The sequence below is a fragment of the Canis aureus genome, chromosome 11 (assembly GCF_053574225.1).
Source record: "Canis aureus isolate CA01 chromosome 11, VMU_Caureus_v.1.0, whole genome shotgun sequence".
In the NCBI taxonomy this organism is placed as follows: Eukaryota; Metazoa; Chordata; class Mammalia; order Carnivora; family Canidae; genus Canis; species Canis aureus.
The window spans coordinates 30,169,176-30,449,984 of NC_135621.1; the positions used below are offsets into that span (position 1 = coordinate 30,169,176).

Below are 280,809 nucleotides of genomic sequence, written 5' to 3' on the forward strand. Positions count from 1 at the left end.
ACCTCGCATCCCCCATACAGGTGAGGGAAGTAGGGCCACTGAGCAATGACTCCCGAAAGGTCTCACACCTGAATCGATGACCGGCCGTCCTGGTGGAGTCTCATCCTGAAACACTGAGAAGCACCGTCAGTACTGCTGAGGGCCTTGACCTCTGCCTGCTGCTGGGAGGACAAAGGGGCGTCTTCCCCCGGTGAGCTGCATCCCTCAGAAACCAGATGAGGCCTCGTTTATTTCTTTGGCCTGGAAGCACAGCCCAGGCTGGTACCACGTTGGTGCTGACACCTGGTTAATAAGTGAGTGAGCAAGCGAGGTGCAGTGCTGGACAGAGGTGACAGAGATGACAGAGGCGGCCTCCGGGGACCCTGCCTGGCCACCCTTGAAGGCTCTGTTGAGACCATGGGAAAGCTGTGTGCAGCTCACAGAGCTTCCTCTCCTTCCAGTCACAGGAGGGCTCACAGGGAGGCCCCAGGGGCCACAGGAGGGAGAAGTGACAGGCGACACCTGTGTGTGGAGGGGAGGGGAGTGAGTGTGCTAGTAGCTCAGGCATAGAGATAGAACACGCTTCAGCAGTGACATGAGGACTCAGGGTTACATGGACCTTTGGAACGGCAGCCCGTGGCTCGGCCAGTAAGCAGCCTGTCCCCACCTCTCGCCCCACCTGGGATGGGTTGGACTGTGTCCCATAAAAAATATGTTGAGGTCCTGGTACTTCTGAACGTGACCTTGTTTGGAAATGAGGGTCTTTGCTGAAGTAACTCAAGTGAGGTCCTTAGGTGGGTCCTAATCCAGTATTACTGGCGTCCTTACAAGAAAGTAGGGACAGAGAGGCAGACACAGGGCGAAGGCCCTGCGACGACAGAGGCAGAGACTGAATGAATGGCAAGGGTTGCCAGCCAGCTTCGCAGCTAGGAAGAGGCAGGAGGCATCCTCCTGTAGAGCCTTCAGAGGGAGCACGGTCCTGCTGGTCCTGCACCTTGACCTTGGCCTTCTAGCCTTCAGAGCTGTGAAAGAATGCGTTTCTGTTGTTTTAAGCCGCCCCATCAGCCGTACCTTGTTGGGACAGTGCTCGGAAACGAATACCCTACCTTGGAGCCTAGAGGAGCTCGGTCCCCCAAATACCTGTCTAGACAGCACTGGCTGGAGCACTTGGAGTCCGCCCACTGGGCCCCCACTGCGGCCCCCCCCCACCCCCAGGCCATGAGCCTGCCTCAAAGGGATTCAGAGGGAGGCTCAGCCGGCAGGACACCCCCCCCCCAGGGAGGGCTGGATGCCCAACTCCACTCTCAACCCCAGCCTTTGTGGGCTCTGGGGCTTGGCTGACCCACAGCACAGGCTGACCAGGAGGGTGGCCCTTCCGTTGCTCCCAGGCTAATCCCCTCCAGAGCGGCCCCGCAGTACCACCACTTCCTTCCTGCACCCGATTGAATAGTGTCCCCCCCCACCCCATTCAGGCCCCCTGGGAACCTGTGAACGTGACAATGTTTGCACACAGGTCCCCTTGCACGTGTAAGTAAGCTAAGATAAGGTCATGCTGGACTAGGGTGACCCTGACATCCAACACGATCGGTGTCCTTATAAGTAGGGGGATATTGGGCACAGAGACACAGGGAAGAGGCCCCATGAGGAGGGCGGCAGAGGCTGGAGGGATGCCTCCACCAGCCAAGAAACACCGAGGGTGGCTAGCAACACCCCAAGGGCAAGAAGAGGCGAAGAAGGAATGTTCCCTAGAGCCCCCAGAAAGAGCACAGACCTCTGACATCTGGTCTAGGCCTCCAGAGCTGTGAGAGAATGCATTTCTGACCTTTTAAGGGCCGGATGATGGTCATTCCTCGTGGCAGCCCGGGAACACGACACGCCTCCCATCAGGGGGTCAGGCCAGAGCCCCTGGGCTGTGGGACCCGGGGCACGTCAGCCTTGGTCCTCCCAGAGCCTCGGTCTCCTCCTCTGCTGAGCGGAGACGGGGGCTTGTTCCTCAAGGCTGGGCCTGGGGGTCTCACTCTGACCGCCCCCCTCTGTGCCTGAGCTGCCCCCACTTTTCCACCCCGTGGCTTAAGACGTGGCACTGCCTGAAGGCCGCCCGTAAAAACGCAGGTATCTCGGCTCTGCAGCCTCTCTGGTGGGCGCCTTCCTCCGGAGGGCTGCGGGGAAGACCTGTTCCATGTCCCTTCCCCGCTTCCTGGCGCTTAGCCGGCCGTCTCCGGCCTCCCCCGGCCAGTGGACACACCACCTGATCTCTGCCTTCATCTACGCAGAACTCCCTCCGGGTGGCATTTCCCCGTCTGTAAGGACATCAGGGGGACCCCTGCTCCATCACTCCGCTAGGACCTCATCTCCATAAATGACAACGCTTTTTCCAAATAGGGTCATATCCAGAGGCCCTGGAGGTCAGGACTTCCATCTGTGAATCTGGGGCGCACATCAGCACGTCCAAGCGCCTTCCCTGTGCCCCCCGGGAAGGCAGGCAGCACCCCTCCCGCTGAGCGGAGGTCAGGGCTATGACTTGCTGGCCTGGTGGCCTCTCTCTCTGGACCCGAGCCCATCTTTAGAATGTCTTACGAGGGGCGCCTGGGTGGCTCAGCGGTTGAGCGTCTGCCTTCGGCTCGGCGTGATCCCGGGGTCCTGGGATCGAGTCCTGCATCGGGGTGGGGAGCCTGCTTCTCTTACCAGGTCACTGACAGGGGAAGGGACTAGACTCCAGCCAGGTCCTCTAACTCTCCAACCCCTGGCTAGATCCTTGTCACCTGAGTGCAGTGGGCCCACTGAGGCCTGTCCCTCCTGTCCTGCTGGCTTGAGCCCTCTCTGCCAGCCTCCCGGCCTCCAAGCCTCACTGACCACCAGGTGGCTTCTCTGCCCCTAGAGCCCGAGGGCCCAGGGTTAGGTGACAGGCAGAGAGCCTGGGAGCACCGAGGCTCTCATCTGGTCTATGTGTGGATGTGTCCCTCTGCCACCGGGAAAAGGGTGTCCTGGGCACATGTTGCCCAGTTTGCAGAGGGAAGCCTTGACTCGGGGGGCAGACTGTGCCTCCACCCACAGCTCTCTGAGCTCTTGGGGAGTTGGTGCCACCGTCCCTTGTACCCCTGCCTTCAAACACCCCCCTGAGTACTTTGCTGCCCCCTCATGCCAGCCCCTCCCCTCAGGCCATGGTTGATCAATGGCCCTGTGGCTGCCAAGTACAGAGGACTTTGTTTGCACAAGATCTTCTGCTTCTCACACTGTCCAGCTACTAGCCTGCCTTGCTCCGGGGCCCGGGCCACTTTGCCTTCTGAAGGACAGGATGCGGTACAGAGACAGGGCTGGGGTCTCTTCGCTCCCTGCCCCCCACCGAATCCTATTCCCCTTTGGAAAGCTTGCAGCAGCTGTGGGGGGTGTGAAGGGAGCAGGGCCAGGGAGGCGGGGAGGAGGGAGGAGGAGGGGACATCCTGGGGTGGGGGCCGTGGAGGGTGGGGCAAAGCTGGGGGCCTGGGTCCCCGGGTCCCTGCAGGCTGAGGAATAGGAGGAGTGGGGGAAGGAGCCCCCCACCCAGGTTCCCCAGCCAGCCCCACCACAGCCAGCGAGGTGCAGAGATTGTGCGCCCAGTGCTTGGACACTGGATCCTGATGGACACACCCGAGAACACACACTCACACAAGCACACGTGCACACACGCATGCACGCTGGCACATGACGGGGACACACACGTTCAGCAGGCCCCTTTAGAGCCCACGAAGGAGCGCTCCTTACCCTGCAGCCATCCTCACCCTGCCTGCTCCTCGGGGCGCCTGGCAACCTGGCCCAGACACGCTGGACACACTCCTCCCCTCCACACTCACACCCCTTACATTTCACACTGAAACCTCACACCTCCCCTTCCACACACTCACCTCACACTCACACCCCTCCCATTCCACTCACATACCTCACACCCCATACTCCTCACACACACGCACTTTGCACTCCGCACACACACATCTCACGCTCCACACTCATACATTACCCTACTTCACATTCACATACACCCTGGGACTCATATAACACAGGGTTCTGGTGAGCAGCCCCCCACAAGGGATAAACACGGACCAGCCTGTATATACCCGGGAAATCCCGGTTTATAGCACGTGCTTCAGAGCACACTCGGTGAGCCCCTCCGTGTCCACTGCAGCTCACCAGCTCACTAGCCCTGGAATGTGAGCCACACTTGTGGTTTCAGGGGTCTAGGAGCCACGTTACAATTATAAAGAGAAGCAGGTGCGTTGAATTTTAAAGATGTTTTTATTTAATCCAATACAGCCCAACTGTGCTGTCTCAACATAGCATCGATGTGAAATATTCTTGTCGAGGTAGTTTACATTCTTTGTGTGCACCAAGTTTTTGAAACCTGGTGTGCATCTTACCCATGAAGCACATCCTCAGGCCAGACTGGCTGCATCCCAGGGGCCCAAAAGCCACGCGTGACCAGTGGCCACCAAGATGGAGAGCACAGCTCTAGAGAATCATGCAGTAATTCAAACAATTTCCAGCTGAACAGAAAATAATATCAAACCCCATCCCCACCCCACTTTCTCCTTTTCTGTCTCTGGACCACGTGGGCCCAGCCTCCCCTTCTCTCTGCACTGGCCCCTTCGGCCTCAGCAGTATAGGTAAGGAGACCCGTGTGAGCCCCCGCCCCACCGTCTGGGCCCCTCTGCGCAGCCCCCCATCTTCAGCCATCCCCGCCTCGTGCTCTAAGGGACCAGGGGCTGTAACCAGGCAGGAACATCACCAGGCAACAGGCCTCAGGGGAGAGCTCAGATCTCCCGCACCTGCCTGCCAGGCTCTGGGGTGCCCATGGGGCGGGCCGGGGCGGGGCGGGCACTGCCTGGCTCCTGCCTCCGGCCTGTTTACCTGTGCTCAGTCACAGTGCCGACCTGAACCCGGCAGAAGGCCCATGGAGCCTGGGGCCACAGGCCACAGGGGACAAGGGCCAGACACCCTGGCCATGGCTCTGGGCCATTGATCCAGCCCAGGCTGGCTGGGTGGGGGTGGGGAGACCTTGGCCCGGACAAACAGAGGCTCTGTGGCCTGCGTGCAGGCCCGGCACCCACCTGCCACTCCCAAAGGTAAGCGGGGGCCTCCAGAGCAGGGGCCCAGGAACCAAGAATGACCTGGTGTCAGTGTCCCTTCTGAGAGCCAGGCCTGACTCGCTGGGGCTCAAGCCATCTGCCCCGCTCTGAGGCCAGGTCTACGGGGCCTCATCGGCCAGACAGTGACTGGGTAAGCGGGAGGCCAGGGGTCCAATCCCTAGAGCTGGGGTTGAGGCAGGACAGGGTGGAGTGAGGCCAGGCGCAGGGACGGTACAGGGGCAGTGGAGGGGCTGCAGGTTTTGGGTGCTGGGGGCCTGGGCAAAGGTGGGGTTGGTGGACTCTGGAGCAGGGACTGAGTGGACGAGAGGCCCAGTTTGCCAGGCTGAGCACCCTACCCTCACTCTGCAAGACTGGACATGCCCTCCTCCTTACCCACACACTTACCTGGGCTCCCTGATGTGGGAGACAGGCCCAGAGTCTCACACTGCAAAGTAGTCTCACCCTTAGTGCCCAGGCTCAGAGTTGAATGCAGTTGGCTCTGTGTGTGTGTGTGTGTGTGTGTGTGTGCATGCTCGTGCACATGCACACATGTGAAGTGTGAGCAATGCACCCATGAGTTTGTGTGTCACGACAGATGTGTATGTACCTCAGTGTGTACACTGTGTATGAGTTTATAACGGATTTGTGTTTGTGGAAGGGATTTCTATGCACATACCCCCACTCCTGGGCACACACAAACTGCTTGTAGTAGGGATCTGCTCTAGGCCCGAGGAGGTGCCTCCCATGGCCCAACATCAGATTTCTGGTTCTTTTCCTCCCTGTTCTGTCCTGCCTTGGATGAGTGATCTTGGTAAATCATTTTAGTTCTCTGTACCTCTTTTCCCCAGCCATTAAATAGAGATAACAAAGCAAACATCCCAGGCTCCTGGAGGCTGAAAGAGATTGTGGTTTGTGGGATTGTCCAGAGAAGAGCTTGTGGGCAGGAGGAGGCCCAGCCCTGCAGCCCCCCATGAGCTCAGCTTCCAGTGGGCAGACTGAGGACACCCCAGTGGTCGGAAAGCAGGAGGAGCAGGTGCCAGGTGCTCAGGTCAGAGAAGAAGCTTCAGGCCCCTGTGTCGGTTGGGGTCAGATCCAGCCTCTTTCCAGGGGCTCCCCATCAGGGGGCAGAGAATGCCCCCAAGGTGAACTGTGCAATGATGGGGGTGGCCCAGGATGCCTCAAGAGAGGCAGCTGCCCCACCTGGGGCACTCTGGGAGAGCTGCCAGGAAGTGGTGGGAGCTGTGCTGAGGTGTGCAGGGGTCAGCTGGGAGCTGGCCAAGTCAGAGGAGGGATACAAAGCCAGAAGGAAGAATGCGTGGGAAAGCCAGGTGACAAGTAAGCATTTTCAGGGCTCAAGAAACAATCTGTGTGATGCTCTTCATGCAGAGCGAGCGAAGAGCCCTTGATCTAAGTTTTCTACCATCTTCATTATTGATAGAATTGATAACCAGCAAGTCCAATGTCACTAGGGTGCAGAAGGGAAAAGAGGGAGCCAGGAGAAAGAAGGCAGGACAGGCTGGCCAGGACACGCGTGCCCGCAGCACACTCCAGCTCCAGCTGTTGGAAAGGAGCGGGGATCCTAGCGTTCACTGACTCGGCAACAATTATCAAGTGCCGAGCTCTGCTGTCGGGACAGGGCACACGGCAGAGAGCAGCATCCCACCCCTGCTCTGGAGCAGCTTACAGCCAGAGAGGAGACAGACAAAGGACACATGAGCATATCATGCCATTTGGGCCATGGGAAGTGCTCTGAAGAAATTTGAGCAAAGAAAAAGGAGGGAACGGAGCAGGCAGTGGGGCAAACTGAAGGGAAAGCGTTCCTGGCCGGGGGAACAGCAAGCTCAATGGTCCTGGGGTGGCCTGTACTTGATATTTTGAAGGGAGTGGCTGCAGTGGAGGGTGGGAGAGGACAGAAAGACCAGGACTATGTCACATAGGCCCTTGTGGGCTGGCATCTGGGCTTTGGGCTCTGTTCTGGACAGATGAGAGCCGTGGGAGGCCCACGAGCAGGGAACACGGTGGGAAGTCCAGTCTGGCAGTGGTGTGGGAATTTGCTAGGGAGGGTGACCAGATGGCTGACTACTGCAGGGGTCAAGGTGACAGATGATACTGACCTGGATGATGGTGGGAGCCATGGAGGTGCCAGGAAGGGGTTGGGTTCTGGGGGTGGTTGGAAGTAGAGCCACAGACCTTTCTGATGGACTAGATCCTGAAAATAATGGGGGTGGGGGGAGAGGTCAGCTGGGAGCTGGCCCAGTCAGAGGAGGGCAGTCTAACAGTAAAAGACAAGAGCAGTGGGTCACCTTCACAGCTGTCAGTTGTCACAATTGTCTATCTCCTGCTGGGCTCTCAGCCCCAAAAGGACGAGAGTGAGGTCTCTTATTCATGTGAGCCCCCCCGCCACCCTGCTCCATGGCCGTAGCAGAGCCTGGCACCAAGCAGTTACCTGACAAAAATGGGATGGGTTAGTAACCGAACCCAGGCCTCCATAGACAGGCAAGGGATGTAAGCCTCAGCTCCTAGCCCCCCAAGTCCCATGTCCTGGAGACAACAAGGTGTAGGAGAGAACACTGCACCAGGAGCCTGGAGACAGGGAGGCCCTAGCCATTCATTCTTTCATTCCTGTAGCAGAGCCTGTCCTGGGTCCAATGGGAAAGCAGGGGTGAATAAGACACAGACCTGTCCTTCCTGTGGGGGAGGGACATGGAGCCAAAAGCCAGGCATACTAGGGGCGCCTGGGTGGCTCAGTCGGTTGAGGGTCTGACTCTTGGTTTCAGCTCGGGTGGTGATTTCAGGATCATGAGACTGAGACCCACTTCGGGCTCCACACTCGGTGAGGAGTCTGCTTGAGATTCTTTCTCTCTCTCTCTGCCCCCACTCCCCATGCTCTCGCTCTTTCCCAAATAAATAAATAAATAAATATTTAAAGAGTGCGTGTGCGTGTGTGTGTGTGTGTGTGCGCGCGCACATACACACACAAGCCAGGCATACTGTTGATCTGACCAAGGGCTGCCCAGGAGAGGAGGCCCTTACTACTCAGGGTCTGGGGGCCTATCACTGGGCAGTGGCCTTGCACAGGGCCTTTGGGGAATCCCTGTGGTCTTCAGGCAGAGGGTGTGGCTGCACGAAGATGTGGTTTGTAGGCCTGCCGGGTGATGTGCATGATGGAAGTTAGGGCTACAGGAGAGGGTGGGCAGCAGACTGGCCATGGAGGGTCTTGGGGTCCAGAGGTGGCTATTAGCCATGAGGGGATTCTGAGCAGGTGGATGGCTGGACATGAAGAGGGTGTGCTGTCTGGAGACACTGTGAGGACATGGCGTGGAGTAGAGGGGAGACAGGGAGTCCAGGGGGGAGTCGGCCCTGGGGGTCCAGGTGGGAGGTTCCTGACTGGGCAACAATTATCCCCCGCCAACTTGGACTGTATCTAATCTTGGGTCTTTACACAGTGGCCTTTCTTTCTTTCTTTCTTTCTTTCTTTCTTTCTTTCTTTCTTTCTTTCTTTCCTCTTTTTAAAGATTTTATTTATTTAGTCATCAGAGACAGAGAGAGAGGCAGGGACACAGGCAGAGGGAGAAGCAGGCTCCCTGCGGGGAGCCCAATGTGGGACTCGATCCCAGGACCCTGGGATCATGCCCTGAGCCAAAGGCAGATGCTCAACCGTTGAGCCACCCAGGTGGCCCTACACAGTGGCTGTCCTAAAAATGAGCTCCTAATACGCTCACAGTCCTCCCAGACGGGTGTGAAGGAGCTGAAATCCATGGAGTGAAGGCCTGGCCTGGGGAGTGGGGAGAAGAAGAGAGGGGAGGCCTACTGAACACCCTACCCTGGACTCTGCTCCCCTTGGTGCCTTCTCTAATAGACCTATGACCTTCTCTGAGCCTCATTTTCCCTGCCAGTACCCTGATCACGTGTGAGGGGGTAGAGCATAGGGGTCAGGACAGTACTCTGGAGACACACCGCTTGGCTTTGCAGCCTGGTTCTGCTGCTAACCCAGTGTGAGACCTTGGCCAAGCCACTCAGCCTCTGTGCCTCCACTTTCTCATCTGTAGAATGGGGATAATAAGAGAACCTACTTCCCTCTCTGAGGGCGAACATGAGACAGTGTGTATAAAACCGTTGAAGTAAATGTCCACTATTGTCACCTCTGTGCCCCAAGTTCCCCTGGCTCTGCAAGTCATCATGAAATAGCTCCTTAGCTATTCATGATCCAGACTCAAGAGGAAACCAGGGATGTGGCCACCTCTGGCAGAAGGGGTAGACCTGGGCTGAGAGAGGGCAAGGAGCTGGCCTGTCACCTGGGCTCCCCCGGATCCAGCGCTGCTCAGCTTGTCAGGACAGCCAGGTTCTCGCCAGGGATGCTGTGGACACTTTGGGCAGCGGGCAGGGCTGTGCCAACCTTTGCAGGATATGTACCATCCTTGGTTGTGGCCCCAGGAGAGCCAGCAGGACCTGGCCCATATGTACTGATGCCCTCTGGTTAAGGGTGGATGGGGTCTCAGCACAGCTGAGAAGCTGAGAATTGCCAGCAGTCCCTCCTCCCTTGCACTGGGTGGGGACACTGTGAGGGTCACTGTGACTGGTTGCCAGACACTCTTACCTGGGAACCGTGCTAAGAGGAGTGACGGGGAGCAGGGAAGCAGGGAGGAGGGCCAGGAGGCCCCTTGCATCCAGGTGGGAGGTCTCTGAGCTCCACTGAGGAGCCCCATTTTCAGAAAACCCATGACAGCCCAAAGGAAACCCCTACCACCACCCACATATCTGGGGGTATATTTTTATTTTTTTAAAAATATTTTGTTTATGTATTTATTTGACAGAGAGTGCACAAGCAGGGGGAGTGGCAGGCAGGCAGAGGGAGAGGGAGAAGCAGTCTCCCCCGCTGAGCAGGGAGCCCGACATGGGGCTCGATCCCAGGACCCTGAGATCATGATCTGAACCGAAGGCAGACACTGAATCGACTGAGCCCCCAGGTGTCCCTGGGGATGCATTTTTAAAGCCACCGTGGCATTTATGGATGTAGTAAGAGGAAACCTCTCGGTGGCCTAGAATCCTCGCTCTGCTGGTGGGTGGGTGGCTGGAGGGCCTTCTCTGTCCTGTGGGAAAACCTGCCTGAGAACCCGAGTAACTCTCAGAGGTTTCCTTGGGGGGCAGAGGGTGGTTCCTGAAAATACAGCCGTAGACCGGGGGCACTGAGAGGGCAGAGCTCAGTTACTATTAAATCATAATTTGTTCATTAACAGCTCATTTCACAGGAAGCAGCCCAGGGTGGTGGGAGGAGCAGGGAGTCCGATGCCTGGGCTTGACCCATGCTGTCGTCTGTGGGTCAAGCTCAGGTGTCAAGCCATTGCCTCCAGTGACCCTGGGCCAGTGGCTTAGCCTCCCAGGCTTCGGTTTTTTCATTTGTACAATGAGGCTGATGGTGAGTGACAGGTATTCAGATCACATAGGGAACACGAGGTTAGGAAAACCTTGGGCCGAACTGTGGCTAAAACACCCTGGGTCTCAGTTTCCTCATCTGTCCAATGGGTACAGAACCTCGAACGGTGTTTGGAGGTTTGAGTGAGATAATACACATCAGGTGTCCACTCAGAGTGGGCCTGAGGGAGAAGAGTGCACGGGGACCACGAGCCCCGCGTCCCTGGGTGAACAGGAGATTAAATGAAATGTGTCCCATTGAGGCTCAATGAATGTGAGTCGGTGCCTCTGTCCCGAAGAGACCTTTGGTGAAGTGAGGAGATAAGAGGTATGGGAGCCCTGGAAGGACAGGTCCCTGGCCCAGCAGGGCACTGGCTCAGGGACTTCCAGGGAGGGTTCAAGTGAGTGGAAGGCATCAGGATTTCGGGGAGTGTGCTGTGGAGAAGCTAGAGGAAGGAGAAGCACCCGAGTGGAAGGAAAGCTAGAGGCACCACGAGCTGGCTTACAGAAGTTGTGTGCTCTGGTTGTGGATGTCATCTCGGGGAGCCCGGGGCACCTCAGGCACCGAAACCTCCATCTGTCCTCTGATCACAGAGGGGCTGGTACGGCTGCAGTGGCCGGGGCTCCAGAGCCACATGGAGTCCGGCTCTGCTGCTCACCCTCGGGAGCGGGCCCCTCTGAGATTTGTTTCCTACTCTACGAGCTGACTCGGTGTCCTCTCTCAATCGCTGCTTCCTGCAGCTATGGTCTTCCTCATCCAAAAGGTGGGGGCGGTGTGGGGGGTGCCCGGGCGGCTCAGTGGTTGAATATCTGCCTTCAGCTCAGGGCATGATCCCGGGGTCCTGGGATCGAGTCCCGCATCGGGCTCCCCACAGGGAGCCTGCTTCTCCCTCTGCCTGTGTCTCTGCCTCTCTCTGTGTCTCTCATGAATAAATAAATAACATCTTTAAAAAGCAAAATACAAAAGGCGGGGATGCTGTCTCACTTCTGTGCACCATTGGTCTTTGGCAAAAGCCCCCCTGCAGATGCCAGGCCGTGGCCAACCCTGATCTGCTTCTCCACCAGGATGCCCATGGCCGAGGCCCCCCAAGCGGCCGGCGGACAGGGCGACGGAGGTGACGGTGAGGAAGCAGAGCCGGAGGGGATGTTCAAGGCCACCGAAATTTCCAAGAGAAAAGTTCGGGACTACCTCCGCCTGGTGCCCCTGTGGCTGGCCCTGGTCGTGCTAGCTTCGGTGGGGGTCCTGCTCTGGTATTTCCTAGGTAAGCGGTGGGCCCTCCTGGGAGAGGCCCCTGGGGGCGACCTGGGAGGCTGTGGGGGCTGCAGCAGGACAGAACGCATTTCCAGGCTCAGCGGTGCCTGGCAACACCCTTCCTTCCGTCCCGTGAGATGGGAGAGCTACCTCACCTGTGTTCTAGTCCCGGGGCTCAGGCCAAGTGCAAGTTCCTTGCTGGAGCCAAGTGCCCCCAGCTCCCAGCAGCTGGGGAAGAAGAGCTCTCACAGCACCCTGGTCTTGTGAACCAACAAGCAGAAGGAGTGTGAACATTGCCTTCATTTGCCTGAAGCCCTCCTGGGCTGCCCCTGGGCTCGGAGCCAGTTGGCTCAGTGGGAGAAGGCCCAGCGCGCCGGTGGTGCCTGGCACGAGTTAGTGCCTCTGCTCACTTGAGCCCAACTTGAGAACTTTTCCAGGGTGGGGACCATGGCTCTGTCACCTCTGGGTCTCCAGGGCCCAGCATGAGTGGGGAGAAAAGGGAGGGAGACGCAGGACTCAGGTACCCAGGGGGTGTCCTTGCACAGAGCTGGTTTTCACACCCCGGTGCGGGCACGCATGCACGCGGGCAATTCAGCACACGGTGCAAGGGGATGGAGAGTGTCCAGAGCAGGCAGCCCGGGGCTCCTCCTGAAGCCTGGCTTCCCACTCTGGTATCACAGCCCTCACCTCGTCCCCTGGCTCCAGGAGTGAATCACCCCTCAGGGAGTGGGTGCTCCAATGGGGCTGAGGGGACCCAGGGGAGGAGCACTCCAAAGCCTCTGCTAGGGGGAAGCCAACTCCTGCGCCCCCAAAGGGATTAGGTTAAAGGCGGCACTTCGGGGAGCTGTGTGAAGGGCTCCTCCCGCCCAGGCTCAGGCTGTGCTGCGGGTACTGGGTGCAGGGCAAAGAGATGCGTCTGGAAGGGGAGAGACAAGGGGCCTATCCTACGGGGGCCGGAGAAGCCCGAAGTGAGGAGCCAATGACTGGTTAGTGGCAGTCTGACTCAGAAAGGGGTCCTGGAGAGGAGAGGTGGGGGTGGCGGCTGGCTCCCCATGCGGGCGGGCCCCGGGCCTAGGGTGACCTCTGCTTGTGGTGCGAGCCCTTGGTACTGCCCAGTTATGTGCCTCACAGTTTCCCTCCTGCTCTCCTGGCTGACAGTTCGTGCTTTCTTCCCAGACCTGCCCTCTCCACACCCACACCCACACCCACACCCACACCCACACCCCCCCCACACACACACATACACACACACACACTTTGCCTCCGGCTTCAATGAGCAAATGGAACCACTCGGAAGAGAAGCCCCATGGATGCTGGCCGCATGCCTTTCCAGATGCACCCATGGGACCTGCCCTCCTGCCCGACCCCTGGATGAACCCTCGCCCTGCCCCTCCCAAAGGCAGCCATCCTTCAGAGCCTGGGGTCCTGCACTGGGGCCGGGCTCTGCGACCCATCCCTGTACAAGCATGCTCCTTGCTCCCACACCAAACCCCGCTGGTGCCCCTCATGTCTCTGCTCCTCTTTGTGGCCAACTCCTAGAAAGAGCTGTCTGCAGTTCTGCACTCCCGGCCTCTCTCGCACCCTTTCCCATCTGGCTCCCCGCCCCCACCCTCTCCAAGGATGCCAATCCTCAGGTTGCTAAATCCAACGGCCAGTCCCCAGTCCTCCTTGCGTCTCACCCATTGGCAGCATGTGACCAGACATCTCACTCCCTCCTCCTTGAAACCCTTTCCTTCCTTGGCTTCCAGGGTGGCTGTCACTTCTTTCCCCCCAGCTCGTGGCTGCAGCTTCTCCTCCCTGACTGTGACCTGCTCCACCTACTTCTTTCAGGGTCACATCTAGCTGGCTTTCAATGTCGCTGACACCCTGATGACCTCGAATGTGCATGTCCAGCTTGGGTCCCTCTGTGAGCTCCACTCTGTCGCTGGGGCCCGCTCTCTCCGCCGGGATGTCTAAGGGCACCTCAGGCCCCACTGTCCAGCCTGCAGCTCTCCCTCGTTCCCTCCAGACCCACCCCTCTCCATCCCCATCGGTGGCCATTCCATCCTTCCAATTGTTCCCCCTTACTCCTCTCTTTTACACCCCAGCCCCAATTTGCCAGCAAACCTGGTCATCTCTAACTCCAGACTATATCCTGCCTCCCATCACGTACTTCTCACCACCTCCACCGCGCAGCCTGGTCCAGGTTCCGTTGTCCCTCACCTGGCCACTGGACAGGTCATTGTATGACTGTAGGAGCCTCCTGCAAGTCTCCCTCCTTTTGCCCTTGCTTCCATAGAGCCTGTTCTCTGCACGATAGCAGAAGGATCATTTTAGAAAGGTCCCTAACCTCTCTGCTTAAACCTCCCATGGCTCCCACCTCACCCACAGTAAAGCCAAAGTCCCCTATAGTCAGCAAGACTCCGTGGCTATCCTCTCCCCCATGTCATCTCTTCCTACTTTCCTCTCCTTCATTCTTTGTTGCTTCTCAAATACACCAGATGAGCTCCTGCCCCAGAGCCTTTGCACTTGCCGGTGCCTCTGCCTAGACGGCTCTTCCCATAGACTGACATCCACATGACTGATGTAACCACCGTCTTCCCTGGCGTCCGTGTTGCAGCCCGCCTCCCTGACTTTCACAGCACCCGCACCTCTAATTTTTTGTTTGCTCTTCTTGTTAATTGTCTGACTCAGTCAACTACAAGCTCTTAAGGGCAAGGCTTTATCCTTTATTATTTTATTCATGGTTACACTGATGTATTCCTGAGTGCTTTAGGTCAGTTCCTAACACAGTAGGTCCTCAAGTAGCACTTGTGGGATGACTGCATAAATGAATGAATAGGAGCATAAGCCCGGGGCTATGAATCTAGTCTCCTCATATCAGCCAAAACGGTCTTTACAAAGTGGAAATCTGATGACATCATCCCTGACTTCAAACCCTTCGTGGTTTCCTTTGTGCATCGGTAAAGACCCAAATCCTGCCCTGCTGAGGTCCCAGCCTCTCTTGTAGCCTCTCCCCTTACCTGATTGCTCCAGCCAAAGAGGTTCTAGCTCAGTCTTTACCATGATCCCTCTGCCTCAGGCCCTTTGCATTTGCTGTTCCCTTTGCCCTGAAGGTACTTCCCTCCCTCCTCTCTTTGCAGCTGATGCTCCAACTCTCCTATCCCGGGGAGGGGGGGGGACGGTGGGGAGGGGGGGTGTCACCCTGGCCCAGGGCCAATTTCTTTGTGATGTGTCTTCAGTTGTACCTTGGGCATCCCGTTGAAGTCACTCCTCCCAGATGGACCCTGTGTGCCCTGAGGGGTGATGCTTGGAGCAATGCCCGTCTTCCCCGCCACCGGCAGCTCCGCAGGGGGAGACGCAGCGGTCTAGGTTTACTAGCGTACCCCCACAGGAGGTGTGGCCAGGCCGCCCTGGGGAATGGAAGGGTGCACAGAGGTGCTATCCCACAAACTTGACCTTCGAGGCCGTGTGGGTCTCCCAGCTTTCGTGTCCTCTGTATCCTGGACTGATTATTGCATCAGCCTCTGCCTGGGAGCCTTCAGGACACCATCCGTCTATGGGCCTCCTTCCTCGCTGTCACCAAATACATGGGGTGACATGACGACAATGACAGCGATGATGACGGTGGTGGTGCCTCGGAGCCCACGATGCTGGAGGCTGAGCCGGGGGTTTGGGTGGCAGGAGAAGGCGTGGGGGAGACAGGAGCTCCCCTGTGGGTTGACCCTGTCGGTTTCATCCTGGGCAGGGTACAAGGCGGAGGTCACCGTCAGCCAGGTGTACTCAGGCAGTGTGCGCGTGCTCAACCGCCACTTCTCCCAGGACCTCGCCCGCCGGGAGTCCAGTGCCTTCCGCAGCGAAACTGCCAAAGCCCAGAAGATGGTAGGGAAGGACCGCGGGGATTGGAGGGGATGGATGGGGCGGGGGGCGTGGGAAGGGCCCTGATCACACCAAGCCGGTTGGTCAGTCCCTTCAGAGCACGCACTGGGAGCAGAGCCCCGTTCCAGGCACGGCGGAGAGGGACGTGGGACAGGGTGGTGGGACAGTCAGTGGGCTCTGGGTCCAATACACGTGGATTAATCCTGATTGTGCCCCTTACAGCATAAGCAGGGGGGTGTGGGGGGGAGACAGGGCAGTGCAGGGACCCTGTCAGGACCCACCCCCAGCTCCTCCCGACCCCAGCAGTGGTTTCCTGCCCTGGGGATGGCCTCTGGTCTCCAGCACCTTCCACCCTCTGGCTGTGGGTCTGCACCCCGCCCAGTAGGGTAGACCAGAAGCGCTGAGGGGTCGCTATTCCTAGGAACCACCCCTGGGTGGCTTAATACCCTGGCTCCCTCGGCCTTGGTGCGGGGACAGTCCTGAAGATGCCCCACCATCGCCCAGGGCTCCGTGTTGGCCTCTGCCTCCGCGCCCGCAGCCCTGCCGCCCCTTCACAGCCGCCTTGGCGGTGCCGCTGCTAGCCCGCCTGCCTCACCCCCGCCAGAGCTCTCCAGAATCCACCCCGAACAAACCACTCTCCCACGGCCTCGTCTCAGGATTTGCTTTTGGGGGACCCGCCCAGGGCTCTCTTCCCTCCTCTATAAGGTGGATGAAAGTGGTGCCTGCCCAGAGGGTTGTGGGGTGCCGGTTTCTGCCCCATGCAAAGCGCTTTGCAGGCATACAGTCCTGCTGCCCCTCCTGTCCTCAGCACCGGCCTGGAGCAGGTGCCCAAACTGCCCGGCCCAGCTCCCGTGGCTGCTGGCTGGGGGTGGGGAGCAGACTCCAGAGCCTAGTGGGGCTTTCCAGAGCTCAGGGCGACTTTTTTTTTTCTTTTTCTTTTTTTTTTTTTAAGATTTTATTTATTTATTCATGAGAGACACAGAGAGGGGGAGAGGCAGAGACACAGGCAGAGGGAGAAGCAGGCTCCATGCAGGGAGCCTGATGTGGGACTCGATCCCGGGTGTGGGATCACACCCTGGGCTGAAGGCAGATGCTCAACTGTTGAGCCACCGAGGTGTCCCCTTTTTTTTTCTAATATTACACAAATTTTTTCCCAATTTAAAAATTTAAATTCAATTAATTAACATAGTGTATTGTTAGTTTCAGGGGCAGAGGTCAGTGATTTGTCAATCCTACAGAATACCCAGTGCTCATCCCATCACGTGCCCTCCCTTAATGCCTGTCACCCAGTTACCCTGTCCCCCCACCCCCCTTCCCCTACAGCAGGCCCCTGTTTGTCTCCTATGGTTAAGAGAAGGGTGACTTGAGCAGAGGGAGAGAAGCCGTTGGTGGTGTGGTGTAGGCCAGAGCTGGTGGAGGGGGCAGTGCTGGGGGGCAAGGCCTAGGTCGACGGGGAAGGGAAGGTATTGGGGGTGAGGTTTGTTTTCCTGCATGGCTACCGCTTCCGGAGGGATAGGGACAAGCCTCTCTACCCGGTAGGTTCCTCCTCCTGCAGGGCTGCAGGGAGGAGCAAAGGGCACCCCAAGGGAAGAAGGGGGTTTCTGCAGAGGGTCACAGCGGGCTCTTGTATCCCCTCCTTTTAGCTCAAGGAGCTCATCGCCAGCACCCGCCTGGGTACTTACTACAACTCCAGCTCGGTCTACTCCTTCGGGTGAGTCACCCTGGCTCCCCAGCTGGCCCTCACTAGAACCTTAGACTCAAAGAATAGGAGGAGATGCTAGAGGCTTCAGATGCAATGGCCTTTTTTAAAATGGTGAAACTGAGGCATGGAAGGGCAACTCGGCTGCCTGTGTGTGACCTCTCTTTGCTGAGCTTGGTTTCCTCACCTGTAGAATGGGCGCAAGGATGGGGTAGTGGCCACAGCGTGCTTGAGCCTGGAGCGTATTGGGTGAGGCCATGGTTGGAGTGGGAGCAGGGGTGACCCAGCTGTGCCACACATATCTGTCTCGGTCGGTGGCATACCCCTAACCGCCTGTGCTTCGGTCCCTGCCCGTGACATGGGGAGGTAGAGAACACCTGGGGGGTGTTAGGAGGCTTCCAGGTGAAGGTGGCAGCAGTGCCTGGGAGGTAGTACTTGTGGTGTCTCCCCAGAGCAGAGGGGAGGGCAGGGCCACGAGTTCGGGCCCCCTCCCACCCCTCTCACGTCTGTCTGCCTTAGAGAGGGGCCTCTCACCTGCTTCTTCTGGTTCATCCTCCAAATCCCCGAGCACCGCCGGCCGATGCTGAGTCCCGAGGTGGTGCGGGCACTGCTGGTGGAGGAGCTGCTGTCCACGGCCAACAGCTCGGCCCCCGCCCCCTACAGGGCCGAGTACGAGGTGGACCCCGAGGGCCTGGTGATCCTGGGTCAGTACCAGGGAGGGGGACGCGGGATAGTCTGGCCCGGGTGCTGCAGGCCCCCTGCCAGGGCTGGGTGCTCTCAGGGGCCGGGCCTTGAGGGGTCAGTGCTCAGGGTAAACCTCAGTCAGGCTGGCTCAAATGGCCTCTTCGATTTTTATTTTCATGTTTTTATTTTGTTTTCTTTATTTACTTTTGGTCTTTGTTTATTTGTTTATTCCTTTCCTTTTAACAGAAGCCAGCGTGAAAGACATAGTTGCCCTGAATGCCACGCTGGGTATGCTCTTTGGTTTCTCCTCTCCACTTCCTTTTGAGTTGCTGTTTTGCTTGGCTTGGTCAAGTGTCTTTTGGGGCTTTTGGGGGGTACAGGGAGCAGTGACCCCAAGGGACCCAGGGGATGCCATGGCAGACTTGGTGATGAGTCCTGAGCAGGTGGGGGGGGGGGTGGAGGGATGTGAGGGGAGGGGAGGTATTTCACGTGCATGTGTGTGTGCACGTGTGCGCATATTGCCCGTGTGGGGTGTGAGAGTGAGTAGCACGTTTAGGTGCACATAAATGTGACTCTGCTTTTTTTTATTCCTGAACACAATTAGCTCACAAGCTAGTTTCCACTGATGGTAGAAAATCATCTTGCCAGGCCGAAGTGTATCGGTCCCTTTGCCTGTAAACTTGGTCTTTTGGAGATACTCCTGTCACATTCAGGGATATTCCCTTCACATGTTCCTTCCCCTTCTTCACCAGGCTCATCTGCCCCTCCTCCTACCCCACACCCTTGCCTTATAACCAGAGTCACCTGGCTTCTCTCCCAGAGGTTCCAGGGCTTCCTCCTGAACCCTGGGAAGCAAAGTACCAGCAGGGCTACCGTGCTGCTGCTCAGTGCCAGGGAGCACTGTCTACATTGTAGTTGTGGGACTGGAGACTCCTTAGTTGTGCAGTGCACCACTTGTGCTACTGTACCCTGTCATCCTGAGCCCTTGATTTCTCAGATTCTTCTTATACTACCTAGAGCTTCTACCCAGAGCTGAGGCCAGGCTGAGGGCATCGGCTACCTCGCAGTGAGGGAGGCAGAATTTGAATCCTTGTTATGCCCTCTCTTATCTTCTGGCTGGTCAAATCCTTACTTCCTTGGTGGATGGAGGCGATGAGGTCAAAGTACAATTTTCAAATAGCTGAAATTCTCAAGCAAACTGTAGTGAGCACACACCAAAGATTTAACTTATTTTTTTCCTTTTTTAAAAAGATTTTATTTATTTATTCATGAGAGACAGAGAGAGAGGCAGAGACACAGGCAGAGGGAGAAGCAGGCTCCCTAAGGGGAGCCCGATATAGGACTCGATCCCGGGACTCTGGGATCATGACCTGAGCCAAAGGCAGACGCTCAACTGCTCAGCCACCCAGGCATCCCTTCCTTTTTTAAAATTTAAATTCAACTTGCCAATATATAGTATAACACTTATTATTGAGGAAGCCAGTAGAATAGGAGGGTGAGAAGCTGATCTAGCTATCTGTCTACCTACCTACCATCTGTCATCTGATGCTGCACTGGTGCCCACATCGTCCTGACTGTTGGTCTGAGATGGGCCTTTTGGCTGCCCTTGCCTCTGCTGGCTGCCCGTTCGTCCCCAAGTTTCTGAAGGTTGCTTTGTACTTATCTTCACGTGGTTCGGTGTCCAGTCTAGAGTCCCTGCCCTCCAGGAGCACAGCGTCCAATGCGAGGGGAGGGGGGTGACAGTTCAAATCCTTTATACAGGCCTTGTGAGCTTTTCCCCCATGCCAGCCCCCATACCTGCTCTGGGGACACAAGATGACCGTGTCCTCACCCCTGCCCTCAGAGGAGCTCTGAGCCCATGAGAGAGACAGACAAATAAACAGCATCTCAAAACACCAAGTGCCAGAGCTAGAATAGAGCTCCCAGGGGCAGCGGAGAAGGGGAATTATGCTGCTCCGGGGATGGAGGTGGACACCAGGGGCCACAATCCAAAGCAGAGGAAGGGACCTGCCTCTAGGGGGAAGGAAAAGTTTCTCCTGACTGTGGGAGGTGGGCGGAGGGGGGGGGTGTCCTGGCTGCCTTCATGGGGGCCAGGGGGCAGACTCAGGCATGCGACGGGGGTAGGAATCTGTCAGACGGAGAAGAGGAAGAGGCTCTCCAGGCAGAGGGAACAGCATGAGCAAAGGCCAGGGGAGGAGAAGGCACCAGGCGTGTTCACATACTTTCTCCCAGTGACCAGAGATAACAGGTCACCAGAGATCTTTCTGATTATCAGCAGAGACTGACCAGCACATACCTCTCTGCTTAATTAGCCTAAAAATAAATAAATAAATAAATAAATAAATAAATAAATAAATAAATAAATAAATAGAATGGCAAAAGTGAAGCATCAACTTGGAGCAAAATTTAAAGACTAGAAATGATCAACAACAGCTGAGCAGCTTTCCTAGTTGATGGCTCAGGAGGTGCGGCTGAGCGTGGGTGCCGCTGGAGAAGGAGGCGTGAAGGGAGGGGTGAGGGCAGGCCCACGAGACTGGCTCTATCTGAGCCTCAAGGGGGGCCAGCCGAAGGGTGACAGGTCTCAGCGCTTGCTTCCCAGCTCCACCGCCTGCCTCTCCCCACACCTACCTAGAGAGCAGTCACTCCGGACACTGAGCACCTACTTAGAGTGAGGTTCTATGCTGGGCACACAAGCATGCGTCATCCCCAAGCATGTGACCCCCTGCGAGGCTGGCTTCATGGCCCTCGTTCTCCAAGGCCCAGGGAAGGATGCGGTGAGCCTGGGTCTGTCTGGCCCAGGTCTGTAAACAGGGACAATCACAGCAACAAGGGGCACCTGGGTGGCTCAGTGGTTGAGCCCAGCCTCCTCAGAAGTGTCTGTGACACAAGTCCGGCCACGTCCCAGCCCTACCTAACACTCCGTGGCCGCGGGAGAAAGCACCTCCTCTCCTGGGCGTGATCTGGGCCCTGGCTCCCTTCTGCAGCTTGCTCTCTGGCCTCAAACTCCACCCTGGCCCCCGGCCCTTTGCTCACACTGCGACCCTGCACCCCACCCCCTAGGTCTTCCCTGCCCTACCGCCAGGCTTGGGGTCCTCGCTGCCTGAGCTAAGCTACTACCGCTGGGCTCTGTATCTGTCCTCGCTGTTCTTGGCACTCCCAGGCAGCGACTGGACCTTTCTCTGGCCCTCCTCTGGCATAGAGAACTCAGTGAGTGCTGAATGAATGAATGAATGAATGAATGAATGATTGAGGAGACGAGAAGGAACCCAGCAGGACATGGAGGGATGGGACATAGCACATCTGGGCTGATCCCCATCCAGCTGCTCTCCCTGCACCACCCCCACGCAGGTGAGCACCAGCTGGCCCCCCGGGTCTCTCCTCCTGGCTAACAGGGGTCAGGGGGCCTGTCCCTCTCCCTCCTCCAGGCTGCTACCGCTACAGCTACGTGGGCCAGGGCCAGGTCCTCCGGCTGAAGGGGCCCGATCACCTGGCCTCCAGCTGCCTGTGGCACCTACAGGGCCCCAAGGATCTCATGCTCAAACTCCGGCTCGAGTGGACGCTGGCCGAGTGCCGGGACCGACTGGCCATGTACGACGTGGCTGGACCCCTGGCGAGGAGGCTCATCACCTCGTGAGTCCCGGGAAGGTGGGAGGGAAGAGGCGGTGTGACACTGGTTTCTGAGAGACAGCAAGGCTTAGCCTGCAGAGAAGCAGAAAGGAGGCTGGAGATGGCTATGTACTGTGGGCAGGCCCGCTTCCCTCCCTGAGCCTCAGTTTCCCCATCTGTAACAAAGCAGTTGTACTAGACTACCCCTCGGGTCAGCTCTGGGAGGCAACATGGCTTGTTAGAATGCTTCAGAGTCTGGCAGCCCCAGACTTCCAACCCCCTGCTCGGTTGCTTCTTAGCTGCATAACCTACAGCAAGTCTCTGCCTCCTCGAGCCTCGGTTTCCTCACTTGTAGAATGGGTGCACAATCACACCCACCATGCAGGGTTATGGTGAGGACTTAAACCAAACCATCTGGGGGATGCCTGGGGGGCTCATTTGGTGAAAGGTCCAACTCTTGATCTCAGCTCAGGTTTTTTTTTTTTTTTTAAGATTTTATTTATTGATTGATGAGAGACACAGAGAGAGAGGCAGAGACACTGGCAGAGGGAGAAGCAGGCTCCCTGCAGGGAGCCCGACGCGGGACTCAATCCTGGGTCTCCAGAATCATGCCCTGCTGAAGGCGGCGCTAAACCGCTGAGCCACCTGGGCTGCCCTCAGCTCAGGTCTTAACCTCAGGGTCGTGAGTTCAGGCCTCGTGCTGGGCCCCACGCTGGGCGTGGAGTCTGCTTATGCAAATAAATAATCAAACCATTTGTGCCAAGATTCTCACACAGAGTGATGCCATCCATTTTTACGGATGATGGATGTTATCCACATGTTAAATGTACCCATTAAATATCCAGGAGCTGCTCTCCGTTATTACTATGATTACATATAGTCTAGTTGGGGCCAGGTCACAAAGGGCATTGAATGCCAGGAGCACTTTGAACTGTAATACTTGGAAAGCGGGGAATGTAACTGAAAGTTCTCAAGCAGAGAAGCAGGGCTTTAGGACATGGGACTTGAGGATTGCTGCCTGCCTTCTCTGTGTTGCTGGGGCTGGCTCAGCTTCCAGGCAGGAGCCAGAGTGGGATCTGTGTGTTCAGAGCAAGGGCAGCCCTTGAGGGTGAGCGGGGACGAGGTTCTCCCCAGCGCTGCCCCCCTCCCGGGCGTCTCTGAACTCCTGGCTCTGAGGCTGCATGCTCATTTGCAACACCTCTGACGTGGTGACCTCAATCTGGGGTGTGCGTGGGCTGGGTTCCTGGAGGGCTCTGGGAAGTGCAGAGAAGCTACACACCATCTGATTTCTAGGCCTGATGAGGGTGGGGATGCTTACAGGCTTCCCCTGGGGCTTCTTCAAGGACCCCACCCCCTGACCACACACACACACACACACACACCCCAGCCAGTTGTTGGGGGGTGGGACCGGGCTCACTGTGGCACCCAGGCAGCTCATCCCGTCTCAGATCTTTGGGAGGTCTAAAATGATGGCTCAGACATGATCAGGGGATCCTCGGCCTTGCACCCAGAGTCACGAGGAGGTCTTCAGTGGTGATAAGGAGACAGAGCAGAAGGGCCCTCAACCAACTTTGACCACGTGGTCTGTTTTCTGGGCTCCACGCCCTGGGAGATTGGGGGACGTTTTAGTCTCAGCACAGGCTCTGCTGCTAAGTAAGGAAGAGAAAAGAAACCCCAAGATGAAAGCCTGAAGTGTCCATTGCAGGTGACCTCAGGTCCCTTAACCAGGAAACTTCACCTCCCTGCAGGGTAGAGGCTGGGCACTCGGGGGGCACAGGCATCCAGGCACAGGGGTGGTGGGGCAGGCGCTGAGGGACAGGCTGAGTCAGCTGGCACATCCTGGCCTGTTTCCCCTGAGGAGCTGGCCCGAACCTTCCTTACAGGGCCTCCGGCTTCCTGGGCCAGAGAGGGTCGGAAGCCCGCGCGCAGACGCACAGCAGGCTGGCCGCAGAGCCCCTTCCCAGACCCCACCCGCCCTGGCCACCTCTCTCTGTCCCTCCAGGGTGTACGGCTGCAGTCGCCAGGAGCCCGTGGTGGAGGTCCTGGCATCCGGGGCCGTCATGGCTGTGGTCTGGAAGAAGGGTCTGCACAGCTACTACGACCCCTTTGTTCTTTCCGTGCAGCCCGTGGCCTTCCAGGGTGAGGGGCCAGGGGTCCCTAGGGATGGGAGGGGTGCCGCCACAGAACCCCGGGGGGGCCGGCCGGCAGGACCTTCTCCTTCTTTGCTGTAGTTGGGGGTGGGATGGGGGCAGAGGGAAGGTTCCGGAAGCTCCTCGGCTCTCCGCCCTCCCACGCCCTTGGCCCCTTTCTCCTGTCCTCTGTTCTCACTCCATGTCCCCACCTTCTACCTCCCTCTCCTACCCTCCCTGGCCTGGCCCTCTCCCTCATTCTCTCTCCTGCCATATTCCTGTTTGTCTGGTCTGTCCCCATCCTGGACCCGTGTCTCCTCTCCTGGCTCCTCCCCTGATCCTCTTCCCTCTGCTCCTGCCTGAGGTCTCCTGACCACAGACCTGAGAACCCCAGATTCACCCCCAGACCATCCTCTCCCACTGAAGGTGAACCCCACAGGTCTCCCTGGCGATGGCCCCCAGCTCAGGGAGAGCTACTCATAGCATTGGCAGGAAGGGTGCACCAGGCTGCCTGCTGGCCTAGCCACTGTCCTCCTGCTCTGATCCCCCGAACCCCTTTCTCAGGGAGAACCCCCACCCCCACCCATTCAGGCTCTGGCTGTCCTTGGGCCTGGATGAGCCAAGCAAACCCTGCAGGTCCCAGAGCTGGCGGAAAAGAGGGTTGCAGACGGGAGACCACAAACCACTGCTTCCCCCACGTCCCCTGGCAATCTGCCTCTTCCCGCCTCACTCCCTCTCCTGCTGTTGACCCCAGAGGTCTCCTGGCAGTGGCCCAGGTCCCCTGCTGCCCCTGCTGGGTTCTGGCCGCCCTCTGGGGGGGGGGGCCTGGGGCTGAGGAGGTGCCAGAGCTGGCTCTGCTTTGGTGGGACTCACCCACCCAGCTCGGGGGACACGGGATCAAGGGGACCCTGACTCCAGGGAGAGGCGGCAGCCAGCTGAGCATCCTCTGACCTCACCCTCTTCCTGTGAGGCCTCAGCCAGGGCCCCCCTCTTCTCTGAACCTCATCTTTGAGAGGGAGGTGGTTCTCCCTCCCCCAGCCCCCGTAACTGCAAGGCTCCCACAGTTGTGAACCTGTGTAGTAAACGGTCAGTGCAGCCAGTGTCAACAGCCAACATTTATTGAGCACGTACTACTACATGGCAGGCTGTTCGAGCATTTTCTATTTCATCTGCTTGACTGGCCTGCGAGGTGTGTGTAATGTAATCCTTACATTACAGATGGAGAAACCGAGGCCCAAGGTCACACTCAACCACTAACTTCTACTGTTCAATGGCAGGAGGGCGGTGGGGTTACCTGCTGGGAGGGGCAGTGAGGGGGGGACCAGGGGACCCTGTGTAACAGCTGTTCTTGGCCCCCAGCTTGTGAGGTGAACCTGACCCTGGAGGGCCGTCTGGAACCACAGGGCGTCCTCAGCACGCCTTACTTCCCCAGCTACTACTCGCCCAGCACCCACTGCTCCTGGCACCTCACGGTGAGCCCCATACCCTGCCACCTGCCTGCCCACTGCCCAGAACACCCTGTGGGACCTCAGGGGGCCCCGGCTGGGAGGGGACCACTGTCGTGCCTCTGCTGGAGTGCCCCCAGGCTGAGCCCTGGGTGCAGATCCCTCTGGGAGGGGGGTGACAGGTGCGGCCAAGGTCTGCCTCTGTGGGCCACAGTAATGCCTGTTTGTTGGGTGACTGGCAAACTTCAGCCCCAGCTGGACGGTGTGACTCCTGACCCTCCTCCCGGTGTCATCCTGGGAAGTGGGGCCACCACCCCAGCCACAGCCCACAGGCCACTTGGTGACCAGCTCCTCTGTTCCAGGTGCCCTCTCTGGACTATGGCTTGGCCCTCTGGTTTGACGCCTATGCTCTGCGGAGGCAGAAGTATGACCTGCCATGCACCCAGGGACAGTGGACAATCCAGAACCGGAGGTACCCACCCCCCAGGGCCCCCTTCCTCTCCCACAGTTACCCACCCTGGGAGCCCAAGTCCCAGACCTCAGACAGGCAGCTGAGGAAGAGGACAGGCCAGGCGCTCAGGCCTGAGCCCCCACCCCTTGACCCATTTCTTGTCCTGGCCCCCACCCCCATCCCCGCCTCCCCTCCTGCCACCCAAAGGTCTCAGCCACCTTGGATACTGGTTCTAGTTCGAGTGAAATGCTTCACTTCCTTGGGTGCTGTCACCCCACGGTCTGGCACCCCAGATCCTTAAATGAGATGGTTCAAGAGCCACAGGACTCAGCAGTGCTAGAGCGCCTTCCCCGAAGCCCATCCCCGTGCCATCCGAGGCCTGTCTTCCCTTCTGCCACTCTGGGCTGTTGGCCACTGTCAAGTGGCTTCCGGGCTGCAAAGCTGCACGGCCAGAGCCGAGGCCGCTTTTGCTAATCGGACCCTTTCCACAGGGATGGGCGGTAACCAGGGTGGCCCCATATCACCCACATCGCCGGGGGATGCTTACCCTGCCATATGTCCTGCCCTTGCCCCCTGGTGACAAAGTTTCTAAGGAAGAAGTGAGTCCCTCCAGGGAGTGGGACAGGATGCAGGGGGCCAGGCCACACGAGGGTGGTCCATGGGTCAGCGGGGGCTGCAGTTTGATCAGTAGGAGAAGGCCTGGTACGTGTCCCCTGGGGCTGGCAACCCAGGCTCACCGGGGGCCTGACCGCTGCAAGGAGTGAGGTGGGGAATGGACACAGTGCGCTCCTCTGTCTGGCGAGAGGGGGGTGACCTGGGACATTCAGGGGAGGGGACCCTTATGATGGGAGGGGCCCCATGTCTAAGCGCTGGGTGGGAGCATCCCCTTGGGAGAGAGGAGGTGCTGGAATGAAAGTTAGAGAGAAGAGGGCCAGACGAAGGCACAGAGGGAGAACATTGTGGGGGGGACAGAGGTTTGGGGAGAGAAGAGCGATCTTGAAGTAGCCTTGCAGAGCTGGCGGGGGGTCCAAGGATGCTGAAGAGAAGCTTCTGCATCTTATAGCAGGTTGGGCCTCTGCCCTTCCTTCCAACCCCAGGATCCCGGGGGTCCAAGAGGCTGGGGTTCTAATATGCAAAGTTCTTGATTTCACAGATTTTGCACCTCCAAGATTCCAATACACTAAAGTTGGAAGGTTCCAGGACTCTGGAATTCTTGGGTTCTGGGGCTGGGGTCCATAATTCACCAATGGGGACTTTGCTTGTTTGTTGATTGATCCTATTCAGACAATAGGTGACGGGACTTGACAATGCTCATTAACTCGCCATTGCCATCGTGCTTCCCAGGACGTTTGCAATTTATCAGGGACTGTGATTAAAAGGGAAAGGAAGAAATGCCTGTGGTGTGATCTCAGGCCTGTGATGCTCGGTGGTGACAGCAGATGGTGTCAGGCCTGGGCTGTTTGTGGGGTGATGAGAGATGGTGTGACTCCAAGCCAGTGCCTTTCATCAGATAATGGGAGATGGTGTGACTCCAGACCCATGCTGTTTGCGGGGTGACGGAAGACGGTTGTGACCCCAGGCCTGTGCTGTTTGGGAAAGAAAAGGCATCTTGTCCCACCCCTACTAGCATGTGGGTGGCGTTTCTGGGCATCGCTACCTTCATCCTCAGGGAGCTCCCTGGAGACCCCTTTGCTACCCGCCTGGGGCCTGCACTGACTGAGGCCGGCTGGGCTCCCCACTCAGCATCAGAAGCCCACAGAATGACCATAGGAGTGGCCCATGGCCCACATTTCATCACACTTGTTCGAATGGTGATGATGTGTTTTCCTGCCCCGGCCCCCAACCCCAGAGCTGAATCCGCTGTCTCCTCTGGGAAGGAGCAGGAGGGCCCTGGGTCTGGTGCTCCTGCCCTCACCCCCCGCACCCACACGGCTATTCCATTTGCCAGGAGCCGGATCACCGGCCTGTGACGTCAAAGGCATCATCATCCCATTTCCTAGAAAGGGGGTCAAGGCTCAGCACAATTAGGTGGAGCCCCGACAGGCCCGTGGTCAGAGCCTCTCCCACACCCACTGCCAGCCAGGGGCTTGGATGACGGTCACGCCATGCTCCCTGTGGAGGGCCTTCTCTCTCCATGACGCAGCCGGGAAGGGTCGGGCAAAGCTATGGGCCCTGGTTCCAGGGACTTCCTGAGCTACCCTTGGATTTTAAATGTGGGTCACAGTTGAGGAGGGTCCTAATTAAGAGGAATGATGCTGTGATGGTGGGATTTCAGGCACCATGGCAGGTTCTAGTGGGGTTGCAGGGGGCTCCCTCCCAGTGTCTCAAAGCACCACTGGGCTATGGAAAGTATGGGCTGGACTGGCCATGGACCCAATCCTCACCCATTGTACAGGAGGGGAAACTGAGGCCTGAGATGCCTAAAAACTTAGCTTCTTTTGCTGGCCTTTCACCTTTCGGAGGGATTTCCCACCAGCCAAGTGGTGGATGGGGCAGGGAGACGCGGTCTGTCAGGGTGCAGGTCTCCTGTCTCTCTTCTCTCTCGTCCCAAGCCTCCCTGTGATGCATGGCGAGCTGGAGATGTGTTCAGGGAGTCTAGACACTGGTTTCTACACGTGACCCTGGATATACCACCTTCCCCATGTATAAAACAGAAGGGTTAGGCCAGCCCCAGGCCACAACCTTTTATCATTTGCACATCAGAAAGCTGTCTCCCAAATAGGTTGTGTTTATTAGTTCCTATTGAAATGCCATTCCAAAGAGCCGAAGCCAGACAGATCAGGGTTCGAATCCTAGCTCCTCTCCTTCCTGCGAGGCAAGGGCTCACCTCTCCCAGCCTCAGGGAGCTCATCTGAAAAACGGCCATGGGCCAGACCCCCACTCAGACAAGACTAGGTGAGATCATGGGTGGAGGACGCTGGCTCCTGCAGGCCCAGACAGAGCACAGCTCCAGGAGGCACCAATCACAAATTAACAACCGGCTCTGAATGCTGTGCCAGGCACCAAGCGGGCACCAAGCTGAGGGCTTTGTGGTGCCATTTCTTTCACCCTCAACAACTTGGTGTGGAACAGGCCTCCCTACCGTCTTCTCTGGCCAGTGAGGAACCCAAAGCACAGACAGGCAAAGTCATTTGCACAAAGTCACCCAGAAGGCAAATGGAGAAGCCAGGGTTGAGCAAGACGGTGGGATCCAGGGCATGTGTGGGTACGCACACCTGTGCCTGTGTGCACGAGTCCAAGCACGTGTGTGTGCACCCATAAGTGCTCACCCTCGTGCGGATTCTTCCTGAAGAGCCTCTGAGCAGCTTGGCCTGCTGTTCCCTCTCTTGGCCACGGCACTCCTGACCAATCCACTGGCTTCCTGGTGAGAAGACTGACAGCTTCTGTGGCTCCTGCAGCTTCTGAGAACGGCCTGGGAAGTCCCATCTTTATCTTCTGAGACTTCCGTTAAGGATCCGGGTCCCTCAGTGGAGACTCTGGTCCCCAGGCCTGCCCCGAGGCTGCTGCCCATGTCTGAGCGTGAAAGGGAAGGCAGAGGTGTACCTCCAAATCAGAAGCACCGGACAAACCATTTCCTTTAGTTATGATCTCTTTTGATAATGATCATCCAGTGTAGATGCTGGGAAATTCTTTGAATGAGCATTTGTTGGAAAATTTGCTTGTGTGGGTGGCAAAGATATGAGAGGTCTGGGAAACTGTTGATTTGCAGGCACAGGGTGTGCAGGGAGGGGGAGGCGCGGTCCTTGGACCCAGAATGGCCACGGACGAGGAGCACTAGAGGGTGGGCTGCGGGGGAAGGTGACTTGCCCCGCGGGTGTCAGCACAGTGATGAGGGAAGGCGGCCCAGGGCTCCCTCACTGTCTGGGCACCCTCGGGCTGTGGCCTTGCCCCTCAGAGCCCTTTCTGCCCTTCCCCACCTCCCTGCTTTCTGTCCAGCTTCTACCAGTGCCCATGGCCAAGGCCTGGCCTGGGGGCGGGGGAGGGACCTGGCCTAGTAAGATTGGCCACCAGCCGCTTGGTTTCGCAGAACCCGCTCTGGCTGGGCGTCACCACGACACAGGCTTCCCCCTTTCGGGGAATCTGCCTTCTGCCAGCTTCCTCTCCTGTGATGTCACATTTCTTGTGATCTGCCCAATCATTTCCCCTGGTGTCCCTCTGATGGGACGGCAGAACCACTGGCTCCTTAGGCCTGCTGGAGCCCCCTCTGGCCTGGCCTGGCCGTGGGGCAGCTCTTCTGCTCCTCTGGGCCCATGGGTAGCCCACCGCACTGCCTGCAGCCACAGGGGTTCCTGGTCAGGCTGGGTGTGTGACCCTGATGCTGGCTGGGTGCTGGGGATGTGGTGGGCACAGCTCCTGCTGCTGCCCTAGATGAGCTCATAGCCCAATAGTGTCAGCGGTTTGCTTTCAGGGAAGTAATTTTCTCATCTTATTTCTCATTTTCTCACTCCTTAAAACATCCTACAAGGGAGATATTATCACCCCCGTTTTACAGACATGAAAACTGAAGCTTGCTGACATCGACGTGCCCAAAGTCACACGGCTGATTCATGTGGCAAAGCAGACCTCCAACTCAGCTCTGGACTCTAGGTCTAGTGCTCTGGCACCCCTTCTTTAGTGCTTGCCTTCTCTGACCCTTGTTCCCGCTAATCTGTCCTGGGGAAGGGAATGCGCGCACGCGCGCGCGCGCGCGTGTGTGTGTGTGTGTGTGTGTGTGTGCATGCATCCATCTATCCACTCACCCACCCACCCTTCCTTCCTTCCATCCACCCACCTTTCCATCTATCCATCCATTCACCCTTCCTTCCTTCTACCCACCCTTCCTTCCATCCATCCATCTGTCCATCTATCCATCCATCCATCCACCCACCCACCCACCTTTCTATCTATCCATCCATTCACCCTTCCTTCCTTCTACCCACCCTCCCATCCATCCATCCGTCCATCATCTATCCATCCATCCATCCATCCACCCACCCACCTTTCCATCTATCCATCCATTCACCCTTCCTTCCTTCTACCCACCTTTTCATCCATTCATCCATCCATCCACCCACCTACCTTTCCATCCACTCCCTCACTCATCCATCCACCAATCCATCCACCTACCCATACACTCTTTCTTGAATTCCTCCCTGTGTGGAGTTGCTGATATGCAAGAAGATTGATAGGGTCCCTTCTTACAGTCTGGGTGAGGCAGGAAGGAAAAACCCCCAATCCATAGAGGTGAGAAAGCAAGCCAGCCGCTGTGAAAAAATGTGCCTCCAGACCCTGCACTTTGTAGCTGTGAGGTGGGTGCTGCAGCCCTCAGACTCCTGGTGCCTCTCGGAGGGGGGCTTTGGGGGAGGAGGTGGCATTTGGTAGATGGGGAGGAATTAGCCAGAGGAAGCATACCCTCTCCCAGAAGGCTCTGCAGCAGGATCCAGAGATGCAGATGCACACAGGGCCCCCGCTGGTGCAGAGTCCTGTGAGGCAGGCTGTGTGGGGGAGCGCGGGAGAGGGAGGGACTGCTTAGCAGGGCCACACGTGCTCTGCCTAATTTGGGCCGCCTCTGATTATTTCCAGCCAGTGTTTCTGGGGCTTGTTTTTCAGAAGCAGCAAGAATCTAGATTATTATGTGAAATTAGTGGGCAACTGAACCTGAAAAAAAAATTATTTTAACCCTGCACAGACTAAACAGACCATCTTTAAGTTCGGTGACTCAGCCTGAGTCACTAGATTGTAGCCTCTGCCTTGAATTGTTGTGGAGAGACTTGGCCCAGGAATGCTGCCCCCAGCCCCTGCCTTGGGCCTCCAGGTGAGAACCACATGCTGCCCAGGCAGGTTCCCAGGCTGAGCCATGGGCTGATTCTGGACTTATTGTTGTTATTGTTGTTTTTTAAGGATTTTATTTATTTATCCGTGAGAGACACAGAGAGAGGCAGAGATACAGGCAGAGGGATAAGCAGGCTCCATGCAGGGAGCCTGATGTGGGACTCGATCCCAGGACCCCAGGATCATGACTTGAGCCATGGGCAGACATTCAACCGCTGAGCCACCCAGATGCCCTTGATTTGGGACTTCTTCCTCTCAGACGCCAGTAGAGAAAATGTCCTGTCAGCCTGCGCTGGTACCTCAGAGCCCCAGGCCAAAGCTCAGTGTGACCACGCAGCCCTCAGATTCTTCTAGATTGAAATGTCCCACTGCTCTCCAACCTGGCTCCAGCTTCTTCCCTGCAAGCTCTCAATGACTCTGCGGGCAGTGTCCCATGCCCCCAAACCTTCAGCATGGTCGGAGTTGTACTCGGTGCGTCTCCCCCTGCCCAGTATTTCCTGCCCCCTAGCTCCCCTGTCCACTCCTCAGGGAAACTTTCAGAGGACAGGAAGCCACGATAACATTTGTTTATCTGCTTTAAAAACTGACAGACAAAACTTCCAGCGTCCTTTAAGTTTTAAAGGGCAGAGAGGGCCCAGGCCTGCCCGGGGGTGCCCCCTAGTGGCAACTCATCCTCATCTTGTCCCCCTGGGCTGGAGGATGAAGGAATCCTGGTGTAGAGCAGGGCTTCTCAAAACTTTTCACCTCCGGACCCCTTTATACTCTTTAAAGTTATTTAGCACCCCAAAGTGCTTTTTTTTTTTTTAAAAAATTATTTATTTATTTATTTATTTATTTATTTATTTATTTATTTATTTATTTATTTATTCATGAGAGACACAGAGAGAGGCAGAGACACAGGCAGAGGGAGAAGCAGGCTCCTGTGGGGAGCCCGATACGGGACTCGATCCCAGGACCCCAGGATCATGATCTGTGCTGAAAGCAGACGCTCAACCACTGAGCCACCCAGGTGCCCCCTAAAATGCTTTTATGCAGGTTATATTATCTATGTTTGCAGTAGTAGACATTAAAACTAAGAAAATGTAAAAACATTTATCAATTCATTTAAAATATGCCCATGGCAATTTAAACGTCAATAACATATTTTAGAGAAAATTAATTATATTTCCATTTGGCAAGAAAAATATCACCGCTTAACCTTTTTGCAATTTTCTTTTAAACTGGACTAATAGGCCAGAGCTGGATATGCACATCTGCGTCTGCATTCAATCAGGTGGCAAATCCCACATCATGTAGTCTCTAGAAAATTCCATCATATCCTGGTGAGAGAATGAGAGTGAAAAAGGCAAATATTACCTGAGCATTATTATGAAACTAATTTTTACCTTGGAGCCGCGATGGTCCCCGGAGCGCACCTGGAGGACTGTTTGTTGGTTTGGAGGCAAGAATGGGGGGGGGCACACAAGACAACCCCAGACCTTCCTCAGTTGTTTGTTTGATTAGCTCGCTAATTAATTGAACTAGGAAGTGCTTGCCATATTCTACAAGTTCCGTGGAAGTACCCGGCCCCCGGGAATTAGGGGACTGGCTCCGTGGGCTGTTGTGTCTGCTGTGGGATGCTCCCATCATGCTTTGGGGCATTCCCACCTGCTCTCTCGACTTCCTCCTGCCTTCTCGACCTTCTCTACTGGGGGCACTTTCAGTTCTCACTGCATATGTTCTGACCTGTGTCCTGGGTGTGTTTCCCTGGTCTGCAGAGGCGTTCCTATTTGCTCTGGGAGGGTGCTCCCTTCGCTGTGAGGGGGCTGACCCACCCGGGGAGGGAGGAAGCCCCGGGTGCTGTCTGGAGAGCAGCCCGTCGCTCTCAGGGGCGGGGGGGGGGGGTGGCACCCACTTGGTGAAAGCGTGCCCCTGTACTCTGGGTGGCAAGTGTGCCCCGACGCCTGGTGGGATGCACCCCCTGTGCCCTCCATCCCCGGAGATGGGAAGATTCCTACCTGCTCTCTGGGAAGAACTTCACGCCTCTGTAGGGCTTCTCCCACCTGCTGTGTGGGAACAAGCGGACCATGGTGGGGAGGGGCCTCCCCTGGTTGGGGAATGGTCCCACCTTAGTGGGAAGGACACACTGCTGCCTCCTCCCCGACACTGAACCCAAGGGCAGCGTCCTCCCTGCCTACACACAGCAGACCCGCAAAGACTCCTGCCTCTGCTGACACGCTGAAGTCCTGTCAGATTGGGAGCCAACAGAGAAATGATAATTTCCCTTATTTGAAAGTGAGGCTCAGGGAAGGACCCTGACTTGCCAGTCTCACAGCTCCTAGGTGACCAGGAGGAGAATTCAGACTTTAAATTTTATCCTGCAGGGCAGGGGAGACCACTGAAGGATTCTGAGCAGGGGAGTGACATAGGCTGATTTCTATAAGATGACTCGGGGTGAGTGGTCACCCAAGGGAGAAATCAAGACAGAGAAGGTGAAGGTGGGGGTGCAGCTCCCCCTTCCTCTCCGGCTGCTCTGCCCCTGTCCTGTCTGTGTGCGGAGACCTAAGCTGTCCCTTCTCTCGGGCTGGCCCATGGGGCCCTGAGTCTGCCTCTGTCACCCCCAGGCTGTGTGGCCTGCGCACCCTGCAGCCCTATGCCGAGAGAATCCCCGTGGTGGCCACTGCCGGCATCACCGTCAACTTCACATCCCAGATCCCCCTCACCGGGCCCGGTGTGCAGGTGCACTACGGCTTATACAACCAGTCGGATCGTGAGTATGGGCAGCCCTGGGGAGGCAGGGCGGGCACCCCCGATGCCCCTGCAGCTTTCCCCGGAAGCACCAAGAGGCTGGACCAAAGGACTGGATGTGTGTGTGCATGTGTGCGAGTGTACACAATACCTGCAGCTTTGTGTGTGCCCACACACAAAGGAGTCCTTGGCAAGGCCGTCACCTGTGTTCCTAGGGATACACACTCACACATACGTGTGCATGCTGTGTACATGTGCCCGAAAATGTCTGTCCACATGCACCGTGTATACAGGTGTGTGTACATGTGGGTACATGTGTGAGCACACAAGTGCATCCCGTCTGCATGAGGACACGTGTCCTGATGGCGCACTCCCCGTCCAGCCTGCCCTGGAGAGTTCCTCTGCTCTGTGAATGGACTATGTGTGCCTGCCTGCGATGGGGTCAAGGACTGTCCCAACGGCCTGGATGAGAGAAACTGTGGTGAGCAGCTGCCTGTCCCATCCCTCCCTTGTCCTTGCCTCCCCTTCGGGACCACCGTTTGGGGCAGTAGCAGGGACAAGCTGGGACCCAGTTCTCCTGACTCCCAGATCAGGGCTGCTCTCCACCAGGCCATCTGTCCCAGCCAGCTGTTCAAGAAGGAACAGAGTGGAGGGAGGACCAGGGAGGGGAAGGCAAGCCTGGGGTGGCCACAGAGAGAATCTTGCGTCTTACTCCCTTGAGTGGGATCTCCACCCCTCCGCTTCAGGGGTTCAGACTAGAGCTGCCAACTCTTACTGGAGTTATGCTCACCACTGCCCAGCCCTGGCAGCAGGGGCCCCGGTGGGACTGTCAGGACTGTCTTAGAGTAACGCCTCTCCCTCTGAGTCCTGCTTCTGGCCCCCACATTCACCATCAGGGCAGCCTTTTCTTGTCTGATCTCCCCAAACCTCCCACAGCCCCATCCAACCAAGTTTTAAATCCTTGGGGAGAAAAGCAGGAAAGAGAGGAGATGTGCCTCATATTTGGAACCAGAGCACCTGGCTTCAGGTTCTGGCTCAGCCAGATGACCTCGGACAGGTCATTTCATTTCTGTTTCCACTGATGAAATGGGGTATCTCAAGGGTTGCTATGAAACTCGCACGTAAAGTAGCTGAGAAAGAGATCTGTAGTCACGGCATATAATACAGTACACGTTCTACAGGCAGCACAAAGTCCCAGCCTGGCTCCTCGGCCTTCCTCTCACCTGCCTCCTCTGTGTGTCCCCATGTAGTTTGCAGAGCCACATTCCAGTGCCAAGAAGACAGCACCTGCATCTCACTGTCCAGAGTCTGTGACCGGCAGCCTGACTGTCTCAATGGGAGTGACGAAGAGCACTGCCAGGAAGGTAGGGTGGGTATGACCAGCTCTCTAGAGGGAAACCAAATAATGGGCTTAGCCAGACAGCCCAGACTTCCTGCATGCTTCTTCAGCAGAGGTTTCTGCCTTCTTGTCAAAGACTCACCAACCATCTGAATGGACGCTTATCCATCCATCCATCCATCCATCCATCCATCCATCCATCCATCCATCTTATGGTCTCCCCAACCATCTATCTGTCCATCAATTCATACATCCACTCATCCATCCATTCATCTGCCTGTCCACCCACCTGTCTCCCTATCCACTGAGCCATCAACCTACCCATTTATCAGTTCATCTGTCTTTGTGTTCATCTTTCCATCTTTCATCCATCTGTGAATGCGTGTATGCATCCATCCACTGAGCTAACTTGTTGTTGTTAGCTGTTGGTCCTTATATCCACTCATTTATCCATCCTTCTGTTTGTCAGTCTCCCCACTGGACCATCAATCCACCCATTTGTTGGTCTGCCCAATCTCCTGTCTGTGTCCATTGTTTTATCCATCCATCCATCCACCCCACCCACCCATCCAACACCTACAGACCCCCAGTGATAGGTGAGCAGAGTGAGGGAGTGGGAATAAAAGACACCAGAGAGGTGGTCCCTGTGCTTTGGGATTATCTGCTAGTAGGAAGACCTGATGGGTGACTGTCTCTGGCCCAACGCCTTCTGGACTTCATGTCCAGTAGCATGGGAAGACTGGAGTGCAGGAGAACATCAGGCAGGGAAAGCTTCCTAGAGGAGGTGGACTTTGAACTTGGCCTTGCAGAGAGATAAGATTTAAATAGGCAGGAGGGAAGGAGAGTAGGCCAAGACCAGGTGGTGGTGCAGAAAGTTCTTTATGGCAAAGACAGTGAGGAGCAGGTGGGGCCAGGGTCTGGAGGAAGGCCGGGCTCGGAGAGGAGCCTTAGACTGACGGGAGAGGCACAGCCCTGCTCTTGGGAGCCGATGGGCAATGGAGGAACAGTTCTGCCTTCGGGTCCACCCGGGGAGGCAGACGTGACCTCAGGAGGCGCAGTCTGTGGGGGAGATGCAGCCTTGCTCTCCACAGGCCAGTCTGAGGGGGGTGAAGGGACACAGGGAAGCGATATGTCCTGCCTTTAGGAGACCTTTCAGGAACCTCAGGGGACCCTTCAGCGAGCTCAAGGGACCCCTCCCCAGTCTCCTCCTGGCCTCTTCCAGGCTCCATCTTCCCTGGGCCTCATCTTGGAGGCTCCCTGGGGCTCAGGGGCCCACCCTCCGTGTCCTGCCCCCACCCCTCTCCCCCAGGGGTGCCTTGTGGGACATTCACCTTCCAGTGTGAGGACCGCAGCTGCGTGAAGAAGCCCAACCCGCAGTGTGATGGGCTGCCCGACTGCCGGGACGGCTCGGACGAGCAGCACTGTGGTGAGCCCCCAACAGGCGGGTGGGCAAAAGCCCCTGTCCCCCTGGGGGCCCTGGAGTGTGGGAGGGAGGGGGCCCACGCTGGGAGTTGAGGGAGAACTCACGTTGTCTCTTTCTGTCTCTCCTCTGCACCCGCCCTGGGTCCTGCCTCTCCTTCATTCTCTCCCATCCCTTCATCTTTCCTTTGGCCTTCCTGCCTCCCCTTCTCTGTCTGCCTCTGTCCATTCCTCACTGGCTTCTGGCCGTCCCTGTCCTCCCCCACCGCCCCCTGCGCCCCCAGACTGTGGCCTCCAGGGCCCTTCTGGCCGCATAGTGGGCGGGGCCGTGTCTTCAGAGGGCGAGTGGCCCTGGCAGGCCAGCCTCCAGATTCGAGGCCGACACATCTGCGGGGGGGCGCTCATCGCTGACCGCTGGGTGATAACAGCTGCCCACTGCTTCCAGGACGACAGGTGAGTGGGGGGACATGGGGACCTAGACCACGAGAGATGGAGGAGGAGAGATGGAGGCCTGGCAGGGAGGGACATGGGTCTGAGATCCAGGAAGGAGGGAAGGATGGTGAGCGGCCGGGGGACTTGCTGTCCTGGCTCCACCACGAACATAGTCTGTGCCCCTGGAAATGTTGCTCAACCTCTCTGTTCCATTTCTGGTATCTTGCGTTAGGTTGGGTCAGTGATTCATTCATTCATTCACTCATTCACTCACTCATCCATTCAGCAGTATTTCTTGTGCTCCTACTAGGGAGCTGTGCAGACACTAGGGGTACAGCACAGAACAGAAGTGCCTGGCCAGGCCACAGGCCATGACCCCCCTCCAGGTGCTGTGACCTGGTGAGTGGGGCCCAAGAAGCCTCCAAGAAGGGACATCCCACCCAGCCCCACAGACATCTTCTCCACCTGCATGGTGGCTGACGATGCCCCCTCTCCACCCCCAGCCCCATCTCTTGGGCCCCGCCCTGACCCCCAGAACAGCCAGTCCTGGATTACCCTCCACACCTCCTCTTCTGTCCTGGGTCTACACAATCCCCAGCTATCAGGGCACCCCATCCCCTGCCCCTTACATCCAGAGCCAGATGGCAAGTCCTCTTGGTGCATCAGACCAATCCTTAGCCGCTGCCTGTCCACACTATCACCAGCACTGTGCACACATCACTCCAGGTGGCCCAGAGCCCGGCTCCGTTTTGCATCCCCTACCCAGGAGGCTGGGTGCTCTTTCTGGTGCAGCCTGACCTCTTCTCTCACTGCCTCCCTGGCGCCCCACAGACCATGAGGTAAAGAAAGACCTGGATGTTGACCTGGCACCCATGGTCCTTTACTGCCCAGTCTCTGCTGATTGCTCCATACTCAATGCCCACCCCTCCTAGTGAGGACCAGCAGGTCTCAGCGAGCTCACAGCAGCCCCATCTGTAAAGTGCAGAAAAAAGGAGGGAAATATTCCATTGCCTGGTACTGTGCTAACTTTTTTTTTTTTTTGCATGCACAGTCGTAGTAAATTCCTTCCAGTAACATAGGAGTAGAAGACACTGTTCCTGTTTCACAGATGAGGAGACTGAGGCCTAGAGAGGTGCACACACATCCAGGGAGGGATGAAGCTGGGATTGGAACCCAGGCAGGTAGACTCCAGCACCAGTGTCACTGGCTGTACGGCCCAGCAGCTACGGGCTTTCCAGAGCAGGGAAGGGATGGGTGTTCGGGTAGGAAGCTGGCTAGCCTAAGGGCCTGGGGTCAGAGCAGCAGCGGCTGAGCGTGGACCCCCACCCCCACCCCAGCATGGCCTCCCCAGCGCTGTGGACCGTATTCCTGGGCAAAGTGTGGCAAAGCTCGCGTTGGCCGGGTGAGGTGTCCTTCAAGGTGAGCCGCCTGCTCCTGCACCCTTACCACGAGGAGGACAGCCACGACTACGATGTGGCCCTGCTGCAGCTCGACCACCCCGTGGTGCGCTCGGCCGCCGTGCGCCCCGTTTGCCTGCCTGCGCGCTCCCACTTCTTCGAGCCCGGCCTGCACTGCTGGATCACGGGCTGGGGCGCCCTGCGTGAGGGTGGTGAGCCGATTGTTGGGGGGCGGGGAGATGGGGTGTGGTTTGCCTCCCCATGCTTTCCAGCCTGGAGTAAGGTGGGGGTGGCAAGGGGTCCCCAAAGCTCCAACCCCCGGTCCCTCTGGTCCTGTGATTAACAGGGGCTCGATGTCACAGAAGAAAACAAGCTTTTACTATAGTGGGTGGCTCCCGCTTTCTCAGCCCTATCCTCCTTCCTGAAGGCCTTTAAAGGGAACTGAGGGCATGGGAGGTTATCTTGGGGGATATGTGGGAAGTGATGGGGCAGGTGAGGAAGGCAACAGCCCACAGGCAAGCTCCAAACTCTGCTCCTTGCACAGAGATGGCTTCCTACCTTGAGGTTGGATTTTAGGGAATGTGGTCTCATTTAAGCCAACCAATACCCCTAGGGGTGGGTATTATTGTCCCATTTTAGCAGTTGCTCCAAGTCACATAGCCAGAGAGGGTTGGCGCCTATGACTGCCTGACCCCAGAGCCCTGCTGTTCTTGCTACCGCCCCTGAAGCAGGAGGTTTCTCCCCTTCCCACCTAAACTGACCACCCCTAGGGGCCACCCCTGTTCTGTGAATACAGGCCCAGGCTGCCATATCCACAGCCATGCCCTGCATCCTTAAAACAGGCACCTTTAAAGATGGGTACAATAATTTACAGGGATCCCTGGGTGGCGCAGCGGTTTGGCGCCTGCCTTTGGCCCAGGGCGCGATCCCGGAGATCCGGGATCGAGTCCCACGTCGGGCTCCCGGTGCATGGAGCCTGCTTCTCCCTCTGCCTATGTCTCTGCCTCTCTCTCTCTCACTGTGTGCCTATCATGAATAAAAAAAAAAAAAAAATAATAATAATAATAATTTACAACCTGAGGCAGGAAGGGGTATAGAGATAAGTTAAAGATGGACAAACTGAGGCTCAGATGCACAGTAACTTATTCAAGGGGATGATGGAGAACAGTGGTAAAGCAAGGATTGGTTAATTTGCTCACTCATTCAAGGACATGTTTATGAGCACCTACTACATGCCAGGCTTTGAGTTGGCATAAAGATGGAAAGAACATTCTTGGGGTGGGGGGAACAGTGCTAAGAGTGGACATAGGTAGGGGAGTAGAGCTGGCCTTGGCAGCCCAGAGGAGGTACCCAACCAGGTGGGGTCAGGGAAGCTTCTAGAGGAGGGGCTGTCTAAGCTGAGGCTGGAAGGATGAGTCAGCAGTGTCCCAGTCCCAGCTGGGGAGAAAGGTGTTCTGGTTAAGGGCATAGATGGCAACCCAGGGTCCTGAGAACACCCTGCACCAGAGGGGAGTTGGGGGCAAGCGAATGTGGGTGAGGATTGAGAGGAAGGACAGGAGGGCCTCGTAGGCCATTGTAAGGAGCCTCAGCCAGGATTTAGCCTGACCTGCACTTTAAATCCAACTGAGATGCTTCCAGGAAAACACCATCATTGAGCCCCACCCTAGCCAAACAGACCAGATCTCAGGGTGGGACCAGGCGCAGTGCAGACTGAAGCTCCCTGGGGGCTCTAACATGAAGCATCATGGCAAAGCACCCGGCTGGACAGTGGAGGGATACTAATGAATTTTAGGCAGAGAGTGTAAGGGTCAGATGTGCTCTGGAAATATCTTCCAGGGGCTGTCACAGAGCAGAGTGGGGTGGCCAAGAAGTCTCAAGCAGGAAGGACAGTGTTTGTGTGTGTGTGTTGGGGGGGCTCGTCCGGATAGGCTTTGGGTAGGGACTCTTTGGAGGGAGCCCACAAGGGGCCAGAACAGAGCAATGGAGAGGTGGAGGCAGGGGAGACGGGCAGAGCAGGAGAGATGAAGGGGGATCCCGAGAGGCAAGGGGAACAGCGGAAGGAAGAGTCAGATCTCATCTCTGCCTTCCACCCTCCACCGCCCCGGCAGGCCCCACCAGCAATGGTCTGCAGAAGGTGGATGTGCAGCTGATCCCGCAGGACCTGTGCAGTGAGGCCTATCGCTACCAGGTGACACCCCGCATGCTGTGTGCCGGCTACCGGAAGGGCAAGAAGGATGCCTGCCAGGTGACTCCTGGGGCAGGGGACTGGGGGGCCCGGAGGTGGGAGGGAGGGCGGCGCTCACATCACACAAGGCCTGGCCCTCTGCTCACACCAGCCTGCTGAAGCCTCACAGCCTTCCTGCAAGGTGGGGATCGCTGTCCCAACTTTACAGATAAGGAAACTGAGGTTCAGGGAAGTGGAGGGGCTTGCGCCAAGTTCACAAGAGAGCTGGGTGGGCAGGTCTAAGGCTCCAACCCAGTTCCACTGCCCCTCTGAGCGAGGCACTTGGCCCACGGTGACACAGTCACTAGGAACAGGAGCGCACAGAAGGGAGGTAGAAAGGAGTGGGGCATGGGGACACACGCACACTTCCATGACAGCCAGGACCCACAGAAGGACCGGGCCGGCTGCTTTAGCCTCTCCCCATCGATCAGGGGCAAGGCAAGCAAAGGTTTCAAAAGGGGATGTGACTCTCTTGCTATCCCTTGGGAAACTCCCGGCATCAGGACGCCGGGCTTACCCTGATGCCACCCCATCTCTCCTCTCCCCCTTTCAGGGCGACTCGGGAGGCCCGTTAGTGTGCAAGGAACCCAGTGGCCGCTGGTTCCTGGCAGGGCTGGTCAGCTGGGGCCTGGGCTGCGGCCGGCCCAACTACTTTGGTGTCTACACCCGCATCACAGGTGTGATTGGCTGGATCCAACAGGTGCTGACCTGAGGAGCTCCCCTCCCTGCAGAGCTGGGGCCCACCTGCTGGACTCAGAGAGTCCAGAGCACCCACTAGTCAGGGGAGCAAGTAATTGTGGGGGCAGCAGGGTCCCGCGGAGGTCAACTCCCCCTGCACCGCAGGGCCTGGATGGTCAGCCAGCCCGCTGGAGGGGTTCACATCTAGCCCTTTTGCCTCCTGATTCTCTCTCCTCCTTCCCCTTCCTCTGCTGCCCACTGGGAATGGTTCAGCAGTGATAACGGGGCTTCCAGGTCCCAACAGGGGTGTCTGAGCTCCAACCCCCCCGCCAATGCAGAGAGCAGATCCAGCCTGTGAACTTGAGGGGTGGGGATAGAAGGCGCCCACAGGGAGGGGCCCCCAGAGCCCTAGAGACAGCCAAGTGGGCCAGCTGCCACCATAAGCCAAAGGGTGGGGGAGCCCCAGGTCTAGGGTCCTCACCCCACCACCTGTCCCCTGGGCCTCCACTGCCCACTCTCACCTGGAAGTGAGCTCCACCACCCTGTGGAATAAAGTTGTTTGATCTGAGGCCCTGCTGTGGGGTTTGACTGGGGCCCTGGGGCACCAACCCTACATTTTGACAGTGGACCCTGCTTCCAGCTCAGCCTGTTTGCCAAATGTCTAGAAGGCCAAGGTGGGGTCAGGGGTCACCTTCAGGCCAGTTGCTCAGGTCCTTGGAGCAACCCCAGGAAGGCAGTGGTTTGGTGACCCCTGGATAGGAGTGAAGGATGGGAGGAGTGATGGGCTCTGTCTGCAAGCTTGGGAGGAAACTGAGGCAGAGGGGCGGAGCCATCCTCAGGATCATACCAGGAGGCTTCAGAGTGAAGCCTGGTGTAGAACCGTCTTGGTTCCCAGTCCAGCACTTCTCAGCACAACACTCCCTTTGCATTCAGCAACCCCTCAGTCTCCTACTACGCGCCAACCACAGTGCTGGGGTCACAGAGAGGCACAGAACTCAGCCCCTGGTCTCAGGAAGGGTGGGGATGACAATCCAGCGTGAAGGGGCTCTGGAGTAGCATGGAACTCGGGAAGTCAGCGAAGGCTGCCTGGAGGAGGTAAGATTTGAGTTGAAGCCCAAAGGTGACCAAGGTGGAGAAGGGCATTCCAGACAGGGGAACTGCATGTGTAAAGGCCTATGTCCTAAAAGAACAGGGCATGTTGGTGAGCTGTTTTGAATTAAACAGAGGTTGAGAGGCGAGCAAACTGAGATCAGATGAGAAAGAATCTGGAGTTGAGCTAAGGACTTGACGCTGGGTGCTGTGGGGAGCCACAGAAAAAGGCTCTAAAGCAGGGGAGTGCCACGAGTGGATTCACATTTTAGAAGGACCACCGGCACACACCAGTGTGGAGGCACCAGCGCAGGAGCGGGAGGCAGGGAGGCTGAGAGGAGGCCACTGCTGAGATCCAGCGGGGAGAGGAGGGGATCTAATGAGCCAGCCAGGCAGCGGGGATGGACGTGAAGGACCCTCAGTGTTGGGGTTGGGTGAGGCAGGAGCCGCCACCCAGGACCACTCCCTGGGGTCTGTCCCAAAGGCTAGTGGAGTAACTCCCACTGCCTGGCCTGGGGAGGGACTCTGAGGAGGTGTCAGAACTTGGGGTGCCTCTGGGAGGGAGGTGTGCTGGAGGTGGGTAGGGCTTGAGGTCTGGAGGAGGTATTTCAGAGACCCTCTTCAGAAGAGACTGAAGAGGGGGGGAGACAGACACGGCAGGGGGGCTCCCCCAGAGGGGGCTGCTGAGGAGTGTGGAACCACCCAGAGCTGGAGGGGAACTGGGGGTGGAACTTTAGCAACCAAGTGGGAGTGGCCAGGGAGAGTCAGTGGCGCCGTCTGGGTGCAGAGGAAGAGGTAAGGAAGTGGGGAGTCAAGTGTGGACACATTTTCCTCGGAGTCTAGCTTCCCAGCTAGGGAAGGTGAACCTGGGTGAGGGGAAATGTCAAAGGCAGGGACCCTGGGTGGGGAGGATGTCAAAGCCAGGGAGTGGCTCCTGGGGGCACAAGCCTAAGTTCACTTGCCCGCTGGCCCCGCCTGGGGGAGGAGCAGAGCAGACACTTGCGGGGAGCCCTGGGTGGGGACAGGATGTTAAAGCATCCCACCCTGAGCCTCTCAGGCTTCTCACAGAGGCTGCAGATGCAGTGTTGGGGGCCCCTGGCTAAAACGCAAATTTGCAGGCCCCTCCCTAGCCTTAGGGGGTCAGAACTGGGGGGCCACAAAGGACAATCTGTTGGCTTAACAAGCCTCCTGGTGACTTTCTACAGAGTTGGACACAGAACATGAGGTCAGTCCAGCGAACCAAATGTCCTCAGGGGAGTGGCAAGGGTCCCCCAGGCTTGAGTGGAGCGGCGGGCAGCTCTGGGGAGGGTCTCTGCGCAGGGGACCCCTGCTCTGCAGTGATGTTCCTAGCAGTGCTAAGAGGCCAGGGCAGGGAAGCAAGGTAGACATTTGGGAGGACCAGGTCTGTGAAGGGACTGGCCAGGTGGGCTGGGGTGGGAGGTCCTGCTGAAGCCTGGGGTCCAGAGGGCTCGGAAAGAAGGCGGAGCGCGGGCCCAGTGTTTCTATTTCCTGGGACTTGGGGCAGAAGGGTGGTAGCGATAGGGAGGAGTAGAGGGGACCAAGGAAAGGCACAGCAGGAAGCAGAGGGGGTATGGGGTTGGTCAGGGTGCAGCAGAGGTTGGAGCAAAGGGCCACAGGAATGGTGGGCTGAGGCTGGGAAGTTGGGGGCGGGTTCTGCCATCCTGATTCTGGGAGCCCCCTACCCCCTCAGCATTCCCTGTTGCTGCCCAGAGGCAGGAAGAGACCTGCATGGCTCCAGGGGTTGGGCCTAGGAAGTCACCTGGTCCAAGCCTTCACTTTACAGGTGAGTTACTGGAGGCCCAGAGAGGGCGGGGAATTGCCAAAACTCTCCCAGCAAGGGGGAGTTGGTGCCCTTGTTTGGCTGCTGGGCAGAGGATGGAGCTGTGACCTCCCTCCCCCAATACACAGCACAGTGACCACAGGGCAGTGTCCCCAGGCTTTAGGAAAAAGCCTCATTACCCACATGTCATTGACCCCACCTTGAATTTAGCCCCGTTCCCGACAGTGGCCCAGAGGAAGAGAGGGAGGCAGCCCAGCGGCTGTTTCTTCAAGTTTTATTACATGGCGGGTTGGACACAGCCCAGGGTGTGTGGGGGGGGATCATAAATGCAGGAGGGGCCCCTTGCTCAGCCCCTGCTACCCCTAGGCTCTCCCAGGGCAAAGGGAGGAGTGGCCCCCTGGCCCTCATCACTAGTTCCTGAATGGCCGCACTGCACCCACCTGCCCCTGCCTGCCCTCTCCTGGCCAGGGCCCCCTGCACCCAGCAGTGCAGACAGGGGTGGGAGCAGCCCAGGTGGAGGCTGAGCCACCCTCCCCCTTCTTCCCACACGGCCAACCCCGCACCCTTCATCCCACCAATACCTGGATCTCCTTCTGGGGCTGAGCAGGCCCTGCCCCCTCTGGGGGAGGGCCACCCTCCAGTCTGGTGCTCGGTACACTCCCCGAGGGCATTCTGGGGCCTTGCTCCTCCTTGTTAACCTCACAACAACCCTGTGAGGTAGGTGGCGGTGGGGAGAGTGACCCCGTTTGACAGACGGGGAGACTAAGGCTCAGGGAGGAGACGTGACCGGGTGGGGGGGGAGGGTACCATTCATGCAGCTGGGGGACCCGGGGGAGGGCCCGCGGGGGCGTGGGAAACACAGCTGGACAGCGCCACACTTCGGCCACGCGCAGGCAGCTCTGCCCAGGGGTCCCGGGGCCCACCTCGGGCCTTGAGAGGTGCCAGCGGGCCCCCGCCCGGCTCCCCGAGGCGGGGGGCAATCAGAGCCCCGCAGGTGCAGACAGAAGTGGCAGGGGGGAGAGTGCTTCCTCCGCCTGGAGCCCGGGGCCCACCCCGCGGTACAAAAATAAAGGATTTCAGATCGGAACCCCAAGTCCCTGGAGGTGATCTGGGGCCTCACATCCGGGTGCCTCTGGCTTGTAACAGCTAGAAAAAAAGAGGGGGAAGGGGCAGGGGGGTGGGGGTGGGGTGGTCAGAACAACGGGAGGGGGAAGAGAGGGCGGGGCCAGTGAGGAGGGGGTGAGGCAAGGCCAGGGGAGGGCAGAGAGGAGATTGAAATGGAGGGAGGGGCAGGGAAGAGAGGGAGAGAGAAAGAGGTAGGTGAGTCACAGGCTCCCTTCTGAGAAGAGGGTGGGGGGCTGAGGCCCAGAGAAGGTGGATTCAGAGCCGAGGAGGGGAGCAGGAAGGGGACCCAGCTCGCCCATCCGGGAGCCCCATGCCCCATCCTGGGCTGGGTGATGGCTGCCCCGGAGGCCCGAGTCGCCAAGACTCTGGCCAGGGGAGGGGGGGTCAAGGCCAGGTCCCTGCTGTCTCAGGCAAAGGTCACAGACAGCAGCTGTCTGTCCCCATTTTAGAGGCAACTGTGGCCCAGAGAGGGACAGTGACTTGCCCAAGGTCACACAGCGGGCAGGTTAGACTGAGCCGCGGGCTCGGGGGCACCCGGTCAGGACGTCTCCCGTGACACCCCGATCCTCAGCCGGCTCTGGCTGACCCCCTAAAGGCCCAGGGAATCCAAGGGCGGCGGTCGTCCCCCCTCCCGGCCCCAGCCCCCCACCCCCAGACAGGGCACCCCGGGGCGGGGGCGGGGCCGCCGGTTCCCCTCCCGCCTCCCCAGCCCGGCTCTGGCGCTCCGGTGCAGGCGGGCGGCTGGGACCGAGGCCGGGCCCCCTGACTCCCCTCTCGGAGCCTCGCAGCCAAGGCCAAAACGGGCGAGGGGGGAGTCAGCCGAGCGGCGGGCTCCGGTCCGGGAGGAGGAGCGCGCCCCCTCCTGGCCTCCGCCCTCCCGCCAGCTCCGCCAAGCTACAAACCGGGGGTGGCGGCTCTGGGGGCGGGCGAGGGGCCGAGGAGGAGCCCCACGGCCAGCGCGGCCTCAGCTCGGAGGGGTGCGGACGGGAACCTGCAAGGAGGAGAGGTGAGGGCGCGGAGAGCGGGCAGGCTGCGGGCGGGGAGGCCCGGCCTCAGCGGGGCCCGGCGGCGGCGGCGGCGGCGGCGGCGGCGGCGGGGGGGCGCCCGGCGGGCCCGGGGCAGAGGCGGCCGGGGCCCCCCTCCCCAGGCCGGGGCGCGGGGGGAGCCCGAGGGGGCGCGGGCGGCGGCGGGCGGGACGCTCGGGGAGGCGGGGCCGGGGCGCCCGGGGGGAGGGCGCGGGGGGCGCGGGGGGCCGGGCCCGGGGGGGCGGCCCCGGGAGGGAGGTGCGAGCAGGCAGAGAGGAAACCCGGGCAGGGGCAGAGAGGGAAGAGGCAGGGTGCAGATGAGATCCAGGAGGAAGAAGAGGTGGGTGGAGATGAGGCGGGGCCTCCGGCGGGAAGCGGAGGAGGAGGAGGCGGTGGTGGTGGGAGGGAGAAAAGGTTAGCGGGCTCCTGAGATGACAGGGCTGCGAAGAGAAAGTGAGAGAAGGGATGGTTATGCAGGTGAGGCGGCCGGCGCGGCGGAGCTAGCCCTGCGGCCCGTCCCCCCGCAGGCCCCGGCCCCCGGGATCTGCAGCTGGCTCCAGCGGGCAGTGGGTGGGAGGCTCCGGCTTTTATGAGCAATCATTCTCCTCGGGGGGTGGCTGCACCTTTCTCCTGTGTATCTGCCTCCACCTGCACCTGTTCCACCTCCACCACCTCCTCCTCCTGCTGCTGCTCCTCCTCCAGCTGCTCCTCCGCGCTCTGTGGACCAGCCGGCGGACCCAGGGAAGAAAGAGTGCAGAGCTAACCGGGGGCCAGGGCCTGCTGGCGCGGCTGTCCCCAGGGGCCCCACCTCGGGGCGGGCAAGACGGAAGGGGGCCTTGAGGAGGGAGAGGCTGGGGTACCTGGGCCAGGCCCCTGGGAGCCTGGGAAGGGACTAGAGCAGGGGTGGAGAAGGGGCCCTGCCGGGGACTCTGGCATCTGTCTGGCTACTGTTCCGTGGAGCAAGGCCGGGTGTGTGGCCGGGGTATCCTGGAGGGGCATCTGGGAAGGCCTCACTTTAGGAGGACCCAGAATAGAAATGGGGCCCAGGAAGGCCCCAGGGTGGACACCACCCCCATCTGGAATGCCCTTAGCAGGCTCCAACAGCCCAGGCTCTGAGGCTTTGGCCTAGAGAGGCAGGAGCAGTGGGCTCACTCTGCACTCTTGCAAGGCAGTGCCAGCACTGGCCCTGACAGGGCGAAACGGGAAGGGGAAGTCACAGGACAGGGAGGCAGAGAGACAGACAGGAAGCCAGGGTTCATAAGTCTCCAGCACGCTGGGACAGGCCCCCAGGAGAAATCGTCTCTCCCCTTCCCAGCCTGGCTTCCTGCCCTGCCCCATCGGCCCCATCAATGGCCCTCAAGGCTTCTGACGGGCTCTGGGTTCAGGGTGGCAGGACCTCTGCTCAGTCCCCTGCCCACGGCTGGCTGTTGCTGCCTCAAAGGCCAGGGCAGAAACATAAGGCTGGGCCCCATGGAGTTCCTGACGGGGCCCTCCTGCAGAGCACCTGAGGAAGGGGCCTGGGAAAGGGGCAGGATTAACAGAGTTGGCTTCCCTGCTCTGGCCCAGGCCAGCTAGGGGGGCGACATTGACCCGCTTCTGGGAAATAAATGGGCCATCTGGATCCCAGAAGTTCTAAGCTTGATGGCACCACAGAGAGGACATGGTCTACCTTTGCTTCTCAGAAAACACAACAGAGGGGCCGAGAGGGCCAGGGATTGTCCAAGGTCACGAAGAGCATGGTATATACCATGCCAAACCCTTAGTTCAGTGCACCCTGTGGCCACCTTTCAAACAGCATCTAGGTCTCCTCCTGCTGGGCCCTGAGGACGATCCCATTTCATGTCTCCCCCTGCCTAGGCCTGGGTAACCGGCGTGAGCAGATGGGACCATGGGTGGCATGGGATGGATGGCATTGGCTGTGACCAGGTGGTTATGTGTGTACAGCAGGAGGGAGAAAGAAGCAGGGATGGCTAGGTGGAGGGCGGGGAGAGGAGGGAGGGGAGGGAGGGTGGGAAGCTGAGGTTGGGGGCTCACCTTGGTTTTGCGGCTGGACTCAGAGCTCAGCCCATGTGGGGAGCTGTACAGCTCCTTGGACACCACACACAGGAACTCAGCCTGGTCCTCACTGCCGTAGTTGTAGGAGGAGCCGATGTTCACCAGCTGGGGGGCGGAGCAAGGGGAGAAAGAGGACAGGCTGGGTTGAAAGCAGCTAGCGGGGAGACAGCAGCACAGGTCAGGATACCAACTTCTGCCCTGATCTTGCAGTTCCCATTCTCACCCAGCTTCGAGTTTCCACAATAAGTCAGAGTCTTTTCACCAACCCCCCATCTGGGTGGCAGGTCTGCTTCCAACAGGCTTGGCTAGGCCTGTTCCTTGGAGGAAGACTGCCTTATCTTTGCTGCTCCCCACCCTTCACCCCAGCCCCAGATCTAGAGGCCAATTTCTACAAGCAGATGGAGGCCCTAGGATGGGCAGGTCGTCCCCCTCCATCCCAGATGTGGCTGAAGCAGCCCCAGAACCAAGTGGTAGGGAAGGTGGGGTTAGGCATAATGCCACCCCGCAGAGGTAGAACAGGTTGGAAGCAGAGGTAGAACAGGTTGTCTACTCCTCAGGCCAGAGGGCAAATGAGCAGTGGTCCCTGAGCCATCAGCTCATGGGGAGCCCATGCAATTGCCAGAGACTCCCTTAGACTCCCAAGAGCAGCTCCAACTTTGTTCTGGGGTCCCTGGAATAACCACAATCACAAGGCCCTGTGCATGACATTCGGCCCCCAGGAACCCTCACCCGACAGGCAGTGAGAAACATCAGCCACTCTGGCAGACAGGGTTTGAAGAGGTGGTGACCTGCAGGACGTCCCACAGCCAGGAAGAGTGGAACAGGGATTAGAATCCGAGTCCTCTCTGGAGTCTTACATGCTGACAGTCTGCATGACACCGGCTGGCTCCAATGCCTGAGTCCTACCCTAGGCTAGGGACTTTATCAGTGGCCTTTCCCATCTTCATGAGAGTCCTGCGAAGGGAGCACTATTGGCCCATATCACAGATTAGGAAACTGAGGCCCAGAGAGATGTGACTTGCTCAAGGTCACATGGCACATAAATGGTGGATCTGGGCCTCTGGCTCCCAGCTGCGGCTAGTTCCTCCATACTGGTCGGCCGTCCTGGGGAGCCCCAGCCTTCTCCCTTCTTCAAATCCCACACACAAGGAGCTATGGTGGGTACAGATAAAGGGCTCGCCAAACTCCTCTTCTCTAAGGACATGTGTGACCTTGGGTTAACTTGCTGGCTCTGTGCATCTGGAAACCCAAGAGGTGGGCCGTGAGCTGTGTGGCTAGGGCAACGCCACTGTGATAAAGTGTCTCCTGATGGGTAAACTGCACGTGGACCGGGGGACAATTGGCCACCGTGAATCCTCAGGGGAAGTCACTGCTTGGGCTTCCCTGCTGTAGCAAGGCTGTGACTCGGCCTGTCCCTTGCAGGGACCCTGGAAGCTGCACCTACGGACTTGTCGCTAGAGGTGCTGACCCAAAGGGGAGTCGACTCGCTTATATGGCTCTTATATGGAGTCGACTCGCTTATATGGCTCAACTTGCCCGAGCTGTCGTTTGGGAGCCAGACACTCGCTCGTACTGCTGTGTAGACCCTCCCCGTGGCCGTGAGAACCCCACCGAAGAGGTTGCCTAGAGCTGCCCTGCGGCAAGCGGGGCTTCCGTCCTCTCGTTCTGGTCGGTCAGTTGCCAGAGGTGGCCTTGCCGAAATCTTGTTCGGTTTGATGGCTGGGGCTGTGGCGGGGAACCCAAGCCTGGGGCTGCAGAAGGGAAGGACCTGCTTTGCTCGGAAGCTTGGAGGTTTCAGGTGTAGCCCTGGGGCCCCAGCACACCTGCTCAAAGCGCCAGCCGTCGGACATGGTGGAGACCATCTGTGTCAGCTCCTCCTCCTGGCACTGCAGCACACGGTACACGTGCTTGGGGGGGACCTGCAGGCAGAGAGGCCACGTGGAGGACACCCGTGGGAGGGACAGGCCCCCCAGGAGGGGGACGATGGATGTACCTGTCATCTTCTCTCCCCACCCACCACATGCCCCTGGAAGGAGAGGGGGCAAGGCAGGGCAGCGGGGGAAGGTGACAGCCAGGTTCTGAGTTTCTGCTGCCTGCCAGGCACTCGACAGGCATGACCACTTCATCCTTCCACAAACCCTACAAGTTATGGATTTTCACAGAGGCTCAGAGGAGGTCTTACTTGCTCAAGGTCACCCAGCTTAAGTGCGGCAGAGCTGGAACCAGGTGACACACGGGGGCAAGAAGGAGGACCTGGAGCCTCCCCACTTCAATCTCCTGGGGCTGGGAGATACTGCCTCACCACCTGCCTACCTGCCCCCAGCCACATCTCCCCCAGGGGCAGAGAACCCCTCCAGCTCATCCTGTAGACAGGACCCAGGGTCCAAGCTCAGGAATGTGAACTCCAGCACCTGTGCCATGCCCACCTGGGGTCTGCTGATCCCACAGAATGGACCGTTTACTCATCCTGCATTGCCCCCACAGGGCCCCCTGGAGCTGCACCCTGACCCCATTTTGCTTGTGAGGAAGGCAAGAGTGCAGGTCTCAGCACCTCTGTATTCCATAAGGGGAAACTGAAGTACAGAGATCAGTGTGATGGGCCCAAGGTCACACGGCAAACAGAGCCCAGTGAGGGACAGAAGCCCATGTCCTTGTTCCAATCTGGGGAGTTTGCTGGGCAGCCTGGGAGCTGGACAACACCCTCCCCTTACAGGCTAGCTTGGCCTCCCCACCTCCGGAAGCTCCCCCTACCTCCCCCAGCCCCAGCCTCTTCTCCCCCCACAGCTGCTCTGTGGCTGCTGACCTGTGTGACCGGATAGTCCTTCTCCTCCATCCGATCTTTGATGATGCGGATGAGTGGCCCGATGTTGTAGAATTCCGCTTCCTCCAGGACCCCTGGCACAGACAGAGCAGCCCCAGGTCACTCGGCTGCCCCCATGCCCTCCTCTCCCCTGTCCCCTCTGCCTCCATGCCCACACCCGCTCTAGTCATGGTGGGTGATCTCTGAGCATCTTTGAGTTCAGGCCTCAAGCAAGAGGGCACGTGTCCTTCCTTGGATCCCACACTCTCTCTGGAAGGGGTGAGAGGCTGCCACCCAACAAGTCCTCCATCCCTGCTGTGCTGAGCCTGGTGACCTAGGGACCCCTGCCAGTGCCCCCATCTGGGGGCCGCTTTAGGGCTAGCAAGAGGCAGCAGGCTTGCTGGGGCTGCAGCCTAGAACGCCACACCAGAAGGACCTTGGGTGACCTCCTATTATGTGCTCCCGTTCTTGAAGCACATGCTAAGTGCCAGTACTGTGCTAAGCATTTTACATTCTCCCCTGTGGTTAATTCTTAGCACTAGAAGTAGGCACCTTCATGCCCCCACTGAACAATCAGGGAAGCTGAGGGCAGGAAAGAGAAGCAGCTGTCCAAGGCTACGTAGCCAGCAAGCGGCAGAGCTGGGATCCAAATGCAAACTCCTCTGACTTTGGAGCCCTCCTATGCTCATCATGAGCGCTGGGGACACGGGGAAGCAGGTGTTATGGCCCCTACACAGCCAAGGGATTGGAGAGTCTCAGAGACTGAGTCACCTCTCCAGCGAAAGGGAATGGGCACTGTCTTTAAGTTCCCTTAAATTTGCACAGGGCAGGGACCCCTCTGGTCCTTTCCGTGACTGGCCTCTGGGCTCCCTGAGGACAGGGCCCACGTCTGATCTGCCCTACTGTGCCTGGCGTCCGCACAGCACCTGACACAGGGTGGGTGGTCACCGAGTGTCACTGCCTGAGTGTGCCCTGTGAGCCCTGCAGGTGACAGACAGCTAATATGGCAGCCCAGGCCTTGGTGCCAGGTGCTGTGCCAAGTGACATACTTGTATTAGTTTCTTTTACCCTCACAGAGGCCCAGGAAGGCAGGTTCTAGTGTCACCCCATTTCACAGATGTGGGCATGGAGGCACAGGGGCATTAAGTGACTTTCTGGTGTCCCACAGATCATAAGTCTCTTCCCAGATCCTCTGGCCCCTTCAGTGGGGTCCCGGCCCTGTCTGAGGCCCTGGTTGTGGAGAACTAGGAGAATCCCAGAATCTGCAAATAGGTATCAGCTGTGACGCAGCTGGAGCGTTCACCTCCCCTCCCTGCGGGCCCTGCTCCCAGGCCCAGGCATCTGAACTCCCTGAGGGGCTGGTGCCTACAGTGGGCTCTGAGTGTGAAGCCCTAGGGCCTCTAGATCACCACGTCCCACCACCCGCGGGTCAGGAAGGGAGACCGTGAGAGGAAGGATGGGTTGTACTACAAGCACTGGGGCTCATGACACCCGATCTCCCAAAACATGCTCTCCCCAGCAGCTCACCGCCCCTAATTCATACACACGAGAGGAGGCTCAGAAAGGAGAAGTGACATGTCCAAGCTGGCCTGGCTGGATCAGCTGACCCAGAGCCACACCCTGTACCCCAAGGAAGAGTTGACTTGGCACTGACTGTATGTAGTCCCTGCCCCTGCTGAGGCTTTGCCAAGAGGATATTCTCCAGGCATGGCTTCTCCACCATCCGCTGGAGCCAGAAGTGAGCATCTATAGGGCCTCAGTCACCTGGGCCCTGGAGGAACCAAACCCCTGCTGGGGGGTAGGCTCCCCCTCCGCCCCCCTCCACCCACAACCAGCTGTGCTACAGAGGCCACTGGATTTGGGGAAGAGTCACCTGCTCCACCCACCTGCTGCCAGTCCTCACCAGGCATCTGAGATACTGGATCACCCGCAGAAAAAGAGCCAGACCCCCTCCCGTACCCACCTCCAGCCCGTTCACACCTGGCTTCCCAGGAGGTGAGGAAAGGGCATCCCTGCCAACAGCAGAGGCTGCGGGCCTCACTGGCTCACTCCCTCTGCTCTCTGTTGGCACCCAGCAAAAGCTCAGGCTGGTCAGCTTGGCAGAGCCCCGAGGCTCAGCCCAGGCAGAGGCTTTGGGATTCAGTCTTGTCAGGGATAAGGCAGCAGGAAACAGGGAAGAAGTTAAATGTCTCCCCCGGCCCCCTGACAGGGAGAAATGGCTCTGGACCTCCACGGAAGGCCCTGGCAGACTTTAGAGGATGCAGGTCCCAGCCAGTCCCCTGGACCAACTCACCCTCCTCAGCCATGTCCTTGTCCAGCACCAGCTTGCCATGCCGGAGAAAGTTCAGGATGGGCCCAAAGTAGGTGGGGTCACGGTCAATGAGGTAGGCCCCGGTCTCATCCTATGGAGATGAGGGACACAGGCAGTGAGAGGAGAGTGAGGCTTCCCCGCTCCTCCCTTCAGGCCCAGTATGGATGGGAGGGAGGGGGTGAACGCAGAGTCTTCTCTTCCCTGGAACAAAGTGGCATGATGGAGCAGAAAGGCCTTGGGGTCAGAAACACCTAGGTTCAAATCCTGCCTCTGCCTTTTCCTCACTGTGTGACCTTGGGCCAGTGACTTGGCTTCTCTGATCCTCACTCCGCTCCCCCATAACCGGCGGCCATTGTGAGCATCCAGTGAGTTCAGAGGGGCAGCCGACCCAGAGTAGGGTTCGGGGACCGTCCCTCTGAGAGGCTGTTGCCCTGAAGCCAGCCCTACACTATCTCCATCCGATCCCCAGTCATTCTGGGGATGTCAGATGTTTACAAGTTTCCAAAGCAGCTGCTATCTCATTGGACAGGCTCGGCCTGCAGGGAGGCAGGGCGGGCATCCGGACAAGTCTACAGGGGGGAAACGGAGACGTCAAGGGGTGAAGGGACTTGCCCAAGGTCACAGCATCAGAGGGCTGGGGAATGAGGGACAGGGGCCCTCGAGGTCACCTCCACAGCAGCCTCCTCCGGTTACAGGCAGGAGGCTGAGCCCAGAGCAGGGAGCAGGGAGCAGGGAGGGGTCCCCCCCCAAGGTCATGCAGGCAGCTTGCCTCGGAGCCGGAGCCGGAATGGGAGCCCAGACACGGTGCCTGACGGCCGGGGCTCCTCCCTGATGAAGCCCGGCTCGGGAGGCATCCCAGGACTTCGCCGAGCTCCCTGCACCCCTAGGCCACCCACACCCCAAAGGGCGGGGAGCGGGGAGAAGCAGCCTCAGCAGCTCCCGTCCCAGGGCGGCAGGCCCGTTAGGGAAGGAGGGGGAGAGTCCCGACCCCTCGGCCTCCTGGGGTGGGAGCCCAGGGCAGTGCTCAGAATGCTCCAAATGGCCGCGGCCTGGCGTCGTCCCGTTGCCACGGCAATGGGCACATCCCTCGGTCTCCCATCCCCTTCCTCCTCCCCGCCTCGGGCCAGGTCTTCCTGCCTCCGGCTCTCGGGGAGGGACGCCCGCAGGTTCGCGGCCCGGCCGCCCCGGGTCCCCGGAGAGGACCCCCGCCCCCGACGCCGCCCCCCGCGCGGGCCTCACCCGATCCGACTGCAGCTCTTCCCCCTGGCACAGGCGGCTGAGGAAGGATTTCTGCTCCCGGCACAGCGTCTGCCGGGTGGTCAGGAACACCGTGCCCCCCACGTTGAGCCGCACCCACTTGCCCCAGCCGCCCGCCGCGCGGCCGCCCGTCCCCGCCGGCGGCGCTGCCTCCCCGGCCTCCATCCTCCCCGCTCGCCCGGCGTCTGCACCCGCGGGCGCGGCGGCTGGGGGCGGGCAGGTGCCGCGCGCCGGGCACGCCGGGAGCTGTAGTCCGCGCCGCGGGGAGGGGAGCGGCGGGGCGGGGCGGGGCGGGGGTCCCCGGGCCGCGGGGGCGCCTTCCCGGCCCCGCCCATTCCGCGCCTGGCGGGCGCCCGCAGACCCGCCTCTAGCCCAAGCCCTGGGCCGAGTCACGGTGTCGGGGAGGTCACGTTCGAGGCCAGCGGGACGGCCGGCGGCGAGGGTGCTGCCCCGCGTCCGCACCCCTGCCGCCCCCTGTGTGCTCCTCTCGCGGCTGTTTCCTCCCGTCCCGTCTGGGTTATCAGACAGCCGGGACGGCAAGAAACCGCCGCTCCCGGGATTCCCTGGCGTCTGCCTGCATCGGGTTCCCAAGATGCTTTCACACTGCCCTTGGCGGGGCGCGGTGGGTGCGGGGACTGGGTTCCTGGCCAACACGAGTTCCTTGAGGACAGCACAGCTGGACCTGACGCTGACTGACCACCCACCATATTCCAGATGCTTTGTGCGTCTCTATTGGTTACTGAAGCTCTCAGCAGCCCTGCGGCTTTGGTATTACTATACCCACTGTACAGATGAGGACACAGACGTGAAGTGGCCTCCCTGACTCACACAGCAAGAACCCGGGTGGCTTCCAGGTGACCTGCCAGCACCAAGACCGCCTTCCTGCTCTCCTGCCGTGGGCTGTCAATGCTCCTTGGGTAAGATTTCTAGGGAGGAACGGTGGACAGGGCACTGGGTCAGTCAGAGGACTGGGTTTTCATCTTCACTTTTGGAGGCTGAGGTATTGGGCAAGGTCTCAGTTTTCCCATCTGCAATTTGGGAGGGTGAGGAGGGATGGGTTCTGTGGACCCCCTTCTAAGACAGGTAACAGAGTTTGCACTGACCTCATGGGGACTGCAGGGCGGGGGAGGAGGGGAGGGGACCAGGGAGGGACAGGGGCTGAAGGGGAAGCTGTCCTCCTTAACTCTTTCCTTGATGTTTCAGTCCTGGTCCTGGATTACGGGGCAGGGGTCTGAGGTTCCCCTCAGGAATCCCAGTGCCCCCTCACCCCAGGTTCCCCACCAGGCAGCCTGGCCGTGTGCTGAAAATTCAGTTACCACCCAAAGCTCTGCCTTCTCCACAAAGCCCTGCCCCTTGGCAGGGAATAGGCCACAGCTGCTAACATGTTGCTCCTGAGAACTCACCAATATGTTCTTAAGCAACTTCCTCTCTAAACCTCGGTTGCTTTTTTTTTTTCTTTTGCAAAATAAGAAATAATATTTGCTCCCGAGAGCATTGTGAGGATTACAGTATAGAGCGTCTGTTAAACATCTGGCATAGTCCCTGGCTTTCAGTATACTGGGTGGACAGAGGGATGGATGGATGGGTGGGTGGATGGGCAGATGGGTGGATGAATGAAGTGGGATATGGACTGGCCGTGGTCAGTAGCACTCCTGGAACGTAGCATGAGCCCTCAATCCTTGTTAGCTAAAAGAAAGCTAGAGCAGGAAATATGTCTTTGTCCACTGAAAGGTTGTAGGCAGAGAGCAATGTGGTCTGACTTGCAACTTGGATCATTTCAGGGGCTGCAGGGAAGACAGTTCAAAGCACTGAGAGAATGGTTAGGAGGCCATCTCGGTCAGGATTGGCGGAAGCTCAAACCACAGCAGTGTCAACAGGCCAAGACAGAAGTGGGTGGATTCGGTGGATATTCAGGAAGTGGAAGTAAAAGACTCAGGTTCAAGGGGCTGTGGGAAGGAGGGAAAAGGCAGAAGAAGAAGGAGGTTCTATAAAGCAGAAGCAGGTCTGGGGAGTGAGTAGGGGGATCAGGAGGTCAGTCTGGGGCCAGTGTGTGTTTGCAGTGCCTGTGGGGGCAAGTGACATTTGTCCCTCTGGGTGTGATACTCAAGAGAACTGCTTGGACTTGAGAGGACAGGTGGGGTTGTCCTGAGCCTCCCTCCCCAAAAAAGAGGACATGAAACGTCCCAGGGCTAGGAGCCTAGAAGGGCTCTCTGGAGAGGTGTCGAGAAGGGAGGGTGGATCAAGTCAGGGGAGAGGACAGTGCCACGTCTGGAAGAGGAACAAGAGCCATACTCCAGAGACCAGGCGTGGGCCAGTTTGAAACAAGTTCACATGAGGGGTAAGTTGAGAAAGCTGAAGGTCAGTGCCCTGGAGTTGTAGAAACCTGGGACCAGCCTGACCCTACCTGCTCCCACACATGTGACCCAGGACTGGAGGCACAGTGTCACTTGCATGAGGTCACTTAGCAGGACACGAGCTGTTCCCACCTCCGTCTTACAGAAGATAAGACTGCCGCTCCAAGACCATGGGCCTTCACAGATCGTGCTGGAAATGGCTACCAAGTTCAGAGGCAGCCTCCAAGCCTGCTCTCGTGGACTCTGAAGCCCAAGCCAATAGTCACCTGCTCTCCGGCCTCCCACGGAGTCCTGTAGCTCCTCTGTGCAGGTGTCCTTAACCCTGCCGTACAGAGGAGGAACCGCGGTCACGGGGCTGATACCCTTCCCTCCCACCGACCACCATTCAGGGCCTCACTGTTTGTTGAGCACGGATTATGTGCCAGACCTTGAAACAGAGATGAAGACATCAATTGTGGTCCCTGCTCTAGGGGGGACCTTGGGTGGGGGAGGTGGGTTTAAGTGGCTTTGACAAAACATGAAATCCCAGACGGCCCTATTTCTGATTACAGACTGGCACTCTTCATAGTTTTTTGCATGTCTTCCCCGCTTAGAGGGCAAAACCGAATGTCCCTGAGACAGTTTCTCAGGATAATGGTTACCCAGGAGGAGAGCCAAACTTCAAACGCTTGCTCCTTACACTGCCCCCTGCTGTCTCCTTCTGGAAAGAGCAGCTTTCAGGTGCTTAATACGGCTCTGAATTTGGCTTTTTTTTTTTTTTTTTAAGATTTTATTTATTTATTTATGAGAGACACAGAGAGAGAGAAAGGCAGAGACATAGGCAGAGGGAGAAGCAGTCTCTATGCAGGAAGCCCGACGTGGGACTGGATCCCCCGTCTCCAGGATCAGGTCCTGGGCTGAAGGCGGTGCTAAACCACCGAGCCACCCGGGCTGCCCTGAATTGGGCTTTTGTTTTTTGTTTTTTTGTTTTTTAATTTTAATTTTTTTTGAATTGGGCTTTTGAAAGCAAATGAGACTGGAGGAGGGTGATGCAGGGGTACAGGATCCCAGACAAGGATGTCAGCCCAGGCTCCATGGCTTGCTAGCCTGGTGACTTTGGCAAAGTCACCTAACCTCCCTGCACCTCAGTGAGAATAGTGATAGTACGGAGCTCATGCAGTCGAGAGGATTCCATGAGCTAACACAGGAGGGCATGTGATGAGCACTCAGCACACTGCCGAGGAAAACTTCAGTGAGCACTGGCTTTGCTGGAGCCAGTTCTGCCTCCCTGTCTACTGTTGGTTGGACCTGAGATCTGTGCCTGAGCCAAAGCACCTTAATGAACCTTAAGGTCCATTCCCATTGCCCAGGGATGAACCAACCTCACCAAGCCCTCCATGCCAGGGTTGGAGGGACAGGCAGAGAGGAAGGCCACCCCCAGGGAACCAGCCTCCAGGGCACAACAGATACCATGTCTTCACACTAAACTCCCGGGACCCACAATGACCCAAGAGTCCCTCTGCCTCCCGATGGAGCCGAAGGAACATAAACTATATCCCAAAGACCTCACCTGAGCTCATCGCCACAGCCTGTTTAGAACCTCGTGTTAGCAGCATCCCCCACATCTGAGTGGCTTATTTCACATCTGCTGTCGGTTCCGTGATGAAGATGTCACTCAGCCCTTCTGGGATCTTGTGTTCAGTCTTCCTCTTCCCACGTTCAGATGTTAGAATATTCTGATTAGCCTTGACGCTGCTGTGTTTACATCCAGCCCCATGAGATCGCTGCCCTGGCCCCTGTCTCAGAGTGGGGGTTGTTAGTTTTGAGACCTTTTTGGGTCTCCTGAGGCAAGAAACAGGCATATTCAGTCAGAGAGAGTGTCCTGAGCATCCAGAAATATTCAGACAGGATTTTAGGGGCCAGTGGTCCAGAGCGTGGACTCTGTGTTTCCCCAGCTGTGCGACATCTGGCCAGTTCCATACCCTCTTCAACCCCCACTTTACACCATTTGCAATGTTTACATCATAACGTTATTCACACTTCCTAGCGCTATTACATGCAGTGGATGTTAGTTATTACAACTGACCACGTAGCTATGTGCCATACCGGTGCTAGAGGTATCCTTCTAGCCTACGTTAGTATAATTGTGCCCATTTTACAGATGGGGCTCTGAGGGTCTGCATAACTGGCCCCGGGGACTTGGATATTTTAGAACAAGTATGCCTCTGTGCTTTTACCTAGGACTTCCTCTGACTGTCAGCATTCACCAAGCCTGCCGCCAGCGCCGGGTTTGGAGTTTCAGAAGTGAAGGAGGTGCACCCCTTCTCCTGGAGGAGCGGGCCCTAATTTCTGCGGGCTCCCGGGGGCGCCGTTGGCACCGCGGAAGGGCCGTCGAATGTCTGGAGGAAGGCGCGCTCTGCTCGGGTTTTGCACGAACGGGCCCCAGCGGTGGGCGGCGATGGTTCCCCGGGCCCAGGGTGCTCAGCCCCAGGGTGCTCAGCCCCGGCGCCGCCCTCTTCAGTCAGGGGTCCCGAGCCCGTGGGAGGCGCGGGCGGTTCGGCCTTGCCGGCAGGGGGCGCGCCAGCCCGACGGGCCGTGGAGGGCCCCCCACCCTCCCCTACCCAGCGCCCGCTCCCACGCCTACTACGCGGTCCCTCTGCTCCCACCCCGCCTACGCGGTCCCTCTGCTCCGACTGGTTCTCTTTCCAGCTCAGCTCCCGGGAACTGAGGCCCTGACGGTCGGCCCAGTTTTATCGGCCTGCTGCAGGGACCTCACTGCCCTGCAGACGCCCCTGTGGCTCCTGCTGCTATCCTTCCGCAGCTCGATAATTGCACAGAATGGGAATAGGGCCCATCCCCGGGGGCCCCTTGGACCCTTGGACCTGCTGCCCCAGGGGCGTCTATAGGCACTTCCACGGGCCCAGCTCCGCGCCAAGCACTTTCACGGATTATCTCTTAATCCCAACCCAACAGGGAGAGGCGATGGTAATTGCCATTTCACAATGGGGGGCCCCATGGGGGTGTTCTGTGTGCCCCCAGATTCTCCTGCTCCTCCACCCTCCTCTCTTTGGCTCCTCCGTGGCTGGGGTGGAATGAGGATGGGAAAAGAAAGGGAAGATTTTCCCTGCCTGCCGCCCATGTCCTCTGGTGTGTTTTTGCTTTGGCCAAAGCAATGATTCAAGCTGTCTAGGTTTTTTCCTGGAGGATTGTTTTGAGATTTTTGGGAGCCCCCATGCCAGGAATGCCTCACACTGCTCTTCTTCCTGGGCAGGGCCTCCTCTGATTGGCTGTGGGTACTCTAGGACCATCTCCACCGGGTCCCACAGCTCACTCCCCTTCTGCCCCAGCCCACAACCCTCATGCCTAAAGCCCCTCTGAACAACTCCAAGTCACCATTCCTCACCCAGGTCCTGGCTTTGGACACAGGGTTTACCGTGGAGTGGCCAGCCAGGTCCGCATCCCACTTGCAAGCTTTCCCAGGCCTGGGACCCACCCAGTGGCTGAGCACCCCTGGAATCCAGGACACACAGGCCAAGCCCTGCTCACTCAGCCTTCCAGGAGGGGAGGAATCCCATGCACCTCCCCCCATGGGTTGGGAGAAGTAGAGCACCCCAACAGCTCCCTGTAGAGAGACCCCCCTCTGCCTTCCACCTGCTCCTGCTGGCTCTGTCTCCACTGTAGGTAGGAGGGGCCCTCTCCTGAGGTTTCTAAAGCTAGTTCTTAACCACCTGGGTTGAAAGGACTACTTTAGATGGTCTAGCACCTTGTTTTAGAACGTGGGTGCAGTTGGCAGCTCTGGCTGAAACTGAATCTGAAAAGCCTGCATTTTAAAAAATAGCATTTTATTTTGAAGCAATTCCAGACTTTCAGAAAAGTTACAAAAATAATACCAAAAATTCTGGTGAAGGCTTCACTCAGATTCACCGAATGCTCACATTTTACTACATTTGCTCTTCTGTTCTCTGAGAGTAAATCACAGAGCTAATGATCTTTCACTCTTGAAGTGATCCATGCATTATTTCATATAACCACAGTGCAATTACCAAAGTCAGGAAATGAGCATCGGTAGGATACCACTAACTAATCTACATATTTCTTCAAATCTCCATTTGCTAATGTCGTAAATTTACAGTAAAAGAGGGAAAAAGTCTGGCACCTGGGTGGCTCAGTGGTTGGGCACCTGCCTTTGGCTCAGTTCATGATCACAGGGTCCTAGATTCGAGTCCCACATCGGGTTCCCCTCAGGGAGCCTGCTTCTCCTTCTGCCTATGTCTCTGCTTCTCGCTTTCTGTCTCTTATGAATAAATAAATAAAATCTTAAAAAAAAAAAAAAAGGAAAAAGTCCTGTAGGATCCAATCAGGAAAGCATCACATTTCATTGTCATATCTCTTTACTCTTCTGATATGCAAAGTTTAGTTCTTTGGTCTTTCTTTTTCTTTCTTTCTTTTTTTTTTTTTTTTTGTCTCCTATTTTTGAGGAGCCTCCTATTTTGAGGCTGTTTATTTTGTAGAATGCCCTGTTTTGTTTTGTCTGATATTTCCTCATGATCACACCCATTGTGTGCATTTGGGGCAGGAACACCCAGAAGCAGTGCTGTGTCCTCATGCCTCCGATAAGGAGGGACACGTGTCAGTTTGTCCCATCGCTGGTAAGGGCACCTGGTCACTTGTTAAGGTGGTCTCAATCAAGTCTGAAATGTGCAGTTCATGTCTTGCGCTTTGAATTCATCGCTGTCTTGTGGGGAGATAATTGAGACTACATTAATATCCCACTTTCCAGGGGCGCCTGGGTGGCTCAGTCAGTGAAGCACCTGTCTGCCTTGGGCTCAGGTCATGATCTCAGGATCCTGGGGTTGAGCCCTGCATCAGTCTCCCTGCTCAGCAAGGAGTCTGCTTCTCCCTCTGCCTCTCCCCTTGCTCATGCTTGCACTCCCTCTCTCTCTCTCTCTCTCTCTGAAATAAAGTCTTTTAAAAAAATCCTGCTTTCCAGCAAACACTTTTTTCTCATCATTAATTTTAATATTCATGGATGATTCTTGCTATCACTGTTACTATGATGATTGCCAAATTGTGATTTTTTTCCTGATTCCATCATTTGTTCTACATTTTTTAAAAAGATTTTATTTATATATTCATGAGAGACACACACAGAGAGAGGCAGAGACACAGGCAGAGGGAGAAGCAGGCTCCCTGCAGGGAGCCCGATGTGGGACTCAATCCCGGGACTCCAGGATCACGCCTTGGGCCGAAGGCAGGCGCTAAACCACTGAGCCACCCAGGTGTCCCTTGTTCTATGTTTCTTCATGGCATGTTATTGTCAGATGCGAGCTGCCAGAGCAGACATCACAGTGAGTCAGGCCAAGGGCCAAGTCAAGATGGCAGAGGCTGGACACAGGTACCAGGCCCATGAAGGGCAACCAGGCAGCCAGAAATTGCTGCTGGGGGTGCAGCCAGAAATTGCTGCTGGGGGTGCCAGGGGATGGAGGAGCCAGTCGGTAGTGTGAAGGTGGGCGAGCCAGAGGCCCCATACCTCCCCAGGGGACGTCTCCAGCTCTGCTCCCAGAGCAGCTCTTGATGGCTGGGAGCTCTTGCCCGGCCCAAGGCAGTCTCTGGCCGGTTCTGCCCATCACAGCACGCACCTCACCTCTCCCAGAATCCTGTGTAGCCACAGGCAGTGCATTTGTAGCCCTGGCCTATCAAAAGAGCCAGCATGGTTCTGGTACTGAATTCCTACCCAAACCCACTCTCCACAGGTGGGAGGGAGCATTTACCTGCCATTTTGCACCCCAATCCCGGGGGGGGGAGGAGAGATAGCAGTGCTTTCTGGAATCCTAGAGACAGAAGTAAACCCAATGAAACAAAATTCATTATCTACCTGCTTTCTTTATTTTATTAAGATTTTATTTATTTGAGAGAGAGAGAGTGAGAGTGTGCAAGTGAGAGAGCACAGGCAGGGAGAATGTCAGAGGGAGAGGGAGAAGCAGGCTCCCCACTGAGCAAGGAGCCTGTTGTGGGGCTCAATCCCTTCACCCTGGAGATCATGACCAGAGCTGAAGGCAGATACTTAACCTGCTGAGCCCCCCAGGCACCCCTGCTTGCTTTATTTTAAAGTCAACCAGGCAGCATCAAAAACATTCCCATTCTTGGGTGAGGCTCTCCCTCTTCATCGCTAGCTCCTGGGTTATGCAAGCACCAAAGCCGATGCCTTTCGCTCACTAAAGCAGCCTGTGGGCTCCCACTCAGGCCTGGTTCCTCTTACTTGACTTGCTCTCTCAGTGGGCTTGTAACTGATTTTCAAGCCTTTCCTGGCTCAGAAATGGGGATAGGCTGTGGGAGGGAGCGGAGGCTGGCAGAGGAAGAAGGTGAGAAGGAGGCGTGGATGCAGCCAGGCTCACTGGGGGTAATAATACCCTGCTGCACCCCAGGGAAGCATCCCTGACCCCAGGAGACCTGGGAATTCCCCCCCCCCCCCCCGCCACCCGGACGGTTCTGGGCCCCATGCTCTGCAGCTGGGCACATGCCTCCAGCTAATTAGGGCCTGTACTCATCCCATCCAGGATTGTAATCCTAGCCCGAATCTTCCTGCGACCTCTCTAGGTCCCAACCTTCCTTACCTGTAAAATGGGGCAGAAGAACATTCTTCCTCAGGGTTGTCAGATGAAATGAATACAAAGACACTAAGCATCCTCCCTGGCAAGGAAAGTGCTGGAGAAATTGAGCGGCTTATTAGGGTCTCCCTCAACCTTCACAGAGTTATATGTATAAATGTCAAGCATTCATTAAGACCTGTCCATGGGAGCACCTGGGTGGCTCAGTGGTTGAGCGTCTGCCTTCGGCTCAGGTCATGATCCCGGGATCCTGGGATCCAGTCCCACATCGAGCTCCCCACAGAAAGCCTGCTTTTCCCTCTGTCTATGTCTCTGTCTCTCTTTCTCTGTGTCTCTCATGAATAAATAAATAAAATCTTAAAAAAAAAAAAAAAAAGACCTGTCTGTGCCAGTCACTACGCTGGGGCCAGAAAGCAGAAAGAGGACTGTGAATAAGGCAGGCATCCTTGCAGGGGTTCAGGCTGTCACAGGGAGGCAGGAATGAAGGGAGAACAGAATGTTAGTAAGAGTAATAAGGTGTGTACGAAGTGCCTACGATGCTGGCTTTTGTTCGAGTGCTTTGTATGAATCTGATCCTATGAGGTGGGTACTGGATTAGCCCCATGTCACAGAAGAGGTACGTGAGGCACCTGCCATACTCACAGCCAAGAAGCAGGAGGTCTGGCTGCCTCCAGAGGCTGTGCTTTAAACCCTGATCACTATTATTTCTTTTTTTAAAAAATATATTTGTATTTATTACTGAGAGAGAGAGAGAGAGAGAGGCAGAGACACAGGCAGAGAGAGAAGCAGGCTCCATGCAGGGAGCCTGATGTGGGACTTGAACCCGGGTCTCCAGGATCAGGCCCTGGGCTGAAGGTGGCGCTAAACCACTGAGCCACCAGGGCTGCTCACTTCTTTTTTCTTTTCTTTTTCTTTTTCTTTTTTTTTTTTTTTAAGATTTTATTTATTTATTTGACAGAGAGAGAGCTTGCAGGAGCATGAGCAGGGGGAGTGGCAGGCAGGCAGAGAGAGAAGGAGAAGCAGGCTCCCCGGGGGAGCAGGGAGCCTGATGTGGGACTCGATTCCAGGACCCTGAAATCACGACCCAAGATAAAGGCAGACGCTTCATGGACTGAGCCCCTTAGGCATCCCCACTATCACTTCTCTACATGAAGCCTTGAGGTGGGGTCCAGGGAAATCATAAGGGGGCTGTTGGCCCCATGCAGAGGTGCCTCTCAGACGCAGAACCAGCAATTCCACCCTCTCCTGTACTGTGTTCCGTTTCTCAGGTCCTCCTCACTACACCTGTCATGGTATGTCTGTCCCTGCCGCCACCCCCACATCCCCCCCGCCAATTAGGCCAATTCCCCTCCCAGGGTCTATATTTAGCTTCCATGCCTCAGATCCTGGTACAAGGCCTGTCTTGAAAGCGGGTGCTGGAATTAGTGGATGAGACACGGGGCATCTTTGTATCTTGAGAGTCGGGGTGGTAAGAGGTCCAAGGTAGTGGGAATTGGGGTGGAGCTCCCCAGGCCTGAGTGCTGACTGGCCATGGGTGAGGGAGGTAGACTCTGGAGACTCACTGCCAGGTCAGGGCACAGGTGACCCCTTGGTGGTGGCCGTGCATACTGAGACAGGGAACATGGGTCAAGGAGCAGGGTGAGAGGCCCAGCCAGCAGTGGACACAGGGGATCTGAATTCAGATGGGACCTGGGTCCAGCCAGCTGCCAGAGACCCAGATTTGAGAGTGACCAGTTCAACAAAGTGGGAGAAGCCACTGAAAGGGCTTATCCATATCCAGAGAGTGTGGGCCCACCTAGAAGCAGGCAGATACTCTGGGGAATGTGACAGGAACCAGGAAGGATGGGCAGCAAGAAAAATTCAGACTTGCAAGGACCTGGATGGCACAGCAGCTGGAGCCATTTAGGTCAAGAGCAAATGGCCCCAGAAAGGATCACTGTGCAATGGTAAAACAAAGCCTCTTGGTATTCAAGTATACCATGTTCCACCCCCACCAGGTAAATAGGTTGAAACTTCTGGTGCTTAAAATTGTAAAGCTTCAGTAACCTAAAAAATTCCATCTCTTCCTGAATGACTCATTCCCCCATAAATTCGGAATAAAGCTCCATTGTGCGTATATAGCTGGGTTATTCCAGTAGGAGTTGACACCTTATATTGTTTTGAACTTGACCTTACCTGACGGCACACCTACAATTTGCTCCCATTTCTCAGATTAGACGATGGTGGCCCCGCCCCAAAGGATCTAGAAGGCAGACCCTCTGGGGCCTCATGCAGAACTGATTCCAAGCACCAGGATCGTCCGCTGTGGGTGGGGCGGGGGCTTCGGGCCGTGATCCCTCGAGGCAACCATCCAAGGAATGAGCATGTTCCGGTGTAGCTGGTTAGACAAGGCTGGGAATTGTCCAACTGTCCCTGACACAGGGGGGTGCTCAGCAAATATTTGCCAAGTGAACAAAAATTTCATCATCCTTGTTGTCCAGTGTGGCAAGTTTCTGCCTGGAACACACGGGGTGGGTGGCGTGGGTGCTGGCAGAGGTGGGGATCCTGCGGTAAGTGGTTAATCATTCTGGGAGTTCAGCCTTGCAAGAGGCAGGGTGGAGCCCAGTCAACTCCTCAAAGTTAAACTACAACTTTGGGAATCCTAGAAAGGCAAGTCTCCTTTCTCCTGCCTCTGGGCAATTCTCTGAACCTGTCCAGACCCATCCAGGACCTTCCCAGGAGGAAACATCTCAGCTGGGATCAGCAAGGGTGCCTGGCTGGGAAGAGGCCAGGGTGGGGGAAAAAGCCTAGCCAAACCCCTTGCTTAAATGCCGTAGCTCAGAATGTCTCCTCACAGAATTGGGAGACGACACTTGGCCTTCTTCCCTGAGCTTGTCACTCGTGTTTCCAAACCCTGAGTGACACCCCATTCTCCCCTTGATCCTGAAATCTGGAAAGCCACCAGAGGAAAGACCAGTGGGAGGGGCTTCCACCCTGAGATTTCTAACTCCAGTTAGGCCCCTCTCTCAAGCCGTGTGTCCTCGGGGAAATCACTCAACCTCTCTGAGCTTGTTTTCTCACTTGTAGAGTGAGTCTGTTGCCACCTCACAATACTCCCTTCTTTCTGGAAATATGATAGCATTGGCCAGTTTCACTCCCTGGCTGGGAAGCCTTTCGAGGGCAGAAACATAATTCTTGTATTTGTTGTCCTCTCGCCCCAAATGCCAGAAGTACATGAGGCACGCGACATGCCAAATAAGTAAAAGTTCTTTTAAAAAAAAATAACAGGGCGGAACTTTCCAGAACGTTCGGTGGGATGCGGAGGAGCAGCGGCTGCCCGAGCTGCGCCCAGCAACGCGCTCCTTCCCGCTCCCCACACCGGCTTCGGCCCTCTCACCGGCTATAGAAAATGGTGAAAGAAACCACTTACTGTGATGTTTTGGGGGTCAAACCCAATGTCACCCAGGAGGAATTGAAAAAGGCTTACAGAAAACTGGCCTTGAAGTACCACCCTGATAAGAATCCAAATGAAGAAGAGAAGTATAAACAGATTTCTCAAGCTTATGAAGAGCTCTCTGATGCAAAGAAAAGGGAATTATATGACAAAGGAGGAGAACAGGCAATTAAAGAAGGTGGAGCTGGTGGTGGTTTTGGTTCCCCCATGGACATCTTTGATATGTTTTTTGGAGGAGGAGGCAGGATGCAGAGAGAACGAAGAGGTAAAAATGTTGTACATCAGCTCTCAGTAACCTTAGAAGATTTATATAATGGCGCAACAAGAAAACTAGCTCTGCAAAAGAATGTGATTTGCGATAAATGTGAAGGCCGAGGTGGTAAGAAAGGAGCAGTCGAATGTTGTCCCAATTGCCAAGGTACTGGAATGCAAATAAGAATTCATCAGATAGGACCTGGAATGGTTCAGCAAATTCAATCTGTGTGCATGGAGTGCCAGGGCCACGGGGAACGGATCAGTCCTAAAGATAGATGTGAAGGCTGCAATGGAAGGAAGATAGTTCGAGAGAAGAAGATTCTAGAAGTGCATATTGACAAAGGCATGAAAGATGGCCAGAAGATAACATTCCATGGTGAGGGAGACCAAGAACCAGGACTGGAACCAGGAGACATTATCATTGTTTTAGATCAGAAGAACCATGCTGTTTTTATTTGACGAGAAGATCTTTTCATGTGTATGGATACACAGCTGGTTGAAGCCCTGTGTGGCTTTCAAAAGCCAATATCTACTCTTGACAACCGATCGTCATCACCTCTCATCCAGGTCAGATTGTCAAGCATGGGGATATCAAGTGTGTGCTAAAGGAAGGCATGCCAATTTATCGTAGACCATATGAGAAGGGTCGCCTAATCATTGAATTTAAGGTAAACTTCCCCGAGAACGGCTTTCTCTCTCCTGATAAACTTTCTTTGCTGGAAAAACTCCTACCTGAGAGGAAGGAAGTAGAAGAGACTGATGAAATGGACCAGGTAGAACTTGTGGACTTCGATCCCAATCAGGAGAGACGGCACCATTACAATGGGGAAGCAGGGGATCCCTGGGTGGCGCAGTGGTTTGGCGCCTGCCTTTGGCCCAGGGCGCGATCCTGGAGACCCGGGATCGAATCCCACATCGGGCTCCCGGTGCATGGAGCCTGCTTCTCCCTCTGCCTGTGTCTCTGCCTCTCTCTCTCTCTCTCTGTGACTATCATAAATAAATAAAAATTAAAAAAAAAAAAAAAAACCAATGGGGAAGCATATGAGGATGATGAACATCATCCTAGGGGTGGTGTTCAGTGTCAGACCTCTTAGTGGGGCCGGTGAATAACACTGCTGCTGGCATTTTATATGCAGTAGTGGATGAGTGAAGGACTATAATCATAGCTCACTACTTGCTATTGTTTTTGTTTTAATATTCAACTCTAGTAGTGTTTTAAAAGTTAAATGAAGAATAAACTCAAATATAAAAGCTCTGACTTTGCCCTGTATGTATGATGACTTCAGTGTGTAAGATAAGTTTAATACTGTAAAAACTACTTTTAAAAAATCTCCCCTAGCTTTTGTTAGGCCATACCTTGTAATTGATTGCAGCTCTATGTATATGAAACAGTTTAGACTGAAATGCTAGGTGTATGTATTGACTTCAGTGTATGACCGTTAATTGTTAAGCTATGAAGTTAAAACTTGTATTTAATTGGCAATCAAAGAATTTATTAATTTGTAGAGAAGTGTTGGTCTGTAGTTACGTTAAGTAGGATTCATTGTGATGCATCTGCATTTTATTGCCTCAACTGTTACTTGAAGATGGCATGCTATGTAATCTGGCCTGTGGTATCAGTGATAGAAAGGATACCTCTCTAAAGAAGGGGTTTATCATATGCTGCTGCTTGAGGGCTTGCACTTGTAGAATTGCATTTCCTTCTGTGCCATCTTTTATATATATATATGTATCAGTCCTGGTTATACTTTTTTTCCTTCTCTTTGGACCATGATAAACTTCAGAGTAGTGACTTTAGGAGCAGGGTACCTTAGAGTGAAGAGACGTTAATTTGCATGTATGGAGAAGTTAATTTGCATGTATGGAGAAGTTAATTTGCATGTATGAGACAGAAGGTGTCTTCTAGGTATGTGACAGGCTTACTTTAAACCATTTAACTTAGGCTCCGAAGTAACTGTAATTTCATGTTGGTAGTATAGCAAATTATGATGAATAGCTTTAATTGTATGTTTAAAAGTCATGTTCACAAGCTTAAATCTGGAATCAGAATTAAGCAATTGAAATGTATGAATGTCTCCTTAATATACTGATTACAAAGCAAATAAATAAACAAATAATAAAAAAAATAAAAAAAAATAACAGGAACACTTGATATTTACTCTGTGCCCAGCACCACACTCAAAGGTTTCAGTGGATCCGCTCACTTAATCCCCATATTGCTCAAGGGAAATGCTATGACTCCCATTTTAAAGATGAAGAAACTGGGGTACCTGGGTGGCTCAGTGGTTGAGTGTCTGCTTTCGGCTCAAGGCATGATCCTGGGGTCCTGGGATTGAGTCCCGCATCAGTTTCCCCACAGGGAGCCTGCTTCTCCCTCTGCCCGTGTCTCTGACTTTCTCTCTCTCTGTGTCTCTCACGAATAAATAAATACAATCTTAAAAAAAATTGGACTCTGCAATGAGCTCCTGCCTAAAGCTTTGTCTGAAATCCCTCCTTCTGAACTATGCATTCTTCCCATTTTAGGGGCTCAGAGAGGTTGGGACTTACTTTAGAGCTCCCATTCAGAAAAACCAGGATTCTGTCCTGTTGGCTCCCTCGTGGCCGTGGACTTGGGAGGGGACTCAGCGTCAGAGGAAATGTGATGGGGGTCGCAGCTACAAAGAGTAAACTCAGAGTCAGGAAACCTGGGTCTGGCCCAGCTCTGCGGTAAATCCATCGTGTGCCCTTGGGTAAGTCACTGTCCACTCTGGTTTCCTTCTCCTCGGGTTCTCCCCAATACCGACCCATGTTGCCTCTTTGCCCTGGGGGCTTGGATATGGGGAGATGTGACCCAACTTCGGGCAGGGGCCATCTGGGGCTTTCTCAGACACCATGTCTATCTCTGCACAAAGGGCAAATATAGAGAGAGGAGGACAGAGCCTCCTCTGGAGCCTCAGGAAGCCTGCAGGCAGAAGTGTCCCTTGAGCAGAAAGGATCAACCCCCCCTGGGTCCCCCCACCCCACTCCCTGGTAGCTCCAGACGCTGGCCTCCAAGTGTGGGATCCCAGAGAGGCTGTACTCAGCCCCTCTCCCAAACATCCTGTCCTGGCCAGGACAAGCCTCCTCAGTGCGGTACAGCCTCTTACCAGTTCAGACCCATCTCTGTCTCAAGAGGAGACACACTATTGACCTGGGTGGGCCTTTGGGTGGTACTCCAGACATATCACAGCAAGATGCATCTTAAATAGCCCAGAAGCCAGAAGCGAGGCCCCCAGCATTACGGAGTGGGGGACAGCTTGCTAGGGGCACTCTGGTCATAGGAATGGAAGGGCTCTGGGGCTCCTGTCCTGCTCAGAAGGCAGGGATGGGATCCCCAAGACCCTCAGGCTCCACGGAACTACCTTTGCTGGGCATGCTGGAACCACCAGCTCCTCAGGAAAACCAGGCAGCCCCCCAGTTAGAAAGATTAGGCACTTGGCCATTTTATTTCCTCATTAGTGAAACAGAAGGAAGGGAGGGCCTCACCTCAGCAGGTGGGAGGCTGCCTTCCCCTGCGCCCACCACCACCTTCTCTCCGGCCTCTGTCGGAAGCCCACAAGTCAACAGAATTCCTGGGCTCTGGGATGTTCCCCTGTGTGCCACCTGACTTGCAGGAAGAAACACACACTTGGTCAAAGCAGAGTCAGAACTGACTCTGGCACAGCTCCTTGCGTCCTGCCCAGCCTCAGTGGGTCTTCCCCCGGCCCTCGGAGATGACTTCCTCCGGCTGGGCGCGCATGTACCACTCCACCCAGGAGCCGTCGTAGATGGGCACATCGGGCTTGCCGCAGAGGTAAGCTCCCAGTGCCACGTGGCAGGCTGTGACGCCGGAGCCACACGTGGCCACCAGCGGCTGGGACAAGTCCACCTTCTTGTCCTGGAACAGACGGTTGATCTCCTCGGGGCTCTTCTCCAGACCCTCGCTGGTCAGGAAGTCTGTGAAGGGGATGTTCACAGTGCCGGGGATGTGGCCAGGTTCGATGCCTACAGCAGGAGGGCAGGAAGGAACAAGTACAATGGTGTATGAATGGTCCCCGCTGTACTACGACAGCCTCCCCGACAGCCACGGCACTAAAGCCTCTCTAAATGCGTCATCCCACGCAGTCCATACAGCCAGGCGACCCAGGCGCTACTTACGGGCATTCCCATATTACAGACGGGCATGTTGAGGTTTGGTACTGTGCAAGGTCCCACATCTAGCAAATTGCTGGCTGGAATTGGGACCTAAGATTCTGACCCCATCAAGTCTTGCCCTGCCCCTGGCTTCCTGATCACCCATGTGCCCTGAGGGTGATAAAGATAAACAAGACCGGGATCCCTGGGTGGCGCAGCGGTTTGGAGCCTGCCTTTGACCCAGGGCGCGATCCTGAAGACCCGGGATCGAGTCCCACATCAGGCTCCCGGTGCATGGAGCCTGCTTCTCCCTCTGCCTGTGTCTCTGCCTCTCTCTCTCTCTGTGACTATCATAAATAAATAAAAATTAAAAAAAAAAAAAAGATAAACAAGACCTCTGCCTGGCTAGGACTCCTTGCACTTGCAGTAAAGGAATTGATCTGGCAGGGTGGACAGGCATAAGTGAGCCATTACATGTATGAAAGGTGTTACAAAGGCCCTACGGGGTGCCATGGGACACATTATGAAAGATATTAACAGTAATAATAATAGTTGATTATTATTGAGCGCTTACTTTGTGCCAGGCACTATTCTGAGCCCCTCTGTGTATCTTCTCCTTTAATTCTCCCCCAAACTCTACGGGACAGAAATGATGATCCTCCCCTTTACCTAGATGAGGAAACTGAGGCACACAGACTAAGTTGCCCAAGTCAGAGAGGCCCCAGAGCTGGTGCTGCTAACCGCCAGGCCATGGGGGCAAGGAAGCTTCTCTGAGAAGGCACTGAGGGTGAGAAGGGGTCTGCAGGCAGAGGGGTCTGGGCGTTGGGGGCTGAAAGCACCACAGACTGGAGAAAGGTGGGGCGGGGCAGGGGGGAATCGGAGGAGGCAGGAAATCACATGGTGTTTACAGGGGTAAAGGTCACTGGGCAAAAGCACAGACAGGGGGGAACCTGAGGCCCAAGGGGAACCACCTGGATTAAGGCGTTGGGCTTTGACCTGACTGCAAGGGAAAATCAGACTCCCATTTTCAAAAGATTGTTTTGATCATAGCACAAAGCACCTGGGCAAGGCTAGAGAGCTGGTCACCTCCCCTCCCCCAAACCTAATCATTTTGCCTTCACCACCTCCTAGGAGGCAGGTGTCACTAATATTCCCATGTTCACGCCAAGGACTGAGATTTTACAACAGGATAAACCTTCATAGCCTATGACTCAAAAATCTCCACCATTCAGACTCAAGGGTGGGGTTCTAGACTGGTGGCTTCTGCCCTGGTTTCCTCCTGCAGAGGGGTGACCTCCTCCAGGGAACTGCTGACCCGCATGGGTAGCTGCTGCCAGGACTTAGCGTGTAGCCAGCACTCGAGTCCCTGGTGAGATTGGAGTGCATCCTGCAGCCTCGCGTAGGTGCAGAAACGGCTCGCTGGGAGACGTCACAGAGAGACCAACCCGGAGCAAGGACGAAGAGCAAGCTCTCAACCCAGGTTGGCCACCGTCACCGCAGGGCTGTCCCTGTGCCACGAACCCCCATCAAGTAAAGCATGCTTCCCCCTACCCTGCCCCACCCATGTGGCCCCTCTTCAAGGGGTCACTTGTGCAGGTCTCAGGCTGTGTGGCGGGAACAATGAGGTGATGTTTGCCACGGATCTAGATCCAGCCTTTATATGCAGTGGCTCAGGCCACCTCCACAAGCCTGCAAGGTGTGTACCACGGTGGCCCATTTACAGATGAGTAAGCAGGACTGCGGTAGCATTAAGCACCATTAAGCACCTCCATGAAGAGACACAACCACAGAAGCACTCCTTAATTATGTCATGTCCTGTTTCTTAGTGCGCCTTGTGTGTGCACTGAGCTGAGCATTGTATACATTTGTTCTCATTTTGACATCTGACCCTCACTGCTTCCTGTAAGCTCTGTGTTTCTGCTCTTATTTCACACAGTGCAAAAGCTGCAGTTCAGAGATTAGATTAGCTGACTTGCCAAGTAGCTCACTGCCCTCTGTTGCTCCCCCTCCCCCAAGGGCTGAGCTACAGCACCTCACAGGCTCAAGGTGGCATCCTTATTAGGCTGAGCCACATAAAACTGTCACTTATGTAGCATCAAACATGTTTGGCCATCAGTAATTTCCTATGGTTTGACCTAATGTCAATATTGTTCTGCACGGTTCCATGTGGCAGGGTCCTTCCTTCTCAATTCCCCAGATCTCTCTAGGACATTTGACTCTGTGCCAGCTGTTGGGTCAGTCTTTGGGATGCACTGGAGGCGTGGATGACCCTTGTCCTCGGGCCGTCCGAAACACTGTTAGGATAGGACAGCTCAAGCTGCTTTATAAGCACAGAATAGAAGCCCCAACCCTGATTCAGGGGAATGGGGGGATGCCATTCAGGGCCAGACTCCCAGAGGAAATGGCAAGTACCTTGCCTCCTCCCCAAAGAAGGCACTAAAAGAAAAGTCTGGGTAATTACTGGTTGCTCACTGCAGCTAAATTTACTGACTCAAATCCCGGCTGGGCTGCCTTCTGACTCAGAGCAAGGTAGCTACCCTGAGACTCCATTTCCTCCTCTGCCCTATGACAGCATCCACGTCTTGGGATCATACACAGGCTCGCACCAATGTGGCCACTGACCCACCTGTTTGTGGGAACCCCTGGCCACCTCATACATGGCTTTCCTGTAGTCTCCTTGCCTCCAGCTCATAGGCAGAGGCCTCTGCCCCAACCCCAGCCAGCAACCATCTCAAGTTTCTCTGCAACCTGGGGCAGCAATCTCCCCCATTCTCTCTAGTGGCCCCACTATCCTGCCCTCTGCAAGTCTTGGTCCCTCTAAGGGCCTTTCCACGGACCCCTCCTCCTCCTCCTGTTTGTCTCCATCACCAGCAGGTGTACACCTGACCAAGCTCCATCCTTTTGGGTTTTTCCTAAATTGGCCTGCCACCCTGCCTATGCCTCAGAGACCCCCTTACATCCATAGAATCCAGGTGGGGCTGTTTGGCTTCTCACCCTAATACAGGACACTCAATGAGTTTGGGGTGGTCACGGCCCCAAGCACCAGTGGGCGGTGGCGCAAGTATCACTGTCCTCTCTTTAGGAATAAAGCCAGTGAAGCTCAGAGAGGGAGGCGACTAGAATCCAAATCTCAGGATGTCCTTTAAGGGCAAGGACGAGGCAGGGCTCGGGGGCGCACGTGCGCCCGCGCCCCAGCGGACCGCCCGCCCCCGTGCGCGCGTTCGTTACCGTCTCGGGGCTCGGGCTCGGTGCCCCGGAACCGGCCGGCGGCGCGGGCGTCCACCACCTGGAAGCGCCGGGATTCCAGGTTCTCCTTGAGGTCCTCGTAGGTCTTGACGAAGGCGGGGTCGAGCGCGGCGCGGAAGTCGGCGGCGGGCGCGGGGCGGCTTTTGCCCGAGCTCAGCGGGAGGCCCAGGCGCAGCCAGTGGCGGAGGCCGCCGTCCAGCAGCGACACGGTGCGGTGGCCGAAGGCGCGGAACATCCACCAGACGCGCGGCGCGGCGTACAGGCCCTGGTCGCTGGCGTCGTAGACCACGACGTGGGTGGCGGCGCCCACGCCCAGGCGGCCCGCGTACTCCGCGAAGTGCTCGGCGCTGGGCAGCATGTGGTCGTAGGGCGACGTGCGGTCGCTGCACTGGTCGATGTCAAAGAAGGCGGCGCCGGGGATGTGGCGCTCCTCGAACTCGCGGCGCGCGTCGCGGCCCAGCTTCGGCAGGTACCAGGAGGCGTCGAGCAGCTGCAGGGGCTGCCCCGCGCGCGGAGCCCGCAGCGCCTCGGCCACCCACTGCGCCGACACGAGCGCGCGGAAGAGCTGCTGTGGGGCCATGGTGGCGGCGGCGTCCCTGGGGCTGCAGGCCTGGGCGACAGGGAGGGTGTCAGGAGGGAATCCTGCAAGAGGCCGGCGCAGGGGTTGGGAAACGCCTGCACCGCTGGGGCTGGCCTGGCCCCCAGGGCGGTGGAGCCCCGGGGAGGGCAGAGTCCAGGGAGCACAGAAAAGCGGCGGCGGCGGCAGTGAACCCAGGGGCACACTTCCGTCGTCGCCAGAGCCTCTCCTCCCCTCCCTGCTCCAGGACCTATACACAGTGAGGAGCAGCGGAATGACCGGCCTGGGGGGCAGGGGAGGGGGGCTTTCACCCGCTGCTGGCTGGGGGTGGCAGGTGGGGGGCAGTCGGGACAGAGCACAAGCACCGCAGGCAAGTAGGGGCCAAGCTTGAGGCCCTCCCCAAGATGCAGCTCTGCTTCACTTGCCACCAACCAGGGTCCCTGGTGGAATTCATTCACTCATTCATTCATCCAGCGTTTATATAAGCGGCCTCATGGGAACAGTAGCTGGGATATGCCGACTCCTTGCTGTGCGTCACTTAATCTCACAATACTTCAGAACACTGCAGGACACAGAGTAGGCTCTCAGTTTTTTGTTGGACCAGGAGCCTCAAGAAGGTTGCTAATATTCTCACCGTTTCACACAGGGTGACAGTGAGGATCATATAAGTGTACTGAGTTGGCTAAGGTCAGCAGCTAAAGCCCTGCTGCCAGGCTTCACCCCGGGCATTCTGACACCAGAATCCAGACGCTCGAGGGCAAGCACTGTGCACGCTCTGGGGATCTGGCAAGGTCAGATTCTAACCTCTGAGCCTGAACTTCTCTCTCTGAACCTTCATGCAGCAGCTGCAACAGTGACAGTGCCTCATGCCCTCTCTCCTCCGCTCCTCTGCGGGCCAGCAGCTGAGAGTACACCAGCCCAGGATGTGCCAGGTCACAACCTTCCTGGGCTGGGATGCTCTGAACGTGTTGAGCCCCTGTACAAACAGCTCCTAGTCCACTGGGTGCCTTTGCAAAGTTTAGAGAAAGGTGCCCCTTCGGCCAGGGCACGTGACTCGATGGGTGAGTGAGTGTGAGCTGCAGGTCTGCACTCCCTTACCCCTTTAGCAGTGCACAACCTTACCATCCATACCAGACAGTCCTGCCATGGAGGGGAAGGGGTGGGTAGAGAACAGGCGCTTTGTGGGCCAGGCCACATGCTAAGCACCGCAGCCTTTAATTGTGGGCATAGAAGGATGCCTATCTGCTGCATGAGGCAACTAGAGACGGGAGTGCCTTGCCCTTGCTCACACAGCTAGTCAGGAGCAGCCTCAGGACCTGAAGCCAGAGTTCAGCTCCTGAGGCTGGACTTCTTCCCCAGCCCCGGGTCAGTGATGACCAGGGCCTAATGAGTTCGCAGTGTGACACCGTGTGCCCCAGGCCTCCCAGACTCATCACAGTCTGCCTTTTAGGAAGTCACTCTACCCACATGGCCAGGCACTGTGCTGGACACCCAGAAACTCTTGATTTTACCAGGCCCTGGGGGTAAAGATGTCACAGGCCAGCTCAACAACAGCATAATTGAGGAAAGTCTGGAGTACTGTGTGAGCACAGAGGGGCCACTATCTCAGCCCAGGGTGGGAGAAGAGGTGGGAAGTCTTCCTGGAGGAAGAGGAGGGGCAAACTGATTTGACCTTTACAGAGGTCCAGGAACCTGCAGCTTGACCTTTAGGATAAGGAGGCTACCAAGGGGACTTTGGCTAAGGGGTGATCCTGATATCTGTGGGTTATGCCACAGCTAGATAATGTTGGGGAATGCTGCGAGCCCCTTCTTGAGGAATCCATCCATGAGCCATGGTGGCTTCACCCCCCCCCACTATTCTTGGGGCTCCTTGTTTTTTTTTTTCCGAGGATCCACTTACAGTAGAAAGAACCCCGAATTTTGAGTCAGAGCCCCAGTCTCAAGTCAGTGTGAATCATTCTGTTCCTTAACTAGCTGTGTGAGGGCTGGCATGGTGGGCTCCCTGGCCATTTTCACTTCTTATGGAGCGTCCAACCTTCAGCTCTTATGGTGGAAATTAACGAATGTCAAGGGGCCACCATAATGCACTGCATATGGCTGGTTTTAATAATCACTAAAAATGGCCTAATAAAAATCCCACTATTTCTGAAAAGTTACTCTCACCTTCGAACAACAGCAACATATCTAGAATCTTAGAATTTCAGGATTGGGTGGGACTTCAGGTCTGAGATCATCCTGCCCTGATGCCCCCCTTGATTGGCAGTTTTCACAAAGGGCTGATGCAGGCAAAGAACCGTCTGGGGGAGCAGGCTGTGTGTCACTGAAGGGCACAGACCCGGTCCTTGTGTGCTTGCCAGGCCTGGATCATGCAGGGCCATGTGCTCTGGGAGTGAAGGACTCTAGGACACACAGGACAGCCCCAAGCCCATCTCAGGAGTGTACAAACTACACTAGGGGAAGTGTGAGGCCCAGGCTGTCATCTGGGGTGGGCCCTGGGAGAACAGGGCTCCAGTCACACTGGGCAATCCTCAAGAACTTGCCCCCCACCTACTTCCTCCTGAGAACCCCTCTGCACCTCAGAGCAAAACACAAAGTTCAGATGATTCTCCAGGGAAATGCTCATCAGAGTATGAATTTTTCAACTTCCTGTGAGAATATAATTATTTCAGAATGAGAAGAAACTTTAAAAGGGGGATGAGAAAAGCATAACAGACATATGGAACAGACATATGCAAAAAGCTGAGTAAGAGGAGGGGTGGCCCACCAGCTTGCAAGAACCAATTGCTCCATTTTCAGGAATGACGGTTCAGTGGTGGTGAAACACAGCCATTGTTAAGAAAATAAATTATATAAATTTACAATTAATTAGGTTAATTAAAAACAAAGGCAATTTTTTTTTTTTTTTTTTTCAAAAATCATGAGGCTTTGGCGGTGAGCCAGGTAAACAGAGGCAGCAGGCAGGCCACGCAGGCCACCTGGGCTTCAGATCTGAGATTAACCACTGAGGGGCCTCAACCCCACTTCGAGCTTCTGGGGTAACTCGGGTAACTCGCTAGGCCTGTCTCTCTAGTCTTAAAATAAGTTTCTGGGCTTGCTCCGCAGTTGTTGTGGGAAGTCAGTAAAACCGGAGGAGCAAAGCGCTCACCGCGCAGGCCTTGGCCACTGCTAGTTTCATTTCACTCCAGCAAGTTCTGTGCCAGTTCCTTCTCTTGGAGCCTCTAGGTCACTCGGCCTGGCCTCCCTAGCCCCTCCGTGGGGCTTTATTAGTCCTCCCTCCCTCTCACTGTCTCGGGTGGCACCAGGTGGCCCCACCCCACCCCCACCCCCACCCCCAGCTCCCCACCCGCGGCTCACGCGGAGGCCACGGTGCAGGCCGCCCCAGCGGCTGCGGACAGCCATCCTCAGGGGCAAGCCAAGGGGCCGCCTTCCCTCCCGGGCTGAAGCCGCCTGCCCCGCTCAGGCCCCGCGGGGGAGCCCCGCGCCCGCGCCCCGGTGCTCCACCTCCCCCTCGAGAAAGGCAAGCGCGAGGCCGCAGCAGTTACCCGGCTCTCGGGCTCCGGGCTTCCGGGATCGGTCATGGCCCCTGCGCCGGGCGCCCCCTCCCCGCGCCCGCAGCCGTCCCCGCCTCCCGCCACCAACCTGAGGCCGGCCAGAGGGAGGAGCCTCCGGCACAGCCCACCGCCGCGGCCACTTGGAGCCGCCGCTGCCCGCGCCTTCCACTCCCCGGGCAGGGGGACCTCCGCGCCGGCGCCCCCGCCCCGCGCCTTCCCCGCGCCGCCCGCGCCCGCCGGGGGGGTCCTCGGGGTCCTCGGGGGCGGCGCGCGGGGGGGGCGGCCGGGGGCGGGCGCGGCGGGGCGGCGCGGGGCGGGGGCGCGGCGGGGCGGCGCGGGGACCCCCCTGCGGCGGCGGCGCGATGGTGCGGGCCGGCCGGGGAGGCGTGGGCTGGGGTTTGGACCCGCCAACTTCTCCGGCGGTCAGGGGCGAGCGCCAGGGCGGCGGCGAGGGCGAGTGAGTGCGGCCGGGTGGGGCGGCGGCCAGGCGCCCGGGCCGCTCGGGATTGGGCCTCCGGGCTGGCCCCGGCGACCCCGGGGAGGGTCCCCGCCGACGACAGCGGGGCGGGGGAGCGGGGGCGGGGCCGGGTAACCTAGCGCCGAGCAGGGGCAGAGGGCACCGAGCCGGGGCCGGGGCCGAGGCCGGGGCCGGGCGCGGGCGTTCTGGAGGCGGGGGGAGCCCGCGCAGGCTGCGGAGATTGGCGGCGGGCGGGCTGGCCGGAGGCGCGGGCGGGGGCGTGTGCTGGCCCCAGCGACCCCTCCCCCGGCGCCCACTCCCCTGCCCTCCCGGCCGGGGGCTCTGAGCCCCACGGGCCCTCCCCGCGCCCCTCCTCCCCCTCCTCCTGGGCATCCCAGCGCCGCTGTCTCCTGGCACGATCCCGAGGACGAGCACCGTCGCTCCCCGGGCCGGACGCCCCCCCGCCGGCTCCCCCTTCTGGGGCCCTCCGAGGCTCCGGCCCCGCCCCCCCCGCGCGGGGGCCCCAAGGAGGGGCGGAGCCGCCTTTCCTCGGGGAATGGGCAAACCCTTCCCACCGCCTGCGCGGGCGCCGCCGCGGGTTGCCGGGCCGCCGCCAACACGCCACCCTCGGGGACAGCGGTGGGAAAACGAGCTCCTCCCAGGTCCCGCCCCACTGCACACACACAGACCTCATGCCGCTCTCTCTCCTGGTTTCCACCCGCGCCAGGTGATGCGCAGAGCTGAAACCATGGTTCATCAGGTGCTCTACCGGGCGCTGGTCTCCACCAAGTGGCTGGCGGAGTCGGTTCGGGCTGGCAAGCTGGGGCCCGGCCTGCGGGTGCTGGACGCGTCCTGGTACTCGCCGGGCACCCGCGAGGCCCGCAAGGAGTACCTGGAGCGGCATGTGCCCGGCGCCTCCTTCTTTGATATGGAGGAGTGCCGGAACACGGCGTCGCCCTACGAGATGATGCTGCCCAGCGAGGCCCACTTCGCCGACTACGTGGGCCGCCTGGGCATCGGCAACCAGACGCACGTGGTGGTGTATGACGGTGACAACCTGGGCTGCTTCTATGCGCCGCGGGTCTGGTGGATGTTCCGTGTGTTTGGCCACCGCACCGTGTCCGTGCTCAATGGCGGCTTCCGGAACTGGCTGAAGGAGGGCCACCCGGTGACATCTGAGCCCTCGCGCCCAGAGCCGGCCGTCTTCAAAGCCACCCTGGACCGCTCCCTGCTCAAGACCTACGAGCAGGTGCTGGAGAACCTCGAGTCTAAGAGGTTCCAGCTGGTGGATTCACGGTCCCAAGGACGGTACCTGGGCACTGAGCCAGAGCCAGATGCAGTAGGTAGGTGTCCTGGTGGGTGGGTGGCCCCTGGGGAGTAATGCCCGGTGGAATGATGGACCCACCCTAAGGATGTCCGGGGCCCTGGCCAGGTGTTGTCCTCAGTCTCCCCTTAGGTAGGGCCCCCAGGTCTGCATCTGTGAAATGAGAGAACAGAGCCAAATCTAAAAGCTTTTCTGGCTCCGTGGCCCGAGGACCTGCTTATGTGTTCCCATAGCCACGCGCTAACAAGCAACCTAGCATCCGCACGGCGGTGGCATCAGAGAGGTGCCCGGTGACATCTCCACCCACATCCATGCCCAGGCACTACTCCCTTACATGCACAAAAGTGTGTCCACGAGCCAACACACGCATCTCTGTACCAGTGCTCTCAAGGATACCTAACTTCCCAGCGCCTCTCTAGTTCCCTAGAAACCCATATAGACATCAACAACGCCCTGCCCGCAGCACCCCCTCACTCCTTCCAGCTCTCCGGGGCCCCCTGACCTTTCCAAACAGCTGCAGCCTATTTACAGAGCTTATAAAAGTAACTGCCATTTCATGCTAAGCACTTTGACTCTGCGTTATCTCATTCAAGAAGGCTTAACATCCCCATTTTAGAGAGAAGGAAACGCAGATGTGAGGACATTAAGTTACTTGCTTGGTGAAGTGGTAGGGTCGACATTGAAACTAGTTTTAAACCAGTACTCTAAACCAGGCATCCGCCGGGCATCCACAGGGAGGTGGCTCTTCAGTCCTCTCCTGTGGACAAAGGGGAGGCCGGGAGGGTTCCAGATCACTGGAGGTGGGGGGAGCCTCAGGGGAGGAAGTGCTGAGTTCTAGAACCTCTGAACAGGGAACCATAGATGTCTCACCATCAACCCTGGCCGGGTTTCCTTCAGCCCCTGCCTGGGCACTTCTGGTGGCCGAGATCTCACTGCTTTAGGGGCCTCTCTCTGGTGGCCTCTCTCAGAGTGGCCGGCACTTCTTGGCTTTGGGCTCTGTCCTCGGTCGGGGTCTGCAGAATCTAAGTCCTGTGCAACGTTTTTCCTAACTTGCTGAAAAATTGCTCCTCCTTTCTGTGCCTCTGAGGGAGAGGAAAGTTTTCTGTGAAAACTGTGTTGGACACTCTTAGAGCTGGAGGTCCTGAAAGGTCATCTCATCAGACAGAGGGGAGCCGGAGGCACACAGAGGAAGGGGCAGGTCAAGGCCCTAGGGCTAGCTAGTGGCAGAGCCATGGCTTTTTGCAGGCCCTGTGTTTTTCCTGCCCACCTTGTTCTCTGAAAATCTGGAGTTGAAGATTCAGAGACTTCTGGAACGGAACTCCTGCAGCCCCCTCCTGGCCTTGGTCCAAGATACCTTCTCTCCTTGGGACTTACCACTGCCACTGAGGTGGGGGGGAGGATGATAGAATTGTTTCTCTACCTGCCTCACGGCTTGCCCTGAGTGAGCTGCAAATAAGCGAAGAGATGTCAGATCCAGTAAGGTTAGAGATGTCAGAGCCGATTTCCTCACTCCTGGTTTCGGATGAGGGCACCGAGGCTCAGCGAGGGGGTCCTTCCCCATCACCCTGCTCCCTACTTCCTCCCACCTCTTCTGGGATCCCCCCGGGGTGGGGGGGGGAGCATGGATCCTCCTTCCTGCAAGATGAGCCCCTCCATTGTGGTGGGACTTCCATTCCCAATTTCTTGGTCTCTCTGGGTTCTCTTATTATAAAATGAGAAGAGGGGATACCAGCCTTGGCCACCTGGCTCTGCACTTATTTAAATGCTGGAAGGGGATTTTGAGAAAGGTAAGGAGCTGTGCAGAGGCCAGGGCCATCTAGAAAGCCTGCATGTGGCACTTCCTTCCCTAGAAGGCTTTGCTGGCCTCCCAAACCGCACACTTTGGGGGTACAGAGGTGTATGAGGCTCCTTGACTTTGCAGCCCCCACCTTGGGGTGGGGTCAGGAAGGAAGCCCGTGGGCTCAGCGGTCCAGATGTAACATCCAGGGTAGTGTGGATGGCAGGCTGTGGAAAGAGTGCCCTGGAGGAGGAGCTGGGACCAGGGCCCTGGACACCCGACAGCTGCTTCCTACTGACACTAGGCAAGCAACCTCTCTGGCCCCAGCTCTGTGCTCCCCAGCTCTGTGCCTCCTGGCACCTTTGTTCCTGTTTGTAAGGGGCTGAGAGTCAGGCAGACCTGAGCTGGCACCCTGTCCTCTGCCGCCTGTTGTGAGCCCTTCATCTCGAGAACACGCTCACCTTCTAGAGCACTGGGGGAAGAAGCCAGCGAAGGAGTTGGAGCCAGCCAGCTCTTGACAAACCTCACTCTCTTTTCCTCCCGTGAGGGTGAAAAGGGAGGAGATTGACCCTCTTTTGGGCATTTTTATCTGCACAATGATTTATGCATGTTTTCTCCTTGACACCTACAGCCACCCTGCGTGGGGTGGAAGATGGCAGTTCCCACTCTGCAGTTGGGAAAAGGAGGAGAGGGTTCTCTAAGGAGGCAGAGTGGCCAAGATTTGACCCCAGTCGGCAGGCCTCAAAGTGGGGCTGTTTCCCAAGGCCACTGCTGTGTCAGCAAACACAGGGACTTGGGGGGAAAGGTCATAGCTTCACAGTGTAGTGTTGCTTCATGGGATCCTGTGGCCCCTTTTCCTGTCTCCCCCCACCTCCACCCCCAGGGTGCAGAAGAGTGCTGAGCTGCCTCCCAGTGGCCAGGATTGGGAGCTGCCCACCGCGGCAGCCTGCACCGGACTGCGCTGTGTCTTTAGGAGGAAAGCAAGAAAGAGTCAAATGGGTTTTCCTGGCCCCAAAAACCCACACAGTGGGTATCAGTGGCCTGGAAGACATTACCTCACACCCTTGACTAGTTCACAGTCTCAGGAGCTGGGAGCTTCCTGGGGTCATCTGAATCCAGCCCCCAGATGCAGAGGGCAGGGAAGGACCCAAGAAAGAGCAGGCCACTCCAGACTGGTTGGCGGCAGGTTGAATAAGCAAAGGAACTTACTCACAAGGCTTGTCTTGGGTGGCCGACCACAAGATGAGATTTCCACACCCACCTGTCAGATCTTAAAAGTTTATACAGAGGTCTTAACCGGGTTGAATCACATAGACACTGGTCTTGGCACCACATCACTATCAAGGCCATGTCCTTAGGGCAGCCTCTGGGAGTGGGGAAGGCAAGCGGAATGCACATTCCAAGGACAGGGGAGGGGAAGAGGAGCCTCCAGTTGTCCCGGTCCAGTTCATGGGTCAACTGGTGGTTATGTCCTCTCCATGGCCTCCCCCAACTTTCTACCCCTCATATCTGCTCCCAGAACCTCACATCCTGCCTCTTCTGTGTTGTGCCCTGAGTGATCAGCAAGGGGTTTTGTGAGCATGGCGGGGACTCCTTTGGTGGCTATCTGGCTACATTGGAGGCAGATGAGGCACATCCAAGAGAAAGTACAGATTAAGACAAAGATTGCCCAAGTCAGGGTAATATTTTCCATCAGGAGCCCCGTGATCTGAACCATTGATTTATTGAGTCCCCTAGGCTAGGGGTCAGATCATTCAGGGCATTCACTCGTATTCTCATGTGATTTAGTGAAGATGACACAATAGACTCCTGAGATATGAACACACAACATTCAGGGTAAGGGCACAGGTGCCCCCTTGCAAGGCAGCAATATATCTAAGGCCACCCTGTTTTAGAGGACAGCTTTTCTCATTGACGATATTTCAGTGTTCAGCAAGGACAGGTTTTGTTGGCTATCATTCAAGGCTTGCTGGGTGAGTTTAGTAAGGGCCTCTGTGTGTGTGAGAACTTCCCTCAGGCCAATGGAGGGGAAAAAGCAGGTAAATGATTGTACCAGTGGGAAGCAGAACATACACACCTGGCCTTGAGGAGAGGGAGGTTGTCTGCGCTGTCAGGAGTGAGGAGATGGATGGGGGACAGGATGTGCCAGCCCAGGACCCCCACCTCTTCCCCTCTCCCAATGGTATTCATTCTGTTCCAGGTGTGCATTTTAACAAGTCTCCCTTACAGCAGCACCATGAGATCCCAGCAGAGATTGAACAGTTCCCCCTCACCCAAGGATGTGAAGCAACTCCCCCATCCTGGTGGGACATCTCAGAAAATTCCAGTAGATGACACCTTGCCCAGGTGTGATGAGCTTAGTGTTCTCAGCAGTACAGCACGATGATCCGCAGCTAGCAGGGCTGTGGTTATCTCCCTCCACTTTCATACCTTTACGGTGTTGAGTGTCTCAGCAAGGGTCCCCAGTCTGGCATATGGGGAGACAGGCCCTACGGGTTGATCATTCAAATGTATGACAGCCTAGGACAGTGCTTCCGTGCACCCAGCCAAGGTGGTTTTCCCTTTGAGTCTTTTAATCTGCTGCTTTAATATTCATTTTTCTTTCTTTTTTTTTTTTTTATCAACCCTACTGCTTATGGGTTATAGGGGAAATGGGACCTCCAGTCTATGTCATGCCCTTTTGCCCAGTTTTGCAGTATGACCCCCAATCGCTATCTAGTCGATGAGGGTATCTAAACACAGTATTGCATTTCTCTAATACCTTCATGGTGGCAGCCTGGTTTGTATAGTGACAAGGGAAGGCTGGATTAGGGCAAACACAGTGTCCACACAAACCAGGCATATGAAAACCCCTCACTAAGGGGGAGGAGGGGCAATATAACCAGTTTGCCAATCTGTCATCAGTTGGGAATTCTGATGAATGGCCCCAGGCTCCTTTGCCAGTTGCCTTGGTTGTCATGTACAACACACAGGACATGCTGTTACGGCATTAACTAAGCCACTCTATTTCAGGGGCAAGTCAGCATCCTTGACAATATGCCAACCCCCCAGGCACAATGGTGGCTGCTCTTCCCATGCATCCACTCTGCTATATCCACTGAAGAGCCAGTTGCTAGGGATTGTACTCACACAAGGGCATTGGCCTTCTGAATGCTCAAGGGTGTCAAGATGCCCCATGAGCTGGGATATGGAAAAGTGAGGACTGCCTCAGGGTCTTGGAGGCAAGCCCAAATAGTCCATCACATATCCTGACCCCATAAGGGCCCATTCATGGTCATCCACCCCACAGCTTCCCCCATTGCCCAAGCAATAGGGTTGATCCAATTAAAAGCAGGGCTCAAGAGTGACTACCAGCCAGACCTGAGTTGAGCCCACTGGCTGCTGCGGTTCATTCCTCCCTGAGCATCTCTATCTGGAGGGGGCTGTGGACATTGCTGGGAGCTGGTGCTCCATGGAGGTAGTGTCTGACTACCACAGTGCCTGACCCATATCTTCTGGAGTCCCAGACTCTTTTACTCAAATGAGAGCACTGCTTGGGAGATGCCCAGAGATGCAACATTTCATTAGTATTTTTTACCCTCTCAAAGGCAGCTTGCTATTCTGATCCCCAGTCACCGCTTCTTCACCAGGCAGCATAAGGAACAATGGCACTGTGCCATGGGAAATAAAAGTGCTCAGAAACCAGAAACTCTGAAATCCCTACAAAGGCTTGCATCTCTTTCACCACCTTTGGGGTCAGATGGACTTGTATTTTACCAGTCACAATATCTGGGAACACATCTCACCCGACCAAACAATTCCCAAAAACTTTATTATAGTGCCTGGGTCTTGAATTTTCTGTACATTTACCACCATTCTTGCCTCACAGATGTTCCAGCAAAGCCTGCAGCATGTTTTGCAGCAGATAAAAGTTTTCACGTTAGCATTATAGCATCAATGTAATGGGCACATTTTACTGATGTGAAGGAGAGAAGGGGCAGTTCTTGGGTTACCATCCCATGTAATTAATTCTTACTCAGGTCAGTGATATGATCTTAGTTAGCAGAAACCTCTATTCATCCCTCTTGCCCATGAATCTCCCTAAAGATGAAACATTTTTTTGCAAGAAATGCTTTGCAAAACATCACAGTAAAAACAATAACTCCCATGAGAATTCATTCTAATGTAATCGACAAGGGAATGAGGTTATTTTTTTGATATTTTATTTTTTTAATTTTAAAAAAGATTCTGGGGATCCCTGGGTGGCGCAGCGGTTTGGCGCCTGCCTTTGGCCCAGGGCGCGATCCTGGAGACCCGGGATCGAGTCCCACATCGGGCTTCCGGCGCATGGAGCCTGCTTCTCCCTCTGCCTGTGTCTCTGCCTTTCTCTCTCTCTCTCTGTAACTATCATAAATAAATAAAAAAAAAATTAAAAAAAATAAATAAAAATAAAAAAGATTCTGTTTATTCATGAGAGACACACAGGAAGAGGCAGAGACACAGGCAGAGGGAGAAGCAGGCTCCCTGTAGGGAGCCTGCCCCAGGTCTCAATCCTGGGACCCCGGGGGTTCACGACCTGAGCTGAAGTCAGACGCTTAACCACTGTGATGCCACCCAGGTGCCTCTGTGATAAGTATTTTAAAGTAAAAACCAAGATTATGATTGGTAACATTATACTAGGACATAATCAGATGTTTAGGAATTTTATATACCTTCTGGAACACTTCTATTGATAACTTCAATATAAATAGTTCCTAAGGAAAAATTAGCATCACTTCCTACTTGACTATGCTCCCCATGTAATTTAACATATGAAATGTCTGGCTAGTTTAATATTTCCCTCTTATAAGGAGAAAAACCAAATCTTTTGAGCTGGCCCAGGAAAATCCCAAAGTTAGTTCAAAGTCAGTAAAGCTTCATTTAGAATTTGATTTGGCAAAAACATCAAAAGGTTTTAAAATAGGTGTTCGCAAAGGAGTATGGATCATCGTGAAACAATATTCAGTTATCCATTTAGCCAAAGCGACAATTTAAGGCTTCAGAGACAAATAGAGAAATTGCATAATGTAAAAACAAACGAGCAGCTCTTTTAATAGAGAAGACTCCATTTTCTTAACTAATCAAAGACCTGGTAAAGACTGCATGAAGCACAGGATTTTATTTTGATAAAACACAGAACCTTTGTTTTCTAGGTAGGTTACCTAAAAGGCAAAGAAAAGCCTTTCACAGTCCCATCAAGAACAGACCAATCATCTGAGAAAACTTTATCTGTTATAGCAGATGAGAGAAATTTAAATTTCAGTTTTATGAAAGTTCACTTTGATATAGCTTATATTTAAGCTAATTGAAGAACTCATGTACAGATTAATTTTGGTAATACCTTCAGGAGGTAGAAAAACATGTATATTGAACATATATCCATAGATATATAAACATACAGACAGAAACCTCATAACTTAGCCCTTGGTGAGTAATTTTAGGGAGTCTGTGGACTAGGTTTTGGGCAAGGGAACTTTTTTTTTTTTTTTTTAAGATTTTATTTATTTATTCATGAGAGACACAGAGAGGTGAGACACAGGCAGAGGGAGAAGCAGGCTCCAGGCAGGAAGCCCAATGTGGGACTCGATCCATGGACTCCAGGATCATGCCCTGGGCTGAAGGCAGGCGCTAAACCACCGAGCCACCCAGGGATCCCTGGGCAAGGGAACTTCTAGAACAGTGTGTATCCACCACCGCCCCCACCCCTAGATTTTTTTCCCACTGTCTCTGTGGATACTATCTTGGTTATCTCATGGGGTGTTTACATCTCAAAGACATAAGATTTGCAACTTTGGATTTAGTTTTCCCCTAGGTTTGGGGATTATTGCTATTTAAAATTTTCCTTTGCATTAGGGGTGGGAAGGTGTGGGGGCAACTCCCCGGTTTCCTCCTCAACCACAACATCCTCCTCTTCCTTCTGGTCACTTGCCTGGGGGATCCACCTCTCAGCACTCTAATCAGCCTTTGTCACAAACTCCGGAGTCTTCATCCTAACTTGACTTTGAGCCTCTAGCTGGGGCATCAGTGTCCAGCTGAACTACCCACAGTGGCAGCCAGTGCACTGTGACAACCGCTCATATTTCATGTCTCTGGCACGATGCTCTGGGTATAGTTCCTCAAACAAGCTCAGTAAAGCAGTCAGAGTTTTCAGGGCGTCCCTGGACTCACTCAGAGGTCCACAGGCACCTAACGCATGGGCCACCCCTCCCCGCATAGAGGTCACTGGCCGACATAAGATTTCCTGGACAGATGCCACTTTCCAATTCTTCAGTCCCCTGGCTGGCCTGCCAACTTTTAGTTCACAGCCTCCTCTGGAGCCTCCCCAGGGTCATCTGAAACCAGCCCCAGATGCCGAGCTGGGGAGAGACTAAAGAAAGAGCAGGCCGCCCCAGATGGGTAGGTGGCAGGTTTAATAAGCAAGGAAACCTCCTTATAAGGCTTGTCCTGTCCAGCCCGAAGAGGAGGAGATTTTCACACCCACCTGCCAGATCTTAAAAGTTTATATGGAGGCCTTTGTTGGCTCAAGTCACATACACACTGTCCAGCTGGTCTCAGCACCACATCACTATCTCAAGGCCATGTTCTTGGTGCAGGCTCTGGGAGCAGGGAAGGCAAGCCGAATGCACATTCCAAGGACAGGGACCCAGAGTCCAGCTCATGGGTCACATCCTCCCCATGACCTCCCCCAAGGACTGGCATCTTGTTGGCCAAAGTTGCAGCACAAAGTTCCAGGCCTCTGAGCAGTTGAGAAACATGAGGGGGTCATCTCATCCATTCCCCTGCCTCAGTTTCCTTCTCCAGGAAGGCTCAGGGTAGTCAAAGGACACAGCTCTTAGGGGCAGACAGACCTGACTTCACTTCACACACCCGTGTGTCCTGAGGCAAGTTTCCTCACCTCTTTGAGCCCAGGCTCCCCATCAGAGGATTTGTAAGGATTCTGGAAGATAAACCTCTTGAGCTAACCCGCTGTCTGGTGCCCGGTGCGGAGGTCTGGGCATGGTGGCCTGCCTGCCGGGGATGGGGAGGAAAGCCAGGAGCCTCCAGGGGAAGTTGGACTTGGGAGCAAAGCAGCAGGAGCCCCTGCTTCTGGGCCCACATGCTTTTGCTTCAGTTGGCTCTTTTCCAAGGTTCTCCAGGCTGGGTTCATCCTGGGCCTTGCCACACACAGGCGGTCAGTGCCTGCTCATTGAAATTCCTCAGACAGGCCCTGGGTCCTCGCTGGCAGATGTGAAAGGAGGACCCCCCCTACCCCCCCACCTCCTGAGGTTGACCCAGTTTGGGAAGCCAGAGTCACAGAAACCCCCCGACTCCTTTACTCAGAAGAGGTGCCTTTTATGCAACTGGAAGAAAGCACTGAAGCTGTTTCCATCGTGGATGGGAGGAAAGAAACAAAACAGTATTCAGAGTTTAACAAACGCTTGCACTTCTAAGTGCACTTAAATTCAGCCCACTGCCTGGATGCCGAGAGATTTTTAAGTTGGGTGTCTTGGCAAAGGGCGCCCTTGAAGCCAATGGATCTGTTGTTCCTCATTGGAAGGATCAGCACACATCGAGTCTCAGATTAAAATGTCCGGACAAAAAGATAAAAATTACAACAGGAAGAACTCACTGTAATTTGTAAGTCAGGACAGCAATCAAAGGAACTCTTGACGCATGCCAGTGAATTTGGGAAGCCTCTTTGGCTCCAGGGCATGGGGAATGGGATGTTGCTGGCACGATTGTGCACCTACTATGTACCCAGGGTCTCTAGGTGCTCACAAGGCTGTGAGGTAGGTGGGGTTATCTCCCTATTTCACAGATGGGGAGACTGAGGCTCAGGGATGCAGGGCCTCCTGGCTGCACCCTGCCCCCTGCACCCTGTGTGCCTCCGTCGGGTCCTTTCCCTCCCACTGCTGCCCACCCTGGTCCTGCCCTGTCCATGGTCCAGGTTTAAGGGTGTGGTGGGGAATTTTGGAGGAAGGGGGGGCTCAAAGAGATGCCTGAATCTGTCTTGGGTCCCACTCCCTGGCATCCAAAGGCTGCCAGGGTGTGGGGTGCTTGAAGAAGAGAGGAGCGACCTTTGGTGTGCTGAGGGCAGGACCAAGGCCTTGGCCCAGACCCCTTTGCTGACTGTTCTGAAACTAGATGTGGCAGGGGGGCCTCACTGGGAGGGGAGACCGGTCCGGAATGGACCTCGGAGCCAGCTCAGACCCCCACTCCCTTCTATCCAAGCCTCTCAGCATTGCTAGGAAGGGTCTGCAGGGACCACCCCGCTCCCATACCCCGCTCCCCAGGGTAGGTGATAAAGGGCGGCAGCATCGGCATCTGCGGGTGCGTGGGCCAGGCGCAGTAGCTGGTGCTTTGCTCCTCACAGCAGCCCGGGCCCATCAATACTTTCAGTCCCATTTCACCCCCTGGAGAAACTGAGGCTCAGAGAAGTGACATCACTTGCTTAAAGTCACCGTTTTGGCAAGTGGCAGAGCTGGGATACTTATGTCTAGCTCTTTCTATGACTGCTTAACAGGAAGATCAGGGGATTTCCTGGGGCGGCCTTTGCCTCTCTGTGTGGCTGTAGGTGAGCCATTTCATGCTGCCCTGCCTCAGTGTATACATCTGTAAACTGGAGTGACATTATAGTTCATGAATCTTATGCTATCTGCTTAGCATCTGTCTTTCTTTTTTCTTTCTTTCTTTCTTTCTTTCTTTCTTTCTTTCTTTCTTTCTTTCTTCTTTTTTTTAAAGATTTTATTTATTTATTCATGAGAGACATGGAGAGAGAGGCAGAGACACAGGCAGAGGGAGAAGCAGGCTCCATGCAGGGAGCCCAACACGGAACTCGATTCTGGATCTCCAGGATCAGGCCCTGGGCTGAAGGCAGTGCTAAACGGCTGAGCCCCCGGGCTGCCCTGCATTTGTCTTTCTTGCTAGACTGTAATCTCCCTGAGCCTGGGCCATGTCCACCGCTGTGTTCTTACGCGCCATTCGGCACGTAACAGCCACTTCTCCACAGCCCTGTGAGATAGGTCTGTGCCACGGAGCCCATTTTACAGGTGGGAAAACTGATCCAGAGAAGTGAAGCATTTGCCCGAGGTAAATGCTAGTAAAGAGCTCAGTAAATGGCAGAGCTGGGACTCACCCCTGTCCTCTCAAGCAGGTCTGACATCGGGCATCCTTACTCAGAGGCAGGCTTTGGGGAAGGGGGCGCCCTTTGTCTTATGTCTCCAGCATTGAAGGTAGGTTGGGCCAGGGGTAATTTGAGCTCTGAGAAGGCCAAGGGTGTTACTTTTGTTTCTGAAGCTCCCTGTCCTTATAGCCACAGCTTCTTTGGCCATCTCCCCCCGCACTACCCCCCCAACCCCCATGCCGCTCCTAACCCTGTCCTCCCCTCTGTCCTCTGCTACACCCAGGACTGGACTCCGGCCACATCCGAGGCTCAGTCAACATGCCGTTCATGGACTTCTTGACCGAGGATGGCTTCGAGAAGAGCCTGGAGGAGCTGCGTGCTATGTTCGAGGCCAAGAAGGTGAACCTAGCGCAGCCCCTCATCGCCACGTGCCGGAAGGGGGTCACCGCCTGCCACGTCGCCCTGGCCGCCTACCTCTGCGGCAAGCCCGACGTGGCCGTCTACGATGGCTCCTGGTTCGAGTGGTTCCACCGGGCACCCCCGGAGACCCGTGTGTCCCAGTGGAAGCGCGAGAAGGCCTGAGTAGGGTCCTTGTCGCCGGCTGGCAGCTCCCATCTGTTTAGTGACCGCAGCCTGACATGCAGCTCGTACCTCTTTAGCAAAGGAGACTGACCAGGTTTTAAAATTGCTGTGTAAAGCCCTCCTTTCCCCCCAGACACTGGAATAAACTGCCTTTTCTGAATTGCTGTGTTTGTCTGCCTCTCCCTGGGTTCCTCCCTTGCCCCATGTGCTCATTTCTTTCAGGCTCCTTAGAACCCACCAAGGCAAGAAATTTCCAGAGCAGTCCCTCGCTGGGGAGCCTGCACTCAGGCTGCAGCTCTATTATTTCGTTTTGGAAGCCAGGTATTGTCCCATGTCAGGTGGGGCATACTGGGGCCTACCTGGATGGGGTACCAAGGAGCTGGAGAGAAGTGAAACCAAGGCTAGCCAATGCCAACTGCTCCTGCTCAAGGCCCAGCCCTCTGGGTGTGGGGGATAGGGTAGGGGCCACCCGGCCTTCCAAAGGGGTGTCACACAACTCAGGCCTTGATGCCTCTCAGAAGAGGCGATGCTCAGAGGTGGGCCTGAGGAAAGGGGCCTCTACCTGCGGTGTCCTTCCTGGCTCAGAATAAGACCCTCCTGGGAAGCACATGAAAAGGGGCTGGAGAAGCAGCCTCAGCCCCGGGAGAAGGTTCCAGAGCCCTGGCAATGTGAAGCTACAGTAGAAGACTGGGCCCATGTGGCTGGGTTTTGAGTTTCCTAGAAACAGGCTTTCTGAGCCCTCCTTTGGGGCCCTGTGCTGGGGGTCCCATAGCTGGTGAACCAAATTAAGAATCATCAGGTTAGGGACACTTGGGTGGCTCAGCAATTGAGCATCTGCCTTTAGCTCAGGTCGTGATCCCAGGGTCCTGGGATCGAGTCCCACATCGGGTTCCCCTCAAGGAAACTGCTTCTCCCTCTACCTGTGTCTCTGCCTCTCTCTCTGTGTTTCTTATGAATTAAAAAAAAAAAAAAAAAAGAATCATCAGGTTACAGCTTGCTGACTGAGGAGGCACAAGTCATCCCCAAAGGGTTGGCCGGTAGCCCCCTCAGCATCCTGGCTCCCACTTGGGAAAGTGAAAATCTAGGGTTTATTTCGACAGAAGATGCAATTTCAATACACCCACACAAATGAAGTTAAGTCACAAGATTCACTACTTACAGATCCCAGACATGGGTGGGAGGCGATGAGCCAGGGAGGACAGACCTCTGTCCCGGGTGGTGCGTGAGCAGGGGAGACAGCAGGGAGCAGGGTCGCAGACACCTATTACTCATAAGGCGGTTGGGGCAGAGGGCACTACCTTTCTACAGGCTCAGCTCGAAGTGGTTATTTGACCAGGTGCCCTGGGAAGCGCAAAGCTGGAACATGAGATGGGAATCCTGAGCTCAGGTCTTGGTCTATGTCCAGGCTCTGGGCACAGGAGTGTTGTCCTATTGTCGAGTGTCTGAGTAGCACCTCGAGAGACCTGCTGTCCCCTGACAGCCTGCAAGCTGAGCCCTGGCCTCACCAAATGGGATTTCCTGCTTCCACTGTGCAGCCTTCCTGGGCAAGGACAGAGCCATGGAGGGCACAGACCAAATCCACCAGGGACACACCCCAGCCCCTAGCCTGGCGTTGGGGCAAGCAGGAGCTCAGTAAATGCTGAGGAGACTGGGGGTCAGGCTGGGTCAGGCTGAAGGCTGCAGGGTCTGCGGGGAAGAGGGCTAGGGCTGACCCCTCCTGCCTCCATGCTGTCTTGTCACACCAGCTTTAGGTCCTCAAATGGCCAGGGAACCCAGCTAAGCCACACCCAGACCCATGACCCACATCAACTGCCTTAGGGAATATGAGTGAAGCTGCCAAGTTTGTGATAATACTATCACGCAGCCATGGATGATTAATGAGAGAATAAGAGCAATCCCAGGAGACCAGTGAGGCGGCAAGAGGTGGCAGTGGTCTGGACCTGGGGCCGATGGGCAGGACAATGATGTTGTGGAAGTGGCTGAGGCGGGTGCGAGTCTGGTGTACTTTGTTTTTTCGTTTTTGTTTCTTTAAAGATTTTATGTATTTATTCACAAGAGACATAGAGAGGCAGAGACACAGGCAGAGGGAGAAGCAGGCTCCCTCCAGGGAGCCCGATGTGGGACTCGATCCCAGGACCCTGGGATCACGACCTGAGCCAAAGGCAGACGCTCAACAACTGAGCCACCCAGGCACTCAAGTCTGGTGTACTTTGAAGGCCTTGCTGATGAGTCGCTTATGGGGTGAGCTGTGGGTTACAGACCACATCTCTCCGTGGTGAGCGATGGGCTAGGCACCTGATGAAAGTGACTGTTCAATTCTAATTCTTACCCTTCACCATGAGCTGTGTCTGTTTCACATACAAGGAAAGTTCTGCCAAAGAATCTGGTCAAAGTCACTCTTTAAGTGGCAGGACCAGACTCAGGGGCCCTGAGTGTCACCAAGCTCTCTGCCTCCCAGGGAGCCCCTGGAAGGCTGGCGTGAGGAGGCCTCCTCCCTACCCCCACCCCTGCTGAGCAACAGCCAGACAGGGCTGAGATACTGCGGGTGCCAACTGCAGAAGCCACTTAATTGTTCATCTTTGGTAGCCCTCATGGTTTGAGGGGTGGAGAGCAGAGTCTCATGTCACATCCTGCTCTCATACTTGGTCCCTGATCCCTTCATGTCCAGCTGAGAGAGCTCAGGTGCACCTTTCTCTCCCCTCCCCACTCCTCTTGGCCTATAGCCATGCTCAGAAACACATCCACACCTTTAATATTCAAGTCCCTTCTAAACTGTTTAGCTCCTACGCATCCCTCAAAGTCCAGCTCATGTGGCCCTTCTGAGAACCCTGACTCCTTCCCCCAGTCAAAACTCATCACTCTATTCAATCCTTTGTAGTCACTAGAACTAACTTTCCACCTGATGGCAGCTGAGCCCTCTGTGTCTGACTCCCAACCTGATGCATGTGGGGGCTCAGGAAACATTTTGAGGGGGTGAGAGGGTGAGCGATGCCTGAGGGCTCCTCCATGCCCCACAGTACTGGCTTTCCCCAGCCCAGAGGGGCCCCTGGAGTGGGTCTGGGAGCCCTCTGAGGTAACAGAGCCCTATGAATAGTGGTCACCATGGCGACTCCAATGAACAGTGGAGGGGGGCTGCTCCCTGGCAACCACCCAGTGGTCTTCACCAGCAGTTCTGCAGTGTGGATCTGCACTCCTGGGCTTCAGCACACACCAGAGTGGTTCACGTGTTTTCTGACGTTATGAGAGAGAGTGGAGAGGTGAGGCAGAGACCTGTGGGGTGGACGGGGGTCTTCCAGGACCCGGGATTTCATCTCCCCTCTCTCCATTCAGGGCTGCTCGTGAGGGAAGAGTGCCCAGACGCAACGGGACCCCCTTCCCTGTCCTCCTTAACTGATGTCTCTTGGGACTTCCTCTCCAGATCAGAAGCTGGCAGTGAGTCCACACTTCTGCTCAAGCCGGTCTAGGCTGCTCTGGGCTGGGGGTGCCATTAGGGCAGATGGGACACTGCTGTGGGCACATCGGTTGGGTAACTGGAGATGGGGAACCGGGACAGGGCTGACAGCTCACTTGAAGGAGACAGAAGGTAAAGGGCTTGGTTTCAGTGCCACCTGGCTGAGGTCCTATTTCTTTTCTGAGCCTCACTTTCTCCATCTGTGAAAGAGGAGGAGTTATATTTTCTCTGAACACCTGAGTCCTTATGAAGACAGACTAACCTACTAGATGGGAGAATGTGTAACATATGAGCTATATTAGTTATCTCTTTCCATCTAACAAATTGCCCCAAAACTCAGTGGCTTAAGAACACTATTAAAAATTAATTAATTAATTAATTAATATTTTAGAGAGAGGGAAAAGGGCAGAGGGAGAGGGAGAAAGAGAATCCCAAACAGGATTCTGTGTTCAGCGTGAAGCCTCATGTGGGGCTCAATCTCACAACCTTGAGATCATGACCTGAGCCGAAAATCAAAAGTCAGATGCTTAAGCTACTAAGCCACCCAGGTGCCCCTAAGATTTTTTTTTTTTTAATCTCACAATCTCTTTGAGTCAGAAATACAGATGCAGCTCCAATAGGTCCCATATCTCAGGGTCTTCCATAGACTATAATCAAAGTTCAACTAGAGAAGGACCCCTTTCCAGGGCCACTCATATGGTAGGACTCAGTTCCTCATGGATTATTGATCTGAGAGCCTCAATTTCTCATGAACTGTTGGCCAGAGGCCTCCCTCAGATCTTTGCCACATGGGCCTCTCCAGAGGGCAGCTCACAACATGGACCCTTCTTCTATCAGAGTGAGGGAGCCACAAAGAGCCTGAGAGAGTGTGAACAAGACAGAGTCACAATCTTCTATATTCAATCTTCAATAACATTGGAAGTAGCTTCTCATCACATATTTAATTGGTTAGAAGCAAGTCAACAGGTCCAGCCTACACTCAAGGGGAAAGATTAAGCAAGGGTGTGAATTCCAAGGAACAGGATCCTTGGGAGCCATGTCAACTGCCCAACTTGGTGGCAGTTGGCCCTCTTGGCCCTGATAACATACATTGTTTCCATATGCAAAATACATTCATTTCTGCCCTACGATCTCCAAAAGGTTCAATCCATTACAGCATCAGCTCAAAATCTAGAACCTGGCTACAAATCAGGCCTGGGTGTGGATGAGGTTCCTTGAGTGTGGTTTCTTGGACTCAGTCCTATCTCCCCATCAGTAGATATTAGGAAACTAAACTATCTGTTCTGAACACACCACCATGCAATGAATGGTGTGGCTGACCTGGGATAAGGGCTATGAACATCCCTATTAAAAACTGAGGACACTGGAGACACAAAGGTGTCACTGGTCCATAGCAGTTCTGAAATCCAGCAGGGATTGTTGAACTTTTCCTGATTGGGTTTCATGGAGGGTAATTCTCCATGGCTCTCAGCTCTGCCCCACAGGTCCTTGCTTCCACTCTCTAATTTTTTTTTTTTTTTTGAGAAATAAAAAAAGGATAGCACATGTGTATGCTGAGTAGTTTTTTTTTTTTAAGATTTTATTTATTTATTCATGAGAATACACAGAGAGGAGAGAGAGGGGCAGAGACACAGGCAGAGGGAGAGGGAGAAGCAGGCTTCATGCAGGGAGCCTGACATGGGACTCGATCCCAGGTCTCCAGGATCACACCCTGGGCCGAAGGCAGTGGTAAACCACTGAGCCACCAGGGCTGCCCATATGCTGAGTAGTTTTGTCAGACTCTTCTGCTGGTAGATTTGAGGGTCCCCTAGACTCCATTTTGTACCGTCTGTCCCTTTTGCTGCAAGCTGGTAGTACTTTTGTTAATATGGTTTTCTCCAGAACTTAAGCCTACAGGGGCTTGACAACAGCTCTGCTCCCCTCTCTGGGACTCCTGGGAAGACACAGCACCTCTAGGTTTCCTAGACGACCTATTACCCCACTGAGGGGGGCGATCTGTGAGGCGCATCCTTATCTCTTTAAAGGGTCCTTTGTGTGACTGAATAATATGCTCTGAGCTTTTTATCTTTATAAGCTTTTCACAAAAGGTGGTACAGTCACAGCTTTGGCTACCTTTTTTGGATGGTGCTCTGAAGCTATTTCTTAATTTTAGCCTCTTTTGGCACCTGGGGAGGATGAGAATTTCCAAAACTATTAAGTCCTGCCTCTTTTATGTTTAATGGTCCTTCCTTCGATGCTTTTGTCTCCTGTCACATTTCACTACAAGCAGCAGGAAGAAACCAGGAGGTGCCTTCCATGCTTTGCTTGGAAATTTCCTTTGCTAGATCCCCTGGCTCATTAGTCACATGCTCTGCTTTCCATATAACCATCAATGACAGTGTCACTAGGTTCTGTTACTACATAACTCGGACACGGCTCCCTCAAGGTTCTGAGAACATGTTCTTTGTCTGCACTGGCAGTATCCTCCAAATCTAGATTTCTACTCGTTATCTGTTTAAGGCAATTTAAGCCTTTTCTATCATGTTCCTCAAATCCATCCATGCTCCAACCACTGCTCAGTTCCAAAGCCACTCCTGTATTTTTAGGTATTTATTATAGCAGCAACCCATTCTTGGTACCAAAATATGTTTGAGCTATTGCTGCATATTAAATGACCAGAAGACTTAGCAATTTAAAACTATGTGCTTAAAAAAAGTACAAATTTATTATCTCACAGTTTCTATGGGTTAGGATCCTGGGTATAGCTTGGCTGGGTCTTCTGGCCCTGGGTCTCCCACAAGCTATACTTAATGTATCAGCTGGGCTATGTTCTCATTTAAAGGCTCAATCGGAGAGGGATCCACTCCCATGTTCATTCAGGTGGCAGGATTCATGCAATTCTTTGAGAACTATTGGACCATGGGTCTCCGTTCTTTATGAGCTGTTGTCCTCTCCATAGGACCACTCAAAACATGGCAGCTGCTTCTGCCAGAATAAGCAAACAAGCCAAGAAGAGCCAGAGAAAGAATGTGAACAAGACAGAAGTCACTAATCTAATCTCGAAGTGACATCCTCCCATTTTTGTCATATTCTTTTGATCAGAAGCGAGCTGCTAAATCAAGCCCACACTCAGGGAGATGGGATGGAGAGTTAACACTGTGTATGAATACGGAAAGGATAGGGACCAGAAGCAGTACAGTCACACAGCACCACACAATTATTAAGTGTCAAAATGAGGGTGTTTCACTTTGTGATTTTTCAAAAGAATAAAATTTATCTTTTGTTAAAAGATTTTATTTACTTATTTGAGAGAGAGAACATGAGTCAAGGGAGAGTTGGAGGGCTAGGGAGAAGCAGGCTCCTCGCTGAGCAGGGCGCCCAACCTGGGCTTGATCCCAGGATCCTGAGATTATGACCTGAGCCTAAAACAGAGGCTTAACTGACTGAGCCACCCAGGCACTCCTAAAATTGATCTGGTTCTTAATGTGCTCTGAGCTTACCAGCAAACAAACTTGCTGGGTGACCTGACACAAGTCACTCCCCCTCTCTGAGCCTTGGTTTCTTTATAAAATGAAGAGATTGGATTAGGTCATCTCAAAAATCCCTTCCAGCTCGGAATTGCTGCTTCTATGCTTTCCTTTTTACAAAGATACTTAGTTCTTAGGCCGAGGCACTAAACATTCACTGTATACAATAAACTGTTTTACGTTTTCATATTAAAAGATTCACAAAGATCTTAAAAGACACTGCAATAAAATCAGATATTATGACTAAGAAAAAGTTCACTCGGAAAAGGAACACAAACCTGAAAGCCACAGAGGCTATTTGTAGATGTCAGAGCTGCTGCTCCTCAAAATTGGCCCAAAGGCCTGTCCTATGGAGCAAAGACTGAGCTCATAGCAGTGTGGCTCCTGCTCTCAGCTCTCCTATGTTGGCCAGGCTGGTTCCTTTCTGTCAAGCTGTTAAAAAGGACACAGTCTTACTTGCAGGGAGGCACATAGTCACCAGGATAGGGGGCCTTACCAAGGGCCTGCTGGGGAATCCTAGGGGGGCACTGGTTGCTGCAGATGGGAGAGAAGGTAAAAGGAAGAGGCTGCCAGGAAGAGCAGCTCAGGGCCCCCAGGGTGTTTGAGAAAGGTCTTTGGGTCATTGGCATGGGCTTTTCAGAAAGAGCAGAGTCTGCAGGGGTCCAGGGTGCAGGCCAGGGGGGATGGGTGATGAGGCCGGGGGCTTGCTGAGTACCAAAGAGCACTGGAAACAGTATGAGGGGACGTCTGGTTGGGGGTTGGGCATATGGTCACAAGCGTCCCTGATCAGCGCCCTGCTCATCCTCCTCTGCAGAGACTGTGTGTCATCTGAGACAACCAAATGTGTTTCTTTGTCTACAGGACTAAGCTTGGAATTACCCGTCCGAGAGCAAGAGTTGATGGAGCTGGGCCACCGAGCAGGTAGGACAGGCTGCCCAGGGACTTGCTGAATGCACAGTCAGGGTTTCTGGATGGGTGCCCTGTGGGCAGCAGGGAACAGCCTCTTTTCCTTCTCTCTCATCTCCCTTGGGCCTCCAGACCCACTGTGGGGCCTTGACTTCCTCCACAGAAATCAAAGGGAAGAGAACATGGCTGGGCCCCTCCATTCTGCCCCATTCAGTGCCCTTCTGGGGGCTCAGAGGAGACGTGTGCACCCAGAGGGCAGGGCTCACGGGGAACCCAGCAGGGGTCGGGTCTGGTCAGAGTGGAAGGTACCTGGAGGTCCTGAGTGAGCCTGGCCCAGGGAGTGCTGTGGCCCCAGGAGGCATGAAGGGAGTATTCCAGGCATGGGCAGCAATGAGGGCACAAGTCTGGAAGTAGAGCCGAGGGAAGTCCATATGGCTGCAGGGCTGGAGAGAGGCAGGTGTGGGAGGAGCACAGGCTGGGTCCCAGGCCTGATCCCTGAGTGGGGGCTCTGCCCTCAGGACAAGGGGACGGCTTTCAACACAGGGGTGCCTGGGGCAGGTCAGCTCTGGCAGGCCATCCAGTGACACTGCTGGAAGCTCTCTCCCACAACCCAAGGACCCAGGCCTCGTCAAATCTTAAATCAAATCCCAGCCTCTCCCAGGGTGGTTCTGATGCAGGTGCCTGGAGGGGCCCAAGAATCTGCAGGTGTAATGTGTGTGTGTGTGTGTGTGTGTGTGTGTGTGTGTAGGGAGTGGATTCTGATAAGGGGCCAAGCCGGGAAAACTGACCACTGAGCATTTGGGCCTCACACTCGCAAGTGAAGCTGGATTCACTTGGCCCATTTTACGGCCGAGGGGATGGGGGAACAGCAGGGCTCCGGGGAGGCTCCTGGGCTGCCGGCAGACACTCATTCATTCATTCAACACAGACTGAACTCCAAGAGGATTGGGGGGGCGGGGTGGAGTTTGTTTCCCTGTTGGATCCCCAGTGCTCGGCACAGCACTGATGCCGTAGGTGCTCCCCCAGTGGGTGAATCGGGGGGTATAGCGGCTCTCTGAGCCCAGCCCTGCCAGTGAAGCGCGCTCATCACCCCGAAGGGTGGGCAGCGGGGAGCAGGCGATTCCACTATAACATGCCCATAGATGAGGCCGTCGGGAAGGCGGCCTGGCGGAAACGGGGAGCTCTGCTCCTGGAGTCCCGAGCTGAGCATCCTGAGGGGCCCCAGGAGGAGCCCCTCACTGTGCTGGGCCCCAGGCCCCTCAGGAGCAGGAGAGGCTGTGGCTGAGCAGGTGGGTGCTGAGTGGGTTTCAGATGGGGCTTCCAAAATGGGGGGCCATTCCCTTCCTGAAAGCCTCCCTTGTCCCCAGAGGCACCTGCCATTTGCTTGGCTTCCTGCTCGCTGGGGCAGAACCAGAACTGGAGGGAGGAAAGGCCTTCTGGTCTCAGGCACAGATTTTCTCTCTGCCTTTTGTGTGGATGACAAAGGAGCAAGAATGAAATAGCATCTGATTTCGCAGGTGGGGGTAGGAGGGAGGGAAAGGAGGAAGCGGGCATCCGCGTTCTCAGTCTCCACTGCCCAGGGAAGGGTCTGCCTCTCCAGGGCTGGGCGAGAGGGGCTTTTCGCAGAGCACCATCATCACTTGGTGACAGCAGAGCAGGATTCGGTGAGAGCAAAATAAAACCCCCCAAAGCTGGTAAAACCCGCTGCTTTCCAGCAGCCTTTTCTGAAAAGGAAGCCTGGAACAATCTGAATGACCACCAGTGGGGCAGCTGCAAAATCCTGCCGGTTTGAAGGGGAAGTCAGGTCTGTGTCAGCCAATCCCCCAGGCACAAGGTGTTTTTTAACAGCAAGTTACAAAGCGATACTTAGAATCCAATCTCATTTATAAACAAAAGCAAAGCAAAACTATGAATCCTTCAGGAGGGCTGGAGGAGCCATCTAGAATATTTTGGAGGGAAGCTCACCAAATGTGTTTATAGCTGGGATTGAAGACTGGGGAGGGGGGGGGGTGAGGCCAAGGCTGTGGGGGGATAGAGTGGGGGAGGGGAACGGCTCCTCTTCTGCATTTTGCACAGAAAATACAGGAAAGAATAAAGTAAGAAAGAATTTCTGTACTACTCCGGGATTATAGCATGTAACACGTTATACAAATCGAGTGTTAAGTCACCATCAGCTTGGTTGTCAGAGGCACTGTTACTTATGTGGCTCACTCACCACAAAGAAAGAGAAAACAGAGAAAACATTGCCGGTTAGACCAAGGACTGTCAACTGTCAGATGCAGCCTGTTTAGTTTTATGAAAGCACAGAGAGGTCAAGGTCCCACAGCTAGGCCTCAAGGCTGGAGCGTCTTGGGCTGCAGCTCCTACTGTCAAAAATGGTGTGGGATGATTCTGTCCGGTGGGAGGCTTGGCCGACTGAATTACCTCCTTCTTCCGTCTCTCCTGATTTCCCACCCTACCTTCTGGGTCCTGGGATTTTTCTCCTCCCTGTCCCTTTGATGCGGGCTGGCTGGGTCTGAGGACCCAGAAGCAGGGCCGGGGAGGGGGGCGCTAGGACCAGCCAAGAGGGCCTTTGGCTTTGTACAGCATAGAAATCCAACGTGTGCTGAGAAGAAATGAGAGCAGAGTTTGCAAGAGAGAGAGAGAGAGAGAGAGAGAGAGAGAGAGAGAACATACAGAGTGTCTGGAAGACCCAGAAAAGGAAAGCAGAATGAGTCTCATCTGTGCACAGGGCCTGGAGCTTTTACTGAGGACCCAGTGCATGGTCCCCTCAGGCATCCAGGAATGAGGGTGAGTGGTTAGGTGTTCCTCCTAAGTCACTGACACCCGGAACCAGGGGTCCTGGTGAGTCGGTGGTCTTGGAAAATGTTCCTGTCATTCCTTAGATATGATCTGTTGTGCTGGAAGACTCCAAAGAAATCGTTAAATCCTTGACCTTTACGAGGAGGACAGACACGATCTGTTCTGTAAGGCGTGTGTGAGGCAGTGGGGTGCAGGTCTCTGCAAGAACAGAGGCAGCAAAAGGAGCCAAGAAAGCAGTTTTTCTAGGAGTTTCCCTGCCTCCCCTTCCCTTGCTGTTCTGGGGCTCTGGGGCTCTCAGTCTGTCTCTTCCTCCTCCCCACCCCCATCGCTCTCTCCCTTCCTGCCCCCACTCTGCACCTGTCTCTCTCTCTCTCTCCCCTGCCCTGTTCAGGTACCACTACTTTGACCAGGGCCCATGGAAGGGCCAACAAAAAGGATGGCCAGCAGGACACGGACCCCTGGAGAACTGCCCGCAGCCCTTTGAACACCTCCAAATTCAAGTACCAGGCCCCAGTCTCCCCACAGCATTCCCTGTGCCGGGGAGGCAGCCCCCTAAGGCAGGCCCACGTGAAGGAGGTCCAGACTCCACCCCCATCGGCCAACAGCAGGGACTGTCTGTCCCCGGGGATGGACCCACAGCACGGGTCCCTGAAGAAGGGAGGCTACAGACCCTCCTCAAGGGAGAGCAGGGCTTCTCCTCAAGAGGGGGCTCAGCCGGACCAGGGGCTGAAGGGGGGCCCCAACACAGGAGCCCAGGGCCAGAGGAGCAGCGTCATTCCAGATAACATTCGTCACAAGTTTGGGAGCAGCATGGTGGACCAGCTGGTCTCCGAGGACCAGGTATCAGAGTGGGCACAGGACGCTGAGGGTGGCAGGAGGGTTATGCGTGGAGACTGCTCTTGAGCAGAGTCCCTACGATGATATCATTAGAGAGGAGCGTTGACTAGGCCCTTGCCATGTGCCAGCGGAGCCCACTTTATAGTCTTCGCATAAAACAAATTCATTCGATGTTCCCAGTGAGGAAGAAACTATTATCACCATCCTATGGATAAGGAGCCCAAGGCTTAGAGGAAGGGGTTAAGTAAATGAACCAAACTCACTCAGTTCTACGGGATAAGGATCCAAGCTGGGCCAGCATATTCTGGATGCCTGGAGCTTACTGACCTTTCAGGTATAAGTCTGGTGTTAGATTAGATGCTCTTAACTTGAACAAGTCTCCTAAAGGAGACAGCATTGGCTGGGATCAGAAGACTGGGGTTTGAACCCTGGCTCTGCCCCCTGAATGTTGGGTGACTTTGAAGGAGTTACTTCCGCTCTCTGGGCTCTAGTCTCTGCCTCTGTAAAGCGAGGCAGTTGACTAGACCAGGCTGACAAATACATGGCATGCATAGCCCAACGTCCCTAGACTGCATTCATGGCAGTCATCACTAGTCAATGCTGGCACTTTTCCCCACCTGCTACATTATTCTAGGTAGTCACTATTGATCAACTGAAAGTTGAGATAAAACTGCTATTTCTGGTCAAATACTAGGAATTGCTCTTGTTCTGGTGTTTTGAGACATGTTCTCAAAAGCCATTATCTCCACCTCCATAGCGACTACATCTTGCAGTAGGCCAGCCCAAGTTATGGCTTCTTTTTGAAGAAGGGTGACACGATCTGCTCAAGTCACACTGAGCAAGTGGGATCCCCAGGATCACAAAGGCTGTGGGCTGGGTCTCCCTCTACCTTGTCGTCTTAAGGTGTGGTGACCACCCTCACCTGCTAGTCTGGGAGGTCACAATCTTAAATATCCTGTCCCGCTAGGAAGATCTTGTCCCAATTTGAGGCTGGCTCTATGGTTGCTATCTCTCATTGCTCCTCTTGGCCCTGGAAGCCATCATTTCTCTCTTGGGCCATCATCATCCTGGGCTTGAATCAAGAGATCTGTTTTTTTTCTGTCTACCTTTGACACATCACATGGCTTTGTCCCTGAGCCAGCAAATATCAGAGAGGAAGCTACTTCAAAAACCATCCAGTTTGGCCCCTCGCCCCCATTTTACAAGCATGGAAACTGAGGCCCAGAGAGAACCAGAGACTCATCTAATGTCAGCAGCTGGGTTACTGCAGAACTAGGACTTGAACCCGTTTCCTGGCTCAGGCCTGGGCTCAGCCACTTGAGCCTCCCAGTTGCCTCCTCAGTAGAGGAAGGAGTTGGCCCCAGTGGAACCTAAGGAGCCACCCAGAGCTGACTTGGGTGATGCCTCTGTTCTAGAGGCAAGTGGGGCCCTGTGGTTCACTAGCTGTGGTGACAGGGTGAGTCCTGCCCTGAGGCCTGGCTTCCTCATTTATAAAATGGCAGGAGTGATTATGAAGCCCTTTCCTGATGGTGTAGAGTAGGTGCTCAAGGCAGGAAGGTTACTGTACCCAGTGCCTGTGTGGGAGGTGGGGTGAGGGGTGGAGGGCCTTCAGCTCTTCCAGCTCCCAGCCCTGGGCCTGGTTGAAGGCTGCAGGGTAGGGGTGGGGTAGGGGGTGGTGAGGGCAGGGTGAGACGGAGGAGGGAGGTTGGAGGCGAGATGGGGCTGACCCTGCTTCTCTCTCTATCCCTTGTCTCTTCTCCCTTGCTCGCTGCTCAGGCTCGAAGGGCCATCGGTGAGGTCTTTGAGGGCCAGAAGAGGGCAAACTCGTGGCCCAGCAGGATCCAGAGTCCCATGGAAATCACCTCCATCTTCTCAGACTACTATGATTTGGGCTACAATATGCGATCAAACTTGTTTCAAGGTCAGGCCAAGGGGCAAGGGTGGGGACTGTCAGCACCTGTGGTCCCCAAGCCACCCTTCCCTGGACCCCTATGGGGTCTGAGATCCAAGATGTACTCCTGGGGACACGGGATGCTCCTTGCATGGCCACCAAGGCCCCTTTCTGAGCCAGGCCCTGTGCCTTGTGCTGGGAACATTCAGGTTCCAGGAAAATCTGCTCTCATCATGCACATGATCCACCTCAGTTGGCAAATAGCTCCTCACTCCCTCGAGTACCTCTAAGCTGCCAGAGGGAGGCCCAGGCAGCCCTGGCCTCAGCACCTCTGGTCAGAGCGACAATATCAGGCTTCCTAGGTTCAAAGCTCAGCTCTGGCACATCCTGGGTGTGGCCTCGGGCAGGACACTTCACCTCTCTTCACCTGCCCTCACCTCGGGCAGGACCCTTCAAGAAGGCCTCAGTCACCTTCTTAGCACCATGGGGATAATCATGATGACGTGGCCCTCACCAGGTCCTTGATGGCTCTCTGAAGTGCCTCCTGGAGACTCTTGGCCTGGGACTTGAAATGAGTAGCTGGCAGGCTATTGTTTTTCCTTCCCAGAGCCATGGTGGCACCGCCTGGGGAGCAGGGTGGATTGGAGGTTCAGACATCAATGCAGAGTATTTCCTGAGGGTCTACCATAGTCCTGTTTGTTTGGGGTGACAGCTAGTAGCTCCATCTCATGGGCTCATCGGAAACAGTTTGCCCAAGACCACTCAGTACTAGGAGGTGGGCCAGAGCTCAAATTCACATTTTCCTCCTGCCTCCAAAGCCCCAGTCTTTCCTCGGTTTCCAGTCACCTCCTCAGCCCTGACCCTGTTTGCAAGCTGTTTAATGGACCACTCGGCTGGGGGTCCACAGCCAGCATGGAAGGGGCTTCTCTCGGCCCCCATGTTCCAGTTTCACCTCATCGCAAAACATGACATCCTTCCGGTGCTCTTCTTTCTTCCCTCCATCCTGCCAATCTCTCTCCAGTGCCCCCACGGCCTGGCAGACATTCGCACCTGGCTCAGATCCCCGTCACCGAAGGAACCAGACAGCCCCTGGAAGCCTTTCTGGCTCTTTCTTTGAGCTTGGAGAAGGGGTGGTGCTGGAGGAGGAAGAGAGAATACAGCTCAGATTGTCCTCTGTTCTGGGCCTCGGGGTTCCTGCCTTTCACTTGTCTCCTTAATAATTATCACCCGAGAGTGTACACAACCTTGTCTGGTAACATCTACACAGGGTGAAAGAGTAGCATAAAACCATTTGGCACCTGTCACCAGCCTGCGAAATACAACCTTGGCAGCTGTGCCAGAGGTGGTGCTGGAGCCAGCGCAAACCAGCTTGCACCTGCTCACAAAGGTCAATTGGTAAGTTTTCCTTAACCGATTGACATTACGACGCTATATCACAGTGAACCACAGTGGTATTTATACTCCAGACCCTGGCAAGCACCATAAATCCGGGCTTCAACTTTGGCACCAGCTGCCAGTGTGCCTCGCCCATGCATCCCTCTTATTTCCACCCACGCCCTCAACCCTGCGCTTGCTGTTCCAGGTTGTGTTTGAACAAGAGTGGCAGAGGAGAAATCAGACGGGAGGAGATACGGGCTAGGTGGGGAAGGCTGCCAGAAAGTCTTTTCTCTCGGTGGTGGGGGGCATTGGGAGCCAGGGGAGTGTCTCAAGCAGGAGAACGGCCTTGTTTGGCGTAGGTTCAAGGACCATTCTAGTTGCCGTAGAGAATAGTTGCGGGGGAGCTGGGGCAGAGACGGGGAGACTCAGAGGAGTTGACTACAAAAATCCAGGTGGGACAGATGATGGTGGCTTGTCTGGGGGAGCAGGGCTGGGTGCTCCCTTATGACTCTGGGAGCACCATCATGCAATAGGGCAACGTGGAGAGGTAAAGGTGGTGAAGGTGGCCAGATGCAGTAGGATTCTGGATGTTTGTAATCTGGAGCACATAGAATTTGCTACTAACTGGATTTGGGTGTGGGACGCCTGGGTGGCTCAGCAGTTGAGCATCTGCCTTTGGCTCAAGGTGTGATCTCAGTCCGAGGATGAGTCTCGCGTGAGGCTCCCTGTGAGGAGCCTGCTTCTCCCTCTGCCTGTGTCTCTGCCTCTCTCTGTGTGTCTCTAATGAATAAATAAATAAAATCTTTTAAAAAAATAAATGGATTTGGGTGCATGAGAGAGGAATTAAGGTTGATTTCAAGGTTTTTGACCTGAAAACCTGGGAGGTTTATTTCCTGAAAGAGAAGGTTCCAGGAGGAGGGGATGGAGAAATCCCATCCCATGCTGAGTCATAAAGCAAATCTTTTACCTAATCTTCTAAAATATTTAGTTTTGTTTTTCGTGTCTAAGCCTTTAATCCACCCAAAGTTGATTTCTGTTGTCATTGAGAAGCAGGGATATCCGCATTTTAAATTTCAGCTTGACTAGATTTTAGTTTCTTTATCTCTGCAGTAGGGATTCTCTAGTGCCTTCTATGTTGTTGTTGTTGTTTTTTTTTTTTCTCAAACCCAGCTAGTATCCTTATAATCATTGTTTTAAATTCTAGTTCAGGCATCATCTATCTGCATTGATTAAATCCCTGGCTATGAGCTCTACTTCCTGTTCTTTCTTTTGAGGTGAATTTCTCCATATCATCATTTTGTCCAGAAAAGAAAAGATGAAAGAAAAAACCCAACAAAACAAAACAAACAAACAAAACTAGATCCTGGGTGTGTTTTAGTCTGCTTGTTAAAAGAATCCAGGGACCTCTGGGTGGCTCAGTGGTTGAGCATCTGCCTTGGGCTCAGGTCATAATCCTGGAGGAGTCTTGGGCTCAAGTCCCTCATTGTGGCCTTTGCCTCTGTGTCTGCCTCTCTCTGTGTGTCTCTCATGAATGAATAAATGAATGAATGAATGAATGAATAAATAAATAGAATCTAGATCCAAAAACAAAACAAAATAAAATGAAAATATATATAACCATAAAAAATTTTAAAATAATAATAAGAGTTAAAGGAATTTTTAAAAGAAATAATAATAATAAAGAATAAAAGTAAAAGTAAAAAGGAAGCTAGAGGCTGTTTCCCTTGGGGCCGAGGCTTTGCAGCCCTCTGTGGCCAGCAGCCTTGGTGCCAGCGTGGTGTTTATGCGGGTTTGTGTCGGTGGGGACGCGCCTCCGGGGCTTGGGCATGCGGCTCGGTGTAAGCAGCTCCGGCCTCCGCTGGGTGGCGCCGTCTGGCTCCCCGAAGGCTTTGGGCGCGGGTGCGCAGGGCGAACGTGCGGTGCCGGCTCGCGAGCCCCAGAGCCGCAGGCTTGCGCCCCTCTCTTCGGCAAGTCATCACTCCTGCCTCCCGGGGCAGGAACTGCGCTCACGCTGCCACCTGCGCTGTTGAATGTCAGGCGTGCGAGGCTTTCAAAACTCCCAGGCTTCAGGGACTCGCGCGCGGCCACCCGCAGTGACCCCCCGGGGAGGGTCTCGCTGCGCTTCTGCCACTTGCTGGCGGGTCCCAGGAGAGGATGGCAGGAGCGCCCCGCCGTCCCCGGTGGCAACCGCAGCCCGAGGGCGGCTCGCGCCCCCGGCGGCTTCCCCGCTCCCACGCCCGGGCACCGCGCCGCCCTTCCCGCGACCCCGACCCGGGAGCCCCGGGCCACCCAGCCCCCCGCACTCCGCGCCACCCACCGCGGAGCCCGCCCTCCCACCGCGGCATCTTCCGCTGGGTCTCCCCCAAGACAACTCTGCGCCCCTTCCCTCCCAAAGGTCACTTTTCCACTCGCAGCCTTGCAGTTTCTCCGACTGATTTCTCGGGTGCTCAGAATGATGTGCTAAGTATCCAGCTGCGTTGGAGGGAGGAGACCAGCTTAGGGCCCCCTACCCCTCTGTCAGGCCCCGCTCCTACCTCCTCTGCTAGGCTACTTTAGAACTTCATTTTTTCTTTTCTCGTTGCTTCTTACAAATGGTATCTTTTAAAAAATTACATCGTCTAATTCTGCTGCTTGCATACACAGATGGGGTTTTCAGTCTTGCATATTCATCTTTTATCCTGAAGTCTGGTTCTGTTAGCTTACTAATTCCAATAATTTGTTTGTAGGTTCTCTGGGGCTTGTTTTTAGTACTAATAGTGGCCGCACTTATGCACAACAGATGATATGTGTCACCAGGCATGGCTCTAAGTATTTTACTTTATTTTATTTTATTTTATTTTATTTTATTTTATTTTATTTTATTTTATTTTATTATTTTATTTTATTTTATTTTTTAAAGATTTTATTTATTTATTCATGAGAGACACACACAGAGAGAGAGAGAGAGAGGCAGAGACACAGGCAGAGGGAGAAGCAGGCTCCATGCAGGGAGCCCGATGTGCGACTCAATTCCGGGACTCCAGGATCATGCCCTGGGCCAAAGGCAGGTGCTAAACCGCTGAGCCACCCAGGGATCCCTTCTCTAAGTATTTTAGATACATTTTGATTTTCACATAGTCATGGGTACTATGATTTTTTTTTTTTTTTTTTTTTTAGGGGAGAAACGTTGATGATGGGAAATGTTAAATAACCCGTTTAAGGCCACACAGCTAGGAATGGTCAGAGATGGGATTTAGATTCTGGCAACCTAGGGCTGAGTTCACATTATTTTTTAAATATTTATTTATTTACTTGAAGGGGACCATGAGTGGAGGGGGAGCCAGAGGGGAGAGAATTTTCAAGCAGACTCTTTGCTGAGCACAGAACCCAACTCGGGGCTCGATCTCATGACGCTTAAGATCATGACCTGAGTTGAAACCAAGAGTCTGAGCCAGCCAGGTGCCCCAACTATGGGTGCAGTTTAAAGCATAAGGGTAACAGCTCCCTCCTCTGCCACCTGCCAGGTTCAGGTCAGGTTTCACAGGTACCTGGGCAGCCTTTCCAGTATGTCTCCTGCTGCAGTACCTGCCTTTTGCTCACGGTTTCTGTGCTTTTCTTTATACTGTTAGCCTCTATGTGCGAACCTCTAAGCAATGGTAACTAGACCTGTCTGGGTGAGCCTCACAGAGAAGGTGGCTTTTGAGTAAAGACCTGCTGGAGGGGAGCAGGTCACCTGTGCATTGCAGTCAAGCAGAGGGACCATGACCATGCTGGGTACATTGTAGGGTTTTGTACAGAGGAGTGACTTAGGTTTCAAAGGATCCAACTGGCTGTTATGTTGAGGCTGGACCGAGGAACACAGTGGGTGTGAGAGAAGAAGCAGGGAGACCAGTGAGAAGGATCAGACGAGAGTAGGATTTTAATTTAAATGACTTCAGGTTGCTCTTCTATCTACCAGGCCACACCTGGGCTATGGAGCACCCTTGCCCCCTGCAGAAGGATGACTGGCCTGTGCACTCTCTCTGCCCTGTCATCTTGGACCAGTGCCTTTTGCTCCAAGCCTTGGTAGCCCCCAGACTCTCAGGCTATACATCAAGCTCCCCAGGTAACCCCACTGTGGAACCTCTAATTCGATTTTACATGAGAAATGGGCCCCACCTTGGCTTTGACGGTGGGAGAGGTGACTCCGCATATAAAAAGCCAAAGAAGTCCTCTCAGAAACATCCTTGCCAGTTTCCCAAGTCGGACCATTTCACACCCTGATGCTAGTACATTCCTTGGACAGATTTTTAGATGCCAACTTGGAATTTCCATCCAGAGGCAACTGCTTCACAGCTTGCTTAGATTTCTGATCTCCGCCATCATTAGGCCTTCACTCTAAATTCTTTCTTTCTTTCTTTCTTTCTTTCTTTCTTTCTTTCTTTCTTTCTTTCTTTTTCTTTCTTTCTTTTTTTCTCTTTCTTTCCTTTCTTTTTTCTTCTTTCTTTCTTTCTTTCTTTCTTTCTTTCTTTCTTTCTTTCTTTCTTTCTTTTCTTCTTTCTTTCTCTCTTTCCTTTCCTCTTTCCTTTCAAGATTTTATTCCAATTCTAGTTGGTTAACATACAGCATAGTACTTGTTTCAGAGGTAGAATTTAGTGATTCATCAATTATATACAACACCCAGTGCTCATCCCAGCACATGCCCTCCTTCATGCCCATTCCCCAGTTACCCCCTCCCCCGACCCCCGTCCCCTCCAGCAACCCTCAGTTTGTTTGCTAGAGTTAAGAGTCTCCCATGGTTTGTCTCCCTCTCAATTTTCATCTTGTCTTATTTTTTCTCCCTTCCCCTATGTTCATCTGTTTTGTTTCTTACATTCCACATGAGTGAGATCATATGGTATTTTGTCTTTGACTTATTTCACTTAGCATTATACCCTCTAGTTCCATCTGTGTCTTTGCACATGGCAAGATTTCATTCTTTTTGATGGCTGAGTAATGTCCCCTTGTATAAACATCATTTTCCCCCCAGATTATATTTTTAAGTAATCTCTACACCCAACATGGGGCTCAAACTCACAGCCCCAAGATCAAGAGTACCACACTCTACTGATTGAGCCAGCCAGGAGCCTCTTTAGTCCAAATTTCCTTTTTTTTTTTTCTAAAGATTTTATTTATTTGAGAGAAAGTGAGAGAGCTAGAGAGAGCATGAGCACAGGGAGAGGGAGAAGAGGACTTCCCACTGAGCAGTGAGCCTGACACGAGGCTGGATCCCAGGACCCCTGAATCCATGATCTGAGCTGAAGGCAAAAGCTTAACCTACTGAGCCACCCAGGTGGCCCTCAAATTTCTAACAACTTTCTGTCATGTTAGCATTTAAAGCCATAAATACCAAACAATGAAAACTGCTCTAAAACTGTGGGTTTCTAGCTGGATGGTGGTGTCGTTAGTGAAAGTGGCCTGTCATGGTTTCTGTTCTTCAAAATTGCTGGAGACCTGCGTTATAGCCCAGCAGACAGTCAATTTTTGTAGATGATTGATATGTGTTTGAAAATAATCTCTTGAGTTCAGAGTTCTGTGTTTGTCTGATAGAGTAGGCTTGTTAAGTATTCCTATATGCATCTCCTAATGTCTTGTTAATATTCTTTGCTTGATCTGTTAATTACTACAGATGTATCTTTACGTCTTTCCCGATGACAGCAGATTTGTCAATTTTTCCTTGTAGCTCTGGGAATTTTGCTTTATCTATTTTGAGCTTATTCTAATGCAGCAGGTTTAGAACTATTACATCGCCTGAATGAATTGCAGTCGTTTTAATTTTTTTAATTTTAATTTTTTAATTTTTAATTTTTTTTGCAGTCGTTTTGATTTATCTCATATTTTTATCTCACGATGCCTTTGCCTTACAGCCTATTTGTCCGATATCAATAAAACCAAAAGTGACCAGCCTGCTTTTGGTTGGTATGTGCTTGGCACTCTTTTTCTATACTTCCATGTTTATCCTTTCTCTGTGTCCTTTTGTTTTAAGTATGCTGTATATAATACATATTTGGAAAATATTTTCTGGAGTCTAATCATAGTTTTTAATCAACAGGGCTTAGTCTATTTATATTGTCACTAATCCCTGATACATGTGGAATTATTCCTATGACTTCATTTGATGTTTTCTGTTGGTGATGCTTTTTTTTCTCCTTCCTTCCTTGTTTTGCATGCGAGTGAAGTTTCTTTTTTTTTTTTTTCTTTCCAGTTTGTGTCTTTAATCTCCCTATTTTTTTAGTGGTTACCTTTGACATTTCTACGTGCATAGCTAATACATTCTAAGGTTAAACACGATATTTAGGCTTTCCTGGATCATGTAAAGACACTAACAGGCTTCAATTTTATTCTCTCTGCCCCCATCTCAGCTTATATGTTATTATTTTACAGAATTTTAATTCTCCAGAATCCAAGCAGTTTAAGCTGTGGATTCTGGAGACACAGGGTCTGGGTTTGGGCCCTCAATCTTTCTAATACCAGCTGTGTGACTTTAGACAAGTGACTAAACCTTTCTGTGCTTCCATGACTTCAACACGAAAGAGGGATAATAATCATACCTACTTCTCAGGGATGTTGAGAAGATTCTGTGAATAAGTTCTATAAAGTTCTGGGAACTGTGCACTTGGCACACAGTAAATCTTCAAAGATAGAGATCACCGTCATTATTTTATCCCATAAATCATAACCCATGATATTATGTACAATATATATACATAATATATATATGTATATATATTATACACTTCTAAGATTTCTTTGTTTCTGGCATTTTAAGTTTTACTTGGGTGTGGTGAGCTAAAGAATTCTTTTTACATATGGGAATTGGGAAACTAACTCATGAACCTAAGAATTCATATATTGCACTAATTCTGGAAAGATTCTAGCTATGATTATCTTTTCAAATGCCTCCTCTCCCAGTTTCTCCAATCTCACCTTCAGAACTTCACTTACACTTATATATCAGACCTCCTCAATCAACCTTCATCTTAGCATTTTCACATTTTCCACATCTTTTTCCATCCTCTGTGCTGCATTCTAGTTAATTTCTTCTTTTCTTCTTCTTCTTTTTTAAGCAGGCTCATGCCCAATGTGGAGCCAAATGGAGGGCTTGAACTCATGACCCTGAGATCGAGACCCTGAGATCGAGATCTCAACTCATGAGCTGAGATCCAGTCAGATGCTTAACCGACTGAGCCACCAGGTGCTCCCTAGTTAATTCCTTTAGCTAAATCTTCCAGTTGACCACTTTGTTCTTAGCTGCATCTAATCTGCTATTTTCTCTGTCCCCTGAATTTTCTCTTAAACATTCTGATGCCAGTTTTCAAACTTTAAAGAGAGAATAATTTAATGACCACTATGTTGCACTTGTCACCTAGCATCAGCAATTAATCCATGGCCAATCTTATTCTATCTTTTCTCCCACCGACCCATCTGCCCACCCTGCATTATTTTAAAGCAAATCCCAGACCTCTTATCATCCATTGAACTTATTTTTCAATTACTAAAGGTTTCATTTCTGAAATATCATTTGCTTCTTTTACTAATCTGTTAAATACACTTACTCTGTATTCTGTGACTGAGTGTTTGAATCTGCTATCTTTTGGGATTTGGTCCTCTGATGTTTCCACTGACTCTTGATCCTGGTAACATTTCTTTGTGTGTGTATTTTAACTGTACACATAGAAATAAATTTTCATTTTTTTAATTTAAATTTTAGTTAGCATTCAATGCAATATAAAAGAAATACATTTTCTTTTGTAAAAAAAAATTTTTTTAATTTGAGACAGAGAGACAGAAATAGCAAGAGAACATGAGCCAGGAGGAGAGGGAGAAGCAGGGTCCTCCTGAGCAGGAAACCTAACACCAGGCTCGATTCCAGGACTCTGGGATCATGACCTGAGCCAAAGACAGATGCTTAACCAACTGAGCCACCCAGACGCCCCTAGAAATGAACTTTCTGAAAATATGGGTATTAATTGTCCCATACTAGATGTTCCAACAAATTTCTAGTAATCTTCCCAATCTTGCAAGAAAACTTTATCCCTTTGAATAGATGGAAACCAAAGTCATGAGAGGTTAAAACTTGACTGAGGCCACACTGTTCATAAGTGCCAGAGCTGGTGTTTGAACCCAGGCCCACCTCCCCACATCCCTACCCTCTCATAGTTCACCATCCATAGGGAAAACTGACACCTGGGTATGAATCCCTGAGTGCCTGACCTTCATTGACTTGGGGCTTCTGGGGATTTCTTCATGGGGTTCCACAGGGGCCCCCCAGGAGACGAAGAGCCTCATGAAGGCCTCCTATACTCCAGAGGTGATTGAGAAATCAGTGAGGGACATAGAGCACTGGCATGGCAGGAAGACGGATGATCTGGGTATGTTCGGGGGCTGGGGCACGGGAGGCGGGTGCTCCCCTACTTGGGTAGGGCATGTTGGCCCCAAGGTGCAGAGGGAAACCAGAGGAACAGGTGGAGCTCTGGGGTGGGCCTGGAAGAGGCATGGATCACCAATGGGGCCCGGGCACCCCAGATGTCCTCTGGGTGATCTGGGCTGGCTCTTTCCTTGCCCTCTGTAGGACGGTGGCACCAGAAAAATGCTATGAATATGAACTTACAGAAAGCATTGGATGAGAAATTTGGAGAAAAGAGCAAAAGCAAGAGCTCAAAGTACTAGATACGACCAAGAAGAGTGCCCTCCACTCAGAGAAAGAGCTAAAATTTAAAAAAAAGGCACACATCTGAATGTTCTCCTCCTCTTGTGGTCTCTCTTCATGTCGGGGTGGGGGCAGACTGTGGTGCTGGAAAGACCAATGGAGGGAGGAGAGAAACCCTGAGAGCCCAAGCTCTCCCCCAGACCTTCCGCCTAGACATACACCCCTTCCCTCATAATTCCAGGGCAGGATGTGGGAGCTGAGCACTGCCTGGCCTCTCCCTCATGCCCTGTGGGAGGGGTCTCACAGAGGATACTGTAGAAGCTTACTTGCATGCCCTTCCTAGCTGAACCCCAATTATTTCCAGACACTCATTCCTTCCCCAGCTCCCGAATCAGGCATATGCTGCCCACCTCCAATTGCAGGGGTGGGTTTGATTGGTCTCTGGGTAATTCTCGCCTCTCCCCCTGCACACACAAACTGATTGGTTCAGAAGTGGGCGTATGACTCAATTTGGGCCAATGAGATGCAAGGAGAGTGTGGGTGTGTGGAACCTTCTGGGAAATTCTCTTCTCTGCTGGGAGAGCTGGGAAGCATCCCTCTCTCCTGTTGTGTTGAGTGAGGAATGATGCAGTGCAGACTGCTCCTGGCGGACAGTCTGGGACAGGAGGAACTGGAGACACTGAGGCACAATCTGGGTTCTCCTTGACCTCACTGAGCTGCTCCATCCACCTGGCCAGAAGCCACCACCTCTTATAATGCAAGTTTGGGCAACTTTTCATTGTTTAAGACAAAGTCATCGTTAACCAATCAGGGTCTCTGGCAATAACAAGAGAGGAACCTAGGAATTAGGTTCCCAGGGAAGAGTCCCCCAGAGATGGGGTTCCAGTTTAGACAGTCTTGTCTGCCAGCTGATCTTGAAGCACTTTATCTGGTGGGTCTCCAAACCAGCAGCACATCCCACCCTGCAGGTCACTGACGTGCATTCTCAAAACATGTTCCACTCATGGGTTGTTATTTCCTGTGTTTCCAAACCACCCTCAAACCTAGAGGCTTAAAACAACAATGATTATTTATTTGCTTTTGATTGTGCAATTTGGCTCAGTGTGGCTCCTTTCTGCACCATGTGACATCTGCTGTGAAAATGACCTCTTCTCTTGCATGCCTGGGACCTCAGCAGGGATGAGTGCCATAGCTGGAGGCTGCTTGGGCTTTACTCTTTCTGTGTGGGGCCTTTCCTTGTGGCTAGCTTAAGCTGCTTCTTGACTTGGTGACTGTGTCCCAAGAAGCGGCTTTCCAAAGGGACAGGACTCTAATGTGTAAGAGCTTATCACACCTTGCACTGGTTTGTTACTGTCCCTGTAGTCAAAGGAACATATGGCCCAGCTCAGACTCATAGTAAGAGACTGCACAAGAGTATTACTACAGGCAGGACAGGTTCAAGGGGATTCACCACAGTAACAGACTACCATGGTGATCATGATGCTTTGGAAAAATTGAAAGCAGATAACTGTCAGGAAAAGGGAAACCACAAAAAGGAAAGACTTTAAAGATAGGATGGAAGGGGGATCTCTGGGTGGCTCAGTGGTTTGGCGCCTGCCTTTGGCCCCGGGGCACGATCCTGGAGTCCTGGGATCGAGTCCCACGTCAGGCTCCTGACATGGAGCCTGTTTCTCCCTCTGCATGTATCTCTGTCTCTCTCTCTCTCTCTCTCTCTCTATGTCTACCGTGAATAAATAAATAAAATATTTAATAAAAAAAAGATAGGATGGGAACAGGATGCAGCATGGGGAAGTGAGTGGCTTAATTTTGATTGGGTACCTAATTATGTGTGAGGTGTGGAGTTCAGCTCAACTTCTTTATTGGGTACGTAACCTCTACAAGATGCTATGCTTGTTTTTTGTTGTTGTGGTGGTGGTGGTGGTGGTTTTTTTTTTTGTTGTTGTTGTTGTTGTTGTTTTAGATTTTATTTTATTCATGAGAGACACACACAGAGAGGCAGAGACATAGGCAGAGGGAGAAGCAGACTCCCTGCGGGGAGCCTGATGTGGGACTCCATCCCAGGACCCCGGGATCATGCCCTGAGCCGAAGGCAGATGTTCAACCACTGAGCCACCCAGGCGTCCCAAGATACTGTTCTTGTGCTGGAAAACCAGACTTCATCTTTACTGAGTAGCTATCTGCTCATTGCAAGTGGCAGCTGAAGAAACATGCCATCCTGAGTATTGTAGTAATAGCGGACCTCATGCTGCTCTGACATAGAAGTTATAATATGGCAGATGCATATGATTATTTGTCAGGTGCTTTACACACACAGCCTTCTTTCATCCTGACACTAGTCCTCAGAGCTAAGATCTTTATGAAGTGGGAAAACCAAGACTTGGAGAAACCAAGTAAATCACCCAAGCTCATACCAATAGGAAGCTGGGACCGGAAGTCCAGAAATTTCTGACCAAAGCCATTTTCTACTCCAACAGACAATCATACTGTCATGTCAACAAATACATACTGAACACCACAAATACTCGGCTCTGTTAGGCACTGTGAGGAATGGTGATGTGAATCCAATATAGTCCTTGTCCTCAATGGCTTTACAGCCTGCAAAGGACTGATGTGGGAAAGGCTGGCTTTGGGGCTCATCCATCCCTCTGACCAACATGTGCTGTGCATCTACCCTCTGAGCAGCACTGTCCAATGAACTGGATTTCAGAAATGATTAAGACGTGGTGCCTGTCTTTAAGGAGCCAAGTCTGGTGGAGAGACCGATACATCAGTATATGGATGACCAGAAGTTTTGCTCATGCAGCAAGAAGTTCACACAAGGCAGAGGGAACACAGAAGACAACTTGGAGGGGTCTGAGGCTTCACAGAGGAGGTAGCTCTGGAGTCTTGGCACACGAATAGGCACATTCAGGCGGATTGGAAGAAGTGTAGCTTTTGGGACAGAGGACACAAGGTGAATAAAAACTCAGCACGATGTACTTGTCCACCCACACAGCCTGGATGTCTTGATAAGCTTGTGGGTAGAGCTCCCAAGGTGGGACACAGAGATCAGGTGGGAAAGGCAGATGGAAAAATCTGTGCCCGGCTGGGGCTGTGCCCTGGGAGAGCCTTAGATGTGAGACCCCGCCCCTTCCTCCAGAGGCTCACAGCCTAGAACAGAAGGGTTCAGAATGACCTCTTGAAGAAGCCAAACAGAAGAGTCGGAAGATGCTCAGGGTCCCCAGTGATCAGAGAGATGCAAACTAAAATTAAAAAGCAAGTGTAGGTGAGGTGGGAAGTGGGACCTCTCCTACACTCCATGAATCATGAGTGCAGAACATCAAGGAAGACTTTAGCAAAACGGATGTCTTATAACCTACAAACTTCACTTCTGTGTAGCCCGGAGAAACGCTTATATGCACATGAGGGGCCCCGCACAAGATACCCATTGCCACGCTGTGTGCACACATCTCCCAGAGGGAGGATAGACAAACGGGTAATGTACAGCAGGGGAAAGGAATGACCCAGGTCGCATAGAAAGATCTCACAATACGTGACAGTGGGTTTTGGAAACGACAGTCTGCAGAACGAGCCCTACAGCATGAAACGGCACCATTTGTGCAACCTTCCGAAGGCACACACAGAACCAGTCGGTGGCTACTCGGTGGACCAGTGACAAGTAGAGGAGGCAGGCAGGAAGGACACAGTCATTCAGCTCCATATTGTATTTATTTAGCTCTTTTCAGATGCGTGGCTTCCTGTATTTGCAAGAGTTGCCAAAGCCCCTCCCCCACAGCCCGCCTGCTAGAAAGGGTGGAGGAACAGGAGGATGGGGAGCTATTGAAAGTCAAGCCAGCGATTTCAATTTTGACATTAGCAAGTGAGTCTAACAGGTGGCATGACTTTGCCTCAGCTGAAGATTTCACCCCGGAACATTAAGACGAACTCCTTTAGGTTAGACATTGAATATTCTAGAAAGGGAGAAGCTGTGCTACAGGCAAAATAAAACATGCATTGATATATATATATATTTTTTTTTAACTGACGTGCTTTATCCCCCTGGTGCTGTTTCCAACAGTGTTCTTCGTTCTTGGTGCTCTTGAAGTCCCTAGATGGTGGAATTCAGTGATTCTTAAAGTACAGGGACCAGGGTCTTTAAGTAGCATTAGTTCATGTGGGGGAAAAATTATGCATCCTTTAATCCATGCCGTCCCATTTGCTCAGAGGGACTCAGAACCATCTTCGTAATTTCTCTTATACCCAAGTACCACCTAAGGGGAAACCTAAAAAAGCAACCCCTGATGTTCTACCCTAGTTAGAGAGCCAGTCCATGGACCCCACGTGGCTATTGTCTTGCTCCAGCTCGCCCCCTGGTGGCGGTACCTCTAAATTGCAGGCCTAGTACTTGGGCTTCAAAAATCCAGGTCATACAAATTAAAGAGGGGACCTAGAGATAGTTGGGTTACATCTTTCTAACCATGCATTTTATGCCTCTATTCATAGCTGCATTTACATATGAGGAAACTGAGGCCCAGTTGAGTGAGTTTATATCTAATCTGGAGGTGAACAGTCCGTGCGGCCAGCTTTGCAAATCCAAACTGTCAGCGGTGTTGCATGGGGGTAGGCAGAGACTTTTCCCTTTCTCCCTCGGGGAATCATAGTCCTTGATAAGGTTAAGGAGGAGCAAGCTGGAGCTACAGGCAACAGCAGGGGAGAAACCAAATGCAGGTTTGTAGTCTAGAGGCAAAGGATTTTACAGCCATAGGTGATTCTCAGGCTGGGCTTGAGTCCCTAGGAAGAGCACCTGGCTTGTCAGAGCTTGGTGCTCACGTCCGGCAGAGGTCTTTGTAAGGATGACCTGAGGAAGTGCTCACCCAGGGCCTGGCACAGTGCAGAGCCCTCTTACAGGTGCAATAAAATGCTTCTTCTTTTCTTTCCTTCCTCTACTTGTCACTGGTCCACTGAGTAGCCAGGTTTCCCCGTCCAGGTTTCAGGGAACACTGCTACATGTTAGTAGGTGTTCTGGAAAAATTGTCCCATTGTCAAGTGAATTTGGGTTATGCTGGTTTCAATTACACTAAATAGATTTCTTTTGTGCAAGACTTCTTAGAACCTGGAATACGCTAAAATTCACTGTGTCACTCCAAAGTATTGCACGTAGGGTCCACTGTTTCACAGTGTGCACGGCACAGACAGAGCAAGCCACTAATAGTTGGGACAATAGTAGTGATTTTACTAAAATTGCAGGTTCAGAAACCTGGGAAGTCAGCCCAGGAAGCATAACCCTGTTTTTTGGGAGGTGATAAATGGGCTGATGTGTGAACCAAGATGCCCATTATCCAAGTTCCAGGAGAACTGTGGCTGCCAAAGGGCCTGGCCACCCCTTCCCTCTGGCCAACCCCACAGGCATTCCATCTGGGGAGCAATGAAGTAATCAGAGAAGGCGTGAGCCTCTCCTCGGGATAAGGGGGATGAGTTTTATGACTGGTACTGCACCAGGCAGGCTGAGTGAGTGCTACCCCAGCCTCCTGCTCACTGCCCTGTGTTGCAAGCTTCCCTGGTTTCCAAGCAAAAGGGTGACCTGCCCCAGGCGGTGGCCAGGAGGCAGGCCTGGGCCTCTCTTATTCCAAATCTCCTTCCAAAAGTCTGGAATTTACTGAGCACCTACTATGTGTGGGGTGCTTGGCACCATGGGAGAAACAGGGATGAGTCCCTCGTCCGCTCAGAGGGATCCCAGGCTGGGGTGTGATCATGGAGGCCATAGATAAGCATGTTACATGGGAACAAGAGGGTCAGGACAGAGCAGGGAGAGAGGCTGCAGCAGGGGCTCAGGAGCTGTGATGTGCTGCCTCCTGTGGGGCCCAGGAGATTTAGGGTGAATGTTGCTGGAGCCTTGATGGAGGTCAGGGTCCTGGTGGGGTAGAACATTCCAGATCTAAGGGAAGGAGATTTGTGACTGCTGGCCTTTTGGAGGTCAGAACTGAAGAGCTCCACAGCTGCCTCTTTGCTCCTGTTAAGAAGGAAAGCACAGGCCCCAAATGGAGTCACTTAGGCCAAGTCACCAAGCCGGGGCTTAATACCTAACCTAAGGCACTTCCAGCCTCCCCGGATCTCTTCCGGTTGGCACCAGTGAGGTCATCTGTCACAGGGCCTCTCTGTCCCCTGAAGGAGGATGCGGCCACCTGCACCTGCTCTTCCCCCTCAGGGAAGGTGACTGATAGGACCCTTTCTTTTCTTTTGCTAATTGCCCTGCCCTGTTTTTTCCCATAAAATCCTTCTATTTTGTACAGCCTGTCTGAACTCCACTCTACCCGGGAAGCCGCCTGATGCTGAACACAGCCCATTTGATCTTCAAATTTAGGGGCAGCTGGGTGGCTCGGTGGTTGTGCATCTGCCTTGGGCTCAGGGTGTGAACCTGGGGTCCTGGGATCAAGTCCCGCATCGGGCTCCCTGCATGGAGCCTTCTTCTCCCTCTGCCTGTGTCTCTGTGTCTCTCATGGATAAGGAGAAAAAAATCTTTGAATTTACTCAGTTGAATTTTGTGTTTTAATGGGTCCGCTCATTCCCACAGCTCTTCCCCTCTGCTTCTGTAGGCTGTCAAGCCCTTGTGATTTCTAAGTTTCTTCCTTCAATTCACCTCCACCTTTGGCTCTGAAGGGATTTCCTCTGGGTTTTGGTTTTGCCTTTCAGTGGGGTCTGCTAACCCATTTACCCACGCTCACTCCCCACTCCCCAGCCCTCCTGTGCACGTGCACCATGGAGAAGTTGAGTCCCAGGGGAGACCGTATCTCCCCAGGCTGGAGACTCGCACCCCAGGGTGAGCCCCGTTGGGAATAGTAGCTGGCTGGCGCTGATGGCTTCACATGCACTGAGTCAGTCACAACAGCCCTGTGATGAGGGAACAGAAGGCTGGCCGAGGGCAAAGCACAAGCTGCCACCCTGCAGCCCCCCAACCCTCCCCCTGAATCCCCGACTCCCGGGTGGGGTAGGTGTGTGACATTCCTTGGCCACTCCTGGACTCCTGGCTGCCCTGTAACTAAGGGGAGGGAAAACCAATGGTTAACCGCTCTTCAGGACGTGAGTCTCCACCAGCTTACAAATGTCTTAGCAATTTACAAAAAAAAGCATTCTTGTCAATGGCCTAACTCTTAGGGACCCATAGATTCCATTTCCTGGAGCCCTAATCTCACTCTCCTCTCCACAGCATGTGGGAAACAAAGGCAGAAGGGAAGGTTAATGAGATTTCTTTATAACCTGCAGCCCACTGACAAATACTTGAGATAGGCAGAGTAGAACATTCCTCCAGGAAACTCCCAACTATCTTAAAGCTAATGCCTTACTAGAGGGGAAAAAAAACCCTTAGCTTGACAGTAGCCGGCCTCCAGTATCCTGAAAGTCATCTTTAGCAGATGAACGTCCTTTTGGACACTTCCCTTTTTCCTTACCTCCCCCAAGCATATAATTAGTCACCCCTTACGCAGAATGCAGCTCTTTCTGCCCATGGGTCCTGTCCCTGTGCTTTAATAAAATCACCTTTTTGTACCAGATGTCTTCTCAAGAACTCTTTCTTGGCCTTTGGCTCTGGATTCCAAAACCACATCAGCTGCAGTGTAGGAGCTTTTACTGTCCCACTTTACAGATCCAGAATGAGGCACAGGGAAGCCCAGTGATTTGCCCAAGGTCACACCAAGGTGAGTGAGTAAGTGCTGGAGCTGGGGCTCGAGTCCAGGTGGTCTAATCCTCAAGTCTACGCCCTCACGTGCTAGGTTACAGTGTTCTGAGGGAAAGTAAACAGTGGTTTTCTCAGGAATTAGTATGGGCAGGGGTGAGGCCCTGGCCTGGAATGAGAAATGTTTGTATTAAGAGTTCAGAGGAGGAAGTTCACACAGAGATTTTCACATGTGCTGCTTGTCTCTGAATGCTTCCTAATAATGAAATGTCAGTGATCTTTTAAAGCTGGAGAAGGAGGAGGAAAAGCTGCAGAGTATTTGATTGGAGTGAGCGCCAGGCAACGTCTGCGAAGAAAACTAACCTAAGTGATGTTTCTAGGTGACCAAGCACACAGCACCCTCTCATTTAACACATGGAGAAACTGAGGTACACAACAGTGAGTGAAGCAGTATCTCCGTGAGCCCTGTGACTCTCGCTAACTCAGCTCACAGCTGGCAGAGTGGGGTCCTGAGTCTCAGATTCTCCCTCCAGGTGCCGGCTTGGCCCCCACACAGCTGTGAGGTGCTGGGCAAGTTACCTAAGCCGGCTCCCAGCTGGGCTCCCGGCCTGGAGTGGGATAGTCAGAGATTCTCCATCACAGGGTGGCGAGAAGGGCGAGAAGTATCCCCGACACTGTGTGCCAGTAGTGCCTGGCACAGAGGAGGCGCTTGGTAAATGCTATTGTCTTATGATTTTCCGCATATGCCCTTGCTCCCCAGAAATCATCAAAAACAAAACAAAACAAAACAAAGAAGCAAAGAAAGGAGAAGCAGTTGAGCAAGCAGAAAAGCTGAGAGGGGAGATGGAGGATGGAGGACGTCCAGAGGGTCAGAAATCAGGCCCCCTTTCTGGAATGTGAGCAGGGCTTTGCTGTGCAGGAGACAGAAAAACATTACCCACCAACCAAGTGTCCTTGTCCATTGTCAGCTGGCTGAGCAGAGAGAAACTAAAAACAAACAACAAAAGCCACCTCAAGTACAGCCCCTAGGGGCAGAGCCCTGATGGCTGGGTACCAGCCTCAGAGTCTGGGTTCCCTGGAAGCAGACCCTGGGGTGAGGATCCCATGAAGCCCTCTCCAGGAGATGCCCTAGGGGGATGGGGAAGGGAGAGAAGGAAGCCATTAAAATGCACATTATCTGGTAAATGACTGCTCAGACCACTGCAAGAAACTTAATTTTCCCCCAAGGAACTCTGGGTGCTGTGCGGGGCCCTGGGCTTCTGAGTTATGCCACCGGAGGGCGGGGGTGAGAGCCGCTCCCAGGACGCCAGCTCCCCTGTGCTCGCAGCCTTTGGCAAGGACGCTCCAGCAGCCGGACAGCATCCCCTGGGAGGCCATGCAGGTCTGGGCCGTGGACGTCAGGTCAAGTACTCGGAGTGGGAAAGGGGGCAGGGGTGTGGCGTCAAAGGTAAACAAAGCCAGACATCCATTAAAGAAGGGAAAATAAATTTTGAAAGGCAGAATGAGGGTGTAGCAGGGGGAGAAAGGGGCTCACGCAGCAAGTTACAGAAGGTTGGTCCATGTCAATGGCATTGGGTCAGCTGTGACTGGCAATTATGGAAGGTGGGATTCCATCCTCCCGCAGAGACTCCGAGACAGAGGCCCATCCTTCCAGATGACTGCATTTCAAAGGAATGGCTTTCAAGTCCTGGAAAAAAAATACTGGGTCGTGGGAGAGACCGAGGTGTTTCAAGGGGGCGGAAGAAGGATTTGCAAGTCTAAGCTCTTTCCTGAATTCTCTAAGAAAAGGAGTGCAGGGGCCTCTCTTCAGGTTTGTCTGGAACAAAGAGTAAATTCTGGCAGCAGGGATCCCTGGGTGGCGCAGCGGTTTAACGCCTGCCTTTGGCCCAGGGCGCGATCCTAGAGACCCAGGATCGAATCCCACATCGGGCTCCCGGTGCATGGAGCCTGCTTCTCCCTCTGCCTGTGTCTCTGCCTCTCTCTCTCTCTCTCTGTGACTATCATAAATAAATAAAAATTTAAAAAATAAATAAATAAATAAATTCTGGCAGCAGCGAGCTTTCTCAGGCAAGCATTTCAGTGGGAGCCTGGGCTCATCCTAGGGACCCAGCTTTCTGTTGCTAGATGCCCATGCTAGAGCTTGGTCAAGCCTCTTAGTGCAAGGGTTTGAGGGGAGCGGTTACGTGCTGAGAGTTCTTTCAGTGCTGTAGCGCCTGTTACGGGTAACATCAAGGAAGCCCTTTGCCATTCTACTGCAGCCTCAGCTAGAGACCCGAGGCTCCCGTGACCCAGAACACAAACACCTGCTCTCTCTTTCTCTCTCTTACACACATAAACATGCAAACACAAACAGACCGTATGCGAAGAGACACAAAGTCACCTAAGCAAACGTGTATTCACATTGCACACGTGCTTCTGTGTCAGGTGCCCATCGACGCTATGCACAGTGCCAACGTCCACGTGTGTGCACACACACCTGCAAATGCACGGCATACAAAAGCATCGCTAACATGCACACGCCCAAATACAAGTGCGTAAGCAGGGGTGGCTTCTGGGGGACCCAGCCTATGCTCGGAAGGGCCCCACACCTGTTCAGCGCACCCCCCACCCCGTTCTGGTTTTGAAATGCTTAATAATGCACACACAGATGCTCTCCCTCTCGTTCTGTTTTGCTCCGTCCTCCCATCTTGTCTTTTCACAGGAAGTTCCCACGAAGTTCTATCCTCAGCCTCGAAACCGGTTTTCTTAAAATGAAAACTGAAAACTGCAGCTGGAGGGACTTGCCCCCGCTGATCGGGCTCGAAGTCATGCCGGCCGTCGACCTCTAGGTGGCAGCACCGAGCCGAGCAGAGCGGCCGTCCGCGGAGGGAGGGCGGGGTGGGGGCCCAAGCAAGTGGGTGTCACGGGCGCCCTGCAGGAATCTACCCTTTTCCAGAAAGCATGGAGATTTCGAGAAGCAGATGACTTTCCAAGGGATTTCCCAGTCCATTCTTCTGTGACTGTATTGTCATCCAATTTATTTTTTTTCCCATTCGTTTTAAATACATTTCTTTTTTTGTGGCTTCTTAAAACTTTCTGATGACAAGCGCAACGTATTTTATTGCAGAAAATACCACACACACAACAGCAAAAATCACTCATAAGCCGACACCTTTTGGTTCTTTTTGTGGAAGGAGGGGACAATACTTCTCCCTGTCTGGAAACTTGGCACATGTTTCAAGACACTTTCCCTAGCTAATCTACCCATATTTCTTCTTTTTTTAAAAGATGTATTTATTTATTTGAGGGGGGAGGGAAGGAGCAGAGAGAGACTCTCAAGCAGACTCCTTTCTGAGTGCAGAGCCTGAGGAAGGGGTGCAATCCCACGACCCTGAGCATGACCAGAGCTGAAATAAAGACCCCCAACCAGCTGAGTCACCCAGGTGCCCCTACCTCTATTTCTTACCTCCACATATAAACACACATATAAGTGTTTTATTTTCCCCCTGAATAGACTTATATTCTGTTCACATTCTTCAACTCACTTTTCACTTAATGTGACACATTTACACACGTTTGGATCCAATATTGCTAAGTCTGGCTGCAGCATAGCACAGGTGGCAGGTTAATTGAAGGATCTGCTCTCGGAAGGGTGCACCCACAAGGCAGCTTTATGTTCTCAAATTACAGCACCCTCACCAAACTATGTGGACTCTACCCTTCTCATCCCTTACTGACATCTTGGGAAAGTTCCCCAGGTTTCTGACCACTGCCAGTTATTTTAAAAGTCCACTGCTGCTCAATCTCACGTTCCTCCCCTAAGACTTGAACCCTTGCTGAGAGAACCAGAGAAGAAGAGTCTTGGTCACTTGGCTCCCCTCACTCCTCTCCCTCATGTTTCCAGCTCCTCTGACATTTTGGGGTGGGAGGGTCGGAGAAGGGTTGCTTCTTTTCTGTGCCTCTGTAGATGGCCTTTGTTGCTGCTCCTCTGGCCAGCTCCGACCAGCTGTCGAGGCCCTCTCTTGGAGAAGCAGTGCATGCTGCGTGGAGACATCTCCACTGCCCAGTGTCCCGATGAGGGAGGTGCCAAGGGGCTCAGCGGCTCTCTATCCCACCTCTGGTCCTGCCCTCCTTCTTAGAACATCCCATGGCCTCTGCCTGCTGGGCTGTCCTCACTAGTGGCCTGCCCTCTTGGGTGGGTCCTGGGTGGCCATACTCAGAGTTCAGTGGAACGTTACCCATCAGATGGGGGAGTATAGGCAGCTCCTCTGCACCCACCACTGTACCCACCACAGGTTCCAGTTTTCTTTCCTCCTTGTTGGATGTTCAGAAGGCAGAGCAGCAAACCCCCTGCAGGTCCCAACTTTCTAACTGAGGAGTGAAATGTCAGTCTCCCTTTCCAGCCCACGACCCAGCCTTGACCAGTGGTTCTCCTGCAGGCATCCTCATCTGGCTCAGTGTAGTGGGGAGCAACCCCCCTTCCTCATAGGGAGGGAGGGGAAGAGCCACAGAGTTTCCAAGTGGCCGAGCACTCACCTCTCTGATACTCTTTTCTCCTCTTCACCCAGGCTTCTGCGATGGGACGTGAGGGGAAGAGCCAGAGTGTGTCACAAATGATTTGGGGTTGCAGAACCCAGAGAGGACATCTGACCCCCCTCGTTGGTGATTATTTTTATTTTTTAAAATTTATTTATTTATTCATGAGAGCCAGAGAGAGGCAGAGACACAGGCAGAGGGAGAAGCAGGCTCCCTGCAGGGAGCCCAACGTGGGACTTAATCCCGGGACCCCGGGGTCTGCCCTGAGCCAAAGGCAGACGCTCAACCACTGAGCCACCTGGGCGTCCCTGTGTTCTTTTTAGATGTGGGGTCCTTGATACCTCTCTGTCTGAATTTAGAGGAACAAGATCGGATCATATACAATAATCAACTTGAAATAGATTGAAGACTTAAATGTAAGGCCTGAAAGTATATAACTAGAAGAAAACATAAGGGAAAAGCTTCTTGACATGGGATTTGGACCTGACACCAGAAGCACAGGAGACAGAAGCAAAAATAAACAGGTAGGACTCCATCACACTGACAATCTTCTGCACAGTAGAGGAAACCATCAAAAGAATGAAAAAAAAAAAAACAATGTACAAAAGGGAGGAGATATTTGCAAATCATGTATCTGATAAGGGATTAGTATCCAAAAAAATATAAGGAGTTGTTACAACCCAGTAGTAAAACCAACCAACCAACCAAAAAAACCCAAAATAAATACCATGATATAAATCACAAAAATACATATAGGATATAGATTTCATTCCATATATATTCTAATAACTATTTATATGTCTCATTACACAATATATATAGCAGAATATTATTTAGTCATAAAAAAGGAAATCCTGCCACTTGTGACAACAGGGATGAGCCAGGAGGACATTACATCCTGTGAAATAAGCCAGACACAGAAGGACAAGGATTGCATGATCTCCCTTCTGTGTGGGATCTGCAAAAGTTGAACTCAGAGAACCAGAGGGTAGAGCGGTTGCCAGGGACTGAGGGGTTGGGGAAATGGGGGAGAGGTTGGTCAAAGGGTACCAGCCTTCAGTCATAAGAGGAATACATTCTGGGGACGTGATATGGAGCGTGGTGATTGTAGTTAATGATGCTCTTTTGTGGACTTGAAAGTTGCTAAGAGAGTAAATCATAAGTGTTCTCACCACACACACACACACACACACACACAAGATAACTATATGAGGCCATGGATGCATTAATGAACTCGATTGTGGTAATCATTTCACAGCATGCCCATGTATTAAATCATCATACTGTACACCGTGAAAAATCACCTGTGTACACTTTTTGTCAATCATACATTAGTAAAGCTGGGGGCGGGGGGAAGCATCTGTTGGTGTGATAAGACACGGTAGGGCCTCCTGAGGACGGAGAAGCCGGTTGCCACCAGTCATCTGGGGACACGGAGCTGCTCCTTGGTGCAGATGTGCAGCTGCGAGGGACAAAAATATTATCTAATGAGCATGCAGAGTGCTCGGAGTGAATCGTTAGAACAAATTCATAACAGGACGTAATTTGCGGTGATGTGCAAGCACTTGGTAGCTGATAGAGAACTAGCTGGATCGTCCAGGTGACCTCCCCCTCCCCCACGACCTCTTAGAGACACTTGGGGCAGGCGCATCTTACCGTTGGAGGACAGAAGCACAAAATGCTTGACACTCATGTCCCCAGAGCTCCTTACTCTCTTTCATCTATTTCTGTCATTTTCCATCAAACCAACCACCTGTTGTAGAGACCTCTGGAGATGTGGTCATTCCTGCCTCGGTGGTGAGAGGAACCCCGGCCTCCTTGAGAGGCTCTGTGGTGGTTCCTCTTTGCAGATCAGGGATGACAGTGGGAGATGCTCCAAGATGGTCTTGGAGCGTGCAGTGGGCATGGTGGGATCCAGGTGTAGAGGAGGCCAGGAGAAAGAACTTCCGAGGTGGCTGTGGCCAGCATGATGGGAGGCAGAGACATGGTAGGCAGAGACATGGCCTGAGAGAGCTTTAGCAGGAGTTAATTGGCCCTGGGGTACTTAGGACTGAAATAGCTGGGCAACGATTAGGATTTTCATCTGTACAAGTGAGAAAATTCTTAATGGACAGAGATGTGATGTAAGCCACCTCACTGGGGAGTCCTGCCCTCTTGACCAGTTCCTAGAACCGAGCCAGCTCACAGACCCAGAGCCCCTTGATTGAAGGGGCGAGTGGTTCTCTCGAGGAAGGAAGGACTTGGCTGTGCTGCCTAAAATGTGCATGGGAAGTGCTTCTCCCTGCTTTCTCCAAAGGCACTGGGTGCTGGGGAAGGGAAGTACCCAGACTTTTTGAAGATTATTGCTGCAGAAATAAGGTTAGAGCTGGGATAGGCCTCTCTTTCTTTTTTTCTTTCCTTTTAAAAAAATATTTAATTTATGTATTCATGAAAGAGGCAGAGATAGAAGCAGGCTCCCTAAGGGGAGCCCAATGCGGGACTCGATCCCAGGACCCCAAGATCACATCCTGAGCCGAGGACAGATGCTCAACCACTGAGCCACCCAGGTGCCCCTGGAATAGGCCTTTCTTAATGGCCCTTAGCAAACATATTATTCCTGTTTCTGCAACATTGGGCTGTGCTGGTTTAGGGGTTTTAGTTCCCGGGAGAATGCTTTTCACAGGAAATCAGACAAGGGTTCTGTTGACCTGGAAGCTGAGACTGCCACCCGGCTACTCGGCTACTCGGGGCTTCTCATCCCACTGAACCAACAGACCAGAAGGCAGGCACTGTCCCATTGGAGTGATTGGTGGTGATATCAAGGGGAAGAAGACTGTTATCCCACAATGCAGATGGAAGAAAGGAACCCAGGCATTGTCTGCAATGCTTCTTAATAATGCAGGTCCAGTAGCAAAAATCAGTGAAAATACTATAGCAACCCAATGCAGGCAGAACCACCTTCAGGACAGGAATGGCTTGGATCCCCCTGAGAGGGAAAGAACCATAAGTGCCAAAGTGGTGGCTGAGGACAAGGAAAGCACAGGATGAGTGATGGAAAAAACCGTTACTAATTCCCATCATGTTCACATGACCAGTTGCAGAAAGGACTGTGCAGGTGCTATTCAGTTTTTTGTCTCTGAAAAAAACTCATACTTCATCTTATTGCTTATTGAAATACTAATGCAGAGTATTCTGAAGCATCAGCATTCAAAATGCAAGTCAGTTTTGATTGACAAACTTTTTTTTTTTTTAAGATTGATTTGAGAGAGAGAGAGCACAAGCTGGAGGGGCAGAGGGAGATGGAGAGAGAATCTCAAGCTGAGCACAGAGCCTGATGTGGGGGTCAACCCTAGGACCCCGAGACCATGACCTGAGCCAAAACCAGGAGTTGGCACTCAACCAACTATGCCACTCAGGTGCCCAGATACACATTTCCTTTTACGGGATTCTCCAGAGACATCTTCACTTTGAAACACACACATCGGAATGCCTGGGTTGCTCAGTGGTTGAGCATCTGCCTTCAGCTCAGGTCGTGATCCCAGGGTCCTGGGATCGAGTCCCACATCGGGCTCCCCATAAGGAGCCTGCTTCTCCCTCTGCCTGTGTCTCTGCCTCTCTCTGTGTCTGTCATGAATAAGTAAGTAAAATCTTTAAAGAAGAGGAAAGGAAAAAGAAGGAAAGAAGGAAAAGAAAAGACGCACATCATTAAATGAGAAGTTGCCCATGAAACACTGTTGCAACATTTTGTCTTGCTTTTTGACTTTTTTTCTCTTTAAAAAAATCTTTTTTTCTACTCCTCTCTATTGAATACACAGTATTTTTGATTCAACACTTACGTTATTGGATATTTAAGGGAGTTGTGATTGAGCTGAGAATGCATGTCTCTGAGAGAGAGATGCTTGTCTCTTCGGGAGAAGGTGAGCACAGTTTCATTGGATTGAGAGACAGTTGGCTCATGTTATGCAGAAGCCTGACATCCTCACTTCCTGTTTTTGGAACTTAAATACGGATAAAGGGATATGTGTGGATTCGGGGGGCCTGTGCCCAGCCCACTGAGTTATCTTGCAAAGGAGAAGACAGGAACTACAGTTCCCAGAATCCCTTTCACTGTGTGGTCCAGGATTCAAGTTTGCTAGTGAGAGATATTCTGGGAGTTGTGGAAGGCGTGATTGGTGACAAGGCATTACTCTTTGGAAGCAGATGCCTCCAGGCCCATGAGTGCAGGTGAGGCACAGTTTTCCTGGCAAACTCTCAGGACCCCTCCCCTTGGTGTTTGAGGCTGGGCTCTTTGGTTGGAGCTTTTCTGATCTTTGCTTTCTCTGCTCTTCCATAAATTGCATAAGCCCCCAATTCTTTTTTTGTTTTAAAGATTTTATTTATTTGTTCATGAGAGACACACAGAGAGAGAGAGAGAGAGAGAGAGAATGAGAGAGAGAGGCAGAGACACAGGCAGAGGGAGAAGCAGGCTCCATGCAAGGAGCCTGATATGGGACTCGATCCCAGGGCTCCAGGATCACGCCCTGGACCAAAGGCAGGCACTCAAGCGCTGAGCCACCCAGGCGTCCCAAGCCCCCAATTCTTGTATTTAATCCTTCACGCTCAAAATGCATAGAATGATTTCCATTTTCCCAAATGAACCCCGAAAAACTTGCTCATACAGAACACCTATCCTAGCATAACTTCTGTGTGCTTTCATGCTAAAAATAATCTTTGAATGGCCACAAGTCTTCTCCCACCCAGGAGTGAGGAGATCAAGGAAAGATGATGCAGGAAAGAAAAAAAAAATAACTTTCAATCTGCTAGGTCTTTATCAGTCATTTGTACTTCTTCTGTTATATTTTTTAAAGATTTTATTTATTTATTCATAGGGACACAGCTAGAGAGAGAGGCAGAGACACAGGCAGAGGGAGAAGCAGGCTCCATGCAGGAAGCCCGATGTGGGACTCGATCCCGGGTCTCCAGGATCACTCCCTGGGCTGCAGGCGGTGCTAAAGCGCTGTGCCACCGGGGCTGCCCCATTCTGTTAAGTTTTTTGCTCATTTATTTTCTTCTAGATTTTCCCCCCTTTAAAAAAAGAAGATTTTATTTTTAATTAATCTCCATGTCCAGCTCAGGGCTCGGACTTACAACCCCGAGATCAAGAGTGGCATGCTCCACAGACTGAGCCAGCCTGGTGCCCCTAGATTTTTTTTCCCTTTTAATTGCTCCTTTATTTTCTTGAGGGAGCCTTTTGTATAACATAGGTATTGATCATTTGTGGGCCATGTTTACCCTGGAATATTCGGAAGGGAGAGCACCCCTCCTCCCCCAAGGTACATGCACTCAACATGCAGACACACTCTGACACTCACACTCTCACACACTCAAACTCACTCTCACGCACTCAATACACTGACACACTCACAACCACTCACTCCCTCTCACACTCACTCATACTCATCCACTCTTACACTCCCTCTCACGCACTCGTTCCTTCACACACTCACACCCACACACTCTCACATTCATACTCCCATGCACAGTGCACACTCACGTGCACCCACACTCACACACATACAGCCCTGATGTCCACAGAGGGGAGGAATCCTAACCCCTCTCTCTAGCTTCCCCCTCCTTTCTGTCTTTCTTTTTCCCTAGGGAAGAAACCACACTTGGCTCAGGAGGCTGCTGCTCAGGTGTGTCCACACCAGCCTCACATGCCCTGGGGGATCCCTGAAATCATTCAAGCAACCTGTCCACTCCTCTCCAGCTGCTGGGACAGGCCACTGCTTTCCAGTCTCTCTGCCAGTGGCTCACAGGTATGTCAGGACGAGTGGGGACCACAGACCCAGCTCCCTGACCGGTTTGTGGGTTATAGAGTCTGGGTTCAGAGAAAGGGATGAAAAGACCTTCCTTTTTGCCTAACACGTTTTATGAGAAGTTTTGCAACTTGAGTTATTGACTAGTTTCCAGCCATTAATGAAGGTAATATTTTATTCTCCACTTGGTTCAATGCTTCACGTTTCCTTTGCTTAGTTAGGCTGCTTAAGAAAAACAGACAAGAGGTGAAGAAAGAAAATACAAAGCAAGGAAGGAAGGAAGGAGGGAAGGATGGGTTACCCAGCTCAAACTTGTCTGTGCACCCGAGGTGCAGGAAATCAATATATGAGACATGGTTCGAAGCAAGGAAAGCTTTATTATCAGAAGGGCAGCCCACTGAGAAGGCAGGGGGTCATTCTCAAAGCTGCCTTGCTCTGTCTTGCTGAGGGACAACTGCTAGATATTTAGGGAAGGAGGTAAATACAGGAGAGGAGGGTTTCTTGAAACCTCGGGCTAGGAGGGCTTGAAACAGCCTGGAGGTGGCACTCTTCCAGACAGGGAGGCGCTGTTTGGGACCTGGTACGATCGGATAGGTCAAGACAAATGTTACTGCCCTGTCCCTATTAGGTTTCTACAATCAGTGGGTAAACCGGGAGTAGGGATAAAAAGGCAAAGTTAACAATAGATCTTGCATGAGGTTAAGAGGTACATAACACATAATTAAGTAGGGAACAAAACACAATGTGAAACTAAGTTAATAATGCAACTAATCCAACTATAGTTCTGCTTATGCTTTCAAAAGAGTTTCAGGAACTGAACATCTGGCCTCAGAAGAAAGAAAGATTCTCCTCTTCCCACCAGAAGAATAAAGTCCTGATACTTTGGTCTTAGGCTCCACAGAGAGTTTCCCCAAAGAAACCTGATAAAATGATCCACCGAGGTGGAATGTTAATGTGGATAAAGTTACAACTAGGAATCTTTCTGCTTCCAGATTAGACAGCATTGTACATTGAGGATATTAGTGGCTTCATGTAATACGTGGAGATTTTATCAATAATTTTATCTTCAGTGTTTAGAAGCTTTAATGCTGACCTTGCCCACCTCAAATTTTTAAGAGAGAAAACAATAGCATACAATGTACAAAGAAGAAAAGCAAGTGTTGTCATGGAGAGAGAAAAAATGAATAGAATTATAAGAAATATTATGTGCAAATTTATGCCAATAATTATCATGTAAAATATACCGAAACCAATTCAGAGAGAAGAAGGGATGCTAATGCAAAAGAGAAAAGAGGAAAATCTTACTGATGTTGGCTTTTAATCGGATGCTCAATTTCATACTCTGGCGCAGAAGCGGATTACATTAATACTCTCCTGCAGAAGACAAGCACAGCTCCCAGGAGGGGCTTTTGCTTTGGACACAGATCCTTGAGACATGAATGCCGGCTGTCCTGTAGGAAAAGAATGCGTTTTTCAAAAACCGACGTCTCCTTTTATTTTATTTTTATCTTGTTTAAGATTTTATTTATTTGGTTGAATGTCTATTTATTTTAGAGAGAGAGAACACCCATGAACAAGTGTGAGCGTGAGGTAGGGGAGGCGGAGAGGGAGAGAATCTAAAGCAGACTCTGTGTTGAGCCTGGAGCCCATGCGGAGCTCGATCTCATGACCCTAAGATAATGAGCTGAGCTAAAACCGAGTCAGGGGCTCAACGGACTGAGTTACCCCGGCGGCCCCAATAATGGCTTCTTTTAAACAGTTAAGTACCAAAACCCAAAATAATGATAGGAAAAAAAAAGGAAAACCATATTTCATAATGAACCACTTATAAACCTATTGTCCAGACAGTTCAACAGTCATTGTTGTGTTTTTTAGATTTTAGATTTTTTGTTGTGTTGTTTAAAGATTTTGTTTATTTATTCATGAGAGACACAGAGAGAGAAGCAGAGACACAGGTGGAGGGAGAAGTAGACCTCCTGCGGGAAGCCCGATGTGCCCGATGCAGGACTCGATCCCAGGACCCTGGGATCATGACCTGACCCCAAGGCAGACGCTCACCCACCGAGCCACCCAGGCATCCCAAGGTCATTTCAGTTTTTAAGTTCTTTTAAGGCAAGTCACTTTCAAGCTATAGACAGTCCTTATGTTATTTAACTGATCCCAGAGGAAGGACATACAAATGGGAAGAAAACTTCCCCATTCATTTGGTGCAACTATCACAGACCTAAAATGTGGGGAAAGAGCATATAAGCCCCTCTTTGGAAAGAAAACCCGAGATGGGGAAGATCCTTTTCAGATTGGAGGTAGACTAACAGCTCATCAGGACCGGGCTTGCAGTCAAAACTAAAGAAAAAGCCTCAGAGCCAATGCATTTCTGCTTCACCTGAACTCAGCCCTGCCTCCCAGAAGCAAATGAGTCCCTCTGATGCTAATAAACATGTTAATTTACTCTTTGTTATTCATATTCAGACTCACTGAATAACTTAGCTCTTTCTAAGGCTGCTGAAACATTGCTCAGGCTAAATTATATAATTTGTGAAACTTGATGATGATTCAAAAATTATGTCAATGTACATAAAGGATTCAGCAGCAGGCTTAGCAAATTTCTTTAAAGAAGCATGAAATTCAGAGACTATGATGTGCCGATGGATGATTGCGGCATTAAGAGAGACACCCCTCTGTTCTCTTTGTACTGCAACAGAATTTTTAAATATGTGATATTTGCCAGTTTTTTAAAATACTGAAATCCAAATTTTAAAGCAATGCTTATTCATTACTATCATTTAAAACTTTTCCTTCCCCAAATCTGATAAAGCTAGCACAAAAAGAGATCTATAGATTAACTCACTTATAAATGCAGACACAAAATCATCAATAAGGTATTGGCAAATCAGGTGCCTGGGTGGCTCGGTTGGTTAAGTGTCTGTCTTCGGCTCAGGTGCTGGGATCAAGCCCCTCATGGGGGCTCCCAGCTCAGCGGGGAGTCTGTTTCTCCACCTCCCTTTGCCTGCCACTCCTCCTGCTTGTGCTCACTCTCTGTCAAATACCTAATAAAATCTTTTTGAAAAAAGATATTAGCAAATCAAACACAGGAATGTCTTAATGGAATATCTGACTGAGTAGAGTTTGTTCCAAAAATGCAGTGTCAGTGCTAAATGTAGGAAATCCTTCAGCACAAAAAATCAAAGAAGAAACCCTACATGTAAATCCTATGACATTAGAAGCCACTCCATAACCCCGGGGCCTACAGTCTCCCTGGTGGGTTTGGGGTTCCAAGGGACTGTCCCACCATTGTGGCTTCCATGTCACCAAGCTAGGAATTGTCAAAGCAAATATTATTATCAGGCAAAGTTAAACAGATAAGGACGGCTTTATTTAAGGCTACTGCAATAGGGAGGGGAGGCTAGAACCAAGTCAGAACTGGACTCTCCTAAAACAAGAGAGCGATGGTGGTGGTGGTGGTGATGGTGGTGGTGGTGGTGGTGGTGGTGGTGGTGGTGGTGAGGATGATAGTGGTGAGGTGGCTGTGGACAAGTGCTGGGGAGAAAGATGGAGAGGGAGATCATGGGCCATCTGTGTTTGCTGATTGGCTTTGCCCAAAGGAAGAGCAGACTTTCTCCTCTCTTGATGACAGGAAGTCGTATTATCCCTTAGAGCAAGGTACCCACTGAAGTGGGCTTCAGAGACCAGGAGAGTGAGATGCCATCTTCCTTGATGATTACCCTTCAAGGCATGACTCCCAGGTCTTTAAGAGAGACGTTATGAGCTATAAGACTGGAGTCTTCAGATTTACATATATCTCAAAGCGGCATATATCTCAAATAATTTCAAGTTTTCTAAAGAAAATGCTCTAAGAAAAGGAAGGAGAGAGCCTTGAGTCAAAAAGGATCTGATCTAAGATTCAGTTAAGAAAAGGAGAACATTAAAATGTTTTTTAATTGGGAAGCAGAAAGAGTCCTCGTTATGATTTCATCCACATTAACATTCCACCTTGGTGGGTCCTCATCAGGTTCTCTTGGGAAGATGCTACCTGCAGTCTAAGACCTCGTGATACCAAAGCATCTAGATTTTCTTCTTCTGGTGGGAAGAGGGGCATCTGTCTGTCTTCTTTTCTGTCCTTCTCTTCTTAAGCACCCTCTGCCATGAGCTCCATATCCTTCCAAGAAAAGCTTGCTTATCTCTAATAAGAAGGAATTATGTCACGTCTGCAAGTTCTGTGTTCAAAGTTACTTTCTCAAAATTATGTTTAAAACCGTGCTTGGAATCCCTCTTGCTTGCTATTTAGATTTGCATATACGTCTCTTAAGAATGAAAGAAAAGTGATTGTATCATTATCCCAAGTGAAACGAAAGGAACTTGTGATCGCATGTCACAGGGCCCTGGGGACTGTTCCATCTGGCAGTGGTAGGGATCTCCCGGGCCATGGGTGAACCTCACTGGTGTTGCCACTGCCCCAAGGAGAACAGGCATAAAGCCAGCTCTATGACTTCCCTGGAGGTTGAAGATCCCCACTTCTGAGCAAAGGACTAGGAACAGTGCCGGGACGTCTACACTGCCTGGTGACATAACAAATGGAAAATAAAGAGGGGGTAGTCTTTGCCTTATCACAGTCTTTTTGTTTCCTCTTTTTAAAAAAAGATCGATTTATTTATTTATTTATTTATTTATTTATTTATTTATTTATTTACTGGGGGAGGGCCAGAGGGAGAGGAATCGAGCATTCAAGCAGGCTCTGTGCTGAGCCTGGAGCCCCACATGGGGCTCAAGCTAAGGACCCTGAGATCATGACCTGAGTGGAATCCAAGAGTTGTATGCTTAACCGACTATGCCACCCCTGATCACAGTCTTCTGGGGTTGGGCAGCTGCTGCCATTTTATGGGGATCAAAAAGAATCCAAGTCCAGAGAGGGCAGGCATTCCCAACCACAGCCAGCCCCTGGCACCCAGGAGCAGCAGAGGCTGTCCACCAGAGTGGCCTCTAGCCCTCTCTGGGAAGGGACATCCCAGCCCTGTGTGCTCTGCCTGCCTCTGCTCATAGTGCAGCTAGCCCTGTCCCCATCAGAGCCTGATGCCACCCCACCCCTTGGCTGCCCAGGCCCTCACTGTTGAGGCTTGAGGTTGAGTGACATCCTGCTCTTATTAAGTGGCTATCCAGCAAGATTTTCACAGACTCTGGGCTGTGGGCCTGCTGGACGGTCCAGCTCAGCACTCTGTCTAGCTCGCCTATTGAATTGCTTATCACAAAATGACATGTTCCTGTGACTTTCATAAATTGGGTCTGACTTCCTGGAATCCACTGAGCTTTAGGCCCCTGGAAACAGATGTTCTAGGCCTAGGAGGTGGGGGCCAAATATGGATCATGCTCCTGACGTCACCAAGGTAAATGCCACCCAGTAAGACCTCTGGGTGGTAATGCTGTTTCCATTTGTAACGTTGGCTACAGTGGGTCTGTATGTATTTTTTAAAATATTTTTTATTTATTTATTCATGAGAAACACACAGAGAGAGAGGCAGAGACACAGGCAGACAGAGAAGCAGGCTCCATGCAGGGAGCCTGACGTGGGACTCGATCCCAGGACTCCAGGATCATGGCCTGGGCCTAAGGCAGGAGCCAAACCACTGAGCCACCCAGGGATCCCCAGGTCTGTATGTCTTACTCAAAAACTGGTCAGGCCAACAGACAGAACTCTGTCCCCAAAGTCATGGTAGAGTTTTCTGCTGTCCTTTGTTGGAAAAAGAAGCTCCCAGAAAATAAGGAAAACACAGGGCCATCTGCCTTTTTTTTTTTTTTTTAAATGGACCATCCTGTTATCAGAGATGAGAAATGTTTATGTGTCTTTTATATTAAAATGACCTTTTTAGGAACACTTGAGTGGCTCAGTGGTTGAGCGTTTCCCTTTGGCTCAGGTCATGATCCCAGGGTCCTGAGGAGTCCCATATCGGGCTCCTTGGGAGGCTGCTTCTCTCTCTGTCTGCCACTTGCCCTACTTGTTCTCTCTCTCTAACAAATAAGTAAATACAATCTTTAAAAATAAAGTAAAATGACCTTTTTAAAAATACAAAATTATATTGATGGTAAAAAAATTTTTGGAATTGTTCTTGATTTAGAAATAGAAATAAAATGTTGATATTCTCCTGTGTTTGCCTTTTTTCCCCCTCCACTCATCAAAACTCAACGTCTAGAAACACCTATGCAGAGGCTGGAGGCAGAGAAGTGAGTGATAGAGGGGAAAGATGTCTTCACTCACTAATTGGGGAGGCAGAGAGGAGGCCTCCGGTAGGAAGGGAGTCCCACACCATCATGCAGGGTGTGGGGCCAGAAGTGCATTTGGGAGCTGGGAAGGGACAGAACAGGACAGGTCTATCTCTTGAGTGTTTTAGAACAGGGGCTCCAGCATGGAGAAGAAAGCCAGAAGTCAGCCAGCCGTCAGGGGGCTGCCCAGGGTGGCCCCAGGTCTCAGGAATAAGACAGGACTCAGGGAGGAGAACAGAGGCTCACGGATGGAATGTTGGGGAACTGTTGTGTCCTCATGCATCGCTCCTGCCTTGGGCCAGGGCTGGTCCTGGGGCTCAGGATGGACCTAGACCTCCAGCTAGGCAGTGGGGGAGGGACACAGGGGGCTCAGTCAGAGGCAGGAGTCAGACAGGTCACCACAGAGCACAAGACAGACCTGGACAGACAGACTGTGAATGTGGCTCAAAGCACAGAGCTGCCTGTGATCCGAGGCCAGCGAGCAGAGGTGCCCACGGAGGAGGAGGGAGTGGTGAGCGTGCAGAGCTGGACTCAGGGAAGGTAAGGTTGAGCCATGGCGAGCCTGTGGGATCAGCTTTGGTTAGATGCAAGGAAGCCTGAGGCCAACATGGGCTCCTTCCCCATCCTGAGGATCCCCCAAAATCGACACCACTGCCAGGAACTGCCCTGGCCCCACTGGGTACCCAGCCTCCGTGTGTCAAATTAGTTTCAGACACACAGGGCTTGGGGGCCAGTGTGAGAACTCACCTTTCCCTGGACTGTGTTGAGTCCAGATTCTTTGATTACTCCCGATCCTTGGTATAATTTGGTTCTTTTGAATTCATAGTTTTGAATGAAGCAGAAAAAGTGGTAACATGTGCCTTGAGAGATTAGGCTGGAGATTTCTTAGACACAGGGCAGCCTCACACTAGAAGGACCTGGGGAGATATGGGGTCAGGGTTTGGTGTGCACATGGGGATGTTGAGTGGATCCAGGCTGTAGGAGACCATCAAGTCCCAGTCTCCTCAATCACTACCATCAGGGCAATGGGTGTACCTGTCACTCCCGCTGTCTTGATCTCCTAATGGAAAAGCCGACTGGCTGACCTACTGCCAGGTCTCCTCAAGACACCCCCAGGAGTGGGGGGCTCTGGGTTGGGGGCTGTAGCTGGCAAGGTGGACCCTCAGCTGTGCTAAAAGCCCATCCATGTGATTGTGATGCCTGGATCATATCCCTGGGTGCGATCAACTTTGGGAGCCTTTAGGATGCCTGGGTGGCTCAGTGGTTTAGCGCTTGCCTTTGGCCCAGGGCGTGATCCTGGAGACCCGAGATGGAGTCCCTCATCAGGCTCCCTGCATGGAGCCTGCTTCTCCCTCTGCCTGTGTCTCTGCCTCTCTCTCTCTCTCTGTGTGTCTCTCATAAATAAATAAATAAATAAATAAATAAATAAATAAATAAATAAATAAAATGTTAAAAAAAAACAACTTTGGGGGCCTTTGCTTCAACGTTGCCAATCATATCCCCCCCCCTTTTTTTTTCTATATATGGTCTTGAAAGAGGATAAAATCATGCTGGAATAAAATGACCACATGTTAAGGATCTTATGCAATTCATAATCAATGAGGAAACCAAGCAGATGTTACAGCCAATTCAAAGCAGAGTCCAAAGAACAGACACATTTATAGTTACTGATTAGGAACATCGGAAATGTGGAATTGTGTTGGGGGAGGGAGTATTGTCCTTCCACTGACAGGGTTTGCTTGCATTCCTATAGAAAAAGATTGTTTTCCATAGCTACCCATTATGCTCCATTTACAGAGTTATAAACTAGCTCAGAAACAGTGGAAGGCTAGACTCAGATGTCTCTCACCCATTACAGCGCGTGTGCTCCAAGTAAAGTGTGATTTTCCTTTGGAGACATCCAGCAATCTTTTTTTGCTTATTCCAAATTTCCTTAAGAGACAAAGAGGAATTTTTAAGTATCTGGTTAAAGCTGATATTGTCTCTAGCAAGCCAGGGGCAAGAAATAAATTGGACTACACCTATTATTCATAACCAGACGTGTCACGGCTTGGCATTCGCTTTATCTCCTGGGCTGTCTCTATCTTTTGCTTTAGCAATTATCTAAGTCTACACCTAAAGACTTTTGGAGCCTTACTGGCAATCTCTACTGACCCCGCTCTATGTTTTAAGATAACGGTGGCATGGGCCTTCTCCCTTCTATTCCCAGCTCATGGTGAAAGGGACTTGGAGAGGTACATCTCCACCTGGCCCATAGGGTGGGGGCTTGCTGGTCTGTTTGGGGCTTACGAATGTCCCGGGTGCCGCAGGGAGGCAGTGACCCCACTTGGGAACCAAAGTGTCTCCATGGAAGCTTCCAGGCACATGTGGCTTGGGACCCCTTCTCTGAGGGTCTGGGATGGCCTCCCCCTTGGAGGGTCCTGGAGCGTTCCCTGACATACTACAGCTCCAAGGATAGGACAGTCACCCTCCTCTGGTCCCCAGCCCTGGCCCCTCCAAAGCACATTCAAGGACAGGCCCAGGCTTCCAGACCCCAATCCAGAGCCTCCTCCCCAGGCTCCCACTATACCCTCTATGATCTGCAGACACCTTTCCTCCTTGGGCTTCTTCTAGTCCTCAAGATTGGCCCCCCTTCACCCACCCCTGCCCCCTTGAAACAGCTGAAGTTCTTGAGGAAGTGTGAGTATCCTGACCTCAATCCTTAGGGTAGCTCTATGAAGTAGAGAAACAGCTACGATTATTCCCATTCTACAGATGATGAAGTTCAGACTTGGACAGTTGAAGTCACTTGTTTGGGACCACTCAGCCCCATGCAGAGCAGGGTTCCATGCCCTCACCTCTAGTGACTGCAAAGCTAGCTCTCCTACCCCCACTCCAGGTAGACGCCAGCCCTAAGCTCCCACGGGAGGGGTTTTCATAAGCATAGCCTCGACCCCTAGAGAGGGAGGTCAACAGCCGGGACTCTTCCTTCTGTCTTTGGATGGAACAAGTGCTGTGAGGTCCTATCTTCCTTGTGACCACTGCTGGGTTCCTGGTGTCCCCTTTGTCCCATGACCCACCACTGATGAAAGGGATGCAGCTTGGGGGAGCGGTGTTGGGGCCTCCTCTCTGGCTCTGCAGTTTGGGCTCAGGCCACCCCTGGCCATGAGAGGCCACGTGTCCAGAACTTCTCTGGCCTCGGCAGGACCACCACCCGTATTAAAGGAGAAATAGCTCGGAGCTGATGGGCCATGGTGAGGCATGTTAAGTTTGAGGCATCTCTGGAACATCTGACAGGAGGTGTCCCATGGGCAGTTGGTCCCGTGGCTGTTGGGTTGGGAAGAGAGAAGTGACCTGGAGAAACCCCGGGAGAGATATAGGAGAGCCCAAGAACCTGAAGACGGAGCACGAAGCAGAAAGGGGCTCATGGGGTGTGGCTCGTGGAAAGGAGCACAACCCCGGGGACACCACGCTGCAGGGAGGAGCCCCAGCCGGGGAGGACAGAGTAGGGCCAGTCAGAGGAGGCAGTGAGGAGCTGAGAAGTGGAAGGCGATATAAAGAAGACGTGTCTAAGGCCCTGGGACAGGCTGCCATGTCTGAGGATCAAGGTGAGCCCATGGACAGGCTGATGGGTGACACAACGTCTCGGTGACACTGGCGAGAGATGGTGCTGGGGTGTGGTGGGCGGGAGACAGACTGTGGCGAACAAGGAGTAGGAGGAGGAACGGGGCTCTTGGGCAAAGCTTGGCTGCAGAAGGAGGGAAGAGGAGGCATGGAAGCCCAGAGTGGGTCCTGGCTGGGCGAGGGCAGGCATCGTTTCAAAGGTGGAAAAAGTTGACTATATTTTCAGGTCTGGTGAAGCAGACTAGACAGGGGGTCCGCTGATGGGGTGAGGGACACCGGAGGGAACGGCCTGGCATAGGGAAGATGAAAAACAAGAGTGCCCTGAGCTTGGACCTGGAAAAGCCTGCTGGCCAAGTGCCTGCCTTTGGAGAAGGTTCCGGCATTGCTTAGGTGTGACCAATCACGTGACACCCCTCAGCCCCCCGAGCTGCCACTGCATCCACCTGACAAAGCAATGTGTCTGTAGAGCCAGTGACCCATCACCCAGGAAGAAACCACTGACACGTGTGGCTGCAAGCACTGATTAGGTGTCACCATGCAGCTAGGTGGGAGCAAGGTGGGGTCATCCATGTGGCGGCGGTTAGCTGGGAGCTGGGCTGGGGCTGGAAGGCGCTGGTCTCACCGGGATGCCTCCCTGCCCTCCTTAGGGCCGAGCACCCTCCAGGCCTGCTGTCTCCACGAGGCCTGACCACCCGACGGCCCGGGCTGCTTCACCGGGCTGCTTCACCGGTAAGCTCCAGCCCCTGCCCGCCTGCCCCAGACGTCCCACACCTCACTCTGCCTCATTCCGGGGGCTGCTGCAAGTCCGAGGGAGAAGACATAGTGCCCACCTGCTAATAAGGGGTGCCACAAAGTCACAGCGTAGAGGGGCGTGTGGGTGGGAGGGACGGTGGCCATCGGTTTTGGCAACAGCTGGCCACGACATTCATTTGAGAAATAAACTTGTGATGAAAATTTCTTCAGTGTTTTTTTTAACTGCTCAGTGAATGTTAATTAAAAGAGAAAAAATTATCCTAAGTGAACATTCTACTTTATTCTTTAATTACACACATGGGCATTTAGTATGAGAAAATGACAAGACACTGTTCCACAGAAAGGGAAAATGAAAATCACCTGCAATCTCTTTCCCTAAAGAATGGGAGGTGGTGGGTCACTCTGCAGAGTCCTGGACTGGCAAGTCAACCCAGGAACCCCTTTTCTGATGATTAAACTCCTTAAAAGATGTATTGCCCCCCCCCCGAATAATCATGGGAATCCATGAATGGAACCCAAGATGTTATTGATACGGGGAGGAACGTCAAGTTTAAATCTAGTTTCCTGCGTGTCTGCTGTGTGTCTGGCAGGATGCTGGGCTCCTGCTCCCCAGTCGCTCACAGCGGATCGGGAGACAGACAGATGGGTGAACGGAGAATTTCAGCTCCACACGGTGGGAGCTGGAGCAGAGGGGGCACTGGGAAGGGGCAGGAGGGGAGACTGGAGGAGAGAGAGGACAAGTCGCTCCCGTGCGCGATGACCCCCGCGGGATGGGCTGGTGCACCAGGACCAGAAGGAAAAGGGGAAATGCATGAACAGATGCAGGCAGGTGGATGATAGATTTATACGAGGACTTTTGACGTCAGGTGGCGTGTCCCAGCATTTAGTGTTCCTTATTTGCAGATGGGCACTTGATCCTTTTGTACAACCCATTTTGTACCACAAGTACCCGATACCACAGGAAACAGCTCAGCCTAATAAATTATTATAAGGTGAATTTGCTTGTAATTGCCTCCCCCGAGGACCGGAGAGAGATCCTCACCAGCCGTGCAGAGCCCTCCACGCACGGCTCCCAGGCCAGCCTCCCAGCCTCCCCCTAGCCAGTACCCTGGCGTCTAGGGCGGCAGGTGTCTCTGCGGCACCAGCCGCCGTGTGTCTCTGAACACTACGCACACGTGGTCTTTCTTAACCTTCTCTTTTCTCTTTCTTGCATCATGTTTGCTTACCTACTTCTCATGCTGCAATTGAATCAGTCAGTTGAAGTATAAATACATATTTATCATTTCAAGAACAAAATGCTGCACTAATGAAGGATTGTGAAGGCTATTAATTTTATGAAGAAACCCATAATTAAGAGCTTTAAAAGTTAAATAGGGACGTAGATGGATGGTGAGCACAAATATTAAGACAGTGTGCTTGCTTGATAACTTTGGGAAGACTATTACAGAATGAGCTTATTAAATTCAAATAATAGTAAAAGGCAGAAAGTAGCAATCTAATTATATTATAATTCTCATCTCTGAAGAAATTTGAGGGTACTAGCATTCCTCACACAGAACAGAATGTCTTTAAGAATCCTGTTTTGGGGGCACCTGGGGGGCTCAGTTGTTGAGCATCTGCCTTTGACTCAGGTGGTGATCTAGGGGTCCTGGGATTGAGTCCTGCATCAGGGAGCCTGCTTCTCCCTCTGCCTGTGTCTCTGCCTCTCTCTGTGTTTCTCATGAATAAATAAATAAAATCTTAAAAAAAAAAAAAAGAAACATATTGCCAGAAACTTTGACCTGAATTATGTTCTACTGCACACCAGAAGATCAGGGTAACGTCCAAAGGGCTGGTTGACCAGGGGTGTTCATTAACCGTTGCGGGGTGCTAGAGAGGAAGCCAGGGAGTGACCTGGCACCCACAGTGCTGAGGCCTTCTTATTAGCACTCAGGAAAATGTCAGCGTTTCAAGCTTGGAGACTCACACTTATAATAATAAAGTTGTAGTGACTTTTGTTTCTGGTGGAAGATATTACCATTTCTTCTTGGATCCCTGAAATTTGTTCTAGGCCAGTGATGGTTGATGTGGGCCCGGTTGTCCTCGGGGCCTGGGGCTCTGCTTCTGGGGACATTAGTAGAGCCGTGAGGGCAAGAGGGAATCCCAGGCCCAGGGAAGCCAGGCTCAGGGCACATGTTGGCAGATGCCATCTGGTACCCACGTTTTACAGCTGGGGAGGCCTCAATGGGAGGATCAAGGATGGCAAACTGCACTCCAAGATGTCAAGGCTGGAACTCTGAGCTGGGTCCTGGGCTCTATGAGGGCCGCCTGGAGCCCGAGCTCACGCTCTGGCCCTGGGGCCCAGGGAAGAGAACAGGCCCCTTTCGGCCACTTCTTGGGTCCTGTCTCCAACCATCCTTCATCTGGCCCAGCATTTGTTGTGAGTTCATTGTCTGAATCCACACGGACTCACCTCCACACACTTGCCCAACTATGAGGGGACCCCGAGTTGGCTTTCCTGTGGGGGATTGCTCCATCTGGGTCTGCAGCCCAAGTGTTCAAACGCACAATCCTTTACCCCCTTCCCACCTGGTTCCCTTTCCTGACGTTTCGTATTAGGCCAGAGATGCTTCATATTCTGATACAGAAAGCTCCCTTCTGACCTCAATCCCATGGAAATCAGGCCTGTGCTTTCTCAGGAAGAAACTTAGAGAAACACAGTAAGTCAACCAGGCAAATGGGAGGGGAATGGGTTTGGGCACGGGGTTTACCCACTCCAGAGCGGGAAAGAGTTCCACGTGGAATCCACCTCTCAGGGTGTTTATTAGGACACATATCCAGGAGGTCTCTCCCCTTGGGGAAGGCTCACAACAATTCTGGGGCCAGAAGTCCTTGCCTTTGAGCCCAGCTCTGCCCAGGGTCATCCCAGGACCTCCACCGGCTTCTGACTCTGCTGGCACTGCATTCCTGATCTCATCTACACTGTCTCTAAGCTCATTGTGGCACCTCAAAGACCCACAGGCCCTTCTGTTTCATAGAATTCATGTTCTTAAAGCAGCTGTGGTTTCAAACCGCATCCCCTCCCCTGCTATTCCAACACATATGTACACAAGTTCAGGGCTTGGGGTTTGTTTTACAATAAAAACATTTTATTGCAATTTTTTTCAGCTAACAATGTCTGAACATTTTGGAATTCATTATCTTGGATTTCTTTCTAATCCATGTAGGACTACCTCATTCATCTGTAACACAGGAGTCTACTTGAGAGTCACCTAAAGTGTTATTATTGTAACATGTCACTATTTGTGAATATTTACATTGTTTATAATTCCCCCCAACCCACCCCCCAACATTGCTGTACTGAACAGGGCTTCGACAACAAAAGTCACAAGAACATTGGGTCTGCACTTGTTAAAACATTACAAAGCTGGAACAACCAGAACAGGCCTGTGCCATTGAAAGAGCAATGTAAGATAGGAAAATTGCAAGCCTAGAAACCCCCTAAGTATATCAGGGACTTTCTAGATCTTAAAAGTGGTATTTGAGACACATGGATGAAGAATGGGTGTTTAAGCAACTACTGAAAAAACACCCAGGCCACTCTTTTGGAGAAAACATAAAGGCAGCTCTTCTTGCATGTGTATGATCCAAACCCATCACAATCTTACACAAAAAGCTCACAACACACACACACACACACACACACACACACACACACACACAAAACCCTAGGAAAAATATAAATTAGGACAAATGGAGTTTTGAAGTGGGAAAAGCCTTTGCAAATTTGACACCAACAGCAGAGCCAGCAAATCTACTCGAAATGCAGAAAAGTCTACATTGTGCAGGTCTACAAGTCTCATACACAAAATTAAAAGACAAACTACAAACTAGGGGGAAAACGTGCACCATTGATGAAAGGACACATGTAAACAGTTTTAAAAACTTAATTGGGAAAAGGTGAACACCCTTCCGGTCAAAAAATACGAGTGCCCAAGAAATACAAAAATGCGTGCAAACTTGGTAGTTATCAAATAATGCAAATTAAAACGATTTAATGCCTTTTTTGCATATCAGAAAGGCACAGATTTCAAGAAGCCATAATCCTTAGTGTAGGCCCTGACATAGATCCGAAGCCAGTGGAGGTGGGAGCTGTAAGGTTTTTCTGGAGGGAGAGCAGCAGGGTGATTCAGATCATAAGCCCAAAATGGTATAGGTCTTTGATCGTTTTCCTTTGTTGAGCAGTTCTTTCCAACATTTCTGGAGTGCACATGGTTTCTGGACTCCCTTCCACTTCCGAACTTCTGCAGGACCCACCAGCCCGGACCCAGAAAGCACACCAGCACAGCCAGCAGGCAGCAGGCACCCTGCCCTCTCAGGTTATAGCCTCCACCCAAGGCAGGGCCTGCAGTTCCTGCCTCCCCAGCCACCCAGGAGCTCAGAACTGCTCTTCTCTTGCATACCCCCTACCACACCCATTGCTGGGAATGCCCATCAATGCTGCCAGTTTTGCCACCACGCCTGGAGTTGCAGGGCCTGCCACTAGCAGGCCCGTCCTGCACTGTATTCCCAAACTTTCCCCCTCCCGGGTCTGTCTGCAGGGGCGGGGGTGGGGGGTGCTCCTGCCTCCCTCCACACAGGGGCTGCATTCTCCCCTGCAGGGCCAGGCCACAGACCCAAGCCCTCGACATAACCAGACATGTCAGTGCCAGAACAGGCTCTGACTGAGATGCGACATCTCAGAAGGGGCTTAGCTTAGACCTTAAACTACCTCGGATAATAAATCAGAAAAAAAAAACAAAAAACAAAAAACAAACAAACAAAAAAAACAAAGAAGATGGTGGCAAAAGCCAGGAAAGCTGATAAAAACAAAACAAAACAAAGCAAATGAAAAAACCAGGGGCAAAAAGAATGAAATTAGAAAGCCCTAATACCCAAAATTAAGTCAACCTAAAATTAAGTTAACTTGAAAGAAAAAGGTGCATGTGTCTGTGTCTGTCTGTCTGTGTGAGAGAGAAGGAGCCAGCAGGGAGAGGACAATCGATTGGCTGAAGGTCAAATAAGAAGGCAGGAGGTCCACCAAGTTCCTGGCCTCCATCTGCTCCAACGGGAAGCCACTCCTCAGCTTTGCAGAACGGAGTGTGGACAGGGCCGGGGCTGGTGGGAGGGAAGGTCCCAGGGCTCTGGAGGGTGTCAGCACACCTCCTCAGGCCTGCTGACATCCCAGGAGGGCAATGACAGATAGTCCTGCTGTTTGAGGGCTTTGAAGTGCCGGATGGCTGGCATCTGGGGAATGGCCTGGCACAGGGCCTTCTTGGCCTGGAACACCTGGTCATGGTCTTCAATCTCGGGACAGGGACCAGGGGAAGAGGACTTAGTCTGGGGCGAGAGAGGGCCAGATCCCAGGCCAGGGAGGAAGCAGTAGTCACCCACCTGCTGCAGGACCAGGAGGCCCTCCGGGTGGGGGGAGGCGGGGGCCACCTCTGCTCTGGGCTCCCCTGGGTTCAGGATGGGGCTACTGGCTGTAGGAAGAGCGGGACTGACCAGAGGGGACTTGGGACACTGGTCTGGGGTTGGAGGGACATCCACATAGCCCTCAATTTCGGGCTTCCTGTGGGCTGAGGCTCCAGGGGGCCCACCAGCCACTCCAAGATTGAGGCTGTGGTTCTGGTCTGAGGGCGGGCCCAGAGGGTGAGCTTTGGGGACAGATGGCAGCCCTGTGGGCAAGGGGAGTGCCAGGTCTGTAGTGGTGACATAGCCAGAGGCCAAAAAGCCATCCTCGGGGCCCCCAGAGCCAGCGGGCAGAGCTGTGAGCACCCCGTCCTTTGGGCTGTGGCTGTTCTCTGGGCCTTGACCGCCTGCCATCAGCCTGGGTACAGAGGGGGCCAGGCCTGCCCCTGACTCCAGGGAGGGGTTCCCCTCAGCCCCCGGGGCAGGGTTCCTCTCTGCATCCTTGGCCTGGTGCTGTCCCATCACCTGGGCCAACGGGACCAGCTGTACCTGCCCTCCCGCCGGCAGACACAGATACTCCAGGGACCCCGAAGGCTGCGGCTTCTGGCTCCCGCCTGCCTGGGGGGGTGCCGGGGGGCCCACCAAGTCAGGCAGGGAGTGGCTGCGAGGCAGCCCCAGGTAGGGGCCGTTGAAGTCGAAGCCGGAAGCCTGGCTCTCGGGCCTGCCTGTGGCGGCGGCTGACCGGCCTGGCTGGGGCCCCGGAGCCTGCCCCGAGTACGCGTCCGAGGTGGCCGGAGTTGTGTCAGGCTCACATGGCAACTCACAGACGTCCTTTGGGTCCTCTGTGGTGAGAGGGGACACCTCGCTGTGCCTGTAGTTGACAGGGAACATCCTGCAGGGAGGACGGATGAAGAGACATTGGGGCCACTTATCATTTGAGGTTTTCTGCCAGGTGTGGCTCCCCTCACCCCCTGCTCCCCAACATCCACCCAGGGCTGAGGCCAGGTTGATGCCCAACCCGCGCATGCCCAGTCATGCCCTGGTCCCATCATCCCCTTCCCCCATGCCAGCAGCACCCCAGGGTGGAGTGTCCCTGGCAGCAGGGCAGGGAGAGGGCACCTGCTCCAGCCTCCTGCCTCTGGCCACGTCCGAGGTATGGAATCAGGAAGTTCCTCCTGACATCCAGCTGGTATACCTCTTGATTGATTGATTGATTGATTGATGATTTTATTTATTTATCCATGAGAGACAGAGAGAGAGGCAGACACAGGCAGAGGGAGAAGCAGGTTCCCCACCAAGCGGGGATCCCGATGTGGGACTTGATCCCAGGACCCCGGAATCATGCCCTGAGCCATAGGCAGATGCTCAACCGCTGAGCCACCCAGGTGTCCTGCCTCTTGCTTTAGAACAGGCGACCTCCCGGGATCTCTCCATCCTGAGCCACGGGCCACAGGCCACCTCCTCAGCCTCCAGCGCGCACGATGGCGCCACCCTCCCACCCCCCAGGGATGCGGTGCCCAGACACTCACCCGTCCAGCTCAGGGAAGTGGCTGCCCTGCAGCCCCTTGTGCGGGGGGCTCCTGCTGGCGAGTGCCAACATGGTGCCTGGGAGCCAGAGCCCAGCACTCCCGTTCTGGGAAGAGAAGGGACATTTGTGCCGTGAGTGTGTGGGTCCTCGAGGAGCTGAAGTGGGGGGAGGCTCCCAGGGGGTACCGCGAGCCCCCAGACACGGAAGGAGTCTTGGCGGGGCCAGCCCCAGCCCCAGCCTCCTGGCACCAGGAAGGAGAGGCCCAGGGAGGGGCTGGTGGCCGTGGGCCCTTGAGCCCCTGAGCATGGGGACCCTCTTCTGGCAAGTTCACAAATCTGGGGTGTCACTGCCTCCACACCCCCAGTAGCCAGAGACCCCTCCGGGGGCAAGCTGGCCCTGCCTGACTGAAAGGTCCTTGGGACCCACGTGCCGACACCCGCCTCATGACCCCCTCGTGTGCCCAGCCTCGCTGCCCACCCCCATCAGTCCCCTTCACGAAGGGGTCCTGCGTCCACCCTCCACAGGCCAACCCACCCGGCACTACCCTGGATCCTCCAAAGCTCAGCCCCACTGTCCTGTCTTGCACCCGAGAAGCCATTCTGCCTCGTGTCAGCCCACTGGCCCTGCAGGACTGAGCCTCTCCCCGCCCCCCCTCCCCCGGACCTTGCACCCCGTTCTACCCCTGCTCCGCTGGAGCCCTGCAGGCAGGGCCAGCCCTGTGTGGCTGCAGGTGCCCAGACGATGGCACAGCCGGATGTGCTGGTGCCGGCCTGCCTCTCAGAGCTTCCAGCCACCTTCCCGGGCCCCCTTCACCTCACACTCAAAGCCACAGGCCGGGGGAGGACGTAGGGACAGGGACACGGGTGCAGGAGTGAGGACCCCCTCCCACCCCAGCCGCCTTCACAGCCAGATCCTACCTGGAACAGGTGGCTCTTGCTGGGGTTGGGGATTTTCTCCTCCCACTTCCGGTTCAGCCTAGAAAGACACCCGGGAGGTGACAGCTGCCAGGGACCCCCAGGGAAGCTGCCCCACACTCATGTTCACAGAGGAAACGGAGGCCCAGGGAGAAGACGAGATTTGTCTCCACAGGGAAGGGGTGGCGGAGCAGGGACTAGAGGGAGCCAGCTGGTGGGGTCCCTGGCAGCCCCTGGGGCCCTGGGTGCCCCCGCCCTGCACAGGGTCCCCTTACCTGTACCCGTACATGCCGCAGAAGCGCAGGGCAGGGAAAAAGGCCAGAGTGGCGATGACCAGGATGAGCACCAGGACCCACATGGGTAGCACTTCGGGAGGCCAGGAAGGAGAACAAGAGCATTAGCCTCTGTGGGGGACAGAGCTGGAGGCTTGGGGGTGGGAGGAGGCGAGGCCAGGGCGGTGCCCCCCCACCCTGCTCTACACAGCAGCCGTGCCTGGGGGTGCAGAGTGGGAGGGAAAGCCAGACACACAAAGAACAGGGAACTGGTCCGCCCCTCAAACACAATGCTCAAGGGCTGGGAAGTACGTGGAAATGCTGGAGTGCCGGGGAGCGGAGCCAACGGCCAAGCAAGAATTCTTGAGATGTCTTGAGATGTCTTCCATGCAAAAAAGTGTTTTTATTATAGCAGGGGGACTGGACCGAGGCCAGAAAGGGCCGCCCAGGGATTGTGAGCCGAGACTGGAGCTGGGGGAGGTAAAGGCTGCAGGTTTAGGGACTTGTCATTTTATCTACATTTCTTTTGCCTTTGTTCCTCCACCAGGAAGGAGGTTAGATTCTTTCCAGTAGCAGGAGGTGTTATGGGGATGGCAGGGGGCGGGGTAAGGACTGGAGCCCGTGGCAATCATGGGGGACTTCCTGTAGGAGGCAGCACATAAGCCAAAGCATCGGGAAACAGGGAGGTTTGGAGAAGTGGAGATGGGAAAAACTGTGCTGGTGGAGGAACAGAAGGTAAAGGCCCATTGGGAGCCCCAAACTTCAAGGCCCTCACAGGCTGGGCCCCTCCAGGATTCCCTTGATCTCTTCCCTTAGGCTTGGTGTCCAGCCCCCTTTTCCACTTGATGGTAGCCCTCTTCCTGGGACTCCTCCCCTGAAGGCTGCTGACACCTCCTCCATCCTCTCTCTGCCACTACCTCCTGGACCTAGTCTCGTACTTGTCTCTCGGCAGCTGCTGGCGAACAGTGAGGGACCATGAAGCAGCGTGCAAGGAAATGGGGGAGATTCAGAAATCAGGGGGGCTTGGAGGGCTTAGTCGCTTAAGCGTCTGACTCTTGATCTTGACTCTGGTCTTGATCTCACAATTGTGAGAGTGTGGAGCCTACTTTATTTTTTTTTTTTTTAAGATTTTATTTATTTATTCATGAGAGGCAGAGAGAGAGAGGGAGAGAGGCAGAGACACAGGCAGAGGGAGAAGCAGGGTCCATGCAGGGAGCCTGACGTGGGACTCGATCCCAGGATCACGCCCTGGGCCAAAGGCAGGCACTAAACTGCCGCGCCACCCAGGGATCCCCTGGAGCCGACTTAAAAAAAAAAAAAAAAGGGAAGAGAAAGAAAAAGAAAAAGAAAGAAGAATCAGAAAGAAATGAGACCAAACCCTTCCAGTCTCAGGCCTCAGTCCATAGCTCCTGATGTTTGCTGCCACAGTCATTGTAACTGGAAATTCAGGCTGAGGGAGGTCACTAGATGAGGGCTGCCACAAAGGCTAGTGAAGCCATGGGCCATATTAATAGAGGACTAAGGTCCAGTCTGAGGGAGGAGTGACAGTGAGGACTGCTTTTTACTGCTCTCAAGACCTCACCTGCAGTCAGTGTTGCATACCAGGTGTCACTTTGCAGCAACTAGTGACACACTGAAGAAAGGATACTTGGGTGGGGTGGAGTCACATCACCCTTGTCGTCTGCCCAGAAGGGCTGCACCAAGAATAGAGGGTAGAGGCTGGAAGACATACCCCAGTCGGTGTCCCAGAAGTGCTCCTCACTCCACTCGCTCCAGACCCCGTCGTAGCCCCTGGTGGGCTTGACCCTCACTCTCGCCTGGTACCTGGTGGAGGGCTCCAGTGGTGGCAGCGACATGCTGTGGGCATTCTCAAGCTTCTCCATCACGCTCTTCTGCGGGCACAGGTGGGAGAGCAGGTGTGCTGAGGCTGAGGCAGGGGGGTCCAGACCCAAACCTCTCCCGGCCCGCCCCCAGCCTCCCGGCTCCTCGGGGACACCTAGACCCCAATATGGCCTTCCCAGGAATGCTGTGCAGCATGACCGGGCTCCAAGGGCCTGCTCCTAGCTCCCCCACCGGCCACGTGCCTCCTGGCTTCCGTCTGAGGGGCTGGGGCTTGCTCTCAGGTTTCTGACTTGGGTGGGAGGGAGGAGCCCCAGGTTCTGCCTGGAGGTGGGGGCCAGAGACCGAACCCCAGGCTGGGGCCCTGTCTGCTTTATCAGCTCTGCTCTGAGCGGCTGCAGAGTCACATGCCAGATAAGACTCCTCTGAAGAAGAGGAGCCCGGGGCCTTTGCAACACCCTTCGTCCAGCTGCCCCTCTGCCCTCCGAGCCCTGACGTCTACATGGTTCACAGTTCAGGGTCCCGTAGTTAATGTTGGCCATGTCACATCACCTCTATGAGCTGTAGCAGCTTCTCCAAGGGAGGGGACAGTGACCAGCCGACCACACAGGGTCATGGCCACTAAGCCTCGGGGGTTTCCTCTGACTGGTCACCTGCTGGGAGCCAGGCACCTGGCAGCTTGGGGCTCTCCTGCGTGTTTCCCCACCCCACCCCAGTCAGGCATAGGTCCTCACCTCCCATGAGACTGTATCTTTCTTGTACTGGACCTGGAAGGTGTGACCTATGTGCTTATAAAACATCTCCTTTGCCATCCAGTGCAGGGTGTAGCCGTCTCTGTTCTTGGTCACATTGAGTGTCGGGCGAGCCATCTGGACTGGAGGGAGGGAAACCTTTAGGGAATGATGTTCTTAACATTCCTCCAACGGGACATTCTTTGCATTCCATGTTCTTCATGGGTGTTCTCTCGACCCGGGCCCAGCCCATCTCAGGGTCCTTGCACCACCCCCCTTCCCCATACCATCCACTTGGACCTGAGCAGCCCCTTTCTGGGGAGATGCTGAGATACACTTGTTTTGCAGTGGGTGACCCGAAGTGTGGGTTACTCCTAGCACTTGAGTAAAAATGAAAGCATTAATAATTGGTCCTATTCCAGAGGATTCACTGTGTCATGGACGCTGTCATACATGCTCGATCTGCATGAGTTCCTGCCCTTGATTCCAACAGCAACCCCTACGTGGTAGGTACTACTCACTGGTCACGTTTCACAGACGGAGAAACTGAGCCCCTGAATGATTAAGTAACTTGCCAAGGACAAGTGGGAGAGAAAAAGATGACAACCCGGCAGATCCCCAGAGTGACTGGTGCATTCCAACTCGGGTGACCGAGACAGACTGACTGTGGCCTCCTGCACACGCTGGAGACTGAGTAGAAGGGCCTGAGTCCCTGAGAAGCCACGCAGGAGGCTCCTCTGCATGGGGTCCTCGCTGTGTTAAAAGAATTGGAGGTATGAACCTGCAAGGAACTACAATTTCTTTGCACACATTCTTGCCCTTGATTTAAGAAGTCAGTCCTAGATCAGTTATTTTGAAGACTGCAAATATCCATCGGCAGAGGACTTTGGGAACCCAGGAGAGAAGAATCCAATCAGGGAAGGAAAGGAAAAGTTTGGTGAGGGGGCCCAGGGGGCATGGTCGGCAGGGGGGCTGCAGAGCTGGACAGAAAAGCAGAGATAAGCCAAGGGGAGGGGTGCAGGTGGCAGCAGGGACGGGGGGAGGAGGTCTTAAAGATGTGTGTCTGGGGATTATCAGTTGACTCTTCCTTCATATTATTTGCCTTTGTCATTGTTGTATTGTTGCTTTTCGAGAACTTCAAGAAGAGATTAGAATGACTTTTGCTCTTTTTGCTCACTGGGCTGCATTTGGTTGAAAGCGACAAACATGAAGAGCCAGTCATAAGGGGTCCTGAGTCTATGTGGGTGACACACGCAATGGGTTCACCCGCGCCAAAGGCTGGGGGGACAAACTCACTGTTTTCCGAGCTCTTGATGAACTTCTCTTCCTCCTTGGGCCGCACAGAGACGGTGTACTGGCTGTGGTTCCCGGGGTTGGGCACGGGAATCTGGCATCGGTGCAGGACAAAGAGGCTGGGGAGCTCCTCCTTCAGCACTGGGGAGCACTCTTCCTCCCTGCGGATCACGATCATGGCAGAGGTGAGGGTGAGGGAGGCACGGGAGAGATGTGACCTCCAGCAGTGGCTTCCTCTGAGGCCCCCCAGAGTCAGGGGGAGGCCTGGAGAGGGCAGGGTGGCAAGGAGGGGAGCGGAGGGGACAGGGGCACTCACCCTGCACTGGGGCTGGGCTTGTAGAAGAGGGTGAAGGAGACTGAGCTGGTCACCTCAAACCACACTTCCCAGGAGCAGCTGAGCACGGCGGCCCCGTCGAAGAAGCACTGAACGTTCTGGGGCTGGGCCTTGTCGCCTGGGAGGGGAGACAGCCCCTTATTCATCCCCTCCTTCATTCATCCCTTCGCTCTTGGGGGGCCTACAAGCCTCATCTCAGAGCCATCATGGGCTTTAGCACCACAAAAACTCGGGCTCACCCCTAGCCTTCTGTGTGGCCGCACAGGTCGGAGAGTGAGTTCTGTGATCCATCACCCCCCCTCGGCAAGATGGGTACAGCATCTAGTTTCAATGTTGGGGGCCTCGACCTGGTGATGTCAGTTTGTTCCCACAGAGTACAGCGCTCTGGAAAACACAGCCGCTCAGAACGCCGCTGTCATTATCACTGAAACTGTTCCTAGCCAGGAAGTGTGCAGAAGCTGGGGCCGTGCACCGAGTAAGGTGCCGTCGCCACCGCTGCTCCCCGGTCATGGCAAGGATTGAGTCGGCCCAGGGCAGCTTGGTGGCATCCTGCTGGATGGGCCCCTGGATGCTTTCTGTCCAGGAGCCGAACGGGCTGCCCCCCTCAGAAGGGCATCGCTCCAGCTTTGCCTGTGTTACCTGTCTGTGAGTGCCAGCGGACCTCTGGGCTCCACTGGCTGGGCCGCCCCGAGAGCCCCGAGTTGGAGGCCAGATGGGTGCGCACTCGGGCCACATAGGTGCTGCTGGGAACGAGGTGCTCTGGCCCCAGGACAGCCCGGGAGGAGTTGAGGTGGAGGGTGGAGGCCTCCTGCGGGGAGACAGGGGTTGGTGGAGCAGGTGGTGGCGAGGTTGGGCTCCTTGGCTTGGGTCAGAGCTGGCCGCGGTCCCTACCTCCCAGGAGTCCTGAAGCCGCTTGTAGGCCACCTCAAACTCCAGGTTGGACAGCCAGTGGCCCTGGGAACCTGAAAGGGCCACACTCCAGGTCAGCAGGAAGCGGTCCCCAGTAGTATCGATCAGGAGGTCCTTGGGTGCAGGAGCCTGTACTGGTGGAAGGGAGGGCAAGGGCCCATAAGGGGCTGGATGACTGTAGGGCGGCCTTTTATTTATTTATTTATTTATTTATTTATTTTTTAAGATTTCATTTATCTATTCATGAGAGACACAGAGAAAGGCAGAGACACAGGCAGAGGGAGAAGCAGGCTCCCCCTACGGGGAGCCCGATGCGGGACTCGATCCCAGGACCCCAGGATCAAGCCCTGAGGTGAGGTGAAGGCAGATGCTCAACCACTGAGCCACCCAGGTGCCCTAGGGCGGCATTTTGATGTGTGTGTGCAGACAGGCTCCAGGCCCAGCGCTGCCCCTACCAGCTGAGCCGTGGACAAGTCCTCTTTTTTCTGTGGACCTTGGGCCCCTTACCTGCAAAATTGTGGGGTTCACTGTGAATGTGAATGAAAGTCACGAATATATCACACAAACTCCATGGAAGTGCTGGCAAATAAGCTCCCCATGGAGCCCCCTGCCCCTACCTGCCCTCACCTGCCCCCACCTGCCCCCTCCTGTGCCCACCTGCCCTGTCACCTGCCCCTCCTGCCCCCACCTGCCCTCACCTGCCCCCACCTGCCCCCTCCTGCCCCCTTCTGCCCTCACCTGCCCTCGCCTGCCCCCACCTGCCCCCTCCTGCCCCGTCATCTGCCCCCACTTGCCCCCTCCTGCCCCCTTCTGCCCTCACCTGCCCCTACCTGCCCCCACCTGCCCCCTCCTGCCCCCACCTGCCCCCATCTGCCCTCACCTGCCCCTACCTGCCCCCGCCTGCCCTCACCTGTCCCCTCCTGCCCCGCCTGCCCCCTCCTGCCCCCTTCTGCCCTCACCTGCCCCCACCTGCCCTGTCACCTGCCCCATCACCTGCCCCCTCCTGCCCTCACCTGCCCCCACCTGCCCCCTCCTGTCCCCAAGGCTCACTGTGAGGCCCGTGTGGTCCCCCCTCCCAGCAGAGAGTACTGTGGCCCACGTAACTGGCCCTCACCCTGTCCACTCTCCCCTACCACCTACCCGGGGTCCTGCTCGTCTCAGAGCCCAGCATAAATGTCTCCTCCTCCAGTACCTTCTGGGACCCCCTCCCCTGGGCAGGATCCCTCATTCCTTTCCCGTCCTGTCCCGCTGCACGGTCCTTACAACCCTGGCACACTCACGCGTTTCTGTTTCTGCCCCTGCAAGTAGTCAGGAGCTCGTGGGTGCCAGGGTGTGGGTCTTGGTAACCCTTTCCTATCCCCATGGCCTGAGACGAGTGGTTCAGCAGTTTGGGGGACAAAGTGAGTGAATGATCAATGACTACATGCACATGTGGGCAACCTGCAGAGACTTTCCAAGAAACCCTTCGGTCAACGAACAGCACGCTTCTCTCTGCTGGGCCAGCATGCTACTCATCCATGAATGGCATGGCTCCTGCCTTCCTGAAGCTTCTGTGTCTGAATGCTGAGGGGTGACTTTCAAACACAAAAAATTCAATGAGTCCAAACAAGATGTAAGTGCTCCACGCTGGACTCAGAGCATGGCATGTCAGAGCTGGAGCCTCTGGAGAGCCGTAAGCCAGGAATGGCAGACACAGGGCACCCCCTCTTCTATCTCCCTGCCCCTGCAGCCTCAGCAGCCTCCCTCATCAGTCCCTGCACGCCCAGCCCCCCCGAGCCTGGCAGGGAGGGGAACTCCCTCTCAGCACGGACCTCTGGATGCTGCTACCCAAAACTGAACTGACCGGGAACCCAAGCAAAAACCTATTCATCCAACCTGAGAGATTTCAGCCCCTAGCTCATTTCACAGGTGGAGACCCTGAGAGGGGAAGCAAAATGTCCCCTATGTCCCCGTTTGGAGGCCTCCAAGCAGGTCAGATGCACACCTGTGCTCCGCCCGGCACCGGCCAGCCTCCCCGATTCATTGCCAAGATGGTTGGGGCTGGAACTGTCCTCCCTGCTGGACATACGCTCCAGGAGGCAAACACCACACTCCACTCCCTCCCTCACTTTTCTTTTTTCTTTTTAAAAATATTTTATGTATTTATGTGAGAGAGAGAGAGTGCGCACAAGCAAGGGAAGCTGCAGAAGAAGAGGGAGAAGCAGACGCCCTGCTGAGCAGGGAGCCCGATGTGGGACTCGATCCCAGGACCCTGGGATCATGACCTGAACTGAAGGCAGATGCCTAACCGACTGAGCCACCCAGGTGCCTCCCCCCCCCCATTTCTAAGTTGTTTCCATCTCCACCATGACGCCTGCCCTGTGACCAGGCCACCAGCTTCGCGGGGACAGGGATGCTGACTGGCTCATGCACCGCTTTGCTGGCGCAGGTGGGCGCTCAACCAGAGAAGAGGTCAACGGACGAAGTGTGTGTACACCGTCGCTGTGGTCTGGATGCCCCCCTGCTCCCTTCCCCTGACCATATTCCAGTGGAATCCTCATCATTTTTCCCTGGGATGAGTGCCGTAGGCTGCGTTCTGGGCCCGGCCTCCTGCCGCGGCCTGTCCCCTGCCGTCCAGCCTGTGCGTCGCCCGCGCAGCATCCTCACATGCGATCGCGGCATGCCCCTTCGACGGCGCTGCACCGCGTACATGTTGGCTTCCACACCCCTTCGCGAGGCACAGAGGTGTCTCCAGGTCGCGCTCCTGCCTGTGCTCCCCCTCTCCTTCCTCCCACTGCCCAGCCCTTCTGAAGTGGATGCTCCTGGGATACAACGGTGGATGGTTTTCCCAACCTGCCTTGCCCTCCGTCTCCCAGCCTCTGCGTGTGCTGTTTTCTCTACCAGGGATGTTCCTCTTCCTCTGTCCTCCCACCCACTCTCTTCAGCTCTCCTTGCAAAGCCCCTTCCTCTGGGAAGCCTGTCCTGTCCCCTAGGCTCCTCGCCCACTGCCCGTCAGCAGGTGGCACATGGCATCCACCTGTGGCTCACCCTCTGCTCTTTCCTGCCCCTCCGCGTGCTCTGAGCCCTTCCGGGCTGGGACTCTTTCTCATCCATCAAACGCGCTTTGAGACACTGTTTGACATGAATTCACCGTGGCCTCATCCATCCCCTCCTCCAGGCAACAGCTTTGTGCTGCTGTGTTGAAAACAGGCAGGAAGCAAAGGCCAGAACCCCCTCTCCATCCAATGCCTGCGGGTACAGTGGGGCTGCCCAGTGTTTGGGACCCAGGAGACTAAGTCAGACACATGCATCTGAGTGGCCTTGGGCAAGTTCCTGCTCTCTCAGCTCCATTTCATTTTCAGTGAAATGGGGTTAAAAAAAAAAAAAAAAAAAAGTAGTGCGTGACACTGCATTATTGTAATGATTAAATATGACTGGGCAGGGTTTCCTAAAAGCCAGGCATCTATAGGATTCTTACCACGTGAATTTCAACTTTTAAAGATGTTCCCTCGAACATCTCTATTTCAGGTTCATTCTGAGCACAGATATAATTGAATTACGGAGATTGAAGTGTTGGTTATATTTCTGTGTAATATACAGTCAAATGAAGCCTAACTATTTACATAAAATGATCATTGGCACTGACCCAAGACCACTGATTTTTGGGACTGCTGTGGACACACTCGCTGGGGGCCTCCCAGGGAGGGCAGTAAGGTGACGACCCACATCTCTAACGTGCAGGAAGCAATCAGCAGACCTGACCTGTCACTGTCACTACTGCTGAGGGGTGGAACTTTGGAGAAGTTATAGAACTTCATCTAAAAATGGGTTATTACAGGGGACGCCTGGGTGGCTCAGTGGTGGAGCATCTGCCTTCGGCCCAGTTCGTGATCCCGGGGTCCCGGGGTTGAGTCCCACGTCAGGCTCCCTGCATGGAGCCTGCTTCTCCCTCTGCCTGTGTCTCTGCCTCTCTCTCTCTCTCTCTGTGTCTCTCATGAATAAGTAAATAAAAATCTTTAAAAAATAAATAAAAATGGGTTATTGCAGACACTGGATGAGACTAGATTGGTGATGAGTGCTTTCAAGCTGTAAGGTTTCTACCTGAATAGGAAGGATGGTTCTAGAAGGAAAGGCTTTATTGCTCTGGGTGTTGGAGCGGCCAGGGCCAGGGGAGGTGCCTCACATTGGGGCTCCTCACATTGTCTCTCCAATGCCTCTGTCATAGGAAGACCATACCGTCTTCTCTTAAGAGACTAAACCCACCGCCAAGCCAGCATCTCCGCCTCTCGAGGACTCACACTTTGGCCCTTCTGTAGTCTGGCCACCCATGGAAGGGCCACCCCCATCGGGGACCCCAGGCCTTACCATGCTGGGTCAGAGTAATGGTGAGCTGGGTCCCCAGAGGCCTGTCCGGTCGGAATGAGAAGTAGTCTTTGTCAGCAATAACAAAAATCTCGTAGGGAATGACACATCTTCTGGGCACACAGCCAGGACAAGGGTGGCTTAACAAGGCCATGTCGTTACTGAGGTCACAGGACACTGGCTTTGGAGGGTCCCTGCCAGGAGAGAACACAGTTAGCTCACAGTGAGGGAGAATCACTCATTCAACAAATGTCACTGAGTGGTCACTCTGTGCAGGGCTCTGTCCAGGGCCGGGGCACTGCCATCCTGGTGGAGGGGGACACATGTGAAGCAACTGAATAAAATATGTCATGTGTCAAACAGAGCAAACTTTACATAGACAAATACAACAGGGAAGGCTGATAAGGAAGCCAGAAGGGCTGGGGTGGGGTTGCAATTTCAAATAGAGGAGACAGGGAAAAGGACTCATGGAAAAAGTGACTTTAGGGCAGAAACTCGAAGGAAGTGAGGGAGGGAGCCATGCAAATTCCGGAAAATGGGGAGTTCTGGTAACAGGAAGAGCAGGAGCAAAGGCCCTGGGGCAGGCACAGGCTTGGGGTGTTGTCTGATGAGGCTGTTTCCCAGTGTGCATGGAGTGGAGTCTGTGCAGGTGGGAGGCAGAGGAGACCAGTAGCTCAAGGCAACAGGTAGCAGAGTTTAAAAGGAATTTAAGGAATTTGGTTGTCTCAGCAAGTGGAGAAAATGTAGAGTTACGAGCAAGGGAGTGCCATATAGTGATGTATGCTTTGAAAGGGTTCCTCTGGCTGCTGGGCTGTGGATAGAATGAGTTGGGGGGAGGGTGGTAGTCTTGGAAACTGGGAGACCAGGTAGGAGGCTTCTGGAATATCCAAATGACAGGAAGTGGTTTACACCAGGGCGGTGATGTTAGCCCTGGCCAGATTCACATTTTGTTTAAAGATGAAATCGAAGCATTTGCTGATGGATTAGAGGCAGCAGTGGGGAAGGACAGGTGTAAAGCAAGTAAAAGAATATACCTCCCAGTCGTTGGATGGGAGCTTCTAGGAGCTCCCATTCAGAGCAGTGGGATGTGGGGATGAGCAGCGCGGTGTCTGGGAGCAGGAATTTGGTTTAGAACATGGGAGTGGAAGACCCCTTTCTCTAAGGACCTGTGGAGAGACAGGTGCACCCCGGGCCTGGAGCTGGGGGGAGGCGGGGCTGGCGAGCCTGAGAGTCACCAGGGTGCAGCCTCGGGCTAGGTGGGGTCTCTGCCACTGGATCAGAAGGTAAAAGAGCAGAGACCCAAGGATGAATGCCTCCCCCCACCTCAGTCCCTGCCCCGAGCATCTCACCCTCTCACACTTGGGGTTGGAGACAAAAGAAGGGAGGGAGCAAACAGGGAGAAGAGAAGGTGAGGGTGGGGAAGACACAAGGAGGGGGTGAGTGCAGAGGCTGGAGATGAAGGTGCTTCACGAGGATGCGGTGGTCGGTCCATGGCAGGTGCTGCCCACGGTCAAGGAGGGAAGGACATACACATGGTCAACAAGCACCTGAGAAAATGCTCCCCATCACTTGCCATCAGGGAAATACAAATCCAAACCACAATGAGATACCACCTCACCCCAGGGAGAATGGGGAAAATTAACAAGACAGGAAGCAACAAATGTTGGAGAGGATGCGGAGAACGGGGAACACTCCTGCACTGTCGGTGGGAATGTGACCTGGTGCAGCCACTCTGGAGAACTGTGTGGAGGTTCCTCAAAGAGTTAAAAATAGACCTGACCTATGACCCAGCAATTGCACTGCTGGGGCTTTACCCCAAAGATACAGATGCAGTGAAATGCCGGGACACCTGCACCCCGATGTTTATAGCAGCAATGTCCACAATAGCCAGACTGTGGAGGGAGCTTTGGTGTCCACGAAAGATGAGTGGGTAAAGAAGATGTGGTCTATGTATACAATGGAATATTACTCAGCCATCAGAAACAATGAACATTCACTATTTGCTTCAACGTGGATGGAACTGAGGGAAATTATGCTGAGGGAAATAAGTCAATTGGAGAAGGACAATCATATGGTCTCATTCATTCGGGGAATATAAAAAATAGTGAAAGGGATTAAAGGGGAAAGGAGAGAAAATGACTGGGAAATGCCAGTGAGGGAGACAAAACAGGAGAGACTCCTAACTCTGGGAAACAAACAAGGGGTGGTGGAAGGGGAGGTGGGCGGGGGGTGGGGGTGACTGGGTGATGGGCATTGAGGGGGGCACTTGACGGGATGAGCACTGGGTGTTATACTATATGTTGGCAAATCAAACTCCAATAAAAAAATATATACAAAACAAAACAAAAAAACAAAACAAAACAATAAAAAAGGAGGGAGGAGGCGGAGAGTGAACATTGGATCTAGCAGCAGGGAGGGCTTGGGTCTTGGGCAGGAGGAGGCCTGGTGGGGCCCACAGAAGCCCCGGGGTGGGGCAGGTTCAGAATACTGGAAAGACCTGAGATGCAGTGGGTCTAGACCACTCCTTGGAGGAGGGTCACCTTAGAGGGAGGCAGAGGACCGGGCCCACTGGAAGAGAAGGGGGTGAGGAGGCACCCCAGAGCTGCAGCCGTTGCTGGCGTGTGTAAGTGGGGGCCAGGGCATGTTTGCTCAGGGATTGGAATGAGCCCCTGTCGGTGGCACAGGGACAGCAGGGCCCGTGGTGGCAGCCAGAGCGAGTGGGATCCCAGGGGGTAGCTGCAGACAGGTGTGGGATAGGAACTCGCTGCGGGGCGCACGGGGGAGGTGCCAGACGGGTAGGCAGGCGGTGTGAGCACAGAGCATGGAGGGAGCCGGAGCCTGTCTTCTGGGGGCGCGTATCTCAGTGCAGGAAGAGGCACGTCACAGCCGGCGGTGGGGGGAGGTGGGGGTGGCAGGGGAGTGTGGAGACGGAAGCTGGGGGCTTCCAGGAGCATGGAAGAGATCGCTGAGGGTGCTGCTCTGGGCCATGAGGAGCTGCTCCTCCCCAGGGCTGGCCTCCCGCGGGGTCCCCCTGCACCTGCAACACCAGCCATTTAATTAATTACTCCTATTCTGATGAGTTGGACTGTCACCAGACCCCAGGATGGTGCGAAGAATCTTCCCAAATGGCCATATACCCCGGAGACCCCATGAGGGAAGAAGAGAAAACCCACCCTCTGGAGGCAGCAGGGCCTGGGGGAGGCGTGGAGACCAGCCCTGCACCAGACACGGGGCACTGGTCCCTACTCAGCGCCCTGAGGCCAGGAGAGGGACCTCACCTCCATGGCCTTGGCTTGCACGTCTGGGAACTGGGCACCATACCCCTGCCCGCCCACCTCACAGGCAATTCTGTTCCACGGTGATGAAATACGATTATCGCCAGCCGGCCCTCCTGCCCACGGCCGGCATCACTCACTCATTCAGCCTCCGGTAGAGCGTCAGGTTGATGAGCTGCTGGGCCTCCCGAGTGCTAGCCCACCTGCAGGTGATGTGGCTCCTGTAGTCATTGTAGCAGCTCAGAGTCTGCAGTGGGGTGGTCACTGCCCAGGGAGAGGCAGAAAGGGGGTCACATCTCTCCCCTCCAGACTTGTCACCACCCCTCCCGGGCCCTCTGGGGTGCCCAGGGCTGGGTAGCGGTTTCCCAGAAGCCTGAAGCAGCTCCTGGGGGCCCTGAGGGGGTCGGAGGCTCTGCGGGGTCCTGGCTGCAGACCCTCCTGAGTGCAGAGAAACACAAAGATCTAGTAGAGGCACAGCATGTTTTCTGAGCCCCTGCTGTGCCCCACCAGGAGGGACACATGCATCCAGTTCGGGCCCTATCCCGGAAGCCCTTGGGACCCTGGGAGGAGAGGCACAAGGCCACCCCTAAGGGGCAGCATGACCAAGTCCTGTGGGACCTCCCTGCCACAGGCCTTGTAACTGGGGAAGGGAATGTGGTTCTCAGGGTGATCAGAGAAGCCATGTTTTCTGGGAGCCCTTGGGGAGGGGGTTCTTGGGCCTGAGGAGCTGCAGTAGCATCCCAGCAGGGCCTCTGGGCAGGAGGAGAGTGTGGGGCCAAAGCAGGGAGAGATCACCAGTCTGAGGGCCCCGGGGACAAAGGCACCAAGGAGGGAACTGGTCAAGTCGCCAGAGGGGCAGAGTGTCTGAGGTGGGGTGGGGGCACAGATAGGGCTGGACCGGCCAGCCTGGAGGTGAGAGGCCACAAATGCGAGGAGAAGTGTGAGCAGAGAAGCCACACAAGCACAGGTGGACTTTCAGGAGGCTGGAGAAGAATGAGGATCCAGGAGGGGGAGTGAGGTGCCAGAGAGGATCAGGAAAGGAGAAAGTGAGGCAGGGAGGGAGAGGTCTAAGGGCTTCCTAGGGGACATGTGGGCGTGGACTTGCTTAAGAACACCCTGTGAGGAAGGGCTGAGAAGAGGGAGGAAGCCACGGGCTCACCTTGGGCCCCTGCCTTGCTGGGCCCCCAGAACAGAGTCAGCAAGATGACGGGGAGCAGCCGTTGGGTCAGGACCATCTCTGGGTCAGCTCTGGACCAGCAGGTGGCTGGCTCAGGGGTGTCCAGGGCTGAGCAGGGGCTGGGGTTTTCACTGGCCTGGAATCTTCTATTCTTCCCAGGCTGGAGGCCAGGCCAGACCCATGCCCCCGGCTCCTGTGAATCCTCTCTCCAGGACTCCCCCTGCAGAAGAGACACCAGCTAAGAGCTGCCCCCTCCCATCCTGTAGCCCCTGGACATGGCTCATGTTGCACAGTGAAGCCAGGAGTGATGCATGGGCTCTAGGACCCCTGCCGCCTCGGCCTGGCACCCAGGATAGTCCCTTCCCCTCAGCTTCAGTGCCTAGGGTGAAACTGTGAGGAAGATGCATTTAGTGGCTTCTGAAGAAGTGGGTACCCACAGGTTGTGCATCAGGAACTCCTGCGCAATCCCCTGGTGCTGGGAAAACCTGAGAGGCAGCCCTGGTATTTGATTTGTTCTGAGCTCTCTGCGGGCCCCTGACCTGATCTGCTTAGAGCAATCACAGAGTGTGAGACCCATAGTGTCCTCCCCTGGGTGTGATCACACACATCCTCACGCTGTGTGCACACACACTCAGGGCCGGGTGCTGTCCCGCCCTCACTCCATTTACTGTCATCCCTCCCACACCACCCTCAGAATGCCCGTTCCCTTTTCTCTGCAGAAGGCTGGGGATTTCCTCTTTTCATTTTGTCTAGCCCTGGGAAGTACCCAGGAGTATAGAACAGGGGACAGTGGTTCCTTTTCTCCCTGTAAGATTGTCTAAAACTTCAAGATGCACATATGTACACAAAGCAACAACTGTCTTACTTGGAAAAGCACAGCTCTGGACGCAGCCGACTTGACCTTCAGCACAGCCTCTGCCTCTCCCATGTGAGCACCCTGGGTTGACCCACCAATGCTCCCTGAACCTTGTTCTTTCCATCAGTAACATGAGCACAAATACACGTATCTCATATGAGAAGAACCTAACTCGATGATGTTTATAGAGTGGTTAGTCAGATAAAAGCTTAGGAAAGGGGCACGTGGGGAGGGTAGCTCAATGGGATAAGCATCTAACTTCAGCTCAGGGCATGATCTCAGGGTCCTGGGATCCAGTCCCAAGTCGAGCCCCGAGTTGGCTTCAGTGGGCAGGTCTGCTTCTCTTTCTCCCTCTGCCCCTCTCCACTCCTTGTGCATGTTCTCTCTCTCTCTCAGATAAATAAATATGATCTCAAAAAAACCCACAAGGCTCAGGAAAGAGGAGTAGGTTTGTTTGGAGCTGGAGGAGGAGAGTATTTATCCACTTGAGCTCCTACAGATCGGGGCAATGCCACGGGGTAGGGGTGTGAGTCCATGTGGCTGGCACAGCTTACTCTGCCTACCTGGGACTAGCTAAAAATCCGGAGCTTCTATTTGGGTCTTACCACAAGTAGAAATACTGCATGTGTAAGGAGAGCGATTCATCCTAAAATAAGTTAGAGGTTTAATTCCAAACAAAATTTAACACAATGATTTTTTTTTCAGAAACTCAGGGAAAAAATATATGTGCAAACAGCTAATGAGATTTATCAAAAACAAGGAGGCTCCCCCTCAATAGCAAAATTTATTACGAAGATCTGGTAAGTAAAGCAACGTGTTGCACCCACACGATAGATCAATGGACATACTGACCAGGCAACTCTATTCTACCCAAGGGCGTATCACATAGTGGAGGTTTCATGAATCAATGAGAAGGAATGGAATATGAAAAGTGCTAAGACACTCAAACAACCAGATCCACCTAAATCTCTACTCCACACCATCCCCAAATACCAGATTAATGACAAATTTAAATATAAGAAGTTAAATCATATTAAACTTGCACACCATGTGGCAGATAGCCAGTGAGCTGTCCCCTTTCTCCTTGGTAAAAGAAGCTCAGGTTTCAGCTGGGCTTGGTGCTACACAGAATAAAAGATTACATTTCCTACACTCTTCTATTGCTAGGTGTGGTCCTGTCATTAACTGTTGTTTAAGGAGATGTGAGTGGAAATGTTGGGTGTGCCTTCCAGAAAAGGCTTCTTAAAGGGAGTTGGCTCAGGTCAGAAGGTCCATGTTGGCCCTCCTGCCTCTCCTGCTTCTTCCAGCCTACAACTTGAAAGTGATGGCTGGAGCTTCAGAAGCTGTTTTGGAATATAAGGTTACCTTGAGGATGGAGCCATATGCAATAGAAAGAGCGAAGCCTGGATCTTTCTTGTCTCTTTGGAGCAAACATACCAGGCTGAAAGTGCCTACCTCTGGACATCTTTTATGTGAGAAAAAAAAAAAAAAGACTTCCACATTGTTGAACCACTGTTGTTTGGGGACCAAACAGATTTAACTGGAAATAGAAGGAAACTTCACAGGGCTTTAAGGAGATGACAGTCCACTAAGTGAAGGACAAACCTCATTTTTAATAGTGCCATACTCAGTCACATGCTGGTAAACTTTTGGTTATCCAAGAATAAAAGGGTAATCCTAGAAGCTTCCAGAAGGAAACAAACACTATTTTCAATGGAATAAGGATCAGTTGGCAAGATTTTCTTACAAGTGACCTGAACTCTAGAGAGTGATATCCTGAAAACACTGAGGGAAAATATATTTAAACCTAGAATCATTAAAGAGTCAAGGTTACATTGGCACTTGAGGGCAGAAAAACACAACATTTTGGAGATGTAAGGGCAAAGAAAGTTTTCAGATCGTTGCCAAGAAACGCAATTACTCTAGACTGTATTCAAGGAAAAAAAATTGTCCAAGAAAGGTGGTGTGTGATACTGGAATTAGTGATGAGAAAAGGAACCAATAAGATTTATACTAAGTAAAGAATTGTTACTTATAAAGTGGAAATTCCCAATCACTATATTCAAGTAAAACGTAGATGATCCTAATGAGAGTTGGCTGTGAGATTAGAGGTAGGAAGCAGAGAACTGAAAGGCTGTTGAGCTAAAGATCCATGTCTCATTTGGAGGAGCATATATATGTTAATTACACCCAAAAGCTGTAGGAAAATATACATTAAATGCATGTGTTAAAAATGTAAGGGTTAAAAACCTCAAAGAGTGAGAGATAAGCATGGGAGCAGAGGACTGATGGGGGAAAGACAGGAAAAGGAGGGAGAAGGAGAAAAGAGAAGAGAAAAAGCATACACCCTTTCACTCAAAAGAAATATGCACACCAAAATTCCCAAATTCATGAAATATTTAACAGTAGGAATAAAAACTGGAAATGAAAAAAAAAAAACAATTCATTTCAGACAAAAAGAATGTCATAGGACAATCTGACAAAGACTTAAAAGAAGACTGCCTCAGGGCCACATAGGGATTATTCCAGAAACAGATGAAGAGCCATTAAGAAATCTCTTCATGGGGGATCCCTGGGTGGTGCAGCGGTTTAGTGCCTGCCTTTGTCCCAGGGTGCGATCCTGGAGACCTGGGATCGAGTCCCACGTCGGGCTCCCGGTGCATGGAGCCTGTTTCTCCCTCTGCCTGTGTCTCTGCCTCTCTCTCTCTCTGTGTGACTATCATAAATAAATAAAAATTAAAAAAAAAAAAAAGAAATCTCTTCATGATTAAAGGAAGCAGACCAACAGATTAAGAGGGTAAAAAAGATCAACTTCTCTTGACAGATGCGTCTCAGTATTTGATAATACAAACGCCATTCCCAATTAAATAAACCACCAGATGAACCTTGGCAAAGGAGGCATCGAAGGGAACATTGGCGTTTTGGGGGTAGCGACTGCAAAGCTGTAGTCATGTCAGAGTCAGAGAAAAGTGTTCGTATCCTTCCAGTTAGCGGCACAAGCAGGAAGGCTGCCCACTATTGCCATTTCCAGAGGTCAGGCCTCCCCCACATAATCTCTAAATTCAGTGCAATCTAAACCAGAATTCCAAAAAAGATTTTTAATCTTTGGCATGACAAACTGATTCTAGATTTAACAAACCAAGCATGAGAGATGGTTTCTATGAGCCAGTAAAATAATGAGAAATATAATCGTAGACAGATGGATTAGGAAACTGGGAAATAACCAAGCAGGAATTTGAGAAGTAAAAGCGGCATTTCTAATCACAGAGGAAATGATGAACTATGTACTCATAATTACGATGTTGAGATAATTAGCTGATCTTTTTTTCAAAATTAGATTATTTACGTATTATCCACCCCTCCAAATTCTAACACTCTTATATGAAACAAGTTATCTTAAACATGGTAAAGAAAAGAGCTAAGTGATACTCTGGAAACATATATTTAACCAATGTAAATACAGTGTTAATACACCTAATAAATGAGCCATTCCTACAGTAAATATGTAAAAGGCAAGGAACTCATAAGAAATGGACAAAACATCTCCATACCTATCATAAAAGGAACCCAGAAGGCCAGTGAACATATGGAAAATGCCTAAAGTCACCCATAATCAAGAAAAGGAAAAAAAATCCATGCAAGATTCAGATAATTTTCATCCATTGGACACAGTTTAAAGACTGATATCTCCTTAAAGAAAAATTGGCCTTTTATCCAAGTCAGCTACTTTGAGGATGAACTGACAATATTTATTAAGTTTTTAAACACACAGTCTCTTGCTCAGTAATTCTGCTTCCAGGCATCCAGGCTGCAAAAGAAACACTTTTGCAGGTGTGGAAAAATTGGAAACAACCTAAATGTGGGATCAATATGGGATCGGGTAACTGTGGTGTACACCTACTAATAAATGCTGTCTATTTCTTAGGGTCAATAAATGAGTTAAATCTATATGTGTTAGTGTGCAACGTTGCCCAAAATGTAACATTGGGTGAGAAAAATAAGTCATAGAGCGATACGTATATTGTAATCCCATTTACGTACAGAGGAAGACTGCATTCCTTGCAGTGTGCTCAGAGAATGTTTTGGAGAGTAGGATGAGGGACCAGGGGGTAGAGACAGCTGGCATGTTGTCTTTTGTGTTACATAATTCTGGGTCATTCTGACTGTTGGATAAAGCAGATACCCATGTATTCACTTAGTATTAAACACCTCATTTAACAACTCATGAGCTATCCTATAGTATCGGTGGGTATGGCGCAACACGAGAAAAACTGGCGAATGAGAAAAAGAGCAAGCAAAAGCTAACAGGAAAGGTTTCACTCCCTGTAAAACTATTTGAAAGCAGGAAAAATGAGAAGTAGAGAAAATCAGAACCCAGTGATACAAAATTACTACAGGGTCTTTGAAGCCTAACCACATACCATTGCAACTTGTCACCAGGGTGTCTGAGGAGGCCCCACAGGCTCAGACCCCAGTGTGGATCATGGGAACACCTGCACCCCCCCAAACGGCAAATGCAGGCACCTGTGCACACCCTGAGGCAGCTACCCGGAGACATCCCCCACCTCCCACCCCACACCTGGGGGGAAAACAAAACAAAACAAAACAAAACTTTTTTCCAGGGGGAGAAATAGTCCCTGTGCAGGGGACCAGACCCTTTTTCGAAACTTCTAAAGTGAGCTTCCAAAGCCACACCAAGCTCTGTGTCGGCGCGTGACAAAGCTCCAGGTTACCCCCTCCGCCTCCCAGTCTCCCTGCACCCCTGTTTCCCCAAGGGCACCCACACCCTCAAGCGCACACATGCCGTCGCTCTCCCGCTGTCTCTTTCTAAACCAGTGTGTCAGGGACTGTCAGCACTCTTCCTGTCCGGGGACCAGGAGGCAGAAACCAGGGGCAGGGGAAGGATGTTCCCAACATCTTGGTGACACTTCGGTGGCCAAGACAAGACAGACTTAGGTGTCTGACTCCCGGACCTGACTCTCCACCTCCCCTGGCATCCTCCCTGCTGCCAGGACAGTTGGCCCCCAGCCCTAACAGCCCTTCACACGACACGCAAGCAAGGTGGGGGCGCTGGCTGTCCCCTCGCCCACTGGCTCCCAGCTTTCCCGAGAGGCCCAGCCCTAACCTCCCCAAGCCCCGGGGCACACCTGCCCACTCCACACCCCCAGGCTCTCCTTGTCCTGGCTTCCCAGCCCTGGGCTCCCTGCTCCCCAGCCCCACCCGGAGCCCACCCCTGAAAGCCATAAGGTACCTCTGGACCTCTTGCTGCTGGGACGCATCAGCCTTCTGCTGGATTGTCCAGGCGACAGGGAGCCTCTCACGCTTCCTATTTATGCTGACGTCGTTGTTAGGAAACAGAGAAGCAGAAAGAGGAAGCGACACCAGGCCAGGACGGTTTCTGTGACTCCTCACAAGATTGCCCAGCTTCTTAGAACTGTGGACACCAAGATACCCTTTTTTTTTTTTCTCAGCCTTACTGACTTTGCAAATGTTGTTCCTTCTGCCAGAAGCACTGCTCCCTGTACACACACTCCTATGCATCCTCCGTCGGCTCAGTGCAAAGTTGCTTCATGCAGCTCTCCCTGCCGCCCCAATGGGATGCAGGGGGAGTTGGTGGCAGTAGCCAGAGCAAGGGACAGTCCAGAGCCAGACAGCGCTGGGGGGCTCCCACCCCTACACCTGCTCAGAGTGTGACCTTGTGCAGATGGCTGGCGTGTGGCTCCGTGGGGTCTCAGGACCCCCACCTGTTACTTGTTACAAGCAGCTACAGTCACGGAAGGGCTGTTGAGAGAATCAAATGAGATTCTCAAATCAAATGCTGCATGAGATGCTCAGAGTCAGGCATACAATAGCCCCCAAGCATTAGCCCATGTGACTGTGATTGCCCTGATGTCCTTCTGTCTTGCACCCCCATCCTGTCCCAAAGTCCTCAACGCGCGTGGCTGTCTTTCCCCAACAGTCTTGTGTGTGGCTCACTTTTCTCTGCCCATCACGCAGCACACCCAGGCCTGGTACAGAGGGGGCTCTTAGCCACGGGTGTGGAATAAATGAGTGAATGACTCCTGAGCACTGCAGGGGTGGGGCTGAGGCAAAGTGAGTGAGACACATCCTTGGGCCAAAGACGTAAGGGGGCCCAAACACCCCAACGCTCAGTAATTAGGATAAATAATATTTTCGTGTGGTAGTGTAAACAATAACACAACAAAAAATTCGCAGCAAACAAAGTATGGAATGTTAAATAAAGACACACTCAGTAACAGTGCTACGTGAACCGTAGTGGGGTCTGGGGCAGAAGGAAAAAGCAGGGCCATTTCTCCCGAGCAGAGACATGTGGAGGAGGATTCCCGGGGAAGAGGGTACAGTGGCAGGGGTGGGGAAGAGGGGCTAGGGGCTGGGATCCTGTCACAAAGTCATTGGACTCCTGGCCTTCCTCCTGCCAGGAGTGGCTTGGAATGTCCCACGGGGGGCTGGAGGGTGAGGGGTGCATGGGGAGGGGTGGAAATGCCCATGCTGGAGGGTGGAGTGGCACCTGCAGGACCTGGGTCCTCCCAGTCTCTTGCTGGTGTGACATCTCCTGGTGGGGAGATGTCCCACAGGGATGTGTCCAGGGCTAGAGAGGAGGGAGGTGAAGTAATGACCCAGGCCTTTCTTCTCTGGGCCTGGTCACCCAGAGCCTAGCTGGGAGGAGAGCGGCCCTCCAGGGGGCCAGGGTGGGGCAGTGTCCCCCTGCCCTGTGGGAGCAATGGGGCCAGAGGAGGCCCACGTGGCTGCTGGGCTCTCCAGCCGTGGGGGTTTCTGCTTTCTGCTGCTGGGGAGCTTGGGAAGCTATGGCCTTGAGTGAAGGTGAGAACCCCCCCTTGCCCACCAAGAGAGGGCAGGAACCCACACTGGTGAGGAGTCCGGCTCCAGGTTGACAATCCGTGTGTGACTTCTAGGCCCCTTGGGCGTAGGCGATTGCAAAGCCTTCCCAGGCGGGCCTGTGGGGGAAGCTGCCCTCCCACACCAGATCCGGGGCGCCCTGTGCCTTCTCTGAGGGCACCTCTGAAGGAGGCGCGGCCCCTGGAGGGTCATGCTCTTTCACATATTTGCATCGGAGGCCTCTGGCCAAGGTCTTCTTCAGGAGGGGCACCTGGGAGACACTTTCCCCACTCCGACTCAGGACCCCGTTCTTTCCCCTTCAAACCCTCACCCTTGCCCTCACCCCCAAAACTCAGGCTCTGTAAAATGGCTGGAGCCTTCTGTTCTGGCTCCCTGAAAGGTAAGAGGATCCACACACCCTCTACTTCATTCTAGGGAAGCAGAGGAGAGGGGAGTCGGCGCTTTCTCTGGGGGTACAGCCTGGCTTATTCCATCCATGAAGGATTAGGCTTACCCTGGCGCTTGTGGCTGTAACGGCTACTCTGGCACCTGGGCCGAGCTCCTGATAGTGGATCACACCTCTTCCTCGGTAGGGCCAAGTGCCCCCAGCCTCAGGCAACCTGTGTGGTGAGCACGGACAGGGCATGTGACCAGGGCTCAGCAGTGAGGTGGCCTGAATACAGAGCATCAGAATTTAACAGTCTTCAACTTTTGTTTATTTTTACTTATTTATTTTTAAAGGTTTTATTTATTTATTCATGAGAAAGAGAGAGGCAGAGACACAGGTAGAGGGAGAAGCAGGCTCCATGCAGGGACCCCGAGGCGGGACTCGATCCCAGGACCCCAGGATCACGCCCTGAGCCAAAGGCAGATGCTCAACCACTGAACCACCCAGGCATCCCTAAGTTTTCAACTTTTAAAAATAAAGTCGTCAATGATATAAAAACAAAGAAGCAACAATGAGCAATCAATAGAACAAGAAGAGCTCGGTCATGTTCTTGAGGGGGTGCCTCTGATGTGGCGGTGAGATCCCACAAGGGGAGGTGGGGCGCATGGTTACTCAGCAGGGTTCTGACCACAGGGGTGGACAATGTAGGGATCCTACCAAGTTCCCTGGAATCTTGCTTTTCTCATCTCTGGGATTCTTGGAAAACTGTCTTGCATGCCATGGAGGCTAGCTCATCTCCTCCTGGGACTTAGGAAGTTTTGCTTATATGATTTTTAAAAATTGTCTATTGTATTTGCATTTAACATAGTTCCCCCTCACCCTGCTTATACTCCCTCTATCTAAAAAAACAAAAACAAAAACAAAAAACCCCAAAACTTTAGGGGTGCCTGGGTGGCTCGGTCGATTAAGTGTCCTGACTCCTGATTTCACCACAGGTCATGATCTCAGGGTCGTGAGATTGAGCCCCACATCAAACTCTGTGCTGGGCATAAAGCCTGCTTGAGATTCTGTCTCAAGACCTCTCCCCCCCCACACAAATAATTTCAAGTTCTATACGCTAAAGAGCACCAGTCCTAAGTGTAGAGTGCAGTGCACATCTATAAATCTATACACTCACATAACCGCCACTAGATTAAACGTAGAACATTCCCAGGTGCCAGAAGGCCCCTTGGTGCCCCTTCCCCATCACCACCTCTCAAAGGTCACCAACACTCTGATTTCTCTCACTGTAAATTTGTGGTGCCTATTTTTTTATTTTTTACAATAGTAAACTGTATATAACACAAATTTTGTAATTTTTACTACTTTTAAGTGCACAGTTCAGCGGCATCAAGTTCATTCACGCTGTCGTGTGACCATTAACCACCAACCGCCTCCAGAAGCTGCTGATCCTCTCACACTGGAAGTCTGTCCCCGTGAAACCATAACTCCCCATTCCCCCGTCCTGCTCACCCTTGGTGACCATCATTCTACTTTTTGCCTTTACGACTGTGACTGTCCTGGGTGCTACACTAGGTACAGTTGTACAATATGTGTCCGGTCATGACTGGCTTATTTCACTTACTGTAATGTCTTCATGGTTCATTCACATTGTGGCATGAGTCAGAATTTCTTTCTTCTTTAGGCTGAATAATATTCCACGGTACAGCCAAACCACATTTTGTTTATCTATTCATGTGTTGATGGCCCTTTGGATTGTTCAGGTATTGTGAACAATGCTGCTGTGAACTTGAGCTCCAGTCCCTGCTTTCAATTCTTTTGAGAATATACCCAGAAGTGGAACTGCTGATCATATGGTACCTTTTTTTTTTTCAATAGCACTGAGATGAACATCTCAGTGTATCATCCCTAATGAATTTTTGGTGTCACTTTTTTTTTCTCAAAGATTTTCTTTATTTATTTGAGTGGGAGAGAGAGAGAGAGAGAGAACACACACATGAGGGAGGTGGAGGGACAGAGGGAGAAGCAGACTCCTCAATGAGCAGGGAGCCTGATGCAGGGCTCTACCCCAGGACCCTAAGACCATGACCCGAGCCCAAGTCAGACACAACCAACTAAGCCACCAAGGCATCCTCATATGGCACTTCTGTTGATTTCTATAAAAAAATTATTTATTTATTCATGAGAGACACACAGAGAGAGGCAGAGACACAGGCAGAGAGAGAAGGAGGCCCCCTCCCAGGACCCCGGGCAGATGCTCAACCACTGAGCCACCCAGGTGCCCCTGGTACTTCTGTTTAAATATGTAGAATTGTTGAATCATTAGATTGTACGCCTGAAGCTAATGTAACCCTATATGTTAATTATACTGGGATTAAAAAAATTAAGTAAAAAAAAAATTAAGAAGTAAAGTAGGTCTCTCAATAAACATGAAACATTCTACATGAGGAACCACGTTGGCAGTTTAACTGGGCATGTTTTTACTTCCCTCGTGGCATTTCAAAACAAAAATGTGTCTTATACTTGGTGACATCTAGATTCTCTAGAACAAGGTACAATACTGACAAGGACATAACACGAATCATGACCACGGCCCGAGCATTTTCACCATGTGGCCGGACAGTGGACCCCCTGCTTCACTCCCACAATTTCTTCCGTGCTTGACAACATCCTTCAAGTCGCCAGGATTATCTTCCTACTACAGATGAAATTGAAGCATCAAAAGTGAAGTAACCTGTCACAAGGGACATGGCCAGTCTACGGCAACATTGCATTATTGTTTTCTTTATACTTTAATTCCAAAACAATTTCAAAATACAGAAAGTTGTTAAGGGCAGCACAAAGAACCTCAATACACCCTTTGTGTGAAAGCCCCATTCAAGCCTCACTGCCTTTTATAACGAAGGGTCCAACCCAGGGCCGCACACCGCGTGTAGACATCACACCTCTCCAGATGCCTTCCCGGGACCAGTGGCCCCTCTTCCCTTGACCTCTGTGAAGTCTGCAGGCCAGCCATTTTTGCAGAAATTCCCCCTGTTTAGGTTGGTCTGGTGTTTCCTTAGGTTTGGATTTTTGGTCAGGATAACACAGAAGTGATGCCTGAATTCCTCTCAGATGTCAAACTCATTTGTCCGGTTACTGGTGAGGCTCACGCTGCTCACGTGATTAAGATGGCACTGGCCAAGCTTCTCCATTGCAAAGTTAGCTCCTCACCCACCCTTGACACTAGTAAGTATTTTGTGGAGAGATGCCTTGAGACTGTGTGACACCCCCTCGTCAGCCTGCGTTGACCGGCTGATTTAATAAGCAACGATGCTCCTCGACGAAATTAAATAGTGTCCGAGTGGCTGGCCCACTCTGTGGAGTGATTGTATCATTCCTTTGACATTTTCCAGTTGGCATTCCACTGTAAGAAAGAGCTTTATTTTCTTCCCATGTTTTTATTCACTTGTTTAATCGGTGTAAACTTACGGATTCCTAGCTTATTATGGATACCATCAATCACGATGATTGATTATTTGTTTGGATGTTTTGATCACCCCAGGTTTGGCCAGTAAGAGCTCCTTCAAAGTGGCTCCTGTGTCCTTTTGATGTGTCCCTGTCATTCCTTAGGGCTTCCTGATTTTTGGGCACCGTAAGATTCTCCTGTCTTACCTTGAACTTCTCCTGTTCCAGCCTTAGGCTCAGGCATTTCTCCAAGGAATCCTACTTTCTCTTTTTTTGTTTGGTTTTATTAGTGGAGGATGGTATATAGGGCTCCCCGCGGCTGAGGCCCTCTTGGTGGACTGAGCCAGGGAATGATTGAATGCCTGAACCATGTATTTACGACTATAGTTATTTCTACGTGTATTATTTTGAAAATCCTAAATTCACACTGACACTCCGAGTCCCAATCCAATGACACAGAGTTCATTCTAGCTTTCTCTCACGTACGCTGGCACCTCTCCTCTTGCTGGCATGAGACTACACTCTGGTTGTCTCAGTATGCTTTTTTTGTTTTTGTTTTTCTTTTTTGTCTCGGTATGTTTACTTGGTTGCTCACCCACCTGCATGTAGCTGCCTTCCCTGCTGGGCTGCTACCCTGCTCTGACACCCAAACTGTTCTCCCTTCCTCCCAAAAGAGTTATGTTGATGTCCTCACCCCCCAGGACTTCAGAATGGGACTTTACTTGGAAATAGAGTCTTGACCAAGAGAGCAAAGTTAAAAGGAGGTCACGGGGGTTGGCCCTAATCCAATATGACTGGTGTCCTTATACAAGGGAAATCTGGATACAGAGACATGTGCAGAGGGAAGAAGATGGGTAGGCACACAGGGAGTGGTACAGGTACAAGCCAAGGAACACCAAGGATGGCCGGCCAACGCCAGAAGCTAGAAGGGACAAGCAATGATTCTCACCTAGTGCAGGCAGGTCAGGGAGAGCATGGCCCTGCTGACACCTTAATTTTGGACTTCTAGGCTCCCAAACCGTGAGGCAATGCAGCTCTATAGTTTTGAGCCACCAGGCTCTTGGTGCACCGGTACAGCAGCCGTAGGAAAGGGAGGCACCCTCTTTATAGGAATCCTGGCACCTTCCTGCCCTTATCAGTCTTCCCTAGTGACTAACTTAAAAGGAAGGAAGGGAGGAGAGTGAGTCTGGAATCAGATTTAGAATTATAGGCCCAACTATCTCCAAAGGCTGGGTTCTTAATTATTTCACTCTTTTCATATAATAATAGGAGATGCCAAAATAAGCCTATTAGCAAGTGGATCTAAATAAATTCTAGAGCAGGTGTTGGCATACAATGGCCTGCAGGCCAAATAAGGATTACAGCCTGTTTTTGTTCAGCACATGAGCTCAAACTGGTCTTAAATGCTCTAAATGGTTAGGAGAAAAAAAATCAAAAGAGGAATAATATTTTGTGATATATGGAAATTACTTGAAATTCAAATTTCAGAGTCCAGAAATAGTTTTACCAGAACACACGCTAATTCATTCATGCTTTGTCTCTGGCTGCACTACGTTTCTACACTGCCATGGTGGTTGGTAGTTGAAACAGAGACCTACAGCCTGCAAAGCTATATTTATCATCTGGTCCTTTATAGAAAAAATTTGCCGGCCCTTGCTCCATAGTAGATATTCAGAGTGCCTGATGAGAGTATGAGGAAAGAAGGTGACTTTTACCTAAGGAGGCAAGGCAAGTCTTCCAGGGCAGTGATGTTGGCTCTGGGTAGTGAAGAAGGATATAAAATTTTGACATTCAGCCATTTATTCAACCATGCAATAAGCACAGAGCACCTGCCATGCTCTGGGTAATGGAACACAAGGAGGAGTAAAACCCAGTGCCTGACCACATGAAATTCACAATCTAGGGAGGGTGGTGTGCAAACCTAGAGCCCCACCACCACTTCTACTGCAGTAGAAGCATGTGGAGCAGAGAGTCATCTCTTGGGAGATCTGAGGAAGTTTTGAAGTAGAGGCCTTTCCAGAGCTGGACCTTGGAGTTTATGGACACACTTGCCAGACAGAGGGAAAGGTATCTCTGGGAAGCCTTCTTGGATCTGAGGGCTTTTGCACTAGAACTCATCATCCCTGGGATCTACTCACTGATCTGGCTAGCAAAGGATGGCATCAAGCAGCCAAGAGGGCTTCCATGTAGGATCAAGCCCACATCCCTACTTCTAGGCTCATGAATAGTGAGTGACCCTCCAAGGTCACAGCCAGTTAGTGACCAAATCAAGTCTAATGCTACTTCTATGACTCTGACTGCAGTAAAGGACTGCACGAACAAATGTGAAATCCTGAGTTTCTGATACCCTTTCCTGCCCCTGCATGCCTCAGTGCCTGAGATTTTGGGAGGAGAGATGATCAAGGAAAGTTCAACTGTGCCTCATCCCCATAGGAAGCTCAGAAAGAGAAGGAGGCTTAACCCTCCCAAATGTCTGCCTCTGGCTTCCCTCAATCCCCTGCAGAAGCTCTGACTTAGCACCTTCCACATTCTATTGTAGTTGTTCTTCTCTCTCCCCTTTTTCAGCCTGACAGCCAGTCAGGAGCAGGGACCATCCCATTTATTTCTTATCTCTGATGCTTAGGAGTTGTAGATGCTCAATTAACATCTGTAGAATGGACTGGAATGCCGTTGAATTGAATGGAGTGGACACAGTGCGATCGGATCCCATAGGAATAGTATAGGCACCAAAGATGATCTCAGTAGAACATAGGTGGCCTCCCTACCTCAACCTCAAAAGTCACAGACTCTTCCAATAGCCTCTTTTTTCAAAGTACTGAATTCCCTTTATGGGGCTTATCTGGTAATTTATCTATAATCATACTTAAAAAAATTATGGTATCTAAGTGGACTTCCTTCTTCTTTCTTGAGCAACTGCAACTACCCAAACCTCAATTCATTATCTCCCCAGCACAGCCATCCCGTCCTGAAGGACGTGCCATAAACAATGTATGTTCAGTACTACTGATCCTCTTACCTTCCCACCTGCTATTAGATCTGGATTTGAGTTAACTCTGCTCTAGTGAGAACTTGGGCTTCAGTGACTTTCAACCTGCTCCTTGTGCCACCCCCTCATCGTGCCTTATTGTGTCTCTAAGAGCTTCCCATCGACAGTCCTGCCTTGCACTACTCTCAGAGCTGGCCTTTTCTCATGGGGCTGCCGTGTCACACAACTTCAAGTGACACCATTCACATTGTGTTCTGTGGGGTTGTGAGTGGTGTCTCTTGAGCGCCTGAGCTGTGCAACACAGTGACCCTAATGACAGGGATCTGTCATTACTCTATTTAAAGACTGTCAGCCTGGGATGACCATTCCCCAGGACATTAGCTCCTACCCTACCAGAGTTGTTTAAGACTCTCATTGAACCTCCCCTCCCAGCCTTATGTGTTACCACTCACAACTTGCCTAAACAATACCATTCTGTTCAAATGTTCTTTGAAATGCATCATGTCCAAGACCTTGCGTCATTAATTTCCCTTCTCTCCCCTGTGTTTTCAAACTGGAGCATTTGCCCAAGCCCTACATATAATCAGGTTGCCGCCATCTTTAAAAACATAACCCTCCTTTGCTGGCATGGAGGTTCTCAATCCTAATCCTTCTCATTCATTCACTTATTCATTCAACCAATATTTTTTTTGAACCCTTACTGGGTGCCAACCCTTTGTTCTAGGCACTTAGGATTTATAGGTGAATGAAACAAACAAGAGTCTCTGCCTTCGGGACAGTTTCCCAAGGGAGATACAACAACTAACAAGGAGTATAATAAAGCAAAGGATAGAATGATATAGTATTTTGGAAAGAGGTGAGTGCTATGGAAGGAAGAAGTAGATCTTGGCAAGAGAATTGGGTGGGCATGGGGAGATCATTTTGCAGTATTAAATGGTGTGATCAGGGTACATCTCCTTGTGCAGGGGAAATACTCAGCATTTCTAAAATGTCTTGTCTATACTCCCTGTCATCATCACTTCTTACCTCCCACTTATTCCTCAGCCTGGAGAAATCTGCCCCTCAAACACTGCTTCTGACAAGGCCAACAAGGACCTCCATATTACCAGATCCAGGGTCACCTTCCAGCACTGTGGAAACAGAGGTTAATGCTATTGAACATCCCAGAGCTTGACACACATTTGTGCCTCGGCCTCTAGGACACTGCACTTTCTTGCATCCTTTTGTTGCTCCTTCATCATCTCTTCTTTCTCTTCCCATCCCTTAGATGATAGTGTTTCCAAGGCCCATCTATGCCCTTGGCTTATCTCAAGCTGTATTTCCCCTAGAAAGTTTCATCCACACACACACATGCTGTGAAACCCAAATCTGTTTCAGCTCTGACCTCTGGAGCAGCCTACAGGTTCCTTTTTGTTTATGAAAGGCGAGGCCCCTGCCTTCCTACCAGAAGTTTGCTCAGCATAACTAAATTTCAGGAGTCTGGAGGGTTCCCTGGCAGAGCAGGATGAAGGCAGTAGAGGGTTTGGGTTAGGGCCTGAAGTCTGGGGTAAGAGAAGGAACAGAAGGCTTGTGGTAGTGCATAGACCCTAGAAATATGGTCATAAGCCCAAGGAGATACAACACTAGTGAGAGCTCTCAGGGCTGGGAATGGCCATTTTTGACAGTCATGGCCTGTTCTGTGTGGACCCAACCCTGGAATCATGGCAAAGGCAAAATGCCTAGATGGCTTGAACCCTATAGCAGGGTGTTAGGAAATAGAATACCCTTCTCTGCCTGCCCTGGGATCCTGCCTTCCATGAGTTCCCTCAGGCAGCCATGTGGTAGAAGGAGCAGGTGTGATAGAACAGACACGGAACCACATGACATTATAAACACCGACATGACCAGTCACCGGAAGCACAACAAATCAGCTCAACCTCAGGTTTCTCTCAGGCACCAAGCTATAGTTAAATGTTTGTAGAAAACACCAACTGGTTTTTTGTTTTTGTTTTGCCAAATCATGTTGACTTTCTACATATCCTCCATACACAAGCCCATAACTAATAATCACCTAATTGACAAGAAAGCAAGGCACCAGCAGAGAGAGTAAGAAGAAACAACAAACAATAGACATAGACCCCTCAGAACCAAATATAATGGACTAGCCAGATTTTAGATATAAGATATATTCTTTTTTTTTAAGATTTTATTTATTTATTCATGACAGGCACACACACAGAGAGAGAGAGAGGCAGAGACACAGGCAGAGGGAGAAGCAGGCTCCATGCTGGGAGCCCGACATGGGACTTGATCCTGGATCACCAGGATCACACCCTGGGGTGAAGGCGGCGCTAAATCACTGAGTCATCTGGGCTGCCCTATAAGATATTCTTGTTCCCAGTCCCAAGAAGCAGAATTTGATTAGTCTAAGCTATTCGTGATAATTCTCCTCTTTCCAGTGATTGGCTTAGAAAGGGGCATGGGTCAGTCTGGCCAATGGGGCAGGAGGGTAAACCTTTCCTTGTGAGGAAAAATACCATTTCTGCTTCTGGAAATGCCCCCAGTCCTCTGCTGGTGACACCTGGAGCCAGTCCAGCTAATCACCCACGTTCTGAGTGGTTAGAGCAGAGGAGGGGAAGCACATAGGTTCATGATGAGGCTGAGACTGAGACCTGTTGAGATTCACACAGTGCTGTCTGACCTCCAGGCTCTGTATCTTATAGCTCAGCTACTTTCAGTGGTTTTTTGGTTACTTGCAGTTGACAGGGCCTCACTGCTGCACTCCTTTACATACTATATATTCTTTCCCCTTTGGGATGTCTTTGTTTTCTCCAAAGCCTTCCCAGATCTTCTCCCAGAGCGATGCTAACCAGGCCCTTGCTGCTCAAAGCGTGGTCCCCTTGACCAGCAGCAGCAGCATCACCTGACATCATGTCAGAAATGCAGAATCTTACTCCCATGGAGCAAAGTTTTTGTCTTATGACCACATTCAGCTTCAAGGGAAACTGGGAAATGCAGCCTCTATCGCTGTGACTATGTGCATTAGCTTCCTAGAGTTGTAGTAACCAATTACCACAAACATGGTGGCCTGGGATAGCAGAAATCTTTCCTATCACAGTATGTAAAGCCCAAAAGTCCAAAATTGCCACATCAGTAGGGCTGTGCTCTCTCTGGAGGCTCTATGGAGGATCCATCTTTGCCTGTTCAGCTTGTGGTGGCTCTAGGCGTTCCATGGCTTGTGGCTGGGTGATTCCAATATCTCCCTTGGCCTTCAGGTGATCTTCCCTCTTTCTCCCTGTGTCTATCCTCTGCCTTTTTTGTTATAAGGACACTTGTCATTAGATTCAGAACCTACTTGGATAATCCAGGGTGATCACATCTCGAGATTCTTAATTACATCTGCAAAGACTCTTTTTCCAAATAAGGTCACATTTACATGTTTTGGGGGTAAGGATGTAAACTTATCTTCTGAGGGGCCACCATACAACCCACTATACTATGTATCTAACAAATTGTTTTATTAAGAATAAGGAAGTACAGACACTGGGGGATAATGATGGGTGTGCCCAGAGCCAGGCTTTACAGAACTGAGGAGGCCACTGGGGAGTTGCAGGTGGCTGAGAATCTGAAGCAGCTCTAGTTTCACTGTCATCTACTCAGCAGCAGCACCTGCTACCACTGTAACCACCCCCCATCTCTGTCCCTAATCCTACTGTCACTGCCCATGAGCACCTCCCACATGATTCCCTGAACCATCCATGGCTCCCTTTGGCTCTTCCATCTCAGAGTCTCTACCAGCTGCCTTCTCTCTTTGTCATAGGTTGGGTTCCCTGTCAGGGAGACTCCCAGATGGAGTTTGGTGTTTTACAGGATGCTTATTAAGATGTGCCTTTGGGATCAAAACCTGTAAGAAGGAAGGAGAGGAAGCAGGGCTGCCAGCAAAAGCTGAGCTGCGATGCACGTTCAACCACAGCCTCACCCATAAGTCTATATTTATTTTATTTTCCATGCAAAGTACGTGGCCAGTGCTCTGCCTAAAACTCTGTCCATTGGAAGATTTTTCCTTGCTATTGTTTTGTAAGACTACTCCTACGTGAGGCTGCAAACACCGTTCTCTTGCTGCTGGCACCCACACACGTATCCAGCTGACCCATATATGAATCAAGCTTAGTGTTTTCATCCTCTATTGGCTTGTCCTAAGGGACCTCCCACCCTATTCAGTCTGAGCATGAGCTAGGGGAGAAGCAACATGCTCATGCATCTTGCTTTTTTAATGCCCCTCAGTCCTGCTCATGCTTGATCCCTGGACCACTTCTGATGACATAATGCCTTAGGCCTGTCCCACTTCGTGACTTGGTGTGTTGGACAGAACCCAATTCATGAAGGCCAGTTATGGTCACACAGTCATGGGTGTCCCATGATCAAGCAATGTCTCCACTAGAGACTCATAGCATGCAAGGGATTATTTTCCAAAAGGTATACAATTCTCCACTGCAGATACTATAACCTTGCCCCAGAACCCCAGGGTTTTTGCTGCACATACCTTTTCCCACCACTGATAGTCCCAGTAACATAGATTCTGCTGAATGGTTGCTGAAAGGGTTGCTGGTGGAGCCAACAGTACTCCCAGTCCTTCATTGACAGGGTATCTCAGTGAGAAATCAGTATCCACCATCAGTGTGGTAGACACTATCAGTTCTTCACTCTCTCACTATGCCTCCTTTGTTCAAATTCACTAAAGAGAAACAAACAGACTCAGTGAATCCAAGTATCACAGATAGAGAGCCAGCTGTGGCTTACGATGGCTTTTGGGGGTCAGATGCAGAGAAGACATACTGGCCCCCCTCATGGTCTTGTCCAGACAATGGAGACATCATCACCTACTTGCTATAGTGCTATTGGGAGAAGTCTGTGAAATTACCTATATAGCATGGCTAGCATATAGCAGGCAAGAAATTATTGTAAGCTTTCTTAATTTGTTCCTTCTCTTCACCCTAAAAACAGGAACACTTAATTTCAACTCACTTCCTTCCTTTCAATGCAAGTTCAACTCAATAAAAACACACTGTGACAGCTGAGGTCTGTTGTCTACTCGACAGGTTTGTGTTAGCTGCCTCCCAGATCACTGCAATGATTCCTGCCTTCTGAATTCACATTTATGCAGTCCTATCCCACACTGCACCAGGGCTTGTCTGTCTGACTGATACAAGAGAGCAGGAGAAGGCATGTCATTTCTGATATTGTAATAGACACTGTGGTTCCCATTTTGGTTCACTCATTTTTTTTCTCTCTCTCTCTCTCCCTCCCTCTCTCTCTCTCTCTTTCTCTTTTGTTCTTACTTTCTCCATATTTCTCTCTTCACATCCCAAAACCCCATTCAGATAGCTCACTCTGGAGAAGCCAGCTGCCATGTCATGAACAGGCCTATAGAGAAACCCAAATGGTAAGAAACTGAGACATTTTCCCAGAAAACATATGAGTCAGCTTGTCAGTGGATCCTCCAGCCCCAGTCCAGCCTTCAAATGAGCGCAGACCCAGCGAACAGCTTAACAGAAACCTCATAAGAAATCCTGTGCTAGAACCACATAACTAAGTTGCTCCCAAATGTCTGACCCACAGAAACTGTGAGATGATGTCTTTTGCTTTAAGTGACTAAGCACCAGGGTAATTCAATATATAACGATAGAAAATTTCTGTATGCTTTTCACCCTATTTCTTCTCTTCTAACAGAACCATTATTTTTTAGGTCTCTAGGAAGATGTCTTGTGCTTAGAGAAGGTGGTTCTTTATTGCAACCCATAAGAAGAACCATGATTTTAAAAATAAAAAGAATAAGAATGATTAATAAGGCAGTTTTGGAAGTCTTCTGCTTGGGAAGTGATTAACCTAAGGATGAATATCTGTCCTGTTTTGATCAAAACAAAAAGAGTGGTCTGCTGGAGAGAGCCTCCTCCTCACAAATAAAAAGACAGATTAGCAAGGAGGTAGTCTTTTGCCTTTCCCTTCTTCTGCCTCCTTCCATCCTTGAAATGGACTTGAAGCCTGGAGCATAGGTATCTTCCAACCAGAGAGCAACACGAATGAGGAAAAAGCCAAGAGAACCATTCACACACTGACCCTGATATTATCAAGGCCCCCCTCACTTCCAGATTTATTCTGGAAAATCAAACGAAGCCATTGCAGACTAACGCAACCACAACTGAGCAATGTACTAAACTCCTACAGATTTCTGACCACCGTACAAGACACTGAGAACAGAGCACTGAAAAAAAAAAAATAGCCTTGATCCTGCCTTTATGAAGCCAAAAGTTTTGTTTAAGACAGTGACAACAAGCAAAAGTTTGATGAACATTTCAAAGCTCTGTAAAAAGAAAAGTAGAGCTTCTAAGGGAAATAGCAGAGTTGCCTAATCTCGCCTGGAGGTTTCGGAAAAGTGCCCCAACCAAATTTTATTCAAACACAGACTGGAAAGGTGGGCAGGAGTTGGTCCGGAGGGAGAAGTGTTGGATGAGAGTCTCTAAGGTGAGGCATTTGAGGAATGGGAAGAGCAGGGGGTGGGTGAAGGGCAGAGAGGGAGGAGGAAAGAGCAGGATGTTGGGAGATGGAGATATGGTGACAGCTCAGCTTCTGGGGGGCTTTGGGGCCACAGTAAGGATTTGGGACTTTATCCTGCAGGCACTGAGAAGCTATGAGAATTTCAAGCAGGGGAGTAATACGGTCAGATGTGTGTTTTGAACAGAAGGCTGCTGTGCTGAGAATAGACTGGGGACATGGATGCCACTGAGCAGTCAGTCACCAAGAGGAAGATGACATTGGTTGGATCTTCAGTGGTGACAGGGAGGAGAGAAGGGTGAGTAGATTCTGGACATGTTTAAAGGAGAGAATCACAGGGTCTGGTGATAGTACCCGCACAGGCCTGGGAGGGGTGGCCACCAGGTAAGTGGGTAGATGGAGGACAGTAGCAGGTCTGGAGGAGATGCCACCTCCGAGGGCAGCTGCTACTGGCCAGGGCTGAGCCCATGGAACATGCTCTTTCAGGATTTGTAGAAGGAATTGGTTTCCCTGGCAGAAGAAGCTGGTCAGACTCTCTCCGGGAGCTGGAGAATTTATGTTTTGAGACCTGATGATTCCAACTCCTCCTGCCCATGCCCCTCTGTGGAGCAACTCAATGGCTTTGCCCTGGACCACTAGCTCTCCCAACACCAGAAAGGCACCCAACACACAACTCACCAGCAGGGAATTCTGAGCCAAAAATCGGGAACTGCAGAGGAAACTCAAATCTCTGCCCTGAAACTACCTGCTGTTTTTCGAAGATGGGCCAAGGTGGTAAAGGAGATACCAGGAACTGAACTGTGTGGTTTGGAGTCATGAGGAAGATAAAGGCCTGTCAGCATTTCATCTGTGCAGAGACAGATAAAACAACTGCCCTCAAGTGAGAAGTTTATAGGAAAAATTCCTGCCCGACAAGCAGGAATTTACTTGTCCCTCTTCTGAGAGCTGTGCCTATTGCTTGAGGTTTCCCAATAGGAGAGTGCAAAGCTAAAGGACAGGACTTCAGGCAATTACTAATGGCAGGCAGTAGTAACTGGTTATAGTGGCAGAGAAAGCAGGTTTGTTCTGAGGGACAAGCTGTCAACAGGGATCTGGGCCCTATGCCTCAGGGCTTGGTTTTAGGTGTAGCAGGTACAAAGTTATGAGGCTAGTTGGGGAGGGACAGGGCAGGCAGGCCTCCATCTTGAGCTTTAAAAACATTTTTAAAGACTTTATTTTATTTTTTAAAGATTTTATTTATTTTATTTTAGAAAGAGAGTGTGTGAGCAGTGGGGGGGGGGAAGGTGGGGAGGGAGAGAATCTTAAGCAGAGTCTGCACTGAGGGTGGAGCCCAACATGGGGCTCAATCTCATGACCCTGAGATCATGACCTGAGCTGAAACCAAGAGCTGGATGCTAAACTGACTGAGCCACCCAGGTGCCCCAAGACTATTTTTTAAGAGTAGTTTTAGATTCACAGAAAGATTGGGAAAGCACAAAGATTTCCCATTAACCCCATACATCACCCTCATCCTCTCTCTGCACTATCAACGCCCCCCCACCAGAGTGGTACATTTGTTAAAATAGATGAACTTCAACATATTATCACCCAGAGAACATAGTTTACATTGGGATTCATTCCTGGTGTTGCACATTCTATGGTTTTGAATGAATGTATAAGATATGTATCCACCATTATGGTTGTATAGAGAACAGTCTCCCTGCCCTAAAAATCCCCCATGCTCTCCCTGTTCACCCCTCTCCCAACACCTCACAACCACTGATCCTTTTACTGTCTCCATAATTTGGTCTTTCCTTCTTTTTTTTTGGAATGTTTTTCCCCCTCATCTCCTTTTGTTTTAAAGTCACACAGTTGGAGTCATACAGATGTAATCTTTCCAGACCAGCTTTGTTCACTTGATAATTTGCATTTAAGTTTTCCTCCATGGCTTTTCATGGCTAGATACCCATTTCTTTTTAGAACTGAATTATACTCCATTTGTCTGGATGGGCCACAGCTGATTTATTCATGCGCCTGCTAAAGGATATCTTGGTTGCTTCCAAGTTCTGGCAATTATAAATAAAGCTGCCATAAACATTTCTTTGCAGGTTTTTGTATGAGCATACATTTTTTACTCCTTTGGAAGAAACCCTTAGATTGTCTTCTTGAGTGGCTGTACCATTTTGCATTCCCATCAGCAATGAATGAACATTCCGTTTGGTCCTTGTCAGCATCTGGTGTTGTTAGCATTCTGGATTAGGACCATTCTAGTAGATGTGTAGTAATACCTCATTGTTGTTTTTTAATTTGTGTTTCCCTGATGATATGTGATGCAGAGCATCTTTTCATACGCATATTTGCCATGTGTACATCTTTCGTGTCTGTAAGGGCTTTGGTCCATTTTAAAATCAGATGGTTCACTTCCTCAGTGCCAAATTTTAAGAGTTATTTGTATATTTTGGATCACAGACCTTAATCAGACATGTCTCTTGTAAGTATTTTCTCCCAGTCTGGCTTATCTTCTCTTGACCTTGTCTTTTGCAGAGCAAATGTTTTTAATTTTAATCAAGTCCAGTTTATCGATTATTTTTTTCATGGATTATGCCTTCGGTGTAGTAACCAGAAAGTCATCACCAAACCCAAGGCCATCTAGATCTCCTCCTATGTTATCTTATAAGACACTCATAGTTTGGCTTTTTAACCCTTTGACTGGGGCTGAATTGAATTTATAGATCAATTGAAAAGAATTGACATCGTGGCAATATTGAATCTTCTTATCCATGAACATGAAATATCTCCCCATTTATTTAGTTGTATTTTATTTTGTTCATCAGAGTTTTGTAGTTTTCCTCATATAGATTTTATACATATTTTGTTAGATTTATACCTAAGTATTTCATTTGTATAAGTGCTGATGTAAATGGAACTGTGTTTTCTATTTTAAATTCCTCTTGTTTATTCCTGGTTATAAGAAAATGATGGACTTTTGTATATTAACCTAATATCCAGGAACCTGTTATAATCACTTACTGTTTCCAGGAGATTAAAAACTTCTTTCACATTTTCTTTTTTTTTTTCCTTTCACATTTTCTATATAGATGATCATGCCACCAGCAAACAAAGCAGTTTTATTCCTTCCCTCCCAATCCGTATACCTTTTATTTATGTTTCTTATTGCATTACCAAGAATTTCCAACAATGTTGGAAAAGAGTAGTGAGCAGAGACATCCTTGCCTTGTACTTGATCTTAATGCAAAAGCTTCAAATTTCTCATCATTAAGTATTATGTCAATAGTGGGTTTTTGCAGATCTTCTCTATCAGGCTGAGGATCATCTTGAGCTTTTTAGCATAGGGACTCTGGCATGGAGAGGTACAAAGAAATTCAGTTGCCTGGCATAAATGGGCCCTGGCTCTCAAAAACAAGGCTAGATTCAGGGGTGAGAACAGAGTCTCAAGAAGGGTTAGAGAACAGCTGTGACCCTGTGAATCACAGCTTAGGTCTGCTCTAGTCCAGCTGGAGAGTGAAGGGACAGTGGCTCACCCATGGGAGAGGAGAATTTAGGGCATCACTGAGAACTCTGTCCTGAAGGGCTGAAGGCCATGCCCAAGGTAAGAATGCAGGGGCCCCCAGGAGGCATCTTGGAGAGAGGCCTGGACAGATAGATCCTATGGTGGGTGTGATTCAAGGCCTGGAGCCACCTCTGACTCAGGGCAGTCTGAGAGTGGAGATGTGGATGGAGGAGCCAGAAGACGTATGTGTAGGGTGCGGGGCTCAGACAAGACAGGCTGGGCTTTGTCTTGCACAATTGTGGTGAACCTGGAGCACTAGCCCTGATTGGGGGGGGGCTGACAGAAAGATGAGAGGGAGTTTGAGGCCCACATGACCCCATTCCCCATCATGAGAATTGCTACCTCACCTCACCATTGCAAGGACGTGTCTAGAACTCATGGAATGGATTCCATTCTCAATTTCAAATGCATCTTTCTTGTATGAGATTCTCCTGCTCTCTAGACTGTGGTTTGATTCAGGTCTCTAGATTACTCTCTCTTTGTTGAGTAACTGTTTCCTTTGAATTGATACACTGCTGAGTATGACAGAGGAAGTGGTAACCATGTGTCTTGGGGTGATTAGTATGGAAGTGGGGGTGTTGACTGGACACATGCATTCTCTCACATCAGACAATCTCAGGTGATGAAACAGGGAGGGGCTGGGATTTGGTGGGGAGGCAGATGAAGACAGTTGAGTAGATTCAGCCTGTGTGGGGTAAACATCCCTGGGGTCCAGGGCCATCCATCAGCCCCGGGGTCCAGGACCATCAGGGCTTCCCCTATCTGGGAAGAAACTTGACCCCCAGCATTGCTCCTTTCTTTTAGCCCAGTCTTCTCTGCAAATGGTTCTTCCATAGACTCCTAAAATGCTCTGCATCACCTGCCTTTCTGCAAATGACCACTTCTTCTGCAGGCTCTGCAGCCTCAGGAGTTCCTGTTCCCCCCAACACCCACTAAGGCAGGATGCTTCAAAACTGCTATGAGGGCATTCTACATTCTTAGGATTTTGTTTTCCTACTGATTACAAAAGAAAAATGGGTAATAAATCTAGCTAATTGAGGGAAGTCACAAAGTTTCCAGAACTTCCATAGACCCTGCCCTTATCCTGTACAGAATGGTCATGGGGGCCCTGGGATGCTAATTCTGCTTTGATGGCCTTGGGGGAGAATTTCTGTTCTTTTGTTTCTAGGAGGAAGAACCTCACTCACCTTTAACACTTCTTGAGAGAGCAAGATGCTAAGGAAGCTTTCACTCCCCACTTGGCACTGAAATACCAAGAGGTGAAGAGAGGGTGGCTGTCAGTGGTGGCTGGAACTGGTTACCACCTTCCTCACGAGATTATTAGGGCAAACCCAGCACATCAACTTTTTGGTTCACCCCAATTACCACCAGAAGTCCAGGTGTTCATGTCAGAGGGCTCTGTATACTTCTTAATCATACCCCTGTCTGACTCCTCAGCTTCTCCAAACCTCTCCCTGTACCCATGGGGACTCATGGTCTAGCTAGGATGACCACTTTCTTAGTTTCTTTTATGACTGCTCCCTACATTCTTTTTTTTTTTTTAAGATTTTATTTATTTATTCATAGAGACACAGAGAGAGAGGCAGAGACACAGGCAGAGGGAGAAGCAGGCATCATACAGAGAGCCTGACGTGGAACTCGATCCAGGGTCTCCAAGATCACACCCTGGGCTGCAGGCGGCGCTAAACCGCTGCGCCACTGGAGCTACCCCCGTGGTCTGCCTTTTATTAAGTTTGTGTTTATTGGGTGGCTGCTGTGTGCCTGGCAATGAACAAAATATATCTCTTTATTCTCACAATACCCTGTGACAAAGGAAGATACTCTTATTAGCCCATTTTATACACGAGGAAACTGAGTCTCTTACCCAAGTCACCCAGCTAGGAAGTGATAGAGGCGGGACCCATGTTTTCACCCATAGGCCAAGGGGCCTCCCTTGCTTCCCTGCTCTTCACAGCAGCCTCCAGGCGGAGAGCTGCCTCCCTTTCCTTTTTAGGAGAACTTCTCTTCCCCAACCCTGTGCCCTGCAGCACCCGCCCTTCCTTCCTCTGCTCCTATTCCCCTTTGCCCCTAAAGACAAATCTCCAAACTGAGGCTCTTGTCAGGATTTAGTACTTGTAGGGAAATGGAACACTGACCAGAACTGCGAGGTGGAAAGTCCCAAACTTTTCAGCCTGGGAAGAGCTTTGAATCCCTCCCTGACACCAGTGCTGACTTGGACTCCTGCCCTAGCCGTTCTTTTCCAAGGCCAGACTCCGCAGTCCACAGCCTCCTCCTGCCCTGTCTTTCAGGAAAGCCCCACCTCCATCACAGCTGTTGGCTGGAATGTCAAAAAAAAAAAAAAAAAAACACTGAGGTTCAATAAGTTCATGGATTCTCTATTGCAGCCTTGGGCACTATAAACAATAGAAGCCACTCCCTCTAGGAAATACTGGCACCATCCAATCATCACAGAGAAGGGAGATGCCATCCTCACTCCTGCCATGCCCCATATAGAACGAGGAAAGCAAGAACCAATCAGTGTCACGTAACATCTAAAAAGGTACCAAGTGGCCCAAGGCAGGGAGGGAAAGAATGCTCTTAGTCTAATAGGTCAAAATAATTTAATTCACACAAAATGAAGCCAAAGTTCCGAAAATTGGAGAACTTCCCATGGAAACATTTTCATCTAAATTTTTAACCTTTTAATATAAATTATATCTTTAATGTCATACTTGATGCATAGATAAGAATATATGTCACATGTATGTGAGCTATAAAGTGTAATATAACAAATTGCTGTGAACCCATCACTCAAACCCAAGTACTAGAACACAGTCATCATCTCTATGTGTCTTCCTCTCTATGCATTCCTTACCTCCCTCCCTGAATTTTGTGTTTGCTGTATTTTGTTCATAGTTTTTGAGCTTTATCAAAATAAATCATATCTTTGGAGACTTGGTTTCTTCATTCAATATGTTTCTGAAAATCATCCATGTCTTCGTGTGTGTTTCACCATTGTGTTGTAATTAATGGATAAAATGACTATTCTCTGGATGGGTATTTGGGTTGTTTTTGCAAAGAGACTTGCCTCTAAATATTCTTGTTTATGTCTCCTGGTCATGTGCAAGAAGAGTTCATCACTGAGTCATAAAATATACAAATTACCAACTTTAAAACTAATGGCAAACAGTTTTCCTAAGTGATTGAATTAATTTACATTCCTCTTATTTCTACTCAATATCTTTCCATATATTTAATGACTATTTTCTCTGTAATGGAATTCTTATTTATGGTTCTTGTGCATTTAAAAATATATTTGTATTTTTCTTATTGATACGCACGAATTCTTTTATATTCCGAATACTAGTCTTTTGTCAATTATGTCTTGCAAATGTTTCCTAGATTTTGGCTTATGTTTTCCCTTGTGTCTTTGATGAACAGAATGTCCTAAGTTTGTGGCAGTCAAATGTATTAATATTTATTTGTTTTCGCTTTAAGAAATCCTTACCTAACCCAAGATTAGGTAAGTAGTATCCTATGTATCCTCTCAAAGTATTGCTTTTCCCCCTTATGGCTTAATACATCTAGAATTGCCTTTTGGGATAGTTTGAATTAGGGATTTAATCTCCTTTATTTTGTGTTCCATATGGTTGAGCAGCTTGTCCATGCACTTTTTAAAAATTGTGTTCCTGTTTTCCCCCATTGATTTGCAAGAGTACCTCTTTTATGTATCAAATACCCTGGGTGCATGGTATTTCTGGGCTCTTCATTTTGTTCCACTGCTAAATTGTAAATTCCTGCACCAGTATCACATTGTTTTCCATTTCCACTGCTTTATATGAAGTCTTGCTTTCTGGAAGGCATGTCTCATCACTTTATTCTTCTTCAGGAGTACATGGGCTATCCTGAGTCATTTCCTCTTCTATATAAATTTTAGAATACATTTATGAAACCTTGAACAAACCAACAAAAACAAACAAAAATATTGGAGTATTTTTTTCTAATTGCATTCAACCTATGGTTATCTGTGAGTCAATGGGAAGAAAAAACATCTTTATATGATATTAGTTTACTATCCATGAACATGGGCTCTCTTTCCATTTATTTTGGTCTTTAATCATTCAGTTTAGTTTTGTAATCTTATACATACAGGTCTTCACATCTTTAGATTTATTTCCAACTAGCTTAAAGATTTTATTGATGTAAAATTCTTTTCAAATTATTTATTGCTGGTATGTGAAAAGGCAATCAACTTTTAGTATTAATATAATCTGCCACATAGCTAAACTCTATTGTCAGATCTAATAATTTGCCGGTACATTCTGTTGGGTTATCTATACAGATAATTATATCAAATGTGAATAGTGACAGATAGGCTTTTGCTTTGCAGTCCTTATACTTTAATTTCTTTTTATTGTCCTACTGAGCTGACTAGGACCTCTAGTGTTGCATAGATGAGCAGTACTCGGTGTTCTTGCCTTCTTCCTGCCTTTTGAAGAAACTGCTGCTAATTTCCAGTATTTTTGTTTTAAGAATGATGTTTGCTGTAGGGTGTGTTTTTTTTTTTACAAGGATTTTATTTATTTATGAGAAATAGAGAGAGATCAAGGGGAGGAGTAAAGGGAGAAGCAGACTCTGAGCTGAGCAGGGAGCCCGATGTGGGGCTCCATCTCAGGTTACTGAGATCATGACCTGAGTCGAATCCAAGAGTTAACTGACTGAGCCACCAGGTGCCCCTGTAGGTTTTCTTAAAGATGGTCTTCATAAGCTTAAGAAAGTCTCTTTATTTCCAGTATACTAAGAGTTGTGTGTGCTCGTGTGTGTGCATGTTCATGTGATTTAAATCATGAGTGGATCTCTAAATAACATCATTTTCATTTTCCCACATCTGTTGGGATGACCATATAGTTTTTCTCCTTTAATGTCTTATGCAGTGGTGAACATTTATAAATGTTTAAATGCCAGAGTTCCCTTATATGCTTGGTTTAAACCTAATGTAGTCATCTGTATTAGCCTTTTTTTGGTACTCTGCTGCATTTCATTTGCTAAAATGTTTATCTATATTCATAAATGCAATTGGCTTATACTTTTCACTACTTGTACTATCTTTGTCAGTTTGGGCATCAAGATAATTCTGGCTGCATAGATGAATGGGGAAGTATTTTAGCTTCTATTTTCCGGAAGTTTTTTTGTCATATTAGCATGATCTGTTCCTTGAAAGTTTAGTAGAATTCACCCATAAAACTGTAGTATATTCCTAGTGAGGTAAAATACTTCTGGTTTATTTAACAGTTTTAAGGGAAAATTCAGGCTTCTAGTTCTCTTGATAAAACTCTAAGTATTTGTTTTGTATAAAATTTAAAATTAGGACCTCTGGCTTTTGATGGATTTCTGTGAGTTTCTTTTAAATCTCTATTGTATCTGTCATTATGGTTCTTTTTCATTCCTAACACTATTTTCTTTTATCTCTTTTTTTGCTCTTCATCAATCTTGCCAGAGTCTTTCCAAAGAAACTATTTTGGGTTTTTTTTCACCTTTTTCTGTATTATTTGTTGTTGCTGTTGACTTCTGTGCTTATCTTTGTTATTTCTTCCTTCTGTCCTTACGCTAATTCTATTGTTCCCTTTTTAACTTCTGCTATTGGAAAATTAGCCTGTTAGTTTCCGGTTATTTTTGTTTTAATGTACTTTCTGTATTGTTATATTTGACCATTAAAACTTTTTAAAAAATCCTCACACATTTAGAAATTTAAAAGCACACTAAGTAACTAATAGCTCAAAGAATATAATCATAGGGTGCTTGGGTGGCGCAGTTGGTTGGGCATCTGACTTTTGATTTTGGCTCTAGTCATGATCTCAGTCCAGCATCGGGCTCCATGCTCAGCAAAAATCTGCTTGGGTTTCTCTCCCTCTCCCTCTGCCCTTCCCCATGCTGTGCACACTCACACATGCTTTTTCTTTCTCAAATAAATAAATAAATCTTTAAAAAGAATATAATCATGTTTGAATTTAAAGAACACCTACAATTGGGTAACAATGGGATACCAAAACTTGTGGGATCTGGTAAAGTCACATTTTAAAAGATTAGAGACATTTGGGGTCCCACTGAGCCAACAGGCAGAGAAAGGAGTCACTGTATTGACTGGGGCTATTGATGCCTATTATCAGAAGGGAGATTAAGAAGGTGATGTCTGGAACTGCAGTGATTCACATGTGTGTGACAGTATTTCCCTACCCTCTAGTCTTGGTCAGTGGCCAACAGAGGCAACTCAATAAAGACAAGACTTCCAATAACTCAGATCCCATAGAATGAAGTGTTGGGTCATCGCAATACATAAAGGCCCCTATTTGGCCAATGTGCTGGAAGAGAGTAAGGGAACAATGAAATGAGTGGGGGGAGGGAAGTAATTTGAACTACCCATTTAGGACCTATGATCACTTGGGGAGGCAGTGACTGTTACGATCATATTATTTAAACCACCACCTCTCCCCCTATTTATATAAAGCATATCTTTGGCAGCAAATGTTTTAGGTTTCAGTTGGGAATATGTCTGTGTTGGTATTGCCCTACAATGATATTGTAGCTGATGGGGCTTTCCCTGTTCCCTGTACATGGAACATGGAATTTCCCCTTGGATAAAGAACAAGAGCAGATGGTGAGGGGCGCAAAATGGGGGGATTGTGCCAGATATCTTCATTTGCTCATTTCTATCTACTCTACACTCTTCTCCACCCTGATTTCTGCCCTAGGAACATGACCTGTGTGGATTATAACAGCCTAGTCCTCTGGCTTCCAGGTAGTTCTGGACAAGGGGAAACTCTGCTTTTGGGGAAATCAGAGGGAGGGAAGGAGGAATGGAGGGAAGAGGAGGAGGGTGACGATGGAGTATTTCTTTCTCTGATTCTTTCCATGCAGAGTTACTTTGGGCTGACCATGCCCACAAGCAAAGTGGCCTTCTCATGGTAGCTCTCTGTACACAATTCTCTCCTTCCAGGTTTTGGAAATGCTTCCTCTTTTTAGTTCTATGGACCCAGGAATGCAACAAGTCCATAATCCTATCGCTGGGATACTGAGCCCTTCTTTCTGGTGTAAGTAGTTCCTTTATTAAACACCCCTTGAATCATCCTAATTTGAGGATGCCATAGTTTTGCTATTGGATATTTGATGCTGAGTCAGGAATAGAAGTCTTAAAGGAAGAGACAGCATTGTAACTAAATCTCTTTTTAATGACTTTTTCCAGAGATAGTCCACTAAGTTAGATTTCTTCCAAGAAGTCTGTTCCTGGTTGGGCCATTTGCCATTACCTTCTACCCATTATTAATTGCAAACTGTTCAAGGCTATTACCTGATAACAGATATCCACCACATTGGCAAGGAGAATGTTTTCATCTGTGTTCACCATGTCAACAACTCCATCAGGATTACCACTCAACTCTTATCTATGTATAACACCACTTCGACAATTTCCCTATCTCACAAGGAATGAACAATAGATGAATCCTAGAGTTTACCATTTCTTTGCTATCAGCTCCTCTAACTTACTTACATTTTAGGCTAATAAACTTCTTATGCAAGAATGAAGTTTTATATCACCATCTTCTCATTAGTCACAAAGAAAAAGTCTTCAAAGCCCTGATGGGGAGATTCATTTTTCAAATATCACTGTACACAGAGGCTGTGTCAAGTCTCTGGTAAAGTTGACTTGTCAGCATCATCCTAAGCATTGGCAATTGTGTAAATAACATTCTTAAGAGTGAATTCTTTGGGGGAATCACAGGGTCCTAGCTAGGCTCTATGATTATAGCAAGTGCACAGTCTGAAAAGAAGTGTTTATCCGTGCTCTAAAATTCTTTGTACTTGGGCAGTTATACACATATCTCACTGGGGAGACATAAAGACTGAAACACTGGTGTTCACAAGAAGTTCAGGAAGGAGACGTACATGGCAATTTTCCAGGAATGATGATAATATTTTATAAGTCTTTTTTTCCAGCCCAGAATGCCTACAATGAGTTGGCACCACTGGCATAAAGTGGTTATTAGTCAATCAGAAAACATTTCTCTGGTTGTCTTATTTGCACGATAATAGACAGTAAGTTGTATACACTTTCCAATGATGGCACATGTTGGGGTTTTTTCCTGTTAGTTCCACATGTATCTTGTGTGTATCTGCAGCACTCTTGGCACACCAAAGAGTGTGTGCCTCATCAGCTTTTCTAGAGAAGTTTTCTCCCCACCATAAATTGTTCACTGTCAAAACTCACATCAGTTCATATCATAGCAAACCCACTGATGCAATTTTCAGCTATTTCATTATCAACAAAAGCTTCTTCTCCTCCGATTTTGACACTTTCATACTTCAGTTATACATAAAGTCAATAATAAAGTAAAAAAAAAATCACACACACAGCCCCCAACAAAGCAACAAAGTATAAGGGACAATAGAGGCAAGTGTGGGTGATAAGCATAACTATTTAGTTCAGTGTCAAGAACCGTCACTAAATCTGTGCCAAGTTTACACAAAAATAGAGTGTGGATCTCTAGAGACATCCCAACCCTTCACCCCCACCACACTGTCTTTTGCTTAGTAATTATCATGCATATCTTCTTGTACCCTTGAGCTTTCAATGTTTCCATGTCCTTAGATTTTATGTGAGCCTCTCATGTGTATGACATGCACACAGACTTAGTTTTTAAAAAATCTAATCTGACGATCTTTTTTAAAAAAGATTTTATTTGTTTGTTTGTTTGTTTTTATTTGAGAGAGTACACGTAGGGGGGAGAGGGAGAAGCAGGCTCCCTGCTCATCAGGGAGCTCAATACTGGACCCTGGGATCATGACCTGAGCCAAAGGCAGATGCTTAACTGAGTGAGTCACCCAGGTGCCCCCAATCTGACAATATTTTAATTGGTTCATTGAGTCCCTATATTGTTTAAAGTATCAAAATTATTGATGTTTTTGAACCTATATTTTACCAAGTAACTTTTTGAATCCTACTACTTTTTTCTTCTTTCTTGCCTCTTCTTTTTAAAAAATATTTTAAAGTACTCTCTACTCAATGTGGGGTTCGAACTTAAAACCTCAAGATGAAGAGTCACAAACTCGGGGCACCTGGGTGGCTCAGCGGTTGAGCATTTGCATTTGGTTCAGCTCATGATCCTGGGGTCCTGGGATCGAGTCCCACATCAGGCTCCCTGCATGGAGCCTGCTTCTCCCTCTGCCTGTGTCTCTGCCTCTCTCTCTCTCTCTGTCTCTCATGAATAAATACATAAACTCTTAAAAAAAAAAAAAAAACTCTTCTGACTGAGCCAGCCAGGTGCCCTATTTCTTGCCTCTTTTTAATTGGTTTTCTTTCCTCTTTTTCATTTTGATGTAAAATTCAGGAAATACATATGTTCTTTTTCTATTCTTTGGATGATTTTTTTTTTTTAAAAAGATTTTATTTATTTATTCATGAGTAACACAGAGAGACAAAGACATAGGCAGAGAGAAGCAGGCTCCCTGGGGGGAGCCTGATGTAGGACTCAATCCCAGGACCCAGGGTTCATGAGGGTAAGTGCCTATTCTTTAAAGTATTAAAGAATACTTTAATTCCACCTCTCTGAATGCACATATGATTATTATCCTCCAGTATATTAATTATGTCCTTCTTTTAACCCTAGAAATTAGACCCTGCTATTAATTTATATTGAGAATATTTATTTGAATTCATATTCATGTGTATGAGTCAGGATTCCATCAGAGAAGCAGGATCACTAGGAAAGATATAACAAGAGTTTTGCCTTGAGGATTCAGTCTTCCTCAGTTGTGGTTAAACCTTTTCTATGATGCTTTTGCATCTGTGTCAGGTCTGCCAGGCAGGCTGTCAAAAATAGAAGATGCATGTGACTTAAGGGGAGCAAGGACAAACAGAGACCTACAGGTGTCAGCTGGAGCCACATCAGTCTCTCGTTACCCCCAGGATGGCAGTGAGGGGGACCTGCAGAGGAAACCGGTGCCCTTCAGCACAGAGCTGAACACCAAGCAGCACAGGAGCTGGGACCTGACATTTGAAGGGGTTACTGAGAAACCTGCTATTGTTCTAAGTGTTGTTCATTTGTAACTTTCTCTAATGGCTTTGAAGATCTTCTCTTTGACTTTTGTGTTCTGAAGTTCCAAACTGTGAACCAGCAGATAAGCAGCAATGCACATAAATTGCATCAGCATCTCTTGACTAAAAAGATGCTTGCTGCTGCAAACATTCCCGTTCTGAATCTCTTGCAAAATGCCTCTGATGGTCCACACCCCTCTAGATCCACGCAGGGAAGGAAGTTCTTAGAAATATCATTTCAGCTTAGCCAGTCAACACAAAATAAATCCACCATGATACTTACCATTGCTTTTGTTTATCACATGTTCTTGTCCCTCAAGAATGTTTTTCCTCTTCTTAAAGAATGTATTTTAAAGATAAATTTGGTTCAAGGATCTTGGTGGCAAACTCTCAGTTTTTATCTGTACATGTCTTCATTTCACTGTCACTATTGAAAGACAGGTTTACTGAGCATATGGTTTTGATCGAAAGTTATTTTGTCTCAAAAATTTGGATATAACGTTATTCACTTTGGCTTCCATTGATACTATTGAGAAGCCTGCTCATCGTTCTAATTACTACTTTGTAGCAATCTCAATATTCTCTCCTTTTAAAATCTTCTCCTTGACTTCAGTGTTTTTGCAGTTTCAAAATGTTGTAGCCAGCAATGGACCACTTTTTGTTTATCCTCCTTGTCCAGAGATGCTCCTTAGACCCATTGATTTGAGTTTTTCATCAGTTTTGAAATACTACATCTGCCATCTCTCCACTTCTCCATTCTCTATATATTTTCTCTTTCTGAGATTTTGATTTTTTAAAAACCACATTCTATTGTTTATATCTCTTAACTTCATTTTCATATTCTCCAGCCACTTGTCTCTCTGTGTTATATTCTGAGTAATTTCTTTGATTTTTCTCTTTTCCAATGCACTACTTTTCTCCTCTCTAATACACCATCTAACCCATCCACTGGGTTTTCTGTGTCACCAGGCACATGCTCACACTGGCATGCAGATACATGCATAATAAGTGTGTATGTACATTCTAGCTCTCTTTTGCAAATCTGCTTGGTCATTCTCTTCAGCTTGTTCATTTTTATGTTCTTCTTCTTTATTTCTTTAAATATTCCAGTCCCATAGCTCAAAAACTTGTAGCTGGGGGCTCTAAAGCTATGGCTTATTGTCACTGCCTATTCTCACTCGCAGAGAGTTAGTGATCTTTGACTATAAGCCTTTGCTTCATCTGAAATCAGCCCAAACTGAGGACATTCAGTCCAGAGATGACTTTCTCCTGCTTCTGCTTGGAGGCAGGGATGCCACTCTGTCAGGATCCCCTCAGCCCTCACCCCAGGGCCTGGACCCATCACAAGAGGCCCCCGGTCCAGCCTCCCTATATCCTGGCCTCCCTGAGCCTCGGCATTTTGACAGCAGTGCTGCCTCTGCATTTCAGAACAAAGCTCCCCTGGCCAAGCTGTAGGTTCTGGCCCCAGTTGTAATCAGGGCGACGTGGGAAGAAAGGGGAAAGGCAGGATCACTGAAAAGTCCCAGTACTTCTTATAAGGCTGTGATTCTTTGAAGAGTGTGTCCTATCTAGGGCTTAGCTGTTTCACATCAGTAGGGCTCCTCAACCAGTCTGGTGGGGCAACATGTTAATAGCCAAACGATTGGCTTTGCCACAATGGAGCTTTCAAGGCCTGTTGAATTTTCATTGAGTGGATGTTTTCCAGTGGGTTGTTGTGGGTTTTATTGCTTATGGAAGAGGATGCCTCAACTGATTTCATTGGGACCATGGCCCTGCCAATGCCTTTATTTTGGTGGACAGGGCAAGCTGGAATGAGGCCCTATGCCAGGCCCCTTCTATATATAAATGACCCCTAATTGATGCTCATTGATGGGAATTTTACTCCGTTTCCTTTCTTTCCTCAAAAGATACGGTCTTTCAGAGTCTGGACCTTTGAGATGAAAGGGTTTATTTTAATCTGAGACCGAGTGTACAGACAGACAGAATGCAAGCCAAGCCAAGTGGGTCCGTAGATTCGAACCAGGAAGTCTGTTCCATGTTCCCAGGCTTTCCTGGTCCTAATCTCCTCTGAGGGCTTCTTACCAAGTGGCCCTCCCTGCTCCAGGGACACCATAGCCTCAGGGGACAGTGTTGTAGACTCTGTAGTCATCCTTCTGGGTGATGTGCAGCTTCCAAGGGAAGAGGTGCTTCTGGGAGGGGAGACCTTGGGCCTGCTTCACCATGAGCGCCACGTCCTCGTCTGACAGCAGCCGCACCAGATCCCCCTGAGCATCCCGGTAATTCAGGGCGATGTCTTCCCTCTGGAACTCCCGCCTGGGTGGGAAAGATCAGGGTTAATAGAAGGTCCAGGGGCCTCGGGCCTAAGCCTAAGGGATACAGGGAAAGGAGGCTGAGGGCTTTTGAGAGCCAGGAGCTAAGAATCAGAAGAGATCAGAGCTTGACACAGACCTTATCATCTGTGTGGTCCAACCTCCCACTGTACAGATGGAGAAACTGAGACAGGGGAGAAGAGGCTTCCACAACAAATTAGTGGCACAGCCTGAAGTGCTCTGTGTATAAATGTGCAGAGTTAAGAACCATCGTGGGGAAGAGGAGTGGGTTTGGCCAGGCACAAGCCACAGAGGATAGAGCCCCCGAGAGCTATTATCTGTGTGAAGGCTGGGGGAGAACTCTATAAGGATTGGGACCATCTGATGCGGGGTGCACGTGACTGGTGACAGTAAAAACTGATACAACCGTTCTATAGGTAACTTGACAAATGGGGTGGGAAGCCTAACAGACTTGCAAACACCTTGATTTCAAAATTCCATTTCTAGAAACTCATCCTGAGGGAAAATTGGGCAAGTCACCAAATATGAGAAGCACAGCATTATTCCTGGTAGTAAGAAAGTGGAGGATAATCTAAATGGCCAAGAAGAGGTGACTACATCGACTATGGTGCATCCCTGGCATGATACCATGCAGCGAGCTGTCGTCATAATTATGGGGTGGGGGTGGAGGTGTGCACTCAAGAAATCTAGATGTGCATCTAGTAATGAGAGGAGAAATATTATGTATATACATTTCACTTCTTTATACCTTTCTGTGATTTCTGACATTTTTTTAATGATGAAAAGGAATTACTTTCATAGTCAGGAATAGAACAATTCCATTCTGTGTGAATAAGCTGGATCTTGGGAGGTGGTGGTTCTCTGATGGCACAGGACCCAAGTCCAAGGTTTTTAGCTAGGAAGACTCTAGCTCTGGCTGCAAATCCACACTCGCAAGCTGTGTGACCTCATCCAAGCCCCTGCATGTCGCTCTGCAGACCCCCACTCATCTCCGTCATGGGGAGCTGGTGTCTGCCCCGCGGGGCCAGGCTGGGGGTAAAGCAGAGGCAAAACACCTCGCACCTCCATGCACTGTGTTCCTTCCTCTGTTTGCTCCCCCAGGGGGCTGGCCCACCACCTCCACCCCCTGCCATCTCCCACCTCTCACCTCATGAGCTGCATCAGGTCCTTGAACAGAGGAGTGCTGCTGAGCTCTTCCTCCACCGCGATGTCCCTAGGGGACAACGGGCAGTGGTGAGGGGGCATCAGGCTGGAAGGGGACCCGGGAACAATAAGGGCAGGATCACAATGGATCTTGACATCTTGTCACCGAGGTAAGGCTTATCTATAGGGCAGTGTGAGCCACTGCAGGCTTTTAGTCGAGTGAGGGGAGACCTACTTTGGGTCTCAGAGCCCAGAGTGGGATGTAGGGGGTGGGATGGGGGTGGGGCACAAACTTGGTGGTGCTGATGGTGTCTTCGTAGTAGTAGCAGCGCAGCCAGTTGGTGGGGTCTTCCTCCTCCGGGAAGTCCTTGAGGATCTTCACGAACGACTGTGGGAAGATGCCCGTGGCTCCCCGGACAGTGCCCTGAGGAAGAAAGAAGGAGCTGCCCTCTCGGTGGGAGGAGAGGCAGCAGGGCTGAACCACTCCCCTCACCCAGGCCCCCTTATGATGATGCAGACAAGGTCGTATGCAGAGGTAGGAGAAAAAGTGACCAAGGTCGCCATCCTGTTCACCCCAAGAAGACTTATATTTCCATTCTAGAATACGTCAAGATCTCTTTATCTGGAAAGCTCATTTCATCTAATTCAGTCATTCATTCACAGACTTCATGAGCCCCGGGCACAGGACAGGCTCTGGGACTCAGAATGGATGGCAGTCCTTGCCCTTCCGCTTGCAGCTGTGTTATAATGGGTGACGCAGGGAAGCAGGTGAACTTCATGCTGAGCCAATGGCCGGAGGCATTAAGGAGGAACACAGATGGGGGACAGAGATGACATGGTGGCTCCCTTCACTCATTCATTCATTCATTCATTCATTCATTCTGCGGACACCACAGAGCACCTGCTCTAGCCCCAATGGCCAGAAATCTCTCTCCAGCCCAGGCCAAGCCCAGCCACTGCCTGTGCTTTGCCCACATGTCCTCTTAATCCTCACAACCCTAGAGAAGACATATTATCCACATCCCATTTTGCAGACCCGTAAACTGAGGTCCAAAGTAATCCCCTCATCTTCCCCTAAAGCTGAGGCCAGAAGTTGGCCAACCTTCTCACACAGAGAGCTTTTCAGAAAATAGGAAGGTAGCAAGCATTTCCTATTTCTGGAGCATTTCCCAGCAATACCCGACAGCTGTAAGAGCCTTAGTGTCCCGGGGCCTCTGGGTGGCTCAGTGGTTGAGGGTCTGCCTTCAGCTCAGATCGTGATCCCGAGTCCTGGGATCGAGTCCCACATCGGGCTCCATGCGGGGAGCCTGTTCTCCCTCTGCCTGTGTCTCTGCCTCTTTCTCTGTGTTTGTCATGAATAAATAAATAAAATCTAAAAAAAAAAAAAAAAAAGAGCCTTAGTGTCCCAGGACAAGTCAGTGAGACAGATGGTCCTGCGGCTCTCGAGCCCCTGGCCACCAGGGACCCTCCTCTCCCCTCGAGTCCCCCTGGGGCTGTCCCCCATCTCCTTCAGACACCTCTTGCCTCAGAAGCCTCAACAAAAATGGAATTTTGTGTAGGAACAGCAGGACCCGATCCAAACCGCTGGAACCAGAGCCAGGACCTCCCATCTCCACTCACTGAGTTAGTATGAGTCCCTGTAGGGGCCACAAACCAGGTGTGCATGGAGACAAAGCAAGGATCAAGACAGGCCTCTTATCTGACCTTCCCAGCAGATGGATGCATCTAGGCCCTCTATGGGCCAAGCCCCGCATAGCTGCGCCTGGGTCAGCCCTCCCAGGATGGCTATGAAGAAACTGCCAGCTATCTCCGTTTACGGAAAAGGAAACCACAGGGTTGAGCAAAGTTCCCAGAGACGCAAAGCTAGTTGAAAACAAGTAGGAAATGACACCAGACAGGCCGACTCCAGAGCTCAAGGTCGGCATCACTATCTTGTCTCACTGCCTTCAAGTTAAGGGACATCATCCCAGGTGACACACCAGTGCGTCTTGGCTGCGGGTGATTTTGCGCCCCCCTCCCCCGCCAGCCAAATGTCTGCAGATGTTTGATTATCAACTGCAGGGGTGCTACTGGCATCTAGTGAGCAGAGCCCGAGGTTGTGGCTAACCCCCCTACAATGCACAGGATGGCCCCACACCAAAGAATCATCTGGCCCCAAATGTCAACAGTGCCGTGGCTAAGAAACCCCGAGATAGACCAAGATATTAAATTCAGTAGATTAACCGACTTGCCTAAAGCAACTGTTTGTTGGGGTCAGAACCAAAGGGAAGTGTGGTCTCCAGAATCTTCTGCCCCAGTCACACAACTGCCTCCCCATGGCTGTATTCCTCGGCTGCCCCCACCCAGCAGCTCTGATTCCCAGGACCGTCTGCAGATGGCATCTCTTCCCTGAGCCAGTCCCCACCCCTGCCCCCCTCTGGTCTCCTGCCACAACCAGACGCAAAACAACCTCACCTCCAACTTACCTCCAACCTCACCTGCATCCTCACCTGCACCTTCACCTCCAACTTCACCCCCATTCACACACCAACCTCATCCCCATCCTCACCTCCAACCTCACCCCCATCATCACCCCTAACCTCACCTCCAACTTCACCCCCAACCTCACCTCCAACCTTACTCCCATCCTCACCAACCTTACCCCATCGTCACCCAACCTCATCTCCAACCTCACCTGCATACTCATCTGCATCTTCACCTCCAACATCACCTTCAACCTCACCCCCGACCTCACCCCAACCTCATCCTCATCCTTACCTCCAACATCACCTCCAACATCACCTCTAACCTTACCCCCGTCCTCACCTCCAGCCAGTCTTTATTGATCCGACTGAGAAGGATGATCACATCTCCAGCTTTGAAATTCAGCTCCAGTTTGCTGTTGCCAGTGAAGTCAAACAAGGCCTGGGAGAAGAGTGGAGTAGGGCAGGAGGGAGGAAGCATCCACTGAATTCCTACTAAAGTGCTTTGCATACTTCAGCGTCCCAGTTAACAGCTGAGGACACTGGCCCAGGAAGCATGACCGACTTGTCTGAGGCCACGCCATTTGTTAGTGGGGAAGCCTGGATTAGAACCCAGGTCTCGGGGATCCCTGGGTGGCTCAGCAGTTTAGCGTCTGCCTTTGGCCCAGGGCGCGATCCTGGAGTCCCGGGATGGAGTCCCACGTCGGGCTCCCAGCATGGAGCCTGCTTCTCCCTCTGCCTGTGTCTCTGCCTCTCTCTCTCTCTATGTCTATCATAAATTAAATAAATCTTAAAAAAAAAAAAAGAAAAGAAAAGAACCCAGGTCTCTCTGACTCCAGAATGGTGCTCCTTTCAGACCTGGTGGGATGAACACAGAGAGGCAAGGATGCAAACTCCCTGGGCCGATCCCCTTCCTCAGCACCCCAAGCCTTGGCGCAGGCTCCAGTGCTCCCATAAGCCCAGGGCGCTGACCACACTGTCTCTGCATGGGTGTCTCCAGGGAGCTGGGAGCTCCTTAAGGACAGGACCTGGTTCGAGTCATGTCTGATGCTTCAGTCCCCTCAGTGGGGCTGGCCTGGAGGAGGCCAGGAAGGCTTGCTGAACGGATGGTGGATAGCTGTGTTCCCCCTGCCTCTGAGTACAGCCTCCTGTACAGCCCCACATTGCCTCCTGTCAGCTGGGACCCCTTGGGACTGAGGCTGAGGCCCCTCCTCCCCGCAGCACCCAGTCCCAATCTTAGGCACACAGAGGGCGCCTGGCAGGAGAGCACAGTGGTGCAGGGTGGAGCCCAGAGGTGGGGTGGGAGGCCTGGCCCGCCGGGGGTACCTCTGCTCGTGGAGCTGCCATGCGGTCAAAGATGGCATCTTGGGGGGACTCGTTCTTGCTGTGGAGAGAGAAGGGAGGCCTATCAGTCCTCCCGGCCCCTCAGAGCCAGGCTCCCTGCTTCTGTGCCCAGAGAAGCCCCTCTTCAGGGGCAGGAGAGGATGTTAAAAATGCAGCTATGATTGCTCGTCTGGGCCATCATACTTACTCCCTGTTCCCATTGCCCCTGGGAGAGGGACTATATCCCCCTCTGTGGACCAGGAGGGACCGTATCCCTCCTCCACTTAGCGAGGAGGGGGGAGGAATATACACATCTGCTTAGCACCCTAGCTTATCAACCCTTTCACATCTGCTCTTCCTTCTACTCCTCACACCCAACCTCTAGTCTTTCCACCAAGAAAATGGGCTGGAGAAGCACTCTGCATCAGGGCTCCAGGCACAGGGCTGCCTCTTGGCTCAGCTGGAATTGAGACCCTGCCTACCTGTATGTCCCGGGGACATGGCCAGGCATGGAGAGGACACACTAAGGTACTAGCCTCAGGAAGGAGGGAGGATCTGGGAGGGAGGCCGGGGCTCAGGAGCACTGTCCCTGGAACTCTTAGCAGCAGTAGCCCGGCCTTGGGAAGCCTAGCCCTATTTCAGTGGTTTGGGTTTTCTGTGATTGGAAAGACCCTTAGGAAGGAGCTGGGTGGGAGTAGTGGGCTCTTTAGAATCTGAGAGGAAGCAGCAGCATCTTCGGAGGCCAGTGTGACACACCAGGAGTCACAGCCAGCCCCATGGAACTGCAACTGAGGCTGGGCACAGGGCATCCCAGGAGATACTCTGGGAGCATCTGCGGAGAGAGCAGCTCCTCCTTTCCTCCCCCTCAGCTCTCTCCAGGCACCCCAAGGCCTGAGGTACCCCCAGTGGGTGCTGTGCCACCAAATATCCCCATCAGTGGCCCAGCCCCTGTCCTCCATCCTCATCGTCACACACATCAGAAGGCACCCACCTTCTATCCCTCCAGGCCCTGTGCTTGGTTTTCCAAGCTCATCTAACAAGCAGAACCTCCTGGGGTGTTCAGGGATCAAAGTGTTCTCTAGGAAAAGAAGCGTCTTTGCAGGGGCGGAGGACATCTGGGACAGAGCACCTGGTTAGGGACACCTGGCATGTGGCCCACGGAAGCACAGGGGCTGGTCACTTACACCTTCCGGGTGCGCGGCCGGAGCCGGCGCAGCGCCTGGGGCACCTGCTCTGAGTCATAGGGCGACTGGTAGAAGAAGATCCGGACGTCCTCGTCCATCAGCACCCAGATGGGCAGGCTGAGGAGGCTCTGCATTTGGGAGAGGAGGCAGGAGCGGGGTGGTCAACAGAAAGGTCTGGACATCCTGACCCATCTGCTCCATTCCCATGTCCCATGCTGGTCCCTCCCTCTCTCTCTCGTAATAAAGCTCTCTGCCTGATCACAGACGCAAGACAGTATTTCTCTTCACACAAGAGAGGCAACATCTCATGAGCTTTCCCCCGGGTGCGAGGTCAGGAGGGGACCAACCGGCTTGAGAACACTTCGTTTGGAAAAGACCTAAAGGCCTCCAGACGTAACACTGATGGTGACGGCAGGTAAAGTGACGTGGTGGTGACTATGCAGGCACCGCACTGAGTACCACCCCATGTGACCTCACTCCGTCTCACAATAACCTCAAAGTTGGTGTGAGAGAGGTTAGGGGACCTGTCCGAGGCCACCTGGCCCAGCAGGTGACAGAGCTGGGCCACCTAGAGCCATCTGTCACCAGGGCCCATCCCCCAGTGAACAATGAGACAATAGTAGGAGGAAGGATACTTCAAATAACTCAAATCAACAACAGTTGGTGGCATTACAGCCTAAAAAATGCTTTCTGATTGACACCTTATCTTATGTCACAGTTGGGGAAACTGAGGCTCAAAAGGGCAAAGTACCTGACCTGCTTGGCAGAGCTAAGAAGCAGTGGAGTAGGGACCCTCACTCAGTGTGATGCTGGTTACTCCCACCACAGGGCAAAGATCCGCAGACCGTGAGGATGCAGAGTAGCCGGGCCCCCGCAGGGTCATCCCCCCCAGCTGCACAGCACAAAGGTCCCCAGGGGTGCCGTGTTGCCTTTGGGTGCTATGGCTCCAGAGGCACCCAGACCCCCCTCCCCTTGGAGAATCCCACGGAGGCGGCAGGACGGGGAGGGGCCCAGAGGTCCAACTCGGAGGAACTGGGAATACAGAGCCTGGAAAGGACAGGGCTGATATATGGGGAGGGTGGGGAGGCGGCCCATAGATGGGCTTCAGGGGACGGACCCTGAGCCAGTGGGTGGCCTTGGGCAAACGTAATTAAGGGGGGGATGACAATAGTGTCTGCCTTGCGGAATGGCGTGAGGCTTAAAGGAGCGATACGTGCACAGCACTTAGAACACTCCGGGCATCTAGCGGGGCCCCTGCGGAGTTGGGATCATCCGCCGTCGCTGTCACTTTCATTACAACGTAGCTTGGGGGTGAAATCTGGCCCTGGAGTCACAGAGCCACGAGTTCAAGTCTCCGCCCTCCTGTCTAGCCGCTCTATGACATGGAGTGGGCGGCCCCACCTCTCCGTACCTCCACGTCCCCTTATGAAGAACAATAACAGTATCTAACTCACAAGGTATTGACGGAAATAAATAAGCCTATTTGTTTATCCGACAAACGTATAGCAAGAGGCTCCTGACTGCCGGTCCAAGCACCCCACACCATTCCAGGCAGGTGCAGGCGTCTTCATCACATGACCCATATTCTCCTGAGGACAGTGGTGAGACCAGTGAGTGGAAGCTACAGGGAATCGGGTCTTTCTAATCGCCGTGCAACAGGGTGCGGACAGGGAAGAGTGGTGGTGAGTTCCCCGTCCCCGAATGTTTCAAGCATGGGTTAGCCAGAGCACAGAGGCCTGCAGTGATTGAGTCCTGGGCTTTGAGGAACCGAATCAGACAGAGAGGCAGAGGTGGGATCCTCCAGGCTGCTGGTGGCTGAGCCCCGGGTGGGACGAAGTGCTCAAGCTCTATAGCCTCATCCCTCTCTGTGGAGCTCCCCCCTCCCCTGGCCCTGCAGGAGGGGACAGGAGCCTCCAGCCGCCCTGGAGCAGCCATCACAGTGCACCCCCCCAACCCCTCCGCAGCCTAGGGGCTTCCCACTGTCCCTCCTGTGGGCTCAGAGCAGGATTCCTGAACCGACCACTCCCCTCCTGCTGCTCATTCCGCCAGGGGTTAGCATCTCTCACATTCTGGAAGCTCCCAACATCACTCCCCTCCCATGAGACCAGAGAGCAGAGCGCACTGCCCCATTTCATAGGTGAGGAAACCAAGGCCGAGAGAGCATGAGCAACTTGCCTCAAGTCACCCAAATAGTCAATGTCAGAGCAAAGACTGAAGACTCCTAGCTCTGTGCCCTTCAGCCAGGAGAGTAGAAGAGGAGGGGGAGCCCTCACTGGCTGTTAGGGTGCCTCTGTGCTATGGGGAGAGCTTCCTTCTCCAGTTTCTTAAGGTTGCCACCAAGCCATGGCTTGGATGCCTTTGGTGACAGGGTGCTCACCACCTCATGAGGACCACTGGCCCTTTCTTGTACGGTCCTGATTGGTAGAAGGCTTTTCCTGACCAGCCTGGTCTCTGCCTTCAGGGTGCCTCTTTCTTTGTGCTCCCATCTCCTGGGGATGCAGACAGTTTACAGGTCGGAAAACACCCAAGGGCACCCGGGCAAGGCCCACGAATGCAACCAAATCATCCCATGCATTGGCAAGGGAGGGCCTTTCTCCAGTTGGTATAAAGGCCCTGCGTGAGAGAGCTGGGGCCCTGGCCCGTCATGCCCCTGTTACATAGGTCACAGCTTTGTGATTTCGTGACCCACTTGTCAGAGTCCCCACAGGGCAGATATCAGATCCTGTTTACCTCAGCATCAGAACACCCGGCACAGACAGCAGACTTGTCGATTCAGAGTGTGGTTCCTTGAGCCTTCTCCACTGCTTCCACACCACCCCCAACAGCCCCGACATCCTGTTTCCCTCCTTAATCTCTTTAAGGATTGAAGATGGGGGCCATCAGAGCAGGAGAACGGGCCCCCAGGCCAGGCTCATGGATGGCACATGGGCTGCTTCCCCCTCCAGACCCTGCCAGGGGCCCTCCCAGGGGTCCTCCCAGGCGCCAGGGTGACACGGCCCCACTGTTACCTTCATGTAGGCATTGAGGGCAGGTATCCGCATCTCCGCGATCTCCTGTTTCACACCCACATAGACTTTGGCTGCAGAAATGCAAAGAGCTGCCCTGGGAGCCTGGCCCAAGACCATGGTCTCTGGGCTCCAAGCCACCCACCTGGGCCAGGAATCTTCCCTGCTGGCTCCGCAGGGCTGAGGGGCCACTCCGGCCACCCCACCTTTCAACTTGCATTCTCTCAATTGTCCTGTCACCAGGGGATATTTTTCTTGTCATATTTATTTATTGCCCATATCTCTACACACACACACACACACACTCAGGATTCTTGGCTCCAAGAGAAAAGGAGCTTTGCCTTGCTCACAGCTATATCCCACACCTAGGATGGGGGTCCTCATCCCCAGCTGCACATGTAAGTCACCTGGGCAGCATTTAAAAATCTCATTGTGTAGGACCCAGAATAATTAAATCAGAATCTCTGGGGGTGGGACTCGGGCATCAGAATTCTTTCAACCTCAAGGTACTTCTAATATGCCCCCCGAGGTTAGGAACCAAGGCCCTAGAAAAATGCCCCAATCCATCAATATTTGTTGAGTAGATGGATGCATCATTGCTCAAAAGCAAGGCAGTGTGTTCGGGGGTGGGGGTGGGGGGACAAAAGGAAACAGATGATGGCTGACCCACGACAAATGTCGTCCCCAGGAGCCTTAGGTGGGGGCCTTGGTAGAACCGTCCATCCAAAGCACCCCCACCAGAAGACAAATGCCTGGCTCCTGTTGTCTGTGAGATGGGCAGGGGCTGGTGCCCGGCAGGGGTAGGAGGGCAGTGTCTGAGGTCTAGGGGAGGGAGGCATTTGGGACCAACAGCCACAAGAGAGCCGTTAAGATCAGAGGTCAGATTATCTGGTAGTGGGGAGGGTATTGGGAGGGAGGAGAAAGCGGAGGATGGCACTGTTGAGGAGGCCCAAGAACCTTCCAAGGAGCACAGAGAGGGCCGAGAGGGAGGAAGAGAACCCGGAGGAGGTCCCAGAGAGCTTCCCAGAGGAAGAAGCAGGACAGTGAAGGTGAGGCCGGGCTGTGCCCACAGAAGTCCAAGTTAACAACAGGTCAGGGGTCACCTCCCCAGGGGGAGCGCAGTGGGGGGCAGTGGGAGCTGAAACCAAGCTGGCGGGTGAGCAGGGGATGGAGGGGGAAGGGGAACAGTGAGTGAGATTTTGAGGGCCTTTGGGGCCCAAGGGGGCTGCAGCAGGAACACCTCCTTGTGGCACATGCTTGTTCAAAGACAGGAGGACTGAGGCGGTGGGAGAGCCTGGCAGAGTCAATAAATAAGGAGAAGGCAAGTGTACAAGGAGGCGGAGGAGAGGCCATCAGGGGAAAGCCAGGGGGAGGGAGGCAAAGGCCCAATGGGAGACTAAGAGCAGGAAGGTCCCCTGTCCCCTGCAGCCCGCAAACAGGGAAGGGGCAGGTGCAAGCGCAAGTGGCTCGGGAGGAGGACAAGAGAAGCCAGGAGCTCCTGGGGGACAGCTTCAGCGCCTCCGTGGGGCTGCTTGCAGGCCTCAGTGGGAACAGAGAGAGAGCAAGCCAGAGGTAGGGTGTGGAGCTTACAGAAGGAAAGGACAGGAGATGTCTCTGCTGTGTGTGGCAAGGGTACCTGTATGCGGCCTGCAGGGTGTGGGGGCACCCCGAGACTACCCCGTGTACCCGGCACCCCACGCTCCTGCAGGGCTCATGAGTGCAGGTGCCGAGGAGCTACAGACCTGGGCCGACCCGAGGTGCATGTTTGGGCTGAGCTGGGAGAGAGGCCAGGAGGCAAGGGGTGAGGGGACTGTCCAGTGCCCACGGTGTCACAGCAGACCAGGGAAGGGAGGGGCATGGGGAACTGCCCAAGCTGGGTCGGCTCTAGACAGGGCCGGAGGGGGTGCTGGAGACCAGTCGGCGTGGTGAACGAGGGATGGACGGCCAAAACGAGTGGCCGTCACCATCACTGGTCCCCCGTGACCAGGAGGTCAAGGGCTGCAAGGCTAGAGGAGGCAGCCTGTGACAGCCAGAAGGGGCCACAGACTAACTGGTTGGCATGGAGGCAGACATGGAGTGACCACCAGGGCAGGAGAGCCAAAGGGAGAGGCCTGGGGTGTGGGGGCACGCAGCTCTGTCGAGGGGCAGGGCGCCCAGCTCCCCGGGCCGTGGACTCCCCACCTGGGAGCGTGGGCAGGCTGCAGGTGAAGGGGTTGCTCTTGTTCTCCGGCCCAAACCGCTCCTCCAGCTTGCTCTGCAAGGCGTGGAACTGGCGGTAGCGGCGGTAGATGAGGTACTTGGATCCCCCTTTGGTCTTCACCTCGATGACGAAAACCTAAGGAGGACACAGGCCAGGGTATAGGGAGGCCAGGGACCGATGAGGGTGCGGGGGGTCAAAGGTCCTAGGATTAGAGCAGCCGTTCTCCGCCTCGGTTCTCCCCTGGGGGCCAGGCACTGCCCTGGGGTGGGGGCTGACCTGGGCCGTGCCCAGCAGCCCCCCTGGGCTCGGTCCACCGAGGCCAGCTTCAGCCCTGTCTCCCAAGGCCAGCTGCACCCCCGCCCCCCCGGCCAGCTGCACCCCCGCCCCCCAAGCCTGCTGCACTCCCACTAAGCTGGAATCATCAAATGTGTCCCAAGATGTTTACTCCCAAATATCCCCTGGAGGCTGAAATCGCCCCATTTGAGAACCACTGGGATGGACGGTAAGGGGGTAAGAGAGCTGGAGGTTCAGAGGTCAGAAGCCAAGGTCAGGGGTGTGTCTTACAAAATAGCTGGTGAAGCCCCTCTTCTCCTCGATGTCGGCGATGTTGGCCGAGATGGCGATGTTGTCGGGAAGCTGTTCAAAGTCGCTGAGGGAGGCGGGAGGGAAAGAAAGCCCGGTTACCACCTGACGGGCGCGCTGGGCAAAAGGGTGCAGGCGTGCACCAAGGGTGCGGCCGGCATTCCTTGGTCAACACCCCTTAGGTGCCAGGCCAGGACACGGGCCAGACCCTGAGAGTGAAGGCCCTGGAGATGGGGCCGTATGGCAGCAGCCGTGTTACAGTCCAGCAAATGGCTTGGTGGCTGTGTTGTCATCTGGGAGCAGCTCGTCAGGGAACGTCCTCTGTGTCACACCCTGGCCAGGGCCCTGGGTCACAAAGTTAGCAGGTGCCCCACAGAGAGAATGGTTCATTGTGCCCAGGCCGGGGACGTCCTTGCAGAGGAGGCGGCGTTTGAACCGAGTCTACAAGGTCGAAGGGGAATCCACCAAGCAGGCCCGAGGGGGCGGGAGGGAGGCCTTCCAGGCAGTGGGAACAGCATGTGCTGGGGTTTCAGGGTGTGAGGAGTGGGCTCGGGTCTAGTGTGACTGGAGTTAGTGGGGATCAGAGACTGAAAGGCTGGGGGCAGGCTGAGGAGGGTCTCCAGTGCTGAGCTAAGTAACTCCCGTGGGCAGCCGGGAGCCTAGGCTTCAGAAGAGAGTAAAAATAGTGCTATCCCGGGGTGCCTGGGGGAGCTCAGTCGGTTAAGCATCTGCTCATGGCTCAGGTCATGATCCCGGGGTCCTGGGATCCAGTCCAACATCGGGCTCCCTGCTCTGCATGGAGCCTGCTTCTCCCTCTACCTCTGCCCCTGCCTGCTCCTACTCTCTCTTTGTCTCTCAAATAAGTAAATAAAATGTTTAAAAAAAAAAGAAGAAGAAGAACAAACCAACAATAGGATCGCAGCTTTAGGAGGCCAGCCCAGGCAGCTGTGTGGAAGGGAACACAGAGACCAAAGGGGCAGAGAAGCATTGCGAGGCCCCAGAGGGGTATAGCCGAAAGATGGGGGGTGGGGGGCGGTGAGCCAGGCAGCAGGGACAGGAGACAACAGACGTGGGGACACAACCCTTGGTGGACACTGTTTCACTGTGGTGTCCCCTGCTTCTTCCTGCTAATCAAGCTCCATGTTCTCCAGGTGGCAATGTGCCTGGCCTCAAGGTGATAGGCCGTGATGGGTCTGAACCAAACCTAATCATCTCGGTTCTATTTCCCAGCCTCCCCTGCAGCTATAGGACCAGCCATGTGCCCATTCCAGGCCGATGAGACCTAAGAGGAATTCTGGTGCAGGGCCCTCTCCAGGAGCGTTTATTTTCCTGATCCAGAGGGACAGACAGGCCAGCAGGGTTTCCTCTCCTTCCCCCTTCTGCCTACCTTGAAAGCAGGTGTGCCGTCCGGACCCACAGCAGCCATATTGCACCCATGAGGCAAAAGACATGAGGAAGACCAAAGGAATCTCTGGGATTCTGGTCCTGGGTTCGCTGGCCTACGTCTGGACTTCTTGTTATATGGGAAAAAAAAATGAGCCCACTTGTTTAAACTCTGTGGGTTCCTCTGTGCCTTGCAGCCTTATACATTTCCAAGAGGCATGCTACTGGTTTGTGAGTCATCCCTGAATGACGGCCAGCAGGGTTTGGGGACTGTTTGGATATGGAGGTGAAAGGAAGGGTAGTGTCAAGAGTGACACCTACATGTCACCCACATTCTGACCAGGATGGGTGGGCAGGAAGTAGAGCTGATGGACAGAGCACCCTAATGTAAGGCCCTTGGGAGCTGGGGTCGAGGTCTGGCCAGATCTCGTGTGGCTCTAGAGCTCAGTCCGGGGCAGCGGGGTGAGGGGCTGGGGGTGGATCCCCGCTAGAGGTAACCATGTGCCTGTGACTTGTGGTAAAGACCTCGGCCCCCCGCCCCCTGACCCAAAGAGCAATTTGCGAGCAGAGGGGGCTGAGAGGGACAGGTGGAGGACGACGAGAAAACACAGCCAAGGAGACAGAGAAAGAGCAGCCAGGGGTGCGGAGCCCCAGGCAGCTGGGGGGCGGGGGGGTGCTGCCTGGAGCCGCACACGCAGTCCCCCAGGCCTGGGCTGCGTGTGACCTCGGGCTAACCTCAGGCCGCTGGCGGCTGCCACTGGCAGGAGTGACTCAGGGTGGCAGTGGCCGGCAGAGGAAATCCCCATAGCTTCCCGAGCAGCTTGGTGGCCGCTGGCAGCCTCCCCACTCGCTTTCCCCACATGCCCCCGTGGCAACACCCTTGGGAGAAGCTTCCTCCTCCCCTCTCTCCCCGGAGGCTCTGCACCTCGTGGGTATTTCATCTGCAATAGGATGAGCGGGGAGCAGCCAGGAAGGAACCAGGCATAGTAACAGCCCCGGGCAGGGAATTGGCCAGATTGGGTAAGAACCCCCCTTCATGGTTTCCTGAGTGTGCACTGGGCAGCAGATGCTCTTCTGGCACCTTTTTTACAGACAGGGAAACCGAGGCACAGAGCGGTTACAGAACCTGCCCAAGTACATCGAGAAGCTGGGATTCGAGCCTAAGCAGAATTTTACTGCCAAACACGGCCACACAGCTCTTAGTCTGTTGCCCCAACAACTCACTGAATGCACGTAAATAAATCCCAACACCTCCCGCAGCCCCAGGGAATCTGGAGTAATAGTAATAATAATAATAATAATAATAATAATAATAATAGCAGCAGCAACCCTTGTTAGCACCTAGGGTAGCTCACACACTGTTCTAAGCACAGTAGGTGGCGGCTCTGCCCTCCTGGGTCTCACGGCTGGGCTGAGCGAAGGAGCTTCACATCATTTCAAAGGTCAGGGAGGCTGTGGAGGAAAAGCTATCCCAGAGCCCGGCCGTTTCTATATCCCCCCACCCTGAGAACGAGGAGTACAGAGGGCAAGAGAGAGCTTGGCAAGCAGGCACTTCAAAGATGGGGCTTCCGTCCACCAGAGAGAAAAGCAGGGTGCTGTGTATGTCGGAGGGCACGGCTCGCTCAGAAGGCGGGTGGTCAGGGAGGGCTTCCCGGAGGAAGTGGGGCCGCATGAGCGGGAGGAGCAGAGAAGAACTGGCTAGAGGAGGACAGGGGCACGGGAAACTGAGTGCAAAGGCTCTAGCCCTGCAAGAGGGGGCAAGTTCAAGGAACCTCGGGGCCAGGGCAGTCTGAGCGCAGCTGGCACACAGAGAGAGGCAGAAAGTTACGAGAGACACAGGCAGGGCCCATCACGAAGGCCTTGCATCTTGCCTCGGGTCGGGGGGCAAGGGAGGGTTACCCTGGGATGGCAGGGGCAGGCTTATGTGTAGGGGAGGGGGTAGGAGGGCATGAGTGGAAGATGAAATCCCAAATCCCTGCTTTGCCATTGCCAGTGGGGACCTGGGTTAGACCCCCACCCCCATCTGTGCCCTGGCTCCCCCTTCCCTCTGTAAAGAGACAGGGGACCGTAGGAGTGCTTACATCCCTGGAGTTCTCTCTCATTGGTAACAAGCCCGGCCCGAGAGGCCCCATGAGAGCAGGGGGCACCAGGGGGCACCCCTGGTGCCCAGAACAGCAGCAGATACATAGCAGGTGCTCAGTGCAGGGCCACTCCCTGTATCGCAGCAAGTCCTCTGGCAGTGAGCGAGCGTGGGAATGGCCTGGCTGCCAGACGGGGGCTGAGCCAGGAAGCTGCTGCACCAGGGCCGAGGCAGGGGTGCAGCAAACCCACAGGAAGCCCCCTTAGAGGAGCCACTCCCCTGGCGATGTCAGCCAGGGCCCCCTCAGAGCTGAAGCCCACTCCGGGCCTTCTGGGGCCGGGATGCCCTGGGCTCATACGGACTCGGACTCAGATGCGTGTTATTCATGCAAAGTCTGCTTTGGAGCCTGGATGGGAGAAGCTGAGGCCTGGAAAGATCCTCAGGGCGCAGCTAGGTCAGTTTTTGTAACTCCTGCACACACCAGGCGTTCAATACATGTTTGTTGGAACCAAACTCACTACCCCAAAGCAGTCCTTTCCAACTTTGGACATCTCGGGTCTTAGAAAGGCCTGCTGTGCCCTCGCCCTCCCTTTCCGTCCTCTGCTCCGGCCTCAAGCAGAGCACATCCAGGGCACCTGAGGGGCAGGGAAGCCAGTGACCCCAGGACCTGGCTCTACGGCCCCATGAAGGGAGGCAGGAGGGCGCCTCTTCTTCCTCCTCTGAGGGGCAAGGGTGGCTGCAAAGAAGCAAGGAGTGCGAGGGAAGGAGCGCACCGTCTGAGGGCGGGGGACGGGCTCTGGCGGGTTCACGCATTCTGACACATGTCCCTAAGAAACAGGAAGTGCCACGAGCTTCACACAGCAGCCACTTCCCATGTGTGCCGGTGTTGGGCCGAGGCTCATGGAGAACCCGAGGGGAAGAGGGGCTGGAAGCTGGTGGGACAGCCCAAGCCCTGGCCCTGCCCTCGGCTCACCAAGGCCCTTCTCCATCCACCCTCTGAGCATCTCTCCTGTGGCTTCTCCCTTGACGCACACACGCTGACAAGCTTTCCTCTGACCTTCGACCTTTGGAAATTCCACCTGCAGCCCCAGACTCCACCGAGGACCCTCGGCTGCCCACTTTGACCTAAGCCAGCCTGGCCCATCTCCGGCGATGCTCGGAGTCACCTCCACACAGTGAGCACGCCCTTTTGCTGAGGTCACCTGCTATTCCAGGGCAGGGCAGAGCCAAGCCTGGTGTCCTCAGGTCCCCCACAGCTCAGGGTGCAGCCTCGCTGGGAGACGAGGGGAGGCCCTGGTGAGGCTGTGCTGCATGGGCCCCAGAGGAGACGCTTTATCCTCCTTGGCCCTCCTTGGCCTCATCCGCACAGGGTTGGACTAGAGGGATCTGAAGACATTCTCCAGCTCAAGGATCCATCCATTCACTGATTCACTCATTTGTCAGCACTTCTAGAGCCTTGGGCCTGGACTGGTGGTGTTCTACATGCTGGGGATACAGCGGTGATCACGCACCACCATGGGGCCTGCTAATGGGGGAGCCAGTGATACAGAAAACAAAGGAGCGAGTACAGAATATTATGCAAGTGGTATAAGGACTCTGCAGAAAAAGGAAACAGGGCGAGCGGTCAGAGAGCAATGCAGGGGCTTGTAAGGGAAGGCTTTTGACATGTGAACCAGGCCCTGGATAAAGAGGAAGAAGCCAGGTTCTGTGATTCTGTTTGAACAGAAGATAGAAAGCCATCGCTGACCACAGTGTGAGGCAGCGAGCCCAGCCTGGGACCCGGGACACCTGTCCAGACTCTACACCCTCTCCTGTGAGGCCCTGGGAAAGTCACTTCCCCTCTCTGAGCCTCAGTGTCTTCATCTGTGCCTGAGGGAAGTGAGCCACAACTGGAAGCTTCCTTCAAACACTTCTAAGAATCTGCATTTCTGAGCATTCGGGTTCTGACTCAGCTCCAGCCTCTTGGCTTTTGACCTCAGTAAGGGTCTGTAGGAGGGTGGGCCTCTGTCCCCCACGGCCTGCCGGCCTGCCGGGAACAGGGAAGAGGCCCAAGGAGGGCACTGCCCCTGCACTCACCTCTCAGCCCGCAGCTGCTGGGCCAGGGCCATGGCCGCCAGTGCTCCCGGGGAGTGGGTGGCAAGAGTCTCACCCAGCCAGGCCCAAGCCGAGTTGACTCTCGCTCACCTCTGGCCACCCTGCGCATCTGCTGTGGTCCCAGGAGTCCCCAGGAGCCGCCCCTGGGGAGGCCCCACCCCTGCCTGGCTCAATTAGAAGAGGCTCCTCCTCTGGGCTCTCTAGGTCTAGCCCAAGGCTCACACTTCCTCTTCCCCACCTCCCAGCTGCACTGCAGTTGGGGAAGTGCCCACCCTTGGACTCTGGGTTTGCAGGAATCCACTGACCCAGGGGCTTTGAGGACTTCCTTGATGGGATTTCTTGGTGCCAGGACACCACTGGGCAGCAGAGAGCTCCATTCCAGCAGAGACAGCGTCCCCAGGAGCTGGCTCAGCCACCAAGGGGCCTCCAGAACTTGGAGAGTCACTTCTGATCCTCTAGCCCATCAGGCCCCACCCTCTCACCCTCACTGCCAAGGCTTTGCCCAAACTGTTCCCTAGGCCTGGAGTGCTGGCTTCCACCTTGCCTGCCATCCCACAGGCCCCGGGGCAAATGCCACCTCCCCCAGGAAGCCTCCCTGGTTTCCCCAACAGAGTCAGCACTCGGTTACCTCCGTCGTGTAGGGTGTGAGTGTCAGTTTATGCTTCTGTCTTACCCTTCCCCGGGAGCTCTCGCCTATGCTTTCCTCATCCCTAGATCCCAGGCCTGGCGCAGCCAGCCAGTCCTCCCTAAATCTGCCAACCACAGTGAGCTTTACGTGGCAAACCTGAGCACATATTTTCCTGCTTAAACTCTTCAACTGCTTCGCCTGGCCCTTAAGGAAAAAGTCCAAACCCCTGGTCCTGCCTCCAAAGCTCTGAGGGCCTCACCAGCTTGCCCGGTCCCCTCCCCTTCCCACGCTCCCACACTGGAGCATCTGGAGTGTTCCAAGGTGCCTGTCCCTCTGGCCTTTATGCATGCTCTTCCCCCGCTGGAACGTTCTTCTCTGCCTCCTTTAGAACTTGGCTTGGAAGTCACCCCGTTAGCGAGGATTTCCCTGGCCCCTCACCTAAATAAAGTCCCTCTCTATCATGTCCTCCTCCACATCCCTGGGCTTTCACTTCAGAGCATTGGAAACTCTTGCAATTTCATGTTTGCTGTGTTCTTTTATATTTAACGACTGTATTCCTGGCTAGCACCGTGCCTGACACATCACAAGTGCTCAACCGGTATTCAGGGGGTGCTTCTGGTTGGCAATCCTGTGGCTCCTCTAACAGATATGCTGACTGGATTCTGAAAGGAGCTCTCTGAGAAGTCCACAGCCACACTCAGTAACCCCCAACCTATCACATAGATACTCTCACACTCTCATTCACGCTCAAAACTCACTCATGCATTGCAGATGCAAAGCAGGAGGACAGCAGAGAGAGGGTATAGATGGGAAGGCAGCCATGTCTTTCTGACTCCATCTGTCCCAAACCCATGCCATAGCAGTGCCCTTAGGACTGGGACAGGGGTCTGGGGGGACAGAGCCAGCTGCATGGAGACTGTAGCCAGGATTTCCTACAACAATCCCTATGTTTCCTCCCAGATGAAGGGACTGGGGACAGGAGCCATTCTCAGGATCCCGAGGACTATCTGGCTGTAAGAATGAGGGGTGGGGGCATTTGGCAGCCTCAAATCCTTCCTTTGAACCTCACCCCTGCTACACTCAGCCACCCCAAGGGAACTTCTGCCCCAAACAGAGCTCAGGGTAGAGCCAGAGTCCGCAGGAGGGAACATGCTCTGGACCCAGCTCCACACTCCTGACTCTGTGAGGATCTCCCTCTCTTCATCCAGCCAAGGGGTCTTCTGAAACCAAGATCCTTTATGGCTCCTTGGGAAGCAGAGACAGTTGGAACAAGACAGAGGGGAGCATGAGAAAGAAGAAAAATGACTCTACTGAGCAAGGCATTTGGAAGACAGGGAGAAGATGGCAGAGTGAACGCAAGCTGAACTTTCCCATCGTTCACCAGACATGAAAAAAGCCTGGCTAAGACTTTTTTTTTTTTTTTTTTTTTTAGTGTCTTAAACATATAGAGCCTAGCTCACAAGCAAGAAAATATAATGTTCAGGTTCTAAGAGAAGGAGAACCTAGACCAGAGGGAGGGACTAGTGCCTCACACTCCACAGGAAAACTAAGGGTGGGTATGGGCTACTGGGGCTGAGACTTTAATGCTAATCTGGGACTAGGTCTGGGCTGCACGTCTCGCCCAGAAATCAGATTTGAATTCCCAGGGTGAAGCCAGGTGTCAGAACTGATTAGAAGAACAGCATTTCTCAGCTATCAGCGTGGGGTCACTGCAGGAATGGAGATACTCTCCCAGGCCGTGGGTAGAACGAGGGGTACATGCACCAGATCAGAGCCTCAAGCCTGCAGCATGCACTAGTGTGAGGCCCAGATCCAAGCTACCCACACGGTGTGCCAATCCTAAACTGAGGCATTACATCGAGACAGTTTGGCATCCATGAGCCTGTAGGAGCAACAACAAAACTGCCCTGTGAACTCACAAATCAAAATGACAAATTCTGTAAAGAACACCTACAGTATGAAAGACAGTACAGACTCCACATACTGGAGAATTCACAACTGGAGAACTAGAAATAATACGATGAACAATGACTCCAACACTGTCACTGGCATCTCAGGGCTCCCGGTCTACAGGATCAAGCAAGTAAAATGCCGAGTAACAGGACAGGGTGAAGTGGCAGACGTAGCAGGTGTCTGTGAGCACCCAGAGCTGCGAACACCCAGCTGTGGCTGAGGGCAGTGCTGCTGTAGAGTTGGTCAGGAAAGACAGGAAGTGACAATTTTAGCCAGACAGCGTGCACAGCACTGGCATGCAATCGTGTGTATCATCATATGCGTGTGGTTGGAAACATATATAGTTGCACATAAACGTGTGTATGAACACATACAGCTCTGGGTAGGGAAGTGTGAGTGTGTTTAGGCCGCATCCACACAAGAGCACACGGCGTAGCACACCGTAGTGAGACTGGGAGTATGTGAGAGGCCAGGTTTACACCTGGGATCTAGGGGCACACCTAATGAGCATGAACATGAATGCATTATGACATACGAACTTGGGCAATCACTATGCCCTTTTTAGAAAAGATTTTATTTATTCATTTGAAAGAGAGAGAGAACACGCATGCGTGCATGCGCGTGCAAGAGAAAGCATGGGCGGGGGGAGGGGCAGAAAGAGAGGGAGACGCAGACTCCCCCACTGAGCAGGAAGCCCGATGTGTGGGGCTCAGTCCCAGGACTCCCCGGGTTCAAGACCTGAGCTGAAGGCAGATGCTTACCCAGCTGAGCCACCCAGGCGCCCCTAATATGCCCTTTTCAATCTTTTCTCTACCCATCTGTAAAACAGGCTTACAGAAGGGGCCGGTATTGGGAATTCACGAAAAACAAAATGTGTGAAGAGTGCCTAGGCCCATGGGAATGTCTTATTCTTGTTCATAGTTTTCAGTGTGTGTATGTGCGTTTCAGGGAAGACAAGCCGTCAAGTTCACCTTCCCAGATTTCTCAAGGTTTTGCCTTCCCATCCCCCACTCCCTCCCCCCTTGGAGAAGCCTCCCCTCCCATGGGCCTGACTCAGCCACAGGGCAGCCACCTCCGCAATGGGGGAAGGGGGGTGCAGGGCCCCGGAAGATTGTCCAGGGAAGGGCCCCAGGGCCTGTGGGGCCAGCTCTTCCCTCTCTGCCCATAGTTCTGCTGAATATGGGTATTTCTCTGGCTCCTCATACACAGAACACTGCTGCTAATTTTATGCCCGAGCTCTGATCCAGTGTAATTTGAGGCCAGACACTCTGTCAGCAGTAGGCACGTCCTGCCTCTGCTGCAGGGGTGGAGAACGAGGCAGAGGCTAGCCAGGAAGAGGAGCCAAACTCTTCACACATTCCTTTAAGCCAGTATCCATCAGCCTTTCTGGGGAGGTACAAAGAAATGCCTGAAGTGACCTGGCTCGTATCAAGAACTGACTTCCGATCACCTCCACTGGCCACACAGCCTGTGAGTAAACACACAGGAGTCATTGAACCTTGAGCCTTGGGATCGTGGGATCGGTAGCTCACGGAGCTCAGATAGTTTATTCCTAGAAGAAAGCACCTCTGGCCTTGCCTTCCCCAGGTTCCTTTGAGAGCACACCCAAACCTGACAACTTGGGGATTCGAATCAGGAGGAACATTGCTAGGCACTGTTGGAAGCAACAAAGGGCAGTTAAGTGACCGTCCGACAGTGACAGGGAGGATGCAATGCCAAAAGAAAGCAGGTTTGAGAAGTCATGATGGACGGACGGCAGGGGCTGCTCCGAGAAGGGGCATCGCAGCATTACAAGAGAGAGAGAGAGAGAGACAGACAGAGAGAGAGAGATGGCCAATGTCCATGCACAGCCACACCTCCAGGGAAGGATCCCGTAGGCTCAGGCCGCACCTGAGGGAGTCCCGAAGGACTGGACGGGATTCAGGGCTGGCACGGAAGCTCACAGCATGCACAGCACTCTTCAACCCTGCCTGACTCGGGTGGGGGCGCCTACACAGGCTGAAGCACGGACCTCAGTGTAGAGAGGAGGAACACGGCTGCGGAGGGGCAGGCTGGAGAGCTCAGGCCGGGCAATGGGGCAGAGGGACCTGGGGGCTGGGGAGGAGGCAGGACCACGGGGGGGCCCCTGGAGCTCCTTCTGGGAGTCCCGCAGACTCCTGCTGCCTGAGTCAGTGGCTCTCCCAGGGAAGAGGGGGAAAATCCCACATCAGGCTGAGCAGGATTCCTGGGGATCCCTCCCGCACTGAATTCCCCAATCTTGACCTACATGTGTCTCTCCTTGTAATTTATGAGGGGAGCTTCACTGGACCTCCTCCCTGAGCCACAAATAGCCTCCCCTGGCAGGCCCCGGGGAGCGGTATTTGGAGGACAGAGGATGCGATGAAGCCAAAGGGACAGCAAGCTCCCTGAAGGCAGCCGCCTCTGCCTCCCCTTTGGCGCCCCGCTTGCAGCCCAGCTGGGTGCCGAGCTCGGTGCCCCGCTGACCCGAAGTTCATGGTTCTTGTTCACTGTTCTAAGCGGAGATGGTTAATATCTGCGTCCTCGGACTACCGCATGACTCATTGATTCAAAATGTATGGATCACCTAGAACATGCCAGAGCCCCAGCATGTGCCCGGCTCAAGTATCTGTCCCTTGGTCCCTCCTTTCTGGGGTGTCTTCAATAAGACGATGAATGCCAAGTGCTCAGTCGAGGCCCCCGCGCCCAGAGGGGGGTCAGTAAACTGCAAACGTTAATGTTATTACCGAGATTAATTTTCTTGGTATGGGTTGGAGCCCTCCTGGTCTATGTCCCCAAGCACACCTTGCTCCTCGGCGTCCTAAAACTCATCGCTTTGAATTCTGATTCTTCCCCCACGTGATTCTAACCCAGGCGCCCCGCACCCGACTTGCTGCCAAGGGCTCTGCACTTAATCAAAATGTTGACGGAAGCGGACCAGCAGGGGGCGCCGCGACTCAACAGCCCGGCTCCCGCTCCGCAGCGCCACCTAGAGGAGGGATGTCAGGAGCTGCAGGAGAAGGACCGGCGGCCGGAGGGCCCCACTGTGAGCCCGCCCTGCTGGATTCCACCGCCCTCCCCAGAAGGGCCCGAGGGTCCCTCGTGAGGAGATGCCCCCAGAGCCTAAGGACCCTGAACCTCCTCTCCACTGATCAGCAGTAGGCACCGAGATGCACTGAGCTTATGGTTTCACCATCCCTCCACCATAAATTTGCAAGAGCCTCTGAGTTGGCACTTGCAAAGCCTTGGAACAGGGCCTGGCCCAAAGTCCGGCTGGGTACAGGTCGGCCCCGGTTATTGCTACTTAATCCTCACACCTACTCCTATAAAATAGGTCATATTTTTATCCCTCCCCTGGAGATGAGGAAACTGAGTCTGTACAGGATTAGAAGCCTGAACCAAAGTGAGTGAGTAAGTGAGCGAGCAGCAAGGTAAGATTTTTGACCTCAAACCCGGATGACTCCAAAGCACAGTAACTGTGCTAGATTGGCCCCCGTTCTTTCATTTATTCATTCCACATATATTCATTTAGCAACCACTCTGCACAGGGATAAAGGATACGGACGGGAACCTGGCACAGCTGCTGCCCTCAAGGAGCTCATGCTGCTATTCAAATACACACACGACCATGTAGGCACGCATATGCACACGTGCACACACAGACATGCATACGCATGCTCGTGCACGCACACACACCGGCATACACATGCATACAGAACAAAGTACAATTCCAGGAGAAGCTGGGAGATGCGTAAGCATCCATTCCCCTGATCCCACACCCAATGCCATTTTCACCTCCCAGAGGGTGGCAAACACAAATGTCTCCAGATGCCTGGCAGGTGTCCTCAGGTTCAGCTGGAGCCAGGGTGGAGAGGCAAAGGGCAGGGAGGGAGTGGCTTAGCTTCTGCCTCTCCACGCCATCACCTTCTAGCACAGGACTCCAAGGACTTCGAGATTTCTAAATTTGAACCTGACCTTCCAGCTTTTCACAAAGGTCTGCCTGTCAAGGTAGGATAGAACTTGTTTTAGTAGCTGTTTGTTGGCTTGAGCCACAGCTTTACATGTAAGTACCTAGTACCTGGGCCTCCATTTGCATTATGGCTCCTGTCCCTGCAAGTGTTGGGGTCAGTAAGCAGGGACTCGGACTCTTGTGGACCACAGTAATCCTCTGGAATTCATTCAAAGAGGAAAGAGAATCCATTACAGTGTTTAAATAAAGAGCGATGTAATCTGATTAACATTTTTTAGAGATCCCTTTGCTGCTTGGACAGTAGCTCACAGAAGGTGGCATTGGAAGTAAGAAGACTAAGTGCCCCCTGCTAACAGCTTTCTGATTTCACTTTAAAAATCAGCTTTATCAAGTGTCATTACATATGACAAAACTCACCAACTTAAAGTCACCAACTTAAGTGTATAGGTCAAGACTTCCTGACCAATTATGTAACCAACCACATCACAGTATAGGTCATTTCCATTATCCTAAAAAGATTCCTCGTGCCCCTTGCAACCAATCTGCCTTCCCTGCCCTAGACTCTGGCAACTACCAACTGCTTTCTATGATTCTAGTTGGTCATTTCTGAAATTTAGTATAAGTGGAATCACAGAGAATGGGGTCTTTTGTGTCTGGCTTTTTTCACATAGTATAAGGCGGTTAAAATTCATTGATGTTGACAAGTACACCAGAATTTATTCTTTTTATGACCAAGTAGTATTCTGGTGTATGGACATACCACAATTGCTTATCCTTTCACAAACTGATGTGCATCAGGGCTGCTTCCAATTTAGGGTTGTTAAAACAAAGCTACTACGGACATTCAAGCATACAGGCTCCTGTGGACGTGTGTTTCATTTCCTGTGGGTAAAGATCTAAGAGCAGGGTGCTGGGCCATATGGTATTTAACTTTATAAGAAAACTGTTTTCCAAAGTGGTTGTACCATTTTATGTTCCTACCAGCCGGTGTATGAGGAAGCAGATGTGCCCAGGTTCCAGGTCCACACTGGCTCAGAGCCAGTGGTTCCAGGTCTTTAAACAAGGGGGGGGGGGTCTAAATGTAGTAATAGCTTCTGGGCTGCTTTTTTTTTTTTTTAATTTATTTATGATAGTCACAGAGAGAGAGAGAGAGAGAGGCAGAGACACAGGCAGAGGGAGAAGCAGGCTCCATGCACCGGGAGCCCGACGTGGGATTCAATCCCGGGTCTCCAGGATCGCGCCCTGGGCCAAAGGCAGGCGCCAAACCGCTGCGCCACCCAGGGATCCCTGGGCTGCTTATTAAACTGTCTCCTCTCAGCTCCAGACCTACCCTTCTATGCTCAGCTTTCTGGAGCTGGTGTTGGGTCTCCAAACCATATTTCTGCTTTGCAGACCGATTCCTATCCTTTTCTGCCAACAGTAGCTACTACCAGGAGACCAGAAGATGGAGAAGTACAGTGAGTTTCCTCACTGTACCCAACAGCACTGCCCTGGAAGCCATAGTTGTTTCCAGTAACAATCAATTCTAGATTTTTCCACATCCCCTGGATGAGCCTCACCCCACCCCTTCCTCAGAGGTCTGAAGTTCTGAGTCCCAGATTCCTGGGGGAACTTCTCTAAGCTTCTGAGGCATCTACACCTCCACTTGCTCCTCCTCCAACTTCTAGGTGGCGATAACCGCACTCTCTTCCTTCTGCTCCCACGACCATAGGAAGCAGTTAGCATCTCTGGTTGCCTCAGTGTCCCCTTTTGCTTTTCAGTCCTCCAAGATCTGGCCAACCAATCCCCTATATTAACTTCTCACTGTTAAAATACTCAGTGCACCTTCTGTTTTCCCAACACCCAGCCAGCCCAGTAGGACCCAAGTCCAGCTCCTGGCTAGGACGTCCCAAGGGAAGCAGGACCATCAGGAGGAACCCATGCTGGGAGCAGAAGGATGGGCCCTTGGACAACTCACCCAACTACTCCAACCTGCAGTTTCTTTCTCTATAAAAGGCACCCAGCTAGAGCCTGACAAAATTGAGGACTCAATAAATATTTATGGAAGGAACTGGGTGATGGAGGAATTTTATATTAGCAACTGACACCTGTTCAACTGGCACACATTGCGGATGTTATTCCTAGGGGAATGTATATTCCTCACCTCCCTTACTCTATGCTTTTGGTCTCAACCAGAAACTGCTAAGATCCCCTGAACTAATTCATGCTCTCCGCCTTCTTTTGGTGAAAAAGTCCCAGAGTGGTAACGGACTTGTGGGCACCCAGCTAAAGGTAACATTTCCCAATCTACCTTGCGGCTACAGGTGACCGCGTGACCAAGCGCTGGCCAGTGGGATGGGAGGGGAAGCTGTGGACACAACTTCCTGGCTGTGCCCTCAAAGAGAGAGGGTGCTTCCTCCATTTCCCTGCTCCCCCTCCTGCTGGCTGCCGAGGCCAACGGGACAGTCAGTCAAACAAGCAGAGGCTCTCTGACCCAACCCCAGACGGCTTACACTCAGACTGTTGATGAAAAAGAGAGAAATGCAGTCTCCAGAAATGGTGTTTTTGGCCTTTGTTAGGACAGCTGAACCTGTTAGGACAGGTTCAACCTGTCTTAACAGGTACAGCTCCCATCTTGTACACTAGAGCAGGGGGTTGGCCAATGTTTTCTCTAGAGAGCCAGATAGTAAATATTTGAAGCTTTGTGGGGCGTGGATCTCAGTCACGACGACTGGATCCTGCTTTGTCGCATGGAAGCAGCAGTAGCAATAAATAATTGAATGGGGGTGGCTATCTTCCAATAAAACTTTATTTCCAAAAATAGGCAGCAGATGTGACCCTTGGCCCGTCGTTTGCAGACCCCTGAACAAGAGTTAAGAGCCAAGGTAACTGTTCATAGAGACTGTGGATCTGTGAAGAGCTCAGGAGGGTGACTCCTTGGTGGGGATGAAGCTGAGCAGCCCCGCCCTTGGCCCAAGGTCACCTCCTCCCTGGGGGGTCGACCTCTGCCCCTGGACGCTACTGTGATGCCACTGCCTCTAAAACTCTCCCCCAGGAGAAGAGGGTCCCTCCGGCTGTAGTTTGCACAGCCTGGACTTGTCAGAACTTGACTTTGCCAATGGCACCCAAAGGGGGTAAATAGAACCCAGTGGCTCCAGGCTCTCCCATGTCTGCTTGGGGCTCTATTTGAAAATCAGTCCTGCCTCCAAGGCATAAATAAAAAAGAATGCCAAGCTTCTCATAACCCCTCTCCTCCCGCCCTTCTGTAGCCTCTGCACACACTCCCTCCAGCCTCAGCCACCAGGGCATGTCTCCCTCCTCTCTCCTGCCTCTTCTCGATCCTATAGATCCCTGCAGCCTCTCCCAGCACATTTCAGTGCCTTCTCCGGCTGTCCCCCCACCTCCATGACTCTATGGTCTTTCTTCAGCCTTTGGATGCTTCCCACCAGCTAAGATGCAAAGCTGGTCAGTGGCTCTTTGAAGGCTGGGGGGTGGCTTCTAGCTCTAGCTCTTATGGGTTGGAGTCCCTCCCCAGAAGAGCTAGTCTTCTAGACTTGCCACCCCTTCCTGCTAAGGATTCTGTAGCATAAGTACCTGTAGGGCAGGGGCTGTCACATTCATCCATGAATCTCCAGTGTCCAAAATGGGACGGACGCATGTGTGTAGAGGGTGGAGGAAGGCCGTGAAGAGGGGGGCCAAGCAGGTGAGCGGGCTTGCAGACTTTCCTCTTCATGGGCTCTGCCTTCCAGGTTAAGGGAAGGGCTTCCTCTGTCCAGGCCCACAGCGAGCAATAATTGTCCAGCGTGCCCCTGAGCCCGGGATTGCACAGCCAGGAACCAGAGAGGTTTGCAACATGAGGTCCTGGCAATTCTATAACTGCCCTTCCATCCTCTCCTCTCACCCATTGGCAACCTGCTCCCACCCGGAAGCCCCAGGACCTCCTGCCCTCTGCGCACTCTGCCCCGGCCCTAGTCTCCATTGATGCTTCAGTTTCCCTGCACCCCTTGCTCCCCAGGTCCCCCTCCACGTCTGGAGGCCCCTTCCTGGACTCCTCTTCATCTACATCCTCAACCCCAAACACCCCCACCCACGCCCGTGCTCTCTCTGGCTGCGGGCTTCATCCACTCCTGGGCGCCCCATTACCAGCTGTACCCCAGTGGTGCCCCAGGCCTGTGGATCCAGCTGCCTCCGGGCCCCCACCGCATGCAGATGCTCCCCAGCTCCTCCTGCAACCTCTGTCTCCACCATCCACCCAAGTCAGAGACCTAGGGCCGTCTTGTCCTCCCTCGGCTGCTGTATCTAATCCCTAGGAATGTGTTGCACCTCCAAATGTCCTCCAGCTGCCCCCTCGCTCCATCCCTACAACCTCTCCTCCTACCCGATCTTCCCGTCCCACCTCAGCCCTGCAGTCTGTCCTCCACCCTGGCTGCAGGAGGCCCTTCCTAAAAAGAACTAACTGTGAGGCTTCCAATGCCGCAGCTCTCCAGAGAGCCAGTCGGGCTTGCTGTCATCAAGCCAGGCTCCAGCCTGACTCTGGCCTCATCCCCCTCCTCTTCCAACTCGAGCCCGTGTTGCAGGCTGGGGATGCCCCATGATACCCACACCTCCTCTGCTTGGCCAACTCCTATTTTTCCTGAAATACTATAAACTATCCCCTGGAAAGGTGTCACAGGGTTGAAATGTGTTATCTGCCTGGCACATAGGAGGTGCTTAGGACAAGGAAGTTGGGGTTCTCATGGGGGGCCCTACAGCCCCAGAGATCCTAACAATGATCAAGGTGTTGCTGCTTTTATGCAGATCTTAGGGTGGGCTTCACCTTCATGATAACGTTTGGTGCTCAGACCACTCAGACTAGCGTCGCCGTGAGAAGACAGGTCATCCTGTCCCCACTTCACTTAATAGCAGGATCGAGACTTTCTCCAGCACCCCTACCCCCATTCGTCCCTCTAGTAAGAGGAGGGAGAGGGGTCTTCTCTTCCCTGTGGCCACACCCTCTCATCCAAACCCTGCCTCCTTGAGTCCAGCAGCGCCCCACAGGGGGCATGCCCCCCTTACTTCCCTCAGACCACATTTACAGACTTTCAGGGAAGAGCAGAAGGTGAGGGGATGACCAGGATGACCTGCACACTCTTGCTGCAGGAAGCACCTTGCTAGCTGTCCCTGTCTTTGGGCCCAAAACATGGCCCATTGTGCGACCCTTCCCTTCCAATTCTTTCCCCTCCCAAGTGGCTCTCACTGCACCTGTTACTTCTGATCACTGACTTGTCAACGTTTAAATAAAAGGTGCCGGCACTTGGTTCTCCGCAAGGAGGAAAAGTACTGAAAAGCCCCCACCCCAAGGGAATTACTTAAACCTTCCATTATTCTCTCTAAATTCCTCTGCATTTCCAAATAAAAAGCTTATATTGCTATTTTTGATTGATTGTTAGATATTATGCCTCAGTTTCCTCTTACAGTAATTGAGAATTCAGCATTCTTATTTTTGTTGCGTTGTATTAATTCCCTTTTTTCCCCCTTTTGGGAGCTTTTGGAACCTTCTTTATCTGTGGTCTTCTGGCGTCACATGATGATGCGTGTCCTGTGGATTATTTCTCACTCCCTGTAGTAGTACTGTGGTAGACCTAACTCAGTCTGGATGTTCATGGTCGTCAGTTTGGGGATGTTTTCTTGGATTGTTTTTTGGTAATTGTCTGTTCTTTCTTTCTCTCTTTTTAAAAATTTTTCTAAGTCAGATGTTAGACTTCCTGGATGGTTTTTTCCTAAGTCTGTTTCTTCCCCGCATATTTTCCATCTTCATTTCTTCCTGTTTTATCCTTGGAGCTATTTCTGTGACATACTTTTCAAGCCTACTGCTAAAATTCCTATTTTGGCTACCTTATATTAAATTGTCAACATCTCTCTCTTCTTTTCTGATTATTTGGTTGTCATAGCATCCTATTCTTGTTTATAGATTGTATCCATCAGCATTTGCTTTGTAACAAACAACTTCAGGGACGCCTGGGTGGCTCAGTGGCTGAGCTTCTGCCTTTGGCTCAGGTCGTGATCCCGGGGTGCTGGGATCGAGTCCCACATTGGGCTTCCTGCATGGAGCCTGCTTCTCCCTTTGCCTGAGTCTCTGCCTCTCTCTCTGTGTCTCTCTTGAATAAATAAATAAAATCTTAAGACAACAACAACAACAACTACTGCAGAAATCTCCACTGGTGCACAACAATAAGCAATTCATTTTTGCTCATGCATCTGTGGCTTGACTGGAGTCATTTTGAAATCCAGGTGATTCATTCTTGAGTCCAATCCAGAGGGACAGTGTTTCTTCCAGGCTCTTCTTTCATCTTTTCAGTTTGGTGTCTCTGTTTTACATCAACAGCTTTCCTTATGTGTCTAATACTCTTTGGTTGTTTGCTACCATTTAACACAAATGTACTAAAAAGGCTGATCAGGGGACGCCTGGGTGGTACAGTGGTTGAGCATCTGCCTTTGGCTCAGGGCATGATCCTGGAGTCCTGGGATCAAGTCCCCCATCAGGCTCCCTGCATGGAGCCTGCTTCTCCCTCTGCCTATGTCTCTGTCTCTCTCTCTCTGTGTCTCTCATGAATAAATAAATAAAATCTTTTTAAAAAATAAAAATAAAAAGTCTTATCAGAAGCTCTGCAAGTATGGGTGAGGGCAAGTGGATTGACAGGTGTCCATTTAAGTGTTGGGACCGAAAAGCAGCTGTATCCTTGGGAACTCCTATTATGCTAGCAGGCATGGGTCTTTTTCTCTAGGAAATTCTCCAGTAACTTCTCTGACAGCTGCCATTCTCTGCTTGGAATATAGGAACAGGCTAAGGTGCACTGGAAGCCAGAGGACCAGGAAGATGTTCTAACTGTTCGGGATGCGGATTTCTAATTAAGCCCCATGTCTCTTCCCCACCCTCTGTCTGGTGACCTTGGTGTCCCGAGAATTCCCTCTCTGCCATCTCCAGAGCGTAAACCTCCTGCAGGAGGCTCAAGAGTCAGCCCTTGGCTGCCGGCTCTCATCTCACACCATCGTCCCCTCCACCTGTTGCCCTTGCATCTGGACCTTATTGGGATTCTAGAAGCTCACTCTCTTTCTCACTGGTGTGCCCTCTGTGTGCTGAGCTTCTTCGGCATTTCTAAATACATTACCATCATTCCAAACAAAGCCCCTTCCAAGGGTGTGTTGCAATCTCCCATCTCTTGATACCTCCTTCTCTTCTCTTTGTTTCTGTGGGATCGTGCTTTCTCTATTTTTTCTCTATAATGTCAGCGAATGCTCAGAAGGGAGAAGAAGCCGATGCCTACCTTTTCTCTGCAAAGGGGTTTCTCGCTTTGTATGTCTTCCATTCAGATTATGCCCAGGTGGTTACCCCTTTTTAATGACCCCAGAATTAACCAAACCATTTTATCCTAGGAACTAGGAAGGCATCTGCTATCACCTCCTCCAGGAGTAAAGCATGACAGGCATTTCATTTTTCCAACTGGCCATTTGCATTTGCATTTTTTAAATTTTTCTTTACATTATGCTTCTTTTCACAGATGAGGAACCTGTAGCTTGGACTGGAGAGTGAATTGCCCCGGGGCCTGAGGAGGGCCTGTGAGGCTCTACACCACATGGCCTGGGGCCCACAGCGTCACCTGATGGAGACCACAGTCCACGAGGAACATGAAGACACAAAGCAGAGGGGTATTCCCTTTGGGACAGTCATCCTACCTGACACTTGGGACACCCAGAGACCAGTGCACGGTCGCAGGGCGCCCCTCTCCACCCTAGCCACCACCACCCCCAGGAGCAACCATTTAACACCCTTCACTTTCTCAGGTGGTTACTAAACTGTTGTCTCAAAGGTTAATGCAATTTGCAAACCTATTTGGATGAAGGTTTCTGGGTGTCAAATCATTATTTTGCATGCCACTCCCTGCTGTTGGTATAGTGTGTGCCCAGGAAAGATGAGAAGAACAACAGGCTGGGAGCTCCCTGTCCTAGTCCTGAGTGAGCAGCCCCAGAGGGGAGGGACCTTTATGCTAAAGAACCAGGCCAGATGGGTGTCCACAGTGCCATGTGGGGAAGGAGCCTTTCCAAGCCCTGTGGATGAGTTCTGGAAAAAAAAAAAAACAAAAAACAACAACAACAACAACAACAACAAAAACGGGTCACCATGACACTGAGCAAGCTTCAAAATAAAAGCCTCCAAATGGTGATGGGCTGGAATTGGGGCAGAGCCAGAGGACAGGCCAGGGGAAGCTGGCGAGAGGGGAGTGAACAGGGTCTAGGGATGTGGAAGGAGCTTTCTGGGGAAACAGGCACAGCTGTAGCATTGCTAAAATATTGAGATGCTGGGATGCCTGGGTGGCTCAGTGGTTGAGCGTCTGCCTTAAGCTCAGGTCATGATCCCGGGGTCCCAGGATCGAGTCTCACATCGGGCTCTCCACAGGGAGCCTGCTTCTCCCTCTGCCTATGTCTCTACTTCTCTCTGTGTGTGTCTCTCATGAATAAATAAATAAAATCTTTAAAATATATATATTGCAATGCTTCTAAACCAGTCTGTTACAAAGCACTGCTCCTTGGTGCCTGTGCCTACCCCCACTCTCCCCTTGGACCCCAAAACCTCCTTACAATGCATCCACTAAAGGGTTAATGCCTGGCCCAGCAGGAGGCCCGCAGGACACTACTCAAAGACCAGAGGACCCTGATTACAGATTTCAAATATGACCCTTGGAAAAAAACCATGTCATGAACAGACGCGGAAGCCAAGATGGCTTACGGAGCACTCCCTTTATGCACTGTCCCACCGGCCCATATATCAACCAAGGTTTACCAGGGCCACCCCACTGCTGCACACCAGGCCCTGGGCTAGGACCCAGGAATCAAGCTGGAGGCAGGTAGGCTCAAAGTCAGGGGAGCCTCAGAGATCTGGGACTTGGTTCATTTAGCTGAAAATGGAGTAGGAGGGGAGATGGAAGAGGAGAGGCAGATAGGTCAGCAGGGGACAGACCAAGGAGAACCTTGTAAGTCAAACTAAGGAGCTGGAGCTTTATCCAGCAGCCCAGGAGCAGTTGCGGGAGGATCTCGGCAGGGCAGGTGCCAGATCGGATTTGTGTTTCACGGAGAACACCATGGAAGCCAAGGGGAAGATGGGTTGGAGCAGGGCAGGACCGAGCAACCAGGGCAGGGTTGAGAGGCTCTCAGAAGAGGGGAATGGGGATGGACAGACAGAGCGCAGGGTCACAAACTGCATGGCTTATTCCATAGAACCATACTGTGTACCGAGCAAGTTCACGATCATCCCCCATCTGAAAGACCGGGGGTGCTAAGTCTACGGAACAGAACCAGTAGCCCACTTGCCCAGTGTTCAGCACTGCCCTAGGGGCTTCACGTGTTACATACCCCATGAGGTACATATCCCATGGTTCCCATTTCACAGGTCAGGATACAGAGGCAAAGAGCGGGTACATAACCAGTCCAGGATCACGCTACTTGGGCGCGGTAGATCCAGATGATCCTAGACAATGCGAGAAGAGAAAACTCAGGAACAGACTCATGCTGGTTTCAAAGACACACTCATTCTCTGCGAAATGGAATTTCCTTCATTCTAAGGAAGTCCCAAGAACAAAAGGTGGAAGAGACTAGAAAGAAATGCGAACCCAATATAATGAATTCTCCAACAACCTAGGCTGCCTTGTGAAGAAGAAAGCTTTTAGTTGATGGCAGTTTACAAGAGTGAGGCTATGCCTTTGTGGGGTGAACCGCCCAGAAAAGAGGGACATCCCTGAGAAAAGACCCAGAGGTGTGGATAGGACGGGGGCTCCGGATCCAGACCAATGGAGTCCAAACCCTAGATTGCTACTTACCAGCAGAGTGACGTGGGGAAAGTTATTAGCCTCTCTGGGGCTCAGTTTTGTCATCTGTAAGATGGGGCTAAGGATAGCTCTAACTCATAGGGTGGTTTGAGTGAGTTAATTCATGAACTTACCATTACTAGCATCCTCTGGATGGTGGGTGGCAAATGGCACTGGCTCCAGGGAAATAGGTCGAGAGCTAGTTAATGAGGAAAAACAATCTTTCTCTGGCTTCTCTTGAGGGGCAAGCTGCAAGCAAGTTCCAAATTCTAGATGGTGAGCTGTGCCAGGTTTGCTTTAACTCCTGCTCTCTTTGTATTTGCTTTTCAGCTGTCCTCCCTTAGGGTTTAAAAGCTAAAAGTCTTTTGACAGTTTCAGGTTGATTCCACCACTCTCAGGACAAAATGCAGGAAGGAGTTCGGGGGCCTTGGTTGGGAGGATTAAAAGGATGGCAGTGACCCCCCCTCCCAGCCCTTCAGGGCCTAATGGAAGTGCAGGGAGGGGTCAAGTCCAGACTCCAGGGAAGGTCTGCCCATTGCCTACTGGGACACTGGACTCTCCAGACTCTACCTTTGTCTCATTCTGGTCACACTCTTGCCTGTCAGGATTGTAAAAATAGAAAACCAAAACCAAGAAGTGGGAGATAGCTCAGTAAGTTACATGAGAACATCCATCTCATTTCTTCCTGGTGAAGCCTTATTTCTGATGCAAAATGCAAAAACCAGACAACCTGATTCTTCTTCTTCTCCTTCTTTTTTTCTAAGACCTGGGTCCAAAGAACAGTTACTGCCCCCAAATCAAATTTACCTTGTGCATCAGCCAGGGTCCAGCCCCAAATAAGAAAGCACACCAGTTATTTTAACAGAGAGAATTTGCTATAGGGAATTCTTTGGACAGGTGTTAGAACCTAGAAATTCAGAGAGGGGACCCCGCAGATCTCTGGACCTCTTGAGAAGAGGACACTATCCAGTTGGCTCTGGGACACTGAAGGGAGGCAATGGGGCTTTAGGGGTGCAGAAAAAAATTGGAAATGGTTACCAAGTGCTGCCACCAAGATGAAGGGCCATTGCTAAGGTGAAGAAGTGAGGCTCATGCTGCTCAGGAGAACTTCCCCATCCAACCTTGCAGTCTCCCTCTAGCGCCCACTAGTGGCAGAGCCTAACAGGCAGCAGCCTGCTGCAGAGAAAGGGGTTTGCAGAGTTCCAGTCCCAATGCCACAAAGCGAATCATAGAAATAGTTTTGGGGCTGAGGTGATAACTTAATAACGAGCCCACTCTGAAAGGAGAACTATCTTCACCACTGGGACTTGCAAAGAACAGACCCACAGGCCTTGGAACACCCCCCACCCCCAAAAGCATTACTTAGAGGGATAAGAGTTCTTTTAGAAATAAATTCTGATTTATGTAACTTTTATTGTTTACCTCCTATGTGCCAAGCACTGTGCTGGGCACTGTGGGGAGGCTTGAGGCCAAAAAGATCTTCAAGGTTGCGTGTTCAAATGCTGACTTTTTATAAAGAAAAAAATTACAAGATAAATGCTGGCTCGATTATTGCCTGGAGGGTGACCTCAGATAAGTCACAATTATGACCTCTATCTCCTTGATCATAAAATGCACACAAGTGGTCACCTTATGTGTAGACCTCAGAGCATAACTAGAAAAACTGCATGAGCTAAAGAACATAAAGTGCCCACACTGCAGCTGGTCCTTCTTTCCCTCCTCCTTTTCATTATCCCCATTTTGGTCTCTCCTCTGCCCCTGGTCTTCCTTCTTTTCCTCCTCTTCTATCACCACCATCATCACCATCATCACCATCATTACCATCGCCACTATTACCATCCCCATCATGATCATCATGATTATCACCATCACCATCATCATCACCACCTACTGATGGAGATTTAAATTGTTTATAGCTTATTTTAGTATGACCAGAATATTCAGGAAGAAATATTCCTTTGGGAGCATATTTTTTTTAAGATTTATTTATTTATTTTAGAGAGAGAGAGCACATGTGCGCAGGTGGAGGCTGGGGCAGAGAGGGAGAGACCCTCCAAGCAGACTCTCTGCTGAGCGGGGAAGCCCACTCCACTTGAGGCTCGATCCCACAACCCATGAGATCATGACCTGGGCCGAAACCAGGATTCTGACTCTTAACCAAATGAGCCAAGGGAACGTATTTATAAATATCCATAGGTAACTACCTAGTGATAGAATTTCTGGGTCAAAGGGCTTGTGCATTTTTAATTTGGGTAGAAATCACCTTTCAGAAGGGAAATTTATGCTTCCTCTTCTCATTGCCATCCCTGGATATGATCACACTTTAAATTTTTTGCCAACCTGATAAGTAAAAGTTAAATTATTTCATTTTGATTTGTGTTTCTTTGATGCTAGATGAGGCTGAGCATAGTTTTATACATGTATTGACCATGTGTATTTCTTTCCCTTCCACCCTCCTGTTATGCCCTGGGATTCTTTTTTTTTTTTTTTCTATTGGATTGTTCATCATTTTCTCATCAATGATGAGCATTTTGTAAACCAGGGACAATCGACCCTTTTCTGCTATGTGTGCGGCAAATATTTTTCTTTCCATTTTGTTGTTTGCTCTGGACTCTATTGATGGCATTTTTTTGCCTAGCACAAGTTCCACATTTTCATAGAGTCACATGTGCTGATTGATTTATTTATGGTTTCTGGGCAGCCTCGTGGTTTTAAAGCTGTCCCTCTCCTTGTCAGCAGGTTGAAGAGATTGCTCTGTGTGCCTGGGTGACTCAGTGATGGGCAATGTCCCTGGGCTTGCCCTCTGTCACCCCTACATTTGGGATGCTGCCCCCTTGGAAGCTTAAGCACACGTGACCCTGAGGTCAGCTCTGCAAGGGCTACTGCCTCCCCTTTCATGGCCAACTTCGGGAAGCACCCCACTTTGCTTCTCCCCTGACATCCAGCTCCTTTTAAGGAGCTATGCATCTTATATGTTCCCTAATCCTCCAACTAAATTTACCAGCTCTTGCTTGCAGCCAAGACATCAGCTATATTAAACTTTGGAGTTGCTAACACGGTGTATCAGATGCACCTCAGTGAGGAGTGGTGGGAGCAGACACGCCCCATCTGTCCTGAGGGCTGGGTGTCAAGCTCTCTCTGTCCTTCCTAGCATCTTCCTTCACCCAGAGACACCATCGTCCCACCACTAGGATGCCACTTACATTGATTACCATTCCACCATCTCAAGGATGCATCCATCCCACAACTATTTACTGAAGGCTTCTTTTTGCTAGGCACTATTCTGGGAGTGGGGAAGCCTTTGAGGTTTCTTCTGAGCAGGGGAGGCGAATGATGGATGAATAAATATGTGATCCCCAATCAAGCAGCAGAAAGAGCCTTGAAGAAAGTAAAGCAAGGAAAGAGAAAGAGAGAAGTGGAGGGGAGGCCTGGATGGTGCTGAGGACATGGTGGCCAGGGAAGGCCTCTCCCACGAGGCCACATTTGCACAGAAACCCAGATGAAGCACTAGAGAGAGCCATGAGGCTAGATATCTGGGGAAGAAGTTTCCAGGAGGAAGGGAGAGCTGGAGCCAAGGCTGGGATGTCAGAACACGAGTGGTACATGGTGGGACCAGTGGCGCTGTCGTAGCTTCTGCAGTGAGGGGGAAGGAAGAAGGAGGTGAGGTCAGAGAGAGGGCCAGTGGAACGTCCAGAGATTTGCAGGGGTAGGTGGTGGGAAAAAAAACTGTGATTTTTCGGTGCTTGAAGGACTCAGTCCATTAAGTATCTGCCTTCAGCTCAGGTCATGATCCCGGGGTCCTGAGATCCGGCCTCGCATCAGGCTCCTTGCTCAGTGGGGAGTCTGCTTCTTCCCCTGCCTCTTCCCTCCACCTCCACCCTGCTCATGCTCCCTCTCACTCTCTCTCTCTCTCAAATAAATAAATTAAATCTTAAAAAAAAAAAAAAAAAAGAACTGTGATTTCCTTCCATGTGTGACAGGGAGTCACAGAAGGTTGAGGACTGGGAGCAAAGTGATCTCATTTCCATCTTTACGGGGTTTGGTTTGCATTTCTCCTGTCTGGCAGCCTCCATGCAGGGAAGGCCAGACATGGATTCTTGCTCCCAGGAATCTGGCAGCTACACGCGAGCTCTAACGGCAGTGCTGCCGGCGCCTACCGCCCCCTCTGTTCCGCGCTTGCCTTGCGCAAGACTCCTGCTCTGGGCCCAGTCACGTGCAGCAAGATCCGCTAGGCCTAAACTTGCACCCCTCTCACCTGCAGGGAGGGAGCCCCTCGGCCACCCCTGGAGACCCAGCAAGCCCCTTGTGCAGGCCCAGTGACACCCCTGAGTCTGATACAAGACCCTCGCTGCTCCTCCTAGCTCCGAGGACCAGGTGGGAGAGGCAGGGGATGACTTTTCTGTGCAGACACCACAGTCCAGGTCTGGCTCTTGGGGCTGAAGGCTCCAGGGCTGGAATGGCCAGCACACCCAGAGCTGAGCCAAACGTGCCAGCCTGCGGCCCACAGGAGGAGTGATTGTAAAGCACCATAGCACATATGCTCCCTCCCAGCTCCCTCTCCAACCATGGCAGGTGAGGCACAAGATACCCCCAGGGGCAGCTGAGATGGGAGTGTCAGAACCAGGCCAGGGGCCCAACTATAGTTCTCTGACTTGACAACCACACACACATACACACACACACACACACACACAGAGTCCACTCCATAGAAATAGGTCCCATCACTCGTTGCTCCAGAGGGAGGGCCCCCAGACCCAGGATCACCTCCAGGAGTGTCTTGTTAAGCCTCAATTTCCACCATTAAATCCCATCTGGACCCCCAAACTGTGCATATACATGACCATGGCCAAGCCTCACACACCTTGGTTTTCACTGAACACACAGAACAGAATATGTTGCTAAAAGTGCTTCTTAGTCATTCACAGTGCTCTGATCAATTAGAGTTTGAAATTTTATGCCAATTATGGAACATACTGCCTTTTGGAGGGCTAAATCATGGAAGTGTTCCATATCTAGGTCTACTTTTTGAAGGATCTGGAAATGTCATGTGTGCAAATGTACTTCATGCTCAGTTCAAACATAAACACAACCACGGCTTCTTTTAACGCATTCTTTTATCTTCCTGCACAAATCTTCCTCCGCAAAAAATTAGCTTTGCAAAGAGAAAAAGGCATCCGTCTACCATTTCCTCCATGAGTTCATTCTTTTTAGTTATAAAGATGATGGTAAACATGAGAGAGAAGCTCTCAGGAGCTGAAATGATGAGTCAGCACTGCTGGGGCCTTTTGAATATAATCAAAGAAGAAGAAGCTAGAAGTTAAAACATCCCTTGACAGAGGAGCCTGTCATATCAGGGGAACATGCAACAAGTCTGAGCAGATGAATTTCCTCCTGGCATAAAACATTCCTTCCGATCACAAAGGAATCTGCTCGGAAGTAACTCCAGACCATCACAGAACACTTCCAGGACAGGTGCTGAGTGACGAACCAAACTTTGATGGTGACAAGAAAGAGCAAAAGTACGTGTCTCTGGATTCCACTTTGCCCTTCCCTGAGGTCCGTCAAAAGCTAAATCCCCAATCCTCACCTCACCTCTGCCAGAGAACTGTAAGTCTCTCACAGCCTAGTGTGGATTAAACTGTGTATGACCAGAAATCATTCCACAAGACCCTTCTAGAAGAGCCCCAATGCTATTGAAAAACAAAAGGTTTGCTGGGGCACCTGGGTGGCTCAGTGGTTGAGCGTCTGCCTTCAGCTCAGGTTGTGATCCCGGGGTCCTGGGATGGAGTCCTGTGTCTGGCTCCCTGCAGGAAACCTGCTTCTCCCTCTGCCTGTGTCTCTGCCTCTCTCTCTGTCTCTCATGAATAAATAAATAAAATCTTTAAAAAAATGTTTACTAAACTATTTATGACCAGATGGACAGCCAGCCAGAGAATTGTAAGGAGAAAAAGGGGGAGAAGGTCAAGATGAAGACCTAGTATCGACAAGTCAGCCTGGCTCCATGGCATCTTTCTGTACATCCACCATCGTTTGTATCAGGAAACAAGAATTCCCAAAATGTGTCAAATCATGAAAGACACACCAGGAGAAAAGTTACCAGAATATTTAGGAAAACAGGGTTTTGTGGGCCTCATCCTGCTCTCTTGGAGAGAAGGCTGCAATGAAAGAATCTTAGTTAACTTTTGGTTTTCCAATGCTTATTTCTCAAGTTTATTTGGCTACAGAATGCTCTGCTCATGAAACATCTGAAACAGTAAGTAAAATGGAAGTATTTTCACCTAAACTTTAGCTGAGGATCCAAGACAAGAACTGCCAACCGTTTATCACATTCCAAAGTGGGATTCTAGGTTGCCAATTTCTTTTTTCTTTAAGGGCCAGATAGCAAATACTTTAGGCTTTGTGAACCTTAGCTCACAATATATATTTTTTTTTTTTTTTAAGAAGTGGTTGGCTGGATTTAGGCTCTAATTGCCAACCCCTGTACTCGACTCCTTATGCTGGTCTTGTGAAAATGAAAGAGTCAAAAAACAATTTTCTGACACTTGGTTTATCCCCTGGAAGCTATAAAGGGGTTAAAGTCAGAAAGAGAAGTTGAAGATTGTAGATTTTTCTTTAGAGGAAGTCATTGGAGGGCCATGTGCCCCAACCGAAAAGACTAATTTTTTGAGGTGTGTTTTGACTATCTATTACTGTGGAAAAGACCATCTCAAGACCTAACCTTCAATGATGCACTTATCACTTGTTGTGCTGAGCACTGGATGTCATATATAATCAATGGTTTACTGAATTCTACTCCAGAAGCCAATATTGCACTGTATGTTCAATATCCAAAATTTAAGTTAAAGAAAATGATATACTATCTCTAATGATTCTTTGGGTTTGGCAGTTGGGTAGTTCTTTTTGGTCCATGTAATGTCATTTGGGGTTACTCATGTGCCTACACTTAACTGAGGTTCTGGCTGCAACTACAAGGCCATAGTGGCTTCCCCCACAAGTGTGGCCCCCCAGTGGGTGGACAAGCTGGGATTCTTCCTCTCCCTATGGGCTCTCATCATTCCTTGGTGTAACTCAAGTTCCATTACATGGTGGCTGGATCCTAAGAAAGCAAAAGTGGAAACCGCAAAACATCTTGATGCCTAGGCTGTGATGTTCACAGTGTAACCTCTACCCATTCTGTTGGTCCATGCAAGTCGAAAGGACATCCCAGAGTCAAGGGGATGGAGAAATGTATTCCTTCTGATGGGAGGAGTGACATGCACATGCAAAGTTAGGAGAAATTGTAGGTGGCCATGTTTGGAGATAATCTACCACCATCTTCCCTCTGGAAGTTGACAGCTCTCCAGCAGGCAAAATATGCCCACTCCCTCCCGAGAACCACCCCCCACCAAAGTGTCATCCAATCTGGGCATCCATTCAAGGCCCACATGCAGATGAGGTTCCTCAGATGCATCTTTTCTTGATCTGGTGACTGAAGAACTGAAAGGGTCATTTATTTGCACCCATCTTCTATCCACACACACCCAACACAGAATGGGGATAAGAACATGGCAATGGATGCTTTCAATAAAAAATGGCAAGAGGGGGTGCCTGGGTGGCTCAGTCGGTTAGGCATCTTCCTTCGGCTCAAGTCATGATCCCAGGGTCCTGGGATTGAGCCTTGCATCAGGCTTGCTGCTCAGCGGGGAATCTGCTATTCTCTCTCCCTCTGTCTGCCACTCCTCCTGCTTGTGCTCTCTCTGTCAAATAAATAAATAAAACCCTTAAAAAATGAGAAGAGAAATAAGAGAAGGTTCACAGCAGCCAAGGGGCCATAGCAATTTAAAATCCCGCTAGGCACATGTTGCCATTAGAACTGTTACTCCCATGAGTTCAAATCGCATATCTGGTACCAACGTCTTTGTCAGCTTTCTATTGCTGCACAAGTGTTCAGGCCAACATCCAGTGCCTTAAAACACCAGAAACTATTCATGTGTTCGCAATTCTGCAGCTGGGCAAGGTTTGGTGGGAACAGCTCATCTCTGCTCCACGGGGTGCTGGCTGAGATGCTTCATCAAAGGCTTTGCTAGCATGTCTGGCACCGCAGAGAGGGACTGGAAGCACTGGGGGCTAGTTGGGCTTCTCTCTCCCTCTCCCACATCTCTCATCCTCCAGGGTCTGTCACTCCACCCATGGATGTCTGCACGTGATGACTGGCTTCCAGCTGCATTATGTTGGTCAAAGCAAGTCACAGGGCAGGCCAGATTGAAGAGCAGAGGAATAGACTCTGCTTCTTGATGAGAGGAGACACAAAGAATTCTCGACTGTGCTTGACCCACCCTAGTCTGATCTTAAGCCAGAAATATCCCACGTGTCGGGTGCACTCCCTCCCTCCTTGGATCCCCCAATTCTCCTCCCATTTCTTAAAAAGATTTTATTTATTCATTCATGAGAGATGCAGAGAGAGGCAGAGACAGAGGCAGAGGGAGAAGCAGACACGCCCTGAGCTGAAGGCTGATGCTCAACCACTGAGCCACCCAGGTGCCCCCCCCTTCCTTTTCTAGAAATGGCCCATGTCTGCAAAAGACTAACTTTCTCAGCTTGCTTCCTGCCTATAGAAAGCTGAGACTGCAAACACCTCTTTTCAGCTTGAACTGTTTCTCTGAGTCCAGGCTGATGGTTCTTTCACCAACCATTTTTCTTGAAAACTTTGTATGTTTCCCATGAATCTTAGTGGAGTTTACTCTGTGCCCCTAAAAGACCCAGCCACAGTTCCTTCCAAGACAGATTTCTCCTACTTTGAGCATAGCAGGCTGTGTGGTAAAATGCCCTTCAGTTCTGCCCCTACTTAAAAGTGTCCCCTTTCTGCAACCTTCCGGGAGCAAGTTTCTGCTCATCTTAAAGCCTCCACCCATCTCTTCCCTGCCTTCCCAGCTCCACCTGCCTCCAGTCCCAACGCCAATGCCATGTCTTTTCAGTTTTGTTTCAACAACATTCACTTCTAGGTACCACTTTCTTTTTTTTTTAATTTAAATTCAATTTGCCAACATATAGTTTCAGATGCAGTTTTTAACAATTCATCAGTGTCATATAACACCCAGTGCTCATCACACCACGTGTCCTCCTTAATGTCTGTCACCCAGTTACCCCATCCCCCCACCCACCCTCGGTACCCATTTCTATGGCAGTTTCCTACTGTTGTAATCAGTGGCTTAAAACAGCAACATTTGATGTCTCATGATTCCATAGGTCAGTGGGGCTCTGCTGGGCGGTTCTGTCCCACACGGGGTCCCTCATGTGGCTGCTTTCAGCTGAAGTATTTGGAATGGTGGGGGGCCAGTTTTTCATTACTCAGTAGTCTAGGCTGAGCTTCTGGTACTTGGTGGCTGGCTCCCAAAAGAGCAAAGGAGAAGCCGCACAGAGTCTTGGGCTCCAGGATCCAAGACTTGCACAATTCCTCTGTACCCTCATGATTGGTCAAAGTGAGTCACATGCTCATCTCCATGCATCAAAGGGGCAGAGGAATGGACCACCTCTTGCTGAGATTGGTGGTGTGCACATCCAGATGAGAGGAATGATTGGTGGCTGTCTTTGCAGATTAAGCCACCATGGAGTGCTCGAGAAGCTCCAAGCCAGACCAATGGCAAAGGTTGACCCAAATGTCCCGGGCACTCATGGCCTCATGGATTGTTGTCTGGTGCATGGAAATGGCCAGGGGCAGCAGAACTCTGATTGACAAGGAGCTGTACTCCCAACTGCAGAAAGTCTCATGCTCTCTGGGGAGTTTATTTGCTGCAGAAGTGGCCACACAGGAAAGCGAGCCAGCATGAGATCATCTTAGATCCTGTCGTTGGCCAGGGCACAGGAGGGTGAACAGGCCTCAGCAGAAAACCAATTGGAGGGGTCCCTGAATGCCCAGGGATCAAGAGAGGACTCTTCACTGTCCTTCCTGGGAGATGTGACCTGCATTAGGGGGAGGAGTCCCTACCAGTTAGATTGAGTACTTTTAATTATTAAATAAAAGTGGATATGCTAGTTACTGAACTGACAGATTTAGGGTGGCTACCAACCAGAGAGAGCTTTTTATTACCTATGAGTGGGACGATTTCCTCTAGGGATGGAGCAGGAACTAACCCCACAGCATCGGGTTGGGCGAGGGAGAAAAATTGCTTCTGGTTATACCTGCTCGATTGACATGACAATTATACATCTGTTTCCATCCCAGGAGACACGGCTTGGGAAAGATTCTCAGCGAAAATTAGCAGACGCACTGAAGCCTCCTAAGACCAGCAGGTCCTAGTTCACAGGGTGACGGACGTGCTCATTTCTGGCTTCGTGGAGGAGACTATCCCACTCACTCCCGTGGATAAGATACCAGAACACCTCATGGGATTTATATCCTAATGCTGCCCCCTATTAGTCATGGGATCTAAAACAGTTCACTTAATTTCTCCACACATCTGTTTCCTCTTCCATTAAATGGGGCTCATGATGCTTCCCTGACAAGTTTGTTTATGAAGCTTTAACAAGGTAATAGGGTCCAAGTATTTAGCCGGCATAGAGGAAATCCCCGATGCATGTCCGTGTGTACAGTGGGCTCCCTCCTCAGATAACAAAAATGGGGACAGACTGCATCTGTCTAGGACTGCTGTGGCATAGACACAGAATATCTTTCGAAGGACACATAAGAAGGTGAGAACACTGGTTGCCTTGGGAGAGGGAAATGGGTGCCTGGGACAGGGAAGAAGGGAGATTTACACAGTTCAGGCTTCACCACCTTCTGAAGTTTGAAGTGTGTAAGCATATTAACTATTCCAAAAGGGGACACCTGGATGGCTCAGTGGTTTAGCCTTTGTCTCAGGGCATGTTCCCGGGGTCCTGGGATCGAGTTCTGCATTGGGCTCCCGACGAAGAGCCTGCTTCCCCCTCTGCCTGTGTCTCTGCCTCTCTCTATGTGTCTCTCATGAATTAAATAAATAAAATCTTTTAAAAAATAACTATTCCAAAAGTAAATTTAAATTTAAAATTTTCCAACATTTTATTGTGAAAGTTTGCAAATGTATAAAAAAGTGGAAAGACCTTTATAGTGAATGCCACACACCCACTGCTGAGAATCTACCCTTACCATGTTGCTATTCTTGCTTCATCTCTTATCTATTAAATTTTTTTAATAAAAGTTAATCCATCTCTGGGAACTGGGCAAGTCACTTTACTGATTGGCATCTTAATTTTTCTCTAAGATGAAGCATGGGGTATCATCCCTGCTATTCACCATACCCAGAGCTAATCAGAGAGATACACCTGTTGACTGACTGCCCTGCCCCTATGTCATAAGCATCTAGTGGGGTGGCCCCCTGACCTTGAGAACAGCCCCCATCACACCTGAGCGAGTGCCATATGGGTACATGGCCTTGCCCCTCTGGGATGAGTGGCCCAGGGATGGAAGAGTAGATTTCCATACTGCTCGCTGGTATTTTTTTAAGATTTTATTTATTTATTTGAGAGAGAGAGAGCACACACAAGTGGAGGGAGAGGCAGAGGGAGAGGGAGAAGCAGACTCCACGCTGAGTAGGGAGCTGATACGGGGCTTGATCCCAAAACCACAAGATCATGACCCGAGCCAAGATCATGACCTAAAACCCCTCTTTGGTATTTCTAATTCTCCTCTCCTTCAGGCCACAGGGGAGGACTAAATTTCCTGCTTCTTGAAGTTAGATGGGGTCATGTAACAGACTTTGGCCAATGAAATGTAAGTGGAAATAAGATGTGTACCTTCTATGAGAAAGAATTTAAGAGCCATGGTAGTGTTCTCCATACCCCATGTTTCCCCAGTGTGCCACCAGTAAGAGCTGTGTTCTGGATGGCATAGCCACAGGGTGGTGGATCCTCCCCCAGCCTGAGTGGTTGAGTTGCTACAAGGAGATTATGTGTCCTGGAAAAGTTGTCTGGGCCCTCAGTGGCCCCTATACCCTTTGGATTGAATTCTATTTGAAATATGATCTGATCAAAAGATATATGCTAAGGACAAACTATGCATTAGGCTCTGGGTTTGGAGGAGCCTGGGTGGCTCAGTCAATTAAGCATCTGCCTTCAGCTCAGGTCATAATCCCAGGGTCCTGGGATGGAGCCCCACATCAGGCTCCCTGCTCAGTGGGGAGTCTACTTCTCCCTCCTCCTGCTTGTGCACGCTATCTCTCTCTCTCTCTCTCTCTCTCGTGCTCATGCACTCAAATAAATACAATTTTTAAAAAAATGATCCTGGGTTTTGCATGTTGCAGATGCCTCCCCTTGACATTCATTCATTTATTGAAAGCAACATATGGCAGGTCCTGTGCTGGATTCTGGAAACACAGCAATTCACATGGCACATCATCGCCCTGGATGAGCTCATGATCTAATCTGGGCAACAAGCATGTAACAACAAGAAAAAGAAGAAGAAAAAAGAAGAGTTGGTGGGCACCTGGGTGGCTTGATCAGTTCTAAGAGTCTGCCTTCAGCTCAGATCATGATCTCAGGGTCTTGGGATGGAGCCCCACATGTCTGTCATGTTGGGCTCCTTGCTCATCAGGGAGTCTGCTTCTCCTTCCTGTCACTCCCCCTGCTCGTGCTCTGTCTCTCTCATTCTCTGTCAAATAAATAAATAAAATCTTTAGAGAAAGAACAGTTGATAGTTAACGAGCATCTTCTGCGTGCCAGGCGCCGCACCGAGCAACTTACACGCTCTGTCTTCCTCAGTTCTGACAACAGCTCTATGAGGTGGTGTGTTCATCAGTGCCTCGTCTATGTCAGGCTGTGTCGCAAGCTGCTCAAGAACACGGTGGCCTAAAATAACAATCATTTTATCATCTCTTCAAATGGTGTCCTGTGAATGGAGCTCAAATGTGTGGTTCTTCCGCTCTTGCCTGGGATCGCTCAGGGGGCTGCATTCAGCTGGCAGGTGGGCCAGGGGCCCGACTCAGTGAGGACACCAGCAAGCTGAGTTTCCACCTGCCTACATGCTGTCTGGCCCCCTCTCTCTTTGTGTGGCCTCTCCATTCGGTCCCTGCTGCAGGGCCCCCGAACTTATGTGGCAGCTCAGAGCCTGCAAGAACACAAAAACTGGCAAGGATTCTTCAGGCTCAAGCCCAGAACTGGCACAGCATCATTTCCATCCTATTTCATTGATTAAAGCAAGTTGCAAGCCCCAGCCTCTAGTCAAGGGGGCTGACAACACAAGGACATGAATTGTAAAAAGCATGGTTCATCGGGAACTATTCATGTAATGGACTATCAGGATCTTTTCTGTTACAATTGAAATAAACTTGACTCATGCTAACTTAGGTTTAAAAGAAAAAGCTGGGCGGTGGGAGAGTGGGGGGAGGATGTACTGGCTTTTGTTACTAGAAGCCCAGGTGTAACTGCCTTCAGGAACAGTTGGATCAAGGGGCATGCATGATCTAATCAAGGTTTCATCTTTCTCTCCATTTCTCAGACAGACTCTACATGGTGGCTAGGACAGCTGCCCACCCTCTAGAATTACATCCAACATGCTTAGCACCCCTGTGGGAAAGGACAATCTCTTTTCATTTTCTTGCAGAAAGTTCCAGACAGGCCTGGATTAGCCTGCCTGGAGCCACACACCCATGTTTAAACCAATCACTGTGACCAGGGGATGCAGCACTTTTATTGGCCAGGTCTGGAACACATGCCCACTGCTGTAGTCCTATCAAACCACATGAAATAGATTCCTTATTTTAAAACCAGGGGAGAGAAGGAAGGAAAGAGAGAAGAAAGAGAAAGAGAAGAGAGGAGGGAGGAAGAAGAGGAAGGCTCTGTTACCAGAAAGAGTTAGGTAATGCTGGGAAGACAGGTGGCATGAGCATTCTGATGTTCAAAAATAGTGAAGGGATTTGTCCAAGTTCACAAAGCTAGAAGCTGCTACAGCCAAGACAGGAACCTGGGGCCTGTAGATGCCAAAGCTCCAGTGCTCTATGGCCAAATTCTCCAATACTGCTTGCAAACAAACAATGACAAGACGGTGTACCATGACCAATGATAGAGAGCTAGCTGTGGTGCAGAAACAATGGAGCCAAGCTATTTGCTGGGCAGTGGTGGGGTGATGAATCAGGGAGGACTTCCCAGAGGAAGCGCCACTTGAACTGGGTTCTTAGGGCAAGTCACTCCAGGACAAGGGATCAGCATGTTCAAATATACCTCAGGAACCTGTAAGATCTTGGAAGAGTGGAAGAAAAATGGTTTCTAAGCTGAAGGCTAAGGATCATTGAGTCCAAGGAAGTCTGAGAATTTATCTCTGAATCCAGTCTGGTTTAAAACTGAAAAAAATTATATATCATATATAGCAATTCATCAAATATACTTAAAAGTACTGCTGAAGTCATGGTAGCTTTTTATTGGGAGATGTTTTCTCCATCAGTGAGGCCTAGAAGTAGAACTGCCACCATGCTTGGTTCAGGAATTATTTTGATGTTATAAAGGAAGTTGCATACTGAAAAAGATAGACACTGATCCCAAATGCATGTTGCAAAGGGGCCACTTCTAAAAACAAGGCCCAGGAGGGCATCAGGACCTGCCCAGAGGGTTTCACCACCACCCCAAAGACAACTGGAGATCCCAGGAGGGTCTTAAGCAGAGGAAGAAGGTTGATTCGGAGTGTGTGAAGGGTGACCGGGGTGGGGGGGGAGGGGGAGCTGATTCTGCAGGCAGATTTGTTTTTTTTTGTTTTTTTTTGTTTTTTTTTGTTTTTTTTTTCTGCAGGCAGATTTGATTCTGCAAATCAGAATCAAGAGAGTTGAAGATGAAGAGCACCGTCTCTAGGGCCTGGGTTCAAATCCCAGCTCTGCCACTTAATTGCTGTGTGACTTTGGGCAAGATACCTAGCCTCCCTGATGCCTTTGTGTGCCAATCTATAAAATGGAAAGGATGATAACTTTAGAGAATAAATGAGTTGAAAAATGCAACGTGGTTGGAATTATGCCCACGTTTAGCACCATGTGTGAATATTATCACCTCGTGCATATATCTGACTAGTCGAATATATACTATTATGGTCCAAGAAAGAGGCGGTGGGGGCCTGGACTATAGGGCATAGAGATCTGGTAAAGAAATACTTGGGGACACCTGGGTGGCTCAATGGTTGAGCACCTCCCTTCAGCCCAGGGCATGATCCTGGGGTCCTGGGATCGAGTCCCACATCGGGATCTTCGCAGGGAGCCTGCTTCTCCCTCTGTCTGTGTCTCTGCCTCTCTTTGTGTCTCTCATGAATAAATAAATAAATCTTTTTTTAAAAAAGGGAAAGAAACACCTGGAGGTATACACACATGATATTTACATACATATAGAAAGTTCCATGCATCCACCTGTATTCCAAACACCATATCTGACTGTACCCCTGTACACTCCCTGAGGACAGAGACACTCTCCTGGGTGTTTTGCTTGGTGAATGCCCCCCAGGGACCTTCAGACTGATGTCCCCTCGTGGAGGGAAAGGCTCTGGAGTCTGTCCTGTCCAATGCAGTGGATGTGGACCTGGAGGAGCAGGAAGAAGGCTCCTTTCTTTGGCCCAGCATGGGTGGTGGGCTCGCAGACCTCAGGGAGCCTCACAGGGGACTGCAAGGTGAGCTTGCAGTTCCTACTTTCTCAGAGCTTGATAGTCAAGGAGCCAGGAAAACAGACCAGGAGGGCTGCCAAGGGAGGAGTGAATACTCCCCAGCACAGGGTCAGCTCCCCACAGCCCCTGCCTTAGCACTTCTGGGGCTCGGGGGGACTGAGGGGGTCCCACCTCTGCCTTTACAGCTGCCCTGGGGCAGGAGGCCTCCCCGGTGTTCCAGATAAGACAACTGGGGCCTGGGGGCGTAAGTGACAGCGCGGGGAGTGAGAGAGAAGTGAGGGGAATGGCACCGACTGAGCACGTGCGAACCAGGCCCTGTGCCAGCCACCAGACTGAGAACCTCAGACAGGAATCTGCTCAAGTGGGTGAACTGTGGCATTTGACAGATACAGAAACTGAGCTCAAATAGCTGGAGCATTTCCTTGGGTTCCGAGGTAGACCCTAAGGCTTTAATTTCACCTCTGCCGTGGAATTTGGAGTCCTTGGGAGCCTTTTGCTCTGGTCTCCACAGCTGGAGGTGGGGTGGGGTGGCGGGGAGGCCCCTGCCTACCTCTTGCTCCAAGAGCACCCAACTATGAGATTTGACTTTCCCTTGGCCCTGGAGACTAATCCTCTTAGCTTCCAAAATCGGAAGGTACTTGGCCCACACTTGTGGTCTGCCTGAACTGAAGGCACCTCCTGCCTCTGGCCTCCCCTGCCCCTGGCCCACTCACCCCTCCACTGATGGGACCAGGCATCAGCCATGCTAGTAGGAATGGAACTCTCCTTATTGGCTTCTCTGCAAATCCATTTTAAGAACAAGATTACATACCCAAGACTTCTTGGCACAGTCCCATAATGAAAATATTATAGGGACACCTGGGTGGCTCAGTGGGTGAGCATCTGCCTTCAGCTCAGGTCATGATCCCGGGGTCCTGGGATTGAGTCCTGCATCGGGCTCCCTGCAGGGAGCCTGCTTCTCCCTCTGCCTGTATCTCTGCCTCCCTCTCTCTGTCTCTTATGAATAAATAAAATAAAATAAAATAAAATAAAATAAAATAAAATAAACAAAGAAATATTATCCTCTTTGCTTGGATTATGAACCTTCATGTTCCTGAAGGTTAAGCATCTTGCCTCAAGGTCACCCAGCCAGTGAATCGGCCAACCAGGGTTTGGAACCCAGGTCATAGTGGCACCAAGGCCTATGGCACAGTTTTCTTTCCACTCTGCTTCTACAGAGTCCCTGACCTCAATGGCCTCATAGAGCATGAGCAGACAAGTCAAGGGTCACTGCTCCGCAGTAATGTTCATAGTAAATGCAAGGGAACATGTGGGTAGCAGGTAATCAGGGGAAGGAATCAAGGAGAGCTTCTGGAAAGTGATGATGTCTGAGCTAAGCCATGAGGGCTGAGCAGCAGGTGCAGTGAGCCTGCAAGAGAGAAAAACAAAACAAAACAAAACAATACAAGAAAATGCCCAGAGAAGGGCACACTGTCATTTCTAGCCATTTCTACCAGCCGTTGGGACAGTGGCCCAGGTTATCCTTCAAGGCAGACCAAAGGCAATGTCTCCCTTGCATGTGCCTTACACGACTAGATCAGTAAACACCATCATCGTCTGATAGTTTGTCATCTACAAGACTCACTTATCATCTTGTGGAAAAAACTGCTTTTTTTAAAAGATTTATTTATTTATTTATGATAGACATAGAGAGAGAGAGAGAGAGAGAGAGAGGCAGAGACACAGGAGGAGGGAGAAGCAGGCTCCATGCCGGGAGCCCGACGCGGGACTCGATCTCAGGACTCCAGGATGGCACCCTGGGCCAAAGGCAGGCGCTAAACCACTGAGCCACCCAGGGATCCCCCGAAAAAAATGCTTTTAACTGAGGTGACAGTCACATAAAAGAAATGAACTATTCTAAACAATTCACCACCTCTAGCTGGTTCCAAAACATGTTCATGCTCCATATTAAAACCGTGTGCCTGTTTATCAGGCTCTCCCCAGCCCTACCTCTTTCCAGCCCCTGGCCATCGCCAACCCAATTTCTGTCCCTGTGGATTTACCTGTTCTGGATATTTCATATAAATGGAATCATATACTATGCCTGGCTTCTTCACTTAGTGTCATGTTTTTAGGCTTAATTTTGTAACTTTTCTAGATGACGAAGAGCCAGCAGAGCTCAGACCACAGTTTAAATATGACCCAGCATGTCCTGCGCACACCTGGGCCCTTCCCTTAGACTTGTCCTACCCTCCTTCAGGGTTTAGAAGGCGAACCACAGGCCTGGGTGTGAGTCCTCACTCGGCCATTTCCCTGACTTGCTCTGCCCCTCAGAGCCTAGGCCTCCCGTGTGTAAAAGAGACAGCTGACACAAGGATGTGAACACACTTAACTCTCCTGGGTTGTATGCTGTAAAATGGTTAAGAAGTATATTTTGTTATGTATACTTATCACGATCTCTTTTTTTTTTTAAAGGCAATATAAGGGGAAAAACAAGTAAAAAAAAAAAAAAGAGATAGTTGAATCTGTCCATTGATCAGACAGATGCCCTCTCTTCCCCACCCTGACTCCCCCTCCCCCAAGCTATCCTATAGCCCAAGGAGGCCAAGGACTCAAGATTGAGAGTCAGGGAGGAGAAAGGCCATTCAAGGACACAGAAAGGAAAGGAGTGATCCAGCCAAGAAAGGGGGGAGGAGTGGGGCAGGGGAAGGAGGGGAAAAGAGAGGAAGGCAGAGGGAGTGAGAGGGAAGAGAGATGGAGGGGGAGTGAGAGGGGGAGGGACAGGAGAGAGGAGGGTGGAAGAAGAGGAGGGGGAGAGGGAGAGAGGACAGATATAAGGGAGGATGGGGAGAGGCAGAGGGAGGGGAAGGGAAGAGGGGAGGCGTGGAGGGGAGAGGGAGGTCCCTGGGGTAATCCCAACCAGCAGTCCATCTCCGCCTCCCTTGGCCCATGTGTTTATTTCTCAATTCTCATCACTGTCATTCTTCAAACCTCAGTTCTCATCTCCAGCACAATCTACGGATCAGTCTCCAGCCCTGGAGCAAGATGGGAACCATCGGGCTTCCAAATGGATTCAGCTTCTGTGACTTAAATTTTGTTTTGTTTTTTTGTCCAAAAGAATCCGACCCAGAATCAGAATGAAAGCAATAAATATTTGATAAGAAAAAGCAAGGGTTCGGCCACATCCCTAAAACACATTGGTCGTGTCCCCAAGGACTTTCACACGGGGTGCCAATGTCAAGCCTCCCCCCCCCACCCAAGAGACTGAAGGGACTCGAGATGTAGGGGGACCACACATTCTAGATTTGCTTAGCCTGGTTTCAAATATCCAGTTCCCCGTTCCCCAGAGCACCCACTCTTAGCAGAATATGAGCCGCAGTTTCAGGTCAGGAGGAAGGGAGAGCGCCGCGGATGAGTCTGGAACCCCAAGGGGAGGCCACAGTTCCTGAAAGACTAATTATATACCAGCAGTTGCCCCTACAGCGCAGGTGGATAAATGGATTTAGACGACATTATAAGTAGCAGCCCAAGAATGTTTTAGAGAACAACCACTGTCCACATACAACCAAAAATAAAAACATCAGTTTGATTTATTCTCCTTGGAGGCTGTCCGAGAGGAAAGCTGGACGCTGGTGTTCGCGCCTCCAAGACCCAGCTGGAAAGGCAGCTGGGAACAGAGATTAAGGGGAATCCATTGCTGAGTAGGGATGGGATGGAAGTAAATGCAGGCGCTGGGAGGGGCAGGAGGTGAGGGGGAAGAAACCCAGGAGGGCTTCCAGGAAGCGGTGGCCCCTAAGCTGAGTCACCGAAGGTGATCCTTCTGTGGACGGCCCACAGGAGCCGGAAGACACAAGCATCCAGAAATGACGCATGGCTGCACTCGGGGAGTGATGGATTATCAGTGACTCCTCCTCCTCCTTACCCCATCTTACTTCCCTTACTTCTCTAAAGAGCATATGTCCTGCTTTTTTTTTTTTTTAAGATTTTATTTATTTTTTCCTGAGAGACACAGAGAGAGGGGCAGAGACACAGGCAGAGGGAGAAGCAGGCTCCCTGCAGGAGCCTAAGGCAGGACTCGATCCCAGGACCCCAGGATCACGACCTGAGCTGAAGGCAGACGCTCCACCTCTGAGCCACCAGGTGTCCCATATGTGTCTTTTTAAATAAAATTTTTTTGAAAGAAAGGAAAGACAGCCATTTCAAAGGACCCAGAGAGTTGTCACAAGAACGTGGTCCAGCTTCTGTGTCATGCTTGTGGGAACGGAGACCTTTTGCCCTTGCACCCTGTCTGGCAGCAGCACTTCCCAGTGGGGCTGTCACCCCAAAGCCCCACAGACTGCATGTGGTCTGGTGGCGGGGTGGGGCCTAGACAACAGACTTCTTTCCTCACAGCTCCGGCTCCGGAGGCTGGGGGTTCAGATTGCTCCTGAGGCCTGGCTCCTGGGCTTGCAGGCGGCTGGCCTCTCCCTGTGTCTTCACGATTCCCCCTCAGCCCGGTGCGTGCCTGTGTCCCCTTCTTGTAAGGACATGGTCACACTATATGAGGACGACCCTAGTGACATCACGCTAATTTCATCACCTCCGCAAGGACCCTATCTCCAAATACAGTCACGTTCTGAGGTCCTGCAGGTTAGGACTACCACAGATAAATTGGGGGGGGGGGCACACTCAGCCCACAGCACGGGGGTACAGATAAATGTCCCCAGACCAGTCCTTTATTTTTCCTGCTGCCACGGGAGGGATCAGAACATTAGAACCCGCCTGATTTTGACACAAAGATGCTGGATGGAGAGCACACGCATGCCCGCTTAGAGCCCTGGACCCCCAGCCCCACGCCCAGAGTCAGGAAGAAGGGCTGGCCTGGAATCCCATACAAACACACGGGGCACAGCATCTGCCCCTGCAGCTACCTGTGTGCCTACATGCATGCACGCCACACACCACACACCACACACATATCACAGCCATACAGACACACACCACAGAGCACACACAGAGGCACACATGTATACACACACACACACACACACACACCACAGACATGCACGCACCTCTAATGATCATCCTGGCTGCGCTATGGGACGTGGGTTGTTATGGAGATGGGAGCAGGGAGGAGCTGGGGAAGCAGGGGGCCTAGGAAGACAGGAGAATGTGAGAAAGCCCGTCAGTTGCCTTTGTAACCTCTGCATTGATCCGGGCGGGGCTCAAGGCTCCCTGATGTCAGCAGGTACCTGGGAGCCAAGAGAGCTCTTAAAACCTCTGCAGACCATCCTCTGTCTGCTTCTCCACACGCACCACCCAGCACAAGGCAAGAAGGGAGAGCCTGCCCGTCACCATTGCCACCACGACCTCCTGTTCCCACAGCCATGGCCGGGGGTGTCCTGCTCCCCTTAATAGCTCTAGCCCACAAAGGGACCAAACTCTTTCCTGGTTTCCCCTGAGCATCCCTGAGACAGGATGAGGGTTTCAAGAGAAGGACACACACCCGGGTGGCCAGGAGCCACAGTCACTGCACTCATGGGCTCACCCCTGGCTCACTTCCCTGATCCCAGCCCCAGGCCCACCTAGGACAGCACGGGGTGGGGTGGGGGGGAACCTCGCTCACAGCCCCTCCCACCCTCACCCGCTGCAGTTCCTCCCCTCCTGGAGTATCTGTCACCCCAACTTCCCCAGCCAGGACCTGCATCCTGGTCTCCGAGACCATCCTAGGAAAGCCAGGGGTGGTCTGGGGCTAGCACCCCGCTTCTCCTCCCTGGTTTCCTTCCATAAAGCCGCCAGGGTCCCCCGTCCAGTGGCAGGACAGGCTCGAGGGTAAGTTCGTCACAGTGATAACCACCCTGATTATCGTTTGTGTAGGATGTCACAGCCCCCAGTTGCCTCCTCAGACACGATCCATTTGGTATTCTCTACAGCTTCCTCTTCAGCATCACTGTACACGTGAAGGAACGGAGGCCCAGGGAGGTGCAGCGAGTAGCTCAAGGTCACACAGCGGCTAAAGCAGCAGTGCCACTGCAGGGACCCTATGTGCCCTTACCACTCTTAGGACCCTTTACCCCTTGGCCTCAGTCTCAGTGGTGAAATTGCACTTAAATGAGAGGCAGGAGGGGGAACAGGGCCACAGGCCCAAGGGCCGGCTCTCAGGAATGGGACCGAGATTCTTTCGAGTTAATACACGTCATATCACAGGGCTGACCTCATAAATATCATTAGCTCCTGCAGCATCCACCCAGCCCGCCAGCGCCCTGGATGTGATGAACTCCGTATCCTGTTCCCGGCCATGGCAGGTGGAAATAGTGTGAACTCCTGCAATAGCACCAGCGAGATGAACAGCTGAATGCTCGTCTCCTGGCAGAGAGCAGCTCAGAGACTGCTGACCCACACACACTGGCCTCCTCCCCTCCACCAGAGCGGGCTTTGGGAGAGCGCTGGACCCTGGGCAGGTGTGGAGACAGATCGGGCTCTGGTCTCTGTGTGCTGTGTGACCTTGGGCAAGTGACTTGACATCTCTGAAACTCAGTTTTTCCATCTGTAAAAAGAGGATAATGGGATCCACTTTGGGAATATGTATGTGGACGTGTCCCCCTGAGGACCAGGCACAGTAAAGGGACCCGGAGGAGGGAAGAGGTAGCATCAATGTGGGGATATGGCATCCACCTACCCACCCAGCTGCCTCACGGCAGTTGTCAGTTAAGAAACCTGGAAGCGGTTCAGTATTTGCGGGGCTCAGTGGTTGAGCGTCTGCCTTCGGCTCAGGTCGTGATCCCAGGGTCCCGGGATCGAGTCCCACATCGGGCTCCCTACAGGGAGCCTGCTTCTCCCTCTGCCTGTGTCTCTGTCTCTCTCTGTGTGTCTGTCATGGATAAATAAATACAATCTTGAAAAAAAAAAAAAGCAAGATAGTAGAGTGGAAAAGATCAAGGGCTTCAGTGTCTGAGAGACCTGGGTTTAAGTCCTAGCCTTGCTCGGTGACCTTAGGAAGTCACATAACCTTTCTTAGCCTGTTCCCTCATTAGCAACACAGGGAAGAAGGCAATGCCTACCTATTAGGGATTATGAGGACGAAAGCAGGTTGTAGTGTACACCGTGCTCAACACGATGCTCAATAAGTGAGTATGATTATTTTCCCAGACCTTAGCCAGGGGTCTTCCTTAATGGTCAGTCCTTAAGGCTCTGTCTCATTCCTGCCTCTCTGAGCTCAGCCATGCCCATGACTTCAAGTCCCTGATTACCACCAAAGCACCGTGTCCAGCCCCGACCTCTCTCCAGAAGGCACATCACTGGGCATCTCCACCAGAATGTCCTCCAGGCAGCCTAGATCCAACACGACGTCCTGGCTGGCCCACCACTCTCTGCGTGATTGGGGTCTGTCACCTTGGCCTTGGTTTCTTCATCTTTACCCAAGCAGGTTGTAGTAGATCAATCACTACGGAGCCTATCTCAGCCCTAACATCCTAGGATTCTCAACTCTGTGTCATCCCCCAGACTCACCACCTTCCTCCAATGAACCTCAGCTTGCAAACTCACAGTCAGCTCAGGATCGTCCATCTTGTTCATCATAGCCCTCAAGCCTGGAAGAGTCTCCCTCAGGAGGTTCCCTATCTCTCACTCCTTCCTGTTGCCACTACCGTTGCGCTAATCCAGACCCCTCCATCAGCACTCACCAGAGGTACAACACACCTAGGCACTGGCACCAGCTTCCCCATGCAGTCCACCCTCTGCTCTTTCCATCCATGGAGCCAGTGGTCAACAAGGTACTTGGTGCAGCTTCTCTCCCAAAGAGATATTGCACAGAGGACAGGCCTCCTTATGTCGGCATCAAGAACTGAACTTCCCTGCAGATAATGTCAGCGCCCTGGAGATTTTTTTTTAAGGTTGAGGATGAGGACAGGAAATGATCATGGTATTCATACTAGATACTCGGTAACTATTTGTTAAATTCATTCATTCATTCACTCATTCATTCATGCTTTTCAAGCATGACCTCTTGGATACCAGACACATCGTGCCAGAGATACCTCTGCAAATCTCATAAAAGCTACAGGTCTTTGCTTTACAAGAGCACATCTGCATGTGACGTTTTGCATATAATTTCAGGGTGTTCTTAGGCCCCCAAACCCATCCACAGAGCAAAGTTTGCCCCTCACTGAGCTCACTTTATAGGTGGGGAGATGGGAATGCAAAGAGAGGAAGGGGCTTGTCAGAAAGCATGCAGAACACATCTCTAGGCACTAAATCATGTCCAGAAAGTGCTTGGCCCACTCCCGGCCACGGGTTTGTGGCTTTGAGTAGTAACTCCCATCACACCCAGCATCTTTGTGCTGTTTCTTCATCCATGTGAGCGTGACCAGGCCCACACAGCAAGGCTGTGGTGAGGAGGTGGCGTACGTATAAGAAACTAGTCCAGCTCTGTGCATGGAGGACAGTTCCTGTCCCATTCATTTGCTCGCCTTTTCTCTTCCTTTTCTGCAAGATTTGGGAGGGCAGGAACAGTGCTGCCATCTAAAGTGATCAAAGAAGGCTTCGTGGAAGAGGAGAGCCCTGCCTGTGCCTCAGTTTTGGGCCCCGGAGGGAGGCAGGGGCCAAGCGTTATTAATAGGCCTGGCTTGATGGGCCCAGGGAGGGTGAATGTGATACCCATACCCAGCACTATGGCTGGGAAGTACCTGACACCAGAAGGGGAGGGGGCTGGGGGCTGGGGGTAGCGCCTCCTCCCAAAATAGCCAGAGCAGAAGCCTATATAGGTGGCCATCCCACTGCCAGGCTCACTTCCCTGCAGGACCTCCCACCGGCCAGGCCTTTTGGGTTCCAGCCCTCCACCCCCACCCAAGGTGAGTGGCAGCTACTGAGGCTGGAGATTGGATGCAGTCGGGAGGAGGCCAGATGGAAGGGACAGCCGCCTTGTCCCTACCCCCAGTGACACGGGGCTGGGAGGGGGTGCTGAAAGGTCAGCAGCTGTGGAATCCAGGCCTGAGAGTACGAATTCCTGGGCTCTCCACCCGAACTCCTGATGTGACCTAGGACAAATCCCTCCCCCTGGCTGGGACTTGGGTTCCCCACCTGTGAAACGAGAGGGGTGGAGCCAGGCATCTGTAGAGTCTGGTGATGCCATCAGAGGAGGCCCATGAGTGGGCAGCGGAGGCAGGAGGAAGGGTGTGGGGGGCTGGCAGGTTGACCCCAATAACAGCACCTGGTGCTCTGGCTGGGTAGACCCCAGCCCAGAGAGGTTGTCAAGTTGATGGAAGGCTTCTTTAGCAGGGAGAGATGGAGGAAGGAGGGAGGATGGACCCAGCCTTTGCCTCGAGGGTCAGTGTTTGGGCATGGTCTGTGGCTCGGACAGGTGGAACTTGACAGGGCTGGGTCCTGGGCAGTGGAGAGGGGCTCCACGGACAAGAGTCACTGAACTCCAAGTTGGCAGACTGGGGAGGGGGGTCTCTCTCTGACACTGCCTTGCTGTGTGTCCTTAGGCCATTTACTGACCCTCTCTGGCCTCAGTTTCCCCATCAGTATAGCATAAGGATCCTTTAGCTAGGGAAACAGACTCTCCAATTAGGCCCCTGGGGGAAGCTGAGCCTGGGGGTTGAAATGATTGCACAGAAGCCCAGCATGTCCACGTGAACAGCTTGGCTCAGGGCCGGGACAGCAGGGCAGCTGAGGGGTCTGTGGAAGGCCATGCAGCAAGAGACAGCGGGTCAGGAGCTACAGCCTCTGCCCCTTGGAAGCCAGCTGGAGGGCTGCAGACTGAGGAGCTGACTCACAGGGAGGGGGCAGCCGGAGCAGCATCGTCCTAAGGTTTCCAGGAAGGGCAGCCGTCCAGGGCTGAGCCGAGGGAGACAGTGTTGACAGCGAGTGTGCCGGAACTCGAGCAGCTGGACAGTTCTCCCCAGCCGCCCACCAAGTGGCACCAGATTCAGCCCCGGCCCACCTGCCTACACCTTCCGTTGGAGTCTCGAGATCCCATCACAAAGGACCACCAAGACCATCAACGCAAGAGAGGGAGACAGACGGCCAGGAAAGGGGAAGGTCAGAACCCAAGGTCACACAGGGACTTAGCACAGCCATAGATCTAGAACCCAGGCATCCTGACTCCCCGTCCAGTGCTCCGCATACTGTGGAGGCAGCTGGTTGCAGCCTGAATCCTTGTTGGGAGACTGGGAAAGAATGCAACTGGTCTCTGGCTGCCTAACATTAGGAAGTGTCACATTTCCCAGAGATGAAGTTCAAGCCATAAAACCTGCTGAGCTTGTTTAGAAAATGTGGTCCAATGGTACCAGCCTCTCCTCCAAACATGGGTCTTCTGGTCTCCAAGTGGGGAGAGGGTGTATACAGATTTCAAGTGGCCTCTCCCACCCTATCCTCTCCCAAAATGTTTGTGGGGGCAGGGGTCTGGACCCACACGCTCTACTCCTGTACTCAGGAGACCAGGGGAGCAAGTAGCTAGAGATCTGAGAACAGTTCTTTGGAGAAAAAAAAAAAATGATTTCAGTGCATCCCTGGCCAGATGTGGGATGGGGCATCCGGAGAGGGCCTGAGCGGCGGCCCTATCCCATCCGTGCCACCTCCTCCCAGCAGCCCGAGGGTCAGGTTTCCAGACCTCAGCGCTCAGATTTTGCAGCATAAATTTGCATCCAGGACAGACCAGAGCTGAGGCGGAGGTAGGAGCGGAGAGAGAATGGGAGGAGGGCCGAGGGGCCCACCGGGGTGTAGGCCGGGCCCCTGACGGTCCGGGATCGGAGGGACAGGGGCGCGCTCCGAGGCGCACCGACCCGAGACGCTGCGCTGCACCAGGCTGGCGCCTCCCGCGTGCCCTTGACGGCAGGCGAACCTTCCCGCCCCGCTGGTTCCAGAGTCGACCCCCTGGGACCCCGGGGACCCCCGGCGGGGGCGGCGCGGCGGGTCGGAGCGGCGGCGCGGGGCCCGAGCACCTCTGGCTGCGCGCCCAGCCCCGCGCCCCCTGGCTCTGCGCCAGGCCGGCGGGCGTGCGCCCGGCGCGCATCACTGCAGCGCTGGTCATATGAGCAGAAATGATGAGAAAAGCACTTTTTAATCTTTTCGCACTTGCTCTGCCCGCTCAAACAGTTGCAGGATGTCGATGACAGACTTGCTCAACGCTGAGGACATCAAGAAGGCAGTGGGGGCCTTTACCGGTGAGCACGCTCTCCCCTCCCCGGCCCTCGCCCCATCCACCACCCTAGCCCCCCGCACGCCCGCTGGCCCCCGGGCTGACCCGTCCTCCGGGGCGCTCCCCTGCCCACGCATCCTGCGGGGCGCCGGCGGGACGGAGCAGGGGGCTCCCCGCATTTCCCAAACTCCTCCCGGGCGGGACCTGGCGCAGGGGGCGGGTGGGGAGGCCCCCCGCGCTCTGCCCGACAACCAAAACTTGCCGGTGCCAGAGGCCGGGTGGCCGCGCTGCGAGGACTCGGGGTCCCCGACAAAGGGCAGAGACCGGGTCGTAAGCGGGACCTCTAGGTCCTTGTGGGGCGCTTGCTGCTTCCCCTTTAAGGAACTTGGAGGGGCTGCAGGTGCACACGCCTTCTCTCCAAGCAGCCCCTGTGGGAGACCCCCGTTCAGAACGGGACTCTGGGACTCTTCCCGGCTGGCTGGGGGCGGTTGGCTCCCCGCTGTCCAAGCCCCTCTCTGGGGCTCAGAGGACACCCCACCACCACCACCCGCCTAGGCGGCACTGGGAGCGAGTGAGTGGGGTGACCTTCCCGCAGCTGGTGCTCTGCTCTGCCCAACCCCGTGGAGAGCATCCTCAGGGCTTGCAACTTCCAGCCTAAGTCTGTGGCCCGGGAGGGGAGCTCACGCTGGAACCTCTCTGAGCTGCCCTGGGCTTGAGCACTTGGCTGCCTACCTGCTCCCTCCCTCTCCTCACCCAGGTGCAGAAACTGAGGCTGGGAGACCACCAGAAACTTGCCCAAGGTCACCTTGCACAGCCAAAGGGGGCTTAGGACTAAGCTCACCTCCAGGGCTTGGTCCTATCTATACCTTCGTATCAGCAGTGGACAGAGCAACTGTCCCCACCTCAGCCCAGGGCTGAGGAGAGAACATGACTCTCAACAGGACCCCCACCCCACCCCGCCATGCACCCTTAAATTACTCTAACATTGTTTCTTCTCTGGGTAATTCTGAAAGGGAGCTCGGGACAGAAAATTGGGGAGGGGGCTTCCCATTTCCCTTCTGCTTGGCATTCTCTCCTCAGGGTATGAAGCAGCTCTTGGAGGCCACCCTCCCCTCAGTGCTGGGCTAACCTACCCACACTACTCTGTGACCCACCTTGCTCCCTCTTAGAAGAAACTTAACTGGGACTTCCTGGGGAGCTTACAACACTCCCCCAACTCCCACTGCAATTGTTATCTGTGGCAAAGCCAGGATTTCTGGGTCCTCCCCCTTCCTCCTCCCACTCTGTGACCTTGGGAGAAACTTGTCCTCCCTGGGTCCATGGATTTTCTGGCAACACAAAAGGTCAACCCCACATACACACACCATGTTCACACAGCCTCCCAATCCCCTACCCACCCCCACTCAGTGACACCCAAAAACCTTCATGGAACCCAGGAGGCTCCCCTGCCTTCAAAGGCTAATGGTGAAGGGTACAGATACATGTAGGGGCAAGTCTACCTCTTCCACTTCTAGCTGTGTGACCTTGGGCAAAGCACCATCCCTCCCAGAGCTGCTCTGGGCTCCGTCAGCCCTCCCACAGAGGCGCACCCCATGACCCCTCAGCGCTGGCCCAGGGAGGTCAATCAGCAAATGCAGTGACACCCCCCTTCTGCTCTTCTCTACTGCCCTTCCTTTGTCCTCATTTTCACCCACTCCTCTCCACCCCACCCCCACAGCTGTCGACTCCTTCGACCATAAAAAGTTCTTCCAAATGGTTGGCCTGAAGAAAAAGAGCCCGGATGATGTAAAGAAGGTGTTCCACATCCTGGATAAAGACAAGAGCGGCTTCATCGAGGAGGATGAGCTGGGGTAAACTGAGGCCTGCAGGGGCTGTCCATCCCGAGAGGGAGTTGGGGTTGGGACTCTGGCTTCCGAGTGCCCATCAGATCTGCCCTTCTTTCTGCACCGCTGGCAGAAAATAGCTGGGCCTCCCCACTGTTGCTTCCGGAAAAATGAAATCTGCCGCAGAAAGTGCAACTAACTAGATTAAATTATAGCCACTTAATATTGCTAATGGGATGATGCTACTTAATAATTTAATGCACAATGAAGAGGCAGGTTTTCTGGATGCCTAACGCCATGTGCAAGACAGGGAGCGCTTGCTGGAGTATTTATTTCATTGATTTCTCATTTGCCTAAAAGGTGCCATCCACCATCCTGCGGACCCCCCCACAAGTTGGCACCAGCACAGCTAAAGCAGTCTGGACAAGTTGGGGGGGGGATGCAGAACCAAGTTTGGGGGTCAGGAGTCCTGGGAGCAAAGCAGAGGAGGGGAAGATAATGACTAGGAAAATGCACCTGGCTCCTATCTGCCCACCCAGCTGTGCCTTATGTCACTCTCTAGCCAAGACAGTCTTAAATTTCGTCCTAAAGAGAAGGGGGAGGCTGTGGAGAGAGACCTTTCCATAGTGACTCCCCCAAATCTCACCCCAAATCATCTTGCAAGGGTGCCCTTTGTCTAGAACTTTCTCCTTCTACCTACTCACCCACACACATACACACAGGCTGACTTCTACTTGTCCTCCAGGTGCCACCTTCTCCAGGAAGCCTCCCCTCACCCCAGGTGGGATGGATGCATCCTTTGAGCACTCTTCACTATCATTGCATCCATCACCCTGTCTAGTCTCTGAGTACTCGACCTCCTCCTCATTTTTTCAGGTGGCTTCCTTCTCTGTGCCCCCGGGTTTCCAGCATGGTCCCAGCACAGAGAAGACACTTTTGCGTTTGTTGGGTTGGCTGAATAAAGGAACGCAAGTGCCCTGCCTGAAGTGAGGTCGACCTTTCCCTGAGGACGGCTCGTCCTTCCTTGCACACTCACCCATGCAAGCACAGCCACAGCCAGGGCTCCCGGGCCCAGCACAGCAGCGTGTGTGCCTGCTGCTGGCCACCCATCCCGGTTACAGAGACCAGCCCACCATCCAGACGCTGTTCCTGCACAAGGTGACCTCCACCTGACTGCCTCCCTGGATTTTCTCCCCAGATTCATCCTGAAGGGCTTCTCCCCAGATGCCAGAGACCTGTCTGTGAAAGAAACCAAGACGCTGATGGCCGCTGGAGACAAGGACGGGGATGGCAAGATTGGGGTCGATGGTGAGTAGCCGTGACCTGGGGCCAGAGCACATCATGGATCTGGGGATGTTTGGATGCTAAAAGCTCGGAGCCATCTCTGTCACAGGAAGGTGAGAGGAGGGGTCCCACACTCCCCAGGATTAGGTGTGGGAGCTCTGACACACACACACACACACACACACACACAAACACACACCTGAACAACCCAAAAGGAATAGATTTTTTTTTTTATCCCCACTGTGTAGGGAATCAAGGAGAATTTGGGGCATTCCCCTCAACTCTGCACTTTTCCCTGGGTTCTGGTCCTGGCTCTGCCCAAACTGGCTGTGTGACCTTGGGCCATCTCTGTCCTTCTCTGGGCCTCCGTCTTCCAACCGTAACCTGAGGAGATGAGGCCAGCTGATCCCCAAGCACCCTGTGGGCTCTCATGTTCTCAGATTCCAGGGATGGAAATTCCTTATCTTCTATCCTCTTCAGCATCTTGTCCTGGTATCCTGTAACTTCGGGTTTTAAAAACCTGTTTTGGCTTCACCCAAATATACCCTTACAGCATTGTAAGCGAGCCAGGAAAAACAGCCAGCCAGCAATCAGCTGGGAATTAGGAAAAGGAATATCTGGCCATGCCCTGCTTTTCAGGCTTTGCTTCCAGAACAGATGAGGGGCTGGCGGTCCACCATCCCACATCCTTCTCCATTCTGATCTAACTAGCGTTCACAGAGCACACCCCAGCAGCCTTATCTTTCTCAGCATCCCAACAGCTTTGGGAATGATCTCCATTTTGCAGATGGACAAACTGAGGCTGAGGTGCTCGGCCTGTTCACAGAGCTAGGACCTAAGTGGGCAAGTGGGGATTTAGAAGAACAATTTCCAGCAAGCTGTGCCACATCTCATAATGGTCCTTCCTGTCAACCTAAGAGAAAAGTTGGCCTCTGGGTTCCAATCCCTACCACTTTCTGGCTGTGTGACTTTGGGCAATTCGAGTAACTACTGTGGGCTTCAGTTTTCTCATCTCTGAACTGAGGATAATGATAGTCCTTTTCTCATGGGATTGTCGTGAGGATTAGATGTGTTAATGTGTAAAAGGTTTAGAATAGTGTCTGGCACAGAGTCAGTGCTACATATGTGTTTAACTACATTTTTAAAAATAGGGACTAGGTTGTCTTCATCCTTTTATATCCAGTATGTAGCCCACACCTGCCCCAGAGCAGGCACTTGATAAACATCCTTTCCCGAGTGTAAAGTCCAGCCCCCCACGCTCTGCCTCCCCTCGGCCTGTCCCCCAGCTGTGACCTTGGCCCTGCCACCTCTTTCCACCCAGTTCCTGTGCCTGGCAAGTGACGTGCACAATTTAATCCTAAGACCTGCTTGGGCTCATTGTGAAAATTAAGTGGCTATCGACACAATATGGCTCTGGGAAAGTTAAAAGGGTTCTGAATATGGGTGTAGTTTATGAAAGTTTTATGTCAGAGACCATAATGGAGAGAAACTCAAGCAAGGTCAGATGCAGCTAGTCGCCTGGCCTTCCGGTCCCAGCTGTCTCTCCTGCAGCTGTGAAGGAGGGAGGTGATTTTAAAGGAGCCAGAACAGAAAGTGCTGGAGGGAAATGGGAGACTGGTCTTGGCGGTTCCGGTGAGTGGTGAGTGGCACCCTGAGCCAGGGCTTTCTGCCAGGACCCCAACCCAGACGTCCAGACCTGCTTCCCATTTTTATTTGCAGCTACTATGGCCACAGCTTGGAAGCCGTAGGCAGGGTCTTCATGGTTGGCTGCTCCCGAGCGACCTACATGATAAAGAAAAACCAGGCCAGATCCCTCTTAGGCTGCTTCCCTGCTTCCCTCCCTGCCCACCTCACATCTTAAAGAGCTAACTCAACTCTTCCAACAAGTCCAGCAGACGTTTACTGGGTGACAGGCCTGTGCCAGGCTGTCAGGGAGGTAAAGATGAATTAGACCCTACTCCCAGAGGCACTTTTCCTGGCTGGGTGCCCCAGAGCACCGGCTCAGACACCCTGAGCCCAGTTGCTCGTCGATAAACTGGGCATGACAACACACGGCTCACTGGCATCTGTGAAGATTCCATGACACGATGCGTGTTGAGCGCAGCACCCAGCACATTGCAAGTACTCAGCAAACAGCAGCTACGATACTATTTCTATTCTATCTGCAGGTTGCTTGCAGTTCTATGTATATGTACACAAAGGAAGGGCAATGCCAGGGAGGTGCAGAGGAGCCTTCTGGAGAGGAAGAGACAGTGGCGCTTAGGCAGATTGGAGGCTGGGGACTGGAAGCCGCTAGTTGAAGTCGGGGGGCACGAGGGGGATGGTTCTGGGAGAGCTCAGGGTGAGGTGTTGGTTTCAGCAAAGACACAGGCTGGGAGGTTTAGGGATGTTTAGAAAGGGGCAAGAAGGTTGTTTTGCCAGGGGCAGAAAGAGAAAGAGGATTGTTCCCAGAATGGCAATGTGTGCCCAGCCCAGAACTGAACCCTGCATCACCCATGACAAGTGCAGGTGCAGAAAGGGCAGTGCCGGCGCCCAAGGTACAGTGGGTGCAAACCCTGGTTGGTCTGCCAGTGCAGTTCAAGCTCAGGCTGACCTGGGGAAGGTCTGGGGGTCTGCACAGAATGAAGCAGGGTGGGGCAGGAGAAGAAACAGGGGACAGCGAGAACAGATCCCCTGAGGCAGCGAGGGGGCCCCCACATGGTGCACCTTTGAAATGGGAAGATGCAGATACCTTCCCCCCACCTCCACTCCAAACCTGGTACTTTTTCTGGAGGGTGCCCAATAGGCAGTGAGATAGGAGCAGAGGCCTTTGCAGGCCCCTGGGAGGTCCTGTTTCAGGCACTCTGCTTTCCTGCCTGTTTCCTCTAAAGGCAAAGGGTTCTGAGCCCTGCCTGCCCATCAGCAGGAGGATGCTTTCAACTCCTGGTGGGACCTGAGGCAAGTCACGGAAAACCCCCTCTGACCTTCAGGGACCTGATCTTTACAATCAGGAGTCAGATCATTAGCCAATCACTGGGGTCCCTGCCAGGACTGGGACTCCACGGATGCCCCAGTGAATAAACCTCTAGGCAGAGGACCAGCTGAGCCTGTGCCACCTTGAACAATATCAGCAGTGATATCTAACTTTTTAAAAAGATTTTATGTATTTTTTTCATGAGAGACACAGAGACACAGGCAGAGGGAGAAGCAGGCTCCCTGCGGGGAGCCCAATGCAGGACTCGATCCCAGGACCCTGGGATCACAACCTGAGCCAAAGGCAGATGCTCAACCCCTGAGCCATCCAGGCATCTGTAACATCTAATGTCACCGAGCACTTACTGTGTGTCAGGCACTGTGCTTAACATTTTACCTTATCTTCCTAGCTGCCTCTGAGGTGGATACTATTACTATCCTCATTTTATTAACTATCCCAGAACACTTAAGCCTCAGAGAGGGTAAGGGGTTTGCCTAAGTTTCGTATCTCAGAAGAGACGTGGTCAGGATCCGAGTTCATGTCTGCTGGACTCAAAGCACATGCCCTGTGCTGTGTGCTTTATTCATTCATTGAGTTCAGTGAGCATCCGCCCTAAGATGGTTTTACATACCGACCCATAACTGGCTTCTTTCTCCCCCCACGGCCATGCCAGCTCCTCAAGAGCAGGAACTTTGTTTTGTTCCATTCTCACCCCACCACCTAGAATAGTGCCTGGCACACAAAGAAAGTTTGCCAAATGAATGAATGAATGAATGAGTGAATACTTGGCCAGCTCTGGGGACACAGTGATGAGGAAGTGTAGTGTGTAGGGAGAGGTCTGCAGGCAAAGGCTGGAGACCCATGTGGGCTGAGGGCTTGCACGTAGCAGGTGCTGGGGGATTGTAAAAGCAGGACCGCCTTCATCTCCCACCGTTTGCCCTCTCAAGGTGAGTGATGCTTACCAGGTCCTTAAGGACCCCAGATTGAAGGAAGGGGATAGAAAGACAAAGTTCTAATAATAACCCTTTGCATTCCCGTCTCTGGGGTAGCTACTTCCAGGAAGCTCAAAGACTTTTATAGATATGGTCGATCGATTCTCTAAAGCCACCCTTGAGAGGCTGGTGCAGAGCTGGTAAAGGAAGGTTTTAAGGCCGGAAAGGAGAGAGAAACTGGACAGAGGTGGAAGGAGCCCCCAAACCCAGCCATGGTTGCAAAACCAGGCACTAAGGGCAGGTGAGACTGCTAAATTACAGGCTCCTCTCAACTCTCTGCCCCTCACATTGGTGCTCTAGTCTCAAACTAGAGCCAACATCAGAGTCACTGGAGGGCTTTTCACAACACAGATGGCCATGCCCGAACCCCAGAGCTTCTGATTCCTTAGGACCGGAGTGGGGCCCCAGTGTTCACATTTCCACCAAGTTCCCGGTGGTACTGATGCTCCGGGGACCACACTCTGAGAACCACCACCTTACAGTGATCCTAGAAGGCAGGTGCCATCACTCTTCCCCTTCTACAGATGAGGACACCGAGGCACTGAGGGGTTAAGCACCCAGGGTCACTCAGTAGCAGACTCGGAGGGCCAGCCAGGAACCCCACCCCCACCCCTTACCCTACCCACCGCCCCCACCACCCTGCCTCTCACACAGATGTGTCCCCTGCCTGGGCTCTAGCTACACTTGCAATGCTGCCCTTGTGGGATGAGCAGGCTGACAGGACTAGCAGTTACCACCCATGTGGCCCGTCCTGTGTGCCGGGCACTGCGCCCCAGCTGTAGCTCTTCTAGCTCGTGCAGCCCTCACGGCAGCTCCACGAGATATACCCTCACTGTACAGACATGCAACCCGAGACTCTGGGAAGTGGGGGGACTTGGCTAGGATCCCACAGCTAATCAGTATCTGGGCCGCTCCAAACCTTGACACTGACTCGATATCCCACTGTTCCCCACAGTGCTATGGACAAGATCTGCACACCCTGCATTCTCTCTCTCTCTCTCTCTCTCTCTCTCTCTCGCACACACACACAATCCATCATCGATCATAGCTATGGGTTCCCCAAAACCTGATCCCAGTGATGGGTCCTGTTTCCAAGGCTTCCAGCCTATTCCAGCCCGAGACCCTATGGTTTGCCTTGTGCTTCTGTTGCTGGAAAATTTCATCATAATTATTGCTGGACCACTGCGTTCTGTTCCACTCATGTGCCTCAAGGCACTTGGTTTTCTGCTTCCTTCTTGGTGAAATCTGTTCTCTTTTATCCTTAAGCGGCCCACTTAGCTTGGCGGGTGGGAGCGAGGGAGTGAGCCCTTGGGCCGAAGCACCTGGAGTCAGGCTGAAAATCCAACCTGCAGAGTGCGTGTGTGGACACGGTGTGGACGGCCAAGCCCTTTTCTCTCCCTGGCCCCCGTCTCCTCATCCCAAGGTGGGAACATAAATACCCCCCCTCCAAGGGCTGCTGCTTGCATTAAGTGAGTGTTCTGGAAATGATTCCTTTCCTATTTTATATATGTGCCTTGTCTGGGAAGCCACCTCGAAACTCTTGTGGAATACCAGCCCTCGAAGGAAAGAAAACAGGGTCTAGGATGCGAGGACAGCGAGAGGGACTGCAGGAGAGGTGCTGCAGCCCTCCAGCCGCTGTGGGACCTGGTGTGCGGGGAAGGCAGGACGTGCACATCGGGGCCAGCCGTGGTCCCGGCGGCAGAGCGCTCCGCTGTGTGTGGCGTTGTCCGGTCTCCCTGTCTTCACACCGGCCCCATAAGGTCGGGATGGAGGGGGACAGAGTCTGCGATCCCCACTGAGAGTCATGGTAACAGGCCTGGGTGGAGGGTGCGAGCCAAAGTCACACAGAAATCCTTGGCAGAAGGGAACCCGTGTCTCCTGACTGCCACTGCCTCAGCCCGGTTGCGCTATATAACATTCGGGTTATAAATGGTCCCTGGGCTTAGGGAGATGCCTGCTTCAATTCCCCAGTGGATGGAGGCTCCCTGCCTTGTGCGGGGCTAGATAAGATGGAGCAAAGGGAGAGGAAGCGGCGCTCCTTCTAGAGCTGCCCTCCTGGGAGGCGAACAGGAGGGACGGGGGGTGGGAGGAAGATGCCCCCTCTCCTCTGATCCCTCTCCTGCTTCCAGGGATCAGGGCCTGGAACCCCAGCATCTGAGACAGAGACGCCCCCCTCCCACACCATGTAAGCCATGCCTGAGTTAGAATCTTCCTGGCTCAGTGACTCGCAGACTCAGTTTCCCTGTTGGCAAAATCGGGACAAGAGAGCCAGCGCAGATACAACAGGATGACACCCAGGGCAGCGCCTGGCACAGAGCAAGCCCCCAGGACTGTTGACGCTGCTCCCCATGGCCGTCTGGCTTGACCCCAAATAACCCTGCCTCCCGTTCTCTGGGGTGGGAAGGTGATCCGTGTTTGCAATACCAATTTATAAGAAACCCAGCCCAGGAGCTATTTAGAGGCGAGGTGATAAACCAGGAGGCGGGTGCCTCCATCCTGGTCATCACGACAGAGGGAAGGGAAGAGCTTTCCAAGCGCTGACTCAAGGTCTGTCTCAGTTTCACTTGGGGCTGTCAGCATGTGCTGGTCTCACCTGTCAATAGCTTCTAAATTTGTCCAATCCCCACGGCACTGGGACTGGGACAGACCTAATTAGGCTAATTTCAGCTTCCTGTGGGAAGGGAGAGGGCTGAGCCCTCCCATCCTCTGACCCTCTCCACCCCACCCCGGGGGCCCCTTCAAGAGCCAGGGCAGGGCTCCGGGTCCCTCTGGAGGAGCACCATCCCTCGCATCTCCCTGGTGAGATGTGATTTAGATGCGCTCCGCTCCCTCTGTCTGCGGGGCACCGCTGTGCCAGGCGCTTCTCCTCCAATTACCCCATGTGGTCCTCACGGGAGCCCTATCCTCTTTTTACAGACACTGAAACTGAGGGTCAGAGGCTGAGTGTCCATGGACGGGCACACTGGAGGTGGGATCCTAACTCGATGGCATAGGTGGTGCCAGAAACTTGTAGCAGGTCAGCTGCCCGCTCTTTGGGCTGCCCCCCCTCCCCCCCACTGCCCTCTTCTGCTCACATCCTGTCTTTGTCTCAGGATTTTTGTGGACATTTTGAAGCTCCCACTTGTGTCAGATGGAGAGGAGACCCAAGGGAGATGGAACTAACACTTAAAGACCAGGCATCCTTCTGTATTTGCTCATTTGGGCTTCCCAACAGCCGAGCAAGCAGGCATGATCACATTTGTAAAAAAATAAAAATAAAGTAGTGACCATAGGCCACCCAGCCAGGAAGTGAAGGAACCAGAAGCAGACCCAGCTCCAGGCACCGGGCGGGGACAGGAAATGGTGGGTGATAACAACAACCACGCCAGAAAGTCAATGTGATGGTGCCACTTGCCAGGCCTCGCTCGTCTGTGCCAGGCAGCAGCCAGGCACGTCATAGGCTTGGTTCAAGGTAGCTGAGCTGTAGAAGCACCCTGATGACAACAGCTACCAAATGCTGAGTGCTGGCTGTGTATTGGGCCTGTGATAAGAGCTTTAATGCAGGCTCCTTTGAATGAGCCAAGGAGCTCCATTTTACAGATGGGGAAATGGAGGCACGGTGAGGTGAAGTATATCTCTAGTTCAAGGTCATGGAAGCAGAAATGGGAGTTGGGAGTTGACTCCCAGGGCCCTTGCTCTAAGCGCTGCTGGAGAGCTAGAAAGGCATCTTCTAGCCCCGACATTGCACAGAGGGGGAAAGCACAACCTGGAGGGGTGAGGGTCTTGTGCGGACGTGAGCAGGAGGCAGAACCAAAGTCAGAACCCCCTCCTCGCTCTCCATCCCAGCATCCTACCGCCAAATCAGTTGACTTAGACTTCGCAGGACTTTGTATGTTTGTTCATTTGTTTTTAAGGAGAAACCTGGGCATTTTAGAGGAGACTTTATATATATATATATATAAGAGCATAGCTCGTTAATTGGCTGATTGCTAAGAACTCTGCCCTGAGCTACATACAAAAGGTCCAGGAGAGGTGACCCCTGCCCTCAATTTGTCTACAAAATGCACTGCTCCAGCTTCTGGGAGGATAAAATTAGAATCCAGTGTTCTCTGCAAAAAGCCAGGGCATGTGGCCATTGTGACATCCTGGCTGCTTCAGAGTAGATCCCAGGGTGGGTGGAGGGGCCTGTTTTCAGAGGTTTTTGAAATCGCTACAGGTCCAACATATCTCCCAGTCAGGCTCTGAAATGCCTTGCTTTTCAGGAGCACCCCCTGGTTGGCATTCCCTGGTCACCTTCATGCTGACCACACCAAATGCTACCTAGTGTGAAGGTGGTAAACTGGCTCTTTGCTGATGAGCAGCCCAAGGACCCGTTGTTTGTAGGGTGAGGGTTAGGGAGGTCAGTGCAGGTCGGGAAACTGTAAGGACCAACTTCCCCTATTGACAATCTCTCCATGAGCTGGCATTGGCAGACAGATTCATGTCTCCTTTATCCCAGCACAGAGCAAACCCAGTGCCCAGAGACAGGATACGTCAGCCCTGGCCAGTTTTCCAGATTAAATGGCAGGTTAAGAGTCCCTGCTTGCACCCAATCTGGGATGCCAGCCCGATCAGGAACAGCCTCGCCACATTCAGACAAGGCGTGCACATCAGACCACACACCAAATCCTGCCTCTGCCTTTTATTTTCTGCATGACCCTGACCCTTCACCTCTCTAGGCCTCCGTTTCTCCATCTACAAAATGGGAATCACCCCACTGACCGCCCAGGGCTCTTGTGAGAATTATATGAGGCAAGTCGGAATTTGTCGAACCCCACGGAGGACTCATCAGCCAGCCAGCCAGCCAGCCAGCCATCCGCCCATCCATCCATCTGTCCATCCATTTAGCATTTGTTTTATAGAGCCCATGGAGGACTCATGATCCAGCCATCCATCTGTCTGTTTATCCATCTATCCATCCACCCTTCCATCTATCCACTTGTCATTTTATTATTTTACTCTATCGCTAAGAAAGTTGTAGACAAGTCAAGGCTTCCTGGCCTCCTGGAGTTTACATTCTAGTACAAGGAGACCAACAAAAAAGACCTAAGTCCATAAATAAGCTCATTTCAGAAGAGTGCTAAGTACCATGAAGTAAATAAAACAGGGCTAATATGACAGAGTCATGGGGGTGGCGATATTTGAGCTGGCTCATGGGTCACTCTATACCTGGGTCAAAGTAGGTCGGAAAGCTCCAGGGTAAAGGAGGGAGCCTGAAAGCAGTAGCTTGACTCACGTCTGCTGTGGGATCTTGGTCAAGCTACTTAACTTTTGGGCCTCAGTTTCCCAATCTGTAAAATGCAGACAAAAGCATCTCTCCCATGGAGTAGTCATGAGAATTTAGTGAGATAATATATGTAATACATATAACACTTCCCACTTGGCATTCAATAAATAAGAATTCTTAAATTCTATAAAAATGGACAGTACTAATCAGAGACATCAGAAGAACCACCTGCCTCACCCAGGTGTTGTAGGGTCACAGGAGTCCCTGGCTGACAAAGTGGACACTTTGACCCCAGCCCACGAGAGGGATTTTTAGAGTATTTGCTGTTTGTGTTCTATCCCTGTCCCTCGCTGTTCCCACTCAGCCTGTGACTCCATGGGTTCAGGACCAGCTGGAGGACACGCTCTCTCTCCCACCTGGAGTTAGTACCTAGGCCCCCGAATTCAGGTCGCTCGCCTCTCCTGTCCTCAGGGACGGCCTAGAGACTGGAGAGGGTGGTGTCCACTTCCTAGCTCACACCCCAGGAAGATGAGGAGCCCAGGGATGCGTCCCTCTACCTGGCACGGATCCCACCAGTTATTCCCATGGTGGGAGCATGTGTTCAGTTTGGTTGCTTTTAGTTTTTTCGCTTTTTTATTTGGCAATAATGGTAGCTTTACAGAAGAGCCGTGACAACAGCCCGGCGAGTCCACATGCGGTGTCCCCCAGGGCTGACATTTCACATGGTACCATGGCCCAGGATGGAAACCAAGGGATCGCTTCTCACAAAGTCTGGAGAGGGTGGCACGCATATCAAGGAGCCCTGGTACCTCAGTGGTTCCTGAGGCCACTTCCCGGTCTGTTTTCACGGGTCCCTCCTGAGAAATTGAGGCTGCCTCTCCCTTTGCTGCCCTGAAAGACACCTAGACTGACACCCAGAGAGGCGCATTTCTCAGCAAACACGGCAGGCAGAGCCTGGAACCCTGGCTCCCAATCCTTTCTGGATGCAGTGGGGACTTACCTGGGGGCCCACACTCTGGCAGGCCGGGGACACAGCGTCTCAGAGATGCATCGTGGCCGAGGGCGACAAACTCTTTCTTGTCCTCTCTTGTCCCCTGGAGAGAAAAACAACAGGGCGGACATTCCCTGGGTTCCCTTTATTCCAAATAAAGGTCTCAGAAGACCTGGCTGCTGAGCAGTAGCCCTTGTGACCCTGTGGCTGCCACACAGGGTCCCCACACAGGACCCCACAGTGGGGAAGCCACGGAGAACAGGGGCAGAGGAGCTCACAGTGGGAGCCGAGGGCCTCCTGGCCACCAGCACATCCCTTCTGATGATCTCCCAGCGCTCCCAAGAAGCAGCGCTGACTTTTCTTCCTTTTATGGATGAGGACGGTAAGGCTCAAAGAGGCCAGGTGTTTGTCTAAGGTCACACAGCCCATGCGTGGTGGAGCCAGACTGGGGGCTCAGGCCTTTTCATGGCACAAGCCCTATCATGCAAGAGACCAGCCCAGCGTGGCTACTGGGTCTTTCCCAAATCCACCCCATTGTTTCCTGCCTTCTGAGCCTGCCCGTGAAAAGCCACCGCGTATGACCCCTTCCCCATTCTCTGCTTTCTCCTGTGGGAATCCTGCACCTTCTCATGAGACTCTTTCAGAAGCCACCTTCCCTCTGAAGTTTTGCTGACACCTTAAGTAGAGGGCACCTCTTCTCCCTGTGACAGCGAAGTCTCTGGGCCTTTCATCCATTCACAAACGCACGTGTCAGGCTTGGAGGCAGGTGGTGGGACAGAGCAGGAAACGAGGCGAGAGGGCTCTGGAGCTTTATGAGCCAATGGGAGACAGATAATGAATGAATAAGCAAGAACATGTTCACAAGTATTTCGAGATTGGTAAGTGCTGTGAATAGAATAAAAACTGGTGCTAGCAAAGAGGATCACAGTAGGGGAGAGTCACTACTTCCACCAGAGTGGTCAGAGAGGCCCCAGGAGGAGTGACATCTGAGCGGGGACCAGATGAGTGAGAAGAAGGTAGCTGTGGAAAGTCTGAGAGCACTGCAGGCAGAGAGCACAGCAGGTGCAAACATCCTGAGGTGGGAATGCCCTTGGCACACTTGAGATTCAAACAAAAGGCCAGCAGCATGGAGCATGTCCTGCCAGGTACCATCTCTTCCTTGACTAGACCCCAGAGTTCCTTCAGGGAAAGGATCAGCTTTGGCTCCCTTGTGTCTCCCCTTCCCTGGTAGGGGCCATCCCTTTGTTCATTTAGGTGGAGTTGGATTCGGGGGTAGGACACTGGATGTCCCCCTAGTGTTGACACTGATCTCTGCCATCAATTAATATTCAGCCAAGCAGAGCAGGGGGATGCTCCTGGGGTGGGAGGGGCAGGTGAGCCCACCGTGGACTCGAAGGTAAGCCCTGTGGAGAGACCTGGACCCCAGAGCTTGAGTCCCACCCGACCCCCTCATTACCCAGGAGGCTCAAAACGTCACTTCTTCTCTGGGCCTCGATTTCCCCTTCCATAAAATGGGACTAACTCCCAGTTTCCTGAGTGATGGTCAATGAGCTGTGTGAGACAGGGCCCAGCTCATCCTGAGCACTGTGCACACTCACCTGGCTGACCTGCGTGGAGACGTCACCTGCTCAGGTCTCTCCAGGGTGTTGCTCAGCCCTCCGAGGAGGAAGAGCACACATTGGTTGGTTCTTGAACCACATTGCTCACCAGAATCACCTTTAACAACTAAAATAACTCCTCCCTGACCCCAGGCCTCCTAAATCAGAAATCCTAGGGCAAGGGCCTGGGACTCTGGGTCTTCTTAGATTCTGCTGGTGATCCTGGGGGGCAGCTGAGGAACAATTAGATGAGGAGCTAAGGAGGAGCTCAGGGTCCCACGAGGCTCAGACGGACCTGGGTGTGAACCCTGGCTCTGCTTGTTACTGGCTGTGTGGCCTTGTAAATCCTGCTGGACTATGAGCCTCAGCTTCCTCGTCTGTAGAATGGGGATAATGATCACATGCGCATTACAGGATCATTGTCAGAGTCGAACGGAATCTCGAATATCAAGTGCTTAGAATAGTTGCTGGCATGTGATAAACATTCAGATGATTGCTGCTATCATCACTGTGGTTATTATTAGGAATTTGTGGGCTACGTGACATCATGAAGCAAAAGAGATGGCAGGCTCATTAAGAGAACACTTATCTGGATGAGCACCGACCAAGTGACTGAGTAGCGTATGATACGCCTGAAATGAATCGAACAGCCCACACGTAACAGCGTCAGTTCGCTACACTGGAATGAAAAATGTTTTAAAAGTAACACAAAAAAGAGAGGTGGTAGGCTCACCATTCCTCATCCATTCATTCATTCACCACACTCACTCATTCCCTCACTCTAGGGCTGCAGCAGGTGAAAAACCCAACAGGAAGCGCCGTGCGGGGCCCAGTGGTCAGGCCGTGGTGCATCCTCCTACACTCTCCACCTCTGACTCACCTCTCTGTGTCCTCTTCTTTTGCAGAATTCTCCTCCCTGGTGGCCGAAAGCTAAGAGGCTCTGACTGCCCCAGGTCCTCCACCTTTCTGCCCCAACCACCCAATTTCAGATCCTCTTGATGATGCCCTTCCTGTGTTTCTGTCCAGTGTGTTTATGTTATTTTTTACTCTCCCCATCCCCTGTGGCCCTCAAATGACATCATTCTTCTGAAAAAATGCTGGAGAAAAAATAAAGGCTGTACCAATCGGATTCGACTGCTCGGGAGGCCCCAGGCCTGGTGGGGCATGGAGCCTGCTTTGGCTCTCCAGACACACCTGCACAGGGGCAGGGCAGGATTTAGGCCAAGAATGATAGGAAGGGAGGGAAATTTACTGAGCCTCCTCAGCCTGTGGTACTGAGAATGGCCCTGTGCATGGGTTGCCCATGAATCCTTGAAACTACGCAGAAGGTAGGTGATGAGACTCCCATTTTACAGATGCAGAAACTAAGTCTTACAGAGAAAAGTGATGTGTGTAAGCCCACACAGCCAGGACTTGTGATCAATGGATGGATGGACACCCTTTAAGAAATGACCAAAACTCAACACAGAGTGACTTAAGTAAATAAGGAAGAAAAAAAAGGTTTGATTATGCCCAAAGAGTCCAGAGGCAGGTCTTCAGGAACAGCTGGATCAAGGGGCTCAAGTGATATCAATAGAATTAAGTCCTTCTTCCCTCATCTCCGAGCACCGTGTCCCTTTGTGCTGGATTCATTATCAGGCAGGCTCTCCCTCATGATGGCAAGATTCCTCCAACAGTACCAAAAAAAAGCTAGTACCAAAAAAAAAAAAAAAAAAAAAAAGAGCTTCACTTTCCCAATCACTCCATCAGAAGACTCCAAACTTAGTTGCATTAATACCAGCAGCTGATGTTTATTGTGGACTTCCTGTGTGCTGAACCCTTTACATGATTCCATCTGGACAACAGCCCTAAGAGGGAGTACTATTACTGTCCCCTTTGTGCAGGTGAGGATACAGAGG

At 52.3% G+C, this 280,809-nt stretch overlaps 8 protein-coding genes, 2 long non-coding RNA genes and 1 pseudogene across 14 annotated transcripts; 7 read left to right on the forward strand and 4 right to left on the reverse strand.

Moving 5' to 3' along the window:
* The first annotated feature begins 4,825 nt into the window (after positions 1–4,825).
* Positions 4,826–42,209, forward strand: TMPRSS6 (transmembrane serine protease 6). The gene is made up of 18 exons (XM_077914637.1): positions 4,826–5,075; positions 11,556–11,752; positions 15,470–15,603; positions 17,244–17,311; positions 17,819–18,003; positions 18,230–18,271; positions 21,409–21,613; positions 23,592–23,728; positions 25,078–25,190; positions 25,526–25,635; positions 34,029–34,174; positions 34,535–34,633; positions 35,403–35,516; positions 36,801–36,917; positions 37,195–37,363; positions 38,680–38,951; positions 40,848–40,984; positions 41,517–42,209. Exons 2-18 carry the CDS (start codon positions 11,557–11,559, stop codon positions 41,673–41,675), a joined length of 2,403 nt encoding a protein of 800 aa, XP_077770763.1. The 5' UTR covers positions 4,826–5,075; position 11,556; the 3' UTR covers positions 41,676–42,209.
* Positions 42,210–45,463: 3,254 nt separating this feature from the next.
* On the reverse strand, positions 45,464–55,303 carry KCTD17 (potassium channel tetramerization domain containing 17). Its single transcript, XM_077914639.1, is given in 10 exon segments — positions 45,464–45,677; positions 46,559–46,612; positions 46,614–46,647; positions 47,044–47,121; positions 47,305–47,398; positions 48,716–48,841; positions 50,560–50,655; positions 51,540–51,631; positions 53,830–53,938; positions 55,087–55,303. Coding segments are annotated over 10 exon segments (936 nt in total). The 5' UTR covers positions 55,270–55,303; the 3' UTR covers positions 45,464–45,607.
* Positions 46,377–61,778, forward strand: LOC144323780 (uncharacterized). Its single transcript, XR_013389128.1, has 3 exons — positions 46,377–46,662; positions 55,819–56,021; positions 59,679–61,778. It is a non-coding gene; the product is annotated as an uncharacterized LOC144323780 (long non-coding RNA).
* A 1,111-nt stretch (positions 61,779–62,889) lies between these two features.
* On the forward strand, positions 62,890–70,127 carry LOC144323777 (dnaJ homolog subfamily A member 1 pseudogene; annotated as a pseudogene). The gene is made up of 2 exons (XR_013389127.1): positions 62,890–69,570; positions 69,601–70,127. The product of XR_013389127.1 is annotated as a dnaJ homolog subfamily A member 1 pseudogene (transcript).
* Positions 70,128–71,169: 1,042 nt separating this feature from the next.
* Positions 71,170–79,280, reverse strand: MPST (mercaptopyruvate sulfurtransferase). The gene is made up of 3 exons (XM_077914638.1): positions 79,230–79,280; positions 75,093–75,720; positions 71,170–71,735 (listed from the first exon to the last, which is right to left on the reverse strand). The coding sequence occupies exons 1-3, from the start codon at positions 79,263–79,265 to the stop codon at positions 71,437–71,439; spliced, it is 963 nt and encodes a 320-aa protein (XP_077770764.1). The 5' UTR covers positions 79,266–79,280; the 3' UTR covers positions 71,170–71,436.
* Positions 79,281–79,569: 289 nt separating this feature from the next.
* On the forward strand, positions 79,570–92,659 carry TST (thiosulfate sulfurtransferase). 2 transcript variants are annotated; one of them, XM_077914641.1, is made up of 3 exons: positions 79,570–79,695; positions 80,423–81,038; positions 92,201–92,659. In XM_077914641.1, exons 2-3 carry the CDS (start codon positions 80,426–80,428, stop codon positions 92,497–92,499), a joined length of 912 nt encoding a protein of 303 aa, XP_077770767.1. In that variant the 5' UTR covers positions 79,570–79,695; positions 80,423–80,425; the 3' UTR covers positions 92,500–92,659. The 2 variants fall into 2 exon arrangements, with proteins under 2 accessions (XP_077770767.1, XP_077770766.1); XM_077914640.1 differs by lacking the exon at positions 79,570–79,695 and having other exon boundaries at positions 80,222–81,038.
* Positions 92,660–95,604: 2,945 nt separating this feature from the next.
* CIMIP4 (ciliary microtubule inner protein 4) lies at positions 95,605–116,005 on the forward strand. Its single transcript, XM_077914643.1, has 7 exons — positions 95,605–95,756; positions 95,830–95,931; positions 100,318–100,377; positions 103,556–104,004; positions 105,778–105,922; positions 115,528–115,638; positions 115,839–116,005. The coding sequence occupies exons 3-7, from the start codon at positions 100,356–100,358 to the stop codon at positions 115,934–115,936; spliced, it is 825 nt and encodes a 274-aa protein (XP_077770769.1). The 5' UTR covers positions 95,605–95,756; positions 95,830–95,931; positions 100,318–100,355; the 3' UTR covers positions 115,937–116,005.
* Positions 116,006–147,570: 31,565 nt separating this feature from the next.
* Positions 147,571–172,773, reverse strand: CSF2RB (colony stimulating factor 2 receptor subunit beta). The gene is made up of 14 exons (XM_077914644.1): positions 172,615–172,773; positions 166,490–166,727; positions 165,471–165,594; positions 162,059–162,249; positions 157,697–157,848; positions 157,445–157,613; positions 156,788–156,923; positions 156,475–156,632; positions 155,182–155,321; positions 154,341–154,500; positions 152,612–152,702; positions 152,340–152,397; positions 151,424–151,527; positions 147,571–150,786 (listed from the first exon to the last, which is right to left on the reverse strand). The coding sequence occupies exons 2-14, from the start codon at positions 166,563–166,565 to the stop codon at positions 149,637–149,639; spliced, it is 2,709 nt and encodes a 902-aa protein (XP_077770770.1). The 5' UTR covers positions 166,566–166,727; positions 172,615–172,773; the 3' UTR covers positions 147,571–149,636.
* Positions 172,774–203,123: 30,350 nt separating this feature from the next.
* Positions 203,124–277,636, reverse strand: NCF4 (neutrophil cytosolic factor 4). 2 transcript variants are annotated; one of them, XM_077914646.1, is made up of 11 exons: positions 277,323–277,636; positions 236,893–237,007; positions 215,404–215,488; positions 214,821–214,974; positions 212,643–212,713; positions 209,635–209,762; positions 208,454–208,511; positions 207,471–207,569; positions 204,959–205,089; positions 204,670–204,735; positions 203,124–203,505 (listed from the first exon to the last, which is right to left on the reverse strand). In XM_077914646.1, the coding sequence occupies exons 2-11, from the start codon at positions 236,904–236,906 to the stop codon at positions 203,310–203,312; spliced, it is 1,002 nt and encodes a 333-aa protein (XP_077770772.1). In that variant the 5' UTR covers positions 236,907–237,007; positions 277,323–277,636; the 3' UTR covers positions 203,124–203,309. The 2 variants fall into 2 exon arrangements, with proteins under 2 accessions (XP_077770772.1, XP_077770771.1); XM_077914645.1 differs by lacking the exons at positions 236,893–237,007; positions 277,323–277,636 and adding an exon at positions 220,961–221,150.
* Positions 213,540–217,023, forward strand: LOC144323787 (uncharacterized). The gene is made up of 2 exons (XR_013389129.1): positions 213,540–213,688; positions 216,652–217,023. It is a non-coding gene; the product is annotated as an uncharacterized LOC144323787 (long non-coding RNA).
* On the forward strand, positions 261,679–280,040 carry PVALB (parvalbumin). Of its 2 annotated transcripts, none has more exons than XM_077914648.1 (5): positions 261,679–261,734; positions 263,983–264,050; positions 265,743–265,875; positions 267,047–267,156; positions 279,817–280,040. In XM_077914648.1, the coding sequence occupies exons 2-5, from the start codon at positions 263,990–263,992 to the stop codon at positions 279,843–279,845; spliced, it is 333 nt and encodes a 110-aa protein (XP_077770774.1). In that variant the 5' UTR covers positions 261,679–261,734; positions 263,983–263,989; the 3' UTR covers positions 279,846–280,040. The 2 variants fall into 2 exon arrangements, with proteins under 2 accessions (XP_077770774.1, XP_077770773.1); XM_077914647.1 differs by lacking the exon at positions 261,679–261,734 and adding an exon at positions 263,467–263,558.
* Positions 280,041–280,809: the final 769 nt, after the last annotated feature.

What these genes read in the sequence shown, in the direction of transcription:
- TMPRSS6 (XM_077914637.1), top strand. Translation starts at nt 11,557, where the DNA reads ATGCCCATGGCCGAGGCCCCCCAAGCGGCCGGCGGACAGGGCGACGGA. An exon ending in CCTGGATGAGAGAAACTGTG is followed by an intron (nt 34,634 to 35,402) that starts GTGAGCAGCTGC and finishes GTCCCCATGTAG; the next exon opens with TTTGCAGAGCCACATTCCAG. An exon ending in CACTGCTTCCAGGACGACAG is followed by an intron (nt 37,364 to 38,679) that starts GTGAGTGGGGGG and finishes CCCCCACCCCAG; the next exon opens with CATGGCCTCCCCAGCGCTGT.
- CSF2RB (XM_077914644.1), bottom strand. Translation starts at nt 166,565, where the DNA reads ATGGTCCTGACCCAACGGCTGCTCCCCGTCATCTTGCTGACTCTGTTC. An exon ending in CATCAAGAGCTCGGAAAACA is followed by an intron (nt 155,322 to 156,474) that starts GTGAGTTTGTCC and finishes CCCTCCCTCCAG; the next exon opens with TCCAGATGGCTCGCCCGACA. An exon ending in CACTTCCCTGAGCTGGACGG is followed by an intron (nt 150,787 to 151,423) that starts GTGAGTGTCTGG and finishes TCCTCCCTGCAG; the next exon opens with GATGTTCCCTGTCAACTACA.
- CIMIP4 (XM_077914643.1), top strand. Translation starts at nt 100,356, where the DNA reads ATGGAGCTGGGCCACCGAGCAG. An exon ending in GCGATCAAACTTGTTTCAAG is followed by an intron (nt 105,923 to 115,527) that starts GTCAGGCCAAGG and finishes GGGGTTCCACAG; the next exon opens with GGGCCCCCCAGGAGACGAAG. An exon ending in CAGGAAGACGGATGATCTGG is followed by an intron (nt 115,639 to 115,838) that starts GTATGTTCGGGG and finishes TGCCCTCTGTAG; the next exon opens with GACGGTGGCACCAGAAAAAT.
- PVALB (XM_077914648.1), top strand. Translation starts at nt 263,990, where the DNA reads ATGTCGATGACAGACTTGCTCAACGCTGAGGACATCAAGAAGGCAGTG. An exon ending in GGCAGTGGGGGCCTTTACCG is followed by an intron (nt 264,051 to 265,742) that starts GTGAGCACGCTC and finishes CCACCCCCACAG; the next exon opens with CTGTCGACTCCTTCGACCAT. An exon ending in TGGCAAGATTGGGGTCGATG is followed by an intron (nt 267,157 to 279,816) that starts GTGAGTAGCCGT and finishes CTTCTTTTGCAG; the next exon opens with AATTCTCCTCCCTGGTGGCC.
- TST (XM_077914640.1), top strand. Translation starts at nt 80,252, where the DNA reads ATGGGCAAACCCTTCCCACCGCCTGCGCGGGCGCCGCCGCGGGTTGCC. An exon ending in GCCAGAGCCAGATGCAGTAG is followed by an intron (nt 81,039 to 92,200) that starts GTAGGTGTCCTG and finishes TGCTACACCCAG; the next exon opens with GACTGGACTCCGGCCACATC.
- NCF4 (XM_077914645.1), bottom strand. Translation starts at nt 220,992, where the DNA reads ATGGCCCTGGCCCAGCAGCTGCGGGCTGAGAG. An exon ending in TGGCAGCTCCACGAGCAGAG is followed by an intron (nt 207,570 to 208,453) that starts GTACCCCCGGCG and finishes CTCTTCTCCCAG; the next exon opens with GCCTTGTTTGACTTCACTGG. An exon ending in GACACCATCAGCACCACCAA is followed by an intron (nt 204,736 to 204,958) that starts GTTTGTGCCCCA and finishes GTTGTCCCCTAG; the next exon opens with GGACATCGCGGTGGAGGAAG.
- MPST (XM_077914638.1), bottom strand. Translation starts at nt 79,265, where the DNA reads ATGACCGATCCCGGAAGCCCGGAGCCCGAGAGCCGG. An exon ending in GCCCGGAGCCCGAGAGCCGG is followed by an intron (nt 75,721 to 79,229) that starts GTAACTGCTGCG and finishes CCTGTCGCCCAG; the next exon opens with GCCTGCAGCCCCAGGGACGC. An exon ending in CGAGCCCGAGCCCCGAGACG is followed by an intron (nt 71,736 to 75,092) that starts GTAACGAACGCG and finishes CTCCTGCTGTAG; the next exon opens with GCATCGAACCTGGCCACATC.